The sequence below is a fragment of the Calliphora vicina genome, chromosome 4, assembly GCF_958450345.1.
Source record: "Calliphora vicina chromosome 4, idCalVici1.1, whole genome shotgun sequence".
NCBI classification, from domain to species: Eukaryota; Metazoa; Arthropoda; class Insecta; order Diptera; family Calliphoridae; genus Calliphora; species Calliphora vicina.
In genome coordinates, this window is record NC_088783.1 from 30,690,724 (window position 1) to 30,979,081 (window position 288,358).

The 288,358-nt window shown below is 28.3% G+C and overlaps 1 protein-coding gene across 3 annotated transcripts; it reads right to left on the reverse strand.

Annotated features, from left to right (window-relative positions):
• Window positions 1-38,075: 38,075 nt before the first annotated feature.
• Window positions 38,076-218,428, reverse strand: shakB (shaking B). Of its 3 annotated transcripts, none has more exons than XM_065507048.1 (9): window positions 217,806-218,428; window positions 143,381-143,537; window positions 94,483-94,616; window positions 94,175-94,364; window positions 48,937-49,091; window positions 48,749-48,813; window positions 43,345-43,511; window positions 43,048-43,226; window positions 38,076-39,617 (listed from the first exon to the last, which is right to left on the reverse strand). In XM_065507048.1, the coding sequence occupies exons 2-9, from the start codon at window positions 143,429-143,431 to the stop codon at window positions 39,425-39,427; spliced, it is 1,134 nt and encodes a 377-aa protein (XP_065363120.1). In that variant the 5' UTR covers window positions 143,432-143,537; window positions 217,806-218,428; the 3' UTR covers window positions 38,076-39,424. The 3 variants fall into 3 exon arrangements, with proteins under 3 accessions (XP_065363120.1, XP_065363122.1, XP_065363121.1); XM_065507050.1 differs by having other exon boundaries at window positions 143,396-143,537; window positions 217,806-218,427; XM_065507049.1 differs by lacking the exons at window positions 94,175-94,364; window positions 94,483-94,616; window positions 143,381-143,537; window positions 217,806-218,428 and adding exons at window positions 65,467-66,794; window positions 76,464-76,895.
• Window positions 218,429-288,358: the final 69,930 nt, after the last annotated feature.

Sequence of the window (288,358 nt, forward strand, 5' to 3'; positions counted from 1 at the left end):
TGGGGGATAAGCAATTTAATGCTGAATATTTGAATTAAAGCGTGTTAAGGTTAATTCTTATTATTTGTTAAACAGGTACTTTTAATAGGATTTTTTTCTAATTACACAATTTGTTCCAGAGACTGCTTAATAAAGCTGTGAGAAAGCATAATGGTATAAATTTGGTTGCTCATGATTTCCTTTAGTGGTAATAATCAATACTTTTTTTCTTTTTTTGGTATATTAAAACCACTAATTATATATGTCTTATTATTTAATAATACTTTTGTATATATTTCTTTTTATGCACAACAAATTTGTTTATTATGTGGGTTTTGTTTCTTTTTCTTTTTAATAATGATTTCATTTTGTCTTGTATATTTTATTTCAAGTAGTTTTTGCGTTGGTTTTATGACCTTCATTGCTTTGAAACACTTAACCAGTTAAAGGTGTTTGTTAAATTTGGTTTTTTCTTGAGTTTGGGTTGATTGTTAAAATAAATTATTGAACTTTATTTTTCAAGAAAATTCATTGTATGTATTTTTAATTTCAAGATTTTTTTTTAAAAATTTGTTTTGCCAATTAAAAGCTTTTTTAACTATTTTACAGCCAATTTATTTACTTGAATTATTTTTATTTGTTATACGTTTTTTTCAGTTTTGAACACTTATTTTTGTATTTTATTTAACTTTATGTTAATTTTTTTTCTCTAACGTCACAAACTGTATATAGGTGTGTTTATGTTTCTATTACTTTCCAAGTATTTGTTATGATCATTATTAGATACACCACTACTTGGACATAATGTATAAAAGCTTAAGAGCATTAGATCAGCTTTTTTGCGAAATATATTTTTGGCTTTTTGTTAAACTAGTTTTGTTAAATATTTTTTTATTATATAAAAATCTTTTTCATTTTGTTAATAATTAAACCGTGATTTTTAAAACAATTCGATTTTATAATTTTGGGTTTTAATAACTAGATCATCACTTAAACACTTTTACGTCAATTTTATAAAATAATATTCATTTTTCTCTCACTCTCTAATAATTTTAAGCAAACACAGTTTTGTGAATTTATTTTGTTAATCGCGTATTTGCTGGCTTTATTATTACCTTTCCGTAACGTTAACCCGTTCTATTCAGTTACCACCTCACGACTGACACAACAAAAAAGTTTTGCTTGTTTTAGCCATTCATTCCATTCATTTGCAATCTGTTGCTTGTTTTAGCTGTTTGTCAGTCTGTCTGTCTGTTAGGTCTCCTACCTGTGTGTAGTGTGCATTAAGATTGAATAAAATATTTACTTACCACACAGTTAGCAAACGTTATAAAGCTTAAGTTTATCTGGCCAACGTAATAATGATCCATACTCCATACTCAAATCAGCTAAAACACATTCAGTTCGCTCTGCAGTGCTTTGTTGGTTGGCTCTGAGTGGAGACTTTTTACCTGCCTGCCTGCTGTTTCTTAAACTCACCACATTTTGAACTCTAACGTTTTGTGTGTGTTTTTTTATTATTTTTAACTAACGCTTTTATTATTAAGTGTTTTAATTCATGGTGAGTTTCTATTCGCTTTATGGTTATTTCAAGGTAAATTGCTACATACTTAGTGAGTTAGACTTTTGTTGTCGGTGTTTGGGTGAGTGAGTCCATGTATTTGTAAATTTAGTTTTATTACTCTCACAATTCGTTTATTATTTTTAATTTTTTTTTCTTCTTTTTAGCCAGATCTCTAACGTTATTGTTGGCTTGTAATGTGTGTGTGTTGTTGAAATGTTTAGAAAAAAAAACAGATTGTGTATTTTCGGCTTCGCTGATTTTTGGGTGCTGTTAGAATTTATTTGTTTTGGTGTTTTGTTTTTATTTTATGTTTAGTCTTTTTGCTTTTAATACCTTTTTTGTATATTACTAAAATTATAACCCTTTAAGTGTGGTAACTTTGTAGGAAAATATTTGTAAATTTTAATCAAAAAATCAAGAAAAAACAATGATAAGCGTTGTCAATGCTCAGAAACGCATTAATTTATTTAAAACAATTTTTTGATACGAAATATTTTAAAAGGTACGTTGCTTACCCTGATGTGTGGTTTTCCACACATATGTAAATTCTATGTATTCGGCACTAGGAACAGTGTAAACACAGCGAGCATTCTCATAAGCGAAAAGTTTGTGTAGAATATGTTAAAAATAAATTCATTTGATGACAAACAAATAAAAAATAAATATTTTATTGAAGGTAAATCATGATTTTCACCACAAACAAATTATGTTGCTAATATAATATACAGATGTATGTGTGGAAAACAACACACGAGAGTAAACAACGGAAGTTTTTGTGGTGTGCGAAAAAATGTTCGTTCATTATTTTTCCATGTATGTATACAAAATACTTAATCGAAGAACTGAGCAAATGTCAATATTATACATAAGTATGAAGGAAATTTTATATATTTTAAATTGTGGCAAATTAAGATAAATATTGTTAGCTTAAGTAGTGTGCAAATGTGAAAAGTCCCTTTTAAAATATATAGCAGGAGACACAAATAGAGTTTCAAAAGCCTTTGTTTTAAATATTTATGAAATCTCTTAATGAAATCTTATTACTTATTTGACGGAAATAAAAATTTTGTAATTTTTACAAAGATAAAAGCGGACTTAGTATGTTTACATACAACAAAATGGACATAGTATAGCATATCATAGTATAGCAAAAAGAAAATATTAAATAATTGTAAAAGTGTTTTAAGCAATAGTGTATTTTTACTTATTCTAACGAATTGTATAAAAATCTAAATTTTCATTAAAAAAAAATGGACTTAGCTAAATGTAATTGGTTAAAATTTATATAGCGATCAATCCTTAGTGGTAATACACTACATATCTTGCCCTGTCACTACCTGTTTATATTAAAATTTTCTTAAAAATTGTGTTCCAAAATTAACGCTTGAATTGAATAGAAAACACTGTGTTTCATCAGATTGTTATATTTGATTGAATCGTGAAATACACAGGATATGGTTATGTATATCAGGCAAATAGCTTCCATGGATTTGGTGGCACATACGCAAACTTTTTGTGAAAAGTTTTCATAACAATTTTGCATAAATATGGCTGAATTTTATTGGTGTAGTGTAGTTTCTTCCTTCAATTCATAAATGCTAAACATCAAAAATAAATTTAATAATCTAGGGGTCCAATTTTGATCATCTGAAATTATAGTGTAAAGTATGTCGAAAATTGGGCAACATCTGTCCCTACTCCCCATATAAATTCCCCTTCAGAAAATGACTTGAACATTCATAATTCTCTTATACTTAATATTTAATATCGTAATGAAATTGAACAATACCCTAAATCGTTCTAAAAATTTTGTGAGGAGGTATACAAGATTCTACACAACCGAATATAACACTCTTACTTGTTGTTCTTGAACTGATCGTTAATGATTCGATATTATCAATATTCATATTATATTAAGTTCGCGAAAATCTTACAAATCTATTGGTGTTTTCTTTTCTGACACAAAATGTTGCCTATATATTTTGTACCATTTATAATGTGTTGCATTTTTAACGATCACAATAGAACAAAAATCATTACCATTTATGCACTTTTCTTTTATGTAGCTTCAAAATATTATAAAACTATAATTTTTGCTTACATAAAAAGTGGTGCATTTCTAACCCTTTGATAAAATTAAAGGTGAAACATGTTGCATATATTTAGGGTTTTATGGTAACATTATTAGAAAAGAACACGACCAAACTACATTTGTTTCAGAAAAGAACACAAAGAAGGGTAAAAGGCAGAATAAATGCATCATTTATGCCAGAAAAGAAAACATACAGAAAAAAATATAGTTGCACATGTTTACCACAACCATTTCAACACTTTTTTTTAACAATGTTATGGTCACAGTAAATATGTATATGATTGCGGTAAGCATAATATGTTTAGTTTACCATTCTTATCATTGTATCAATCATATATATGACTGTAGTAGCTAAATATATGTTTATTGCAATCGTGTTCATGATGAATCATTATATCATAATATTTTGTTCTCAGAGTATGAGTATGGTTATCATACTCTCATACAAAACAATATGCTCACGTATTACTTCATAAAAAATGGTTGCCACAAATATATACTTAATTACTACAATCATATATATGATTGCTTTATTGTTTTGAATGGTAAATATATATGATTATAGTGACCAAAATATTGTTAAACAAATTTTAAAAATGTTGATATGAAATGTTATGGTAAACATGAACAACTACATTTTTCTCTGGATGTGCAGAACTACTCGGTAAATAATGACATTTTCATCCTATTACTTAGTACTTAGTTGTTGAATATTTATAAAGCTCTCTAAATGGTAATTTATATACATAATTTAATATATTCATTTATATAATTGAAGCTATTTTAATATTACTTCATCAAACTTTTGATTAGGAATTCAACTAATAATTTGTTTGTATAAATAAATATTGGTTGGCTATAAGTGAATTAAAATACCAAACTGACCAAAAAACATTCATTGCTATTGTTTTGTTAATCTTTGTTTAAAACCGTTAGTTTTTAAAGCATTTGAAAGGCAATAACAAATAAAAAAATACATATAAGTATACAGATTAACTCAATACCTAAACAGTAACAATTAATTTATAATTTTGTATATTAAAACAAAACAATTTTATATTAAGTATATTCAACCAAATTGGGCAGTGTTATATCAGTCAGTTGTTTATATCAGTGGCCTTTGTAAAAATATAAATCGTATAAAATTAGTAAGTTTAAGCATGTGAACTTTTAGTGATGAAAATTAAATCATCTTATGAAAAAATTAAAAACTTAACTATAAAACAAACAAAAAACTAATTAATTCTTATGCCTGTTTTAATATGTTCCTTCTAAACAAACACATTTAAAAATATTTATCTGTTATTTTTTCCCCAACATTTCTCACATAAGTGCCAATTAAAATGCATTTAAATTCAACATTATTAAAAACTTGAAAAAACAAAAAAACTGATGTCATTTCATTCATTTTAAATAATTAAAACTAACATCTATCTTCATATACACATGTGTTGAAACTTTTAAAATTATATTTCTCCTTATAGAAATGAAAATTATAGGAATTTGTTCCGTTATTATAAAAAAAATTATCTTTCTTATTCAATTGGCACGTTTTTGCTTAATGTTTGATTTTATATCATTTAATTACACTTCAATGTTATACATGATTTAATATTTTTCAAATGATTTTAGAACAAAAAAAAAATATGAATTTTGTGTTCAGAAAACAAAAGACATAAGCAACAAACCTGTTCTTTATAAAATACTTCGATTGGATTTTTTTGTTGTTCAGACTACATACAACTTCTAACATGTTTTCATTGTTTGCTGAAGTAAATTTTTTGTGCCTTTTTGCAGCTCTTATATACACACATAAGTGTTAGTCTTGAAAATTTATATATTGTTGCTATTAAGCTCTGATAATTTAAATTGTAATTTAATATTAATTATACACTTGAAGAAATTACAGCTGTTGCTAGACTCATAAGGTGATAATTTGCTAGAATTATTAGCAAAACTATAAAAGGAAGACAAGTAATTTTATTCCCTACAAGGCATTTTTATTTATTTAATAGATTTGAGAATTACTATAGGAACGAAATCAAAAATTTCGATCAAAAAACTTAATTTTTACTCTTCTGAATATGATAATATTTGGTATATATATCTTCCATGGCCATTAGAGTGCTCCGAGATTGTATGGACGAACGATTTTTTCAAGGTACGAGCGGTCCCGCCCACTATAATTATTCTATGTATTGTAGAAACGCGTTGTGTAAAATATTAGGATGATAGGATAACGTTAACTGGAGCCGCAACGACGCTGATGTTTTGAGGTGCATTTATAAGAGGAAAAATGCAATTTTTTCAGTTTTTGTAAAAATGTTGCCATTAAATAATTACTTTTGCAATTAAATTAAAAATAATCGAAATGAGTGCGTAATTGTCGTTCTAAAAAGATATAAAAGACAAAACTTTGTTACAAAATGTTAAAGTTATTAAAAATTCGCCAGGCCACTAGAACAGAAAATGTTGGAACAAAATTAATATATTTCGAGAAATATTAAAAAAAAACTTTTATTTTTACATAAAATATATCCAAATTTACTTGTATGTGAGTAGGAAACCGTTAATCTATTCGCAAGTATGACCAACATTTTTTTATAACGACAGTTTCAAAACACCAATTTCAGATTTTTAAAAATTTTGTTAAACAAATTTCAGAATTTTTTAATCATCACATTGGGATTTATTAAGAACATAATAGGGAATAAAAATATGAAAAAAGTATGACAATGCCTGATAAAGTTTTTCCGTACGTGCGATTTAAATTTTTGCGATTTTCGAAAAAAAAAAAAAAAATTCGCCATATTTTGGCGAATGAGCCCAATTTCCTTACTGTTAATAATTTTAAGTAAAATTTGTTCAGAATATTATAGTACATGTAATTTTAAATATAGTCTGAAAGTTTTACTAAAATCGGAAAACGTCAACCTGTAAATCGTGAAGGTCAAAGGTAAAATTTTTCAATATTTGGAATTTCTAATGGAAAGATAGCGAAATGTTATATATTTTTGGCCCGATTTTGATAAAACTTAGGAAAAATCTATATATATAAAATACAAATAATGTTTCTACCTATGCACGATGGGGCCAATGACAGGTTTTGAGGCAAAAAGTCCTTTTTTCAAGTCAACCATTTAAAAAAAATAATAACGGAATTTTATATTTAACACTTTGAAACACTCAAATATTAAAAAATTAAAGTCAGGTGGCCCACTTCCGAAAATCACTTTATCCAGCATATATCTCTAAAAAATGTGGGTATTCCATTAAAATTCAATACAAATAAGTTTTATAAATACAAAATTCATGTCACCAAATTTTATAATGATCGGTCCATAATTAGTCATAGCTCCCATATAAGGCCCACTTCCAAAAATCATTTTAACGAGCATAGATTTCTTACAGATGCTCGTATTAAAATAAAATTCAACACAAATAAGTTTCATATACACAGAAAACATGCCACCTAATTTTAGGGCGATTTGTCCATAACTAGTGATAGCTCCTCGCTTAATTTCACGATCCACCTATCGCCATGCATATATTTCCTGTCACTAGAGGTGGGTGTGGCAGTAGGCGGATTGACTTGAAATGATTACTAAAGTCTTTGGTCAACATTTATGCGATCAATTGAAAGTCAGAAACTTATTATTTTCCAGTGATATTCATCCGCAATTGCACTTTAATCCACCTACTGGAAATAGGCGTGGCACTGCCCGATAGACTTCAATTTTTTACTGAAGATTTAAAAGCTTATTATTATCATCTGTACGAAGTTTTAAAGGTCTAGCTGTTTCCTGTGATTTATTGCCTCAAAACTGGTCGTTGGCCCCATCGTGCTATGTCCGTTATAGACTCTGAAGCCATCCAACCGATGAGCACCAAACAGGTTTCATTAGAAAGGTAATTTTGTGATGATGGTTTTAGACACCTAAAACACTGCATTATATCTGCGGTTCATTCGTGAAGTCGATACTTTTTGTACTTTAAGCGGATAAAACGGCCGAAAACCGAATTTTGGTACTTTTTTGTAGCCCATATCCCAGAAATTTCATTTAAATGGAATTGTAGTCCTTCTAAACATATTTCAAATGGATTTTGCAACTTTATTGAAATTTGAACGTATAACGGGTCTAATTGATCATTTTGGTACTTTTTTACATTAAAGTGTTAAAAAAATTTCTCTATTTTTAGCATAGTAGCACACGCTGGCTATCTGCTAGTATAATATAAAAAAATAAAATAGTAATACAAAAATTTAAATTAACCCTTAATAGCACTGGGGATCCAAATGACCCTGGACTTTTAAGCCTCCAAATAACTAACAAACATAATTGATACATCAATATATCTGGAATTCTCCCGGCTTAGTTGCTATATAAAATTGGCCTATTTATAACCTACACCACCATAGTGGGTGCCCAAAAATATTAGTCTAACACCCACCTTAAAGTATACCGATCGACTTAGAATCACTTTCACTTGAAGATATTTCGATCAAATTTGGTACATATTATTTCTTCGGCTCAAGGACCAAGCCTATTGAAACTGGCTGAAATCGGTCCACTATTTCACCTAGCCCCCATACAAATGTCCTCCCGAAATTGGACTTTATCGGTCATAAATGTTTAATTTATATATGTATCTCCACAAATTCCGCTCCAAATAAGTTCTATATACACAAAATTCATGTCACCAAATTTTGTTACGATCGGTCCATAATTAGTCATAGCTCCCATATAGACCTGCTTCCGAAAATCACTTTAACGTGCATAAATCGCTTAAAAATGTTGGTAAATACACAAAATTCAACATAGTTAACTTTAATATAGACATAAATCACACGACCTAATTTCATGGTGATCGGTCCATAATTGGTCATAGCCCCCATATAACCCCACTTCCGAAAATCACTCAAAAATATAAATTATTGAAATTTTAAAAGAAAATTTTTTTTTGCTCTTTTACTTAGTGTAGGGCTTGACCGACCATACTTTCTTACTTGTTTTAATCTATATCTGGATTACTAAGGCATTAATATAGACAATATGGATATCTAATGATAGATATTTTAAAGTCCATTGCAACGATGTATGTATATATGGCTATATTAAGTTGGACCCACAATAGGTCTAAATCGGGAAAAATATTTTTTAACCCAAACAAATTTTTATTCATAATTTTTTTTTAAAATTAAAAAAAGAAATTGGAAAAAAATTAAAAAAACTATTTGGAAAAAAAAATCAAAAAATTTATATTTAGTTTAGGTACCTAAAAATAATAAAAATTTGTATTCTATAGATTCGGTACATCCGAATATAGCTGTCTTACTTGTTTTTTAATAAATCTGTGAATTACTATAGGGACAATACGAAAAATTTAAATTAAAAAAAATTTATTTTTTAACATTTACTTTACTGAATTCGATAATATATGTATGCCTTCCATGGCCATATAAAATTTCCTTTTTTACAAGATGCGTGTAAAATACCTAAAGTATTGTGAAACTGTTAATAACAATATGAACTGTTAGTCAGATTTTATCATTTATAAGGTAATGCAAATACATAGCATTACCTAGCGCCACTGATATTTGGCTTAGTTGTCGCTACGTCTGGTTTCCCAGACTGCACATACGATCTCTTACGCTTCGTGTTATCGCAATAGCTAAATTTTTCATCTCAATTAATGACTCGGTGCAAAAATTATTTTATTTTATAGCGTTCAAGCTACATTTCGGATATGTAAAATGGTCTTTCGAGGTCTGTCGGCTTCAATTCGTATTGTACCCGATTTCCGTGCTCTTGGATAAATTCTGCTGGTCTCAAACATGTTGAAATTGCTACTTGAATAGCTCCCAATTATTTCGCAAGCTCTTGTTGATTTTGGCAACAATCTTCATGGAGTAATGTCTGAAATACTTGGTTTTCAAACCTTTTTATGCTGGCGATCTTTGCCTTCCGTGTCAAAATCACCACTTCTGAACCGCACAAATCATCTCTCGCACATTGAAACCGATGGAACACATTCATCATAAGCTTTGGTGAGCCATCGGTGTGCTACACTGGCACTTGTTTTCATATTAAAGAAGTAAAGCAAAACTTCCCGCATATGTCGCTTTGTTGGCAAAAAAATCGATATTTCCGAAGCAAAAAAAAATCTTTGTTTTTTACACTACGACAGATGACATATAATTTATTTAAAAAAACGCGTTCAAAGTAAATCTATAGTAAATCTCTCATTTTTATACCCTACATCACCATAGTGGAGAGGGTATTAAAGTATACCTATCGACTTAGAATCACTTTCTGAGTCGATTGAACGATGTCCGTCCGTCCTACTGGTTGGCTGGCTGTCCATGTAAACCTTGTACGTAGAGTACAGGTCGCAATTTTGAAGATATTTCGATCAAATTTGGTACATATTATATTTTCGGCGTAAGGACCAAGCCTATTGAAACTGGCTGAAATCGGTCCATTATTTCACCTAGCCCCCATACAAATGTCCTTCCGAAATTGGACTTTATCGGTCATAAATGTATAATTTATAAATGTATCTCCACAAGTTGCGTTCCAAATAAGTTCTATATATACAAAATTCATGTCACCAAATTTTGTTACGGTCGGACCATAATTAGTCATAGCTCCCATATAGACCCGCTTCCGAAAATCACTTTAACGTGCATAAATCGCTGGTATACTCACAAAATTCAACATAGTAAACTTTCATATAGACATAAATCGCACGACCTAATTTCATGGTGATCGGTACATAATTGGTCATAGCACCCATATAAAGCCCACTTCCGAAAATCACTCAAAAATATAAATTATTGAAATTTTAAAAGAAAAATGTTTTTGCTCTTTTACTTAGTGTAGGGTATTATATTATCACAGTGAGTGAGACAAATAAACTCAGCAAGTGGATGGTCATTCAAACTAACCACCTAAAGTTTTAAGTAGCATGTAGGGTATTCATGAAAACTAATCATGAATATGATTGGCGGACAGCAAAAACTTCATAAATATTAATTGTTGTCCAGCCATAAAAGACATTCATTATATGCGTAAAACTTAAAAAATACCCAATTTTTGGCAAAATATTTCAGAATTTTTTAAATTCTGGTTTTTGCTCTGGCCAAAAGAAACAAAGTAACAATACCTGCTGGTAATACAGCAGCAAAAACTACAGCAACCAATGTTTATAACAAAAAAACTGATTGAATTTCGTAAATTGAAAAATTTCAAGTGATATTTTTTGCCACATAACGCACCAAGTAAAAAACATACAAAATTTATTATGTAGAAATAATTTTAATGAAATACAGGCCAAAAAGTTTAATATAAAATTAAAAAAAAAAAAACACTTTAACTCAAATGGTAACAAAAGTAGAATTACCAAGAAAAAATAATACACACAGATACATTTTAATGTATCTGTGCAATGCACAGCAGGTAAAATATTTGTTATAATGATATTTTTTGTTAGTTAAATGTTTTTTATGTTCTTTATTTTTTTACTGAAAAGATCAATAGAATAAAATATTGAAATACATTTTTATTGGATCTTAAATGGTAGTCTACATTATAGGAAACTATTTACAAAACTTGCAGCAATTACTAATCAAATAAATGATTAATAGTTTCACTAAAATTTACCTTAAATAGCTTTCTCTTCTTCTCAGTTTTTAATGCATTTTTCCCAACTATATTATTAAACAAGTACTTAAGGTCATGCTGTGAGTCAAAACACTTGTTTCAAATTAACAAACTGCTGTAACATCACTAAATAAATCTGAATTAAGGTCATGATGCCTTATGTAGATTTCTTGTTAAAATTTCCTAATTAATGAGGCGTTAGAATTGTGGTTAATTTTCTTTTTGTTTAAAAGATTAGTAGTTCGGAAATGCATTAGTTAAGATGAGTAAGCCGTATATGATGCCTGCAAGGGGGAATTAAATTTCACTTGTTGCATTTGAAATAAAATTTGTAAGCTTTTTTTAAATGTTTTATTTTTTTTCTTTCTCAGGTAGCTTGAATTTTTGATTTATTCATTGTTTTTCGTTTTATTTTGTTTGTGTTTTTGTCTTTGTATTGTCTGAGCATATTTTTGAGGATGACATCAGTTGGGTTATAAGTTTATTCGAAAAAAATTATTTTTTTAACCTTACTTAAATGTTTGTTGCTTATAAAGTAGAAATTCTATATACTGTGAAAATTAAACCTGGAATCAAAAATATTGTTACACAAATTTATCTTAAAATGTACAAATCTACTTGATATAATTTTCTGATACAAATGTAATCTTAATCATCTTAAGTATGTTTTGTTAGTGTTGTCACCAAAAAAATTATAAATTACATGTGGGCACAAAATTACACATTCGAGAAAAAATTGCATATTAAAAAATTCAATCAATCACTTTTTGTGTCAATGGGCAAATACATCACTCTCTTTCGGGCTATTTTCACTTCTGGTGATTTCAATTTGCAAAATATATTGCTAACAAAGTTTATAATGTAATTAAATGATTTTCAAAATATTACGATTAAATTTTTCCTTTTTCGTTAGTTGGACCAAAACGCCTTTAAAGTTATGATTTTATATTTGTGATAAAATATTAGGCAAAATATTAAATTTAATTTAAACATTTTACTCGAGGTATGATTGTATTACTTATTTCAGTTCATTATAAATTTTATATTCGAACATACAAGAATTAGTTTTACCCGCTGCACAGTGTGGTAGATCGCAAATCTAACTGGACAAAATTAATAAATCACGTTGGGTTCACTTCTCACTTATGAATTATATAAAAAATGAGTTCAATATATAAACGATTATAAAAAACCAACTTTTTTTCGCAATGTATTTTGGGAGTTTTTATCCATTCTTCAAAAAATTTCTTTCGTGAAAAAGTAGAAGTCATACTGAAAAAGTGAAAAAATTTATGGCGGTCACAAAAATGCGCAATATGTTTTTGCTTTACCTTGAAGTGAACACTTAAAAGATTAACTCAAATATAGTTTCACAGCGGAACTATTCGGAATAAACAGCTTTAACTCTACTTGAAAAAAGGAAATATTTAATTTTTTCCAATTTCTGATCTTCTCACAAAAATAGTTTTTTTTAATAGTTACAATGGAAATAATTAAATGAAAATTGTTGTGTATTTTCTTGAAATAGAGCTTAATAATAATAAAAAAAAAATATGACAATAAAATCACCGTAGCCTTTTTAATCATAAACTAAAGTCACACAAAAAATACACTTCTCTTTGAAATCTTAATGTACCTGTTGACAACAACTGACTTTAAAGCTTAGTTTTTCCTAATCGGAGCTAAAAATAAAAAAAACAAAACATGAATTACAGTTCCCTATTGTATTGAGAAGCTCATTAAATTATCAGAAAGAATGATTCCAGACATTTTTTTTTAATTTTATCCAGCTAGTATTGTGATTTACCACAGTGTGCGCCGTGTGCCCCTCTTGACAAAAAAAGTGGCAATTTCGAGCACAGTGTTATTAATTATGTGATAAATTCATGATGTGAAATAATGGAACAGATTTCAAAGTATTGGTCATTGTTAGGTATGACCTTTTCCCATCTTTCTAGCAACATATGGATTCCGATCAAAAATAACTGCCCATCCCATCTCAGAGAGAGCTTTTTCATCGATCAAACAAACAGTATTTCCCTGCAATTTTCCTGGTTTTGAATGAATCCTGCTGCTTGCAAACGTTTTGAAATTGCTGATTGAGTAGCTCTCAATGATTTCCCAAGCCCTTGTTGAGTTTAACATCAATCCTCTTGGGGTAATGCCACCAATTCTTGGTCTTCAAACTTTTTTGGCTGGCCTTGGAGATCTTTGTCTTCCTTGAAAAAGTCTGAACTTCAGAACTATCTCTCGCACGTTGAAACCGATAAAACACATTCACCGTAAGCTTCGGTAAGCAATCATGTGCTTCAGTGGGACTTTTTTTAAAGCTAAATTTCCCACTTCATTAGTACAAAACTCGATATTTTCGAATGTTCAAAATGACATATCAGTTACTACAAACAAAAACCGCCTTGAAAAGATACGGCATCTATTGTAAATTCCTCATTTTTAAGTCATACACCAAATAGTTTAAAGTTGGAATGTATTTTCTACACTGTCAGGGGCTCCATCAACAATCTTTATTGTCCTAAATAAACTTGAGCCAAATTAAAATTTACTTTCACATTATATAAAAAAAAATTCGAACAATTACCAAAAATGTCTTTCCAGCTAAATAGGAGCAAACCTCTCCGACCCCTTTAAAACAAAGAGAGGTTTTTGGCAAGGCGATGCCTTATCATGTGATTTCATCCATTTGCTAATGGAGAAGCTAAAATAAAAAAAAAATAAAAATTAAAACCACGGATAATATACTACAACATATACTAACGACATCATTGGTCGCCACACAGGAGAAGTAAGCAGAGCCTTTGCAGAACTCGAAAAGCAGTCAAATAATAATATAACGAAACTAAAAGGAAGTACTTTATTTGGAGTAGTAAAATATCTCAAACTTTCGGAGACTACAACTTTGAGGATTTTAAAGACTTCATTTATTCAGAATAACTCTTGACAATATCTATTACTTTGGGCTTAGTAGACAATTGAGAAGTAAAGTCCTCTATTTAATGACGAAGATAACACTGTACAAATTGCTCATTTTACCCGTCCTGCTCTATGGTGCTGAAACATGGACTATGAAAATATCAGACGAGTCATTGTTGTCAGAGTTTGAGAGGAAAATGTTCCGTAAGATTTACATCCATATACATGTTGATGATGGATTCCGAATTAAAATGAACCATGAACTGTACGAGCTATACGTCGACGTTGATGTAGTCAAGTGCATTAAAGTCCAACCAATGCACTATGGGGCCAATGACAGGTTTTGAGGCAAAAAGTCCTTTTTTCATGTCAACCATTTAAAAAAATAATAACGGAATTTTATATTTAACACTTTGAAACACACAAATATTAAAAAATTAAAGTCAGGTGGCAACTCATGACGACATGCCGAGCTGCCAAAGTTCCCAATTTTTGCTTTGCTACATTTTCTGACATTCAATCATAATGAAACAACAAAGGAATTTTAGTCGTCAAACAAAAACTTTTAAGTTTATAAAAATTTTGCAAAATGGAAAACACTTGTAAATGTATGTAAAATAAAATGTTATAAAAATTTAAAAAAAAAGTTAGATGTGGTAAATAATTTTTTGTGTCAACTTGTGTTGTGTTTTTTTGTGAAGTTTTTGCTGTCGTCCATATATTCTTTGGAATAGAACTTTGTTTATCCGAACGTATCCGTGAAACAATTTATATGTGGAGAAAGGTAATAATGTCTACTACTTATAATTTTTTGGAAAAACCATCTGCCGCATCTGCGTATAACTTAAAAATTTGGATATTTATACCCAAAACCTCCATAGTGGAGAGGGTATATTGGGTTAGTGCTGATGTTTATAACGCGCAAAAACATTGTCCCAACACCCACCTTATGGTATACCAATCTGCTCAGGATCACTTTCTGAGTCGATTAAGCGATACCCGTCCGTCTGTCCTTCTGTTAATGTATACCTTGTAATCAAACTACAGGTTGTAATTATAAAGCTAATTGGACAAAATTTGGTGCAAGCTTTTCTCTTGACCCAGGGACAAAGCCCTGAGGTCAAGAGCCTCATAAAAATCTTAGTTGGATATCTATCCAAACCAAATTCAGCACAAATAAGTTTTATATAAGCCGAAATCGCACCACCAAATTTTGTGACGATCGGTCCTTAATTAGTCATAGTTCCCATATAAGACCCACTTCCAAAAATCACTTTAACCAGCATACATCTCTTAAAAATGTGGGTATTCCATTAAAATTCAAAACAAATAAGTTATATAGATACAAAATCATGTCACCAAATTTTATAACGATCGGTCCATAATTAATCATAGCTCCCATATAAGGCCCACTTCCAAAAATCATTTTAACGAGCATAGATTTCTTACAGATGTTCGTATTAAAATAAAATTCAACACAAATAAGTTTCATATACACAGAAAACATGCCACCTAATTTTAGGGCGATTTGTCCATAACTAGTGATAGCTTCTCGCTTAATTTCAAGATCCGCCTATCGCCATGCATATATCTCCTGTCAGGAGTGTGGGTGTGGCAGTAGACAGATTGACTTGAAATGATTACTAAAGTCTTTGGTGAGCATTTATGTGACCTAATTGAAAGTCAGAAACTTATTATGTTCCAGTGATCTGCATCCGCAGTTGCACTTTAATCCACCTACTGGAAATGGGCGTGGCACTGTCCTATTGACTTAAATTTTTTACTGAAGATTTAGAAACTTCTTATTATCATCTGTACGAAATTTGAAAGGTCTAGCTGTTTCCTGTGATTTATTGCCTCAAAATGGCAAATGGATAATGACGCTCCAGGGCGGTCCAATCTCCGTTGGAATGCAACAAGAAAAAAATTTGGTGAACAAAGTGGGGTGAAAAAACTTTTTCGAACAAATTTGTTGGTGAAAAAATCGAAGTGGGTCAATTTTCCCGATTTTAAATAGTAATCTAAGTGTATGTATGTTATTTGTATGAATGTTCAAAATGGAAATGTCCAAATGACTCTAAAGAGAACGTCTTTACTAGGGTATTCGAATTATTCGATTTTTCTCTTGTTCGAATAAAACGAATAACTCGAATAAGAGATTTTAACTTGTTCGAATAATTCGATCACACATTTAAAATTAATCGAATTATTCGAATAATTTGATTTTTTTTTTTAAAAGTAAAGAATGAAGTTTTGATGGCGATTTTTTAGTCGCGCGAATACCCTAGTGTTTACCGAATATGGTAAAATTCGGAAGAACCAAGGTCAATTTGTTTGTGATGTCTGATGGAATTTATGATATAGGCATCAATAAATGTTTTCGCTGGTAACATTAGCATTGAACCTGCTAAAAGCTCTAGAATTCGAATGTGAATTATAATAAACTAGTTGACCGCCCGGCTTCGCCCGGTAGCATTTACTAATGTTAGTTCGTCAAGTTTCTTCAACCCAAACACACCTGCCTGTTCTTATTTATTTGCAAATAAAATATCTAAATTTGTACTGCATACTTTAGGGAGTTTTTTATTTACAGTTGACTGGACTGTCCGAGTTTTACCGGGAATTTTTGAATTTTTTTTCTTTACAAACCATACAAATCAGCCAAATCGCTCCAGCCGTTCTCACGAGATTCCATTACATACATGGACCGTTTCATTTTAGAAGAAGATAGATAAAGAGTTGTTAAAATTGTAAACTACTAAACTACTTTGCAATCAAAAGTATCCGGTTTATTCAAAGGAAATAAACCACCGTTTTTAAAAGGTAAAACGTAACAATATGAAAAGTTCACATTTTTTGTTTATTATAATGAATGTAGATACTTTAGTGCTGAATTCTGAATCCCTGAACAATTTGGGCATAGTACAGTTCGATTTAGTAGTCTAATTTATTAAAATTATAAATCAAACATTACTTACTTCTTGGCAAACATTCATGTGTAAATAAAAAGACATGGATTTATTTTTTTATGTATATTTTTTAACAAATCGAAAAATTGTTTTTTTTTTTGTATTATTTTTATTTTTTTTTTTGTTTTCTTGATCAAAATCATACAACGTTGTCAATACGTTTTTAATCATTTTGTTACGCATTATTATATAATAATATTTTCGTTTTTATTTTCATTTATAATTATAATAATTTATAATGTAATTTAATCATATAATGTTTTGTTTTTTTATTTAATTTTTTTTACTTGTTTTATCGTTACCTTATGAACCATTATTCTCATATTTGTTCTTGATGTTGTGGTTGTTTTTCTTCTTGTATTTTTCCATTTTTTTTTGTTAATAATAGTTTGTATATTTTGTTTATAAGTTTAATAATAATTGTTGTTGTTTTTTGTTTTGTTTTAATTTTGTTAATAGTAAATCAACTAATTGTATAAGTGTTGTTGTATGTGTGCATTTTCTTTTTCAATTTAAATAATATTTACAAAATATTTTATAATTTTGTTGTAATTTAATTAATTTTATTTAAATATATCGTCTTATATAGTTTTTCATTATTAAACTAAAACCCAGCCAGAGAAGTTGATCGTCAACTGTCATGCACTTATTGCTTGTTTGATTTTTTTTTAACAATCTTATTGCTGTTTTAGTTCCAGTTGTGGCCCAACTTCTCGTCTTGAGTTTTAAGTTTTTGAGTTTGTTATTATTTTGTTTAATATAATTTTGTTGTTTGGTTTAAAAACTAATTCGTTTTATGTTTTTATTTGTCTTGAATTTAAAATGTTTTAAATTATTTGTTTAATATTATTATTATTATTTAAATTTATTCATTTTGTTTTAATTACTTAAATGTCTGTTGTTGTTGTAATAGTACTGTATTGTATAAATAATTATTATAATTAATAATAAATACTACAATTTAATAATATGTTATACAATCCTGAAAATGATGTTTCCGTCTTATTTTCATTATTTTTAATTTAATTGTTCTTTTTTTGTTTATTTTTTGTTTTTTCATTTATTTTTGCTTACAACTAAATATTTTCTATATTAATTTTAAGTTTTTACTGGTTTTTATATAATTAATTGGTAAAATATACTATATAACATTATTTATGCTCATGATTTTCATGAATTTTCTTTGAATTTAATTGTCTTAAATTAAAATTTTGTTTAAAATATTTTCATATAAATATTATATCATTAAGTTGTTGTTGTTTTTTTAATGTTTAATGAAAATATTGATGTCAACTTTTTTTTGTTTTTTTATTTTAATTTTCTATTATTAATAAAATTGTTCTCATAATTATAGTTAATTAAAGTTATTATTATTTTTATACTTATTTTTTTTAAATTTAATTTAATTTTGTGGTCACTCATTTTGAAAAATGTATATAACTGAGGACACATTTATTATTAATTTTTTTGTTTTTAACTATTTATAGCTTCTTCAAATTAAAGCTTTATTAACCATGCTCGCTTTGTTTTTCAAATATATAAACAAAATCATAATTTTAAAATTTATACTAAAATTTTTTGTTTTTTTTTTGTTTTAACAAATTTCTATAAAATTTTAAGTTATATTTTTTTTTCTTGTATTTAAATTTAATAATTTACATATTTATTTTAATAAAAATTGCTTTTAAGTATTTGTTAAATTTAATTATCTAATTACATTAAAAATAAATTTATAAAGAAGGAATTTGGTTGGAAGGCAAATTAGTTATTTAACTGCTTAACATGAACGTAAATTTAATAAACAATTTATTTTATTGGCGCCTTAAGGTATGCTTTAAAAACTGCGTTCGTAAATGTGTAACAATGAGGGCTTTCACAGTAGACATTTGAAGGCAAGAAAAATATGGAAAGATGTAGACGAGTCATAAAAGAGTTCTTTTACCATATACAGAGTGAGTCAAAAAAAACTTATACACACTATTCCAGCGAAAACTTATCCTTGGTACAACAAATTATTATTATTTTAATATGTCAAATATTATCTTTTCTAAGTCATTAATTTTCAACTGTTATTTTGGCCAAAATGATCACCGAAAAATAAAACGTGAACAAATGTTTAACACTTTTCAAAAAAAAATCAATATGGACTTTAAAAAAAATAGCAAAAGTTTTGAAGATTCATCGTCACACTGTTTCAAAAGTCATTAAATAATATAAGAAAAACATAAACACTGAAAGAAAACCTGGAAAATTATAACAGATATTGGTAACTCTTTCGAAGAGCACAGTACACTTCTATCAGAAAAGCAGTTCGTAAAATTAAATGCTCTGATCCTTTTGTGCGCAGATCCAAAGCTAATGGTTGAAATCCTATAAAGTTTAGAAAGTTCCAGATCGCAATGAGGTAAAGAACTTATAAAATTTTATAAAACAATACACCTGTTGTGTGATGGACGATGAAAATTATGTACTGGCAGACTTATCACAACTTCCGGGTCAAGATTTTTATGTAACTGATGCACGAGGTTATGTTCAAGAACAATATCGGAAAAAACAAACAAAATTCCACAAGAAGTTTCTTGTGTGGAAAGCCATTTGCAGTTGTTGCAAAATAAGTCACTCTTTTGTACATCAGGCACAATAAACACATAAATATATAGTACGGAGTGTCTACAAAAACGGCTTTTACCTTTCTTATAACAGCACATAGTGCCTTCATATTTTTGTTCCGATTTTGCATCATCCCACTATGAAAAAGTAGTCCTTAATAGTATTCAAACAATAATGTAATTTTTTTACAAATCCAACCAACTGTCCAGAACATCGGCCAGTGGAAAGGTATTGCGCTGTTGTAAAAACATAATTAAAGAACACAGGAAAGCTATCCAAGGACATGTCCGATTTTAAGAGTAAGTGGACCATCTCGTCGAAAAGGTAACAGATTTCCGGAAAAGTGGATAAATTTATAAATGCCCAGTAATATGCCAATATTTTAATATTTAAAGAATTTTTACAATATTTGAATAAATTTACGTGTTTTTGAGAATTTTCGTATTGAACGGCTTAAGTTTTATTTAATCTAATTCAAGTATAAGTTTGTGGTTTTTCCCATTTATGACGAATGATATAATTTGAGTCCTTAACTCTTTGGTGTTAATTCAATAAAACAACCGAATGTAGGTGTGAAATCAGGTAAGACATCAATATCGTTTTGAGATGTCGCAAAACTTCAGACATATGGAACAAAAGTTATTGCTATTTAAAAACGAAAAAGGTACAATTGTAAAAAAAAAACAGAAATTTCTTGGTTCATTTCGGATTGGTTTTTAGCCATTTCTGCGACATTTTATAATTATTTGAAAAGTATTATTTAACATGCGGCATATTATTTCTACAATTATGTCTATTTATAGCTTAACGACGTTTAATATTTTAAAATGTTGAAGAAAACTGATAAGAAAATTGATGACTTATTAGTTTGAATTAAAACTAATTGCATCAGGATTCAGAATTTCGAAGTAAATAATTGAATTTTAGTTTAATTCACTCAAAAATATTAATTTACAACCAATTCTTTAGAATTATTTAAAGGTTTTTTTAATAGAATTATTTCATTATTGAATTGATTCATAAAATATCTCCTTTACCTTTGAATAATTCCAGTTTTGTTAATTCAAATGTTTTTCAAATTGAATTAAATCAATTCTTTTTTATCGTTTAGAAAATGAATGGAAAAAGTGTTCTAAAGCTATTTTGTTAAGGAATTCAATATAAAAAAATTTATAAAGAATTAATGAAGTTAAGTAATGTATTTAATACATTTGAAGTATTAAACGAATCGAAAATTGAATTAAAAATTAATTCTTTTGAGAATTTATCAAAAATAATGTCAATATGGAATAAAACATTATTCATTTCTAAGCTGTCATTATTTGCTTTGTATTTTATAAAATTTTCTATAACATCAGCATTATTTAGAAGAATATTTAATTTGAAAGGGTCTAACAGCCGATTAGTGTTTAATTTTATGTCTGTTTGTTTCGTTAACTATTATTTTATCATTAAATTCATTCAAGTTTTGTATATATTATGGTTTTTAACTATGAATTTCTTCATTATTTCTTTTAATAACAAAATGTATCGGAATCATAGAGCAATCTTCTTATAGCTCATATACATTCAATTCAAACCTTTTTGTGGAGTGAGTCCAAGAACAACTAACTAATAAATATATTGCATACGAAAATATTTTAGCATTTTCAATATTTTTTCTTTTAGCTATTGGCTTTGTTGTAGATAATTTTTTACATACAGTTTTAAATTAAGTATATTTGAAAGTCATTCAAATTTAAAGCAAGTGTAATTCCAGCCTTGAGAACAGTGGCAAGCAATTGAATTATAGTAGTACTACACTTTATATCAATAACATTCTGCAGTAAAAAGGAAACATAAAATCAAGCCATATGATTTTTGTTTGAAAAATATTGTTACGAAATTGTACTTGAATTCTAATATAAGATTTTAAGGGCTGATTTAAAAGTAGCATAATGCTTTCAAATAACAGTGCTGTAATAGCAAACTGTAACATATCTGTGGGCATTATTAAATAAAAGCTTTCAGTTGATCATTGATCGTAAGTTGGCAACGCTGTATTCGAATTCGGATATTCAGTTAAAGAACATTGTAGAAATAGAGCTTTCTAGATGGTTATGCAGTGTTATAAATAGTGGCAGAGGTTGCAGTCGTGAGAGAGTTTATCAGAGACGCTTTTCGAATAAATATCAACTGAGTGCCTTAAAGTGTGTTGTGTTTTTCAAGTAAATTCGTGTACATTATAAATTGTGTCTGTATTTCTTAGAATTTATAAACATGTATAAAAAACATTGAGTGGCTATTTAATTCTGTGGTTGTTGTACATTTTGAATAAATAAAGAGTTGTTACAATTTTTAAACTACTAAACGGCTTTTATTTGCAGTCAAAAGTATCCGGTTTATTTAAAGGAAATAAACCAAACGTTTTGAAAAGGTTAAAACGTAACAATATTATATTTTTTATATGTTGTTCAAGTTTAAAACATAATTACACTTGTATTCAATGAAAATACCAATGCTTGATTTTTTAGGTCTTTAGTGTTATTGGGATAAATATATTTTTGTGGATGTTAATACTAATACAAATATATATTTAAATATTGTTAAAGTACTTAAAATAAGTGAAAATTTCCAGATTAAATAGAAGAATCCCTTATTAATTACTATATTTCCCTTCTATTGGTTAACTATAGAAATTTCCACCATCTGGCATTACTCTAAAATAAAATTGTACATTATTGCATATTTCTAAAGCATACTTTTAGGCGCCACCTATTAAATCAAACAACAAATACACTGTAATCGATAACAATAAGAAAACGATAAATATTGGCTATTCAAAAACATTAACAACAACTCTGTTTTACGAAATGTGAATAAAATATGTGTGAATGTGTTTTATTACTCCAATCGATTCAGATATGAATAAATTGGTCCCAATTAATTGAATTTCTAATGAATGAAAATCAGCATTATTGTAGACAAAACGGAAGAACAAAAAAACTCAAAATGTAGAGGCTGTGCATTCAAGAAGCCAAATTTTGAAATAAATTTCAAAAAATAACCAAACAAATTATTACTATAAATCAATAGTTAGTTATTTGTTTTTAGTTATGATTAACTATTTTAATGATTTTAACTTCATTGCGATGTAGTACATATGTATTTTTGCGATTTTGTTTACATCAATCTTTCCATTTTAGCGGATTTTTGGTAACGTTTTGTGTAGAGGTGTGTTTTTGAATGAGAATGTTTGAATGTTGGTTTCACTGATTTTTTTTGTTTGTTTGTTTTTGGTTGGTATTTAAATTAATTAATATTAATTAATTGTAAGTTAATGCTATTTAAATTCCTTCGTTTAGTTTACTTAATTGGGGATTTTGTTGTTGTTTAAATTTATATTGTATATTATTTATTATTATTATTATTTTTATTATTTATTTATACTGTAATTATGTGGTAGTTTGTTTTTGTTTTAAGAGTATATAGTGTTGTATATTTATTACTTAAGTTTTTTTTTTATTAGAACTAATATATTATTATTAATTATTTGTTCTTAGATAAATATTTGTTTTGGTTTTTTTGTTTTCTGTCAGAATAAAATCATTATTTCAATTATTCAGTTCTCTTGTTTTTTTACATTTTAATAATATTGTGGATAGTGGATTTTGTTGTTTCTTTTTAATTTTTTGTTGTTGTATTTAAATTAATGATATTGTATAAGTTGTATATTGGGAGTGGTTTATTTTCCATTTTTCTTTTTTTCATCAATATTTTATTGTATATGATTTTAAATTTTCTTGTTTGTTTGTTTGTTTTTTTTCCATTATTATTTTTTGCTATTAATTTTTTAAAAAATTAAAATAAAAAAATTCTTCTAATTGAAGGCAATCGGCGAATTTATTTTGAATTTCATATTATTATGCAGTTTTCATTATTTTCTTTTGGTTTTTAGATTTTTTACATATTTGTTTTTATATATATTATAATTATAATTATTATAATTAGTTTACTAAAAAAAATAAAATTATTTATGTAAAAATTATTGAATTTTAATTAGTGTTTTTCTTTTTTATTTGCCTATAAGTTAAATATTTACAATTATTATTATTATTAGTATCTATTATAATTATTGCGTGAAAATTTGTTTATTTATAAAATATTTACAAGTTGGTTTTATAAATAAATTTGGATATTTTAAGGCAGTTTTTTTTTATTAAAATTTAATTATTTTTAAATTTAAGAGAAAATAATTTTTAGAAATTAGTGCTGAGATTTGTGTGTTGGTGAATTTAATTTGGTTTTTGTTTTGAAAGAAAAAACGTGCAGTCATTTAATTTGAATTAATTTTTAAAGAAAATTTTATTTTTTCTAAAGGAAAGCTGGTGCTATTTTAGTAATACAAGTGTGTGTGTGTATGTATAAGTGAGGTCAAGATTTTTAAAAAAAAAAAATTAATGCATGACTCGAGCGAGAAAATTTTTGTTTAAAAAGAACTGGCTGATTTAGAAAATTTTGTTTTTAATTGTTTAAAATATGCATATAATCATTTATATAAAGTGTATTTAAAATAATTTAGCCAAAATTAAACGTCTTGTTTATGAAAACTTTGAATAAATTTCTTCAAATTCCTGAAAGACTTCAATTTGCCGTCCTTTCTATATTACAGTATGATATCTGTCAGTTTAAAATAATGTGAACCAAACACAACCAAGGAGCACGATCATTAATCGGTTTTTGACATGGCTTTTCGCTCATTTATGAAAAACAGACACAAATACACTCTGATTTACAATCTAAAACCAATACATTCTAATTTAAAGCATTTTTCTTATTGGCTGACTCAGATTTAAAGCAGTGATCGCTTTGCTTGAGAATTCATAAAATATTGTTTCGTCACTTATTGCCTGCATTGCTCTGAAAGAAATGTGAGATTAATTATTTTCTAGTGTTTATTTGAGTTGTTTTTCGATCACTGATAAAGGGTTCACTTATATACAAAGAACAAATTCTACTTTTTCTTTGCATAAAATATGATCGTAATCATGATATTGCTTCAGCAACTGTTAATAGATTAATAACAAAATTTGAACATAACCTGGCAGTTAGCTAACAATTCGCTTAACACAAATCAAAGCAGTCCTTGAGAGTTGCTGAAAGAGCAGACGCTATGAATCATCATCGCTGTTAAGAATTTAAAATTTGGAGGCAGTTTCCCTTTAACAATTCGTTCAATACAAAACATTGAAGTAGTGGGAGAGAAGCTCTCTGCATCGTATTTTGACGAGAGATTTCCACAGAATAGGTTTAAAATATGAACGAAAATTCTTTTTTTTTTCTCCATTACCCCTCTTGGGAGCATTTGGCTTCCACAAAGCATCTTCCATCTTATACGATTTGTTTGCAGTTGTTTTTGGCATATTTCCCATATAAGGTTGCACTCCTTGTTATTGGATTATAGTGCGTCTTCATGTAGAACCAGACTGTTGTTATTTTTGTATCAGTTTCGTTAAACGGTTGTTGTTCCTGCTAAGTAGGTGATTGGTCTGCTGTAGCGGGTCCAAGGATACATGTACGATGTTGCCATAAGATCCAGCCTATTGTTATTTTTGCATTGTGTCAGTTTCGTTAATCGGTTGTTGTTCCAACTAAGTAGATGATTAAAAATATATGAGAACTAAATGAAAAAATCTCAGTATTTGCCAGTAAACCAACATGCTTTTAAATCAGTGATCGGTACAAAGAGAACATTTTAAATATCTTTGTATGTTTGCTCTGAAATTGTGCTGAATTTTTAAAGGCTATTTTTGCATTCGTGGCAAAAAATTATTGAGAAATAAATTCAGGAATAACTATACATCGGTATGTAATTTTATATCAGTGATCGTTAAAAAGAGAACATGTTGTAGAATAGACCTCCTTCCTAAACGCCACATTTTGCAGACACAAGGACTTCTAGCCGCATTGCAAAATCATATCAATTTTACACCGCGTATCATTGCGAGCCAAGGCCTTGCATACTAGCTGCTGTTAGAGGCCTGAGAGAGGGCCTTCTTATGGTGGGCAGCTGGTAGGCCTACTTAGGAAAGGAAAATAAATAAGAAGCCAACAAGCAATTTATTGTTGTAAATTTGTAAAGAGAGTTATCAAAGAGATGCAGAGTATTTTATTTTTAGATATAGACTATTTTCATTTAATCACTTGTTATTAGAAGGGGATTCATATGGCTTCTTGAGCATATTCTAAGAGCAGGCAGAGTGGAATGAGTATCAAATCTCTTAGAATGTGTAAGTATGCGTGTTAGAAGGCCTACAAACTGAAGTCCACTAATTTTTTCCCGTTGGGTAGCTACGTGACTAGTTATTTTAATATGTATATGTCCTAAGCCTTGACCCTTTTTGATTGCAATGAGACTGTCTGATAGCTGGTCCAAAGTAATCAAAGCTTTGGATTATCATACCGGTTGCATAAAGCTTACTAGTTATCTAACTGGTTACTTGATTGGCTACAAAACTAGTTATTTTAACATTTAAGGGTGTTAATTAACATCAAATAGTCAGTTAAAAAGACATATCATAGAAAGTCCAATAACCGAGGGATTGTAAACAAACCTTCCTCCGACAACTCTCCAATAGATTACCTCTGGTGGGTGAAATAACTACTGTCAAAGGTGCATTACAAAATAAACGTTTAAAGTGACTACTCTCTAAGTTACTTAGAGACACTAAAGTGGCAATTGTCTTCTCACTAGATTACCTGGGATGTAAAGTAACCAATTGACTTCTCCCTGTACTACAAATAGCACATGCATGTCAAATGACCCAAAATATATATATTGGAGTCAGTCGAGTGATCAGATATTAGTCCCAATTAAATTTATTAATTCAGCCAGTTTTTTGTTCTTCTAAAATTTACTTTTTTTATAGACTTATAAAGTGGAGTTATGTACTTAAGTTACTTGGAAGTTCATTAATTTATCGGGTGCATTGAAAAAAAAAAATATATATAAAATCAAAAGCAAAAATTAAGAATCTTTCTAATATTATGGAAGACTGCTAGAAGCTTTGAAATAATACAATTAGTTAATTATTCTTTATATTTTTTTTTACTTTAGAATTATAAAACACATTAAATAAATTTTAAGAAAAAGAAATTTGTTCATTTAAACTGCCTAAAATAATTTGTTTATAAAATTTAACTAAAACTGTTTATTTAAAATTATTTTTTTTTATTTATATTTTTTTTTGTTTTCTTCTAATTATTGTCTTCTAAATTTCTTTTTTTTCTTCTCATATTAACTAATTAGAAAAATATTTTTAAAATGTTAACAAAACAAAAATAAAGAAAAACTTAAATAAAAAAAATTCTACCGATTATATATTTTTTTTGTTTTTTTTTTAAAATAATTAAAGAAATTAAGCTTTTATTTTCATATAAGTGGTTCTTCCATAATTTCTTTTACACATTTTTTGTGTTTTGTTTTAGTTATCTTCCTGTTTTCTTTTGTAGACTAATTAAATTATAATATTATTCAGCAAATTGTTTTATTTATTATTATGTTTCTTTTTGTAATATAATTTTCTATCTATATTAATTAGTTTTGTATTTGTATTTAATTTTGTAATTATTGGCAGTTATATATAAAACTATTTTGTTTTTTTTTTTTTGGTTTTTTTAAGGTATTATTTATTTTACATATTTTGTTTTTATTGTTAGGTTTTTGTGTAAATTATGAATGTATTGTAGTTTTGGAAAATCTATAGTTTTAAATAATTTATTTACAAAAAATGTTTGGGTTTATATAATAAGGCTTCTAAAAAACGTTTGACTAAAATGTCCGTATATAAAGTGATAGTTTTGAAATGTTTGCTTTTAAAATTTCCTTTTTGTTTTATTTAAAATTGACCTTTTTATTATAATTTTGTTACGGTTATGAGACGAATTAAATTATGTAATGTTAAAATGAAAAGTAGAAGAAAGGAAAATCAATAAATTAAATTAACTTTTTGGTATTTATATAATTCAAACTCATTAAATAAACTAAGGTATAATTTAACTTATACCAATTTAAACGAATAGCAAGGTGATCATTTCACTTGATTCGTTATAGTTTTCCTATGTCTTTGACGCAAACGCTTTTTAAAAACATATACAAGTTACAGCTAGATGAAAATTCCCATTCGACCAAACAATATCAAACTTATTCGTTTTAGCGAATTTTAAAATAACGAATCTTTCTACAATAAAAAAATATTGTACGAAATTGCTAATGATTCATTCTCGAGCATCAGTTGTGGCAGCAAGCTTTTGCTGAGCATCAGATGAACATTCAGATTAATTGTTTGCGATAATTGTTCTGAAACATTTCTGATACAATTTTCAATTACTCTTTGTTCAATTTGTTAATTTTTAATATTTCATGAATTTTTATTGGTCAAATTTATTTGATTTACATTGATTATATATTTTGACACTGTCTCCAAAAAGCCTTACATTGATTGGTCTAACAAATGTTCTATATAACCCCAAAATTTTTCTTCAGGAGTATTTCGAATAAAAATGCTCTACACCCAATAAGGGTTTTTACTTTAATTCTAGTTGAAAGCAAGTGTAATTCAAGCCTTTAATAATATTCAAGCAATTGAATTATAGTTGAAGACATCGTTTCAAGCCATATGTTTTTTGTTTGTAAAATATTTAATTTTTTAAAATATTTTTAATGTTTAAAACATAATTATATTTGCATTCAAGTCCAATTACAACAAAATGTTCAAGTGCTTTAATTTTTGGGGCTTTGATGCTTATTGGGATAATAATGCCACAATTTCATTAGAGCAAATTTAATTTAACTTCGGAAGTCTTTGAAAAAATAAAAAGCAACCCATAAATATGAGTCATTCTGTAATGCATACCCCATAAACACTTTTGCTGGAACTCAAGTTGAAAGCAAGTGTAGTTCCAGCCTTGACTCCAGTGTCAAGCAATTGAATTGTAGTTGTATTACACTTTATATCAATAGCATCCAGTTAAAAGGAAATTTCAATTCAAGTTAAATATTTTTAGTTTGAAAAACTTTTCATTCCTTTTAATTAAAGTGAAATTTTAACAATATTTTTATAATTTAGTGCATATTGAGTATAGCTTTCACAAGTCGGCTAGTAAAAGAGACATTTTGAAAATTCAATTAATCATTTAATGGATGGAATATAAGGACCTGACTTTTTGCTTTAAGACGCCAAAAGAGAACGTCCTCTTTTCCTCAGTTTTAACGAAATATTTTTAAAGAAAATTTTTTCGTTGAACATTTTTCGAAAATAGTTTTAGGATTAAAGAAAAGTGATATGCCATTTTTTTAAATATCGTGGATTATTTGAAAACTCTATGTCTTTTACAACAGATGTTATCTTATTATAATAGAAGAAACGCTTCGAACAAAATTCATGTCAATTTCCATTACAAATGGAAAATTTTAAGTAACACTTTGAAAAAAGAATTAAATTTCGCGTTATTATCAATTCCAAAATACAAGGAAATCAAAAGTGTCGAAAGGTTCAGCACTGTCAATAAAGGTGATGTCGACAGAATCCATTTATAAATTGACTGAACTGCTTATGTAAAATCTCTGACTGAAGGTTCTGAGAAACATTTCTCCTGAGCGATGTTTAGTCATACTGAACAAACTTTCTCAACATGATATAAACTCTCGGCTAGATGTTCACAATTTAACTTAATATAAAACGTTTGACAATTATTGGTATTTAGTAACATGGACTGAGTACTATGTTCCAATTTTTTAGCTTACCCTGTTCAACTGAAATGTATTTAAATCTGATATCGATCTTCTCTGGATATTATCCAAAATTTAAAACGTTTTGTTTCCAGCTTTCTATCAACTTTATATCGGATGCATTTTTGACCTTCTGGGACCTTTAGTAAAACTCGACAAACAAAATGTCTGAAGCGCCTTTGATCTTAAGAAGTTCGGTGCATTTGATCGTCAGAAGTTTATAAATTTTATTTTTTCAGGCGTCTCAAAATCGTATGATGCAACGAATTATTACGTTTAGAATTTAGAATGATTTTTGCGCTATCAAAGTAAATTCATAAGCCGATAATTTTTTTCCATTTGGACTTTTAATTCTTTTCATAACTGACGCATTAAATTGTTAAACACTGAGATGTAAGTAAATACTCAAAAATCAAAAAGTGAGAGTTTTGAGCAATAATATAGCATAATTTTGAACAAGGAAAAAAAGAAATTCATCATACTTCTGAACATTCAAATTTGTTGAATTACTATGAAACCATTCACATATTTAGTTGTGTGCCACACAATACTTATGTTATAGAATAAACGAAATAAAAACAAATAAAAGAGCTATATTCGGCAGTGCCGGATCAAAGTATAAAAACTGAAAATATTTGATGCTGAAAAAATTGTCGTTCCGAATTAGTATAAGTCCTTGGAAAGAACTTTGAAATGGCTATCATTGCATATCCATATTATCTATTAATGACTTAGTAATCTAGATATAGATCTAAAGTAGGTCAAGTGGTGGGTTTTTGCTTATTTCTCAGTCATTTAAGTAGAACCCTAACCGGGACTATGGCCGATATATTGATGTATCAATCATGCATGTAAGCTATTTAGGGGGCTTCGGAAAGTTTGGTTCCACATACCGACAGACAAACTTGTATATGAGACCATCAGCGCAAAAGTGGTGTAACCCACAATTTTGCTGTTCTGGTTTTAAATACAGTCCTTACATTTTTTGCACAGAGCATTATAACATTTCTTTGCTATATTTTACAAAGTAAGTTGAATATATCACTAAATAAATAGTTTGGGGTTACACCACTTTTGCACTGATAGCCTCATATTTATATCCATGCCACTCATGGTGAAGGTAAAAAAAATTTATTGAATAAATCAGGGTACCTAGCAGAATTGAACTTCTCCGGTTTGGCAAAAAATTAAATTTATTAAGTAGTTGTCGTCGAAGATATATGACAAGAAATTAATTATCTAAACCTTTAATTAAACTGAAGATAATAAATGAATTAATAATAACAATACTAAATCAATTTTGGAACATTTCAAGTTTGTTTCTTTTTATTAAAAAATAAATAAATTACACAGAAAAAGAATAAAACATAAATGTACAATATAAATGAATTAAAAATTTACATTGAATCTGATTGACTAAAATCTAAATAAATAAATAAATTATACAATAGTTAAAATAAAACTTACTTAAAAACACAAATTAAAATTATATATGTATAAATAAATAAAAGTAATAAATAATATTTATATAAAACTATTACTTTTAGAAATATATTAAAATGATTGATGATATTTCGTTGTTTACTATTTATTGCTCAAGTTTTTTTTTAGATAATAAATGAAGGATCAATTTCATCACACTTAACTAAACAACAAACAAAAATAATTTTGAAATTAAAAATGAAAAGAAAAAATTTTTAAAATTACAAAAAATATTTAAATAAATATTAATTTATAAAGAAAATAAATATTTAGATTAAAACACAGTAGCCTTTTTTTAAAAAAAACATAAATTTTAACATTTTTTAGTATTTTGTCATTTTCTGTTGTTTATATTTCCTTAAATTTCAAAAGCAACTGTGTTTAATCAAAATATTCTTTTTTCTTTTATATATATTTTTAAGCTGAATTGAATTATAAATTTAAATTTTCTACTAAATACTAATGGCGTTATAATTTCTGGTTTTAAGGTTTCGTTATTATTTTTAAAAACCATAAAAACTAATTTTTAAAAATTTAAAAAAAAAACTATTCAAGTATTTAATTTATTTTTGGTTTAAATTTAAAACTAACCTACTAAAACTAATGCGTCTTTAAGTATCTAAAATTTAAGTTTAATTATTTTTGTTTTGTTTGTTTAAAAATTCTAATAAAAAATTAAAATTTAAAAAAAAAATTATTTTATTTTTTATATTTTTAAGTGAAAAATATTGTTTCAGGAACAAATCTATGTTTCGTTTTTTTTCTTTCTTTTAATTTATAATTATTAATCGTTTCTAATTATACTTTATACATTTTATTTTTAATTATATAAAAAAAACAAAAATCCTTTAGTTTTTATTTCTTTAATTTAAATTAAGTATGTAATTATTTATATATAATTCTGTTTTTTATATTTTTTTTTAAATTTTTTTGTTAAACGATCACCTAATTTAATGATATTTTGAGATTATATAACTATTTACTGTTTGTTTGTTGTTTTTTATAATAAGTATACTATTTTTTTCTGTACTTGTATTATAATTAATTATTTTTTTGTTTTATATTTTTATTAGCACCTTGCTTTTATTTGTTGTTATATTACTTTTTCTTCTGCAAATTGTAGTTTTTCCATTGTTGTTTACCTGTCTCATAGTTTACTAACATTTTTGTTTTTTTGGTGTGTTTTGTGAGTGAATAATGTGGTTGTGATATTTTTGTATTCATCTAAAATCTTGGCAGTGTTTATTGTTTTTTTTTTTCTTCATATTTTTGATCTAGTTTGATAGTTTTTCTATTCTGTAACTATGGAAATCTCCATTAACATCGTCCTTAGATTAAAATAAGTTATACTGAATTTCGGAAACGTATATAGGTATATTCGAATTAGGTTTTTTTTTAAATAAGTGGACTTAAAATGTGCTTTTTAGAAGTTAATTTCAATATTGTCATATTATTTTTTAGTAATCCAGACATGACTCTCTACACGCAGAGAAAAAAACATGGTTCGGCATGATTACGACAACTGCACTGTATTTTATTAATTTTTACAAGTAAAGTGTGAGTGTCTGTAATTCTCCTTCCGTCAGTTTCCCATCTCCAGTTGTTTCGTAGAATCAACACAAGGATTAAGAAAGATAAACAAATAAAATACATTTCTGATATTGGCAATTGTAATAATAAATAAGAATACATACACACATATCATTCAAATAAGTTAAATTTCTTCTAACTTACAAAAACATCTCAATTTGGCTTCCCATGTTCTAGTTTCCAATAATAGTAAGATAAATAGATGGTATTAAAATAGACTTTGATAATAAAGATTGTTGACGACGGCCTAGAAGTGTTCAGTGGTATTCTTTGAATAATTACAGTGTGATTATAATAAATAAACTTTTTCAAATTAAAAATTTACTTTCAAACCTATTACAATTAAATTTTTTGTTTAAAAAAAATAACTTTTAATGACGATATGATTAATTTTAATCATAATATGTTTTTATTTGGTCATAATATAATTATATTGATCGCTTTGGATCAGAATATATTTGATAATAAGTAATATTATATTTTATGATATTAATTATGATCATAATAAGTTTGGACTACAATCTTAAATCGTATCTTATCATGTTGCACTAAAATTTTATTTACCACAACCATGTTCTTTCTCTGAGAGTTGTAATACTAGACTTTACTGTTGACACTTGAATTTTTTCAAGTGAATTTTTCCACACACAATAGGCAAGTTGCAAAATTTATTTATAATAATAAAATCGTTTTGATAAACCTTACCTTTCGATTCCATAAAACAAACGTGGTCGAGAAAATCCACACCCAGAAAAAAAATATAGTTGTACATGTTTACCATAACCATTTCAACATTTTTGAAAGTTTTGTAACCATATTATGAGCACTGTAATTATGCATATGATTGCGGAAATCATAATATGTTTAAGTTACCATTCATATCATTGTAGCAATCATATTTCATATTTGTAGTAAATAAATACATATACATATGTATATGGCAATAACTTTTTCTCTGCGTGCATTTTTATAAAAATTTTATCCGAGTTCGAACAAAATATTTTTTTCAGAGCGATACCAATTACTTTAAATATTAAGTTATGACCTAAGGTGCAATGAATAAAAGTTGAATGTGGATAATATTTCCAAAAGAGCATCTGAATATTTCATTTACATTGTGAATATATTTCTTTAAAAACAAAGATTTCAATCTCTTTAATCAATATAATTCGATGCGAATATTTCATTGATAAATTCCCGAGTTTTTAGAATTAGGAAAAAAATGAAAATGTTCTCTAAAATCACTTTAAACATGGTAGGACCAATTCGAAAACTTCATTTATAAAATAAATTTCAGCATGTTTTGGCAATTTATAGCTATGGCTATTAGAAATTTTCAACACGGGTAATATGATTATCCTTACGCCTAAAGTTAGGCGTATGTAATTAGACATTTTAAATAATTTCTGTACAGTATGTGAGACATTTTTTGTTCCAAAAATCGTAGTCATCTTGTCTAAAACCTAGTAATTTGTTCATATTTGCGAAAAAATTATGGTTTTTTCATGCGAAAAATTGTATATGCAACAAATGATCAGCTGTTGGTGCTGCTTATGTTATTTCGTGTGGAAAAATAAGGTGACCAGCTGTATTTCACATGTTTTCCACAATAAGAACTGCTTTGCGAAATTATTTCGCACATATTTCATTCCAAATAACAGAGTACTAAGCTTAACACAGTAGGAGTAAATCGACTTCAACTTTTTGTTAACTATATGGAGCCCTAATCGTATGCTAAAAATTATTTTGCTCTAAAATTGTAATTTGTAAACTAATGACATTGGAAAATTATGTATTTTTTTCTAAAATTTTGGATTTTCAATCAAGATATTGGTTAAGCTATTTTTGCGGTCCTGGCTCGATATTATCTACAAAAATTCATCTATTTTTGGTGGCCATAATTAATTACAGCCAAAAGGCTGGACCAATTTAAATGATTTTTAGGATTTTAACTTTGAAGCCTCCCTTACATATACACAGAGAAAACAGATTCGTGATAGCAACCAAATTTGTTTCCAATCGAATGATTCTGTATTAGTGACAGAATTTTATAGTTGTGGATACAGTATTTTGGAAGAGGTAACTAAAGTTTGGTTGCCTCAACTGAAATTCTTCTTTATCAACTGACTTTCTGTTATTAGAACTGAAAAATTCTATGTGTGCAACCGAATCATTCAATTGGCAACAAATTCGGTTGCTATAACGAATCTGTTTTATCTGTGTAATAACTCTCGAAAATAACCGAAGAAATTTTTTTCTTTTTTTATTATCGAAATATTTGTTTTAAACCACACAGTGTCTGAATTTAATCCACAACTCTTATGCCATTTTAGAATAATATTTTATCAAAATATTCTTAACTGCTCCTCTAAATATTATTTAAAGTTTTCGGAACAATGACTCTCAACAATATATGAACAAAAATTAGCATAAAATGGTTATTTTGTCAGCTTCTCTAGTATTATCTTGATTTTGGCACCCTAGAAATAGTTTATTTTTTAGAAAAAATGCAAACATATACAGCTAAAACAAATTAATATATTAGCCTAGAGAACTATTTAGAATTACGTATAGCAAATGCTATATTTTTTTTGTAAGTCTAAAATTCCAGTTCTTAAGGTCACTTCAAATTTACCCGATTTAATAAATCTAACAGACAAATTCACAAACATTTCTTTTTAAATTAAAAAATTGCATTGTACCAGACAACATCGTTGCCAAACAAGAATTTCTCTTATTTGCCTTCGGAGATACCCTCATTTGTCGGATATTTTCCTGATAAAGCGTTGTCGTGAAAGAAAAACAGTAATGATACTTTTAATTTTTTTTAGTGAAACGTTATAAAATGTGTCCTGTCGACAGCGGTAACAATTGTAATCAATCAATATACGCGTTCCGTTATTATTTCATTCTAAATCATTATCAATGTCACACTGTTTCCGTGTGCTTTCGTATGCTAGTCAGGATTGTATCAAAAGAAGAAGTAATGTAAGGGAAAGAATAAAAATGTAAGGGAAATAGTAATGAAAGCTGCTGTACCGGTCCGAAAATCTCATCAGACTATGATTATTTTATTCGAAAACCTGATGGAAAATAGTGGCAATATTATTTAAATATTGATAAGTCATCCTAGTCAGGGATGAAATAAATAATACGATCGTACTTTTTTGATACTTCCGAGACTCATTTGATACCTTCCAAAAAGTATTTTATAAAGAAAATGTTCAGTATAATAGTATTTTCTATTACAAATATTTCGTAATACAGTATTTTCTATAGAAAATCTTGTATATAACAGTAATTTCTCTGTGTATAATAGTATTTTTCTATATACAATTTTCAGTATAACAGTATTTTCTATATAAAATCTTGTCTATTACTGTATTTTCTATAGAAACTATTGTCTATAACAGTACATTTTATATAAAATTTTCTGTATAATATAATTTTCTATAGAAAATCTTGTGTATAATAGTATTTTTATTGGAAAAACTAGTGTATAACAGTATTTTCTATATAAAATCTTTTATAATACAGTATTTTCTATAGAAAATCTTCAGTACAATATTATTTTCTATGTGTATAACAGTATTTTCTATAAAAGATCATCTGTATAAATTTATATTCTATAGAAAAATTCAGTATAACAGTCTTGTGTATAATAGTGTTTTCTATACATAATCTTGTGTATTATTAGAGGTATTCAGTGTTTGGTGCGTTTTAGGTTGCAACTGTTTGTTATTAAAAAATTTTGCATTTTAAGCAAATTTGCAATGATAGATGCTAATAAAGTAACAGCTTGCTCTTTTTGTTCGGTTTTTCTCTTTTTAATTTTTTATTTAGAGTTGTCGGCTCCATAGCTTGAATTTTGTTTACGATTTTAAATTATTGTTTACAAATGTCAGCTGTTCGAGTATCAGTGATACAAACTCAATACATGTAGCAAAAAATGCTATGATGTGACAATTGCAATTCTGTGTATTTTGTTGTTGGATTGCAAACAAAAGCTACAGTATTTTGCATTTGCACTTTCGCAAGACCATTTGCATCAAGCACTGAACTCCGCTACTGTATTTGTTATGGAAAACCGTTTGTATTTCTATATTTTCTAAAGAATGTCTCGTGTAAAAATATAATTTCTATAGAAAATGTTGTAGAATTCTAATTTATTTATACCACAAAGCTAAGCTAATATGAAAATTATTAAAATTTTTAATTTTAGTACTCTGTGTTTGAATTTGATCCTGAATTTGTAAACGTTCAGAATGAATATAACCAGTTGAGTGCACAACATTTTAATAAAGATAAAAACCATTGCTTAGTTTAGGCGTACTTGTGTTAACTTCTCAAATAGAGTGAGTATTAATCACAAGACAACAATTTGCTGTCTTCCATTCAAGCATATCTAAGTCCACTATATAAATAAAACCTTAGCTAAGTTTGGGAAAAACTAAATTTAAAAGCCAAAAACAAGTTTTCTACAAAAACTAAAAGAAAAAGAAATTCATTCACCATTTTAAAATCAATCAATCAATCCCTAGTTGTATTTGTGTAACATGTTTGTTTATATGGATGGAGCGCTGTAAGCAAATTAAAAATTAAATAATTTATTTTATGAATCTGAGGATATCTTTTGTTTTAAATGAATTGCTGCGTTTACTATATTTGGTCTCTAAAAATTTTTTGGAATGAATGCTGGTTGGTTGGTAGTTTCATTAGTTCGCTAAAAATGTATGCATTTTTGGACGGATATTAAATATATAATATTTATTTATTTTATTTGTTTGTTTTTATTGAGTTTTGTTTTTTTTTTTTTGTTTAATGAATAAACTAAATTATCTTATGAATTGTAAATTCTTGTCAACAATACAGCTTATAATAGAAAAAGTAATATAACTACAATATAATTGCTTATGTTTTAATTTAATTTTTATTTTTTTTAAATTTCTTTAATTTGTAACTAATTTTTAATAAAAAAATTCTGTACATTTTGTTGTTGTTAATTATAATTGTAATAATAATAATAATGAGATTATTGTTGTTTTCTTTTTTTTATTAAATTTAAAAATGGGTAGTATTTTTGTTTTTACTTAAATTTTCTTCATGTTCATGTTGTTCATGTTGTATACCTTTAACTATTGATAGAGTAGTAATGAGTCTAATGATTTTTAATGAGTTGAGTTCGTTTGTCTCGGATTTTTTTGGTTTAAAAAAGGTATTTTTTTGTTTAATACTATTTTTTATGTTTAATTTTTGTTTTTCGAGTGTATGTATGTGTTTTGTATGTTTGTTGAAGGTGTAATTTTGTTTATGTTTTTAATATGATATTGATTTTTGTTTTAATTTAATTTAAAAAAAAAGAAAATTACATTTTATTATAATTTTTCTGTTTCGTTTTTCTTGAATGGTTATTAGATGATGCGCGCTATTTTGTTTTTTTTTTCTTTTTTTGGTTTTCTTAGGTTTGAATATGTTTTCTTTTGTTTTAATTATAAAATTTAAATTTAAAGGATGTTGTTTGGTTGTTGTTCTTGTTGATATATTCGTTTATCTTAAAGGATGTTGTTGTTTTTTTTGACGAGGGCGTTTTTTTCTATATGATGTTGGTTAGATAAAACATGATTTTTGTGTTCTTTATTTAGTTGGCGGCCTGATTTTTATATTTAAGAATTGTGGTTTTTAAGATTTTTTTGAGAGATTTTTTGAAGTAGTTTTATATAAAAAAATGATTTTGTTTGTCTAAATTTAGTTAAATAAATGAACACTTTCATTTTGTAATTCTTATTGTGATGTCATTTTTGTAAGTTGTTTTGTGGGGTTTTTTTTTGAGGGGGGGCTTTTGCGTTTTTGGCCAATACAAAAATGCAATTATACACCGGTTGTTGTCTCCAAATTTTTTTTGATTTTTTTAAGATTTTTTCCATTTAAGCTTAAGGTTCTATCATGATTATAAAGTGTTAAACTACACGAAGCAGCAAGAGCCAGTGTTTTTAAAAAATGTTGATGTCATATGATGAATTCAATCCAATATTTTGTTCTCTAAACCTGCTTGTACCTTTTTAAGATTTTTGTTACTCCTGGAGAGGTCTAAACTTTGAAACTAGTTGGTAGTCATGATGGTATGATGATGATGTTTAAAATTTTCTTCTGATTGATCTTATAACTATTTGTTTGTTGGTTGGTTGGTTGTTTTGTGTTATATTATTTTACAAATTGTCTTAAAAAAAATTTCAAGACAATTGCTTATTATCAATCCTTAGCTTAAAGACTTAAAAAAACAAAAAAAAAACTTCTCTTCACTTCTTTTCTTGCGGTTTTGTGGGCTAATAAAGGTGTTGTCGTCTGTCGGTTGCATTATGATGTTGCTGATGATGGTCGCGGTTGGTTGTTTGGTGATGCTGATTAAATGATGACGAATTGTGCGTCTGCAATAATTTTAGTAGTAGTCCAGTTCAGTTCTTCTTGTTAATCCATTATTCCATATTTTTCTGTATTTCACTTGTTAAGGACTTGTTGTTTTCCATATTGTTTTGATGATTTTAGTATTTTGTTGGTGTTTGTGATGTTGGTGTTTATATAAATTGCTAATAAAAAGCAAACTTGGCAGCATTTTGTTTTTCATTTTTTTTTTAATATATGTTTTTTTTTTTTGGTATTTTTATGTATTTTTTGGATTTTTTTATTTGTTTTTTTTTTTGGTAGTTTCATTGAAGTTTTACTGTTTTTTTAGATGGAGACAACGTTTTGCATTTTGTATGGTTTCTAATACTCCCAATATCATGCATCTTGAATTTCGCCCTTTAGTCCAGGCACCCTGTGGTGTTGGTTATGTCCTAAACGATTGGCTAAGTCCTGTACAACATCTCGAAATATAACCGTATCTATGTTTTCGCCTAATAAATACAATAAAAACCAATCGCCCATCTTTGAACGACGAACAATTATTTCTATAGCGTCTCGACGCACTAACCTGTAAAGAGAAATTTAGATCAATGTTAGAAACAGTTTAAAATAATTTTTTCGGCAGCAAATAAATGACACAAATTAAGTAAAAGCTTATTTAAATAACAAAATCGTTTTAAAAATATGTCGACCAAACGTTTTAAAGGACTTCTCGATATCTTTAATTCACACTCTGGAATTTAAAAAATCATGATTCTCTGTTTGCTACTTAGTTTCCTGTAAATTTATTAAAAATGGGTTTAGATTTTTTAAGAGTTTTAACATTTTTTAAACTTAATTAGGTTTTGCATAGTATTTTGGAAAACAATGATAAGCATTAGTGAATAATTTAATTTAGTTTTATAAAATTTATAATTTTAATTTATAAAAACGAACTAAGATTTTTAATTTTCAAGTTCAATTTGTTGAAATCATAACGAAGAATTCACTTTTCAAAATTGAATTTAGTTTCTTGTCAGTTACGACCTTCGCCAGTATTCATTCATGCCAACACTTGACCTCCATTTTACCCTCAATAAAACTTACGTTGTTTACCCTCTTGCATTGTTTTCCACACATAAGGCATGTCCAGGTATTTCGCACTAACAATATATTTGTTTTGTAGTGAAAAATCATGATTTACCATTAATAACATCATAGTATTGAGGTAAAAAGTGGTCTTCCTAATGCAAAATAAATAGAAATTACATATGTGTGGAAAACCACACATCAGGGTAAGTTGCATTTTAAATATCTCGTTATCTAAAAATAGTTTTTTGTCAAGCAATTTTTATTAAACTGTATAAAAAAAATTATTTTTGTGGTTTTCCACACAAGGTTGGAGGAATTCATTTACTTTTTTATAAAATATTCTGTTCTGAGATATATTCATTTGAAATTTAAATTATTTAAATTAGATGTTCGATCTGAGAAGAATAATGTGTATAAAACTAAATTATTACCTAAATGAACGCAAGATTTAAATTAAATAGAAGGCAGAATTTGAATTCCTTAGATTGTTATTTTTACATTGATGCAAATAGTGCACATGAGAAGGTTATGTAAACATCGGGCTATTGTCTCCACGGCTTTGTTGACATATACGAACTATTAGAATAACATTTCCATGACATTTTTGTATAAATCTGAGTGAAATTCGTTGATGCAGCATTGAATTTCGTCTTTCAAAACAAATCTGGATGAGGGCATATTCGAATGGAACTTTGATTTCAAAACACCCCATAAAAAGAAATCCAAGGGACCCATTCAGATCATCGAGACAAGAGAGTACACGATCAGGAAATTGTTTCATCCAATTTAGTCGAAACGATAGAGTAATCGACCTGGAAATATATCATGTAGTAATTCAAAAGTAGTGGCAACATCTGATTGAAACTCAACATCATCAAATTAAGGCAGAATGAACTATATAATCATATCACTGCAGAAAACAATGAAGAGGATTTTGTTAAAATAATCAGCATCAACTTGTTGAAGCCAAATGTCATTAAGTATGATCTAGAAGTATAATTCCCAAAATGAAGGCAAAATTTAAATTAATTTTCTTTTCCTTAGATTAACATGCATCGAAGCAAAAATTGCACAGGATAGAGGGATAGAGAGAAACTCATTGAAATTTACTGCTTCAATGCAATACTGGTTGTGGGAAAATTTCGTAGAACCACATAAAAAGAAATCCAATGCTTTTAAATCAGGAATGTCTGATGCAGTAATTGAATTGTTCCACGGCCATGCAACACTGTTTTGTTGATGCTTTAATATCATCCAATTTGAGCTGAGACAACACTGTCTCGACTCTGTCGCGATACCGAGAAAGAGTCACTGCTTCATTTTCGAAACGACCAGGAAATTTCTCATGCAGTAATCCAACTGTTTCATGTGAACTGTCTGGTTGAAACTATTTCAATATCAATTTCACTGCTGGACCAGCCTCAATTTCGAATAAATATGGTCCAATAATGTTTCTAACACAAATTCTGCAGCAAACACGTCTTGGATACATTTATTTTTCGTTATTGACGTGTTAAATCCATGAACCCCTAAATGCGGTTATCTAGATGAAAATGTGCTTCATCGTTTAGGATGACAAATCAGCATCAAAGCTAGTTGATATTCAGTCATCCATTCAACGAATTATCTTCGCTAAGCTTGATCATTAAGTAAGCAGTTCTCGTGTCAATTGAAACGTGGAGATGCAGATCATACAGTCTATAGAGAGCTTCTTGAAATTTGCAATTCTTGTTCACCACGTCAAACACTTCCACTAACACTCTCATGATCTGCTTCGTTATGACATTTGAATGGCTTGCTTTTAGAGTACCAGTGTGTTTAGCATTGTCAATTTAGCCTATCTTCCTGGCTTCTTCGATTACTCTCTTTATAGTTGACGAAGTTAATAGCCTGTTTCCCAATCTCGAATGAAAGATTTCGTTCGCTTGTTCAACCATGAAAACGAGTTGTTAACCCTAAAATGTCAGCTGTCAAACTGTACTTTTGGTTGGCAACACTTTACTGTTCACTTGGCGGCCAATTCAAATCTTGCGTAAATTTTGGAATATCATTTAATTTTTTTGAAATATACTTCCGTGAATTTTTAACTATTTAGGTTTGCGACAAAATTATAGTATAATACTATATGACATACATTCCTTGAACTTTAAATTATGTAAGATTAACCTTTGACCTCAGAAGCATTATATAATACTATATGCTATTTGGAAGGTAAAACTATCGACTTTAGGATAAATTATTGTCTATTTAAGTTTCCTATATACCTACGAATATACATAAAATCGTTTTGCACTAATGTTTGGCTGTGTCGAATTTCATAAAATTCGGAAGTGGTTATGAAAAAGATTGTTTCATTTGAAAAACTCCACTTTTTTAACAAAGTGAACCTTGTTTTGTTAATGATGCAATGACTTTCATAGAAAACATTATATTCTATCAACTACAGGCCTTTTTTGTCTGAAACTTCTGAATTTACTACGAAACTATAAGATTATTTATTTTCCTAATTTTGAATAAGATATCTGAAAGGTCCTTTGTATATTTTAAACATAAGATTTTTGATTCATGATTCAAAGTTATTAGGTTATTGGTAGCAGTTGCCTCAATAATTTGTGTCATTTATTGCAACCATTTTTATACACAAGATAATCATAGGATATTTTGAAAAGTTTACAAAATGAGGAACAAACTTTAAATATGTTTACCATGTTCACTAAATTAACTCAAACTCGGAACAATTTTAAAAATTTGTCAAAAAATATAAGTATTTCAAATGTTTTATATCACACTCGTTAAATGTAAGTGAACTACAAGATCGCATGACATAGTAAGATCTTTCAAATAGTTTTGTAAATGTTTTATCTCCTTAAACTTTTCAAATTATCCTCGTCTACATACAAAATAAAAAGCCACTTCTTGCCACTTACCTAAATCGCATACGAAATAAGTACACCCTCATACGTGGTGAAAATATAATAACCACCCTGTATATCAGTGTTAATAATGTTAATAGTGTTAATAATATAAACCAAAACCAAAGGAAAATATAGATTTTTTCATTAACAACATTTAATGGCAATATGCATATGGCATCATGTTTTTCCACCTTTACAGAAAAGAAAGAAACAACAAAAAATAATTAAAATAAAATAAAAGAAATTTCAAAAATAGATTAAAAATCAATCATTCAGCAGAGTAGAAGAAGATTTGATTTAGTAACTTACCTCCCCACTAGAACCATATTTAAAAAATGTACATTTGGTCATTCTAGGGAATATATAAATCATGGGGTCCATACGATCCTCTTGATCGTCTTCCATATACTTTATCACTTCTAAGCCAAATGTCATAAATTCGCCATCGAAAAATCGATTCATAAGAAACATTTGACCTTTAAATCAAATCAGAAAATAAACAAAAACATAAATTTAGTTATAAATTTATATATAATTTTGATTGTATAAATTTCGTCTTTTACGTCGGTACATAGTGGTGCCCTCTTGAACTTTCTATTGTTCTTAAATAATTTTAAATTCAGTATTTTTTTTTGTTCTTTTTAAAACCCACATGATCTTTAAAATATTAACACATGTTCATCAATAATTATATTAATTGCCCATAAAATATTTGTAAGATCATATGAAAATAAAGTAGAAAGAACAAAAAAAAAATTAAACTGAATCGAAACAATAGAAATTATCAGTTGATCATTAGAATCCCACAGTTTTTCACATAATTTACAATAAATAAACAATTAGTAAGTTGAAAATGATGATGTGCTAAAATGTTTTAACACACAAATCCATCAATTCAATATATATTTTTTTTCAAATTTCGTTTCATTTACTTAAAGTTTATTTATTTTAATTTCGATATAATTTTGAAGAAAAACAATTAACCCTTTAATAAGTGGTGTAACAATTTTGTCTAGTTCAATTAAATCTAATTTAATAAATATTATGTCCTTTTGGGGTTTCTAAATGTTGTTAGTTTCAATATTATTTTGATGAAATTTTTACAATTATATTGCATATTTTCTTATCTGTGCATTTCTATGCATGTTTGGTGTAGTGTCCTTATGAAGCGATAAATCAATAAAAAAAGGCAAATTTATATGCATTTTTATGATGTTGTTATAGTTGTGCTAATGAATTAACCTAAAATCGAACTCAAGTTGTAAAGGAGAAAGTGCAATTAAAAATTATTATTATTTATATCTAGAAAATATAAATGTGTTCTAGATTTTTTTTTTTTAAAAATGTGCATTATATAGTAATATAGTAAAAAATTGTGAATAAATGTTATAGACTTATCGTAACGTAATATTTTCTAGCGCTAATCCGCTTATGTTTTAATTTGATTCCGTCATAAAAATACTGTTTAGTTTCAATATAATGAATAAATAGAGTCCTAGAAGTTTGTTATATTTTACACTGGGGTTTTTATAATTACGGTAGTGTCCCGATGTTTAGAAACAATAAATTTAAACACTAATTCTACTATAACTTCACTGGTTATTGGATTTTATGAGGGGTATAGAAAATACTGCAATATCCACTATTTTTAGTTTCAGTAATAAATAACAGAAATATTTATGTATCTCAAAATATTATTCATATAATTCTTAAACAAATTGTTAAAAAGTTATTTCACTTTGGCTAAATTCAGCCGTTTTGAAATTGAAAACAAAATGTTTTGCAAAACTCTTAAATACAAATCTGTCATTTATTCTCACTTAGTTATTGAACATTATAGTGCAAACAACAAAGTGTCATATACGGGAAGTTTTGCTTTACTTCATTAATTTGAAAACATGTGGCGCCCAAGCACAGTGATTGCTCACCAAAGGTTATGGTGAATGTGTTCCATCGGTTTTAACGTGCGAGAGATAGTTTGTGCGGTTCAATAGTGGTGATTTTGACACGGAAGACAAAGATCGCTCAGGCAAGCCAAAAAAGTTTTAAGACCAAGGATTGGAGGCATAACACCATGAATATGGTTGTAAAACTCAACAAGAGTTTGCATAATCATTGGGAGCTACTTAAGCAGTAATTTCGAAGCGCTTGCGAGCAGCAGGATTCATCAAAAAGCAGGGAAACTGAGAACCATACGAATTGAATCCTAGAGACCTTGAAAGACGATTTTGCACGCCCAAAATTATGCTTGAAGGCTATAAAAGAAAGTCATATTGCACCGAATAATTACTAGCGATGAAAAATTGATCCATTATGATAACCAGAAGCATAAGAGGTAGTATGTAAAGCCCGGCCAAATAGCCGAATCGACACGAAAGCCAAATATCCATGGCGCTATGGTAATTCTCTGTATTTGGTGGAAGCAAATGGGTCGTATCTGTTATGAGCTACTGAAATATGACCAGACCATTACAAGGAATATGTACCGATAGCAAGTGATTCTCGTGAAGGAAGCAGTTGTGATGTTTTGCATCACCCGTTTTAGAGTAAAGACCTTTACTCGCCCGACTACTATTTGTTTCCATCGATGCAGAACGCTCTCTCTGGGATACGCTTCACTTTGAAACAGAGTATCCGAAATCGGCTTGCTTCGTTCTTGGCCTTAAAAGGTCTCAGTTCTTTTGGCTCGGCCAGTTACCAGAAAGATGGGAAAATATCATAGCTAACTATGGCCAATACTTTGAACAAATTTATATTGTATAAATGTTTCAAAAAATGGAGATTGCGGATTTTGCTTCTGTACACCTCATGTCAGTTATGTTACTGATGCTTATTCCGATTCCTCATATCTGGTCACATTCTCTTCTATTCAATGCTATCTGGGAATGTTCAAAATTAATACCAATTCCTAAAACAGGAACGTATTTTAGCTTGACAAACTTAAGATCTATAACTATTTTGCCTGCACTCTTGATGAAGTTACATTACAGCATCTCATGAAATTACAAAAACGGAATTATGCGGAAACATAATTCTGAGCTTCTGTTCGAAACGATCACGATCCCTACAACGATCGCACTTTGAGCAAAACTCAAAAATTGAATAAGATCGAATTGTCTTTTTATAAATTTATGTACGAAGGCTATGAACACAAAACAAAACTGGAACTGATTTGTCTTCCAGTCTTGTACAATTTGGGATAGGATTAATGTGAATAGAGCCTGCGTTTTTGCTTTCATTGAACTTATCAAAGGCTGGATGAGAGACAAGCTAGTTTCTGCAGAAACTGCTGCACGTATTATGCACTATTAGGCAATTTCGGATAGGACTAATGTGAATACAGTTATAATTAATGGCTGGATTACAGACAAACTTATTTCAAAGGTCTTCTGCACTATTGGGCAATTTGGAATAGAATTGAAGTGAACATAATTTACGTTTCGATCGAATAGATCACGTTAGAATGATAAGAAAACTCAATTCTATGTTTTATGGCCGTGAGCTATTTGTTTTGTATAATGGAACTCAATATTATTTGAGGATTAATACGGCTGTAACTTAGGATTCGGTACTTGAGCATTACAATGTACATGAATGAACGAATTGTGTTCCATTACTGCCTTGTAATCATGTGAGTCCAATGCGTTTGCTTTATAAAGTGGAAACATAGATAAAATGGATCTTTCTATAAATATATCTCCATCGTCACTTCATCTTAGTTTCTAGTTTAGATTAATGAGAAACATATCAAGTGTTTGAATAGAATGAAAATTTTGGATTGGTGCTTGTTGACGGCCTATTTTACACATCTAATATAAATGGAATTTACTCATGAGGAAAATTTATACTATTTCTATTTTATCTTGGAATTATTTTCTAATGATGTGCATTTTCATTTTGAGGAACGATCATCGGCTACGCTATGGACATAGCTACGATACTTTGTATGGTGGACACATGGATAAGATCGAATTGTCTTTCTATAAGACTACGATCACTTCCTCACGATTTTCTAGTGCACAGTAATGGGTAACGAATCGAGTATGTGGATAGTTTGTTTGAATTCTCATATAAATAAAATTTACTCAATTAGTAATTTTACACTCCGACATTTGTATCATCTTATATTTAACATATAAGATCTAAAATTGCTTATGTATTTTTAATGTCATAACTGTCATATTGTTTTGAAATTTTCTTGATCTTTGATAAACAAAATATTTTGATAAACATATGAATACGATTTGTATTTGATGCCAGAAGGCGGCAGCAACATGTGTTTGCATATGGATACAAATTTCTATGATGGTATGATTATAATTGCATGACCATGAAACTTGTTTGTCACTTAAAATGTCAAACAACGTAACATAATTTCATAAAATTGTATGGTAATGGGTCAAACCCCATTGCAGAATGAAATGTACTTATGTCTGATATAAACATAATTACGCGTTTTTAATCTTAAATAACATTAAGAACTTTTCCGAAATAAAATTTGTTTTTTTAATTGTTTTTAAGTCATTAATCGCGATTATCAATCAAACATTAGATATTAATATTTTTGCTTTCACTTTGTTTTGCATGTTATAGTTAATAAATATTTACATTTTTCTTTCTTTTCAGGCTTATCGCTTATACAAGTAAGTTTACTCTTTAAGGTTTTTTCTTATATCTATAAATATTTACAAAAATTAACTATCTGTAAAGGAAAAATAGCAAACAATTTGAAATAAATTTTAACACATGTCCCCTAATAAATATATTTAGGGTTTCTGAATCGAAAAATTTCGACAAGGCTGGCAAAATATTATTGTTTGTTTAAAGTATTCCCAAAGCTATATATGATCTAAAGATGTCTAAGAAAGAAATTAAAATTATTGCTGTTTCTACTGGAAAAAACCCCTATTCTTCCTAATAAATAAAAATATTCTAACAATCTTAGCCTAACCTAAGGAATTTGCCATCTAAAAAGCGTGCAGCATTTAAAAATACTTTAAACTAAAACAAAACCCCCAAATTAATTTACGGGCAAAAATTAACAAAAATAAAAACAAAACAAATTTACGAAAATCCATAAATGTTCTACGGTTAAATATGTTTATTTACACATTGGCTTATTTCGTATACAGTTCAGTGGTCAGTTTATGAAAATTTTACATTAAATTTCATTGTGATTTGTTTATTTTGTTAATCAAACAAATAACAACAAAAAAAAATTTAAAAATGTTTCGTTGTGTCTTAAATAACAAAAGTCTACAAAAATGCCTCTTTAGATCGAAAAACATGCATAAACAAATCCAGGCATGCAAAATAGTATCGCGATCAGTGTATAAAATAACAGCGTATGCGAGTTCACGTTTATATATACATATTTATATAGTACCTAGGTATACGCACATAAATTACTTTTAAACAGTGTTGTATTTATTTATTTGAAAAACATTTGTCAATTTATTAGCTATTTTCCTCATTGTGTCTAAAACGTCTGACTGTCTAACTTTCCGTCCGTCCATGCGTCTTTTCGTCCATTTTATTTCATTGTCTGTCTGTTTGTATTTATTTATTGTTTTTTTTTATTATTTTGCTTCAATATTGTTCTTGTTTTAATTTATTCAGTATGATAAATATCTAAATAATTACGGTTCGTTCGTATTTGAAAAATTCTCAAGAATTTCGTAGGTTTTTTTCGGTGAAAAAACTTATTACTCACCTATCACATTTATGAGTGCTAATAACTCGCACACATAGTATCTGTACGCCCACCAGTTGTGATATCTGCGAAAATTAAAAGAAATATGATGTGAATGAAATTTATATATTCTTATTAAACGGAAATGACATTTTCTAAAGAGTTCTCTCCACAAATGATGCGTTTGTAGGATGCCAGGAGATACCCACCTTAGGTTTTCCCATAAATAATCTAAAAGTAATTTCTTTTTTTGTTTTTTCTCGGCTTCGGAACAGATTCCTATATCTAAGTCCATGATGAGTGCATGAATTTTGCCACCTTCCCAAGACTTCCACAGCCATCTTGGTGTATAAAATAAAATTGCCTGCAAAGTAAAAAAGAAATATAACGTATTAAAATTAAATTTTTTTTATCAATCTATAAAACACTTTCACCCATATTCATAAACAATTTATAAATATGTAAGTAGTTTATAAAACAACATTCCCATACAAACTTTGTTTTATAAACCTTTGATTAATTTAAAAATTATTTATGAATATGAGGGTTAAAATAGTTTCTTGAATGAAGTTTTATATATCGTTTAGCTAAATTAGTATACGATTTAAAAACCATAATCAGTCGCTAATGATTTTAATCAACAGTAAATTTTTTTTAAATTCTCAACAATATTTATTTTTAGTTACGTTTCTTAAACCCTTTATAATTAATGCAATCCCTTTGTAACATATTGAAATTGTTATTTCCACTAGATTTTCCATTAGCAATGGTGTTACTTGTTATTTCTTAGGAAATATGTCCAATATAAATTAGTAATTTTTACTTAATTAATTTCATCAGAAATAACGAAAAAAAACATTAGTCTATGATTAGTAAGAAATATGATTTCATTGGAATTTGTTATTAGAACTAATTAATTTTCCTTAAATATGTTCAAAGTCTACACAAAATTCTTACTTATTTTGATCTTCGTATATGTATGCTAATATATTTCCTTAAATGGACTAGAAATGCTCAGCCATTAGACTAGACTGGCGATCATAGCATTTAGGTTTGATTTTTTGAGAATTTTGAAATTTAAAATAAACAAAAATAATATTGTATTTGATAAGAACTATCTTAGTTAATTTTTTATATATCAATAGTCATAATAGTGCTGGCTCTTTGTTCGAAAAAACACTAAAATTCTAATATATTATAAATTTCTGTAATGAAAAATAATTCATTCGTAAAATAACCCTAAGAAAGCTATTGATTCATTGTTTTCAATCGAAAAAAGCCATTACATCTTTAGATTTTTTCGGTTCTAGCAACAGATATTTAGGTGACAATGAAGAATTGTGTTTGAAATAACCACAAAAAATTTGTTTGCACAAGAGAAAAATTCGCTCACTAATCATTCGATTTGCAAGCAATTCTATTATAACAACCAAACACGTTCCTCTGTGTAGTTAAAAAAATTTTAATACGGCATAAACTTATAATAATTATAACAAGTATATTCGGCTGTGCCGAATCTTATATACGCTTCACCAAATTATACTTCAAAATAAAAATTTTAAATATTTTTAGGTAAACAAATTTTATTTTTTTTCCAAAGTTTTTTTTTTAATTTTTTATAAAAAATTTTTTTTCGAATTGTCAATTTAAATTTTATTTTTTTGTATATTAAATAATTTAGTTTTTTTAAATTTAAATTTAAAATTTTTTTTTTTTAATTTTTTTTTGGTGAAAAAAAAATTTGTCTTAAAAAATATTTTTAATTATCCATATTGTCTATATTAATGACTTAGTAATCCAGATATAGGTAAAAAATCGAGGTTGTCCTGGTTTTTTTCTCATATCTCAGTAATATGTGGACCGATTTTGCTGATTTTAAATAGGAAACTTCTCGAAAGCGTGTCTGACAGAATTATTGAAGATTTGGATACCGAAGATATCTGGGGTCTTCAGAAAATTGATTTCAACAAACAGACGGACAGACAGACAGACGGACGGACATGGCTTAATCGACTCCGCTATCTACAAGGATCCAGAATATATATACTTTATAGTGTTGGAAAATTAAATTGTGGAAGTTACAAACGGAATGACAAACTTATATACAGGTAGACCTCCATTTACGCGTTTTGTTAGGCCCAAAAAAATAGCGTGTAAATCAAATTCGCATAAATATGTACATATCGTCACCTTAAATGAAAGCGGACGTAACTACACAAAAATTCAAAATCAAGTTTTTGATTGATTGAATACTCCATTATTATTGATTTTATAACGTATCCTGTAAAAACAATAAAAATGTCCGTTTGCATTTAAGGCGGCGATATATACTTTAAGTAAACTTATTTTATTTGTACTTAAAACAAAAGTAAAGTAAAATAGCTCAACTAAAAAATTATTTCTTATCGAAAATTAAGGAAAAAATGTCAATTAAAAAAACAAAATATTCTAATATATAAAAGAGATCAAAACATAACAAAAAAATTCATAAAGGATAAACATTTTAAAGGACTCTTTTGACATCTTTTGATCCTTACAGGATAAAATGAAGATAATACGAAATATTTTATAACTCCTCTTGTTTATTTGACATACAATTTGTCATTGTGGGAATAGCAGGAGTATTTTTAAATATTTTTTGAAAAATGTACTTCTTTGAAACTTTGAAGTCCTTAAAAAAGGACACAGGATCACGAAATGAATAACTGAAAACATAGTTTTTCTCCATTGAATTTATAGTTTCAGACGTATATCATCCGGTTCGTGTCTAACGATTTTTTCTCTATTTGTCTGACGGTGTTATTGGTAATTTAGTTGTCTAACTAACATATAAAATGCGAATCCATGACGCCCAAAAGTACACCCTATATTTTAAAAAAAAGGGACCAAGGAATGGCAAAATTTTTATATTTCCATTTTGAAATGCCTATAACTAGGAAATTATATGAGATATATAGCACATTCAAGCATGTTTTTTGCAAGACCAAAAATATAAAAATATTTGAAATCTGATGGGAAACAAAAAATGGCAAATTTTACATGTCGAAGGTAGGATAACCTTGAGCCCCATAGCGCCACACCTAGAGCATTTGTGGAGACCATTTTAATAAGTTAAACTCGAATACTCCTTGGCTATGGCCTCGTCAAATGTTATTCTTATCGGACCAGCCGTTTAGAAATACCAGATTTATTTCCAAAAAAATTTGATTCAGCCCCACTGTGCAATGGCCAAGACAATATAAATAAATTTGTATTGTACGCATTTTTAAATTATACACCCAATATATTTGTCAATAAAATACCAATGGCCGTAGTTAACAAATGATTTTTTTTTCAAATCTCAATAGGATTGTACTATTGCAAACTTTTTTTTTTACAAATTTTTTAAATTTCTTCTATAAAATTAAGTGCTTAACAAGCTATGTATATCACTCCCTGATATTTCTGCAAATAATATTGCAAATGATGTCTGCCTCTGTTAACATATCTATTTTGGTTTTATTCAAATTACGGAAAATTTTTGCTGTCTTCATAAAACAGACCATAAATTTCTAAAAATTTATGTTGTTTGCAGCAATGATTTATGCCTCTGATTATACCTCCAATGATATAGTTTTGATTAAATCCCTTAGGTGTCATAAACCCTGAAAACGCCTGTCGTTAAACTTTGATATTGATAATAATAAAAATATTATTATATTCAATTTCAGAAGAGTGCCAATAAATTATAAATCTCTTGAAAGTTTATTAGCTCAAGATCTCTTTAACCTAGCGAAACTAAGAGAAACTCTATTGAATGGGTGATAAAATAAATACACTGAAGGTGAAGAAAATTTATGCTCTTCTGGTGACAAATTAATAATAACTTGTATCATAAATTAACTACAAAACAACATATTTTAGTATCTTTTGTTTTAGTATTGAAATAAATTTAAAGGATTAGTGAGAAAATAAAAACAGCTTTTTCTTATTTTCGAAAGAAAGAAAAAACATATGATTACATATAAATTTAAATGATTTTTCTTTAGGTTTATTAAATATACAATAATGCTTTTAATTTTATTACTATTATTCTATATAATTTCAAAAAAACAAATAACAATTTAATTTTTAATTTTGAGTTATTAAAAGTAGACTATAAAATTATTTATTTATTACCGAGAGCATGAGACCATGGTATTTAAAATTAAATTTAAATTTTAATTGGCCTCTGATTTTCATAAATACTCATACGTAAGTATGAATAATATCTTTACTTTTGAATATTTTATCTAATACGTTTAATACTTTTGGCATTGGCTACTAATTATGAAAAATAAAGAACATATATTTTGCTTAATACGTTTAAAAATATATGTCTAGGGTTAAGAGTTCATCTGATTTATGACAGCAATATGTTCATATTTTTAAAAGTAATGATTCTTTTTTTCGTGTTGCTTGTTTATTTCGAAAAATATGAATGTTTTGTGTTTTTGAAATGATAATTTAGTTGACGTAGAACATGCAGAATTAGTGAAATATGAAAAATTATTTCATATGCTGTAACATTGCCAGTTTTTTCACAAAATTTTGGTTTTTATTTAAATGAAAATTTGAGGTTTTTCTTTTGTATAAATTTCAGAAAATTAGAATTAAATGGTTAAATAGAAATGAAAATTTAAATGCTGAGTCAATTATATATAATTTTGGAAATACTGGCCCAAATCGGCAGAAAATTAAGTTAAGGAGCTAATCTTTTTAACCTTTACCCAGAATTGTTAAATACTGAAAAGTTTTTTAACATAAAGAGCTTTCAAAAAAAAATTTTGATTTAAATTAAAACCTGGCCCACCTTATCAATAAAGTTGCCCATGTCAGGTTAATTGTTTTTGTTGCAAGGGTAGCCAAGAAGCTGAACAAACAATAAAGGCTATTTGACTGATGCCTTAGAAAACAAAGCACATGATCGTCAGCATTATCATTAAACAACATCTGGGTGCCATTAAAATGCATCATTCCGAACGCACACGCCAACCGTACAATGATCAATAGATTTGGCGCTGAAATATCATGCTGAAATTGTGCGTGAATTTAAACAATATTTTTCATTTTCATTACGTCGATCACATTAGTTTTATTTTAATTTTTTTTTTTCAAAGAATTTTACAAAAAAAAAAAAATAGAAAAACAACATTACTTCAATTCAATGTTTGTTTAACATTTCAAACAAACACATTTCACAAATTGCATTTTGCACTTTTGTATTTTGTTTTAAACTGTATTATAACAAACTAGTGAGAATTGTTAGAAAAAAATATATATATTTTTTGGCAATAATTCAAAGTTTTATTTTTTTTTTTGTTATGCTTAAATACATCAGTGCAGTTTTTTTCAGATTCAGACGCATGCCATCATAATTGTAGTTAACAAAAAAATAAATAAATAAACTACAAATTATAAACTAAACTAAAAATGATCACAAATGAAAAAGAGAATTTTAAGATTATTTAAGAGATTTTCTCTTAAATTGCTTAACATATTGTCCATGTTGGCTTTTAGCCAAATTGAAACTCGTATACATTGTCTGCTTCCGTATTGTTTATCGACGACTTATCATAGTTTTTTTGTTCATAAAGAGAGGGTGGGGTATTAATTATTTGTTTCCATTTTGTGGTTACAATTATTTACTTGGGGGGATTTGTTTTAAACAAAAATCTGTTTCCATTATGATATATTGTCTAATAATTATGTTGAGATAAATTGCAAAAGTTTAATCTTACTCAGAATATGATAATTAACACGAGTGTAAAAAGGAAATTAATGAATTAATTAATGGAAAAAGTATTCAATCATAGTAATGTTAAACCTTTGATCTTAATTTAAGTTCATTAAATTGTCTGGTCTGAATGGAGCCTAAAGCGGAAAAATTAATTATTATGGAGGCATATTTTTTTAGTGTTTAATTTAAGGGAGAATGGGTATTATTCATAATGAAATTTGTATATAGACTAGCGTGGCCCTTATTTAGCAGTTTAGCTCCAGAATTGCTCTCCTCATCTAAATCTAAATGCTGAAAATTTTACAAAATCGAGTCGTTAGTTTTCTAAAGCCTTTTGGGAAAATGTTTACTGACGATCTTTCCTAAGCAACCAGTGAAATGCACATATAAACTAGCTTATCTCCCAATAATAAATTTCAATAATTAAAAATTTACAAATAACACTCTGCTACAAAATGACACTTTTTGTCAGAACTTGAAAAGCCACCTAGTGGAGGTTGTAGGCCTAGGTGAGGACATACAAAAACCGTTTTCAAAGAAACAACCTCAAAGTTTTTAGTTATTTTGAAAAAACTGTTTTAGGGTAGGTCGTAGTACTTTAGTACCTCTACCTCTTTTTAGACCGATTTCAAAATTTTAAACAATTATAGTTAGGTAAAGAATTAAGCCTTCATATGTATACGATCTATATTCCTAGAAATTGTTTAAGTTTTTATAAATAGTTTGGCTTTCTTTTTTATTTTTTTCCTAATTTTTCAAATTCAACAATAGTTATTTTAATTTTTGTCTATGAAATCTTATTTTTTGTGCACAGTAATTTATAGACAATTTTATGTAGACAAAAACGAGATATTAGTTGTTAAAATCGGTTTATATTTGCAAAAGTTATTAAGTTCCACAAAATTTACCTTGTAAATTAAAAATTGTAGAAAAAAATAGTTTTTAATAGTTTTTAGTTTTTTTTATTCATATGGGCTGGCGGCAAAAATACTAAAAAAAGGTGTTAATGAAAAGTTGAATAACTTTTACAATTTTCATCCGATTTGAATTATTAAAACGATGGTTTGTTACTAAATTTCCTTAATGCATTGGTATAAATTTGTATAAGCTTCCGTATCAAAATAAGCAATGAAAAGCGGTTAAAATCCAAACAGTTGATAAATTTTGTTTTTCTTTTAGACATTCTTAACAAAAACTAACAAATGTATCGTCATTTTAAAGCGTAATCAGTTTTCTTTTTAACCCCGTTAAAAACTTTAAAGTCGGACAGAGACTGACTGAGTTACAAATCGATAAGTTCACGGATATAACTGAAAACGGTTTTTTCAGAATAACTTCTGAATTTGAGGGTCTTTTGGAAATTTTTGACACAATTTCTAATGTACTCAGTAAGCCCTATAACTAGAGATGCTAAACGGGGAATCCCGTTCCCGAAAATCCCGGGGTTTTCGGGATTTTCCAAATCCCGTTTTTTCATAAATAAATAGGGAAAATTGTCATTTTTGTGTGACTTTTTCATTCATTTTGACATTCTACATGCCCGAATATCGCAAAGTGATGTTCAGCAAAGTTGTTGGAAAACGGGATTTTTGGTTTTCCCTGAGTGGGGCTCTAGAAATCAATTCTTCAACTTTTTTTTCTAAGTTATCTAACAAAACTCAATTTAAATCCTCTTCAAATGAAATTGATTTTATCTCAGATGAGGAGCTCGAACAAAATGAAAATATTTCGATTGCTAAAAGGCTAAAAGATATTATTAATAAATGTAAAAACTACAAATAACAATAACGAAACCAAATTATAATGTAGATTTTCAACTTGCAAAAGAAATACATAATTTTATTCCTGAAGGAACAAGAGGAAAATACTTGCAGATTTGTTATAAGTATTTGCAAACGGGTTTGCCAATGTGAAAGATGTTTTTCGGCAGCAGCATATGTCGAAAACAAAATTCGTTCCAGAATGGCAGATGAAACCATATTTGCAATAGTATTCTTAAGAAGCTATTTAAAATAAACACTTTTTATACTAAAGTACGGTTTTTCACCAGTATGTCGATTTTTTTCACGAAAAATCGTATAGCAGAAACGCATTTTACGGAAAATTCTAAGAAGAAACCAGAGGGCTAAAATCAAATCCTATCGCATTTCGTCTTTTATCCAATGATATTTCAGTATATATATTTTGTTTAATAGTTTTTTTTTATTGGATAAAAGAGGAAATGCGCAAGATAGGATTTGATTTTAGACCTATGGTTTCTTGGGGATAATTTCATAGAATTTTGCGTAGATTGCGTTTCTGCTATACGATTTTTTACATTTTGATCGTCCATACAAATCGACCCGGCCTAATGTACATACTTTATTGTTATTTCTTCCCCGGGTCGGGATTTCGGGATTCTTTACCAAATCCCGAACCCCGGGATTTTTAAAAATCAGTCCCGATTAGCATCTCTACCTATAACCTACGCTAGGTCGTTTTCCAAGTTTTTTTCCATCCTATGGGTCAAATTTGACCTATTTTGAAATTAAAATTGAATTTTTTCTAAAAGTGAGTGTTTGATATTTTATGACTTTTATTTAATTTTATAAAAAAAAAAATTGGCAAAAAAATATCTATTTTCTATTTGGGTCAAAGAACTAATAGGTTCTTCGGGTAAAATTTTGACGTTAGTAAATTTTAAGATCTTATGAAGGTTAAAGGTCTAAATACTTGGTAGATTATGCAAAGATTCTACAACGTTGATAGAGCTTGAGGGTATAATACAATTTGTGATAAATAATTTAGAAAAAGTGAATAATTAATTCATTTACTAAAGAATTAACGACATAAAAAAGTTCTTAATACGTTTATATTGTATTTGAATTCAGGATCATGTCCAACTGGCTCAAATTTTTTCAAGCACAGCTCCAAAACGGAAACTAAACAGTTTGCTAAACAATTGTTTTGCAGATTGTTCGGTGGGGAATCTGATCAGAATATTTCTAATGAAAATTTAATGATAGACTTTGTTTTCGAATGTTTTTTAACATTATCAATACTTGAATTGTTAACATTAATGTTATTGATTGTTTTTCTTTAACAATAAAGTTTTAAAAAACGCAAATCAAAACTTCATTCTTTACTTTCTTAAAAAAATTTAAATAATTCGAATAATTTTAAACGTGTTATCGAATTATTCGAACACATATATAATTTTGCTACTTTAACCCCTTCAAATTAAATGTGCTACCATTAAACGTTATCCGATTTTGCTAACATTTTTAGGATTAATTTTCAGAAGAAGAGACAAATTTTAAGCATCGAAAATCAAAATAAAGATTCAAGATAAGTTCCATCCTAATATAAATTTAAGTCAATAAATTTTACAAAATAATATCTCTTCATATTTTGTTTTCCAAAATACAAAATCTTTATCTATTTTTCTTTTTATTCATTATTAAGATAATATGTTACACACGAACTACATAAATCAATCAACAATTTTTTTTTAAATTTAATACAAAAATAAATTAATAATCAACAGCAACAATAAAATCAACAACTACAACACATGTATGCCTGATGATAATGAGTACATCATTGAATTGATGATTTATTGGGTTAGTTTTTCTCAATGAAATATACATTTTTCATTTAAAATTAAATTATTATAAAACAAAAAAAGGAAAACTTAAAATATAATGAATATATTTGGTTGAGTTAAGACACAGACACATGTTTTTCATGATAACTTAACGATTACATACTATTTATTTGCAAAATGAAATCGAAGAATGAATGAAATATTGTTAAACACTAAAAGACGACACAATTTATAATAATAAAATTATTTTTTATCACCTCATAAATTATGAATCTAATTTGTAATATACAATATTTGTGTACATTTAAGAAACACAAACAAGAAATTTCAACATAAATGTAATGTACAGAATTAACACTAATTTTTTTAAAAAAGCTTATAAGTTTTCATTTTCCATTTGCAATATTTGGAAATTATTATCGATGAATACTGATAAAACCATTAACAGTTTATCGCACTACATTTCTTGTTTTACTTTATGCCAAACATTTTTGAATCCAACATCGTTATAAATTAATAAATGTGATGCGTCCGTCTGTGACGAGTCATTTAGGCGGTAAATGTTCACATTATAATAAATTTATTTATAGCGACACTCATGCGTCGATGTCTATTAAAATTTTGTGATGACACTTACCAAAGCAGAACTAAATAAAAGAAATAAAACAACAACATATAGAAAAGTGAAAATTTTTTAAATTTAGACTATCAACATCATGTTTTTTGACTTAAAATTTGTTGTTGTTTTGGTCTGTTTTGGCATTTTTTTTGGAACCTAGGCAGTAATCTTAAGTTGTGTAATTCTTCCAAACAAAAAAAAAAGTATTGTGACATTTTGAACTAGAAAAACTGTTTGCAATGAGTGGGAGATCCCCTTGAGCAGCAAAAACAAACCATAATCTGAATGTTAATATTAGGCATAGATCAAAATCATTATAATTTATATACGGTCAAGGCCGACTAATTAATACCCTTAGTAATACCTCATTTAAGAACGTGTTTGTTAAGGCTAAATTACTTAAATATTATTTGTATGAATTCCCGCCAACTTCAATTTACTGTTAGCTTTATAATAATTATATTACACGTTTTCTTCAGTCTGTATTGTATTTGGTTCATATTTTATGTAATCTCACCCTTAATGAATCTGTTTCATAAATTAAGAAAACATTTTAAGCGATGTTCATGAAATTTCTTGACTCCTCCTGAATTTCAGTAACTTAGCATAGAAAATGCTTTAATTGATTAAAAAAAAGTTTGACAAAGAGATATTTAAAAATTGTCGTTGCTTAGCCCTGTGTGTGGATTTCCACACATATTTAAAATATGTTGAAAATAAACTAATTTGATGTAATAAATAAAAAACAAGTTAGAATGCTGAAATCGGTTGTGCTGAATCTTATATACCCTTCGCCAAAGTATATTTTACGATAAATATAAAAAACAATTTTTGATTAAATAAAATTTTATTAGAAGAAATGTTGGTGGATTTTTTAGATTTTTTTTTTTTTTAGAAATCTCTCGGCTAGGTATTGAAAAAACACATTACACATCAATTAGATTAAAAACATGCCACTTTAAAACTACGACCTTAGCGCAATATTGTTTTTTTACATTTGTCATTCAAAATGTCAAAAGGTCAAAGCGAAAATCCCAAAAATGGTATTTTTTTACAATTTTACCAACATTTTCTTTGGCGCTGGGAAAATACTTTGGGGATAAATAGGGAACACATCAAGGTTTCCAAAACTACTTTCCATTTTCTGATCCCAGCTTTGGAATTTTAGAACTTGTGGCCCAAAGCTGAAATATTGATAAAAAATAGGTCAAATTCCGAATGGCGTACGGGCGACATATTTCAAAAATAGGACATGCTTTTTATATCAGAATGTTCTCCGTAAAGATAACTTACAGAAAAACATTAAATTCTTACATATTCTTAAAAAAAAGTTTTTTTTTAATAAAAAAAGTTTATTTTTGGATACATAATTGATATTGCTCTGAAATATTTTGCATATTGTTACGTTTTAACCTTTTCAAAACGTTAGTTTATTTCCTTTAAATAAACCGGATACTTTTGATTGCAAATACAAGCCGTTTAGTAGTTTGAAAAATGGTAACAACTCTTTATTTATTCAACTGTACAAAAAACATTAAGTGACTATTTATCACTTAATGTATTTTATACACGTTTGTAAATTCGCAGAAATACAGACACAATTTATAATGTACACGAATTTACTTGAAAAACACAACACACTTTAAGGCACTCAGTTGATGTTTATTCGAAAAGCGTCTCTGATAAACTGACTCACGACTGCAACCTCTGCCACTATTTATAACACTGCCATCTGCAATCCAGATTGTTATTTAACTGTCAAAATTCGAATATTCTAATACATACGCCATCTGTGGTGTACTTTCTACAATGTTCTTTAACTGAGTATTCGAATTCGAATACAGCGTTGCCAATTTACGATCAAATCAACTGAAAGCTTTTATTTAATAATGCCCACAGATATGTTACAGTTTGCTATTACAGCACTGTTATTTGAAAGCATTATGCTACTTTTAAATCAGCCCTTAAAATCGTTATATTTGAATTCAAGTACAATTTCGTAACAATATGATTTGTAATTTAGTTGTCTAACTAACATTCGGTCCAAAAGAACGCCCTCTATTTTTAAAAAAGCGGACCAAGGTATGGTAAAATACAAAGACTTACTGTGTGGAAAACAACACAAAAGGCCTAGTATGGTAAGTTTTTGATTGTGAGATGATGGCTGAAACAATTTTTAGATGATCTAATTAGTTTTGAATGTGGGATTACATTGAAAATTACTGTTATAGATCTTTATTTTATAAGATCAGTCGAAATAACATAATATCCCACAATTTCTAAAATTTCAAAGTGGAAGAGTTTTTATAATCTGCTACACTATAGGTTGCTGATGATGGTAATGCCGAAAAACATACATCCTTTAAGTACATATATCATAGCTTTCTGGGTATCATAAACATAGTATGTCCGGATTATCAAATTATCCGGACTATTGAATAAATATTTCAAATCATTGTTATTGTATTAAAATGCTTTTAAAACTCATATCTAATGATATATTATATTTATGTATCACTAGCTTGACCCGGTGCGCTTCGCTACCCCTGTCGTAGTAAAATAAAAAATATATAGCCTATTGACGCTTCCCAGTAAGGATCTATCTACGTTCCAAATTTCAATAAAATCGGTTCAGCCGTTTAGGCGTGATGCTCAAACAAACAAACAAACAAACGTACAAAGACATTTATGTATTTATATAGATTTAAATAAATGATTTCATTTAAAAAGAACAAATCTAACAGAGATAAGGTTCAGAAGAAAAAACAAGAAAAGAAATAATAAAAAAGGTCTTGTACGGTACTTTTCTATGTTTTAGAAAAAAACATGGAATTGCATAGAAAATTGTTTGTTTAAAAAAAAAACTATGTTTTTGGAGTAAAAATTAATTGAGATTAACATTATAGTTTGTATGCAATCAGGATTATAATGTTAAAAATATGAAAACTGATATCCGGATTACAGAGGTCCGGATTATCAAGGTTTTACTGTAGTTTATTTGAATAAAATGTTTACTAATCCTACACACTCAACTGTCAAATTATTGTTGTTTTGATTGGCAATACTTTGCTGCTCAAGTGACAAATTAAAATCTTGATTATATTTCAGAGCACGCTCTATTGGTACTGTTGAGAGATAGGCATTTCCAGAAGTTAATTTACTGAATATTTTTCTAGAACTTTCGGTTTAAAAGATCACATCTATTCGAAAAAAAGTGCCTGTAAGTAAGTGTTATTTTAAATAATAAAAAGTTTATACTTTTCATCATGAAAGTAACCCAAAATTCTGTCTAATTATAACGTAAGTAGGGTGCTTTCTGACCACATTTTCCCCTAATGACTTTCAGATGTAAAACGATAATTTACTTGGTGTTTATTTAAATAACACATACTTAAAAATAATATGAAAATAATGACTACAACCATCACTCAACGGTGAATAAGAAAATTAATGTCGATTTTACAGATCCCTGTAAAAACCACCTGATGTGTTAGACTGTCTGTCAGTCCACCTGTCAGTCACTATACATTTTAGCACATTATGTGTGACAAGAAAATACAACATTTATATTTTCTTTACCATAATGTTACTATTTGTAATTTCCAGTAGGTTGTTTAATTTTGACTAAATGGAAAAAACAATAAATGAAATATTGTTATTTTAATATTTATTATTCTTGGAAATGTGTGACGTTAAACAATTTTGAATTTTGTAGTTGCGTTGTGTTTCTTTTCGCCACGATCTATTTTTGTTTTAATCATTATGATTTGACAGGTTTCAATTTCAAAATTTGTTTGTACGATTTGATGGCATTTGTCAAGCTTAAATATTTTTGCAATATTTCGATGTCATTTTCGATTTGTAGTTTTGGTGGCGATCGTGATGAGCAGAACGATAAATGAGGAGGTGTTTGGTTTGATGACGATGATATGTTTGTTTTTTTTAGCATATGGAGCTATGGGGATTTTGTGGTTTATATTATTATTATTATTATTTTAACAATGAAATGTTAAAAACATAATTACTGTATATTTATTTTAGAACATGTGTCCAAAAAGGGACCTTGGCTGGGAAAAAAATTATGAAAATTAGAGAAAATTTTGTGAACGAAAATAATGAGTTAGGTGGTCGTTTACGATAATATCAGTTTATCAAAATTGATGTTGAAGGTAAAATAAAATGACATATTGTTTAGTTTTATAAAAACTTTGTTTATTTAAATGTTTGTTTATTTTACTGAGTAGAAAAAAAAGTAGAAAATTACACTATGCTACACCAAAGTTATGCAGTGGTTCTCATATTCAATTCTGTTTTATTGGAGTCCATCCAGTTCGGAAATATTTATTGTTTTTCTCGATCACATGTTTTAGTACTTTTTTTTAGCAAATGTGGTGAAATAACTATATTCTTAAAGTTATAAGAATATTGTGATTTTGAAATTTTGTATCAATTTTTTTTGTATTCAAAAAATGGATAGATATGTATACTTATATATTGGGCGTATGACTTAAAAATCCAGAATTTGGTTTTAATAACTTATATGTAATTTTGAAGGGTACATATTTGTCATTTATTCAAACATAGTTATTGAACAAAGTTTTTTTGCTTCGAAAATGTCGAATATTCTTTTCTTCTTAAAATTGTGCCGCTGTGTTTCATCGGCTTCAACATGCGAGAGATGATTTGTGCGGTTTAGAAGTATTGATTTTGACAAGGAAGACAAATGTCGCCCAAACCATCCGAAAACGTTTGATGACCAAGAATTGGAGGATTTCACCATGAAGTTTATTGTCAAACTCAACAGGAGCCTGCAAAATCATTGGGAGCTTGATTCATCCAAATGAAAAGAAAATAATTTTTGCACCGAATCATTACTTGCGATAAAAAATAGAAACATTACGATGACCCGAAGCATAAGAGATCGTATGTGAAGCCCGACCAACCAGCAGAATCGACTCCAAAGCCAAATATCCATGGAGCTAAAGTAATTCTCTGTATTTGGTGGGAACCAAAGGGTCCTATCTATTATGAGCTGCTGAAATCTGACCAGACCATCACAGGGATCCTCTACCGAACGCTAGTGAATATGAAGTAGTTGGAAAGTTTTGCCTTACCCGCTTTATAGTCCAGACCTTGCCCCGTCTGACTACTATTTGTTTCAATCGATGCAGAACGCTCTAACTATAAGTATTTCCGTACTCTATGGACTCCAACAAAACGTAATTGCTACGTGAGAACGTCTGCATATTTTGATATTCTTCATCATCAGTATTCATCAAGGGTACTTATAAATTTGTTATTCCGTTTATAACTTCTACATTTTTCATTTGCGACCCCACAAAATATTTTCTGGACCGTTATAGATAGCGGAGTCGATATTTATCAAGTCTGTCTGTATGTCCTAATAACTTACATATCGCACTCGTTCAACAATACTGTATTAACTCAAAATTTTTAAAAGTTCACTTTTTGCAAGAAATCAACTAACGACATCAATATCTATCTACTGTAACGTATTCCGATTACTTTTTCATCTAGAAAACCACATTTGAGACCTTTTTCGTGATAATTAGTGACTACCTTGTATCAACAAAAAGGTATTATTTTGAGTTAATCCAAAAATTTAAATAGAAATACATCGTATATTTTCATAAAAAAATTTATTATTTTCTCTATTCAAGTTAAAAATAATGAAATTGTTTTATTTAAATTTGGTTGTATTTTGAGTTGATACTGTTTTGTTGATAAAATAATACAAAAAAAATATCGAGAAGTTCCAGAAAAATGGTAGTAACTCAAAAAATAGATTTATTTTGCAATAATTACAAAAATTTTAAAGAAAAACAATGTAAATATTTTTTCAAATTGAATTTGCTTACTATGATGTATTCGGATTTTCAAATTATCTTAAAATGTAATCACAAACAGTTTTTGCCCTCTACTGAAAATTTTAAAATTCTGAGTTAATACAGTATTGTTGAACGAGTGCGATATTTGATTCATAATTCCATACATCCTTTATAGATCCGGTTGCTATTTAAAATCGAGAAAATCGGCCCATTAATGGCTGAGATATCAGAAAAAAACAAGGACAAGCACGAGTTTTGACATATTCTTGATCTATGGTGATCTAATGATAGACATTTCAATGGCCTTTGCAATGGCATACACATATAAGGCCTTAGTATGTCGGACCTACAATGGGTCAAAATTGGGTAAAATATTTTTTAACCCGATTTTTTTTCACAAAATATTTTTCACTAATAAATTAAAAAAAATTGTATAAAAATTAAAAAGGAAATTTTAAAAAAAGTTTCTAAAAAAAATTTAAAATTTTGAAAAAAAATATTAAAGATTTTTAAAACAAATATTTAAAACTTTTATTTCAAAGTATAATTTGGTGAAGGGTATATAAGATTCGGAACAGCCGAAATTAGCTCTCTTACTCGTTTTCGTTCACTTTGGTATCATTTTCTTATTAATAAGTTCCCACAATATTTTCACAAATAGTTAACTTTTTTAGGCTATTATCGGCTACAAATTTCTACTTAAAAAACTTTTAATAATTACAGCAAGATTTGGATGGAATACGAATATCAAATGTTATCGGAACTTCGTCAACTTATTCTAATTTTTTTATTGAGGGCTTATATTCAATAAATGCTATCTACAATATAATTACATTTATATATAAACTTCCTTATTATAAACTCCAAGTTCAAATGCAATGTTTTTATAAATTAGTATAAGCTGTAATTAATAATATTTAAACCCACCTGAAAAAATAGGCAAAAACACACCCATTGATAATATTTATAGTGTTTCTTTTCATGAACATCGCCATCGGAATTACCAATACCCGGATAGGGTACGGAAACTCCCTGCTTTTTGTTAAAATAACTTTTAAGCGCGTATGTCGAATGTATCCAACAATATGTATTGAGAACATCTTCTGGAATATCTTTAGTATGAACACAATCAATGGGATTACCAACATATTGACGTGTGGTTATAATTAGGGAAAATGACATCAATATCATCACAGTTATAGAGTAGTGCAAGCGAAATACTGGTGAATCGGTTTTAACGTGCGCGACCTTTATAAGGTTTTTCAATCCACGGAATATATCTAACATTGTTCGCCTACAAGTGTAAACACGCTAGCTTCACTTTACAAAATCAAAGTGAAGATTAGTGCTGCAGCTGTAGAATTCTATTAACGTTATCAGCGAATTAATGCTAAATACAATGAATGGTTCTTCTTTCAGGTTATAAGGCGAACTAATTGATTAGTTGTGTGTTTGTGTTTTTTTTTTATTTATATTTGTTGTAAAAAGAGTTTTTTTTTGGTTTTATTTCTGTATATAAATTTGCTTTAAGTTTATTGTGATCGTAAATATTATCGTATCGTTGTGGAAATTTGCTGATACTTTCTTTTTCGAGGCACTTCCATAGTTAAGCGTTGCTGGTGATTATCATTTTGAATATCGCTGAAATTTTCGTATTTGTAATTACTGTAGCTAAATGCAACTCTGTGGCATTTTCGCTTTGTAGTCGTTGTATATTGTTTTGTACACAAACACTTGAAATTCAATTTCGTTGTTATGTTGATTATGCAAAGATTTTGTTTATTTTTTATAGACTTTTGCATTTTAAAAATTATTAAACATTTAATTTTTGTTTTCAAAACTATATCTGTTGTGTGTGTATGTATTTGGGTTTCCTCTGCTCATGCGATTTTATCTCGATTTGTTTGTTTGTAAAAATTCATCTACAAAAAATTCGTTGTTCGTTTTTATTAATGCCGTTTTTATTGTGGTTGATTTCAGTTTGTTTGGAAATAAAAATATCTGCAGAGCAAACTATAAGGCACTTTATGCTCATTTTTATTTTGTTTTATTTCTGTTTTAGCATCACATGTTTCCGTTTTTACGATTTGATATTGTTTGTGTTGTTTGTTTTACCCTGTACGGATTAGTATAAATCAAATTGATGTCACTTTCATTTTCAATTTTATGTTAAACATTTTTTTGTTGTTCACTTTTAAGTGAATTTAATTACTTCTTTATTTTAATTGAAAATTATAATATTTTACGTGGATTTGCTGTTTTTAATTGAAAATTTTATGTTTTGTTGTGATCTTTTAAGTGTTTTTACTAAAAACTTTTTCCTTTAGAAAATATTTTTTCAACGAAAGTGTAAATTGAAATATTCTTAAAGTTATTATTAGAAATTAATAGTAGTGAAATGAAATATTCATATACATATTTTTGGAATAAAATGTATTTATCTATTTTTGGTTTTAAAAATCAGTTCGCTAATATGCGAATATCACTTACAACCAATTTCTGTAGGATACCTATTATTATAATGAAAGAAATCTCTACTTATGTCAAATAAATATATCAAGCCTTTGCTTTAAAGAAATGAGAAATATTCCACATTTTTTAAAAAAAACAACACTTTTGACGAAAAAAAAGCTTTTCCTAGAGTAAAATACATAGAAATTATATATGTGTGAAAAACCACACACCAGAGTAAGCAAAGTCAATTTTTAAATATCTCTATATATAGAAACATATTCAAAAAAAAATAAATGCTTTTCCTAAAGCAAAATACATGGATATTACATATGTGTGGAAAACCACACACAAGGGTAAGCAACTTCACTTCTATATAAAAACATAGTTTTGAATAAATTAAATGCTTTACCTAGAGCATACATACATAAATAGATAGAAATTACATATGTGTGGAAAATCACACACCAGGGTAAGCAACCTCACTGTTTAAATATCTTTATATAAAAACATAGTTTTGAATGAATTAAGTGCTTTACCTAGCATACATAGATAGAAATTACATATGTGTGAAAAATCACACATCAGGGTAAGCAACGCCAATTTCTAAATATCTCGATATAAAAACTTATTTTTGAAAATGAAAATGTTTATTTGTGCTGCAAGAAAAAGTCAAGAAACATCGCTTAACATTTATTTTTAATGCGGAAAAGCACATAAAGTTGTTGTGAGGTTTAAGGTTCTGGTGGTTGTGGGCTTGTTGGCTTAGACGTTTGATTTCAAATAACCCCATGTAAACAAATCCAACAGTATTAAACACACGATCTGGAGGAGCAATTCTGATCACCGAAACGATATATTACACAACCAGCATCTCATTACACATTTACAACAGAAGGCAAAGTTTGAGAGTCCCCTACGGGTTTGATATTAGCATTTTGTACAAGTTTTTTCTATTAAGAAAAACTTTAGAACTTGATCTGTCGTATAATGTTTCAGTTTTACTAACTCTAAACTGTCAGCTGTAAAAATGTTATTCTTGGTTGGATACTTTTTACTTCAAAATTTTAGAAAATTCAAATCTTGTCTTAATTTTGAGACAACCCTTAAATCCTTTACGAGCCCCTGCAAGTAATATGATCTGTAAAAGCTAAAATCAACAGTCAAGCGATAATGAAGTTATATCGTGTAAAGCCACCTTTATGAAGTCATATCGTGTAAAGCCACCTTTAGTATAGAGAAATGAAATAATGCTTATTGGAAAAAATGTTCTGTTACTCTAATTGTTCATGGCAATAGTTCAAAGGCAATTTATGGACTTATTGAATAATCTTTTGTTTGACATAACCCTGCTAATTCTCCACACGATTAACCTTAACATTTTAATCGTTTTTACTTTTTTTAATTATTTAATTTATTTAAGTCTCAAACTAATTTATAATTTCATTTAATTAGACATTATTTTATACTACAATAGTTCACGATTGTTTCTTTAAATAAATAAACAAAACGCTTTATTAAACTATTGTACTAAAACACCATAGTCCCTCTAAAAATATGTTATTAATGATTAAGAAAAACAAACAATTTAACACTCAATTAATTTGAAACAAAAAAAAACTAAAAATTAACAAAATGGAAAATTGCTTTTTAAATATTCCGAAATTTATTTAAACGAATAAAATTTAATGTCAAGTTTAAACAAAAATTTAATTGATTTCATTTATAACAAATGTAGTGGAACATTAGTGTAGATCTCTATTGTTTAACAATTTATTTATTTAACAATGCAAAAACTGAACAAAAAACACGATCCGCAACTGATGCTCGTAATTTACACATCATTTACAATACAAAATTCATAGAATCGAAATAAATTTTCTATAAAGTTTATAAAATTTATATTTAAAACCCATTTCTTGGTTTGTTGTTGTTTTTAAGAAGATGGAGGCAAAAAAAGCTATGTACAAAAACAGTGGGATAACCAAAAATAGATTTTTCTAAAAGGAATTTTTTTTACTTAAAAAAAAATTAGATTCCAAATATTTTTAAACTATGGAGGGAAAAATGATTTCAATAAACAAAAAGTAAAAAAAAACTAAATAAACTAAAAAGCACTAGTGGAGAAACGAAAAATGTACAACAACTCACTCCCGTTGAGTAAATAAATTTCATACATAAATTTCAATACCAGTGAATGAATAGATGTACAAAATAGTACAGGGCAATAATATCATAGTGTTTAGATACACAATCATACTTTTAATATAAAAGGTAACAAATAGCTTAGACAAATTAAATAGCAAATTTTAACAAAATTAAATTACTTCTACATAGGTGAATAAAATTCCTATAAAACACTGCTATTATTTGCCACACAACTGCCCAAGTGCGTATATAATGAGCTCATGTACGTAGTATGGGCCCAAAATTACTCGTTCATATCATTATGATCACCAGTCCATATTGTATACAAATACATTTATCTCTTTACTTGATCGTATACAAAATTAAAATATTTCTCCCAAGTCTAAAGTCAATGTTTTCAATTAAAATATTGTTTAAATTAAAACATATACACACACCCACATGCGCAGGCATCATACATCGTTGGCAGAAAAATTTTTGAAATGAAAAATCTAAGACGTTTTTAGATACAAATTTAATATAAAGAAAAACATTTTAGCTAATAATGTTTAATTAATATATTTTGCTCTAAACATTCAACAGGTGTTTGAAAGTGTTTTATTGTTATCAGTTAAAATTTTAAATTGAATACCCATGTGGCGATAATTCAAGTATGTATTTTGAAAAATCGCAAAATAAATCGTTGTAAATAATATTTAAGTATGTATTTGTTTCGTTACAAGAGGACACACAAAAAGCAGATTGCTCACCAAAGCTTTTGGTGAATATGTTCCATCGGTTTCAACTGGTCCAGGCAAGCCAAACAAGTTTTAAGATCAATAATTGGAGGCATTACTCCATGAACATTGTTGTCAAACTCAACAAGATCATGCAAAATTATTGGGAGCTACTCAATCAGCAATTTCAAAACATTTGCAAGCTACGGAATTCATCCAAAAGCTGGGAAATTGGGTAACATACGAATTGAAACTGAGAGACCTTGAAAGACGATTTTGTATGTCTGAAGTGCTGCTTGAACGCTATAATAGAAAAGCATTTTTGCACCGAATCATTAGTTTCGATGCAAAATGGATCCATTACAACCCGAAGCCCGTCCAACTAGCCAAATCGATACCACAGTCAAATATTCATGGCGCTAAAGTAATGCTCTGTATTTGGTGGTACCAAAAACGTGCTACACGCAGAGAAAAAATATAGTTGGGCATGGTTACTGTAACCATTTCAATATTGTTACAAGTTTTTTAACTATATTATAGTCACAGTAACCATTTACTTGATTGTGGTAACCATAATATGGTTAACTTACGATTCACATGATTGTATCATCCATATATATGGTTACAGTAAACATATATATGATTGTGACAACCATTTATATGATGAAGGACTTATCATATTATGGTGCTCTCAGCTTAAGGCTTATCATAATCTGAGAACAACATATTATGATAAAATTATTCATCATAAATATGGTTGCCACAAACATATATATGTTTACTGTAACCATATATTTGGTTGAGACAATCATGTGAATCGTAAGTTAACCATATTATGGTTACCACAATCATGTAAATGGTTACTGTGACTATAATATAGTTAAAAAACTTGTAACACTATATAAATGGTTACAGTAACCATGCCCAATTATATTTTTTCTCTGCGTGTATCTATTATGAAAAACGCCCAAAATATGCGGCCAGACATTAAACCTTTTAAAAAAAAGTAAAAAAAGTTTTTGATTTCGGGAAGAAAATGTCAACATTTTTTTATACTTTTTTAATTTTTTTTCGAAAGATTGAAAAAACTATTTGGGACACATTTTGCTAAGAACAATAGGTAATAAATTACATGGATGAGAAAAAACACTAGCTTGGCCAAAATGTAAAATTTTGAAACCCTCTAACTCAGAGAGTTCTCCACCGATCTTGTTGAAAAATTGTGTCTGAATGACTAACCAATGGAACTAACCGAATCGGAAGACATCGATTTCAAAAGTTGTCATAGCATCGACTTATTGATCAGAAATGTTTGGTATTGAAAATAGAGCCTTAAACGCTAGAACAGAGAAATTTGCAATTTGGAACAAATATTTCCTGGTGGTCAAGACTTTATGAAGGCAAAAGATTGATTAATTTCGGGTCAAAATACACGAAAATTGTTGTCAGCATTTACTTAAGGCTAAAAAAAAGTTCATGTTCTAATGTCGCGTTCTTGTACCTAAATCCTCCTTTGTTACTAGAAAGTTGAAATTTATTGGCTTTAACTAAACAAATTTTACTGCAAATAATAATTTTTGATTTTTGGATGTCGCGTTTGCTATCTTTTCTTAAAAACAAATGCTTTTATTATTTTCGTGGGACGAAAGAAGAAGGCAAGCACTTTAATTCTTTAAAATATAAAGAATATTACGATAAAAATGCAAAAAATACACCTTCCAAAATTCGCTATAGAAAAAAAAATATCCTAATGAAAAATAAAAGCTTGGGAAATGCATTAAAGAAGTCCGAAAATGCATTACTAGTGACAGGGACACATGTCGCGTGATAAATAGCAGGTACTAAATCGTTCTAAAAACAAGAAATGCTAATATTTCAATATAAATTATTACATTATTATACTTCAGTTTAATAAAATTCGTTTTAAAATCGACTTTTTCTAGATGCAGACAGTAGCAAGTTTTTGAATCCATCTTTATTGCTAATACATTTCAAACAACAAAACCACAAAACCTATTTTCTGCAACAAACATAGTGCAGAAAAATTATTTACGAATGTCACGTTCTTGAATGTGGAAATAGGTTGCGAAAAATTAGCAAAATCTGATTGAAATTTTAAAAATGTGCTTGGAAAAATTCAAAGGTAACCCTTAAATTACAAATAATATTGCTGCTGAGAATATACCTTTCGAATGAAGCAAAATTAAGTTTCGAGAGAGAAACAGAATTATGCTACAGAAAAAGAGAAGTTTGAGCCTTATATTTACAAGAAAACATCGAAAAGAAGTATACATTACATAGTAAAGTTCTAACAAAAAATGGAAAGAAGAAAATTTTTTTACGAATGTCATGTTCTTGAGGGTGAAATAGGTTGTGAAAAATTAATAGTTTTGAATTTTCTATGAGAAAAATATTTGAAATATGTTAGTTTATTTTCTCCTGCAGAATTCATTAAACATTTTCTTCAATATGTAAGTAAGTGGGGTAATTTCATTTTTCTAGATGCAGACGAAAGCAATTTTTTAACCATCTTTATTTCCAATATATTTTGAACAACAAAACGATAAAATATATTTTCTGCAACAAACATAGTTCTATTAAAGTGCCGACGAAAATTGGAAAGAAGACAAATTGTTGACGAACTTGGAAATATGTTGCGAAAAATTAGCAAAATCTGTTTGAAATTTTCAAAGATATTCCTTAAATTATAAAGAATATTGCTGCTGAGAATATGTCTTTCGAAAGAAGCAAAATGAAGAAAAAGTTTCGCGAGAGAAACCAAATTATGCTATAGAAAAAGAGAAGTTTTGCCTTATATTTACAAGCAAACATCGGAAAAAGCATTAAAGAAGTATAAATAGTGGTAACGAAAGACGGAAACAAATAAAATTATTTACGAATGTCACGTTCTTAAACGTGGAACTACGTTGTGAAAGATAAGCTAAATCTGTTTGACCGAAACAATTTTCAAAATACTTAAAAATCGTTTCTCTTCTTTATGATGCATATCTTTTTCATGCATCACTATAAAGCTCTAAATTAATAATTATCCTCTGATCCATTACAAAGATTAAAAATATCGATATCTTTGTAGTTTGTCAAAAAAGTTATTGCTTTTTAGAAATTCGTCTGAAAAATTACATAAATTTTAGCTTATTAATGCATCTGGCGAAAACAACTTTCAATATAAATATTTTTGCAATTAATAGTTTTGAACTTATTCTATGAAAAAACTATATGAAATTTGTTAGTTTATTTTCTTTTCCAGAATACACTAAACATTTTCTAGAGTATGACATTTTTTTTGGGAAGTAATTTAAATATTTCTCTTATACAATTTTAAAGAACCAAAAATTTGAGAACCTTAATTTTTCGACACCTTGTACAGAGATCTTGATTTTCAATTACTGGTAAAGAACTAACGTCTTTATTCATTATTTCAGATTTGTTCAATATTCAATATTCGATTTGTTCAATAAATATAATCAAATGCTTTGATTGAAAAATACATTTTCCATTTCCAATTGGGTGTACGAAACATTTTCTTTTGTTTATTTATACAAAAAGGTGTGAATATTTATTAATAAATTGATAATATTGTTTTTAATGTTTTCAACCCACTTAATAACAGGGTTTATTAACAAAATTGTTGATAAATTGTTTCAATATATTGTATAAAAATAAACAAATTTTTTTTAAAATTTTCATATTTTTGTTAATCAGATATTGTCTCTGAAATTCATAAATACTTTTATGAACAAGTAGATGAATTTGGAGCAGAAAATGATGATAATATACATGGGATTTTCAGAAAAGTTGTCAGGAATAAACCATTAGTCATATTTAAACATTAAGTGTGTGTTTATTACTTTACTTATAAGTGTTTGCGAATATCTAGACAAAATGAAAATTATGAATTTAACAAAAATATTTTTGGAAATAAGCATTTGCTTCTTTGAAAAGAAAAAAAAAACATTAGCAACTAAATGTAATATTCTATATTTCGTTTGTGTATTTTTTAACTTTCTATATGCAAATTTTCCAGTTGACTGCAAGTTTTAAATGAACATTTTTTTCATTAGAATTTTTGGGAATATCGTATTTTGTAATAAAAATATTATAATTTTTTTCTTGTTTCTTGGTTTTTTTGTGTTGTTTTTAAAATATCAATTGTGAATTGTTATTAAACAGAACACAACCAATTTAAATTTTCTATAAGTTTAGTAGTTGTGTATGCTGCTGTGCGTCTGTTGCAGTTTCTAGGGGCATTGGGGTTTTTAAGTGAATTTTACTTAAAATATTTTTGTCTGAAAATATGATATAATAACCATAAAATTTTATCAATGCCAAAGATTTCGTTTTGTAGAAAATATCTTTGAAAAAGTGTAAAATTTCAAAGTTTACATTGGAAAGATTTTAATTTTTATTTCGTTGTACTATACTAACGATATATCAGTGCAATAGTGGTGTAACCCCAAACTATTAATGTAGTGGTATATTCAACTTACACCATTTATTCAGCTCCACCTGCTTTTGAAAAGGTAGCTTACCCCACTTTTGTATTGATATAGGTAATGTTAGAACTGTATGTAACATCAGTACAGCAACCAAAAAAATTAGTGGGTTACACCACTTTTGCATTGATGTCATCATTAACGATTTAAAAATTATAATTTTAAACAGTGTAGTTGAAGCTTATTGAATTAAGTTTATGATTTATAAAATAACTTTCGGAAGTGGACCTTATATGGAAGCTATAATTATTTATGATCTGTAGACATTAACATAAACTGGACCTCTTAAAATTTGTGAAGAACTGTGATTTATGATTACATAAACTTATCTGTACACTACTGTGTACTTTTATTCGCTTTAAAGTGTTTTTAGTACTAAGTCCCTATGAGAATTATGAACTGTTATGGACCGATTTTCATACAATAGATGGTTATTTATGGTTGAATTTCATTTAGATAGCAATACTTGTAAATAAATGTGGGCTTATATTGGTGCTACTACTAAATGTGAACTGATCAACATTGAATTTAGTGGCATGATCAGGGTACGATCAGAATTTTATCAGGATACTAATATTTATACAATATTAAAGAGATTTTCGAGAGTATTATAAATTATGAACCTGTTTGTAGAAAATTTTAATTTTCGATTTATTCCAATATAAAACATATTTCTGCAGAATTTTCTGAGACTTCCTGATTATTTAAAGGCGATAAAGTCAAGTTTTGGGAGGACATTTGTATACGAGCTAGGTTAAAGAATGAACTGATATGAATCTGTTTCAATGGAGTTCCAATAGAGGATTCCTGTATATTTAAGGACGTTAAACTTCAGTTTTGGATGGATAATTGTATGGGAGCTAGGTGAAATAATGGACAGTTTCAATAGAATTAAAATAGATGGTCACGTGCCAAATTTCGTTGTACTAGTTGCAAAATTTCGAACTATAATTTGATTAAAATATTTAAATGGACAGACAGACGGAAGGACCTCAATAAATCAGAACGTGTTTCTATTTTTAAGTAAATGTTGGACAAGCATTTTTAGAGGTTACAAACATCAGTAAGGATGCAGTATACCCTCCCTACAATGACAGTATAGCGTATAAAATATAGCAATAAACCGGGTCTTTCTAAATTATTTCCTAATGACATTTACTTTTTGCAATGATGAAGAAAAAATGGTTTTCGGAAGTTGGACTATAACCAATTATGGACCGATACGTAAAAAAAGTTGGTCTTGGATTTCTTCATACCTAAAACTTATTTGTAAATAATTTTGTAAGTATACAACTGTATATCGGAACTATAAGGTTGATAAAGTCGAGTTTTTAAAGGACATACTTTTCAGTAGAATTCTAATAGAATATTGATGTATTATCTACAAAATTGTGACCTGTATTTTGATTACAAAACTTACATGGACAGACAGACAGACGGACAACATTAAGTCTGAAAGCGTAACTGAATCAATAAATACAATTTAAGATAAATGTTGCACAATTATTCCAGTGGACTACAAACATTAGCACATATTCATTACACCTTCCCTATAAAATATAGCAATTAAAAGCATTTACTAAACAATTTCTTAATAATAGTTGTAATTTTTTTATTTTTTTAAATAATTTTTAAGCAAATGGCATTTTAAAGACCCATTGCTACGTTTTAGGGTTAATTCTTCTAACTCAAAACATTTTCATTTTCACAACAAAACATAAAATTTTCTCCTACAACTCGGTTTGTTCATCTTTTCATTAAATGCAATTTCGTTTGAAAACAGAACTTCTTACACAATTTATTTTTTTGTTCACATTTCCTTTTATCGTTTGCTCAAAGAATGTGCTTTTTGTTTTATATCATTGAATTTTTCCAATAAAATGGACTTAAAATTCGTTTGAAAATTGTACGACCACATATTGATCTCGTAAAAGGCACGTCATAGATAAATCGTAAAACATAAAAACAAATTGTTGAAGATCTTTTGGTATGTAGATGTTTTTTCTGTTTTTTTTTTTTTTTTTGTTTATAATTATGAAAAGAAAATTTCACGATCAACTCTGCATGTAATGTATACACATACGCCGTCACTCACTCATACACTTTTGAACGAACGCAACACACGCAATCACGCACTCACACACCCTTTGCGTCTGGCCTATTAGTAGGTATTTTTCTATTATTATTTTGGTTTTTTTTTTCTTAATTTTACTTCTGTTAATTTCTCGTAAAAAACTGAAAACGTATGCAAGACTTTTTCATTATTTATAATTTCTTTTTTTTCATTTCACTTCATACATAAAATACACAACATACGCCAACACAATCTTGAACATAAAGTTTTTTTCTTTTGTTTTATTTTTGAAATTTGGTCCACTTTACTTCATGAAGCCAGAACCGAGCGAAGAAAAACAGAACACCGAAAAAATAAATATCGGAACAAGAAATAAGTATAATAACCGTACTAGTTCGTAAGACCAGACGCCCGTACACAATGCCGCTAAAATAAAGACTATCACCGTTGACTGTTCAGTTGTGGCATCTCAACCTCTTGGTTTTTTCGCTGGCCCAAAAAACAGATGAAATCTCTCTGTTTTGGTTGTGTGTGCGAGCGTTGGAAAATATTGTGTTTTTCCCTCTTTCGCTTTAAAAATATTAATTAGTTTCCCATTTCTGGCATATGAAACATTTCTTTATTTTCACAATTTTCTTTAGCAACTTTTTCTGATCTCTTAAGTTTTGAACGGGTTTCAAACTTGGCAGCACTTTTTGAGAACTTTTGTGATTTTTCGCCGTCTGTTATTCTCGTGTAGCCGTTCACAACTTAACTTCCGGTTTGTTATGCGTTTACCATGTAAATGATGCTGATGGGTCTTGTGCCGGCCAACTGTGCAGTTCTAGTTTGTGAGAAAGAAGTATGTCTGTGTTGTTGTTGTTATTGGTCTGCCGTCTAAAGTTTATAAAACATTTTAACACTTTTGTGGCTAAGAGAGTGTATGTTGCTGCTGCTGTTGTCTTTGGCTGTCTGCTGCTGCAACATTTTGTTTCATTTCAATGTTGTTGTTAATGTTTATCATCTGTTCGTATTGTTATTTGTATCACTATTTGTCGCTGTTTTCAATGTGTTTGAGTATGACAATATTCAAACAATGTCATACACTCATGATAATGGCGGGATATACCAATACTAATACTAAATTTTTTGTTTCAGTTTTGTCATTTTTTTCTGTTTGAAAAGTGGGAAAAGGACTTGAATACGAAAGTAAGACGGAAATGCTAGCAGAGGCGGGTATTTATGTAATATCTAAATTTGTTTACTTAAATGCTTTAGTAAATTATTTTCTCAATCTACTTTTAATGTAGATGAAGTACTAATCGTTGACGATTCTCGTAATAATTAAAAAAGTGATCGACATAAAGAGATCATGGAATATGGATTACAAATGAATGCAAATTTGCCGTTTTTATACATGTCGCTATTATTACTCTTTATATGCGTTTGTTGTATGACCTAAATGTATCACACAGGGTAACCCCTTTGTACATGGCTGCAACGGACCAATGCAAAAACAATCATACCACCTGCTGCTTACTCAGTACAGTCCCGTAGCAATTACCGCAAAGAAAAGTTTCTACCCTGGATACAGAGCCCTTTGCTGCCACTAGCTAAGCATGCCATCAGCCGATCACTACTGCCTCCGGCTCATTTTAGTCAACCTTTATGGGTTATATTGATGACTTCCGGATATTGACGACTTCCGGAACCAAGACACCGATCACTTATGTCAAATGCTCTGTCCCAGCTAGTACATTCTTCGAAACTGAAGATAATCAACCATCGTATCTTTAGTGTCCCAGATGAGTAGCAACAGAACATAAATTTATATTTAGTTGTTTAAAATCTGCCACGAGGGCAAACATTAATCATTTAGCTAATAATCTCTTTTTGAGTTTAAGCAACAGTCACCACGTGATCGCCGAAGAGGCCTCACCATGAACTAATAAGCACAAATACTGGAGCTATTGGATCCAATTGTACCATACGCGACTCTCGCAATCCGACAATTTTAAGCTCCATGCAGTTTGACATTATCCCTGCCATTAAATTCTTCAACACGAAACCAATCGCCACTTTAGCAACTCAGATGAGTATATGCAGATGCAGTTGTTTAAAAATTTCCACTAACGCAAACATCAATAACTTAATCTGGATCCTCACTAAAATCTAAGGAGTGAGATCGAAAAAACCTTAATATACATACTTTTAACCCAAGTATTATTTAATTGTTATTATATTTAATGTCAATTATGTTTATTTGTTGTTAATCTGAATAAAATTTGTGACGAGAAAAAAGTGCGTACTCAAATTATTAAATATTTTCAACAAAACCCAAACTTGGTCCTACAAAAAGTTGGCCAAATAATCAAAGGTCTGCCGTCAAACTGATTCCAGTCTTTGAAGTCAAATTTTATTCAAAAAATATACCTGATGCATAATGTCTGGCGACATGTATGTTCCGGTAAATTTTTCGCAGCTTCGGGTCAATATTTTTACCCAAAAGCAGAAAATTTTCCCAAAAAGTTCCTATTTCCTAAAAGGTATGGCAAGCAATATGCAGTTGGGCAAAAGCAGCCAAACATTTGTTACAAAGGGCTCCATAAATACCGAAATATACATCAAGGAATGTTTACAAAAGGATGTTAAGATTTTATCGATCTCACTCCTTAGTCAGTACATTTTACTGATCCCTGTGGTTAGTCGTGAGCATTACAACGGAATACACCTACATCATGGTGTGTGAAATCACAAAGATAACATGCTTCAAGGGAAGATGAATTAACAATAGTAAGGAATAACCAAGGAGCCGATCCATATACATACGTATCATTACTAAATAGGTGATTAACGGTAATGAGCGAACTAAGCCGAAATATAGATTAATATTTTCGTTTCCTAGTTCGTAACACTGTCTTTCAGGCTGAGGTCATTGACATTAAGAAGAATAAAAGGTTTAAAAAACGAGAAAGTGGACAAGCTTTCCAGGATTAGCTTATGTATGGATACCATCACCTTGGAAAATGCAAAATCCTTAATTTTAATAGAGAAAAAGAAATGAACATGTCAGAAACTGACAGAACTCTATAGTACAGTCATTCTATGGGATACCTCAAATCTAAAGAGAACAAATGAGATTTGAATATGATAACAATCAGGCGAATATTTAATGTGTTAACTGTTTATTTGGAGTTGAAGGCTCATCTGACAGGTAATGGTCTATCCGACAATTTGATATTTAGTAGGGTTAGTAATTATTCGAGTTTTATATTCATTAAATATAAGTTTATAATTTTTTTTTATTCGAGTAATCGATTAAGTTTTAAAATTGCCTCGATTATTCAAACGAATAACGAGTTAAAAATATTGATGGAATAATTTCATATTCTGAATTGAAAAATATTATTTATTCGAATAAAAAATTTATGTTTTCCTCGATTATTCGAATAATTTTTATTCGAATAATAACGCTAATCTTTGGAGCATGTTAGGAAGAGGAAGAAATTCCTCAATAAATTGTGCTAATGTCCTGCATTTAATAGAATTAGAAAATAAAACCAAACTTAAAATATCCTATCCTAAGTCGAATCGAAAACGAAGAAGTTCGATAAGTTATAGTTATTTTTAAGACCATCGAAAGGTGAGAAGATTATTAAAAGAAGTCAAGAATTGCTCTTTAACTTTTCAATATAAGTAGTTTGTAAAGAAATATTAGCAATATAACACCGCACATCATTAAGTAAACAGTCAGCCCCTTCCTTTAGACGCTACTGCAATTCCATCAAACATTATGAAATGGTCATGCCTAGTCTCATTTTTAAAATACATATTAAGATTTCAAATCGTTAAACAACAATAACATAAAATGTTAAAATATATATACGGACATTATTCCAACATATGCATCCTTTCTTTTCTTTCATTTCTAGAATAACAAATCGCTCAATATTGTGGCGAAAAATCACGACACTGTTTCTATTTAAAATGACATATTAATAACATGCATATGTTGATATTTTGTTCTACAATTTACTAGTTTATTTGTTATGACAAACTACATATTATGAATATTGTTGTTGGAGATGTTGATGCTGTCGCAACAGTAATAAGACATCTACATCATCTCCATCAGCATTCAACATCATTATCAGCACACACATATCAAGAAATTGATATGTGACATATGTTGTTGGGTCCAATTGAATGGAAAATGAATTTAAATGCAAAAAAACAGATTTAACTGTAGACTTTTATTGAGGAAAAGAGGACGTGTACACAATAACAATATTTTTTTTATAGTTTATTAAACAATAATTTGAAATTGTAATTTGCAATCGTTTTATTAAAATACTGTGATTTGAATTACAATGCCTTAAGATAGGGCTTTGTCGGCATAGCAAAACATATTCTTAAGAAATTCCTTAACTTGAAAAAATATATATGTACTTTAAAAAACCTAAAGAAACGTTTATATTGTATGTATGTTTTAAACACAACAAGGTTATAAAAATATGGCCATCAATAAACTATAATTTTGTTTACAAAATCATATTGATGGCATATCATCAAATGCCCAAAGGAAAAGGAAGTCATTCTTACCATATTACCAACACCAAGCATAATTATTCGCATGCATAATACATACATTTTAAATTATTGCACTCTCTGCTCATTACCGGAAATGACAAAGTTTAATAAAATGTATAATATACGAGTATGATGAGGATACTACTATAAATTTGCAAGAATATGCGTAATTTGGCGTTCTTTTGAGCTGCTGCAACTTCAACAAAATTAACACAAAATATGGCATAAACATTAGGATAGTCCCATAAAATCATACAATATGTACCCAGCTAAAATATAACTTTATTTCTGTTTTAAGACACTATTTATAAATATTTTTTTTTAGGCAGAATCCAAATCAATAAAGCTTAATGCTAGAGTAGTGTAACATTTCATTATAAGTAGTTGGGAACATTGTAAATATTTTTTTGAAATTAATACAAATGAAAGCATCCTAATTTATATGCATTAGGATGGCCCTGTTTATATGGATAAAAAATAAGGTGTCGATGTTCCCAACTAAAATTAATGTTTGGTTTGTTTGAGGAGAGAATTTCACAAAATCTTTGTCCTGACGTCAGTATTTGGTGAGCTGGATCAAAGGATAAAAATTTCCATTTTTCAAATTTTTTGATTTGTTCATATTTTTCACAAAATAATCATGGTATTATGTAATTTTTGCAAAAATTTTAAGTTTTTTTTTAAATTCTCCACAGAATTATTTAAAGTTGGTAATTGGTAATTTTGTTCAAATTTTATTTAAATTTTTCGAAACTCTCCTCTCCGATCTGATATTAGCTATTAAAACAACCACTTCTGAACCGAAGAAACCATCTCTCGCACATTGAAACCGATGGAACACATTCACCATTAGCTTTGGTGAGCAATCGGTGAGCTTTATCAGCAATTTTAATTCAATTCAACTTCAAATTAAAGAAGTAAATCTAAACATCCAACATATAACGCTGTGTTGGTACAAAATTCGACATTTTCGAAGAAAAAAATATTTTGCTGTTCAATAACTAAGTGAGAATAAATGAATAAATATAGATTTAAAAATAACATATAAGTTATTAAAAAAACGCGGTCAAGAGATATACTATCTACTGTAAATCCTGCATTTTTAAATCATACATCCAATAATATAAATGTGAATTTTTTTTGGATAGGGCTAAAATAAAAACAAATAAGAGAGCTATTTTCGGCTGTGCCGAATTTTATATACCCTTCACCAAAATATACTTTAAAATAAAAATTTAAAATATTTTTAGGTAAACAAAATTTAATTTTTTTTCCAGTTGTTTTTTAAAATTTTTTTTTTAAATTTAATAATTTTTTTTTAATTTAAAAAAATTTTTTTTTTTAGTTTTTAATTTTGTGAAAAAAAAATTTTGGTGAAAAAAAACATTCGAGTTAAAAAATATTTTTCCGATTTTGACCCATTGTAGGTCCAACTTACTATGGTCATATATACGTCGTTGCACAGGTCTTTGAAATATCTATCATTAGATATCCATATTGTCTATATTAATGATTTAGTAATACAGATATGGGTCAAAAATAGGTCAAAAATCGAGGTTGTCCTGGTTTTTTCCCTATATCTCAGCCATTTGTGGACCGATTTTCTCGATTTTAAATAGCAACCGAGCCGGAAGAATTTCGGAGATATTGAGGTATAACATACATCTTATTGATGTATGTTATTTGGGGGCTTCAGAAAGTTGATTTCAACACACAGACGGACAGACGGACATGGCTATATCGACTCCGCTATCTAAAACGATTCAGAATATATATACTTTGTGGGGTCGCAAATGAAAAATGTAGAAATTACAAACGGAATGACAAACTTATATATACCCTTGCCACTCATGGTGAAGGGTATAAAAATGTTTACTTTGTACGCATCTGCGTTAAGTTTTCTTTCTGGAACAAGACAATCACGAATAAATGTTGTTTCTATAAGAGAAATAATATGAAGACCTATTCGGGAAAAAGTTTAAAAAATATGGTCCATTTCAGATGTTCCGAGTTTAGATGCGTATGGAACTTGCATATATATTATTTGAAATGCAGGTAGTTTTAAAAAATATTGCGAAATTGTTGAAAATTTTTTTTATAAAACATTTTAACACAAATATCTTCTGAACTAAAAGAGATTACCCACCTATATAAGAATATTTTTTGTAGTTATTTTAAGAACTTACTACCAAATTTTTGTGCTTTTTATTTAAATAATGAAGAACCGAGGTGAGCAACTTTGGGTAACTGCCCGCTAGCCCCCATTCCAAATTAACTCTAAAACAACTCAGCACTGAGTATATGAAATTTGAATTATTTTCAAAATAAAAAGTTTAAAAACCACTGTGAGGTATCATAAATTTAATTAAACTTTTATTTTAGTTGGACACATATCAGCAACTTTTAGTTTAGGACCTCCCTAATGAACATATGCATGTAAGTTTAAGTTCGTATGTAGTTATATTATAAACACTGTTAAGACAAAAGAAAATTGTTTGGTCAATGAACGCATTTCTACCGCATTTATTGCTAGGCATAAAGACTACAAAACAAACCAAAAATAACAACAGCAACAATATCCAAACAAAAAGAAAAGGAATTCTTTGGGGAAAAAATATTTGTGGCCCTTAAACTTCAGAGGTTGACAATGAACTTTTGCTGCAAAACAATAAACGAACATGTAAAGGAATCAGCAAACAAATAACTTGACCGCATTGTCATGTGAAACAATATATAGAGAAATGCCCACAGGGTCATATAATGTTTATGGTAAATATTTATTAAAGAAAACTAAAAGACTAGACTAAATATAATTTTATATAGTATATTTATTTAAAGGTAAACAAATGTGCAAATTAATAAACACATAATTGTTTTAATTTTAATTAAAAATTTAAAAAAAAAATATTTTTTTGATTAAATTTTTATTTTAAAAACAAAATGTTTGCATAAAAACATGCGTTTTGCTATTTGTTTGTTTGATGTTTATTTTCAAATGTAGAATTGTCTATTACTGTAACTTTTGCTTATGCACATTTCACTTTTTGCCTGCTGCTAAATATTTGACTCCAACGCAACTGAATGTCTGCTGCATTGACAGCTGCCTGAAACATATTCGTACAACCGAACCAGCACACACATAATAATGGCTAAAATATAATTTCGAGGGATTTTTGTGAACATTTAGGCAATTCATATATACAGCAAGCAAATAAATAATAATTTTGTGGCCAAAAAGAAAAACGAAAACACTATACGCACATTTAAGTTTATTTATGTGTCAGTGTGTTTTTTTTTCTTTTTTACATGTGCTTTTAAAATTTATTTGTAATATTTTTGTGGGCAGTTTCAGTTATGGAAAAGATTTGTATTTCACCCTTTTATAATAAAACTGTTCTATTTTTAGTTAAATAATAAAAAAATAGTATTTGGGCAAAAAGATAAGAATTTAAGGAAAAATCGTATCACACAGATAGACACCAATTTACAAATTATGCTTTAGATGCAACAGATGTGTAGGAAAAATAATTAATAAAAAAATATGAAATCACTTCTTTTTTTTTGCACCATATTTTTAGTCAACATTTACTTATTTTTATGAGCTTCGTTAACGATCGTGTCGTACTTGTGAATGTGCGATCACATTCGGACATTGGTGGCTATGAGTGCCAACCACTGACATAAACATAAGAAATTTTTTAAGAGAGAGTGTTTTTACTTTTGCGTCCTAATCATCATGAAACTGCTGCAAACGAGTTTTTGTTTTAGTTTTTTGAGAAGATTTAAAAATTATTAATTTGCTTTATAATAACTTTAGAGCAGTGTTGCCATTTTGACGCTTTTCGGGTATTTTATGACGCTTTTTTGGTCTCGTTACCCGTTTATTTTTTCCAAATGCCCTTTTTTAAAATGGGTATTTTTTGACGCTTTTTCCATATTTTGTGGCTCTTTTGGTGCTTTTTGTTAAAACCATATGATTTTGTAACAAATCAAACTTGTAAAAAATCTGAGGGCTAATTACCGCAGTCGAACACGATCGAATATTTATTAGAACATGCGTTTTTTAATTTTTGGTATTCTCATATTTGATATCGAATAAGTTGTATAGATAATTATAATATTTGCGTTCGAAATTTATTTCGATTACACGTGGGACAATTTGCCACATGAGTATTTTATTAAAATCGTTTAAAAAAAATTTTAAGTAAAATTTAAAAACCGGTTTCCGGTTTAACCGAAAAGGTGTGTTTTTAAAAAAACCGGTTTTGATTTTTATCTTTTAAAAAAAACGATTTTCCGGTTTCGGTTTTTGTCTTCAAAAAAACCGGTTAACCGGTTTATATTAAACTTGTATTCAATATGAAAAATACGATAATTTAAAATTTTTGAATTCTTAAGGCAATAATTTAATATATTTCACGAAATGTTGTCAAATTCTGCAATTTTCTATAAAATTAATCAATATTTTAAAAAATTTTATCATAATTTTTCAAAAATATGTTTAAATGAGCTTTTCAAAACCCGGTTTTTCAAAAAACCGAAATGTTTAAGAAACCCGAAACTGGTCGAGTTTACAAAGATGAAAAAAACCGGTTGACCGGTTTTCGGTTTCGGTTTTGGATACTCTACCCGGTGATGATGCTGATTACTAAAAAGATGTATTTGAAAATAAAATTGTTTTTCTATAAAAAGTTATCCTTAATTTGTTTTTTATTGAATTGTTATTTTATTTTAAGGTTTTGTTTACTCCTAAGTAAATAATAAAATAAATAATTCAATTCAAAATTTAAACCTGCTTTTTATATTTAAAGTTTTTTGCTTTTTATCCTTGTTTTGAGTGCCAATTTTATTACCCTTTTATAATATATTTTATATAAATTTTAAAATTTTTTGTTAAAATTTTCCATTTTTTCTCTTGGCGCTTTTTACTCTTTTTTTCGTGATATTTTTACCCTTTTTATCCGTTTTTAATATACACTTGACGCTTTTCTTCATTTCTAAAATGGCAACACTGCTTTAGAGAGTTACCATTATATTACAGATATAGCGAAATTTTTAACAGTTTTCATCCTCAATTACATTGTTGTTTTCACTTTTTTTTCATAAAACACTATTGTTTGCTTATGGTTCTATTATTGCATCCTATTATTTTACTATTGTGTTAAAGATCGATTTTACTAAATGTCCTTAAAAGAAAAATATCAATTTGGAGCAAATGTCTGATGAAAAATTTCTCGAGTTCTCGGGGATCAAATTTTTCGTGCCCTGTGATTCAAATGGTTTTGCATACCGTTTTGAAATCTACAATGGGTCCGGAGATATCATTTCACTGATTCACTATACATTGGAGCTACCTTAAATGATTGGAGATTCATAATTTCGAGCATCACATCCTGTATTTTGATAACTTTTATACATCGAAGCCGCTGTTAGTCTATTTACAACCCAGAGGAATTTATTTTTTTGTGATATTTCTTGTTGATTTGCTTTTGTGTAAGAGATGATTTTACTTAGAATACATGGCCTCAATCCTTGGAGTTGATGTGAATACTGTGTTATGGAAGGATAAGAAATGTGTCCGAATGTCATCGACTTATGTAGGTATTAAACATTTCAGAAGAACCAATACTGCTGAACAACAATCAAAGGTATGATAGAAATCAGAATATATTCATCGAAATCGACTGCCCACAAATTATTCGAGAATACAATGATCGCATAGGCGGAGTAGATCTCGTGGTATCCAGGTTCGATACCATATTTGAGCTAAGATATTTTGATTAGATTGTTCTACCATTTTGTGGACTAACGTCTGCACGCCGATGAGGCCAATGCTTCCAACAATGTATCCAATAAAGAACTGCTTTTACTGTTTCAAGATTTCCGTTAGGAAATTGCTGCTGGACGGTCTGTAGGATCACCATCTGTTCCAAATCTCGATTAACCTTTATCACTACAGCCTGGCATATCAATTGTTTAGGAACAGAGGTGCTCATCAAGTTGCTGATCTTCGTGACACCCAAGTTGTTTGTTCCTAATGCGACCTGGCTTTATGTGGTTAATTCTATAAAAATTGTTTCTGCAGATCACGAAAGTGAGATATTAGGAGTCTTGTAAAAACCTTCCTTCGATAATTAAAATACTTTTATCATGGTTGTATATCGCTCAACATGGTTTTCCCGATGACATGCGTCGAAAATAGTGCACCATATACATACACTTTGATATGATGTAATGGATCTTCCTGAATGAATGTGAATTCTAATTGCCTCAAGTATTTTGTACCAATTCCAATTCACTCAGAGCCATATTTCGAACCGATTTAGCGATATCCATCCGGCCACTTGTCCATTTGAAGCTTGTGCGTAAAATACAGGTTGAAATTTTGAAGATATTTCGTTATTTTTGCCGAAGGACGATTACTATTAAGATTGCTTAAAATATAATTTGGCTTAAATATAACACCCATATAAGACCCGCATCCAAAATCTCTTTAACGTGAAAAAATCTCTTATATGAGATAAAATATAATTAGAAAAATACTAAATACTAAAAAAGAAATCTGTTAAAATTTCAATAATTAATTGTTTATTCCTATAACAGATGGTATTGCATAATCTGGAGTCCCGATTAAATCACTTAATTGTTTTTAATTGCCTTAATAGTGTACATTTAAATTGACCATTGCCTACATTTGGCTTATTAATAAATTTTGACATATATGCATGTTCAACTGTCTGTCTGTCAGCCCATTTTTCCATCCAAACTACATTGTTAAATATTTAAACAATTAAATAAAACTTAAAACAATAAAAATATATATGTAGATATATAAATGTGTAGTCTAAAGTTGATTTATCGGGAAGAGGTGCACACAAAATCTAAGCATATGAGAGCATAAACTTGCTGTCAATTAATGTCTTAGTTGTGGCTAGGCCGAGGAGGGATGCAACATTTACAACTGAATTTACAAAATTCATTGATGGTTGACCTATTTTGTAAAATGTTTTATGAGCCAACATAATTTTTAGTTAAATTAAATATAAAATAGGTAAAAATATATGATACAAGCAAGGGGAAACATTTCAGAGTGTTAATGACATGTGTAGTGTTAAGTTTTGATTATTCAAGACAATGAAATGGCAAAACAAAAAGTTTTATAAAAATTAAAATTGTGTGTGTTTATTAAGGTTTTCTATAAAATGTTAAAGTGGAAAAATTTTCAAAATCTATTTTAAAAATTTAATGCATTATTATTGCTCTTGCACTTGAAAATGTTATCTGCCGGCTTTGCTGCTTGTTAGCAAATGTTATCAAGATTGTTTTTAGTTTGCAGGCATGTCTATCTGTCTGTCCGTCCGTCCATTTCAACTAAGTATAGTGTAGTCGTCGTCACTAAACTTCAATGTCGTGTTAAGATTTTTATAACAAATCACGTCCATTTTGTCTTGTCTCTCATATGTGGCCGTGTCTGTCTACTTTTTTTTGTTTTTGTTTTCTGCTGTTGTTTTTATATTTGCCACATGTGGCCATATACAAATGACATATGTTTTCTTGCAAGGAAATGGAAATGTTACTAATGAAAAAAGCAAATAGAAATCTGAATTAATTTCTTAACAATAATACTTATTCTTAGTTACAAATTTATATGTTTCCTTTAGTTTTTCTTTTCGATTTTCTGATATTTTTTTTTTGTTTTCTTAGTTCGTCTTTTAATTCCCTGCATGCTGTTGCTCGCTCAGTGTTTATAATGAAATGCATTTGGATTGTTGCCCAAATACATCAAGCTGATGGTGATGTTGTTGATGATGTTGCTGTTGCTGCTGCTACTGCCGCTGCACAAACAATCAACAATTGCTATAAGTCTACTTTTTAATGATGATACAAATTTTTTAAGTTGTTTCTTTTTTCATTTCAATTTTATTCCTTTTGATTTTCTTTGCTACGTACATTAAGAAATGTTTACAGCTACAGACAAATGCACTAATATATAGATTTTATAAAAATGCATACTGCTGCTCAGCTTTCGGCCAGAACAAAAACTAACGCCAATTTAAACAATGGGAGATATCATATCCGAATCCATAAAACTGGCTGATTTTATTCTTCATACATATTTATTATATATTAACACTTTAGGAACCAGTTGGTGACTTAAAGTTTAGGGATGGAATTAAATTAATATTGGTGTAATTGGTTTAGAAATTATATCGCCCTCTCAAATTTTGTATTAAAACAAAACTTAAAAGCCATCTAATTTTCAATAAAACGTTGTTTAACCGCTTGTGTTGTATTTCACACATATTTCCAATAAATATTTTTGTTAAATATGTTAAATATTGTATGAAAACAATTCAAAATAGAAAGATATAATTCTTTACCAAATTACCCCTCTTGTGTTGTTTTCCACACATACGATATTTCTATGTATTTTAATATCTTGACATTAAAAAAATATTTCTGGATCAATTAATGCGTTTTCTGTGCTGAACTCATGCGCAGAAAATATCAAGAAATTTCATGATCAACTCTATATAAATGTCTTTTAAAGGTATAAAAAAAAGATTAATTTTATGTAGTTTTACACACAAGAGTGAGATGAGGGTGATGTATAATAACCCGTATTACAGCCCATAAAGGGTTAATTTAGATTGATGCATAATGCCACTAAAGTATAGACACCATTATGCACAGCACTATAGTTTTACATTTCCGGCATAGACGTCTAAATGGATATTTTATAAATAAGAAACATTTTTTTCTGCAGTTAATTTCTTACATGGGCTTAAATAAAAAAGAAGGAATAATTCTCCTCAATTTTTAACCAACATCTCTATAGTTTATTAATAATAAATGTCAGCTTTTTAAAAGTTTCAATAATATTTTTCCTTAAAATGCAAGTGTTATAATTTCAGCTGTAGTTTGTTCTATTATTTTCATTTGCATGCATTAGTGAGAGTTGTAATATTTATTTAAAATTTAGTAAGTGGTTTCTATATAACAATAAACAAAATAATTATTCAATTCGACTCTTTTTTTGTTGTTTGTTTGTTTATTTAACTCACATGCTCTTACATACAGCTAAGAATACTTAGATACATTGTTTCCATTATGGAACAGAAATACAAAAGGAAATCAAGAAAAATTTAGTTTTTTTTCTATTCTTCACTTGTTGTAAAGATGCTCGCTCGCCACACTAAAGGCCTGTTCTATTTTTCCATTTGCATGATGTTTATTTAGTTCAATCTATATGTTGCACATACACAGTGTGTAAAATCAATGTGTATTAACAATCAATATATAGAGAATTAGAGACTTGCTGCTAAAAATATCTTTAATGATATTCGGTATCAATATTTGTAAAATCTATAAATTAACTTGTTAAAATAAATCTATGTAAAATGAATTTTCAAGAAAACTTTCTTTAATGCATGCACTATTTATTAATAAAAGTAATAGTAACTCAATTAGAGCATTTTGTTTAATGTAAAAAATATGTATCTCTATTACATTTTTGATTTGACAAATATTGCACAGTGGGATCGATATGAAAAATGATGTACGAACGAATCATTTCAAGCTATCAGAGAAACCGCTTTAACACCGTTTTTTCTTATTTTAGATATAAATTAGAAAAAAATCATAATGAAATAAGATCAAAAATAATAAAATTTGACAGCACTTAACAGTTTTACCATTTGAAAATATGAATTTTGAACCTACCATAAAAGTTTTTGAGAACTTATATTCTGTATGGCCATGAAAAGCAGTTAAGCGGAACCAAACTCGCGACCACACCAAATATAAAGGCCAGATGTGGCAACATCCTCACTGACATCGAAGATCAGCTTGGACGATGTAAAGAATTCTTCGAGTCTCCATTTCTGGCAACAGACTCACACAGTCCACCGTCTCAGAAGAAATCCAATAATGTAGGAACTGGAGAGGCATAACTCTGTTGAATACCATCCAGAAGGTATTGTTATAACATCATCTCAGACCGAATTTCGCCAACCATTGAAAAATCTCTTCGGAATGAACAGAGTGGATTTAGACAGAATAGATCATGTGTAGACCAAATCATTACATTGCGCAATATAATCGAACAGTCCGCAGAGGACAACTCCCCGCTCTTCTAAGTTTTTGTGGACTTCGAAAGATCATTCGATACCATCAATAGACAATATGTTTTACACTGGAAAATATTGGAATTCATGAGCATCTCATATGCCTTATGAAGGAGCTGCCGGAACGATCCATGTAAAGTGCGTTTCAAAGGAAGTGTAAGCATGGCTTTTGATATGAACACCAGACAAACATAGAGGTATCAAATGGAATCTAATGGCACCTGAACCAACGGCTGTATGACCTTGACTATGCAGACGAAATATGCCTTATGTCACATACATTGGACGGCATTCAACAAAAACTCGATAGGCTGCAAGAGGGTAGAATGCGGGTCGGGCTTAACCGGCCAAAACCAGTCGCTGCAAACACTAACCCAATACTTGTAAACGGTTCTGAGATAGAAAACGTAAATAAATTTACCTATCTTGGAGGCGCAGATGAAGATTCCGCAAACAGAATAAACCGAACGCGTAGTGTATATGCCTCTCTGAGTAAAGTTTGGAATTCTTCCAAAATTTTTAAGAGGCACAAAATCATCATATCCATTATTCCAGCGTAAAGTCGGTCCTTATCTACGGGTATGAAACGTAGAAAGACACTGAGTCCTTAATAATAAAACTACAAGTTTGTAAATAAATATCTGCCCAAAATAAACAAAATATTTTGTCCAAGCCGCATCACACGAAGCCCGTTGTCGTAAATGGTAGGGGATTGGGAACACGCACCTTAAATGCATCTCCAACATAGCAAAGGCCAGTTTACAATGGAATCTGCAAGGGAGAAAAGTCGGACGACAACGAAAAACATGGAGAAGATCTGTAAAAGTAGAGCATTGTGGCCTCAAATCCGACATATAAATAAAATCGTATTTTTCAAATTTAAATAAAATAATTTGGTGGATCAATCGTTTCTAAAATCCTGTTGACTACTGCGTCGTTTACCATATGTTTTACCTTATAAGTTTTCTGCTGAAATTAGTTGTAAAGTAAACTAAGAATATGTAATTGTTGATTTTCTGTTTCGGCTTTTAAGCCTAGTACTCTGTTCATATTTGCGAAAAATTATGGTTGTTTCGTGCGAAAAATTTTATATACAACAAATGTTGTATATGTAGTTTGACGGAATTTGCACGAAATTTTGAACAGGGTACTTAGCTTAAGACATGAAACCCGCTGTTTTGGTTAAAATCGACTCTATGTATTTCTATAAAATAAATACAACGATTAAAAATTAGGTTCTATTTTAACTAATTTTTCAATTAATAATAAGGAATTTGTTTTGACGATGACGATGGCGAGATGAAAATTCAATTACTTATTTATTGTACTCTGCTTTACTGTACTGTATCGTTATCAAATATGCTCTGATAATTGATTGTAAGCTAATGAAAATCACCAAAATCGGTTCATAAGTATTTTAATCTATTATATTTATATAACAGTTCGAATAATTTTCGGTAGATGTTTATTTTTGTGCTCAAAGTAGCAATTTCCAAAGGTAATACAATGTCACATTTGACCATTCTGAAACGGCTAAAAGCGAATTTTATAGATATTGACTGGAAACATGTTAGCAAGCAGTGACCAACCTTCAATCTTCTCATATAAAGGCCACTTCCGGATATTATTTTAGAGGACAAAAATTTAATTAAATTTAGGAAAAGTGCTAAATAATTGATGGTTTTTGACAGCTGGTTTAAATCTAATCATTTAAGGTTTATCAACTACATTTACCATTGATTTACCTCTATCATTAGTAAAGACATCTACACATAATGTCGATAACATGGTGATTTTGTGGAATATAGAATAATACGCAGTGTGTTATCAAATGCACAAACCATAAAACAGTTTTAGGTGCACTGCTAAATCATTCAAGAAACAAAGCAGTATATAATGCAGCTGCTGCATTATTCTGGAAATTGTCTGAATATGGAACTGAAAGGGGAAGAGGAATGTCCTTTTTTCACCCCCTGGATCAGCGCCTGGGTTAGGTCCATGGGACAATCACGAATACGTTTAATTGGAGTCTAATTTTTCAATTAATATTTAAGGAATTTGTTTTGACGATGACGAGATGAGAATTCAATTACTTTTAGTGGGGTACGAAAACAAGGAATCCCTAGTCCATATTGTGTCTGATGGATTATTATGTGTAAGTTTTAATAAATTTAGAGTTTTTATAAAGTTAAACATTTCTTGACGCTTTATTTGCAACAAAAATAAAACATAACAATATGAATTCGCAGATATTAATATTTGATTGTGATAATAACTCATTAACAAATTTATTTGTACAAAAACTGGTTTCTGACAGCAAAAAACACAATTTAGTTTATATGTATTTGAAAAACTACGCAATTTCTTTAAAGTTATCTATAAAGTTAAGGCAATTAAGTTTAATAGCTAATACATAAGTTCATTTTTATTAATTACTTAACAAAAATAACCAAATTTAGTAACCCTTTATTAATAAACTGCTTTAACACACTGGTAAAATTTACTAATGATGGTTGTTACAATTGCTATTTCTCAAATTCTCTGTATGTCGATACAACCGGTTTATGTAATTGCTAAAGATTGTGGTTGTTACAAATGCTATTCACCATAGTAATGGAGAATAATTGAAATTCACCTCAAGTAGTTGCAACATTTGTCATGAACTGTTTTATCATATCTTATTATATTTTTATACCGATAATACAGTCATCAGGTGCACTTTTAGTGGTTCATAACTTTGGTTGTATTCACCGCGCTAATTCTCATTTAGTGGTAAAATTTTACTTAGTTCAGTCTTCCTGATGGTGGGTAACTTAAACTGTACTCACTGTTTTGGTATATCTAGCAAAAATAAGTACCTTATTCTATTACAATAATTCAAAAAGGAAATGTTTACAACTTTTAAACTGTATTATCGATTTTAATTTTAAATATTAGGGTTAAACAGTTCTCTTTATTTGTGACAGTATATCACAATTTCATAAGTGTTTTATATCAAGTTAATTTATTATTTAATGCAATAATGTTTTAGCTTACCTGAAAAAATAGCGTAAACGCCACCCATTGATAATATTTTGTGTGTTTTATTGTTAGAGGTCCACGTCCCTGTGAATTATGAACCCCAGGAAAAGGCACCTCGGAACCTTGCTTTTTCATAAAAGCATCCACCACAGTGTATGTTGAATGTATCCAACAATATGTATTAAGTACATCTTCCGGAATGTCTCTATATTAATTTATATAATTTAAAGTAAATTTTAAAGAAAAAAAGTTTTAATACCAAATTTTTTTAATCATAACAACTTCCGTATTTTCAGCATTGTTATAAAAACAATATTACCCACCTTGTATGTACACAGTCTATTGGATTTCCTACGTATTGACGCGTTGTAACAGCAATTGAAAATGTTATTAATAATATAACGGTTGCATTTGTGTGTAGGCGAAATACAGGTGAATCGATTTTAACATGAGACACCTATTAGGTCAAATTTGGTTTGTTTGTTTTTTTTTGTGTGTGGGAAAGGGAAATATAAAAATAAATTTGTATTAGTAAAATTTTTAATGATGTGTGAAATTTTTTAAATTAAAAACTTTTATTATTAATTTTAGATAAAATAAATTTAAATATATTAGTTTTCCGGTTTGTTGTTATTATTATTAAAATTTGTAGTAGATAATAAAGATTTAAACTATGTATTAGGATTTTGGTTTAGTAGTTTGTTTTTGCTTTTGTTTTAATTTATAATTACAATAATAAATACATACAATAAAAATTGTTTTTAGCTATTCAATCGTTTAGTTGTAAATGTTGTAGTGGAAGTATTTAGTAGTTATGATAATATTAATTAAACAAATAAATATTTATGTATGCAATTAGGGTTTTTTCATAGTTTTATAACTATTGAACTATTAGGTAATAGTTTTTTTGGATTTATATATAAGTATGTATTCCAATATTTATATTTGTTTATTGTGTATTTAGTGAAAAGTTTTTTCGCTATTGTTTAGTATGCAAATATTGAACAAATAATTAGTATTAACATTTCAATTTCCTGTTATCTCATAATTAATATTAAAACATAGTAGTACACTCCGAGGTAAAGGAAACAGGGCGATTTTTGACTTCAAAATTACCATGAATAAAGTATCATCTTTTGATAAATGAAGAAGTCTTAGGAATGCTCAAGGAATGAACATGTCTTGATCACATTCAGCTGTGATAATCATACACTATTTTTATAGAAAAATAAAGTTTTCAGGTATATCTGGTATAAAATTACGTTTATCTATTTAAATTTATTGGTTTTTAATGGCTAGTTTCGATATTCATACTGATTATGAACTATATTACCTTTAGTGGAGACTTTTTAAAAATGTCGATAATACTGTTTTATCAAAGGCACAAACCATGAATAATTTGTTAAAGCATTGCAAGATCATTCTGGAAATAGAACATTCTAGAGAGCTTTGCTGGATTATTCTAGAAATTGTCAGAAGTTGACTGTGGGATAATATTAAAATTAAAGTTGTTATAAAATTGATATATATAATTCAGAAATTGTTTGCGTATCTCTCCAAGGACCCATAAAGTTTCTAATTTGAGAACCATTGGTTCAATTGTTTTCAATATCAATTATATTTACTCAATAACATTAGTATTTAAATAGCGCTCTAATTGCTCCTACAATTCACATACATACATAGCTACATATTTAAATAGTTTTTGCCTTTTTATTTATTTATTTGTTTAATTAATTTCTCTAGTTTTTTTATCTTTTTATTATCACTATTATGTATTTGTTACTTTCAGTAGAAATTACATTTTAAATAATAGAAAATAAGAATAAAATTTAAATTCATTTTAAAAATATAGTAAAGTGTTGTAGTACTTTTGCATAATAATTGTTTTTCGAAAATATATATTTAATAATTTTGTTATGTATGTAAGTTATTTCATTTGAAAATAGATAAAAACAAAATTTATTCATTTATTTGTTGTATTTTTAGTTTAATAATAATAACTATATACTTAACCTAAAATAATTGAATTAAGTATTGTATAAATAGAAAAAGAAAAAAACGTAAAATAAAACTTAAAATTTTTATAAAAAAAATTTATTTGATAGGAATGCAAATTTGTTTCGTAATTAAGTTAAAAATTAAATTTCAATTAAAAAAAAATATTATGTTATGGACCATAAAAGAAACATTTTAATATGGGTTTTAAAGTTTTAAAGTTTAATTTACATTTGTTAAATTTATTAATTAAAGCAGCTTTATCTGTAATAAAATGTGAATGTTATTAATAGGTTTATACTATTAGATTAATACATTCCTTTTCAAAAACCTTCAATACGTTTAACATTTACTACGAATAACACTGCAGATTTGCATTCAAATCTGCTAAATTTTGAGATTTTTTTAAATTAATACATATTTAGAAAGTACTCGTACATCTCAAATTGTTTTAGTAGATTTTAGAAAAATTTTATTTATGAGAGAATATCTTATTAAGGATTTTTCTGTGACTTAAATTCCACATCATTTCAAATCTATCTGGGTATACTGAGAAAAGTTTTAGTGGTAAAGTTCCTTTGCCTTAATTTTACCATATATTTGTTCTTATTTATTGTACTCTGCTTTACTGTACTTTATCGTTATCAAATATGCTCTGATAATTGATGATAAGCTAATGAAAATCACCAAAATTGGTTCATAGGTAAATCAATCTATTATATTTATATAACAGTTCGAATAGTTTTCGGTAGATGTTTAATTTTTTGCTCAAAGTAGCAATTTCCAAAGGTAATGCAGTGTCACATTTGACCATTCTGAAACGGCTAAAAGCGAATTTTATAGATATTGACTGGAAATATGTTAGCAAGCAGTGGCCAACCTTCAATCGGCTCATATAAAGACCACTTCCGGAAATTATTTTAGAGGTCAAAAATTTAATTGAATTTGGGACAATTGCTAAATAATTGATGGTTTTTAACATCATTTAAGGTTTATCAACTACATTTACCATTGATTTACCTCTATCATTAGTAAAGACATCTATACATAATGTCGATAACATGGTGCTTTTGTGGAATATGGAATAATACGCAGTGTGTTATCAAATGCACAAACCATAAAACAGTTTTAGGTGCACTACTAAATCATTCAGGAAACAAAGCAGTATATAATGTAGCTGCTGCATTATTCTGGAAATTGTCTGAATATGGAACAGAAAGGGGAATGTCCTTTTTTCACCCCCTGGATCCGCGCCTGGGTTAGGTCCATGGGACAAACATGAATACGTTGAATTGGGGTCTATGAATATTTTAAATATTCAACTGTAATAATGCGATACATTAAATAATGAGTGAATGTATAAATTCAGTTAGACGTCCGTTAAATAAGTGAATTTTTCATGTGCCGAATGAATCATTTACGTCTTTTTTTCTATAAGAGGTAGCAAGACGTTCTTTGCTATATCTGGACTTCTTACCGGTTCTCCACAGTCATGTTTTGAATTACTCGGTAGCGTACAGGAACGAGTAAAGATACTAATGGATTACTTATAGAGAAAAATTAATTTACTCACGCGGCATATCCACAAAACTTTCTAAACTACTTTCAAATTTGCCACAAAAAATCTTAAAATATATAAATTTAAATTTAGTTATATTTTTTCTCCTCCAATGAAAATTAAAATGTCTCTTTTAATGTTAATAACTATGATCTTCTACAAGAGAAAAAATGTCATTTGAATGACTTCAAATTTGTTTCTTGTTTGTAACGAAAATGATACATTTTTGATATTTAATGCAATTTTTTTGTTTGTAAATTTTATTTTTTTTGTTTGTTTAATAACGATGACCACTGAATCGATATTTTATAGGTTTTTGTACAATTTTTTCATAGTAAACGATATGAAATTGAATTGAGTTAGACAGAGAGATAGAGATTTAATGTTAATAGTTGCTGTTATGAAATTTCGATAATATCAGTTTTATTTTTTTATATTTTAAATTAATCCATTGTTTTTAGTTCTAAATTTTATTTTAACTAATTAGGTTAATTTTTATATAATTTTTGAATTTGGTGAGTGAGAAGGTGGTGAAAAAATAGAGAATCAATTAAAGTTGTATTGAAATTAGAATTTAGCAGTGATACTGTTTTTTTGTGGTGAAAAAAGAGTGGTGAACAAAATTAGTTGAAGTGAATGTTGTGAACATTTAAATAATTTGTTTTGAATTTCTGGCATTTGTTGAATTTGAATGGTGAAATTTGAAGGTGAACAAGTTGAATTGTTGTTAATTTTCAATTTGAATTAATTTTAAATTGAAGTAGCAGCGAGTGATTTTATTTTTGTGGTAGTGAAATTGTGAGTTTTTAGTTCAGTTGACTTAAGACCAAAAACTATTTTTTTTTGTGGTGAAAAGAGGTGGTGAGTTCTAAATTAGCAGTAGTTGTCAAAAAAAGTATTTTTTTTCTTATGTGGTTTAAGTGGTGACAATTGAATTATGGTGAGTTTTGGAATTCAATTGTTTATTTTTATTTTGTGGACTGAGTATGTGAGGTGAGAGAAACCATTTCTTTTGTAGTTGATGTTTTGAAAGTAGCTGAAAAGTGAGGTGAAATTTGTGATTTTCTACTGTTGTTAAAGGTGAGAGAAATTATTTTAAAGTGATTTTGAAGTCACTTTAGTGATTTTAGTTTTTAGTGGTGAAGGTGAAACATTTTTATTGGTTGAAAAAAGAAGAAACGTACTTACTAAGGTGAAAATAAGAAAAGAAAATAAAAAACACAAAACGAACTTAAAAGAAACATTTTTTGTTAAAGGAAACTAAACGGTACTTAGAAATTTTGTTATGATTTTCTTTAGGATTTTAAACATTAAAGAACTTTAATTTTTGTTTTAATACCTTAAATTTTGTTTTGGAAAAAAAATACATTCAAAGCATAAAAGTTTCACTTACATACATCATTTAAATAAATAAATACATACTAGTAATTTTGTTTCGAATAGATTTCGTATAGTTTTAAACATACTTAAAAATACATTGATATAAAGAAGACACATAAAGGTTTTGTTAAAAACAGGGAAATTGAAAGCAATACAGTCAGTTATAAAGTTTTTAAGTTTGAAAGTGTTTAAATTTTGTTGGTTTATAAAATTTAGCTTAATAACTTTTTCATTAAATTGAAGTTGTTTTAAGGGATTTGTGTGATAACAGTTTGGTTAGTAAATTGTTTTTAAGGATTTGAGCTTTAACGGTGTGAATTTTTTTAATTTAATTTAATGAATAATTAATTAATTAACAAAATTTGTTTAGATTGTAGCTAATGTATAAATTTTTGTATTGTTCTAATAATTAGCAAATTAAATGTGAAAAAAACTATGGCCTTGTTTCTTGTCTTGGATTTTAGCCTTAGTTTTTCTTTTGAACTATTTTTTTCTGAGTGTTTTTAAGTGAGTGAGTGAGAGTGAGGTGAAAAATTAAATGTATAAAAAAGTGTTTAAAAACTTGTTGCGACTACTTAAGTTTTCTGTGTTGTTCTTTTTTTATTTTTTTTTTCCTTATAATAAAGTGTTTTAAAAGTGTATATTTTTGAGTGAGTGTTTTGACAAGAAAGAAAAGAAAATGCTGAGTATTAAGTGTGTTTTTATTTTATTACGCTTTTGTATGTTTTAAATGTTTTGTTTTTTTAAAAAAAAATTTCATTAACACTTTGAACGCGTGAAACGAGCTTTTAAATTTGTTGTAGTTAAATTTGTTTTTTTTTTTAAATTTTTTGTAAAATTATCATTCCCAAACGAGTGTTTTTTGAAGCATAATAATTTGGTTATAGCAGGGCTTAATTTTTCGCAATAATGCAGCAAAATGTTTAATATGAATTTAATGACATTTTGATAATGCTTGATTGAACTTAATTTGTTGAAATGTGAAAATTTTTCTGTTATTGATTTTTTATAGCAGTGATAATGAGAATTTTTCATGAAATTTTCATATGATGTTTTTGTTGTTTGTTTAAGTTTTCATTAATTTAGTTGTTAGTTTTTATTTTGGTATATTTTTGTTGAGATTTTTTTGATGGCACAATGTTAAAATTTTTCATAGTGTTTAGTTTTCCTTGATTTATTTTTTTTGTTGTTGTTGTTGATTACATAATAATGAGACATGTCATACTGATAGTTTGTTTATAAAAATTATAAACAGTTTTATATTGTTTTATGTGTTTATAATGTAGTACTCAATCTCTGAAAATGTTTGCCTTTCATTTTATGATGCAATAAGTTGATAGTTTTTTATTGTTTTGTTTTATCTTTGTTAATTAGTAGTTGACATTGTAACAGTTTTAGCACAGTAAAATTATATATGACATTGTGATATATCACTTTGAATAAACTTTGAATTAACAAAAGCTACTTTATGTTTTTAAAAATAGTTTATTTTAATTTACATAAACGCGACTTTGATGTTATTTTATAACACTCTGAAAATTTGCCAAGTACCACCTACAAATCTGGCAAAACTGAACAAAACATACACGAACTGCTTCCAAGTGAAAACTCTCTCATGCAGAAATCATGTCTTCTGTAATTCAGTAGCTAGGAGAGCAAACGTAGCGCTCGCCATCTCACTTACAGAAGACTTAATTTTTGTATGGTGAGTTCTCACTTTTAGCAAGGTAGAGTTACTATCCTGTCTTGCTATTATCTATATATTATGCATTTCTGATGAGCCTCCTCTAAGACTCAATGAGTAAGGCAGACTGAAGGTTGACCGTATTGGTCACGGCACCATCCTCAAGATGATAGAACCCTTTGGATTATAATACCAACAAGAGTTAATTGGGCCACGACCTCTGTCCTACGGCATAACGCGACCTAATTTTCTATGATGATTTCTATACCATCGATACATCACCAACTTAGGACCAACTTAGACAGAAATGAGGGTATCCGAGGAAATTAAATCGGTGATGAGAGCGATATCAAATTTAATAGATGAATGGGCATTGAAGAAGACGGAACTCAGGACTCTCCATAAGAGCTTAGACTAATACATATTGATACAGGTATCATTCATGAGCTGGTTTCTCGCAGAGATGTGTCACCGATAATCTGATCAAACTAATGGCGGAAGTACAGGTTGGCTACAATCAAGACTCTATTGGCTGCGGAATTCAAATAGGATTCTTACGGGTATAATTACTGGGTACTATGTCTGAACCCACGATGAAACTTTTTAAAAGAGGAATAGGAGCAATCGGTGAACAACTTCTAGGTGAGTGCCCCGCTTTACTAGAAGGTAAACTGAGAGATTTTGGTACAGATATCTTTTATGATCTGCACTCTCTTAGAGATGTGTAACTGACGAATCTAATCAAATTAATGTCAGAACAATGGATTGGTTTTCACGGAGACCCTAGGATGTCTAATATAACAACTTGTAGAGGATAAATAATGCTATGGCCATCTGTGGCAAAGAGAATGATGAAGACTCTCATGAGTATTGATAGGAATTCAATTGAGCATCTTATGATCTGGTCTCTCTCAGAGATGTTTTACTGAGAATCTGATAAAATTAATGTCGGAAGTACCGGTTGGTGCCTACAAGCATCACAGGAGGTCTAATATCCCAACTTCTAGAACATCCAGAATGCTCTGACTGTATATGGCACAGAAGACAATCAAGGCTCTTGAATTTCAAAAGGTTTCTTATAATTGTGATTAAAAGGATGTGGAAATCCACGATAAAACCGATTTTAAGAATCGGTACAACAATTTCTATGTAACTGCCCCGCTCTACAAGAACGTAGACTAAGACATTTTGGTACAGGTCTCTTTCATGATCTAGGCTCTCTTAGAGATGTGTCACTGACGAATCTGATCAAATTAATGTCAGAAGTACCGATTGTTTCTCACGGCAAAGAAAATTATGAAGACTCTCTTGAGTATTGGTAGAACTTCAAGTGGGCATCTTATGATCTGGTCTCACTCGGAGATATATTACTGAGAATCTGATCAAATTAATATCGGAAGTACCGGTTGGTGCCTACAAGCACAACAGGAGGTCTAATATCAATTTTAGAACATTCAGAAAGCTCTGGCTCTTACTGGCAGAAATGACAAACAAGGAAAGACTCTTTTGATTCTTGAATTCGAATAGGATTCTTACGGGTATAATTAATGTATGATTAAAAGTATGTCGGAACCTAAAAAAAAGAAACAATTTTGTAGACCTTTTTTAGATGAGGAAAAGGAGGAATCGGTACAAAATATTTTATGTAGCTGCGCCGCTCTACAAGAACTAAGATATTTTGGTACAGGCCTCATTCGTGATAGTGTCACTGACGAATCAGATCAAGTTAATATCAGAAGTGCCGATTGGTTTCCAGAAGATCTAATATTACCACTTGTAGAGGATACAGAATGCTATGGTTATGGTTAAAGACTCTCTTGAATATTCGTAGGAATTCAATTGGACATCTTACGCTAGAACGTTAAAACTTGTGTAAACGATTTTTTGGTAATGAAAAGTGAGAATCGGTACAACACCTTATATGTGACTGTTTCGCTCTACAAGAATGTAGAATAAGACATTTTGGTACAGGTCTGTTTCATGATCTGTACTGCATCGAAGGTGTTTCTCTGACGAATCTGATCAAATTAATGTCGGAAGTACCAGTTGTATTCTACGGGGCCTACCCGAATTTGGATGCGTGTAAGTTTTTATAGGGTCCAGACAACTTGTTTCTATTACGACTGATCCAATAGAACTGTCAAATTTGTACCCTAATTTTCTCTCAATTTCAAATGATTTCATTACAAATTACGTTCAGATGCTCCCTGTGTCATCATACTACTTGACTTGTGGTACATTATGAACTGGATGTTAGTGCTTCGCTCAGTGATATATCACAAAATCTTTACTGGACTGTCTGATGTTTTGAAAATATTACTCCTACCTAATACCTGTGTTAAATTTGAATGATATTTATGTTTGTATAGTATTTGATAAATATTTAATTTCTATAGTTAGTATTTGAAATGAATAATGTGATAGGATTTTTTGTAATTGTATTCAATACTGCCCAAAATTTGAACCAACAATCATAGTAATTAAGCAACAATGTCACCCTATTAGCAAAATATTTGACAAAATGTTGTTTAACCATTTTTATTTGTTTTCAAAATTCCAAATAATATATGTTTTTAAATTTTAGTTTTTACGTAACTTTATATCACTGTGATGTTATTTGTTTTCCTTGGACAACGTTGTATTATTGCTATGATTTCTTTTTTTTTCTGTTTTATAATTCTTATAATTCCATTGAGATGAGTTTATGTAGATGAATTTGAATTATCACAATTGATGTTTGTTTCAAAATTTACTCTCTTTTTTTTAGCATATCAATTTTTTTGGTTTTACATATTTTTGTTGTTGTTGTTGTAGTTTTGTGGTGTTAAGAAAATTGAGAGAGATATAGTGAGAGAGTGTTAGATTGATATTTTTTCTGATCAGCTGGTGGAAAAATGAACATTATTATTATTGTTGATGTTGTTGTTGTGGTGAACATGATGAAATGTTGATGAGAGTACGCGTGTTGTTTGATATTGATATATTTTTTTTTGCAAATGCTTTAAAATTGGCAACTTCTTAAATTTTGTTATATATTTTTTGTTAAGATTATATCATATAATGTTTGATTCTTTTTTTTATGATAATTGAGATTGAAAGACTTTTTGTTTTGATTTTTGGTGCTAAAGGTGGGAATTTGGTTTTTGGTCTAATTTAACCATGATGGACAACCGCTTTGATAAATGTTAAGAAAAATGTTTACAGGTGATTTTATTTTAGCAGTGATAAAATATATGGTAAAGTAAAACACAACTCATAAGAAAATATTAATTAAAACTTAAAATGTCATAGTATATAAAGAAAACAATAAAAGAAAAATATGAAAACTAGAAAAATTAATTAAAATTTATGTATTTAACTTACAACTGAAACCTTAAAAGACTGCAATTCTATTTGTTTGTTAAACCCTAAACTAATACCTTTACTAGTCTATATATATATTTATTTTTATTGTATTAGTCATTGTCATTAACTTTATGTTTGTGATTACCCACGTCATCATCATCATCAGTTGTTTGTTTTACTGGGCTTAGTAAGTATGTTCATATAAATGTGGCTGTAGGAGTAGTTCTAGTTTCAATATTAGTACTAAAAGTACTTTGTAAATATGTACTTGTATGTCTGTACTGTACTGTATGTAGCCTCTGTAATAGTTTAGATTGTTACATGTTATGGGGCTATAAGCCTGCAACATAAACAATATTAAAGAAGTTTTTCTTTCTTTTACTTCTTTTGTTAGTTGTTTGTTATATTCTTTGAGATTCTTTCTTTAACAAAAATTTTTAGCTTTTTGTTTTCTTTTTGGCAATAAAATGTAATAATGCATAAAAATAAAACTAAAGACGACAAAGTCAAAGAATAATGAAATGAAAACAAAAAAAGTTGAAGAGTGAAAAATTAAATATTACATGTTCCTTGTAAATGTTTTCTTTTTTTTGTTACATACATATTTAATATACATATGAACATTAGATTGACCCTTATTTTGCATTTGGTAAACCGAATATTTATTTTTTAAGCGATCTGACTCCTTTCCTTTGGGCCCTGTAGTATTTTCAACAGACAGACAGACGGACGGACATAGCTGGATCGTCTTCGAATTTTATACGGACCCAAAATATATATAATTTTGTCGTTTTTGCGATTGATATTTTTACGTGTTACACGGATTTGTATACCCATTTTTTTTTTGATGGCAACAAAGTTTTTTTTTGCTTCGAAAATGTCGAATTTTGTGCCAACAAAGCGTCATATGCGGGACGATTTGTTTTGTTTCTTTAATTTGGAAAAAAGGTGCCAGTGAAGCACACCGATTGCTCACCAAAGCTTATTGTGAATACGTTCCATCAGTTTCAACGTGAGAGAGATGATTTGTGCGGTTTAGAATTGGTGATTTTAACAGAGAAGACTAATAGCGCCCAGGCTAGTCAAAAATGGTCAAAGACCAAGAATTGCAGGCATTACTCCATGTAGATAGTTGCAAAACTCAACAAGAGCTTGTAAAATCATAAGGAGTTAGTCAACCAGCAATTTCAAAACGTTTACAGCAGTATTAATCCAAAACCAGGGAAATAGGGTACCATACGAATAGAAGTCGAGAGACCTTGAAAGACGATTTTGCATGTCCTAAATGATGCTTGAACGTTAAAAAAAAGAAAATAAATTTTACACGAATCATTACTTGCGATGAATAATGGATCCATTACAATAACCCGAAGCTTAAGAGATCGTATGTAAAACCCTGCCCACCAGCCGAATCGACACCAAAGCCAAATATCCATGGCGCTAAGGTAATGCTCTCTGTATTAAGTGGGAGCAAAAGGTTCTAACTAGTATGAGCTGCTGAAATCTGGCCAGACCATCATAGGGAACCTGTACCGAATGCAACTGATTCTTTTGAGGCGACTATTAGCCGAAAAACGCCCATAATATGCGGCCAGACATGTCACATATTGCAATACCTGTAAAAAACTATTTAGAAAGAAATGGCTGGGAACTTTTGCCTCACCCGCCTTATAGTCCAGACCTTGCTACGTCCGATTACTATTTGTTTCGATCGATGCAGAACGCTCACTTTGGAACAGAGTGTCTGAAATTGGATTGATTCGTTCTTAGCCTCAAAAGATGAGAAGTTCTTTTGGCTCGGAATCCATATGTTGCCAGAAAAATGGGAAAAGGTCACTATTTGTTTCGACCAATGCAGAACACTCTTTTTGGGATACGCTTCACTTCAGATTAGAGTATCCGATATTGGCTTGATTCGTTCTTAGCCTCAAATTTTATCAAAATTTATTCAAATGGTTTTTCGATAATGGAAATCAATTTTAAGCCAATAAGCGCAAAATAAGTGCCAGCCTAATGAGCATAATTGTAAATTGTTCGTTAGACTTGTTAGTCAAATAGTACATACGCTTCATTACGTTTTTATACTTTTATTTGCTATACCCTACGTTAGCAATGGTAGACAAGATGTACACAATAACATATTATTATGTAAAGTAAAGTAAGATCATTAACATTTTCTAGATTCACATTGAACTTAATAATTTTGAAAGGGCATATGAGGAGCCGCAGAACAAAATTTTTTTACAAATTGATTTTTTGGTATTTTTATAATATTTGGGTAGAAATCTTCTAGAAAAAATCAATTTCCCAAAATTTTTAAATTTTCAAAAAAGTACCTTTTGTTCTGGATCCTCATAAATAATTCGTTGCTATCAACTCTCTTACTTGTCAAAGCTACAATTTTTTTTGTAGCTAGAAATTTTCTACGATTTTTGTTTGTAAAGAGAGAGATATCAACTTGTTTTGCCGTTTATTTTTTGGCATGTGTATATTTTTGCTCATAAGTCATTAAATACTACTACCACTACCCTTCCTACTGCTTTTGAATTTGATTTGTATACAGCAATCATATATTACAATATTTTTTTTTTGACTACAACACTTTCCATAACTGAAAAATATTTTGTTAGAAAATAGAAGATTTTCTATTGTTGTATGTATGTTAAGTAATAAAACATGTATCCATAACATGTAAAAATCTATTATTATTCTTTTTTTTGTATTTGTGCAAAACAAGATAAAAAGTAGGTTAATAATATACTGTCGCAAAACTGTGATATGTTTTCGTATTTATTTGTTAATTTTTTTGGTATTTGTTAAGAAATACTTGGAATTTAAAGGAAAATTAAAAACAAAATCTTGTAAATTTATGACACTAGACAAACATTCATGGATCTTAGACAGAAACTGACAGGATTTTTAGAAAAATTGTTATACATACTTAAGTGAAAAGTGAGGTCAACAATTACAATAAATCAAAATGTTAAGTGGCTAGACAGGTGAACCTTTTGTTTGTGGTTTGAATTGGAAAACAAGTGGTAGTAATTGTTTAAGCTTCTCTTTTGATTTGTAGATTTTAAAGAATGATAAATTTAGTGGTAGACAGATATTATTTAATTTGTTAAATGGATTTTATTTATGATGCTGAATTACTTTTTTAATTTAAGAGCAGCTGCAATACAAAGCATTCAGTAATAGCCAGGTAGTTTGTTTGAAAGTTTTTTGAGAGTACTAACGGTAAAGTGTCAGCAGAGAAGTATCAACATAGTACAGCTCACAGATTGATATCAGATGTCATAGATGTAGCTGAGGAATCAAAAGATTAAAGCAAGAGAGAAATTATTCAACTGTAGAGAGGAAGACAGATGGAGAATCAGAACACCTACAATATTTCAGCTATTTAACCGCTATCGGTTACAATAATTTGTTAAATATAGTTGTTAAAAGAAACAATTAGGTGAAAGGAGATAGTATCCCTAGGGTGAACGATAATTATACAGAACTTGGCACCTGACTAGTTCCAAGGTAATAAGGGCAGGTGCTAGTTCTAATACTATATAAAGGGGACCTGTCAATTTAACATGACAACGTCCTAAGATGGCGTAAATTGACACTCTGTAACAGGTATCCATAACATGTTTCTGGAACCAACCCAGAAGAGCTAGTTCTATTTTGAATATTATAATATTTGATAAATTAATTGAATTGGACAATATGCCCTCATTTCACATATCACGGAACTTTTGCGTTTAAAATAATTTACACAAATTTCCCGCAGTGATATAAGACATTGCAACTAAGCAATCAATATATTTTTGGTGTTGTGGACCCTGGACTAGATTGAGTTCTATACCATAATCTAATCCGGAATAACGAAAGGTTCTTTACTATCGAATTTAACATTAGATATCGTTATAGGAATCAATAATATAGCAATAGAAAAACGAGAATAGATAATATCACTGTTTGTTGTTGGTATTTTGTCTAAGTAAAGCTTGAGTATGTGTAATTCTCATACGCTCTATATAGTGTTGTGTCTAATAATTTTAGCTTGCCTAACAACTCTCAGAAGATATTTCAAGCAATGAAATGCAAATAGAAACTAGTTGATCCTCCAACAATAAATTTTAGTGAATTTATCAATAACTAAATCGGGAATTTAGCATATTAAAACTAGAACTTATTAAAAGAAAACGATTTTGGTTAAATATTATCGATACTACGAAGTTGATTTGCTTCTAAAGATGTTGTGATTTGACGAGTGTAAAGCAAGAAGAGAGATAATATTATTGAACATTAGTGAGATTGAAGGAATATGCGAATATATAAGGTTCTTCTCTAACTCTGGGTGTCACAGATGATACCACTTTTGTTAAAATTCAGACAAATCCTTCGATAACTTCAAACCAACTCCAGTTTTACATCAATGTGTTAGAAAAGTGGCTAAGCAAATCGAAAACAAAGGTTAATGAAATCAAATGTATCCACATATTCACTACATGAATAGCAGTTTTCCCATACAGATGAATTCAGTTCTATTTCCATTTTATTATGTCCCACGATATTGCTTCTGGCTTATAGAATTCATAGGTGCCTCTATGGAATCCAGCTATGGAGTGCAGCTTCTTTATTTAAATATAAAAAGCTACAAAGATAGCAGTCAATATTCTTAAGGATAATAAGAGTTGCTCCATGCAACACAAGAAGAGCAAATACTCCAATTTCCACTACTAGATACTCCAAATCGCTTGGAAAAGAGTTGTTATCATTTGAGGATCATTGACGCCTTAGAAGAATGGATGGCAGATAACGTTATGTGTCAGATATGCGTGCTCAGTAGTGAACAATTACGGCATGAGCAAGGCCGTCGAGCTAAAGCTCTTTATACTCCACTGGACAGTAAAATCTTTTGGTAAATAATGAGGTTAATAATAGTGTTCCTCAATTCCTACTATTTTAAACGATGGCCAATCATTCACTGACTCTGTTGGCAAATCAACCACAGCTAGAGTTCGAATATATTCTTCCATGTTTGGTTTCATTAAAAAGGATCTTTTGGATCTCAACATAAATATATCTCCTAAACAGCATAAAATTTCAGCACTGGTCTTGACTCTGTATTCCTTTGCATTATTTCATTTATTCAAGTTTCTAAGGAAGTATCCATATGCCTTGATGTAAGAAATACTTCACTCCATCAGATCTCCTTTTCATTTACACCACCTCTATCGAACCGAAAATAGACTATAACTTTTATTTAAGGGTCAGTGCTAGTTTGGAGTTTCTTGACCGTGTAGAGGACTAAAGTTTTTAATGCTTACCGGGGTTGTAAAAGCTTCTGATCATTCGTTAAATTGATAAAGTTTCTTAGTGCTAATCTTTTGGATGAATTATTGTAAATAATTTAAACTCACTGAAAAACAATCAAATACTGTCCAAAATCGAAAGAGTATCAGTACCTATGCCAGATATATTGTTCCATGATCGCGCTGTTATAATGGATCTAGTGGATCTCAATATAAATAGGTCACGGCATAGCATACCAGTGTCGAAAGAAGAAGAGTCTAAGAAATACTGCACTCCATATGATCTCCTTATTATTTACACGATCAATATCTACCGGAAAATAGAATATAACTCTACGATTAGGGCGGAGGTTTTTATCGTTATCAGTATTCTATTGATTAACTTGAGCATCGTCGCAATGTTGTTCTGCTTCACTATTCCATTGATATTACAATGGAATGAGTTCTGGGGAAATTATGGAACTTCTTTCTGATGCCTGCACTTTACTAAATTATACTCGTTTTTCAATAAGAGCTTATTTATTTGCTGCCTTTCCTGAAGAACTAGTGATAATACAAGTTTTATGTCAATTACATTCACCCCGTGGGAGATACATATACAAAGGCAAGTGAATTTGCTATATGATCGTAAATTTGCAATTCGTATATATAAAAGTGCACACAATCCACTCAGAGATGAACAAATAACTATTAAGAAAAGCTATTTTTAATAAAAATTTTGTTTGTCTTTGTTTTAAAAAGAAAAAAAAATAAATTATTTTCTCAAATTGTCCAAGCATTCAACACATTTAGAATTATATTTTCAAATCTAAAAATAAAATACATTTACTATAAAATTTTACAATGGCGAACTTTAATATGACATTGAGAGTCAATTCAATGTTGCCTTAGCTACTAACACTTCGAATGGAAAAGTGTATACTCAAGATTGCACAAAAAATTCATTAAAATTTTGAATGAATGCAAAATTTTAATGAAGAAAATTTATAAAGTTTCATATTCCAAAGTAAAAAATTAAAACAATTTGTATACATAATGGATATCGCTGGTGAATAGATGAATAAGAAAAGTTTACTAAGATTTTGCTAAACACAATTAAATGCACGAAATAGGATGATGGCAGTGGTAGTAAGTAGTAAAGTAGTTTTAACAAAGAAATTGTCCAAAGATTTTTGTAAAATTTATGACTTATTACACTATGCAACAAATGGAGACTTTTGGAAAAACACAAGATCATGACAGTATAGGTTCGACTCTACTACCAAAGGGTAGTACAACCCTATACTCAGTTTGCCCATTTTGGTGACCGATTTTTTTTTATGGGCCCCCAAAGTTTCTGAAAATCAGTGGGGCCTCTAAAAAAGGTGTCATCAGGTTTTGGTTAACAGCTAATTCAGACTTTGTGCTACGGCTTAACTTTATATGGCAATAATATAGCTAAGAGTCCGCCAAATAAATTTTGTTAAAATTTGTTTCCAAAAAATAGCTTTTTCGTGCACTTTTGTTGAAAAAATATAGGAAGAAAATTTTTTTTTTTTACTTTTTTTAGAATAACTTCCAGGGACTCCTAATTTTTCAATAACAATATCTCGCAAAGTTGTAGCTACGGTAAATTTGAATAACTCTTGTGAACATATCAATGCATTCTGAATGTGTCTAGTCACTCTACATAGCACATAAAGATCACTTTGTACCTTAACAATTTTCGTTTTTCCTATTTTTTGACGCTAAAACAAAGATTTTTTTGTAAAAATAGTATTATCAAGTCCACACTTCTATGTTGTGCTGTATTATTTACTCGGCTGAGGTGTTCGGAATGGGGATCAGTGGGTGGACCTTCAATGTCACACATTTATAAAAAAAATTACCAAAAAGTCATTTATGATCCGAATGAGCTGCAATTTCAAATATAGATAGACCTTGAGAAGGTCTACAAAAAATATGATTTTATCTGTAGTTATCTCTTTTAGTTCAAGAGATATTTGGGTTTAATATTTTTTTAAATTTTGCCCGATCTTTTTTTCGTATTTTAAATTTGATGGGCCTACGAAAGGTCGAAATTTGTTTTTTTATATATGACGTATATTTGCGATAAAATTCTAAAGAAAATAAAACAAATCTGATAACAATTATTTCGTCCCTATAAAAAGTTACACGCATCCAAAGTTGAAGCATCTTTTTATATATTTCAACTTTGTATGCGTGTGTTTTTTAAGTTTTTTCCCAAAAAAGTCCCCATATTTTTTCTTTTATAAAAAACTAATTTTCTTCGGGACTATATAAATTTTTTTATGATCTGGAAAGAGAACTTAATGCAAAAACATATAAGGTAAAATTTGACTAACTTAAGCGGACATTGTACCCCCCAGCCCTATCCAAACTTGGGCAATTTTGAAAAAAAAAAATTAGGTTTGAGTAAAAAATTCTAAAAACGCAAAACACCGACCCTCAAAAGCTCATCACATTTGTATAGCCCCATATGTTGTTTATATACATACAGAACGTTTTTACTATCATGCTGTAAATAACGTCAAAGTGGGCTATTTTCTAAAAAAAACTTAGTTTTTGGAACAAATTTTCGCCGTTTCAGGAATTTCGGTGTTTAAAAACAAAGAATGGCAACATTAGTGATGCCATTGACTTACGAATATTTAGGTCTATATTACTTCCAAATTTTATTGTGATGTCTGTAACTGTTCAAATTTTACATTAATTCAAAGTTTTTATTTTTCTTGATGGAAAATCACCATTTTAAAATATTATTAGTTTTTAAGGTAAATGACGTCACAAAATTATTCATTTCACTAAAATGTCAATCTTTAAGTCATAAGGTTTCCACCGATATCAAAAACTTATATAAAAAGCTTATATTTACACTTCAGAAGTTCCACAAACCTTGCCCACTTTCAAAAATTTTAAAGTTTTTTCATATCTTGCATCAAGCCGGTCTTGCATGATCAAGATTGGATAAAGTTATGCGCCCGGATCATACCGATAATGATTTGCCCATTCTTCGTTATTCCAGCACAATAGAGAAGTATACACTCGAACATACATTTTTAACAAAAAATTATTGTTTTAGAGTCAAAAATTAGTAAAAAACTACAAATTTTAAGCTACAAAGTGATTTTTGACAGCTATTTAGAATACCTAGGTATGTTCGGATTGCATTGATATGTTCACGATAGTTATTCAAATTTACCGTAGCTACAACTTTGCGGGATATTGTTATTGAAAAATTAGGAGTCCCTGGAAGTTATTCTAAAAAAAGTAAAAAAAAAAAATTTTCTTCCTATATTTTTTCAACAAAAGTGCACGAAAAAGCTATTTTTTGGAAACAAATTTTAACAAAATTTATTTGGCGGACTCTTAGCTATATTATTGCCATATAAAGTTAAGCCGTAGCACAAAGTCTGAATTAGCTGTTAACCAAAACCTGATGACACCTTTTTTAGAGGCCCCACTGATTTTCAGAAACTTTGGGGGCCCATAAAAAAAAATCGGTCACCAAAATGGGCAAACTGAGTATAGGGTTGTACTACCCTTTGGTAGTAGAGTCGAATCTATACTGTCATGATCGTGTGTTTTTTTCACTGTTGCACTGTGTTATTATTAATGTTGTATAAACTCCCTAGCATAAACCTAAAATAAAGATAAGTAAATTAAATAAAATTAACAATTAATACCAACAGTTACTTGGGGGATGACATTAATTTGGTTAAACTTGGTTATTATTTACTTGATTTTTTTTTATATATTATTTTTCAGGTGAATATAACAAAAAGAATCTCTGGTTTTATGAATACAAATCATAAGAAAATATTAAAAAAGATTTATTGGTTTTAATATATAGTAACTATATAAAAGCAAAGCTATGGTTTAAGGGATTATTTATTACAATAAATATGTAGTATTGAATAGATGATAGTTATAAAAGGAAGTTAAGCAGCAGTTTAGACACTTTATTACATTACGTACAAAAATACAATACAATGCAAAAAGCAAAAATAATGTACATATAAACAAATATAACAAATGAAATTAATTTAAAATTAAAAAAAAAACAATATAGATTTTATATTATACAAAATTATAAATATAGATAAATTAACATAAACAATTTTATTTAAAATTTACACAACGACTACTTTATTTACAAATGAACTGAAGAAAAAATTTGGGCTAAAGTTGGGGTTAAGGGGGAGGTAGAATTTCATTACCAAACAAATTAGAAGAACGTCGATGCAGTTTTTCTCGTTAGAAAAATAATAACAATTGAAAAATATAAATTTGAGAAGCAGTATATAATAATTATTTAGGTTTAATTATTTCTAAACCTTTTGCTTTATAAATATATTTATTTTTCATAATTTTTTAAGTAACCATTTGCATTTTGAAAATTTATTTATTTGCAGAGTGTAATTAAGTGTGATTAGTTTTTAAGTGTTTAATTTAAGTTTTGGGTATTTAGAGTTTTAATAGTTTTTTGTATAGTGTTTAAAACAAATGTGTTCATTCAGTATAAAATTTCATTGGGGAATTAAGTTTAAAATATTTAGAACCAAGTTTTTATATCATTTATCACATTTCCTGGGTTTATTGAATTGCAAAATAGAATCTTAATTTTTTTTTTTTGATTTATGAATTATTATTTATGTATTTTTAATCTTACTTTAAAGTTATCAGCTTTAAATCGTCGACTTCATCAAATAAATAATTACAAAACTATGTAGTTCAGTATAAAGTAAATTTATATATTTTCCACCATATTTATATTAAAACATCATCTAGTTGTAAACTAAATATCGTTAATATTTACTCGCTTTATAACAAAAATCGGTCTAAGCTAGTTTGTTAAAAGTTTAAGCCTAAAGTATTTTACTAAAGAGACCTTCTCCCTATTTTTTCTTACTTTGTTAAATTTTTTATATAAAAAATCACTTACTTTCTCTTTACTTTTGGCCAAATAAGAATTCCTTAAGATTAAAAAACATATATAGCGTAATCTTGGTATTCCATAGGTTACCAACATTCACAGATGACTTCCTAAAAGACATACATAATAACGATTACATTATAATTTAATTCCTTTTACTAGAATAATTTCCACTGATGTATTATAAGGAATCTTGAGTCAAGTAGTCCTGCTAGTTAAATAACTCCCCAGGAAGCGGACCAGTCTTCGCTAGGGGGTTTTACATTGTGGTGTTACAAAGCTCTATTTATGAGATTTCATGTTGATGGAAAGTGAGTAACGCAGGGATGTCATTTGATATACAATGTATATTTATTGAATCTTGTGCCGAGGCGTGAACAATTTCTAGACGAACAATTTCTTATCTAAAGTTCTTTCTGTTTCTAGGAACAGTAAAAGTTTCTTCATTAAAAAGAATGACATATAATTCTAGTTCAATTTCTATTCTTTGGCCAATTATTCATTGAATCGACTCTTTTGGAGTTTCTCGACCGCGTACACAAGATGGCGAAGATATCTATCGGTTATAGTATTCTAGTGATTTACTGCAGCATCTGATGCCAGATGTAAAGACGTCATAACTGATATGTTTCTGCCCAAATTGCATGACATTGATGAGGACGATTCGTGGTTTCAAAAAGACCATTAAATTACTACATGAGCCATTCCCTGGTCGAATACACTCTCAATTTGGTAATCAGACTTGGCCACTGGATTGATGTCAAAGGTATATGCCAACAATATTCAGAAATATTTATGCAAAATTGTCATTGAAATGTTCTACAAAAGAAACTTTTATATTTAATTAAAATCTTGCAAAAATTTTGGCATATCCTTTTAATGGATTGTACCCTCAATTTTTTACGTAATAACATCCATTCGGGAATCGCAAAACTCACTACAGTTACATTGTTATTTAGAGAAAGCATATAAATGTTTTTAGTTCCAAGTTAGGAAATTGCTAAACAATGCTGATTCGGTTATCTAAGAAACGTCAACTGATTGCAAACACGAAGTTAGGAAGAAAGACGAAGCTGATTGCGTTAAAGCTATGTAAACTTTAAACGATGAATTGCTTTCTTTATACCCTGAATATTTATTTTTAATTTTTGGCGAGGAAATTACATTTGCCTACAAAAATCCTGTGCAAAATACATAGAAATTACATATGTGTGGAAAACCACACAAGATGGTAGGCAATGTTACTTTTTAAATAGATCGACATCAAAAAATATTAAAGCGTTTTCAGTGCTAAATTGATGTTGCAATATCATACCACATAAAACGGTAGGCAATGTTACTTTTTAAATTAATCGACATCAAGTAATATTTTTAAATAAATTAATGCGTTTTCTGTGCTAAATTGAAGCAGCAATATTAAATTTTTTAAAAATGTATGTGATTTCCCACACATTGTTAATTAATTAGAGGCTTTGTTTTGTAGACAGTTGAGAATTCAATACAAAATTCTTTTATTCTTCATATTTTTATGCTATGCTATTTTTATTTTTGGTATATTTCTTTAACGGCTATTGTTTATTATCATAATTTTTAACATTTCTTATTTTAAACTCTTTACTATAACATATTTAAATCCTAAACGTTTGGAATTATTTTCTACGCAAATTCAAAGCAAATCTTGGGGAAATTATGCAAAATATTTCAAGTGTATTAAATTTAAGTGTTTTATTTGTGTTTTATAACAGACAAAGAAGAGAGAAAACAAAAATAACAAATTGTTGTTAACAATACGAGTAGCAACTTACAAAAAAGCCAATCACAATTACACAAGACTCATCTTAATATTGAGATTATATAACAATGCCATAAAGTGCACATACACTTGCTATATAATAATTACAACAAATAAGTATATAGAGAGATATAGATATCATGTACAAGATTATAATAATATATTTTCAATACAATATATATATATGGATATATTTAAGAGTATGTATAGTAAGTAACAGAATATAGTGTTGTAGTTAGAGCATAGATTATATAGATATTTAAAGTTTGAGTTAATAGTTTATTGATTAGAAAGAAATAGTTACTTAAACAAAAAAATTAAATAAATAAATAAATAATAATAAACAATTAAATTTACTTAACATAAAACAAATATAAACTTACACACTCAAACAAATTACTCACACATACACAAGTACACATAAATTTACATAAGTAAATAAATAAAGCGTTTAATAGACATTAGGGTTGCACTTATTTTGAAAATTTGGAATTTTCAATGCTATAGAGGTTCAAAATTCTCCTTCATCATCTAAACATATAATTTTTAGAGTTTGTACAATTTATTTAAAGAATTGGGTCACATTAGTAATATAAAAAAAATTAAAATCCCATATTTTATATTTTCAAAATTTTTTTAAACGAAATTTCAAAAAATTAAAAATATTCTAATAAATTCAAATAAACACTAAATGACGAATAAAAATTCAAATTTTGGTGGTTGTACCTATTATGAGTTAGCATGGACACCGATTTGAAATTGGCGGATTTCAAGGAAATTTTTTTTTGGTCAGAAATTTGTTACAATTATTTCTTAAAAACATTTCTTTGTCTATTTTCTACTACATAATTTCAGATTGTTTCTTTGGATTGTTTTATTTACGTTTTCTATTACAATGTTAATGAAGCCTTTCAAATGTGGGGTCAAAATTTGTTAGGCTTCAGTTAGACTTCTACACTAAGAATTATTAGAAATATAAAATACATATATAAAATTTATAATTTAACTTGAAGTCAAAAATACTGTTGACAAAAATTTTGAATATATATTGGGTGTATGACTTAAAAATTAGGAATTTTTCAAAATTTTTTTGGAAGTATTGGCCATTGTTAGCTTTAATCTTTTTCCATCTTTCTTTCAACATAATTATTCCAAAAGAACTGCTCATCTTTTGAGGCCAGGAATGAATCAAGCCAATTTCGGATACTTTGTTCTGAAATGAAGCGTATCTCAGAGAGAGCGTTCTGCATCGATCGAAACAAATAGTAGTAGTGCGTGGCAAGGTCTGGACTATAAAGCAGATGAGGCTAAACTTCCCAACCACTTCATTCTAAATACTTTTTAACAATATTACGGTTTCATGTTTGGCCACATAATATGGGAGGTTTTTAGTCAATGATCGCTTCAAACGAATCAGTTTCATTCGGTACAGGTTCCATGTGATGGTCTAGTCAGATTTCAACAGCTCATAATAAATAGAACTATTTTGCTCCCAGCGCCATGGACTTCATATACGTTTTCTTACGCTTCGGATTATAGTAATGTTTCCATTTTTCATCGCAAGTAATGATTCCGTGCAAACATTATTTTATTTTATAGCGTTGAGTTGGAACATTATAATAAGAACATTACCTTAGCATTACGGATATTTGGCTTTGTTGTCGATTCGGCTGGCTGACCGAGCTTCATATACAATCGCTTCGGGTTATCTGAATCGCAAGTAATGATTCGGTGCAAAACTGATTTTCTTTTATACCGTTCATAAATTATTTTGGACATAAAAATCTTCTTTCAAGGTCTCTCGGCTGTAATACGTATGGTACTCAATTTCCCTGCCTTTGTAATTCTGCTTGAGTAACTCTAAATGATTTTGCAAGTTCTTGTTGATTTTTACAACAATTTTCATGGAGTAATAACTCCAATTTTTGGTCTTCAAATTTGTTGGCTGGCCTGGACTATTTTTGTCTCCACTTCTGAACCGAACAAACCATCTCTCGCACGTTGAAACCGATGGAACGTATTCACCTTAAGCTTTGGTGTGCTTTAGCGGCACTTTTTTTAAATTAAAGAAGTAAAGCAAAACTTCCCGCATATGACGCTTTGTTAGCACAAAATTCGACATTTTCGATGCAAAAGAAACTTTGTTGTTTACACTATAATGCTTAATAACTAAATGAGAATAAATGTACCCTTCAAAATGATATATAAGTTACTAAAAAGAAAAACCGCGTTCAAAAGGTACGCTATGTATTGTAAATCTCGAATTTTTAAGTCATACACCCAATAAATGGTTCTTAAGGGTCACATGGCAAATATTTACTCATAAAAGCGTAACCACTTTTTTTAACACAAATTTGTTTGACAAGTGTTTTGTAAGATCAACCAGCATCAAATAATATAAAACTACTTTTTTTGTTTTGAATCATTCTAAATAAAATACGTTTTGGAAATAAATAAAAGAATTCAAAAATATTTTATTTAGTGGTTACGTCTTTTTCGACAAATATTTGCCATGTATGACGCAATAATTATTTTGGGTCTTAATCAATTATCTTTTTCATAGATTTGGCCCAAGACAGTGAAAAATTGATCTTAACAAATAAATTTAATTTTTAATTTTTTTTGTGCAAACACGAAGAGACAAAAAATATAGTTGTGCATTTTTACTGTAACCATTTTAACATTTTTACAACTTTTTTAACAATATTATAGTCACAATAACTATTTATATGATTGCTATAACAATACTATGGTTAACTTAAGATTCACATGATTGTGTCAATCATATATATGGATCATAATCTGTGAACCTTATTATGGTTACTACAATCATAAAAATAATTACTGTGACTACTATAATATTGTTTAAAAAAATGTTGAAATGGTTACAGTAACTATATTTTTTCTCTGGGTGAACGGTCGTCTCACTTTAATATTTATGACAATTTTGATCCCAGAAATTTAAAATTTCAAAATCGGAAAATACGCAAAACTGCATTTCTAAGATCATAAATTAAATTTTAAATCGCAAGCTCATAACAGATACAAACACTACAATTTGTATTTTTAATCCTCATTTAGTGTTTATTAGAATACAGAACTTTTTTTTATTTTTGGAATTTCGTTCGAAAAAATGTTTCAAATTGTAAAATTTGGATTTGAGGTATGCATGAAATATTATCGATGACAAACATCTATCGGTATGTGAAATACAAGAACTATTTTGAGTTGGAGTTTTTCCAGCATATAATTTTTAATTTGTATTTTTTTTTAAATATTGCTATTTTGACACAAAACTTTAAATTAAATGTGTAACCTCTAAATCTTGTCAGATTTTGGTTAAAAAAAATGGAGAACATTTGTGTAGCCTGGTAGCATTGAAAATCGGAAAAGTGCAAAATAAGTGTCAGACTAATTGACATCCACACATATATTTAAATTTAAATAAAACTATACAACAAATTAAAATTTTACACAAAAATCATACTTAATTGGAAATAAAAAGACCAAATGAAAATCATAAAAAATATTTCAACACATATTGCCAGGAAATTTAAACAAAAGAGAGAGAGAGTATTTTATATTAGTTCGAGTAAGTATTAGTAAGTTTGTTAGTAAATAGCAAATATATTTTTTATTTATATAGTGAGTAGTAGTTTTTAGTAAGTAGTATAGCAGAGTATTAGTTATAGTATTTATAGGTATTAAATATTAGTATTAGTTGTGTATTGTAATATTTTTTGTTTTTGATTAAAGGATAAATGTTATTTGTAGGTGTAACAGTTAATATTACTAAGTATTTTTTAGTGTACAAGTGTTAAATTTTATGTATTATTTGGTTCTAGTATTTAGTGTTCATATTCGTGTTATTGTTATTGTTTTATTTATAAATATTTAAAGGATTAAATTGTGTTTAAGTGTTTGAATAGTTAGTTTTAATATATATTTTTTTTTAGTTTTGCTGCTGGTTAGTATAGCTGTTTTTTTTGGTTTTAAAAATACAAATTAAAAACAGAAACATAAAATTTAAATAATTGAAAACCAAACAAAAAAATTTAGGTTTTTATACTATTTTTTTTTGCATTTTTATTTAAAAAAATTATCGAAATTTCAATCGAAAAATATATTAGATTTTTTTTTATACAGTTTTAAGAAAAAAATACAAAATATTCTTTTAAGTTTTGTATTAAAGGAAAAAAAAAACAGTTGCTCGATTGCCAACATATATGCTGTCCGTTTAATTTGTTTTAAATTTTTGTTTATAAAATTTATATATTTTTTGTTCAAAAAACAAATATAAAATATACAAAAAGTTTACACAACACTTTCTGTTTGTTAAATTGGGTTTGAATAAAATTTCTGTTTTTATATATATATAGTATATAAGATTATAAATATATATAAATATTTGTTGGAGATTATTTTTTATTATTTTTTTTTTTTTTGATTTTTTTAAATAAAGGATTATTTGCACATTTATTAAACAACATCAACAACGACAACTACTTCTTGTTATCTTTTATTATTTATAGTTTTATTTTTTTTTTTTGTAAATAGTTCGATTATATATATGTATATATAGAAATATATTTGTAGCTGGTAGTAATAATAATTTGTCATTTATTAACAGATTTTCATAATTATTATGCATATATACATACCTGTAATAATATTTTTAGTTTGGAGCGTTTAAGAAGTTATAAGTTTTTGCTTATAGTCAACTTTGTTAAGATATTTTATAAAAATGTTTCTATTTGAAGTTAATGTTATCCCTATGACATGTAAGAAACAATTTATTGTATATAAATATATAATAATTGAAATTGCATAGAGATGTTTTCAGAAAAGTGTTAAATATACGTTATCTATCTCACTAAATTACTTATTTCAATACGAAATAAAAGCTACACTATATATGAAACAAACTCATCGCTGAAGCTTAGATAATTTGTAGTAATATAAATAAGTCATTGCTTTGAAATGTTAGTTACAATGACCATTTAGTTCCAAGTGATTTGTGAGCTTGTCATCAAATTAGTTTATCTCCAAAACATTTTAACACAAAAATTTCAGTTTTGACTTTGCTTACAGAATACGCCTTTTTGGTAAAGACAGCATATTTTCCGACAAAAAATTTAATTTCCAGTGCGAAATACATACAATTTTCATATGTGTGGAATACCATACAGGAGCGTAAGCACCTTCACTTTTTAAATATTTCTTAATAAATTAATGCGTTTTTTATGCAAAAAATTGTGCTGATTAAAAGTCTAGAAATTTCATCGCTTAGCTATTTTTTTGTATATAAAATGTTACAATTGTATAGTTTTCCACACAAGGATGAGATGAGGGTTAAGTCTCTCTCTAGATTGGTTTATGACTGCCGGGTGTTTCATAATGAGATGACCAGATATTCTAAACTGCTGTTATTTTGGCCAGGTTATACTGAAATACATACATGACAACAATGTTGCAAACAAAATAGTCGTATGTAAAAAGTCAATATGACCAGATGACCACATTGAAGCTTACATGGCCTTATATAAGTCGCATAATTCGGCAATGATTAAAAGGTGTGCATTAGAGGAGATTGAAAAGTTCATATTTGGGGGGACTGAAACGTTATTTTTTTTGGAGAAATACAAGGGGATTAGTGAGTAAGCTATCACAGGCTGGCTGCTATTATAACCTAACCTCAGGCATGTATTCTGGAACCAATCATATATTTATTGTATGCAGGCACGACCTCGCTCACATCAACTTTTGCAGATTGTATTGCCTTTTTATCATAACAGATTCGTAGTAGCAACCGAATTTGTTGCTAATCGAATGATTCGGTTGCACACATTGATTTTTTCGGTTCTATAAAGAGAAATTCAGTAGATAAATAATTATTTCGGTTGAAGCAATCAAGCTTTTGTTACAACTTTGTACACGTTACATTTGGCCTAAGATGATATAGTTATCTTTCCATACTGATGGATGGTGAGAGTTTAAGCTTTTAATTTTGACTTTAAAACCCAACGAGGGCTGAGTCTTAAGTCCCCGCTCCAATGATGCCAAATTAATTTTCTCGATCTATAAAAAACATTGTTATAGCATATATAATCTATTAGAGTTTACGAGATATTTGAATTTGAAAATCAAACTTTCACTATTTTGAATTTGAAAAGCAGATCCAAATTTTTAAAATATGTTTTTTAATTAACAAAAAAATTTTATTAAAAAGGGACTAAGTTAGAGATTTATTTCCACTTTCTTTTAATTCCCCCACTATGTGGAACCACGACATGGAAACCATTTCGATCGTCTTGTACTACAAAGTTTAAAACCAATATAAAGATACAAATAATGTGGTTAAGGTTACAAACGGGTCAGTGGTACATTCGAAATGGTAACACGGGAGAATATAAATTTTCCCACTTCCCCACAAATCCCCTTGCAAGTGAGTTGATGAACCATAGACCAAGGCAGCGGTAAATTTAAATGCTGTCACACAGTGGGGTCGATCGTTAAAATGCTGTAATAAATCTATATTTTCTGAAATGTTAGTCCGATTACAAAATGATATAAGAATGAATCGTAAGGGAGAACATAAGCATTCAAAAAATTAGGGTGTCAAAGTCGTGCACCTCTGATTTGAAAATCTTTGTGAATCTCATAACTTGTACAAAGATAAATTTAAATAAATTTGATTTTGTTATAAAGCAAATATTTCTCTAAATTATCTCTTATACTTTAAAATATGTTAAAGTTTCAATGAAAATAATTCGTTTTTTCCTTGATTTCTAAATATCGACGGTAGTAGTTGTCCGAAAATACCCCTTATCTAATAAATTCAAAATTAACCCGTAAAAATATCTCAATTAACCTATTCGTCAAAATTTATATGAAAAATAACTAAGTTTTGAACTAACTTTAAAATTAAATGTGAACCGTACTTTAGACTATGTTTGAAAATACGAGAGTGGTTAAAAAAAAGTCCGAGCCTTTTTGAATGAAACGCAGGTTTTACTATTCAAAATTATTTTATTTTTCAACATAGTCTCCTTTCAACGTTTTTCTAAATTTTTATACCTTCCAAAAAATAAGATTCGTCGCACCCATATTGCATGATACCCAAGTCATCATTCAAAATTGAAACCACTGAGCCATATAGGATGCCTATGGCTTCCAAAATCTTTTGCACTTTTAATTTCTGATCGGCCAACACCATATTGTGATCTTTTTCAATTGTTTCGGGTGTAGTGACCTCAACTGGGTGTCGAGAACGTTTGACATTTTCCGTGCTTGTACGGCCACAACAAAATTCAGTAAACCACTTTTTTATCATTGCAATTTCTTCTCAAGATACGAGGTAATCAAATTTTGACAGGAGTCAATTGAAAGATTCCTGTTGACAAGAGCGGTGTTGCCTTTTGAGTTCAGAGTCGGGAAATTCAATTATTGACCCACCCCCTATGTTTATCATACAAAAACAAAAAGTGAGTTTCACAAATTTCAATACACACACTTGTTTGAATTGATCTGCCCTTTTTAGTTATTTTATTGGTTACTTTTTCAAAATTCTTTTTTCTACTATTAATTAAAAACATAAAAATATTTTAATATTTCAAACATTATTACGATAACTAAAAAGGTCATAATTTGATGAGCTTTCAAATCTTAAGTCTTTTTTTCGATCGATCCATTTGTGAGACATTATAATATTTGTTTAATTTACAATTTTGGTAGTATAGCTTCCATTGTAAAGCATTAAATTGAAAAATGTTTTGCTAAAACAGAAAAAAATTAGTAGTTTATTACCATTCTCTTAACAAATATCGTATAAAACCTTTACTAGTTCAACTTCAAAGCTATTTTTAATGGTACACATAATTCCAAAACTTCAATATTAATTATATACTTAAATCCATTATTTTTTTTTGTTATAAATGACAAACAAACTCAATTCCTATATTAAAGTCACGTAGACGATTATTAGCAGACATGCACACAGACACACACACTTCTTTACAATATTGATTATTACAGGATGATCATACGATTAAATTATTTATTGTACAAATATTTACTTCTTTTAACTACATACGAAAATTAAAAGATCAAAAATAAAGAAAAATACTTTTCAAAAACACAAAAATTTTTCAGAAAAGTAAGACGGAAAACATAAATAAAAATTAATTTTTTGGTAACCAATAAGGTTGTAAAATAGACTGCAATTTACGTGCACAAATATACTAAATTTTAGTTTAATTGATTATAAATAATATTATTTTTGTTTGCTTTTTTTTTTGTTTTTTTTTTATTATTTATTACCACATACGATTATTATTACATACGAACACACACACATATAGATAAGTATTGTTTTTTTTTTTTTTGTAGTAGGATATATAAGTATTTATATGTTTTTGGTAGTATTTTATTTGAGATTATTGTAGATTATAATATATTTAGGCGCATATGTAGTAGTAGTAAGTAGTTAGTAGTAGTTTTAGTAATAATAGTATTTATGTAGTACTTATTACAACAACATATTAATAGATTATGATGATTATACGAATACAATACCAAACAAATATTTAAGTGCAAAATAAATTGCGAATTTGCTGCTGCTGCTGGTGTGTAATTTTTGAAACACAATATAAATTATTGTTATTAATCCTTGGTATTCAAAAAAAAAGAAATATCAAAAATAATTTGCTTTTTATAATTTCATTTTATTTTTTTTTTGTCAAAAAAACAGACATACATATACGCGGCAATAGAGCTGTTTTGGAAATTGAATTTTTAATTTTATTTATTTTTTTTATATGAAAAACAACAAAAAAATAGTCATCGTTATTGATTGTTCAAAGAAGACATCTTGGGAATTGTTTAAAATAAATTTTGTTTTTAATTATTTTTCTATAATCAAATTTATGCTTTTGTAAATAAACAACCTCCTTGGTTTTTAACAATTATCTGATACTGAGTTTATACCACCCACCTTTACTATATTTTTTTACAAAAGTTATTGTGTAAAACTTATTTGTATTTCAAATTAACTAGGGTTATTCTTTAAGTTTTATTTGTTTTAAATTGTTTAATTATTTTGTTTATATATTTGTTATTTGTTAGACAGCATATTTTTAGCAGCATCCGAGCAAATGAAATTTTTTGTTACTAGTTTTAGTTTTTTATATTCAGTTTCTTTCTTTTGTCATTTTAGAGGCGAAGCGAACGTTTTTAAGTTTTTGTTTTTAATAAAATATCGATTTTCGTTTCGTTGCTTGTTTATTTTTACTATTTGCATCCCCACAGTAGGTGCTGTTGTTTGAAAAATATTATTTTTTTTTATTTTAATAAAATAATTTGCTGTTGATATAAGAAATAAAATAGAAAATAAAATGAAAAATTCAATAACTAAAAAGGCATTTTCTTGAAAGGGTATATAGAGTGTAGGATAGATACATTAAATAAAATTTTGTCATAGAATTAAATTTGAATATCAAAAACTGTTGTAAATTTGGAGACATTGTTACTACACTATTGCTTTTAGATATTTAAAACAAATGAAGAAATATTATTCATAAATATTATTTACTAGCTAAATTAAAATTCTAATGAGAGAAAATATTCATATTCTGAAACTCTACAACTTCCAAGATAGCATTTTAACTAATTATTTTATTAATGTGGTGTCAGTGAAGACAAGTACTTACCACAACAGTTTGTATATAAGTCATTATTTTTATATAACTAAAACTAGTCACAAGTAATGAATTTAATCACTCATTGATCATAAGAACTTACAGAAGCTGTTATGTTTCCCCCAAAAGTTTTTCTGCAATGTTTTATCATCCAAAACAAGAGCTGTTTTATTTCTTATTTTTAAAATAATTTAGTAGAATCGTCAGTGAAATTTATGTTTATATGAATTTTTTGCTAAAATCTAAGGCACTTTGTTTGTTTTAGAAATATGTTGTAATGTATATTCTAACAAAAGATAAGACAATAGATGTCTTATCTTTTGAAAACGGTATTTTGTGGCCAGATATGAGACTGTAATATTAAATCATGACAACACTCGGCCACATGTTGTAAAGGCTGTTAAAAATTATTTAGAATGATGTGGTTGGGAAGTTTTTCCACACCAGCTTTGTAGTACAAACCGACTACTCCGATATTGACTTAATTTGTTCTTGGCCTCAAAAGATGAGCAGTTCTTTTAGCTCGGAATTCATATGGTGCCAGAGAGATGATAAATGGTCATAGCTAATAACGGCCAATACTTCAAATAAATTTATATTGTACAAATGATTCAAAATAAAATCTTTTAATTCAAAAACGTAAGGTAGACTTTTTTGATTTTTATTTTGAAAGCAATAGCTATTAAAAAAAAATAAAAATCATACCATAAGGAATTCCAAATTCATTTGATTTTAACTTAACATTTGTGCAGCAAAATATTGTCAACCAAATAAACAGCCATCTGTTTACTGTTAGTATAATTAGAACATGACATGAGAGAACAACGTGTTGTCATTGCTAATCAATATTTCAAAAATATTGGAAGTTTGGTTGCAACATTTCGAGCAAAATCATTCTAAGCGATAAAAAACACTTTGATCATGAATGGCTAATCGTTAAAAATTCACTAATTTTTGGTTCAAAAAACCCACATGAAATTTTAGAAAATAAAATCCAACCATAATGTGCCACTGTTTGGTGCGGATTTTGGTCTGTAACCATCAATGGGAAAATGCATGAGGCTGGTAATGCAGTGACTGTTATTAGTACCGGATATCGCAACATTATAAAGGAGTTTATATATAGAATAAGATATTGACTGGTCGTGTACTCTCTCGTTCTGATGATCAGAATTGACCCTCTTGATTGTGGGATTTAACATCATTGGATTTATTTTTATGGAGTTATTTGAAGACAAACGTTTATACTAACAAGTTGAAAATCAGCAGCACATTGTATAAAATGGAATGGTCATCGAAAATTCGACGTAAAACTGTGCATGTGCCTTTTAATTCAACAATAAAGGAACAATCCAAAGAGAAAAATTGTTGAAATCTTATTTAAATTTTCCGACACACTTTTTTCATCCCATAAATTTGGAAATGCTACTGTTGCACTTTCATTGGGCATAATTTTGGTTCGAGATTTAGTAGCTTAAAAGAAATTAAAGCCATAAAAATGTAAGCTCTTACTATGACAAGCTCTAATATTGCATCTATACTTAGTATTGTATCCAAGGATGTACTCGGTTTTGCTGGGAACCATGCACATATTAAATTCAAAACATCTTAATTCCGGCTTCGTCATTAAAATGACACTTAACCTTTATAAGGTCTTCGGGTCAATTTTGACTCATTGTGAGTGAGTGGTTGATATTTTTGATATTATTTTATGAATTAATTAATTAATTGTTTAATTTAAAATGCCAAAAACTAAATTAAGTTTTTAGAAACAAATTTAAAAAAAAAATTTTGGGGTCATGTTTGACTTGGAGCAAAAATCTTGAATTTTTGTTATTTGACCCATTTTTAAATTAAAATTTAATTTTCCCTAAAAGCAAGTGGTTGATATTTTATATATTTTATGACTTTTATTTAATTTCAAATGTCAATTTCAAAGGTTTTTTGAAATAAAAAATTATCAAAAAAAAGATTGATTAACGTTAACAGGTTAACCTGAATATGTTTATATTGTGCTTGAAAATATTCAATACCATGACGTATACGTATTTTTAAATTAAGTATACGTAATGTTGAACACTAATAAACAGCTAGCAAAAATTTAACAATATGCATTAGTAAAAGTTATGAATAATACATTTTCCTAAACAGTTTTTGATATTCAATAATAATTTTTAAAAATAAAGAAAAACATTCCTAGTGTTACATATAATTCAAATTTATATTTCATACATTAAATTTGCAGTCATATTTGAAACTAAACAATTTGAAACATAAAATCCTATAACCAATTTATATTAAAAATAAATAAAAAATAATATCTTATTATTTTATTTTGTGAAAAATAAAATTACAAAAGAAAACAACAAAAAGAAAAAGAAGTATTAAGAAAGTTAGAATAAAAATTTTGAAAATATTAATTACCATCTTCTTTTACTATGCGTACGAAAATCGTTTTGTGGTTCAGTGTTTTGCAACAGACGAAACCACTTTGAAGTTCACTGAGTTTTATGTTACAGATTATTATATTTATATATACAGAATGACGACGACGACGACGTTGATGATGGCGACAATAATGACGACGGCGACGACAACAATGATGATTTACAAAATATACAAAAAGCACGATAATATTGTAAAAAGGCACGGCTGACTGAAATTTTTTTTATTATAAATATATATATTTATTTATCTTTATATATATAAATATATGATGGAGTTGCTGTTTTATTTTGTTGCTTTTGTTTTTTGGAGTATTTTTTTTTCTTATTTTATTTATATGTACAATAAAATAATGCAAAAAAAATTATTTAAAGTTTTGTACATAAATATTTATACATATGCAAAGTAGTAGAATAGTAGCAGTAGTAGTTGTATTCTGATTAAATATTTTTTTTATATGTATGTAGTTTGTTTTTGGTGTTTACTCCTTATATAAGACACTTTATATTTTGAAAGTGTTTTTTTCTTCTTCTTATTTTTCTGCTGTATAGAAGAGGGAGTTTTTTCTTTGTCGGTTTGCTTGAAAGAAACCAGCTGTGGTGTATGCAACTCAATGGTTTTTCTAGATTTGTTTCTTTAAATTAGTAGATCTCACTCTGTTTTATGTTATAAAGAATATTTTATACTTTTTTTTCTTCTATATATAAATGGAGTATTCTTTATGTTTTTATCAAATACGTTGTGTGTTTGATTTCGGTTTTATTTTGATTTGATTATATACGTATATATTTCATATAGATATATAGATATTTAGTTATGTATAAGTATATGAGAGTTTGTTTTGTTATAGATATTGCTTCTTATAATAATGATCACATTATATGTATGTATTTGATTTGTTTTGATAATATATTTATACTTATACTTAGTTGTATGTATATTATGTTTAGTTAGTTTTTAACTCTTTATCATTTAATCATGTTTTCTCTTATGTTTGTTTTCAATAAAACATTATGTTATTGTTGCCTTTTGTTTTCAATTTTATTATTTTGTTGTTGTTGTTGTTTTTGCTTTTGTTGTGATTTCATTTCCTGTTCTTCCTCTTTTATTTGTTTAAGTGTTTGTTTGGCAAATCTTTGTTTCAACTCTTCTTGTAAGGCGGCATTTTCTTTGTCATTAAAATGTCTTGAAGTTTTAACATGAGTGGAAGTAGTAGCAGTAGTTGCTGTTGTTGTTGTTGTTATTGTAGATTGTGTTGTTGTTGCTACCGTTTGCTGTTGTTGTTCTTGTTGCTCTAGTTGGCTTTGTTTAGCAGTTTCATTTTCATATCCGTGATGTTGATAGTCCACCTTTATTAGGTTTGTATTTTAGTTGGTTTTGGTTTTAGTTTTTTTTTTGGTTAAATTTTTGATTTAATTCAGTACCCAAGAAAAAAAGATTTTTTAAGAAAAAAAATTTCTTGCATTAAAGTTTTGGTGTATTTTTTAATTCTCCATTTTACTTTGTGTTTGTTTTAATAAAAATCTGTTTAAATGCTAACAAAAGGAAGGTATCCTGAGGTGGACTTTTTTGATTTGGTGGGAAGGTAATTTCAGAACTTGGAAATATATTTGTTAGATCAGAATTTAGTTGTGTGTAATTGTCATGTACATTCTAAGTTCCTTTAAAAAACGATAGATGTTCAGTATACTTTTTTTGTTGCAGATATGACTGCGCTAGACTAATGTGCTAGTTAAAGAACAGAAAATATTTTTATAGATTTTTCCATGTAATCATAATGTATTAATAAATGGACTTCGGAAATTGCGGCAAAGAAGAAAACTGTGAGCAAGACCAATAATAAAAAATGTCCTACAATTCACGATAGATGTGAATTTGGCGCCACTTGCGAAGTAAAATGTTGCCAAACAAAATAGTTTGACATGTGAGTAAAAGTTAAGCATTTCACGAGGGAACAACGTGTTGAACAAAATTTCAAAAATAACGAAAGTTTGGTAAATACACTGATTTTTCAAAATTATTCAATTGTCATCGAAGCATTGAGTGTCTTGGTAAAATACAAGGAATAACAATTAGGCAATATGGACAAGTATTGAACATTTTAAGAAACTTTCTATAGAATATACTTCAAGAAGATCTGCATCTCAATGCTTAAAAAGTTCAACTGACACAAGAACTGAAGCTTACTTACTATGTCCAGTGAAAATTATAATAAGCAATGAAGCGATTTTCACCTTGATGGCTTTCTTAATCGTCAAACTTGACACATTTTGTATTCAGAGAACCCACAAGTAATTATCGGAAAACAAATTGCATCCATATCGAGTCAGAGGTCGGTGTAAATGTTGGGCTGGAGACATCTCTGGATATATAATTCTTCTGCTCTGAGGCTGTTCAAGCAGTGACTATTACTGGTGGTTGTTGGCATCATAAGGTGATATCGACCACAAGTAATTTAGGTAGAGTTCATGATACCGAAATTGGAAGATATTGATATTGACGACATGTGGTTTCAACAAGATGATTCGCATGTCATGCAGCTCATAAAACAACTCAATTACTGCATGAGACATATCATATTGGTGTACTTTCTCGTCTTGCTGATCAGACTTAACAGCCCAGATCGTGTGATTTAACACCACTCAGTTTCTTTTTTTTTTGGGGTTTATTTAAAGCAGTGAAGAATAGTTTCAATTCTGCATCAACGAAAATCGGTCGAAAAACAAATCCGTACACAATATGTCACTGTTTGGTACAGATTTTGATCTGGAGGCTTTATTGGACCTTAATTTATTGAAGATGAGATTGGTCAATCAGTGACTGTTTGATTGTTCGTTCTATCCAAAATGGTTGATATTAATGCGGACTACTTATGGTTTCAATAAGATGTTTACATATGTATCTCATACAGCCAGTGATAAATCTAATTACATTTCTTGGTCATGTACTCTCTCGGGACGTATTCTTTAACACCATTGAATATCTTTTTGTGTTGCTATTTGAAGTCAAGGGTTATGCCAGTAAGCCTACACACAACCATGCATTGAGGAAGGAAATTAAACGCTGAATCAACAAAATGTTACGGATTTTGGGCTAAAGCATTGTTGGACCATAATTCTTCGAAAATAATGCTGGTCCAGTACAGATTGTTGTTGGTACTCTCTATCTCGATATGCTATTTCTGCCCAAATCGGAAAATATTTATGTTGACTGTATGTGGTTTTTACAAGACCATAACTGCATGAGACATTTCCTGGTCTTGTACTTCCCCGTTTGGGTGATCAGAATTGGACCCCTCGATAGTGTGATTTAACTCCTTTGTATATATATCTTTGGGGTTTTTTGAAGTCAATATTCAATGCCAACAAGACCAAAATCACCCATGCATTGAAGTAGGAAATTATGTCGAAAATTCATATAATTCATTTCAACTACTGCATGATACATTTACTGGTCGTACACTCTCTCGTTTAGATGGCATCTAAGATTATGTAATTTCATACCATAGGATTTCTTTTAATTATCTTATTTGAATTCAAAGTTCAATGCAATGCTGCATCAACGAAATTCAAAATTGTTAAAGAAACTTTCGAAGCCATGGAGGTCATTTGGCTGATATTCTATTATATATGTACATAACCCTGTCTTTTGTACTTTATTATGCAATAAAAAAACATTTTGCGTTTTTTATTTAATTCAAAACTTGCGTAAATTTTGGGACACCCTTCATTTAAAGAATTTGCGATTAGAATTCTTCTATACCACACAAAATCGAACACAAATCAAAATGTTACGTGCTCTAATTGTGTATCGGAAACTGTCAATTAATATCCCTCATCTCATCCTTGTGTGTTCTTTTCCACACATATGGTATGTATACGTATTTTTCACTAGAAATATAATTTTTTTATAGTCAAAACCATCAACAAATTTTACACAAACTTTTGATGACAAAATACATAGGCATTACATATGTGTGGAAAACCACACACTAGGGTAAACAACGTTAATTTTTAAATATCTCGTTATGAAAATTTATTTTTGAATAAATTAATGCATTTTCTGTGCTAAATAGATGCGACAGGAAATGTTAAGAAATTGTATAAAAACTATTAATTATCTGCAGTTTCACACACAAGTGTCAGTCATATCGTTGGTCTCATGAGGAAAGGCCATAACTCAAATAATATTAAATTTACAGGAAAAGGTAAAAACATAATAGAAACAATTGCTTGTAAAACCGTTATATCTGATACTATTTCATTCAATTTTAGTGTCAGAAAAATTATTGTGTTCGAAAAAATGCGAGTTAGGGCCTTTTTCTACATCATATCAACGATATTAGGATTATATAGCGACAGTTTTATTGTAAGAATTATGAATTCCAGAAACCTTCCCTATAGTTCCAAATTGCAATTATTTCATTATTTGAATCACTTAATCAAATTGTCTCAACACCTTAGGAGACCTTCCTTAGTCAGCTGAAATATTAATTGGAATAAAGACAGAGGGGGGCAAACAAATTGTTATTGGTCAACGCAAATATACAATACATACTCACATACACAGTGACTCAAAAATACATTGGCATTGAAACATTCTATGTATGTGTAAGTTTAGTAAAGAGATAGAGATCGAGAACAAGTAGAAGTTGTTACTGATAAGATTTGTCTTTGTATCTATGTGAATATGTTTTTGTACACTTTACATATCTGGAAATTCCATGTTCAAAACATTATTACACATTTTTGTGATTATGTTGTTGCAAGTGTTTTGTATGTGTGTACGTGTATATAAATGTAGTTAAAGTTAGTTATTGAGGAAACAGGGGGGGAGGGTCAGGTTTATTAACATTGCATATTATATACATTTTTGTATGTATATCTGTATGTATATTTATATTTATTGAATAAATTGTATGTGTATGTGTGAAATTCTTAAGTTCCTTAATCATTAAATATTCATTTTTTAATTTGCTTTGTTTTATTTACCCAACAAAAAATGCCTGTTATATGTTTATTTTTTTTTAATATAATTTTGTTTTTGGTAATATTAAATTCTGTTAGATGTATATAAATTTCTGCCAAAAAAAGAAATTATTATTTTAAATATAGATCCTTCTTTACTGTAGTTGTTGTTTCTTGAAATAAAATTAAAACCAAGATATTACAAACACACAAATAAAGTTAGTGTTCGACAGAAAATTAAAGAAAAGAAAGTTGTTGTAGTAGATAATTTAAAGAAAATTAAATTTTTGTAAAATGCTTTTTATGCTTTCTATGCATATTTTATAAGGCATATTATATCATAGCATGTGGAGTGTTTATTTAATTTATTTTCTTTATTTTAGGTATTTATGTATGTTATGTGCTGAAAATATTACTTAGGCTTCATGTAATCCCTTGACATGTTGTCTTAGCTTGAAAATTATTATTATATTTTTTCTGTTATATACTACTTGTACAGTATTGTAAAAATACCAAAAAAAATATGTGAAGGTAAAGATTTTTATTCCCTTTAAATTGTAGGATATTTTTAAATAAACATTTTATGCAAATATTTTAACAATTTTTGTAAACATATTGTTATTTTTAGTTATATTTTCATATAAATCAATAAACATTTTAATTTAAATTATTAAGAATTTGTGAAAATTAGAAACAAACAAGTTTTCAATATTCTGAACTAAAAAAAAGTATTAGTTGGGTTATGATTTTAAAAAAATTTCTTTTATAAGTCTTCAGGCCTGTTTCACGATGTCGAAAGAAAAATGATTCAAACAAATTTGTATGAAATCTATTCGAAAGAATTTAAAAAACTGAGTGTTTTTCATACAAATTTTTCGACTGATTTTTATTTGGACATCGTGGAAGAGGCAGTTCCTTTTATTACATTAAAAAATAATGGTCAAAATTGCTTCTAATATCCTTTTATATGGTACTTAAAAAAGTAATTAGGAAAAGAGTAAAGCATAATGCCGGCACGAACATTTTTCTCACCTTAAAGAAATACTTATGTTGTTTACTCTCTGTGTTGTTTTCCACACATGTGGTATGTAGGTATTTGCACTAGCAACATAATTTAGTTTGTAATCAAAATCATATTTTACCATGAATAACATATATTTTTAATATTTTATTATCTATTACATTAAATTTATTTTCAACACATTTTTGGCAAAAACAGCTCATTTTCCAACAACAAAAAAAATGCTGTTCCTAGTGAAATATACATACGTGTGCAAAGCCACACTCCAGGGCAAGCAACATCACTTTTGAAGTAGCTCGAATTAAAAAATATTTTGTGTGGTTTCCCACACAAGGGTGTGATTAAGAGAAAATATTTCATTTTGGTGTCTTTTGCGTTGTAAATAGTTACCAACCAAAAACAACAACAGTTTTACAGCCATTGTGGTTTGGGTAAAATTGGAGCAACGCGCTGAAGTTCTAAAAACCATTCTAAGAGATTAAGCTCATTTTCACTATCTTGGCTTTATCATGAGATTATCGAAAAAATTAATGAGTCCTCAATGAATCACTGTTTGGTGCTGTTGCCAGCATTGAACCACACTTCTTTTAATATGTTGGTCAAGCAGAAACTGTTACTAGTGCTCGAAATCGTGAGATGAATGAATGAATGCTAAACACACTGGCAATTGAAAAACCAGATATTTAAATGTCAATATCGAGAGTGTGCATGAAAGTCGAGGGATTTAAATTCAGCGTCATGGACAATAATTGCAAAATTCAAGAAGTTCTCTGTAGGAGATTTTCGTCTTGATAGCTTTGTTAATCGTCTAAATTGCCACATTTGTCGTTTAAAGAACACTCATGTGATTGTCGAAAAATAAATACAACCACTGCGGTTCGCTGTTTGCTGCGGATTTTAAACTGGATGCATTATTGGATCATGTTTCTTCGAAAGCATAGACTGTTTCTGTTTCTAGACATGATAACTACGTTATTTCTACCTAAATTGGATGATATATATGTGGTGACACAAATCATTTAGTCTGTGAAACAATTAAATTATTACACGATCCTGTTTTGGTGAATATGATCGTGTGATTCAACACTCTTGAATCTCTTTTAATATAGTTGTTTGACATTAAAGGTTTATGACAACAAGTCAAGAACCATCCATTCATAAAAACGAAATTCCGCCACATTTATGCAAAATTATCATGGAAAATTTTGACAAAATAGTTCGTATGTGTCAACAAAGCTGTGGAGGTTATTTCAACGAAAAACTAAGGTTCGAATTTCACGAAATGGGACACTCTTAATAATAATTCAGTTCGAATTTGTATAAGGTAATTTTAATTATGCACAGCCTCAGCTCAAAGTGCTTTGATTATATTAATTTATTTATTTTAAACAGTTTATATACACGAAGAGAAAAAATGTAGTTGTACATTATTAACATAACCATTTAAAAATTTTTACAGATTTTTTTAACAGTATTATGGTCACTGTAATTATGTACATGATTGCTGTATCCATTATATGTTTAAGTTGCTATTTACATGATTGTAGCAATCATATATGTTATTGTAATTATTTAGAATAAGTTTGTGGGAACCATATTTATGATATAATACTTAACCATATTGTGTTGTTCTTGGATTATGGTTATAATACTCTGAGAACAACATATTATGATATAATTCATCATAAGCATGATTACTATAGACTTATTTTTATTTACAATGGTGTGAATAGTAACTTAAACATATTATGGTTACCGCAATCACATAAATAAATACAGTGACCATAATATAGTTAAAGAAACTTGTAAAAATGTTAAAATGGTTAAAGTAAACATGTACAACGATACTTTTTTCTAGGTGTAAATTGTATTACGAAATAACAATAGTTTATTCTTAATAATTTAAGTAGTTTCAATAGATCAACAGTGTATATATTATACGAGCCTTTTAAACACATAAATTATTTTCAATACACATTTAAAACATTTAATATACCTTTTAAAGCTTTTTACAATATCTATAAACCAAGAAAACATAAACCAAATAAGTAACCAGCAGAAATGTTGGCTTAAAAATTACAACATAAAATGGTAAATCTTAAAACGAAACCCTGAACACAAAAAGTATAAAAATAATAATAAACACAAATAAATATTAACATTAATTAAAAACAACAACAGAATACATAAAATATACACACAAATACAAATCTTAATAAGTGTAAAAATGAAAAAGGGACAACTGAAAAAATAGCCCAAATGAAAAGGACCAAACACAAAAAAAGGAAAACATAAAAACTAATATAAATCACAGACATTAACACAGAGAACAGAAAAAGTACCCAGTATACATTACAGAAAAAGAAATCAAGATCAACAAATATTGTTTATATAATTAAGAAAAACTGAAATACAAGAAATAAAATAAAAATCCTCACAAAAACGAAAACACAACAGGAAACGTTGCAAAAAAAAAAGGAAATTAAACACGTAGTACTTATTCATTTCTAAATTAACACTTTCATTATTTATCTTTTTGTTTTGTTATTTTCTTAACGCTGCTTGTTGTTATTTTTCTTAATATTTTTTCTTGCATTTCTCTACATTTTGCTTTTTGTCACTTTTAAGACACAGGCTCTGGCACAGCTAAACACTCCATAAACACAAATTCATTTCCTCAACCAAGTTTTACAAGAAAAAAAAAATACGAAAAATATTTATTCAAGTGGAAGAGAATTTTGTTTTTTTCTTCTTAAAATATTAAATTGGAAAAAGAAAATAATTTAATACAGCTAAACGAAGCAGCATACGTAAGAAAATTAACAAAAATATTTTCTATATATTTTTTTGTAAAACATAAATAAAAACATTTTTTTTTTTTGTAATGAAGAGGAAAAAAACTTAAAAACATTTTCTAACTATTGTTTAATTTTATGAATGTAAAACTGAAGGAAAGAGTCTGAGTAAAAAGAATTACAAATCAAAGATGTTAATGAATTAAGGTGATTCTTAGAGTAACAGAAAAGGCAATTTAAGCTCAATCTTAATGAAACCCTGCAGGGTCCAGGTAAATAAAAATAAAATTGCCATTAAGTTAAGTTTGTTGTTTCTGATTTTTTCTAACCACAACAAGAAATTAACCAAGAGTTAATAGAGTTGAAAAAGAAAAGAAAACATTTAAATTAAAAGTTAGTAAATCGTTAGATTACAATACTTTTTACACGCAGAGAAAAAATATAGTTGTACATTTTTACTGTAACAATTTCAACATGTTTATACATTTTTTTAACAATATTATAGTTACGGTAACCTTAATATGTTAAAGTTACGATTCACATGATTATTGCAATCATATATATGATTGTACTAAATAAGTGTATGTTTGTGACAACCCTTTTTATGATAAAGGATTTACCACATTATATTATTCTCGGCTTATGGTTATAGTAATCTGAGAACAACATATTATGATACATTATTATGATTAACCATGAACATGATTGCCATAAACATATGTTTATTTACTACAATCATATATATGATTGTGATAATCATGTGTATGATATTTTTTTACCATGTTGTGGTTACCGCAATCATAAAATAGTTATAGTAACCATAATATTGTTATAAAAAAACATGTAAAAAATTTTAAATGGTTACCGTAAACATGTACAGCTGTATTTTTTCTCTAAGTGTATGCTGACCAAAAGGTTTAAATTTTATTTTGATAAAAAAAAATTACGTTTTTTTCAAGAGTAATAGGTTTGATTGTTATCGGATAAGATCTGAATAATAGGAAAAATATATTTTCAATATAAACAAAATTATCTTACATGATGTATAGTAAAAGGAGCTTTAATTTTAAAACAACATAAAGAAAAATTTTTAAATTTCAACGAAATAATGCACAATTAAGAGAGCATATTCTCTGGATATCTGAAATAAATCGTATCTGAACTGAAAAAGACTTTTTGAATGGCTTGAATAAAGAAGTTTATTATTGAAAATGCTTCTAAAAGTGAAGCCAACTTTTACTTCCGAATTTGGGATCATATCATTGAAATATTGTAAACATTTTGATATTTTTTGAAAATAGCTTATTGTGGCGTTGAAACCAGCTCACCAAAGGCAACCACCGGACAAAAAGGTTTAGAAATGACGTAAACTGAAACTTTATGCTGGCTGCTGTGAAAGCCATCTTTTTACACATTGTTTATAGTGTTGTTCTAGATGGTTTAAAATTGATTTTATATCGAAGGTATTTAAAACTTTAATTTTATGAACCACACTAAAAATCTTTCCACTTCTCACAGTGGGGGAAATGAGAAAAAATTGGAAATAGACCTATAACTTGTAAACGAACAGTCCGATTTTCCCATGGCTATAGGTTGGCAAATATCTGAAAGATTTTTAGATACATGGAATCCACTATAAGAGAGAAATTAGCATGTAAGTTTTAAATTTATGCCAAACTTTCTTTAATAACATATCTTTCTTTCGAAATGTTCTTAAATAGTTTGCAAAAGAGAATTTATATCCCCGACATTGTTACCGTCAATAGCACAAAAAATCCCATTTTTGGAAAAATGTGAGATTCTCAATAACACTTTTGCATTTTGATACAAAATTTTACTTGGGGCCTTGCGGCTCCGCATTCCTTGTTATTTAAAGTCCATATTCAAAACTTAAATTCAGTTATACCATCTCTATAAATATTGGATATTTAAATTGGAATATCCGAATTGCGGCTCCGCATTCCTTGTTATTTAAAGTCCATATTCAAAAATTAAATTCAGTTATACCTTCTCTATAAATATGGGATATTTAAATTTTTATTTTTCTCACTGTGCGTCGGTAACACAACATGATTGCAAAATATCTTCTGATGAAACTATTTTGATGGTCTATAAGTCCCTATAAGAACTCATACTTCCAATATTTTACAAAACAGACAAAAAAGTAATATCCGCACATTTTGGATTTTCTATACTCTCAAGGTCTCAGGTTGTTCACATTCAAAAAATTAAAAAAAAAATGTTGAAAAATGTCATTTATTAATGTTGTTTAAATATAGAAATTTTCTGACATCGATAACATTTTTTTGATGTTTTTGAATATGAAAAATTTGAGAAAATTGTTTTCGATTCTAATAAATACTATATGAGGTGTAAAATGCAAATTTTAACAATGTGAACCGATTTGAAATTTTCTGATTTCGATGAAATTAAATTTTTGCTCAAATCGGAAAAAAATTAAACTTTTTCAAAATCCGTTAATTTTAAATCCAGCCATAATTTGTAAAAATGTTAAAGTCTGCATTTTTTGTCCTCATCTAGCATTTATAAGAATCGAAAAAATATTTTTTTTAAAATTTAAAAATGTAAAATTTGGTATTTGAGATCTCCATTAAATTTTGTAATTTTTTTGGTTTCAAATTATTTGGTTTATATTGATGTCATACATTTTTTTATTTAAAACAAGAAAGTAATACCCTACAGTGTTTCTTTTAAAGTTTCAACAATTTATTTTCGTGAGGGATTTTCGGGAGCTATGAGCAATTATGGACCGATCGTCATGAAATTATGCCGTTTGATTAATTTCTATATGCAACTTATTTTTGTTAAATTAAATTTGGATAAATTTGGAAACATTTTAGGACCGATCGGCATGAAATTATATCGTGTGATTTATGTATATCTGAAAGTTATTTCTGCGGAATTCTACTTGGATACATACATTTTTAAGAAATTTATGCTCGTTAAAGGGATTTTCAGACCTAATTATGGACCGATCATCAGAAAATTAGGTGACTTCCGTATATATAAAATAACTTTGGAGAGAAATTTGTGTAGATACAAATTTATTGCCTATAAAGTCCTATTTCGGGAGTACGTTTGTATGCGGGCTAGGTGAAATAAAGGACTGGATTTCAGCCAGGCTTGGTCATTGGGCCGACAAATTTGATCGAAATATCTTCAAAATCGACTCAGGATACATTAATGTGGGTGTTAGAATTATATTTTTTGGCATTACAAACATCAGCAAAAATGCATAATAAATAGATAACAACTATTTTTAATTGCAACAACATTTAATTTTTAATTTTATCCAAAACTTCGAAATTTGATTTTTAGTGGCGGATAACAATTTTAGACCTTATGATCGAAAACCCAAAAAGTGCAACACAATTTTTAAAAGCTGATCAGAAAACATCTCCAGTCATAACAATTAAAACCACTTGAGTTTGCTTTCCATGTGAATGCTTCCAATAATAAAGGAAAATATGCTTCAAGAGGGAGTGTTTTAAAATATGTTCCAGTACTATCATGTTGATGTTCAATATGTATTTAATTGAAAATGTAAATTATCATAATTATTCTAAAATATATTCTAAAGATAAGAAGTATTTTATGTATTTTATTTTGTAAGGAAATCAGCATTGAACGATTTCGTTACTTTTATGAGAGAAAAAGCTGCTGCGCTTGGTAACCGGTAATAATTAAATTAAGAATTCGGATATAAAATAAATTGAACAAAATTACAAAAATAAAAGAACAAACAAATATTTGGGTATGATAAAAATAAAAAATGTTAAAATCTAATAACAAAAAAATGTGTAAGACAAAATGAGTTTAAAATATCTTAAATTCTAAAAAAATGAGGTAAGAAAATGGAATATTTAAAAAGAAAAGAAATACCCTTAAGATTGTAATATTTTTGTGTGGTTTAAGTGTAAGAAACCAACCACCAATCAACTAACTAACCAATGTAAAATATAACACACAAATTGTTAATGAGTTGCGGCAATATGAGATGCTACATCAAAAAAAAAAAAAACATTTTTTTCACATCCCTTTTCCCCTTCTAGTTGTTTTGAAATAAAATGTAATTTACATTAATTTTTTTTTATTTTTTTCTTGCTCATATTATTGTTGTTGTGGCAAATTAAATTTAATATTCTTTTACATTTGCTTTTTGGTTTATTTTGCTATTATGATTTTTTTTTTCAGTTTTTTTTTTCGTTAAGGATGTTGCGTATTTTTGTTAACTTTGTATGATTAATGTCTGCATATTAATTTATATTTTTTAATGAGTGAGTTGAGTAGAGTTGAGGAGAGGAAAGAGAAAGTTTTTTTTTAATAATATATGTTACTAAGAGAGAAAGAAAGAGATAGTATGAGGAAAATAGTATGTAGTAGTAAGTAAGAGCTTTAAGAAGTTGTTTGTTGAAATTATAACAAAATGCATTAGTACGAAATGATGCTTTTTATGTTATTTTTCTTTTGTTCTTGCCTCATTTTGTTGATAGATATTTTTTTTTTGCTCGATTATTTTTATGTTGGTTGTGTTTTTTTGCTCGACGCCGTCTTTTAATGAGAAAGATTTTAATTATCTTTTTTTTTATTATTTTCTTTTCCTAATTTATTAGATTTACTACCGTTCGCTCGCTCACTCGCTCAGGTTTTTGTTAAGTTTTTTTTTTTATTTTGAAAATTTTTAATATGATAAAAATTATGCATGACATTATTTTATTATTTTACTGTGGCATGAGAATTTTATTGTTTTATTAGTGATTTTAAGAGCATGAATCATAAATATACAACTTTGGTTATTGAAGTAGCAAGTATGTTCTTATTTTTATATAGAATTTTAATAAAATATTTAAGTATTAAGCTATTGAGCTATGAGATTGAAAGTTCTAATATTTATCTGTAGCACCTGTTTAAAATGATATGATCCCTTAAATTTATTAATTTTTATATTTGCTGTTAGCAAAATCACTAGTTTTCTAAAAAAAACACTGGATATAAGCAAGTTTTTAATACTTGAAACCTTGATCTCATTTTCAAAATGAGATGTGGAAAACCACACATCAGGGTAAACAATGTCACTTTTTAAATATTTCGTTATTAAAATATATTTTATTTAAAAAGTGGCATTATTTACCCTGGTGTGTGGTTTTCCACACTTATGCAATTTCTATGTAGGTTGCATTATTATTAAATAAAAAAGAAATGAAAAACAAAGAAATTAAAATTAAATTAATTAGTGCAAACTACATAGAAATTGCATATGTGTGGAAAACCACACAGCAGGGTTACCAATGTCCTTTTTAAATATTTAATTATTAAAATATATTTTTGAATAAATAAAGAATAAGCAACGTCACACAGTATGATCGATCTATCAAAAAAATAAGTTTAGTAAGCGTATAACGTGTTCTTTTCAAATAATGTTGCTCTAAAACCCCGAAAATATGCCATATGTTTCAGCCCCAATTTTATCAAAGGGTTAGAAAGGCACCTATTCTTAAATTGATTTTCTTGTTATTATTTTTGAACTTCGTTTATGAAATAGTTTTGGTATATTTTGATTAATAGAAATTTATAAAATTTATAATTTTATGGCGTTTTTTTCTGCAACACAAGTTTTCAATACAACACATATTGTATCTAATTGGAATATTACTGTGCAAAAATCATATAACCAAAGTTGTATATAATTTCCTCAAGCTTTATACAACATCATGCTCTTGTTATTAAATACCAATTTTTGTTTTAGTTTCTTTATATTAATTAAATTTCTTAATGATCAGATGCTGTTGTTTTTTTTTTAAATTTTGTATATATATATTTTATCACACAAATAAATTAGTGGTTCAATTAATTAAAAAAAAAACAAATAAATAGAAACGCAAATATACGAAGGGCGACTTATAAAATAATTGCTTAATGGTTTGTTAGGACATGACATAACTCACAAAAAAAGTTAGTTTATAAAATTTTTTCAGTGAGAATTATTGTATGGGATTAATTTTGTTTTAAGATATTGTAATTAAATTTTAATATAAGTGTAAATTATTAATTTTTTTTGTTTTGTGGAAACCAAATTAAATGGGAAGTTTTATTATTACATAAATATTTATGTAGTTAGGCAGTATAGTTTAGGTTTTTTTTTTTGTAAAAATGGGTTTTAATTGATATTTTTCCAACCCCATATGAATCAAGGTTTTCAATAACACACACAAAAAAAGTAGAAGAAATTTTTATATATAGATTAGTACAGTTGTTAAAATGGTATAAGCGACACTCACCGATGATCTACTCACTTGCATAAACGCATAAACACCACGTAAAAACTCCATGTTAGGCTGCTGCTCTTGAGATCCTTTAGCAGGGCGTTGCGCTCGACTTATATACTGTTTAAGGGTGTCGGCAACTAAATGAGGTTTTAGTTTACGTGATAATACTCTAGAATGACAAACAAAACAAAATTTTCATTTTAATTTAGATGTAATTTTATATTAAAAATGTAAGTAAATATTATGCCTACTAAGAAAAAATAAAATGTTGTTCAAGAGCACTTGTCATTTTATATGTTTCTCATTCATCTGCTGCTGCCTACAAAACAAACGCCTTTTTAATGTTGGCTTATGTGTGTGTACCACACAAATGCATGTTTAAATGTTTTGGCTTTAAACAATTGTATTGTTCTTAATTTACCTTAACTGCCTTTTTTAGTGCTCTTAGCCGACAACTCTCAAAGCAATGAAAACAATGATGTAGAAAAAAAATCTCTATGCGAGCATATTATTCATACAAGCCACATACTATACAATAAAATTTGCATCACACCTATTATAAACCCACACTTGCACTTAAACTGCACAAATTCACACAAAAAAAAAATAATAATAATAAAAAAAAACCTTCACACATCCTTTATTTAGTCTCCCTTACTAGTTTGCATACCTATACTCAAACATAAATACCTTAATAGAGAATAGTATGTATATTAGGGTGGTCTCTACTTTTCACTTTTTTTGATTTTCGATAATCCTAAGGTTTGAAATTGTTCTCCTTTATCTAAAAACCAAGTGCAGAAAATTTGAGAAAAATTGGACAATGTGCAACATAATGGTAGCAATATTGTAATATTTTAAAAAAATATAAAAAATGCCATAACGAGAAAAAAATAGAAATAAAATAGTTTTTGCATTTCATTCATCCATAGATATTTAAATGTAAATGCTCGGTTTTCTGTTTACGTGAAAAATATGTCAGAATCCATATTAAAACAAGTAAGAAAGTACACTTTATGGACCGATCATTATAAAATTTGGTGAAATTTCACATTTATGGCCGTTAAAGTGATTTTCGGAAGTATCTCTTATATGGGGGCTATAACTAATTATGGACCGATCATGGAATTTTTGATGGCATTATTTGCGTATATATGAAACTTATTTCTATTGAATTTTGTTTGGATAATGAAAGTTACGAGAGTGGTCCTTATAAGGGAGATATGGTAAATTATGGACCGATCGGTACTAAATTTGGTAGTGAGAGTTCAGCTTATATAAAACTTATTTGTATTGAATTTGGTTTGGATATCTATATAATTAAGATATTTATGAAATCTTAACTATTTTCAGATATTGCAAGTGTATGGGGGCTAGCAGCAATAATGGATGAATTCTAACCAAATTCAATAGCCTTACCTAGGGGTAATAGAAATATTTGTGCCTAATTTTGTCGATTTATCTTTGAAATTGCGATCTGTAGTTTACAAGGACGGACGGACATCACTTAATCGACTCAGATTGGTATACTTTAAGGTGGGTGTTGGGACCTCTAAAGAGAATCAGCTCAAAATTTTTAAATTTTCACTTTTTGCAAGAAATCGATTTACAGTGGTCATATCTACTCACTGTAAAAATCTTATATAATTTTCTCTACTCTTTCGAAAAAAAAACAGTTGTATCCGTCATCAACTTTCATTGTAATGTATTCAAAACAAGTAAGAAGGTAAGAAGGTCCATATAATACCCTACAGTAAGTAAAAGAGCAAAAACATTTTTCTCTTAAAATTTAGAAAATTAATATGGGGGCTATGACCAATTATAGACCGATCACCATGAAATTAGGTCGTGTGATTTATGTCTATATGAAAGTTTACTATGTTGAATTTTGTGAGTATACCAACATTTTTAAGCGATTTATGCACGTTAAAGTGATTTTCGGAAGCGGGTCTATATGGGATCTATGACTGATCGTAACAAAATTTGGTGACATGAATTTTGTATATATAACACTTATTTGGAGCGCAATTTGTGGAGATACATATATAAAGGGGCAAGGTGAAATAATATACCGATTTCAGCCAGTTTCAATAGGCTTGGTCCTTAGGCCAAATTTGATCGAAATATCTTCAAAATTTCGAACTGGACAGCCAGCCAACCAGACGGACGGACGGAAAGACGGACGGACATCGTTTAATCGACTCAGAAAGTGATTCTAAGTCGATCGGTATACTTTAAGGTGGGTGTTAGACTAATATTTTTGGGCATTACAAACATCTGCACAAACGGGTATAAAAACTAGTGCTATATATGATTTGTTGTTTTTTTGCCTGACAAAATGAAGTGTCGCGTCTCTGCGTATAATTCTCTGTGGTGTAGAGTATAAAACTATTAATGAAATTACTGTGATATTTATGAAATTCACACAAATTTGTATTGCAGAAACAATAAAACCATAGAGAATTATACATAGAGACGAGACACTCCGTTTAGTCAAACAAAATTGAAACAAATCACATGTCTGATACAATAACAAAATATATTGACTAACATGTATTTTGTTGTTGCCAGAGATAGGTTTTTGACAATTACGTCTCGTCTCTATGTTACCCTATGAATTAAACTATGTGTGGTAATTTGACAAATAATTAAAACAATTAGAAATTTTTAAAAATAAAAATATTTTTCTAGTTTTGTTTCTTTTTTTTGTTTTTTTTTCAAATTATTATTTTGTTATTGTCAAAAAAGAACGGGGGTATACTGATTTTGCCATTTTGTTTGTAACTCATCAATATATTTACCGAAGACCCTGTATATATACATATATCCAGAATCCTCATTCTAAGACATTCTAGCTTGAAAACACAATAGTCTTTGCCATAGAACAAATATATTTAAATATAAGAACAAGTTAATATACAAGTCAAATATACAATCTGGAATTAAATATTTAAAAGTAAGCTACGAAATGTATTTCTAAGAAATTTGTGACCAAAAACAAAATTTACTCGAAATACGCCAAATTTAAATCCCATGCTAATTAGTACCTTTAAAATATTGTTTTTAATTCTTATTTTGCGTTTATTAAAATCAATTTGATTTTTTTAATTTTTGGAAATTTGGTTTAAAAAAATGTTTAAAATGCAAAATATATAATGGCTTATAAATGTCAGAAAATAAAATACATAAAAATCAAAGACCTAACTCAGGTGTCAAAAACCTAAGTGGTGAGAATATTAATAAAAAACAAGTAAGAGAGCTGTATTCGGCTGTGCCGAACCTTATATATCCTTCACCAAATTAAGCTTCAATATAAAAATTTTCAATATTTTTAGGTAAACAAAATTTATTTTTTTTCCAAAGTTGTTTTTTTTCATTTTTTGGAAAAAAAAATTTTCGAATTGTTATTTTAAATTTTTTTTTAAAAACAGTTTTAATTCTTTAACATTTTTTTAAAGATATCTGGGATCTTCAAAAAATTAATTGCAACAGACAAACGGACAGACTGATAGACAGCCGGACATGGCTTAATATACTTCGCTATCTATAAGGAAACTTCAAATAAAATATGCAACCTTCAAACGTTTTCAGTAGTTTGATTTTTAGATGGCGAAGCACAATTTTAGACTTTGTGAGCATCGAGAATCGGATAAGTGGAAAATAAGGGCCACCCAAATATACTTACAGGGGAATATCTGTGCAACCAAGCTTAGTTCATACACATACATATGTATGAATTCTTATACATATGTATTATTTTGTATTTGTTCGTTGTTGTTGTTTATTTAAACTACTCTACTCACACTACCTCATACATCATTTATGTACAACAAACCAAGCTTATGCACATTTACAATGCATGTAGCAAGTAGCATTTTTTGTTTTTGTTTTTGTTACTGTTGTTGTTGTATTAAAGAAGAATATACAACTTAAGCACCAAATTGCCACTTTGGTTTTCTTTTTTTCTTGTGTAAGTGTAAACGGAAATGCTTTGTGTAATTTTTTTCAGTCTTCTCTCTGCTATTTTTTTGTTTTGTTTGCTTGCTGGTGTTGTTGTTATTTGAATGTCTTTTTTATATTGTATATATTATATGTGATTACAAAAAAATTCCTACTACCACTACTATTTTTTTTGTTTTTTTTTTTTTGTTAAAGGGTAAACGTTTTAATACAAAATTTAACTTGAATATGGTTTTATATACTTTTTATTCTTTGCACTACAAAAAGAACCTTGAGTAACAGGATAGTGTGGGAAAATAGGAAATTCTTTTTTTTTAGAGTCGCAAAGTTAAAATAGTATTTATTTAAGAGTCTCTCAAACTTAAGTTTGAAAATAAATTAAAAGGCTATAAAATTATGATTGTGAGTTTGAGAAAAACTAAAGTTATATTTGTAATGAAAAGTGTTCTTAAACCATTTTCTTAGTATATATAAAACAATGTATGCCAAAACGAACAGAAAATCACTATTTTCTGATTTTTAAATAAATTAGAAAATAATGTTAAAATTGTTCACAAAACGATAGTGAGTTATAAAATTAAAAAGCCTCAGGATATCTTATCATAGAAATTGTAAGTGATCCTATTTACCTCGTGTTAAATCTTAAGTAAATTTAAGTCCAGGAATAATATCACTGACAAATCACTCCCAAACAACATATTTTTATTTAGGTGTTTATCCACTTTCATAGACTGTCTATGCTAATTAAGCAATCAATCTCAAAAGTTTCAAAGTACGAGTGAGTACGTATGGTTATTACTACTATTTTTTAATAATCATACGCCACCATGAATCAAACATTAAATTTGATGATGCACAATTTTTCAATTCTATGGAGAGTTTTTTTTTAATGTTTATGTAAAATTATAAATTTTGTTATACGTTTCTCCACATAATTAATTATAACTCAAAAAACATTAACTGCTCAATTTTATGTCTATCAAACGAAAAACTAAAATTTTGTGAAAATGAGCGAATTCACTTAATCTATCTCTATATAAATAAAAATCAAATGTCGTTCGTTGGTAATTGCATTAGTAGAGAACGGCTGGACCGATTTAGACAAATTTTTTTTTAAAATGTTGGCCATAGCCCAACATAAGTTTTTACGGAATGAAAAATTTACCACGCCCACTTTTACGCCCACTTTTTTCAATTTATCTAAAATCGGAAAACGGCTACATCGATTTGGCTAATTTTTTGTTTAAATGATCATAGTAATCCAATTTAAGTTTTAATGAAAGAAAAATTGACCACGCCAATTTTTTTTTAAATATCTAAAATCGCAGGACGTCTGGATCGATTTAACTAATTGTCCACGTCCACTAATACGCTCACTGTGATCAATCATATTTCAGACAAAAAATCGATTTTTTATTAAAAACTAATTAAAATCGCTAATAACTTGGGATTAATTAAGAAAAGGAGCTGTGATCACTCATATTTCTTAACAAAAATCGATTTGTTTATATAAAAACAATATCTATATTCGCTAATAACTTGGCCAATATGCGTTTAATCAAGAAAAGGAGATCGATCGGTGATCACTCATTTTTCTGACAAAAAATCACTTTTTTATATAAAAACTCAAAATATCTAAATACGCTAATAACTTGGCCAATAATCGATTAATCAAGAAAAGGAGATTGATCTGTGATCATTTATATTTCTGACAAAAAAAAAACTATTTTTTATATAAAAACTTACAATATCTAAAATCGATAATAACTTGGCCAATAAGCGTTTAATCAAGAAAAGGAGCTCGATCAGACCCAAATTCGATTACTTCTCAAACCGCTTCTCACAAATTCACAAATCGAACACAAGCATTTTTTTAACATGGACAGGACAGCGTCTCACAGTGCTTTGTTGTCATATATGCAATGGACAAAAATAGAAGGAGTTATTGCAGACGAATAAAAATTAGTGGAATATTACCTTTTGGTAAGATTAAGAAAAAATATAATTCTTAAAAAAATCCGTGAAAGGACACGGGTACCTCCCATATATCCTGAACATATAATTTTGAATAAAATTCACAGTTATACTCCTAACATTTTAAAATTTGGTTATAGTCATTTTAATAAAGTTATTGTTGTTTGTGAAAATTTTTATTACAATCGCAGCACGGATTCGGGTGGCTGCCATACATCCTTTTCCTTAAAAAACCTATAAACCTGTATAAAATTATTAATTTTCAGAAATTATTGTTGTCTTATAATATTAGATGCAAATTTATGAAAATTTTATCGGAAGGATTTCATAATTCCAAGACATCAAGATTTCAATATACTGTATAACATCTAATTTTTTTTTTTTTAAAATTCGTAAAAATCGTTTCTTATTTTGGAACCAATTTGGTTATAATCATTTTAATAAAGCTATTGTTGTTTGTGAAAATTTTTATTACAATCGCAGCAAGGATTCGGGTGGCTGCCATACATCCTTTTCCTTAAAAAACCTATGAACCTGAATAAAATCATTAATTTTCAGAAATTATTGTTCTCTTATAATATCAGATTAATTTAGTTATTAACATTTCAATTCTAGCAAGGATTTACATAACTGCCGTATATCCTTTTTAAAAAAAAATACTGAAATATTTTATATATTTTCTAAATTCGGAAGGACGGATGGACGGACATTTTGAAGTATTGATAGCCTTACGGTTCAGCTGTAATATTATAAACTGGATGTTGGATTATATTTTAAGTGTTCCTAATATCAGCAGAAGCTCATATTAATATCTCAATCTAAGGATATATAGGTTATATTAAATTATTGAGTTACTTACATATACGTTAAAAATGTATTATTTATGGGTGCCATCAAAAACCAATTTTTTTTAAAGTTCTAGTCAAAACGGACAAATAATGATTTCACATTATAATAAATAAGAGATAGGCATTAGATAAAATTAAAGAAAAATTAAAATTGATTAACATGTTTTTTTTCAAAATTAAATCAAACTTTGTATGTATTTTTTGATTTCAGCAAAAAAACATACAACACCAAGAACCAAATAAAGACCTATTAATACACTTTATGCCATTAAACTACTTTTGTTAAATAACGCAATATTTCTTAGTTATTTAAAAGAAAAAACGGTATTATTTTATAAAAAACCAAACATCTGGAGCTATTTCCCTAAACCATCAAATTGAAAATTTACGAAATGGTAATTTATACATTTAAACAAAAACAAAATTTTAATAGTTTTCATACGAAAGGACAACTAATGATTACATTTTCTTATAGATAATACTTATGGCTATTCTATAGTAAAACATAATCAAAATAGATTAACACGTATTTTACTAATATTCCAACAAAGTTTTAGAATTTCAGGATTACAATAAAAAAAATGTTAATTATTAAAAATTGCGCAGATAAAACTGTTAAACATTTTTTGACAAAAACAGTAATTTTCCATAATTCCACATTCATATTCTTTCATTTGCAGCCAATCGCGAGTTTATATCTTTTAAAACGAACTTTTAACAATGATTTTAGTTAACCATAAAAAAAATATATTTTTCTCCATAAAATTTATGTTGAAAATGTACTAACTTTAGCGACCTCTAGTGACGACAAAAAGAGATATTTATAAAAAAGTATTTTTTACACGAATGAGATATTTAGTTGCCTATTGAAAAATATAAATTTCATTAACATCAAATACATGATCTTGTTTTTGATTTTTGTCCATTGAACAAAGCACTGTGCGTCTGTCGGGTCTGATAGTTGTGAATAAATTCAAAAACAATCCATCCATTTTTACGATCAATATCTCATATTGTTCTTATTACATGTGGCTTTATGATAAAGCAATAAATCTGAACAACGTCTGCTCTTTTCGATTTTTCATGATTTTTTTAAAACAGAAAAAATTTGCTATTTTCACGTAAAAAATATATTTTTTGTTAAAATTTGAGCCGATTGAAACACAATATATATATGAAAATTAATACATATCATGGGAAAAATGTTTTCAAAATTCATGCAATCGAACATTAACTACTCAATTTTATGTATATCAAACAAAAAATTAAAATTTTGTGAAATTGCGAATTCACCTAACTATGAATAAATTCGAAAAGAATCCATCGATTTTTATGATTGATATATCATTTCGTTTCTATTGCCTGTTTTTTTGCGATAAAGTAATAAAACTGAACAATTTTCGATTTTTTATGAATTTTTTAAAACAAAAAAATTTGCTGTTATCAAGTAAAAAATATATTGTTTGCTTCAATTTGTTATAATAACTCCGAAACGCAATATATAAGCGGATTAAAGGTTATGCAAATTTCTATTTTTGAGTTATCATTAATTATGTGGAAAAACATAAAAAAAATTATAATTTTACTTAAAATTTTTTTTAAAAAAAACTTCTTTTACTTAAACATTTTTTGTACTACTTGAACCACAATACTTCCAAATATTGGAGTGGTTGAAAAAGCCTTTAATTTGTTTTTTGATTTTGTTGCCTTGTGTAATAATTAAACTATAAAACTTAAAAGTTTTAAAAAATTATACAAGTACGAGTGAGTACGTATGGTTATTACTACCATTTTTTAATAACCATACGCCACCGTGCACCAATAAATATGATTATTGTATTGAAGAAGTTTTTGGCTAAATAAAACCCTGCTAATAAGCAAAATCTTCAATGAAATAGTTACAAATTCATTTATTTACTGAAGTTTGCGAATACTTCAAAAGACTTATTTAAAAAAACCAAAAATTTAAAACTATACACTTAACTTTAGAATAAAAGAAATTCTAAAATTAAAAACACATTTTTATACACCCAAATGTGATTACAATTAAGGAGTGAGATCGAAAAATTCTTAACATACATATATGTTTATAAAAAAGAAACCACTAAACTTACAGCTTTAATTTTTTTTTTATTTGATTGAAATTATTATTACAATTTACAAAAAAAATTATTTTTATAGTTTTAATCACTAGTGATGAAATTTTGAACCTTTTTCGGAAACCCTTCCATTAACGTTTTTATAGTGCTTTCTGTCACTTTGCTCGAACATGTAGTCCATCTCCGTTTAAAATCTACCACACTTTTGGACACCTTTTTTGTACTCTTCAATTCTCTTTTAACAAGAGCCCAATATCTCTCCACTGGCCTTAGCTCCGGGCAGTTTGGAGGATTTGCCTCTCTTGGTACAAATACCACATTATTGTTCTTGTACCACTCAAGGGCTTGTTTGCCATAGTGACAGGATGCCAAGTCAGGCCAAAAATAATTGGACACATTATGAAGTCTTATGAATGGAAGCAGCCTTTTTTGTAAACATTCCTTGATGTAAATTTCGGTATTTATAGAGCCCGTTGTAACAAATGAGTGGCTTCTTTTGCCGCAACTGCATATTGCTTGCCATACCAAGAACTTTCTGGGAAATTTTGTCTGCTTTTGGGTCCTAAACTTTTCTTCAACATTCCCTCGAGCATCAGCAACATAAAATTTTTGACCTGGAAGTTGCGAAAAATCTGCCAGAACATACGTTTCGTCATCCATTATGCAGCAAGAATATTTTTTTATAAAACTTGACTTCAATTTCCGTGCTCTGTTTTTGGCCTCTAAATTTTTAGTAGCGTTCCTGTCAGGAACTTTTTGAGCCTTGTATGTTTTTAAACCTGCATTAGCTTTAACTTTTCGTACCAAATAGTCCGAGCACTGAGCTAACCGGGCTGCTTTCCTACCGGATGTGTTGGGAGCTCTTTTGAAAATGCGTTCTATTTTTTTGGCTTTAGAAACATCATGTGGACTATTCCTTCTACCTGAACCAGGTTTTCTATCAACTGACAAGTTCTCCCGGTACTGTTTAATAACATTGGAAACAGTTTGACGGCAGACCTTTGTATGCTTGGCCAACTTTTTGTAAGACCAAGTTGGGTTTTGTTGAAAATATTTAATAATTTCAGTACGCACTTTTTTCTGGTCACTCATTTTAATCAGATTAACAAAAAAATTAATATAATTGACATTACACATAATAACTGACATGTTTTTCAAAGGTAACTTGATCAAAAAAAAATTCAAATAATACTTGGGTTAAAAAATGTAATGAAAAACGTGTGTTAAGAATTTTTCGATCTCACTCCTTATAATGACAGCCAACATATGTAGGGATGTATATGTACGATTATGTCTGTAGGTGTAAGCCAGAAAGGGTAGTAAAAGTCACACATTTTATTTTATTTTTGTTTTTAGAATTTTGCAAAGAATTTTATTTAAACCACCAAGGCAAGTGCTGGGTAGTAAAAAAGTCAACATATGAATCTTGTTTAAAACCTTACAGTAACAATAGCAGAATAACAATCTACACATATACATAGATACATACATAGATACATATGTATGTATGTCTGTATGTATATACAATTTAAACGCTATAAGGTAAACGTTTGAACGAACAGGAACAATTACAGTTACAAACGGCAAATGTACGATAAAATAACGGTAAGTTCACTGAGGCAATAAAACATGAAATTAAATTTCAACCACAATATTCACATACAAAACTACATACAATCTTATACACCCATATATATACATACGCCAACTTCCTCCACTAAGGTTAATGCAGTAAACACACGTGACTTTAACTAATGGCAAATTGTGCATGAGTGTGTGTGTTTTTGTCTGCATAAAGGTTGAAAGTCAAAAAACACGAAAAGTGAAGAAAAAAAATAAACTTTATAGCACAAGAGTAAAGAAAAATATATTTAAGTGTTCCTATATATGCTAGACACACAATCACAAAATCATTTAGAGAAGGTGGTTTAAAGGCAAGCAACAAAAAAATAAAAATCATACCTTTTCTATGTTGTATTTTTCTATTGCATACTTACGAACATGTGTTTATGAGTATCTGAGAAAGTATGTAGCTGTATGTATGCATGTTTGCTAGATAAAACTTGGGCTAAAGCACGTTTTACTAGACGATATGCTACCAAAGACTAACGACCCAAACGCGACATATTCTTAAATTTTATTGCTTGCATATGACAGCTGATTGTGACTAGCAAGAAGTTAGTAAATATATGCTTTATATGTATGGGAATACATGTGTATGAAGGCGGTCCTTATTTTGATGTTTTGCATATTCTATTTGAAGATTCGAGTTTTGGCTCAAAGTAGCAATATTTTCAAAAAACAAGTAAGAGAGCTATATAACATTTTCAATTTTTTTTTTCGAAAATATTTTTTAATTTTTTTCCAATATTTTTTTTTCAAATTTTTTTAAAATAAATTTTTTTTTTAAAATTATTAGAGAAAAATGTATGAAACAAATTTTTTTGGTGAAAAGTATTCGGGTTAAAAGATATTTTCCCTGATTTTGACCCATTATAGGTCCAACTTACTATCATTAGATATTCATATTATCTATATTAATAACTTAGTAATCCAGCTATAGATAAAAATAGGTCAAAATTCAATGTTGCCCCGGTTTTTTTTTTATATCTCAGCCATTTGTGAGTCGATTTTCTCGATTTTAAATAGCAAACCGAGCCAGGGAAATTCCCGATATATCTTTTTTTAAATTGATTTTTAAAATTTTTATAAAAAAAGTGTTTTTTTTAGTTTTTTTTCCAAAATTTTTTCTTTAAATTGTTTTCCAAATTTTTTGTTTTTAAATTTATTAGCGAAGAAATTTGAAAAAAAAAAATGTTTTGTGAAAATAAAAATTTTGGTTAAAAAAATATTTTTCCCGATTTTGAACCATTGTTGAACCAACTTACTATAGCTTTATATACATCGTTTCAATGGACTTTGAAATATCTATGCTTATATATAGTAATCCAGACTTATTAAATCAGATACAGATAAAAAAAATAGGTCAAAGATCTACATTGTCCGGGTTATTCCCAATTTGTGGGTCGAATTTCTCGATTTTAAATAGCAACCAAGCCGGGAGAAATCCCGATTTATTGATGTATCATCAATCATGGTTGTAAGTTATTTGGGGGCTACTGGAAGTTGATTTCAATATATAGACGGACAAGGCTATATCGACTCCGTTATCTCTAACGATCCAGAAAATATACACTTTGGGAAAAATGTAGAAATTACAAACGAAATGACAATATGGTGAATATAAAAATACAAAAATTTTGAAAATATTATTTTGAATAAAAAAATCCAATTTTAAATAATATTTCTATTCATTTAGCCATAGATATTTAAATATTGTATAAAATTTATTTAAAATTTCATACGAATCTCAATTTTAAATTTTCAAAATTTTTTTTAAACAAAATTTCAAAAAATTAAAAACATCTTATATTCAATTCTAATTTGAAAATTCGAATACATCATAGTAAGCAAATTACATTTGAAAATATATTTACATTGTTGTTCTTTAAAATTTTTGCAATTATTGCAAAATAAATCTATTTTTTGAGTTACTACCATTTTTCTGGAACTTCTCGATATTTTTTTGTATTATTTTAACAACAAAACAGTATCAACTCAAAATACAACCAAATTTAAATAAAACAATTTGATTATTTTTAACTTGAATAAAGGCTCAATTCAATATAAAACATTTTTTTATGAAAATATATTTAAATTTTTGTATTAACTCAAAATAATACCTCTTTGTTGATACAAGGTAGTCCTAATTATCACGAAAATGGTCTCAAATGTGGTTTTCAAGATGAAAGATTAATCGGAATACGTTGAAATTTTTACAGTAGATAGTTATTGATGTTGTTAGTTGATTTCTTGCAAAAAGTGAATTTTTAAAAATTTTGAGTTAATACAGTATTGTTGAACGAGTGCGATATACCCTTGCCACTCATGGTGAAGGGTATAAAAATACTAAAATTTTGAAAATAAATGTTAAATAAAAAAATCTAATTCAATATAGTATATCTATTTGATTAGCCATATAGAAATCAATATAAATATACATACATACAAATGTCTTTGTAAGTTTGTTTGTTGGTTTGTTGGTTTGTTTATTTGTTTGAGCATCACGCCTAAACGGCTGAACCGATTTTATTGAAATTTGGAACGTAGATAGATCCTTACTGGGAAGCGTCAATAGGCTATATATTTTTTATTTTACTACGACAGGGGTAGCGAAGCGCACCGTGTCAAGCTAGTATTGTATAAAATTTCATACAAATTTCGAATCTCAATTTCAAATTTTCAAAATTTTTTAAAAAAAAAATTTCAAAAAATTAAAAAATTCTTATTTTCAATTCTAATAAGCACTAAATTTTCTGATTTCGAGAAAATTTTGTTTTTGTTCACAAATTTGTTAAAATTATTTCTTAAGACCATAGGAGCATCGAAAATCGGAAAAGTGCTAAATACGGCTCACCCTAATGCTTACATATATATGGCGGTAGATTTGGTGTTAGTCCTTGCGTACGTATTATGCTACATTTTTGTAGGTGTTATTCTTACAACAGGCATCCAAAACCAGCCATTGCATTGTAGTTGGCTTCTCTTGAATCATAAATATGTTTAAAGTTTACTAAAAGACAATTTTATGACTGTATAATTTATGGTCGTTCTGTTCTCCCACACAAAAAAAAAAAAACAACACATAAAAAAAAATCAGCAAAAAGTGTTAGTGTGTTAATTTAAAATTCGTATTGCAACACATTCTTATATTTGGCAATAAATTGTAAGGTAACAAATGTATAACTTGTATGAACATTATACTTTGCTTTATAATAAAATCATTATTTTAATTTCATTATGCTGAAGACAAACATAAAATCATTATTTATTCGTAAGCAGAGTAATGCTGTATTACTTTTTATTCTTGAATTGTATTTCAGTTGTGTGTTTTGTATTAGATAAAGGTTATAAAAATGTAAAAAAGTTTTGTCTAAACTTCATATGAATAGATATGTACAAGGAAAGATATAATTTTTATTCAAATAAAATAATTATATTCGAATTCATAGATTTCATAAAACATGGCCCTTAAATTAGTTTTTTTTATTAATTTGCTTTTTAGAACCACTTCTTCTCTTTACCAAAGTCTTTTATTTTAATATTTCAATTTTAACGAAAATACAAGAACGTGACATTTGTATGCCTTTGAAGAGCTAAAATGAAGACATCTTTACATGTTCGTTTCATGCTTCCATTTATCGATAGCATTTTAGTGGTGCAAAAGCTAGTTTTTATTGTTTTCAATATATTAGCAATAAATTGGATCAAGAACGTGATAAAATATATAACTCGTTTTCGACTGCGTCTAAAAATAACTTTTTGTTTCAACTAAAACAACAAATTGTGACATTCTGCCGATAGATGTCATAATGAAATATTCCAGCACGCGACATTTATATAGGATAGGGAAAGGGTTAAAGGGATAGTTGCAGTGACTGGGGACGTTCGCTAAATTTGGAAGGAATGAGAATCCACAGTATTTGAGAGAGTAGAGTTCCTTATTGCTTGTGTATGATTTTACTATTTAGAATTAATGCATATATTAACCCACATCTCACCATCAGAAAAACATTCGTTACTTATATTCATGTGTTGTTTTCCACACATGATTTACCACCAATAACATATTTATTTTACACTTCACCATGAGTGGTAAGGGCATATATAAGTTTAGCGTTCTGTTGATAATTTCAAGCAATTTTTATCCTGGATTGTTATAGAAAACGGAGTCGATACCGCCAATTTTTTTTTTAAACAAACACAAACTGCGAAGCGATTTGCTTATCTGCAGAAACACCCAGAGTCTCCGGCAGGAATCCAACCCACAACCCTTGGATTGATAGTCCAGCACACTACCGTCTAGTCTATCGGGGCAACCGACTGTCCGGCTGTGTGATAAAATCAATTTTCCAATGCTCCCAAATAACTACTTTAGTATATCAGCTATAGTCCTGGCTTGGGTGTTATTTAAGATCGGGAAAATCATCTGGAATATGGCTGAGATATAAGAAAACGACGACTACATTAACTGATATATGGACGAAGCTAATATATTGACGAAGAAATTATTATTGTAAGTTATTTGGGGTCATTTGAAAGTTTACAGGATCCACCTGTGTTATCGCGAGGTCGACTTGGCCCGTATAATATGCCGGTAGGACGAACCTACTTAAGGAATATCGTCGTGAGCAAATAAGGCTAATTGTTTACTTTAATACAGGACAGATATAATTGGAACACTCGGTAGACGACTAGGACTGGGCCCGGCTCTGTTGAGGGAACGTATCCTTGGAATCCCATTCCTATCGTGTTTAGATAAGCTAAAATGGATAAATCTAAGACGCATTCACATAATGAACATCCTGCTATTTACTTCTTGGGTATCACAGTGGGATCAGTTTTGAATGGTCCCAAGTGAACTGCTTGACGAGTGGCTGCCCTAACCTAAAATTTTTTTACTTATATCTTAATTACTAAGTCACGTATATAGAAAATTTGATTATCAAATGAAAGGTTTTTGAAAAGAAAGAAAAATGTTTTTAACCCGAATTTTTGTTAATCAAAATTTATATCCACATTTTTTTTTTCACTAAAATTTTTTTTTCACTTAAAATTCTTTTCAACATTTTTCTTAAAGTATATGACAAAAAATACTGTTCTTAGTACAAAATACATAGATATTACATATGAGTGGAAAACCACACACTAGGGTAAACCGATAAATAGGTAAAACCGGTGTAACTTTCTGTGGCTAAGAATTTTCTTGAGCTAAGAATTAACTTACAATAAACAAAGATATATACATTTCAAAAAAGCTATTGTATTTGAAAAGTTTGCGTTTATATAAAAAATTGTTATTTCTTGCTTTTATTTTCAATAAAAAATAAAATTTATTATTTTTTCTTAACTTTAAAATTTCAAGTAAGTTAATGAATATTTATAAACAAGACTACTTCGAAATATCTCCAGTATTCTTCTTGTGTGTTTTCTGAAAGTGTTTATTAACAAGATTAACATTTACTGGGGATAATGTATGCTCTTATCTTTATAATGCCTTCCTATTTAATTTACACATACAACACATACACACAAACACCCAGACTAATACAAAACCTTGATTTTTCTTGTGAAATTTTATAACAAATAAACAAAAAGAAAGTAAAGAAAAAAACACCATCCCTCATATAAATATTTTACAGTTTATATAAGAGAAATAAAGTATCTAAGCTTCACTCTCTAAGGATTCAATTAAATCCTACGCTAAAATAAATAAAGAACATACTCCCCCACAAAAATACATCAACTACATGGAAAGGGAGTTGAAGCAGAATGAAAATCCCTGCTACATATAAACAAATCAGCATAAGCTAAAGAAAAAACATCAAGCATTAGATTTGGTATGTAACCACGGTTAAATGTTTTCTTGTTTGTAAAAAGCTCAAAAGCTTAGCTAATAAATTTTAAATTATGCACACATTGTAACAAAGTTAAAAACAGAATCTTTTACAATTTAGTTACAAGCACTTTTACTTATTCGTAGGAGTGATGAAACATTTTCATTTAGTACCATATAGTACCAAAGGAGTAATGGAGCTAAAGATTGTCAGGTACTTTTGACTCTTTTAATTTTTGTAATTAGGTGAAAACGTTAGTAGTGAGCTAGACCTTCAAATATTATTTATTACAGATAAAACCTAGAATATTAATTCATCGGAATTGAAGTTTCTTTAGTCTTATTATTCTTTTTGGTATAGTAACTGAAAAATTAATTTCTCATCACTGTTTGAGAGAATATCTTTAAATTTTTATTGCTAATAAAAATTCAAATGTTGGGACTTTAAGTTTAATGTCTGTTTGAAAACTTTTAATGTTTTGCCAATTGTAAAAGATAAATTTACTTTACTTGTTACTTAAATTACATTGTTTGATTTTTGACATTGTTTTAAGAATAATTCACAAAGAATATAGAAATTTATAACAGAGTTAATAATTCTGTTTTGTGGTTTGTGGAGACTGTCACACAGTGGTCCAAATGCTCAATCTAGCCGGAAAAAAGTCACTTTTTTAAATGTTTCAAAAGCAAATTTTTTGTATAGTAATATGTTGGCAAGTGTTCATAGTACATAACTGCATATTTTTTTTTAAATAGCTAAACTAGCATTGATACATTGCTTCAAAAACAAGTAATTGCTACTTTGTTAAAAAATTAATATCTCAAGCGACATTTAACAGTGCAAGTGAAATTGTCGTCAAAAAATAATAAGAACAATTAAAAAACAAGTAAGAAAGTATGGCCTACACCAAGTAAATGAGTAAAAATATTTTTCTTTTAAAATATCAATAATTTAGATTTTTGAGTGATTTTCGGAAGTGGGCCCTATATGGGAGCTATGACCAATTATGGACCGATCACCATAAAATTAGGTCGTGTGATTTATGTCTATATTAAAGTTAACTATGTTGATTTTTGTGTCTATACCAACATTTTTAAGCGATTTATGCACGTTAAAGTGATTTTCGGAAGCGGGTCTATATGGGAGCTATGACTAATTATAGACCAATCGTAACAAAATTTGGTGACATGAATTTTGTATATATAGAACTTATTTGGAGCGAAATTTGTGTAGATTAGGGTGGCCCTTAATAAACGAAAGTTGGATTTTGGTCATTCTTTGGTAAAAGTTTCAGAGTATATTTAGAATTATCTGGACTATAATATTCTAATTAAGTTTTGCTTAAAATTCATAAGAGTAAGAAAATAGAGCTCATTGGCCTAAAAATTGCCAAATAATTGGTTTTTCTCGAAAATTTCAAAATTTAAATCGCAGGTACGGAAAAACTATAAGAGATATTTTCATAATTTTTTCACGATTTAATTCCCTATTATACTCTTAATAAATCCCAATGAGATGATCAAAAAATTCTGAAATTTGTTTAACAAAATTTTTAAAAATTTGAAAATGGAGTTTTGAAACTGCCGTTAAAAAAATTAATTTTTTTTGTTCATACCTAAGAATAGGTTAACGGTATCATACGAAGACAAAAACTCATATACAAGTAAATATGGACATATTTTAAGTAAAAATGAGCTTTTATTTTAATATTTCTCAAAATATGTTAATTTTGTTCCAACATTTCTTGTTCTAGTGGCCTGAGACACGTTAATGGCCTGGCGAATTTTTAATAACTTTAAAATTTTTTAACCGATTTCTGTTTTTTATGTCTCATTAGAACGACAATTACGTACACATTTCGATTCTTTTAAATTGAATTACAAAAGTAATTTTTTAATGGCAAAATTTTTACAAAAACTGAAAAAAATGAATTTTTTCCCCTTGTAAATGCATCTCAAAACTTCAGAGGGCTTGCGGCACGTCTTAACCCCAACCGATTTACCTAAAATTTTTTCAGGATGATTTTTTTGCTAATGTTCACCAAACTGGAGGGTGAGAATGGCCAAAATCCAACTTTCGTTTATTATTTAAATTAAACATTTATGACCGATAAAGTCCAATTTCGAGGGGACATTTGTATGGGGGCTAGGTGAAGTAATGGACCGATTTCAGCCAGTTTCAATAGGCTTGGTCCTTGGTCCGAAAAAGTAATATGTACTAAATGTGATCGAAATATCTTCAAAATTGCGACCTGTACTCTGCGCACAAGGTTTACATGGACAGCCAGCCGGACGGACGGACATCGTTTAATCAGAAAGTGATTCTAAGTCGATCGGTATACTTTAATATTTTTGGGCGTTACAAACATCTGCACAAACGCGTAATACCCTCCCCACTATGCTGGTGTAGGGTATAAACATTTGTTGGTGTAATTAATAAACAAAGGTAAGAGTAAAAATCACTGTTTAAATTGTTCATAAAATATGGCTTTTTGTTTAGAAAAAAATGCAATTATATACATGTTTGTTTTAAATGTGAAATTTTTTTTCAATGTCCAAATTCTATTAGAATTTCAAATGGTAATTTAGCAGTTTAAGCTTTAGTTTTTATGTTGTCGTCATCTATATGCATGTAGCTTTTTAATGTGTAAAAAATTAGCTGCCACTTTTTGCCTCAACGATTTTTATTTCACTTAGAGTATAACATGTCCATTACAAGGAAGGAGCTGTATTTTTATTTTTAAGGTTGACGTAGCATGTCGCCCACTTCAAATTTAGTAATGAGTGATTTTTAAGTGATATCCCTTAATTCCGTCCACACATACAGAAAGACGGTGTGAAAATTTCAGGAAAATCGGTCCAGCCGTTTCGCCGTTTATAGGCTTCAAACAAACCCACAAAGAAAAAATGTACGTACAAAAACATACATTCATGCCCAAAATTGTTTATACTGATGAAATATATCGATATGGCTTTTCGAAAGATTTTTTTTTCTAGATTGAGAATTTGGACCACTGTGTGTCATGATCGTGTGTTTTTCTAAAAGTCTTCATTTGTTGCACAGTGTAATTGATACAGTATTATTTTAGCACTTTAAATATTCATACATTTAAATTTTTAATATATATGAAATATTAATAAAATATGTTAGAGGGTCTAACATTTTTTTCGCATAATGTTTTTTTTTTTTTTTTTTTTTTTTGATTTCCTCCACTACAGGATATTAAATTAAAATTGAAATTACACACATATTTGAGCACTTAATATTTATGTTTATTTTTACGTTGTTTAAAATAAACGTCAGCATGCAGAACATGTAAATACTTTTTAATTATTAGCAGTATTATTTATTATTTATTTTTTATAACTTTTTAGTTAATTTACCTTTTAACCACTACTTTATTTATATGAATAACGAACACACATTCTATATATATAGATTGACACAATATTTACACTAGAATTTTTTTTAGTATTTCATAGGTAGAATTTTTTCCATATTTAAATATATTTCTGCAATAATTTACACATTAAACATTAATGTCAAAAAAAAAAATTGCTGTCACTCACTTATGAAATAAACAATTTTATTTTGTATTCAGTATTTTATTAACAACAATTTCGTTGCGCTGGCGAAATAAATAAACAAAACCTATACAAATAAAAGCACATGACACTAAGAGCAAAGCAGCCTACGTTCTATGTGTGGTTACCAATTGTAGCCGAAAAAATTTGCGAAAAAAAAGATACAATTTCTACATTGATGATAATAAACTTGGTTTTATGGCATACAAATACATGCATAAATTTAAATAAAAGAGACCAAAAAAAAAAAAATATTGCATAAAAAAGTGGTTATAAATTTGAGTGTGTTTGTAGTTAAAATAAAATTTTATATGAAAAACTGACTTAAAATTCTACATGTGTTTTTGCATTGTGTTATACTCAGCTTCATTTGTTTAAAAGCATATATTTGTTTTGAAATGTTGCCATAATTTTTTTTTTCAATTTTAAACGCCTTTAAAAAAGTTAGCGTAGTGTATTTCTATAAATATGTGTGTTTATTTAAACGAGTTTGTTGTTTATTTTTATATCGAGATACCACAGTACAACCACAAACATTTTTTTTACAATGATATGTGAATTAAAAGTTTATAGGCTTAAGTTGCAGAGTATGTAAGTATGTCTGTAGACATGCTGATGCACTCATGAAATTTAATTTTTATTTAAGCTCTTCAAATGTCTCTTTTTTATTTAATAGCACTCATTTTGTGACAGTTTAGTAGTTATTATTCTTATTTTTTGTAGCAGAGGTAAGCAAGCAATATGTTTCGTTGCATACTTTTGAAATTAATTTGTCTTAGGGGTTGGGAATTGTTAAAAAAGGGAAATAAAAAGAAAATGTAAAATGAATTTGTGAACAAATAATAAAATAAATATTCAAAAACATGAACAAATTATTATTAAGCATTTTATTTATTATTTTTAAGATAATAATCTTTTTGATGAGTGACTAAAAAATGCGAGATTTTTAAAAATTTTTAGCTTTTATTTTGAAACATTTGAACAATGTAAATTTATTCAAAGTATTGGCCCCTGTTAGCTATGACATTTTCCCATCATTCTGGCAACATATGGATGCCAAGAATCAAGTCAATATCGGATACTCTGTTCGAAAGTGAAGCGTATCCCAGAGAGAGCATTATGCATTGATCGAAACAAATAGTAGTCAAACGGGGCAAAGTCTGGACTATAACGCGGTTGAGACAGAACTTCGCAACCACTTCATTCTCAATACATTTAAACAGGCCGAACATTATCATGATGGAATATTACGGTTTCATGTCTGGTCGTAATATTCCAGACGTTTTTCGGCCAATGCTCGCTTCAATCGAATCAGTTGCGTTGGGTACAGGTGAACTGTGATGGTCTGGTCAGATTTCAGCATCTCATAATAGATAGCACCCATTTGCTCCAACCACTGATATTTGGATTTCGTATCAATTCGGCTTCACATACGATATCTTACGCTTCCGTAATGGACACATTTTTCATCACATGTAATGATTCGGTGCAAAAATGACTTTCTTTTATAGCGTTCAAGAAACATTTCGGACATGCAAAATCGTCTTCCAAGGTATTTTGGCTTCAGTTCGTATGGTATTCAATTTGCTAGCATTTGTTTCAATCCTGCTGCTCGCAATCGTTTTTAAATTGCTGCTTGATTAACTTCCAATGATTTTGCAAGCGTTACAATAATTCTCATGGATCAATGCTTCCAATTTCTGAAACTTTTCTGTCACTTCTGAATGGAACAAACCATCTCTCGCACGTTGAAACCGATGGAACACATTCACCATAAGCTTCGGTGAGAAATCGGGCTGCTCAGTGGCACTTTTTTCAAATTAAACAAAAACAAGTCAGAAAGTATGGTCGGGCTTGACCGATATAATACCCTACACTAAGTAAATGAGCAAAATCAGTTTTCTTTTAAAATTTCAATAATTTATTTTCCTGAATTATTTTCGGAAGAGTGCATACCAACATTTTTAAGACATTTTTGCTCGTTAAAGTGATTTTCGGAAGCGGGTCTTATATGGGAGCTATGACTAATTATGGACCGATCAACACAAAATTAGGTGACATGATTTCCGTATATATAAAACGTATTTGAAGTGAAATTTGTGTACATAACTATATGAATTAAACATTTATCACGGATAAAGTCCAACTTCGGGAGGTCATTTGTATGGGGCTAGGTGAAATAATGAACCGATTGCAGCCGATTTAAACAGACTTCGTCCTGGGACCGAAATAATGGTAGGTATCAAATTTTATCGAAATATCTTCAAAATTGGCACCTGTACTTTGGGCACTAGATTTACATGGACAGCCAGACGGACGGACGGACATAGTTTAATAGACTCGGAAAGTGATTCTGAGTCGATCGATATTTAAGGTGGGTGTTAGACTAATATTTTTTCAAATCATACACACAATAATGTAAGATAAGTCTTTTTGGTACAGAAAAGTTTATTTCAATTATCCTTTCTTATCTTTTTTTCTTTTATGTTGAATGAATCTAGAGATTGAGTCTCGGATGAAACGGTTATAAATAGACGGAGTTATGAGGTCCATTTTAAGAACCAGCACGTATTCACCTGAATCTGAACTACTCTCAGCAGTTCACCTTATTGACAAATGTCAAACAGTAGTGGTTACCACAGAAGATTTTTTGGATATCGTAAATTGCTACAACAATTTTGAATCTTCGACAAACTCGAACTGGCACTGATAAGAGGAGACTTATACATATAAACAATGTTGACGACATATTATTGCACGCAAGATAATTTTAGAAGTGTCTCCGCTAGAACATTCTGTAAATCGTCCGAAGATACCGCTGGTATATATAAAGCGACAACGAGTTTCAGTATATCGTAAGCTCTCGTAAGTTTTTAAGTGTGTGTATTTAAACTGTTGTCGTGTAAATTTGAATAAACAAAGAGTTGTTACAACTTTTAAAATACTTGACTGTTTTATTTGCACTTTCATTTTATTTAAAGGACACAAAGAACCGTTTTTAAAAGTCTGCCTATTTTCTATGATTAGACAACGTCACATATAATTGGAACTAGGAGTTGCAATTTTACAAAGCATAGCAAAAAGAGGTACACCTAACCTTGTACACCAATACAAATTGTAAATTAAATTTTATGCAAGTTGGATGTTATGGGATTACTATGGATACTATATCGAAAGTTTTATTGGAACTAAAAGGGTGTAAAACCCAAATTATTTATTTGGTTATACACTGTTATATATGGTGGCCGGTATTTGATCATACGCAGCGAATTTGTAGTCTCAAAACAGACACACACAAAACAGATAACGAGAAAGCAAATGATCGATGAAAGGTGCAAGATTCCAACTGGATATTGTAGAAAAGATAAAAGTGTGATAACTAAAATCTATATATATAAAAATTAAATGGTCCATGTATGTAATGGTATCACGTGAGAACGGCTGGAGCGATTAGGCTGATTTTTTTTATACGATTCGAAATTTTCAGGAGATGGTTTCTAAAGAAAAAAAATTCAAAAATTCCGGGTAAAACTTGGAATTTTTTTATTTGAGTCCAGTCGACTGTAATAAAAAAGCAGTATAAATTTAGATATTTCACGCTGGTGTGCGTGGGTTGGAGAAACTTGAACAACTAACATTAATAAATGCTACCGGGAGAAGCCGGGGCTATCAACTAGTATATATATAAAAATGAAATGGTCCATGTATGTAATGGCATCACGTGAGAACCCCTGGAGCGATTTGGCTCCAACTAGTATTAAATAAATAGATTCAACATAAATAAGTCTTTGAATAGCAGCAAAAATCAATAAAAATCTAGTTGAATCAAACTAATTTTTACTATTATCTGGGTAGCCACCATAACTTATTAACCACTAATTATGACTTATTAATTCAACGAATTATAATTCAATAATATTAACATACTCATAACAACTTATTTATGCCCTCATTCCCACGATATTCATAAATAACCTTAACAAAAATTGTGTTATTCAATATTTTATGATACTGCAATAACTTGACCTAACAAAGAATACTAACAAAAATAAACAGCTTTTAAGTAAATTATAAAAGGAAATGACATGATATCTATGCTTAAAATTGTATAATACAATAACAACAAAAAACAACTAAATAATAGATTGATTGAAGCAACAACAACAACAACAACAACAAAAAAACAGAAAACGAAATGCATGAAGAAAACAACGGATGTAAAGTCAGTAGGTTAAGAGTTTAATAACAACCACAAATAGAAATAAAATGTTGAACTCAATACGATCTACGAATGAAAAACAACAGAATACCTAAGAAATATATATATATGGATGTGTGTTTACAACCTAAAGTATGAATGAAACAAAGAATAAAAAACTACAAAGCTGAACGGACTACAGCAAGGACATTAAAAAAATGAAAATTAAAGGACGACCGGACATTCGCGTTTAAAGTAAAAAATAGTAAAGTACACGTAGGTACATATAAACATATGTGTATATAAAGGTTTATATGTGTACAAAATACAAATACTAGCAATGTTAAAGAAGTAAACCAACAACTACTTGAAGGCTTTAATCGTTTATAAATATTGTATGTAGCTGCTAGTTACCATAGAGTGAAATAGTTGCCACTAGTACAGTATATTTCACATACACTTTACATTTATAAAAATAGACATTCGTACACCAACACACCAACCAACCTACCTGTGTAGTTTTTTTCGGTTTTCTGCATTTTCGGTTTGCTTTTTTGTTGCACTATAGTTAAATACAACTACTCTATTGCCACATGACAAATCTAGGACAAGGTATGCATATTAGACTAAGTCATTGTTAAAATGTTACATCCTGTAAAAATTGTTAAGCAATGAGAAAATGTAATTTCTGAATCAAAAAATAACATAACTAAATCAAATTTATATTTATTCTGCAATTTTTAAAAAGGAGTATTTTTTAAAAAGGTAGTAGAATTTAAGTATTATTTCAGTTTATTTATTAAACATAAATTTTTTATGTAAAACAACCAAAATTTTGAATTTTTTTAAAAGGTAGTATTTCTACTACTTTTTTAAAAAATATTGTAATATCAACAAAAAATACTTGATACTTTTATTTGAAATATAATGCATTTATTTATTTATCAAGGCAATTAAACTTTTACTTTCGAAAACATTTTTGCCCTTACCCAATAAACAAGCATGTGAAAGAGTGCAGCAGTATAGCTGCTTAACTTCAACTAAAATACTGTCAATGTTTTCGTTATTTTGTAATGTGTTTTTTTTTTGCTCATACTCTCGTTTATTTTCTTAGCTTTAGTCTTCTATTTAATAATTATAGTTTACTAAACGATTGTGAATTTAACAACCGGAAATTCTACAACAATAATTTTTTCTTTGTATTAGTAAAATGAAAACGAAAAGTAAAAAAAACGAAACAAAAAGAAAGACAAGAAAAATAAATAAATAAATTCTTTAACCCACATAATTATAATAAAAAAAAACACAACAATACTACTTGTGGTAATTGATGGTAATCATAAAGTATTCCAACTGCATTTTAAACTCAAACATACATACATGTCTAAAGAAAGGAAATCAAAATTACAGACATACGAATAAAAATGATTTAAGCGGTAATAAATATAGGTCTTGGTCAGTGTGTTCTAGTAGTTTGCTTTCCTTTATTTTTAACAATAACAGAAATAACTGAATTGTTATAAAAATTGCAATCTTTTTTTCTTAATTCTTTTTTTTTTGTTAACTTCTATTTGCTGTTCAAACAATAGTTGACAATGACAGTATTTCCGTAATTTTTGCTGGTTTTTATTATAAAAATTTTGTTTTGTTTGTTTTCTAAGTACTATTAACTTTTACTTTATTTTGTTTTTATTTGTGATTTGTATTTGGTTTATCGTTCTGCTTATCATTCTATTTATTTAAGTCAAGTCTACTTGTGGCTGGTTGGTTGGCTCGTTGCTAGTCATTATAATAATAATAATAATAAAAATGGGTGATTTGAACAATTATTTTTTTTGTTAGCTTACAAATTTGCTTTATTTCGTTTAGTTTTCTCCTTACTGCTAAAGTTTTGTTGAAAAATCAGGATAATGATGATTTTGAATTTAAGCAAATTTTACAATATACAAATTGTAACTGCATGCATAGCCAGCAAAAACTGTTTTTTTATTTGAGTATTATATATTGTGAAAAACTTGGTCATACACCATGAGAAAAAATTATCACAGCAACGATATATAACAATATTATCGTAGTGGCAACTAAAATATGTTAAGTTATGATTTGCATGAATGCAGAAATCTTATATATGGTTGAAATAATTAAGTATATGTTTGTGGCAATAATTTTTATGACGAAGGATTATATTATATTATAGTAAAATAGTAAAATTTTGATTATGATATCCGTAATCTGAGAGAAATATATTGAAAAAATATTAACATCATGGACGTTATTGCGACAAACATATACTCAGTTATATAAAAAGCATATACAGTGACGGAAATTACAATAGAATCACTACCAATATTTCATTTAAAACCAGGAGCAATCATAAGGATTGGTGTGGGCCAGAAAATATAAAAAAGTGGCAAAATGTGTTGTGGACGGACGAAACGACCATTAATTTAATTGGTAGTGATGATAAGACATGGGTTAGACGTCCAAAAAATGGCAAATACCTAAAACGTTTAAACGTGGTTGGGGAAATATTATTATATGGGGATGCTTTTCTTGGTATTACGTTGGTCCAATTTATTGGATTAAAGAAAATATGGATAAGCACTTGTATGTAAATATTTTGGAGAATGTTATAAAGCCACATGCAGAATGGAATATGCCCTTAAAATGGCTCTTCCAGCTAGATAATGACCCAAAGCACACGTCAGGTCTTGCCAAAAAATGGTTTTTATATAACAAAATTCATGTTATGGAATGGCCATCTCAATAACCAGACTTAAATCCTATGTAAAATAGTAAAATACAAACTCGGACCTGAAAAATTGATAAACAAGGAAGAACTTTGGCAGAAAATTCAGGAAATATCCCCAAAAGATTTGATGCTGTTATTAGAAATAATTGATATGCAACAAAATATTAAGAAAACAACGAATTCTTATGATGATTTTTTATTTTTAATCATTTTAAGACTGATTGATTCTATTTGAATGTCGCATATTTTATTTAGTCTTTTAGATTTGACATCGTTTTTAACATAATAATATGTTATTTTTTTCTATTTATGTTTACCTTATGAGCATTAATATATAATGAACAAATTTTAAATTTTTAAATCAAATTTTGTAGTTTTACCGCTTTAATCGAATTCATATGTAGTGATTCTATTGTATTGTCCGTCACTATAAATAAAACTCACGTTTTCAAAAATTTTTACATAAAAACTTATATATTCTGCTAACTTTTTGGAAAAAGTAGTTAAAATATCGAATTTTTTTTAAAACGTTAAAAATGCTAATTATATAAAGAAAAAGAAAACAATATATTTTTTAGAAAAAAATTTCTACTACTTTTTCATTTTCTAAAAAGTAGTGGAAATACTACATTTTGAAAAAATCTATTTTTTAAATATTCTAATTATATAAAGAAAAAGAAAGCAATCTACTTTAAAGAAAAAAATTAAAAATTTTTTACAGTTTAAAAAAAGTAGTAGAAATACTACACTTTGAAAAAAGTAATAAATTTTGGTAAAACGCATGTTTTTAAAAAAGTTTTCTTTTGTTTAAAAAAGTCGTCAATAAAAATTTAACTTTTTAGAAAAATCTAGTACAAATTTTGAGTTTTTAAAAGAGTTGCAATAATTCAACTTTCTGAAAAGGTACTAAAATTTTATTAAACACCAAAAACATTACATTATTCTGTAAACTTTTTGAAAAAAGTTGTAGAAATGCTATGATTTGAAAATGGTAGAACACATGTTTTCGATTACTTTTACATTAGAAAAATATTTCAATTCAATATTTTGATTTGATTTGTATTTTGCTACGATATTAGAAATAGTAGTAAAATACTACTTTTTTTAAAAAGTAGTAAAATTTATAATTTTTAAAGAAATCCATTAGATTTTTTTTTACTTTTCCAAAACTCAATTGGTCAATAAAAATTAAATTTTTTAGAAAAAACCTATACAAATTATGAGCTTATAAAAGAGTTTTAGGAATCCAACTTTTTGAAAAGGTACTTAATTTTGATAAAACACAAACAAATTAATACATTAAAAAAAATTGGTTAAAATTTTTAATCTGTATCCTTTTTGAAAAAAATAGTAGTAAAATGAAGTAAATTGCAAAACTCATGTTTTTAAATATTTTTATATTAGAAAAATATTTTAGTTTGATTTGCATTTTGCTAAGGTATTGAAAATAGTAGTAAAAATAATACTTTTTGTAATCTTTTTAAAAAAAGTATTAGAAATGCTACGTTTTTAAAATGTACTAAATGGTAAAAGTCATGTTTTCAAATAATTTTACATTAGAAAAATATTTCAATTCAATATTTTGATTTGATTTGTATTTTACTACGGAATTGAAAATAGTAGTAAGAATACTACTTTTTTAAAAAGTGGTAAAATTTCTACTTGTTAAAGAAATCGATAAGAATTCTTTTTTTTTGCTTTTTTAAAACTCAGGATTTCGTCAATAAAAATTAAATATTTTAGAAAAAACCAATACAAATTTTGAGTTTTAAAAAGAGTAGTAAGAATTCCACTTTTTGTAAAGGTAATAAATTTTGATAAAACACAAACAAAATTATGTATTAAAAAAACTGGTTAAAATTTCTATTCTGGAAGCTTTTTAAAATAAAGTAGTAGAAATGCTACGTTTTTAAAATCTACTAAAAACTCATGTTTTCAAATATTTTTACATTAGAAAAAAATATTAAAATTCAATATTATGATATTTATATATATTATTTTGATTTGTATTTTGCTACGGTACTGAAGTAGTAAAAATACTACTTTTTTTAAAAAGTAGTTTTTTGTATTCTGCTAAGTTTTTGAAAAAAGTGCTGTAAATATTGCAAAACATATTATGGTTGGTTAAACCATATAAATAATTGCAATGACGACACTATTGTTAAATAACTTGTAATCATGTTAAAATCATTGCGGTGATCATGTACAACTATATTTTTTTCTGGATGTAGTCTCTAATAGTAAATAATAATACATCTTAAAAATCAGGGTTTAAAAAACACTTGGACCTCATTAACCAGCCAACATACATAATTCCCAACAAACAAATTCACAAACAGATTAAAAATGAAAAAGTCAAACTAATACCAACTAAATGTCACAACTAAGAGGGACTTAAGCTAACGATACAAATACTTAAAAAACTATGTATAATGTCACTCATTATTAACAAAAACTGGATTTTAAAGTCACAAAGAAAGATGAAAAAAAACCAAAGAACAATAGTAAAATAATAGTAGTAGAGTAGATTTTACCATTTTTCCCAGCTTTGTTATTATTATACACGAACTTAATACTTAAACTCGAAATGCGGGTATACAAGTACAGGAAAAATATAAAAAAAGAGATAATGATTTCCTAAATATTTTACATAAGTAGAAACTACATGCCAAAAGGCAACAGGGAAAAAGGAGAAGTGAAGGGTTTAAAAGAGGTAAAGGAAAGTATTACAGCGATGTAAAGGAACAAATCGAAATACACAAAAACAGGTGAAATAAATATAAAATAAATGACAATGCACACAGCATGTGCACTTGGTAACCTATTTCCTAGTTGTTTTGAATTTCAAAAGTTTTTCCATGTTGTTGTACATATACATACATATATAGTTGTTGTTATGGCTGTAGTTATTTTTATTGTTAAAATAACAAGGAAAACAAACAACTGAAATCTGAAAATTGCCGGGATGTTTCTATGTTTGTGTAGGTAGGTAGGTAGGTAGGTAATCTATACAAATATACACACATCTACATAAAGCATAATGACAATGCCAGAAAATTTCACTTAAATATTGAGGTTAAATTAAAAATGAATAGAGAACAAAAAATAAATAAAACACTTTGCAAAACAAAGGAAATTGTAAAAACAAGTGCTGTTTATAAGGCCAAAACATTTGTGAGGAACATTTATTAAAAATTATATAAATAATAAAATAAAAATAAATTGAGAATTTAAGAAAATTAAACTAAAATTATTCAACATTAAGATAAATAAATTATAGCCTACACTTATTTTGTAGCTATTAATGCTTATATTTATTTTTAAAGTAAAATTCTTTTGGTTGGAACAGCGTGACATTGACATTCAAATTTAAAAAAATCGTGAACATTTCAGTTAGGAACGCAAAATCAAATTTCTGTACTAACCTAACAATTATTTAATATGTAATAAACTCTATCTAAAACTCCTGAAAACTTCAGATACTTTTGTTCATATATGTTTCGTTAACACACTTATAAAGTGTAAAATAGTTGAAGATTTTTTTCTATGCACGTTTGCGTCTATTTAACAGAGGGTTTAGAATATAAACGAAAAATATTTGTTTTTGAAATGTTTTGTCATAATATGAAATGGTCTTATGAAAAACAGCTGGTGTTTAACAAGGAGAATTTCTATGGTTTTTGCCAGAAATACGATGACATTTGTTTATTTTGGGTATATTGAAATATGTAGATTTAAATTTTATAACATACTTGAATGTATGCAACACAAATTGAAAATTCCCTAACCTCACACATAAATAGGACATCTGCTGTTATTTTGTTATGGCATTAGGAGGGTTATTATGTATTTCAAAAGATAACTTTTACTAATTTCCATGTATAAAGCATACAAATTCGAATAACTTTGATTATTTCAAAATGTTTACAAATTTTTTATAACAATATTATAGACACAGTAATTATTTATATGATTGAGGTAACCATAATATGGTAAAGCTTAGATTCAAATGATTCTCGCAATCATATATATGATCGTAGTAAATAAATATATGTTTATTGCAATCATGTTCATGATGTATCATTATATCATAATATGTTGTTCTCAAATTATGATATCCATAAGCCATTTACAATCATGTTTAATCATATTTAGTAAATATTTAACTATAATGTCATTATTTGATTTAATAAAGGAAAATCTGTCGATTATTATGCACTGAAAGATTTTGTCTTTAAATCATAATATTAATAGGCAAGTCGATTTCTTTAGACCCCTTTTACGCTCACATTATACATTAAATTTGGGCAAAAAATATACCATTTTAAAGGGATTTATTCACAGAAGTGCAAAATATATATTTTATTGAAATCGGTTCAGTTTTTTAGGAGTTATAAGCGTTTAAAGATGTTACTAACACATCTGCAAAAACGTGTACATGTGAACCTTAAGCTAAAAAGTAAGCAAAGCAATGCGTGTTTGTCTAATTTGTTGTTGTAAATAAATAAGAGAAACAATTAAACAGTATTGATTTCGCTCTTATCACTGCATGAAGTTTAATCTAAAATGGAACGGATCGGAAAAAATGGTGAGTCGCCTCACATACAAATTAAATAGTTAATTCTAAATATTTTGTGAACTATAATTGCAAGATTCTTCAAACTTAGTCTAAAAGGCTTTTTTATAATTTTGCATAGTTTCGCTGAAATTGTTCGGGATTGGAATAGTGGGCGTGGCACACCCTATACTAAGTATATAATTAATTTCGAATATCTGTAGAACTATAATTGTAAAAGTGTTTAAACTTTTAGCGAATTTATTTCTTATTACTGTGCCGAGTTTAGCTGAATATAGACGGAACTAGATTAGAGGGCATAGCACCCAAAATGGGAGGGGTCGGAAAAGAAGTTGAGTCACCTCCCATACAAAGTAGTAATTATAAGGTTTTTCAAACTCTGTCTGCATAGCTCTCTTACCATTTTACATAGATTGTCTGAAAATGGTCGGGATTGCATTAGTGGTCGTGGGACAAAGTAAATAATTAATTTTGAATATCTGAAGAACTATAATTCTAAAAGAATTTAAACTCTGTATCAATCAATTTATTACCATTCTACGGAGGTTAGCTAAAAACGAGTTCCCTGTTCGAAGTTTAGCTAAGCTCGGCTTAGTAGGAATGGAGGGGTTATTGGCTTATAAAGGAAAGTTAAAGTAATGCTTGATATTTACATAAAAGGTTTAAAAATGGGTGGGATCAGAGCAGTGAAGTGGAATCTCCCATACAAAATTAGTTAGTTATTTTCGAATATCAAGGGAACTGTAATTAAGGGATTCTCAAATTTTGTATGTATTATTTTCGTATTTCCATTCATATTTTTTTAATTTTACTAAGGTAGGGGTAGCGAAGTGCACCGGGTTATACTAGTATTAATAAAAATAGATGAACTGTCACGTCCTAGACGTCCTAGATTTTAACGGTGATATCTTCCACATTTGAAGAAAATTAAGAGGAAGCTTTCCTTATATCCCTATAAGAAAAGAAACTAACACAGAACTATTCATGTGTTTGGTTTTGGTACAACCAAATTTATATGAAAATTTAACTTTGCGTTTTACAAGGAAGGTTGAAATTGACATCTTCAACTTAGGTGTGGTAAGGGAAAGATTTCATTGAAGGAAACTTTTGGGATATTTTGATAAATCACAATTTTGCTAGGGTACAATTGCACTATAAGACATTTTATTCGTGACTTCTATTATTGAATTGGTCAATGCTATTAGAATTCTAGGTGGCTTAATAGCAATATTTCTATAATTATAACCTAGACGATTTGATATTTTGGCAAAAATCTGAAAGAACTAAGAGTACAAAAAAATGGTATTTTCTAGAGTTAGTACTGGTAAATATATCTATTAAATTAGTCCAGCCGTTTGGCTGTAACTAATTATGAGATGATGTTAAAGAATTAAACAATTTTTAATTCACTTTTCAATTCATTACTACACCCAGAGAAAAAACAACTTAAAATCAACAAAAACAATATTGAATCAATAAGAAACGTTAACGAAAGTCTAGTAATATTGAAATTTTTATTTCAATATGGAAAAATATTAATTTAAAGTTGAAAATTATTGATTTATCGTATTTCAAAATAATTTTTCTATTATAATGAACATTATTGAATTATTATTAAATTAAATATTAAATTTAAATTAAATTTTCAATTACTCATTTAAAGAGTAAATAATTTCCTTCTGTATGCACACATACTTAAGATATAAAATCTAACCTCATATTTTTCATTTAATTCTAACCAATGAAAATCAGTTAGTAAAACATAAGTAAAACTATTATTATCACATATTTCTGGTTTATTCCCTGGTTTTTGTATAGCCTACTACATACAACAAAAGATAAGTTCACATAGTTAAGTTGAACCCTATTCTTTTCAATTCACATACAAGTATTCTATTCTATTATTTTCTTCTCTTTCCTTTTCATTTCTTATATACAATTATTAATGTTTTTTTTTTTTTTTTTTGCAGAAAAATAAGGACATCGCTCTCGCACTCAATTCCATGTGAGTGCTTTTGTATTGTTCATTTCTATTGTTTGTCATATATGGAGTGTAGTGTATTTAACAGTTATAGTTCTTGTTGTTTTTATTGTTGTTCTACTACAAATACACAAATACACATATAGTTCATATGTTAAATATTTCTTGTTCTTGCCTTCCATTTTAAAAAAGATATATAGTGTGTATGTAGTTGTTAGTAGTAGAATTAACATTATAATAGTTTATATATTACATCCCTGCCAGTATTTGGAAGAGTCCTTGGGACAAATGCGACTACTGCGTGCCTTCTAGAAGCTAAAAAGATGATTCTAGTCAATTTTGCAACAACAGATATATTAGCATCGTATTTTTATCTTCCGTTTGTTACTTCTTTATTAGAAGTTGCTACAATAATAGACACAGTTAAAGCAAAAAACACTCGTACAGAATATTTTCCTTCATAAGACTTTTTCGTTACCACCAGAACTTTACATATAATTGATAGTAAGGGAGGAAGTTCATGATCTTGCTATGTTTAATTGTTACTTTTAAAATGAGCGGTGACTGTTTCTTGTACTTTTCAAAATAATAATTTTTTGTGAGATGATTTCATCGTTGTATTCAAATCTTTTTTCGCCGGGACATTTTATCATGTTTGGAAACAAGAAATAGTCACTCGGTGCTAAATCCGGAATATACGGCGGAAGAGGGACCATTTCTTAGCAAAATTCATTAATTTTTGCCATGGAAACTGCACATGTGTGCAAATGCGGCAGTTATCTTGCAGATAGATTTCTCATACCCAAGTGATCATTCAAAATATAAACCACTGAGCCATGTGAGATGCATATGGTACATATAATTTTCTCGTCTCAAGGATCAAGCCTATGGAAACTGGCTGAAATCCGTCCATTATTTCACCTAGCCCCCATACAAATGTCCTCCCGAAATTGGACTTTATCGGTCATAAATGTTTAATTTATACATGTATCTCCACAAATTCCGCTCCAAATAAGTTTTATATACACAAAATTCATGTCACCAAATTTTGTTACGATCGGTCCATAATTAGTCATAGCTCCCATATAGACCCGCTTCCGAAAATCAGTTTAACGTGCATAAATCGCTTAAAAATGCTGGTATACATACAAAATTCAACATAGTTAACTTTAATATAGACATAAATCACACGACCTAATTTCATGGTGATCGGTCCATAATTGCTCATAGACCCCATATAAGGCCCACTTCCGAAAATCACTCAAAAATTTAAATTATTGAAATTTTAAAAGAAAAATGTTTTTGCTCTTTTACTTAGTGTAGGGTATTATCGGGCTTGACCGACCATACTTCCTTACTTGTTTTTCAATTGTTTCAGGTGTAGAGACCTCACTTTTTTCCCATTTATTCTCAAGTCTCAATAGCTATGAAACTAGGGTATTCAATCGATTAACCGTTAATCGGTTAACCGATTAATTTTAGACGGTTAACTGTTCGAATAATTTGAAATTGCCGATTTTCAAATAACAAATAAACCGATTAATTTGTGTCGATTAACCGATTAACCGAAAATCCTTTTTTTTTGCACTTAAAAAATGCTTTTGTATTTATTTATGCGTTTCAATTCAAATACAAATTTCAAATTAAAATTATATATTTTTTGAATATCCTATAAACATGATTAGTGAGTTGTATAACAACTGACATATTTAATTTTTTGAAACTTTGTTTATATTTACATGTATAGACGAAACTTTTTTTGAAATGAGTCTTTTATCATAAATAAACGAAGCTGATAAATTAATCAAAATCTAAAACAATCCAAAAAGGAATATTCTTTATCGTGCTTTTGAGAGTTTTTTCCAAGAAAAGTTTTATTAAATCTAAGATTGTTGGATGACTAATCACCAAACTCTTTTCGACTAGTTTTGGTGATATAAAACTGATTAATAAGTTGGATGCTTAAAAAATGATTAAAAAGTGATTCAACTCAAAAATTATTAAAAAATTATTAAAAAAAATTAGCGGAAACTGAACAGAATAGGGAACATTAAAGACTCATTTAGACGAGTCGCGGATTTATGATCAGAAATTTAGTGCATATTCCAGTTTTCACGCTGAAGTATCAAAAATGACTCCAATTTGATAAAAATTTTCAAAAAATGCTAGCTGGGTTTTATAATATAAAATGCTGGCAGGGACATATACCTACATAAGTATAAAAGTATGTCTGTAGATATATGTGTGAGTATTTAAAGGTATTGTTGTTAAAGACATATGGAAATTATTGTAATTTGATGTTGATAACAACCTGAACAGTTATCATACTCATAATGTACCAAGTGTAAATGATTAGAAGAGTTTTATGCTCTTATTATCATCGTCATCAGCAGATTTTTCTTTATTATTTTTTTTTTTGTACTAAGAAAAATGGAAATAATTTAAATTCAAGTATGTGGGATATGACTTAAATGGTCATTGAGGCATAGTTGTTTTAAATGGGAATGTTAGAACAAAAATATATATTTGTGAATAAATTAAAAGTTTTTGCAGTAGTTTGCGTAATTAAATATCAATGTTAGTTATGTCAAATATCATATATTTTTTGAATATCTTATTAAAGGAACAAATGTGGATATTTAATATTTTGAGTTGATAAAAGAAAATTTTAGCTGAAATTTCAATGGAATATAATATTGTCGCTACGTCTAAAAAAAGAGCTATATGCGTTTTTTATCAACTTTTCAGTATAGAAAAAATAGTCTTTATTTTCATCAATTTACAATATCCTTAAAAAGTTTGTTCCATAGCTCTGATGATTCGAGTTATTTTCTGGGGTACTCCTTTTATTCTCAATATTTTCCATTTCAAAATACTTTCAATGCTTTCCATTCTCCAAAAGTGTTATTGCTTATTAAATTAATATTTTGTAATCATAATTAAAAAAAAAAGTAAACACTACATTTCACATTTCTTATTTAATTAATTAAAATGGTAAGAAATTCACAAAGTAATTAAAATATCTATAAGTTTAGTCAAACTATGTACTAATGTAATGTAAGGAATTTAAATATTAAAAACAAGTAAATTGAAATTATAAATATTTGTATTATCTTTAATAATATTTGTGCACATATACCCCTTGCTGCTGTAAATTATGAAAAATATTCATATAAAACATTCCATAAATAATATTGGCTATTTATAATATTTATTTTTTTCTTGGCTTCATATTTAATTGTACATAATGCATTCTTAATTAAAAACCATTAATGATCATACAATCGAAATGATTAACAACTTTAAGGAGGAGTTTGTTTAAATGTGAGTAAGAGTTGGTGTAAAGAGTAGCATAGAACTTCAGGATACACAAACGCGTTCATAATACTTATTACTTTGCATTACCCATTCATACAAACACTAAGTTTTATACTCACATACACAAATAATTATTAATTTGCATGAATGTGTGTGTACAGCGGGGAACATATGCAGTGTAGAGGCCTTCCTAAGGCCTTATTTTGTAGATACCCAGTCGCATTGTAAAATCCTTTAAATTTTACATGGCATTATGAGTGGAGTCAAGACCTCGTATACTCGCATCTCCTAGAGTGCTGAGAAGGAGACCTGAAGCTAAAGAGGGTTATTAGAAAAATAAAATATTCTTTATGAATTCAGCATAAAACTTAAGGAATGGACTTTAAAGAATCACGTGTTGAGCTTTATATACAATATATTGCAAGAATTTAACACCATAAATTTTTATAAAAGATTTTATACTTTTTTCTGGTTTCATGTTACGGTTTAGAGAGACAACATATCGTTAGCTTAGTATGCAAACGTAACAAGTCCACTTTTGAATAAAAATTTCGTTATTTTGTTTCTAACTGATGATTTTTCAGTGATACGCAATAGTGCTAACTCCCCAAAAAAAATAATAATAAGAAAACATGCTAAGTCCAGCAAAAAACATTGAATTTGCTATTTTAATCTACTTTTTCAATACTATTTGCTATAATACTTTGAAGATTAATATTTTTCGATGTAATCACCATAGTATGGTTACACAATTCACTATAAAATAAAAAATAAAATAAATTTTGAAGAAATAATAATAAATAACAAATTTATTTAAGATTTTGAGTTATTTTCCTTTACAGCAATGTCATGTATTTAAATAATATAAAATAATACAACAAATTTGTAAAATAATAAAACAAGAAATTAAAATTTATTATAAGAAAATGTGCTAAGTCCAGCCAAAAAACACAAAATCATAAAAATCAAAAGAGCTAAGTGCTTAAAAAAGGATTCAGTTTTTAAAGTAATTTCAATTAGTTTATTTTTTCAAATGATACTTAAAGCCAACAGATCATAGGAGAGAACTGCGTTTACAGATCTAAAGAATATTGAAAGCAAAAAAAGATAAAATTCAAATTCGTTTGAGTACTAAGCACGAGAATGACAACCACGACTGAAAAAACAAAAACTCTTGAAACTTTTTATTAAAGGTGATTAGAAGAGGAGAAAACACTGATGTTACTGTGTGAAGTACATATTTAGAGCTTATTACAACATTTCAAAGGCAAAACTAATAGTTTAAACTAGCTATATTTAATTTTTTAATTTAATTGGTATGCTAACCCTTTGTCGAACGTGGGTACTTATAAGTACCATAACAATAATAAGCTTACAAAATAAAAACAAAACATATTTTGACCATTTTGGAATATTATATTTTTTTTGCCTATTGGCAAACTCGCTTACCCAGAATGACGGTGAATTATTTCATGTTCTCATTTTGGTGTTTATTTATGTAATGATAAAAAATACTGTTTCGTAAAATACCATAAAATAGACTTGTAATAGAAAAGGTTATAAAAGTTGCAAAACTAATCAATATATTAAAAAAAATTAAACAAAAATCTCTGAGTTTTTTATCTCGTGGCTGATGCAAACAAAACGGAACCAGGTCCCTTTCGGTTCTTTGCAGGTTCTCCACAAAGTTAAAATTTTTTAAATAAATAAAATAAAACTTTTTCAACGATTTAAAAAAAAACAAGGGGTTAAGATTGCGGCGAAAAGTAAGCTCCCAATTAGCATGTAGCATGAAATGAAATTTTACTCTGATTGTTTTTTTGCTATTGTCAAATTGTTTACTGAAACCCAAGAGTACGGAAACAAACGAAACGTTTGCTATCGTTTTGTTTTGTTCTTTGCAGTGAGTAAAACAAAAACCAAACATAAACAATGAAAATGATTGTCCCATTTTGTTTTATATTATTTTTGCTCATGAGCGCAAACTGTACATTAATATAAACGTACGCAGCTAGAAAAGAAAAGAGTAAGAACAATATTCAAACATTCTGATAAAAAACGTTTGGTAATTGATTTACTCATTATAATAGAGAACAGAGTGCAAAAACAAACAAAACGAATAAAAAATACGTTTCTCTATCTGTTTTGTACTCAAATGTACGATTGTAACGGTAAATTAAATAATGCAGATGAGTGAAAAGCGAACTGTTTCGTTTTCTCTCTTTGTCACTTGAAAAGTTTATGTTTTGTTTTTGCTCATGTACAATACAATTTAAAAAGTTTGATTTGTTTTGTACATTTTGCAAACGTTTGCGAAATGTTTTGTTTGTTTTCGTACTCTGGGTATACCTATTTTTTATTTGATTATAATTTTTAGAATCTTAATTCGATTGCAACAGTTCTCAGCTGGTGTTTTACTACAAGTGTTAGGTTTACATCCATGAAAGTAAAAAGTCTTTTAATTTCAAGTTTCAGAGAAATTTGGGAAGAAGAGAAAAAACAATCCATTGAAAAAATTGGCGGGTAATGTGGTATACCATGTTCTGTTAATATTGTATACTAACCACATAACCGATACATAGTATTTTAATTTGTAAATGAGTTGCGTTTTATTTAAACCATCTTCAATGGGTGCGGTTAAAGTTGGCGGCTTACCAAGCTTACCAGAAGCTCCTCAATCGCTTCGTAGGAGACATTGAATGACTGATGCGAAAATAATGCAAATCTCGTTGTTTCTATTCTTCCGCTGCCCATTTTCTTACTTCACCTTTCTTTGGCATATTATTAGTTTGAAAGGCTTTGGCTATACCGACCACGTGGTTTATTGAAATTATTATAAAATTAAACATATGCGCTAAATATGCACATCTTCAATAGCAAAATATTCCCATTTTACTTTAAAATTAAATTAATGGAGTTTAAAACACATGATTTCAGAAAATAATAATTTTTAACAGATCACAAAAAAAGTCTACCACAAGATCACGCTGATTTTTTACAACTGACTATTTTCATGACCTGCTAAAATGAAGTACACCCAAGCTATGTTAATTTTCTGAGATCATAAAACTCTTAAGCTTGGTACCTTTACCAGTATGCTCTTAGTTTTAGGGAAAAGTAGCTATACCACATTACTCGCCTATTCCATATTACCCGAACATACTCTATATATTTTCTATTAATTTTTTTTAGTTTTTGTATACATCTATTTTATTTATGACGGAATGTATAGGAAAAATATTTGATTTAGTGTAAGAAATTAAAACAAAACATAAGGCCTCTCACGATTTGCAAATTTTCGAATATTTCTACATGTTCCTCAAAATTACTTCCGTTTTATGTCACGTGCGATATATTATTTCGCTATATATTTTGGACAACAATGTTTCTAAAGAATTTATTATTATATTTTTAAAATATAGTACACTCTGAATGGAACACAAAGACCAAATTATTTTTCAGATACTCTTATTTTTGCAAAATCTATTGCACTCTATAGGCATACAAATGTCACTTACGATGACATGAAATTGCCCATATGGAAATAATTACAAAATCACTCATGTTTCAATTTTAAATAAATATTTGTTAGACCTTATTTTGCAGTGCGATTTTGAATGAGGAGGAAAATCTTTCTAGAACATTCTCTGTGAGAAGGCATAATGTAATGATTTTAGCATATTTTAGAATGTGTAAATATGTCATTTAGAAGGCCTACAAAGTGAAGCCCTAGATTTGGTTTCCAGCTGGGAAGTATCTATGCAAATGTAATCACCCTGACTATGTATTATTATATACATATGTATGTATGTGTATTCGTTTAAGTATTTGTATACGTGTAATACATATAAAATTCATGTATTTATTTCAAGATGTTTATAAAACATTTATGAAACATACAAACTTATTCGCAAACAAATAAATATTACTAACATAGTCCACAGCAAATTGGTCTGAACGGCACAAAATATAGCTCGCCATTGTTTGCCAGAAAGAGAGAGATAAAGAGCTGTACATATTTTAAGCAGAAAAAAAAGAAAAGCTTTTATTGAATACCACACAGTCTTATGAATAATATATTATTCTTGACATAAATTAAATGACCCTTATGGTATGTAGTATTTTAATTTCAAGGATATAACAATTTTTATGAATTAATAATGCATACGATAATGGCGACACTGTTAAATATTTAATAATGTTTTATACTTGCTCATTGTTGTATTAATATTGTGTAATGTGCACATTATGATTTACTGTACAATAAAACATAACGTTGAGAAAATATGAAAAAAATACAAATTTGTTTTAATAACATTAACTTTGATTTAAATGTATAAAATTAAAGTTTTATAAAAGTAGGTACTCAACATAGAAGTGGGTAGAATAAAAATTTTAGGGTAAATTATGTTTAATATGATTTATATTGTCATTGTAGTTTTTTGGAAAAATTTAAATTTAGTCCGAGTTGACAGAATTCTTCATAATATTACCTGCATCTCGTAAGTGGTTTTCCACACATACAGTATCTATACGTAGTTTACACTATCACTATACTTTTTTGTAGCCAAACTTTAGTTTAAAATATTTAAATTCAGTTTTTCACTCATTACCTTTTTATTTAAAAGTCTTAATAACAATTTCTAAAATGGCTTAGTTTATTTGAATATTTGTATTAAAAAAAATTGGTCATAAAATCAACATAACAAAAGAAAAGTTGCAAAAAGAAGTAAAATGGTCTGTCATCATGTCCACTTTGATAATGTTTAGTATTTGTATAATTTTTATATACATATACATAGTTTTGTTGCATTGTTGTGCTATTATTATTATTATTTTTATTGTTGCTATATCTTTTGTTAAAGTCAAAGTTGGTCACCATTTTTATTTTGTTTAAAGGTTTTATAGCTCGAGGACAAACTTCCTATTGTTCCATATGACTTAATGGTTCACTGGTTAGTCGGTTGGCTCTCTACCCTGCACTCTCTTCTTTTTTTTCAAATGAAGTTATAGTTGTTCTTCTCGGTAGTACTACATTTTCATTTCTTTTTGCATCGTTTTTATCATTTTGTAGCGCGTTTGGGTTTATGTCGCATTAACTGTCGCAACTTTATAACAATACAAAACTCCTCTCTATACATTGACTTCTTTTTTGTTTTTGAAAAATACAACAAAAAATGTACAAAACACATACCTACAGTACACAAACTTATAAAAACTTGATGTAACTATAATAAATATACATCCACATACATACAAATATAGGAGTTAGTATGTAGTGTGTAAGAGTATAAAACAAAACGAATTGAAACAAAGAAAAAAAAGGAGGCAGATCCCATAAAAAACAGTTTTAAATAAAAAAGATGACAGCTACATGAATCAGTAGTATTACAGCTACATATAGTAAGTGTGAGTGTAAGTTAAGATACACTAGCAGATATTTGCTTAGTGGAGCATATTAAATATTATTCAAAATCTAAATGATATTCAAAATATATTCACAGATTTCACAAAAACTAACCAAACTTCCTTCATTGAAGTTCTATATGGGCAATTCCATGTCATCGTACGTGACATTTGTACGCCTATATAGAGTGTCAGTATCTGAAAAAAAGTAACAGTATCTGAAAAATAATTTGGTCTTTATGTTCCATTCAGAGGGTACTATATTTTAAAAAAATAATAAGTTCTTTAGAAATATTATTGTCCAAAATATCGAGTGAAATAAGGATATATCGTACGTGACATAAAACGGAAGTAATTTTGAGATACATATAGAAATATGCGAAAATGTGCTTATCGTCACAGACGTTATGTTTTCTTTTAATTTTTTTAATATTTTTCCTTTGCAATTCGTCATATTTAAATAAAAACAATTTTTGGATGATTTTATAATAAATAAAATTTTATATCGTACGTGACATACCTTACGTGACAGATTTTTCTCTCAGTTCTCGTGCAATTGCCCATATATCGAACAATCGAGTTTTAGCTCTAATTTTAGAAAAAATCAATTTAAATTTTAGAAAAAATTTAAATTGATTGTTGTCGGAAAAATGCAAAATTGGAAAAAAATTTAATTTTGTGCCGATCTTAACAATTGAATCGTTTAGTTTAAAAACCTGTCAAGCAACAAAAAATTCGAAATTGAGTTATTGGTCGATTACTTTTTTTATAATGATGAATGCATTAAACAAAATTAAATATTGCCCCTTTATTATGGTTTAGCAAATCCGATAAATCCGTGTTTAGTGCAGAAAGAAGCCAAGTGACAGCGCAAGACTAGTTCCTGCCTATGTAGTACTAGGCCCTAAGCTATGTTTTTTCTAAAATGTTGTAGGTATCAATAATAGATTTACAAGCTCTAAAACCCTACTTGAGTGGATATGAAGAGTTTTATGTTAATATTTTTCAATGGCCTACAACGGAAGCAGAATGCACTGTAGTACGAGTGTTTGATGTCTAATAGTTATGATGTTAAACTGTTTAAAAAATTAATTTGTCATTTTACTTTTGAAGTTCCTTATAAAATTAGAATTTTTCGTATGAAGTTTACAATACTGGTGGTTGTTTGTTTCAAAAACCAGTTAAGTGTAAACTTTATATTACTTTTTGAAATTCTCAAAATTGAATGTACACTTTAAGCAGTATCACTCTTGTGTGCAAAACAACACAAAATTAATCTATTTTTATACAATTTTTGAAGATTTTTTAAGCGATATTCACGAAATTTCTTGTTTTTTTCTGAATTATTAATTTGGCAGAGAAAACGCATTAGTTTATTCCAAAATATTTTTTGATATCGTTTTTTTTTAAAGTGACGTTGTTTATCCTGTTGTGTGGTTTTCCACACATATGAAATTTTTATGGTTTTTGAAATAGGTTTGTTCAGCACAGAAAACGCATTAATTTATTTGTTTACCATGTTGTGTGGTTTTTCACACATATGAAATATCGATGTCTTTTGCACTAGGTTTATCATTAATTGTAATTCAAGATTTTGTCTGCAAAAAAATTACGTTGTTAGTGTAAATACGTTGAATGCCGTATGTGTGCAAAACAACACACGAGGCATATATCAACTCCCAACTAAAAAACAAATTGCCCTTAATATAACCATACACACTGTTCATAAATAAGTGCAAAAAAAATTCACAATTCCTTTATACAAGTGTGAGTAGAAATAAAGTTTAACTCTGTACAATAAAAAATGCAAATGAAAAACAAAACTAACAAAAAATACTAAAGAAAACATAAAAAAAATAAAAAAAAGTTAATGGTGTTGTGGCCTGAGTGTTACATTTCTGTGTCATTTCCTATTTGGGCTGATATTGCTTTTTGTATGGTTCATTCTTGTGTTTTTTCAGCCAGTTGTTCTGATTTCTCTTTTGCTATTTCTTGTTGTTGTTGCTGTTGCTGTTACTGGCTGTTGTCATTATAAAGTTCGCTGTTATCATTATTGTATGTTTGTTAAGCTTTGGTTTCCCTTTTGTTTTCTATATGTTCCCCTGTTCATTCTTTCTTGTTGTTTGCTCTCTTTTTAATTCTTTAGCTGCACGTCATGCTCTTTTTGTTTTAATATAATTTTCATGTTGTAAGAAAGCAAAAAAACAAAAAACCAGTCTAAAAACAAAGAAGTGTGTTACTTTTGGGTGTTATAGTTTATGTAAATTTGTTCTAAATGACAAATAGGATGTGTTTAGTTAGTAAAAGTATGTGGTATTATGTTAGCATATTTTATGTACTTTTCTAATACATATACAATTTATATTCAACCAACATTTAGTTTTGCTGATTGAGCATAATATTTATGTAGCATTTGATTATCAATAAATGATAGTGACCTTATAAACAACCTAGAATTTTTTATATTCAAGCAGGGGGTTGTTCTGATTTTTTTGAATAACAAGTGCCTTTAGCCAAATAATTTATGTTTTTGGTAGTAAATAATGAAAATAAAATTAATTAATACTTTAACTTACTTTAAAGGAATTTAATTTGTTAATAATATTTTATTTTACCAAAACATGCTCCTAAATAGAACCACATTATAATATTTGAACTACCATTTAATTAGCATGACATTTTTTGCCTGGTTGATATGTATTTGAATTACCATTTTTGTATATTAATTACGCTTGTACTTATCATGAATATGAATTAAAAATTACACATACTACCCGTAGTCAGATATACCCGTCAGGTAGTATACTTCTGATTAATATGAATTAAAAATTACTCATACTACCCGGTTTTCCATAAAAGTTTTGTTTGACAATTTCTATAAAGTCAACTAAAACCGAATGTCAATATATAGAGTTACTTGCCTTTTGGTCAGTCCAAAAGGCTTTACACGATCGTACATTTTTGAAATTACCATCATAAGTCTTTTTCAAGTTCATATTTGTCAAGTTCATATTTCTTTATTTTTTTTTGATTCGATAATGTCGAATTTTGTGCCAACAAAGCGTCATATGCGGGATGTTTTGCTTTACTTCTTTAACATATTGACTGCCACGTCGGACACATATGTGTGACACTGCACTATGCGGTTTACGCCACGTCGGAAACATATGTCCGACACGACTTTTATTCTCTCTAGCCATGTCAGACAATAGTGCTGGATTTTAAGAATTTTTTCGTTGTTGTCTCGAAGTTCCTCATCAAAACTGTAATCTTCACATTCTTCATTACTTTTTGAACTTGTACTGAGTATTTTTTCTAACTCAGTATCTCATAAAAAAATCCTTTTCGCCATTTCGTAAGACCCTCTTATTTATAAAAAAAAATCTGTTTCTAAGCAGTGAATATTACTGACAGTAGCCTAAATTCCAAAATTGACGTTTTCGAAGAGATTACGCAAAGAAAATTCTGTGGCCCCCAGCATCTTATTTGCCGAAAGTGCCTTGGCAGTCAATGTGTTAATTTGAAAAAAACTGCAGCTGATCGCTCACCAAAGCTTACGTTGAATGTTCTCCACCGGTTTCAATGTGCGAGAGATGGTTTGTGCGGTTCGGAAGTGGTAATTTTGATACGGGAGACAAGAATTGGAGGCATTACTACATGAAGAGTGTTGTAAAACTCAACAAGAGCTTGCAAACCATTTGGAACTACTCAAGCAGCAATTAAAATTGTTTGTGAGCAGCTGGGTTCATCCAAAAGCAGGTAAATAGGGTAAAATACCAATTGAAACTAAGAGACCCTGAAAGACGATTTTGTGTGTCTGAAATGCTGCTTGAATGCAATAAAAGAAAATTATTTTTGCACCCAATCATTACTTTGTGATTAAAAATGGAACTATTATGATAACCTGAAGAATATGTGAAGCCCAGCCGAATTGACACCAAACCCAAATGCCCATGGCTGTTTATTTGGGGCCACCAAAAGTGTCCTCTATATTATGGATCTGGCCAGATCATCACAGGGAACTGTACCGAACGCCACTTATTTGTTTGAAGGTAGTATTAGCTGAAAAGCGACTAGAATATGTGGCCAGCCATAAACCGTAATATTCCATCATGACAACGCTCGGCCACGTGTTGCAATACCTTTTAAAAATTATTTGGAAAGAAGTAGTTGGGAAGTTTTGCCTTGCCCTCCTATAGTCCGACTGCTATTTGTTTCGATCAATGTGATATGCTTCACTTTAGAACAGTATATCAGAAATTGGCTTGATTCGTTCTTGGCCTCAAGATATGGGCTGTTATTTTGGCTTGGAATCCATATGTTGTCAGAAAGATGGGAAAATGCCATAGGCTACAATGGCCAATACTTTCAATCATATTATACAAATGTTTCAAAATAAACGCTAAAAATTTTAAAAAATTCTGCATTTTTAAGTCATATTAGATGAAAGTATTTCTATAGACCCATAATGACTTGTAATATGTCTAGTCGTGTTAGTAAAACCAACAATTATAATTTATGATATAATCCTTTATCATTATTATGTCCACTTGATTACTACAAACATATAAATGATATCTGGAACACAATATGGTTGCGGTAGTCATATGAATGATAATAGTGAACATAACATTGATGCATAATTTTTAATCATATTCGAAAAAAGCTTGTAATCATATCGCAACCATATTTTGTATCTGTTCTCAATGAATCAGTGCTATCTCGATTATTGTAATCCATGTTCTCCAATATCAAATGTTAGCAGAATTTGTTTCAATCAAAACCTTGTTAAGTGATTGATCACAATAAACATGATACTTTAAGTTAAAAGTTGAAAATAGTTTATTTGGTGTAAAACAATGTTTGTTAAAAAAATTGTAATAAGTGGTATTTAACGCTTGAAAGGCTTTTGACCATTAATTTATATTGGTTAAAAGCGTATTTGGTATTTGAATCAGTCACTATCACAAGCAGTGGTATGGCTATTAGATATCGAATTATCGCATAAAATAATTTTTTGAAATCGAGTGGCATACAGCCATTCAAATGTAAATTTATAATTATTGTTTTTAAAATATAAATTATTTATTTCTCTCTATACGACCTTAAAATAAAAGCATTTATATCAATATACAAGTACATACATGCTATATATAAATTTAATACCAGAATTGTAATACAAGACCCTTAAGGTTAATAAAAAACCAAGCTGCACTTGTGAATACATGTCATTCCTGCAAACAATAAATAAACTAAAATACACTCTCAAGTCAAAGTTAATGGTACTCGTATCAGAGCAAAAGAACACATTAAACATAAAATACTAAATGCTAAAACAAAAATATTCATACGAATTTTAACGCAATTTAAACGTTTTATGGGGTGTAGCATGTTTAAAAACATTTAAACTATTTGGTATGTTTTTGTGTTTTGTAATAAACTCTAAACACTCCCTCAGACCTGGAGGTGGAGTTGGTTTTACAAAAAAATCAATAAAAAGTAAATTATTTGTAAGCATTTTAAACGACTTAAGAGTTTGATTTCTTAAAAACAGATTAAATGAACATTTTATAAAACCCACAAAAATGAGAAAAGAGAAAAAACGAAGAGGAAATTAAAGTTAAATTCTTACCAAAGGGGAAAAATTATGTGTTTTTTATGTTAAAAATTTAAAATGTATTAAAGTTATTTTCTTTTGTGTAGTTGTTTGGTTGTTTGTTTTTATTTTGTGTTCGTTTGGTAGTTAAATTGCATACAAATGTTTAACAAAATTTATTACTCTGTCAGGCATTATATTTTTCAATGCATTTATTTTGTGTGTGTATGTTTTCGAATATGTGTGCACTAGGCTGGCCCTTACTTTGCAATTTTGATATCTGATACTCCCAAATACTGAAAATCTAAAAATTAAATGCTGAAAGTTGGAGGAAAATCGTGTAACGATTAACATTTTTAGTTAGAGTATCAATATTTTCCACAAAATTATTGTATGACAGAGACAAATTTTAAATCTTGGTAGAGTCGATAATCGTAAAATTGAAAAATAGGAGCCATCCTAGTTTGCACTTGCATATTTTAGTAGTTGTATTAGTAGTAGTAGCATTGGTAGTAAATATGGTGGTTTTGTTTATTTTTATTTATTTATTTGATTGTATTTGTAAAGTATATAATTTTTGGTAGCTATGTTTTTGAGTCTGTGTTTGTGTAAATGTTTGTTTTTGTTTAAACGTAATGTGGTATTTGTAAAGCCTCTCAAAGGCACATTATGCTCAAAATAAAATAACAGCAGCTACATCGACTGCAACTACTACGTTACACTACAATCGACAGCAGCACTGCACAAAAATAAAATGAAATAAATATTAAAATAAATACAGACGCAGCCACAAACACACGAATAGACAAAAGAAAATAACATTACGGCAATACAACGAGCAAATTTGTTGTTTTATTTTATTTTTTGAACGTTTGTTGTTAAATTTTACAATGATGTTGCTGCTTTTGTTGTCTTTGCAACGGCTGGCTCTGATGATGTTGATTTTGTTTGGTTGGCTGGTTGTTTTGACTCATTGCAGCCATGCCAAGAGAAAACCACTCCTGTGTTTTGTAAATTAAATGCAAAAAACAAAAAAAAAAGAACGTAGAATATTTTGGTACGTTCAAATTCATAGAGCATTGAAATCACAGTAAATATAAAATGAACATATAAATAAGCTAAAAACTGTGTAAAAATGTAGCGCAGTAAGTTGAGTGGTGGTAGTAAAAGGTGGGATTGTGAAATGACGATCTTAATTTAAATGATAAATGGGAACATCATTTTTAATCTTAAGCGCTTTTTACTAATATGGCTGAGTGTTCCGATCTGTATTAATTTATATAGTAACAGGAAACGGATACATAAAAAAGTGAATTGCGTTTATAGGTCACAAGATTCAAGAAGAGCCATCAAAATCACTGCATGTGCCATTTACTACACCCTAGTATATCAGGGATGCCGAGGGTAACACATTTTAGTTTCAAAACAATAAGTTCTGAATGAAACCATTTAATGTATTTGCAATCGCTCTAGCGTCCATGGAGGTGCTTAAGAATTTTTAGACTAATTTTTACAATCAGCAATAGTTAAAAAGATCTACATATTGTACCCTTCCCGATTTCCTTCTTCAGGGTTTTTGCCAAATCATGAGTTCATGTGAAAAATATACAGACTAACAAAGTTCTCAATGAAAATATCTGATATTAGCGTGGGAACTTATCGCCTTATGCTGTAGCCAGAATGATTATAAATGTTGTAAGATGAGGTTGACCCATTTGACTAATATAATCTTAAAAATTAAACTAAAAGTTCCAGATTAACTTTATAAAAAATATGAAATAGTTTCATTTAATTTTCGATGAAATTTCACATAGTCAGTGTTGAGGAGTTTTTGTATTTATATGGGTTCGTAGTAGGAATGAGGGCTAGTGGGCTTTTTCCAATATTTGCTCAGTCGGACCTTCAAAATTTTAAAAAATCACAAAAATATTCAGATCTGTGACGAATATCAAGAACCATACATATGCTTACAAGTATGTATGGTTTGTCTCTTTTAGTTCTCATTATTTCCATTATTTTTGTACCCTTCACCTTCATGACAAAGGTATATATAAGTTTGTCATTCCGTTTGTAATTTCCACAATATAATTTTCCGATCCTGTAAATTATACATATTCTGGATCCTTATATATAGCGGAGTCAATTAAGCCATGTCCGTCTGTGTGTCTCTCTGTTGAAATCAACTTTCCGAAGCCCTCAAATAACTTACCTACACGATACATACATCAAAATCTTCGGAATTCTTCCGACTCGGTTGAAATTTTAAATCGAGAAAATCGGTCCAAAAATAGCTGAGATATTAGGAAAAAACCAGGACAACCTCGATTTTTGTCCTATTTTTGACCTATATCTGGATTACTAAGTCATTAATATAGACAATCTGGATACCTAATGAAAGATATTTCAAAGACCTTTGCAACGACGTATATAAGTCCATAGTAAGTTGGACTTACAATGGGTCAAAATCGGAAAAAATATTTTTTAACGCGAATTTTTTTTTCAACCAAAAAAAAAATAAATAAAAAAATTTTTTTTACCTAAAAATATTTAAAATTTGTATTTTGAAGTATAATTTGGTGAAGGGTATATAAGATTCGGTACAGCCGAATATAGCTCTCTTACTTGTTTTTTTTTTAAATTTTTTTATTGATTTTTTTTTACTGTTTTTGATGTAGTCAGAAAATTTCTTTAAAAAAAATTAGTTAGATTTCTGATAAAATTTTAAATAATTTAGAAAAACGTTTCATACGGTGAACAAATGCCTGCTAGAATTTAATATATTTTATGTACGAAAACGGTAATTTTAAAAAACTACACCATTTGAAATTGTTTTTAAGAAGTTTCTAATTATATTTCCGAATTTTCCAATTGATTTTCAATTATATTTCAGAATTTTCTAATTGAATTTTAGAAACTTCCATTTGTATTTCTGAATTTTCCAAATATATTTCAGAGTTTTCTGATTGTATTTCAGAAATTTCAGAATTTAAGAACTCCCGAATCTTTATTGACTTCGTTGTAGTTTTAGCACTGTAAGTATTCCCAAATTTGTTCTTATATTAGTATTTTTGCATTTCGTAGCTGAATTCAAGAACTCCAGAATCTTTAATGACTTCGTTGTAGTTTTAGCAATGTAAGTACTCCCAAATTTTTCTTACATTCGTATTTTTGCATTTCGTAGCCGAATTCAGGAACTCCCGAATTCTTCTTGACTTCATTGTAGTTAAGTTGACTTCATTGTAGTTAAGTAGATTATATTAGGCTGCTAAACCACCCGAACTATTTTGAATATTTCACTACATTCTCTTGTTTGTTTTCTCTTTTCACTAACGCGAGGATCAATAGTTTTTCACCATCGGGTTACTAGTACCCCTGCATCGACCGTCCCGTCGCTACTACGATTCATCGTTTCAACTCATTTGAATTGCTGATTAACTTCCTAGATTAAGGTTTCGTTAATGATAGATTTGTTTTGAAAATACCACCTAAATAATATTTGTGTTTTTATTTCAAAGGAAACAGACATCTGAATCGAACCTACACAGACTAAGGCATAACTCAGCTGGAAAATTAAACTGCATTACAAGATAAATAACTGTGTTTTTTAAAGCTGCACATATTGTTTAAATACATCAAAAGTTAATCCTCTTTTATGAAAAAAAAAAATAAAATTTTTGGAACGTATTTTCCATGATTTTGGAATTTCGGTATTTAAGTGAAGACGATGGCAAAACTTATTAACCCATTGATTAAAAGACCTTCTTATCAATATAAGTACAATATTATATTACAATATATTACTATCCGTTTGAATTATACACTAACTTCAAATTTGAATTTTATTCTTCAAGATAAATCAATAAATCAATAAATCATGAAAACTGTTATTCTGAAAAATCTTTGAGTTCACAAATTATGTTTTATACGAAACTCTCTTTCAAGAGAATTGAGTCTACTGAAACGTAGATATGAGCACTATTTCTTGCTAATATTTTCCTCGAAATTGAGCCATTGTCGGTCCGAATTCCCTTGGATATATACCTCGTTAGGAAGTTTTTTGAAATGTCTTTCAATTGCTATACATATTGTAATGACTTAGTAATCGAGGCATAGGTCAACAAATCGAGATAGTCGTGGTTTTTTCTAATATCTCAGACATTTATATTTTTCCAAAATTTCCAATTCAAAAAAATATATACGGCGTTAAAAAAAGATTAATGTCATATAATTTATGGCTTGTAATTTATTGTTGCATTTTAAAACTCTCCCACCCCTACAAAAAAAAAACGTAACTACGTTTCTGTTGCCAATTTTAAATACACAAAAATCTCGTAATGTTTAGTATTTTTCTGTTTACATTTAAAATATATATTTTATATTCTTTTTGGGGGAATTTTATATTTATATTATGTTTTTTTTTTCATTTCCATCTCTGTGAAAATTGTTGCAAATAAATTATAATTCACAAAATGCCAATGAACTTTTTGTGAAAAAATAAATATAAAATTTATATGCATACATTTAACAAATTAAAGTTTGTTAAAATGAGAAATTAAAAAAGGTACTTGAAAAAACTATATAATTTAAAACAAAGTTAAATAAATAAAAAGTACAAACAAAAATACGTAAGAATAAAAAATTTCTATTAAAATTTTTTATAAATGACGTAAAAATATAGTTTCTGCTTTAAGATTTAATGTTTTCTTGGTAGATGCTTTGATTTTGAGTTTAACTTAAAAGTCTAACTGAGCTGTCTGAAAATATAAAACTAAATTCTCTGTGTTTCTATGTATTATGAACAACTAAATTATGCATATGAAAGTAATTGAAAATTTATTGATTTATGTTTTTTTTTTTTAAACTTTCAGGTCAAATCCTTAATGCTCTTCACCTCCGTACAATAAAGTCAATTATTCCTTTGCCACAAGTTTCTTTAATTTTTTTTTTGCAAAAAGTGACCCAAATTCCTTTTTAAATGCTAAACTTTTTACCACATCTTAGAGTATAGAGTTCAAGAACTGTTTTTATTTTGTTTTTTAAAAAAATGTAAAATTTTTTTCTACCCAAAACCCCTTTAACCCCACCATTTTTCAAATGTTTACGTTGGTTCCATAAGTGAATGTAGTTGTGTTTTTCTTGCTCGGCAATTGTTTACAAGTTTAATGTTGTTGTTGTGTGTATGTATGTTTAAAATAATAATAAACAAAAAATGTATAATGTTGTAGTTGTTGTTAGGGGCGGTAAAGTAAGTAGGCCAATGGCTTTGCTTTGGTGCAAAATTTATTTGCTTAAACACTTGAGCATAGAAAGGGTTTTTGATAGTGGCAGCAACATCATAAGAAAACCCAAGTATGAATACTTTATACTAAACCCTTGAAAATAAATTTTAATTAAATTTAGATTTTGTGTACTTTACATTACACTAAGGATCATTTAAGAGATTTTGTCATTATTTTAATTAATATTTATACAAAACCAGCCAAACAACAAAAATGACAAGAGTTAAAAGGATTTTAATTATGTATAATTTTGGGGAAACAAAATTTTCTGTGCTAGCAGGTGTTTGGTGTTATTTTTTTTAGATAATTCATAACAAATTCAATAAACTTTAAGTCATTCTAATAAATTTGTTTTAAACAAGCAAACATTTTGTTTATCAGTAAAATGACAATGCTTTTATTTTACTAAATATGACTACACAGGTCATCAAGAAAAAAATGCTTAAATAATCATTATATAAATTTGATGCACCATGGCTACCTAAGTACAAATATGGATAGATTTTTAAAAAAAAACTTTTTAAATAAAATTATAAATTTTATCAGATTAATGATAACTCTAAAAGGGTTTGTCCGATATTATTAAAATAAATTTAGATAAATTTAAAATTTATAAAGTTTTTAATCACCTTTATATATTGCATTTCAATCGGCCCAGAAGTTTCGGAGTTATAATAACAAATTGAAGCAAAAAATAAATTTTTACTTGTAGTAAATTTTTTTGTTTTAAAAAATTATGAAAAATCGAAAATGGCAGAAATTGTTCAGATTTATTACTTTATCGCAAAGCCACATGTAATAGGTTCCAAATGAGTTATTGGTAATAAAAATTGATTTATGTTTTTCGAATTTATTCACAATTAAGTGAATTTGCTCATTTTTACAAAATTTTTGTTTTTTGTATGATATACATAAAATTGACAAGTTACTGTTCTTCTTTCGATTGATTGAATTCTGAAAACATTTTCCCCATGCTATGTACAAATTTTCAAATATATATATATTGCATTTGAATCAGCTCACTAGTTTCGGAGATATTACAACGAATTGAAGAAGAAAATATATTTTTTACGTGGAAACAGCAAATTTTATTGTTTTAAAAAAATTTTGAAAAATCGTACACGGCAGAAATTGTTTAGATTTATTACTTTATCCCAAAGCCACATGTAATGGGAACAAAATGAGATATCGATCATAAAAAATAGATAGATTCTTTTCGAATTTATTCACAATTAATTGAATTTGCTCATTTTCACAAAATTTTAATTTTTTTTGATACATCGAGCCCTTAGCGCCAAATTATCGTAAGCGACATTTTAAAAATTCTCTTTTATTGCAAAAATTAAAATTTTATGCACCGACTGATGCTTTAGAGTTCTCAGAATATCAAAATTGTTAATAACTTCAAAATTATAGGGTACAGTAAACGAATTTTATAGAAAACAAGTAAGAGAGCTATATTCGGCTGTGCCTTCACCAAATTATACTTTAAAATAAATTTTTTTTAAATATTTTTAGGTAAACAAAATTTAATTTTTTTTTTAATTGTTTTCCAAATTTTTTTTTTGAAATTGTTTTTAAAAAAAGTTTTTTCCAAATTTTTTAAAAAAAAAAATGTACGACAAAAAAAATTTTTTGATGAAAAAAAAATTCGGGTTAAAAAATATTTTTCCCGATTTTGACCCATTGTAGGTCCAACTTACTATAGCCTTATCTACATCGTTGCAATAGGTCAGAATAGGTCAAAAATCGAGGTTGTCCCGTTTTTTTGCTCATATCTCCGTTATTTATGGACCGATTTTGCTGATTTTAAATAGCAAACTTCTCGAAAGCATGTCTGACAGAGTTGTTGAAGATTTGGATCCCGAAGATATCTGGGGTCTTCAGAAAATTGATTTCAACAGACGGACAGACAGACGGACATGGCTTAATCGACTCCGCTATCGATGAAAAATGTAGAAATTACAAACGGAATGACAAACTTATATATACCCTTCTCACGAAGGGTATAAACAAATTATGAAAATTCGAAAATGGCTCTATCAAAAAGCCACATGTAATAGGATCCAAATGAGTTATTGGTAATAAAAATTGATTTAAATGGTTACATTGGTTTGAATGAAATTTTACATGTGCTAGAAAGAAATGCTGTCGAGTTGAAGTTTTGAACATGGACCTCATAGGCCCACCAGGGGCGCGACCAAGGGTCTTCAAATTAGGACACCTTAGGTATGTTACATTTTTAAAACAATCATATTTCTTAGTTTGTGTTCCGATTTCCAAAAAATTACACATTTAGAATCTTCTCATCGAGCACTACAAAAGCCAACATATGTCTCAAATAGAAAAAGAATTGTTTAAAAATAGTGGCTAAGTTCAAAGTTATATGCATTTTAATTAAATTTTTTTTTTTATGTTATCGCAAAAAAAATCTTAGAATATGTTTAAGGAATTTATACTTTCTGAAAGCTAAGTTTTCATAAAATATTTTAAATGAAAAAAAATTTAAAAATTTTTAAATCTCATATTCAATATCAAAATATAGTACTCGATTTTAGGTGGCTCAATAGATTTCTAATTATTTTGTGAAGGGTTCCGATAACCCCGACCCTGGTATGGATATTATAGCCAAAAAACTAAAAATACCCATTTTTTGATATTTAAAAACTTTTTGGGAATTGCGGGATTGCTGATAATAAATTTCAAAATTCGTTTTTGTTTTTCCATTTTGAATAGAAAAATTTACATAACTGTGAAGTTTCATTAAAAACTATTCATAAATAAAAATTTAGTTTCAATTCGAAAAATTTTGTATCTATGCAAAAATTCAATAAAAAAATTTTTTGTCATATTTTTCAATAAATATTTTTGAAAAATAGTATGTTTCCTCTATGATTCGTTCATACATCATTTGTCGTCCCCACTGTGCAACCGTTGTATCCTGGTCGTGATTGATTGAATCTATACATTTTACTTATGTATTTGACATTGCAAATTTGAGTGATACCAAAGTATTTATATGTTTAATTAAATACATTTATTAATCAACAAAAAGTCTTCCAATTTTTCTATTTAGATCTTCTGAAATCTACTTTATTAAGAGAAATCACAAACTTAACTAACACACATGATTAATTGTAAAAAATATTAGCAAAATACTAGGTATTAAATATATAACACTTCATCTAACAACACATGTACATGTACCGTCATACTTTCACTCATTTAGCCATTTATTTACTCACTCATTCACATATGCCAAAACAATTTACCAAAGTGTGTGCAATATCAAAATTAGTACAACATACAACATTTATGAAATAAATTTTTTTCTTTCATCTTAACAAACATACAAATAAATTAGAAATAATATTCAAGTAAATAGTCACAAATAAAGATACAAGAAAAGGCGGCCCAAGTAGAAAAAAACTTAAATAAATCTCTCCACAAAATGTTTAGAAAAAAAAGAAATCATTTAATAACAAACAACAGCAAAAAAGTTAAGGAAAGTATCATAAGATTAAGACAAACTTATTTATAACATTAAAACAAAACAAACTTTTTTTGCTTTGCTTGCTACTCGCCCCATAACCAGCAAAAATAACCATTAAACATAATAACAAATTTATCAAATCTAACTCAAACTCTTTTACTTTTACTACTCCTTGTCCTTATAATTTTCTGTTACAACTGATACATCTATATCAAAAGTGATGCCAACCTTCGTTTGTACTTTCCTTCATTCAGAAGTACATATTTACAACGTCTACACTTCAACACAAAAATCACATGTGCCTACTAAAGATAACGCCAAACTCTAAGTATCAGCACCTCCTCTCTGCATCTTGCTGCCTATCAACAACTCAGTCATACAAATGAAATAAAAAAAAACCAACTCCCTGAAAGAGTGGCAAAAAAAAGCCCATTAGTAGCAACATTCAAGTACTACATGTTAAATGGAAAAAGTGGCACAAATTAAGTTGTTAGAAGGAAACGAAGAAAAAAATTAAGGAAAAGTCTTAATTGATGGCCATGTTTTAATTAAAAAAAGCTGCACACTGCCACTAACAACAGCTTCCTCCCTCACACAAAAACACAATTTTCTTGATAGACATTAAATAAATGATAGAGAAAATATTATACGCCAAAGTTCAACTTTGTTACAGTGGCACACAAAGTATTGAAATAAGCGGCGCAATGAAATAAAAGTGTGTCAAAAGTAAACGAGTTTATAAATACTAAAGAAAATGTGATTTTATGAGAAAAATCTGGGAAAATTTGGAGAATTTTACAAAAAATATTTTTCAGAATATTGTTCGTATGAAGCGAAGGATATTTTGTTGTTGTTGGGATAATTTGGGGAAAATATTTTTCAGAATTTTGTTCATATGAAGCGAAGGCCATTTTGTAGTTGTATACTCAGCAGTTTGGAAAGTGCCAATTGGTACCCTTACACAAGCTATATTAATACTTGTGCAACTACATTTCGCCAGAGTATTCAATAACAAACACTAGTCAGATATTCGCCTTAAGTTTTTGGAAATAAATTCAAGTAAAATAAGATCCTCCAAAATATACAACTTCGATAACCAGATGTTTTGCTGGTATTTTGGTGCTCACAGATGATGCAGAAAATTCAAAAATAAATAACAATAACTGTGTTAAATTCATCAGTCAATAACGTTGTGAGTGGGTTGTAAATTCAATAGTAGTAGTTCTCAGTTGCTGACGAATTCGACGTGTCGGAACTAGTTCAATGAATTTAAAAAAAATTCTTAAAAATAAAGTTTTTTAAAACGATGCCAAGTCAGAAAACTTTCTAGGAACTATTAGTGTATATTAAAATATTCACTACATATTAGATAACTCTAGAAATACCCTAAGCAAGTTTCTTATTCTATTTTTGGCAGGAATTAATCGATAGTGTTTTGTGATTGTCGTGCCTGATGTCACAAATGATTTGCTTCTTCTGTCACAACTGCAAATGGCTTCCATCAGCCACATAAAAATCTTGACCCGAAAGTTGTGGAAAATCTGCCAGTATATGTATAAGTTTCATAATCCATCACACAATAGGTGTATTTGTTTATAAACTTTTACCTCAAAACTGTTTTTTAGGTTATCATTTTGACCAAAATAACAGTTGTAAATAAAGGATTTAGAAAAAATAATATCTGACATATTTTGAGAAGCTAATGTGATTAAAAAAAATTATTTGTTGGACCAAGGAATAGTTTTGGCTGGAATAGTGTGTATTATTGACTGACTTTTTAAAAACAAATAAAAAACTAGTAACTAATTAGTATATGATACCATACACTGAGTAAATGAGCATAAACCTTTTCCTCTTAAAATTTCAATAATTTATTTTCGTGATTGTTATATTCATTCCTGATAATCAGCCATCAAAATGCTATTGAAAAATTTTATTGATCTCGATCTATTAAAAAAAAATTAAATTATTTATATGCTATACAAATGTCAAAAACAGACACTCTAATTTTTGTTATGTTTAATCTGTAAAATAGAAACTATTAGTACTGATATCAAATTAATGGAAAAAACTTGTAAATTTCAATGCTAATTTTTAATTTTTCCACTTTTGAATGACCATAACCTAAGATTTCATATTGATAAGTTCTTTTTCTATGATCTACCGATATGTGTATCTTATTTGTTGAAACCAAAAAGAAAGACAAGCCATCGGAATTCAGTTTCACTGATATTCCAAAATGTTTAGATTTCCCTCATGTAAATAACTTACTGCACACTGTAATTTATCATTTACGTAGACAAGGACTAAAGAACTTAACAAAGTGTAATTATAACACATTTGGTAAGTTAACTTAGTAAATTGTTAGGAAAAATAATAATCCAAAGAAAAAAAAAAAAGAAAAAACGTAACAACATGATGAGAGTGATGACTAAAACAACCAAGTACAGCCAGAAATAAAAATATATCTTGATAATAAATTACTAAGAAAAGAAATCAATTTATTAAAGATTATTACGTACGTATAATTCTCTTAATTTCAGTTATGTTTTTTTTTTGTATTTTTTTTATAAAATACATGGTACTTAAACTTTCGCACAAACACACATAAACATAATAATCCTTTGTGTATGAGATTTGTGTACTTGTACATTTTCCAGGATATTTTCTCTCTCTTTTGGAAAATTTATGCAACGTGATGGTTAGACAGTGAAAACACATACAACAACAATGTATGTTTATGTGTGAATGTGTGTGTGCATTATTTAATTGGATTGGAGAATAATTTTATTTCAAGTTATTTTTCTCTTTACATTTTCTTCAATTTTCAATTTCTTTTACTATCTTCTGGTACTTATTTCTATGACAACACTCTCAAAAACTCATGTTATTACCACCGTATGTGCATTTATTTTTTAATCAAATATTGTTTGATGATAAAACTACACATGAAAAAAACACTTCAAAATAAAAGAACAGAGAAAAATTACTGGTACAGGTACCAATATGTAAGTGTGTGTGAGAGTACATGCATGTGTTGTGTGAATGTATGTTATGAATTTAAATCCCATAATAACATATTTCTAAGATATGTTCAATGTGGGTGTTTTTGTGTTTGTAGTAAGTATAACAAACATATACATATACAAACATCTTAGTAACGGTATGAGTTTTTTTAGAAATGTTGTTAGAAGAACGTATAACAAGAAAATGTAGTTTAAAATGTGAAAAAAATTGCTTACTATTATAAGAATTTTTTTTTATTGAAGACCAAAGTGTTTTACATACATATGTTTGTAAGTAAAAATAAAGCACGTACAAGTACATAAAGGAATATTCATTTTATTATTGGTCTGGGTATTGTTTATTTGCATTTCCTGACACTTTTAAGTTTACAATGAGAATTTAATTTGAACATTTAAAATCTCTACCTATGTTATGTAACATTGTGAGAAATTTAAGGTCTTTTAATTCAACAAAGAATGTTTAAGATTGATTACTTTAATTGTACTGATAGTTAAGGCCATTTTACGAGAAAGCCTGAAGTCCTTAATGTTGAACAATATTTAAAAAAAATTAAACTTTGACCGTCACAGTTCAAAAATCACGTACAAAATATACATACCAATTATGAATAAAAATTCCCCGGGACTTTTTTCCTATTCAAATTCAAGGGAAAAAAACTCGCGGAGAACAAACTCCCACGGAATGTTTTATTCATAATTGGGCTGATAATCGGAGTATTAATTTAACTTGACCAACCGTGAAGAGATTAATTCCAGCCAAACCTTATCCTTGGTCAAACAAGTTATTATTTTTTTATTCAGGTTAGCTTTTAAAAATATGTCAGATATTATCTGTTCTAAATCATTCATTTTCAACTGTTATTTTGGTCAAAGTGGTCACCGAAAAAAAGTACGTGAAAAAATATTAAAATTTTGCAAAAAAAATCCAATATTAATTTTAAAAATAATAGCAAAAGATCTGAAGGTTTATGGTCACACTGTTTCCTAAGCTATTAAGATGTATAAGGAAGACTTGAACATTGAAAAGAAACCAGGATCAGGAAGAAAAAAAGGTCTAACAGATATTTGAAAGGCAAAATAAGTCGAACAAATCTTTCGAAGAGCACCGAACACTTCTATCAGAAAAGCAGCTCATAAAGTTAAATGCTGTGATTATTTTGTGCACAGAGCCAAATCTAATGCTGGGCTGAAGTCGCTTAAAGTTCAGAAAGTTAAAAATCGGAATGCGATAAACAACTTAGAATCAAAAAAAACGAGCGAAAAAATTTAGGTAAAATTGTATAAAAAAATACACCTGTTGTGTGATAGATGATGAGACTTATGTACTGGCAGACTTTTCATAACTTCTGGGTCAAGATTTTTATGTGACTAAAAAATAAACAAAATTCCCAAAGAAGTTTCTTGTGTGGCAAGCAGCCACGATAAATACAGAAATATTAATTACGGAGTATCTAAAATAACGTCATTTACCATTTTTAATACAACACAGAGTCTTCATATTCCTGGCTCGATTTAGCATCATTACACTATGGGGAAAAAGGCCCTTGAGTGGTGTTCACCCAATAATGTTTGTACTACGTGAGGCAAATCCACTCAACTGTCCAGAACTTCCGCCTATGGAAAGGTATTGAGCTCTTGTAAAACAAGAATTAAAGATCACAGTAAAAGTATACCAGGACATGTCCCATTTTCAGCATAAGTGGACCACTTCTTCCAAAATATAACGGAAGCAACTGTAAAATCGTTAATGGGATGATTCTCGGAAAAAGTGGATAAATTTATAAATACCAAGTAGTATGTCAATATTTTAATGTTTAATGTATTTGTACAATATTTTAATAAATTAACGTTTTATTTAATTTAATCTAGAGAAACTATTCTTACTTCATATCTTGCATACATTTCGGCACACTCTTTATTGGTTATTTATGTGTCAAGGATAAATTACAGTTTGTTATTTGAATTTTGAAATCCCAAAATAATTTTTGTTTGGAGAAATTAAATTATTTGACGGTAATTAACATTTTTCGAGCTTAAATTGGTTTTTTTGAAATTTCGGATATTTGTATAACTTTTTGTCATATAGGCAATTCCACGAGAATCGCTACCACGACTGAAAACACAAAAACACTTGAAACTTTTTTTCAAGACGATTTGAATAGAAGAAAATAATAAAATGTTACTATGTGAAAGTATTTAGATCATATTAGAACAGACAAAAATAATAGTTTAAACTGATTTTATTTAATTATACCCTACACCACCATAGTGGGGAGAGTATTATGCGTTTGTGCAGATGTTTGTAACGGCCAAAAATATTAGTCTAACCTTAAAGTATACCGATCGACTTAGAATCACTTTCTGAGTCGATTAAACGATGTCCGTCCGTGTGGTCGGCTGGCTGGCTGTCCATGTAATCCTTGTGCGCAGAGTACAGGTCGCAATTTTGAAGATATTTCGGTGAAATTTGATACATATTATTTTTTCGGCTTAAGGACCAAGCCTGTTGAAACTGGCTGAAATCGGTCGATTATTTCACCTAGCTCCCATACAAATGTCCTCCCGAAATTGGACTTTATCGGTCATAAATGTTTAATTTATATATGTATCTCTACAAATTCCGCTCCAAATAAGTTTTATATACACAAAATTCATGTCACCAAATTTTGTTACGATCGGTCCATAATTAGTCATAGCTCTTATATAGACCCGCTTCCGAAAATCACTTTAACGTGCATAAATCGCTTAAAAATGTTATTAAACACACAAAATTCAACATAATATAGACATAAATAACACGACCTAATTTCATGTTGATCGGTCTATAATTGGTCATAGCCCCCATATAAGGCCCACTTCCGAAAATCACTCACGAATATAAATTATTGAAATTTTAAAAGAAAAACTTGTTTTGCTCATTTACTTAGTGTAGGGTATTATATGGTCGGGCTTGACCGACCATACTTTCTTACTTGTTTTTTAATGTTTTAGGTATGTTTTATGCTAAAATTGCGGTGAAAACTAGGCTCCCAATTAGCTTGTAGTATGAAATGAATTTCACTTTGATTGTTTTCTTTCTATTGTCAAATTCTTTATTGAAACCGAATGTATATTTTCTATTCACTTTTTTAGTTTTTGTATACATATATTTACAGAATATATATTGTTTATTTATAAGAGAAAAGTCTGTCACGTACGGTATGTCATGATACGATATTAAATTTTATTTATTATAAAATCATCCAAAGATTGTTTTTATTTAAATATGACGGATTGTAAAGGAAAAATATTTCGTTTAGTATAAGAAATTAAAATAAAACTTAAGGCCTCTCACGATTCGAATATTTTCGCATATTTCTACATGTACCTCAAAATGGGTTCCGTTTTATGTCACGTACGATATACTCCTATTTCGCTCAATATTTTGGACAATAATATTTCAAAAGAAATTTTTATTATTTTAAAATATAGTACCCTCTGAATGGAACATAAAGACCAAATTATTGTTCAGATAATCTTATTTTTGCAAAATCTATTCCACTTTATAGGCGTACAAATGTCACGTACGATAATATGGAATTGCCCATATGTTAACATGCCTCCAATTTTGATCATTATTGATGAGCACAAAACTAATATTTGGTTAAAACGAAATCTAAATAAAAATTTTAACATTGCTGGATTTTTTAATTTAAAAAGTAGTATTTTTCATGTAGAAACATAATATAAACTGTAATTATCGAAATGTAACTATTTTTATGCAATTGATTGTAAAACCCTAATTTCTGATACTATTGCATTAACTTTTTGTAACGAATTGTATTTGGATGAACTGTATTGGAATCACTATAAATCTCAATTTCGAAAAAATGTGAGTTAGGGCATTTCTACATGAGACCCACGATATATATCGCACAACCAGTTAAAAAGTGACACAACTCAAAATTTAAATTTTTCAGAAATCGAAAATAAATATATACCAATTGAATCATAATGAAAGACATTAGTGTTTTTTGTAGCCACAGTTAACAACAACAGAATTCACTGATATCTTTTGTGTAGATAAACAAGAGTATTGTGCATTGTTTAAGCGTAAAATTCATTTTTCGGGTTTATATAACCCGACAAATTAATTTTGAGTTCTGTCACTTTTGAACTGGGTGTGCGATATGTATAAATATATTACCAACTGCCAGCATTATAACGCCATAGTATACTTTACCGCAGTAGACAACATACAAATAAATAAGAATGCAGTTTGTTTCAAAAAAACCACAAATGAAATGAAAAGTTTCTTTTTTATTTATATTTATTATATGTAAATAAAACATGCACATGCATGTCAAGCCATACCCACTATAATATATATAGCATACTTATGTGTGTGAATGTACACATGCATACTTGAACGTTCATATATAAATACATGTCTCAATTTTTATTATTTTATCTTTTATTCTCTGTTTATTTCTCACTTTCTTCAGCCATGTAGATACGTTTGTATATATATGTGGTTATTTATGTGTGTGAGTATGTATATACGTATACATATATAAAATGCATAAAATACATACGTATGGTTGGCCACAGGCAATATTTGTGGTAACTGGTGTCACAATAATACACCTGAGCTATAAAATCTTAAGTGATAAGTTAATATTTGCATTAAAACATAAAATAAATCTACAATGTAAATATTCACATGAAATATATTTAAATATTTATATAAATATATTTCTGCAACAAAAAAAAGAAGAAGTTGGTCGGTAAAAAATCAAAGAGAAATTGAAAATTCTTAAGGGAAATTTGTGCATAATTTATATACCACAGAAGCGTAAAAGAAGAAATACAAAATTCAGTTAAAAAAATATAATTTTAAATAAGAATGTCACATAAAGTGGTTTTTTCTTTATACTCTAAGCAAACTGTTTTTGTTGGATTCGAAATTGAATTGAATTGGGGAAAGAAATTACATCAATCACAAAACGTTAACATTTTATTAATAAGTAAAAAAACCTGTTAACTTATTTTAAAAAATGTAAAGTTTTGTGGTTTTGTCTAATACGTTAAAACTTACTTTAACATGCAGTTACAAGTAACTAGTACCTAAATATTGCCTTTTAAACAACTGATAACAATAGCCAGTATTAATTTAATTGAAATACTTTAAAACTTTTCTATTTTTTCAACATCAACAAAGATTATTTTCTTGTTTTTTCCTCTATTAAATAAAATTTTATTAAAACAATGGCTCTATTTATTCCCAGGGGTCTTAACTAAATTACACTGAGGTTTTCTACAAACAACAGTTTCCAAACAAAACGTTTGTATTTAAAGTCAATGTAATTTAATACTTATGGTATCACAGAAACATCAAGTGTACAAGATCCTAACAGCAAGACTTTGGGAAATTGTTAATCAATAATGCCTATACCAGCCAGCAAGCTCACACAATGTCTAAAGGAAATCCAACTTTAGCAAAAAGGTATTATTTAAACTGATTAAATTGACAGGCTAAAAATGCCACAATGACAGCAACAGAAAGAAATTTAGTTAAATGAAATCTCTAACAAAATCAAAGTATTTTAAATCGAAAATAAGATTTTAAATTTCATATATCTTTACAAACATTTATAAATTCGTATTTATTTTTTTTAGTAAAAAAAATTGTGTCACGTAGACCATTAAAAGCGTATAGTATCGCCCAAAGCCGATAACAGACAGCCTTAATGTCTGTTGTAGCATTAATGATTTACTTTTTTGATTCAATAGAATTGGCGTTAAAAAAAACCGACAGAAATCGAAAAATCTCCTTCTCTCAAATGAAACTGAAACTATACGTTATTGGCAATGAAGCGCATAAATACGCTATTTTCTGTTTTTTTTTTGTTTGGCACCATCAATTGCCAAACGTTCAGGCAGCCACATTATTTGACATTACCTACCTAGAGGCATCTCTACAACGTACGATATTTTTTTATTGTTATTGTAGATGAAGCGGAAATACTTTGCTTATCCACTTACAAACGAGAAAAAATGGCAAAATAACGAAAATAAAAATCATTAACTATAAATGCGTCAGTACATACGCTTGGGGGAAATGTGTGTGTTGTATAAACATTTTTTGTTAAATATTACATTAAAATAAAAACAGCTTTTGAAGTGTTAATAATGAAGATTTAAATAAATTAAATTTGAGTTTACATAAATTAAAATTTAAATAATTGTATGAAAAGGAATTTGAAGAAAAAAAACTAAAAGTATTTTGAATGGTTTTTAGATTTATCTTATATTATTTTTAAAATAGCAATATGAATATTTGTTTAAAATATCATCGAACCCTTTTAAAATAGATTTCACTGCACGTTAAATTATTAGTGATTTTTTCACAGAATTTCCATTTTTTTAACGATATAATTTTCAACTATTTTAGTTCGAAATTTATCATTAACGATTAGCATTAGAGCTAATACGATAACCTAACCGTCACAATGTCCTATGGCACTATGGATCTACACATCATTCTTAGAGATCCATTAAATGTAGCCTTGAAAAGCAGGTTATTGTGTAGTTAGTGAAACATTAGTGTATTATTACAAAACTGACATGTTAAAGGATGCGTTACCGTTTCGCTAAATGTCTCGTTTTGGCGATTTGCAGTGGCCGAGAAGATAGTCCAAACTTACTGCTGCAGACTTTTTCCTTGTGTAGTTTTCAAATCACATGTCTATGAGAATAAGTCACGGAAGCTGAAAACTCTCAAAGAGAAAACCCGAAAAGAGTTCACTTTAATGACGGGAAAGACGCGAGAAAGATATCTACTAAGATATAAAGAATAGAGTGGCTGAAAACCTAAATCAAATCAAAATTTAGTGTTTTAAAAAAAGGAAGCAACAATGGGGTACTTAAAAAAATTAAAGAGATTCACTTAAATAAAAAGAATATTGTAGTAAAGCTGAGAAGATGCCCTGAACATCTATCGAAATTTTCTAAAACAAAAAGCGAAAATAATGTATAATATTGAAAAATGTACGCAATAGAAAGTTTAAATATGCTAAAGAAAAATGCATTCCAGCTAGCGAACATTCTGAAATGCAGAAAATCCATTTACGGTGGGCTCAATTAACGAGTTACAGTTAATGATGCACTATAAGGAGAGAGATCGAAAAAACATACACGTTTTTCCTTTAAAAATCAAAACTTATGATTTTTTCGATCTCACTCCTTTTAAAAAGTATTAAGAATCAATACATAATAAGTACAAATCATTTATTGAAATTACTTGAACTGATACAAAAGACGCGGGAAGATATGTAGCGTGCTAAATCATACTGAAGGTTGTGCAAAGGCGAATGTAAATGTTTTATCATTACAACTATCACATTATTTTAAAGTTTTTACAAATTAGCTTTAAAGAATTTAGAGGCAATTGAAAACGAGATTTATTTTTTGTCATCTTGTTAATTAGCTTTAAAGAATTTAGAGGCAATTGAAAACGAGATTTATTTTTTGTCATCTTGTTTATTTGCTATTATCGATGCCTTAATATAGAAAGGTCGTATCACGTCTTTTTCGAAATCGGGTTTTTTACATATTCTGGTAGACAAAACTCAAGTATACCTCTCTTAAAAAAGTCAGTTTCCTATGTTGACGAATAACAAATTTACATTATTTAAAAAAGCCCGAACTCATTTCAAAAATAGTTTGAAAGAAAAAGCGCTATTTCATTTAATGTTGAATGCATATTTTTGGTTTATAATTAAAACAAAAAACTTTTCTAAAAGTATTTTTTGATATATTACACATTTTTAGTTGTTTTTTTCACTTTCAGATTTTATTGAGTTTTTTCCTTCTTCTGTAAAGTAACTAAAAGTTGAGATACGACCTTTCTATATTAAGCCATCGATATATTGAAAATAGCAAAAACTACATTTTGCTCCAAACATAGTACTAAGACACAGATTTCTATAATTTTGCACTTCAAAGACATACGAATGTCGCGTTCTTGATAGTATAAATGCATATATGCTAGTGAAACAGTGAGGGCATGGTTGTGTAGTAACATTCATTTAAATGGGTCCAACAAATAGAAACCTTTTGCGGAAAACAATTACCTTACAGACCAATGGATGGAACCAGAAATTATGTTCAATTTAATTTAAATGGCAGCAAAACAAAATCAGTATAAACTTAACTGAATCGAGAAACCTACGGCATACGTTATAAGACATTTTAGTATTTCTTGAAATATTTTAGTTTTTTGTACTGACAGAAATTTTCAAAAAGTTAAATAATTTTTTTTATTTTAGACATTTCTATGGGAAATAATGTATAATATGAATTAATTCATAACATTCTCCGAATGTTTAAATAAATGCAAGCAATTATTTATTATTAACAAGTTAAAAAAGTTTAGAACCATCATGTTGCAACAGAAAAACATTAGTATTAATAAGTTATTTTAATTTCTTTAGAATTAATATTAAGCATACGTCACCTAGGCCAATTAAGAAAAAAACTTATTAAATGTAATTTAAATACAATACGTATTTTTTTAAATTGTTTACCTTTAAATTTTAGACTTTAATTCAATTAAGCATTTAAAGAGGAAATTGTAAAATATAAATCTATTTAAAAAAAAACCATTGCATGACATTTGAATTGTAAATTGTGTGATTATGATAAATATTCGTTTAATATTCAGCTTTAATAATAGAAAAACAGTAGCAAATATACACAAAATAGCAAAAAATATTATGATTTATTCAAAATTTACAAACAAAAAATATTGTATATGCAAATTAATATGTAGCAAAATGTTTCACATGTCAGGTGATTTAATAATAATATTGTTACAATCACACTGGCACTGCCTCCCTCTCGCTTGAAGAGAAAATTCAATACACACTAAACTAATGCCATTTAATTGACCATGTACTCTATACATATTTTAAGTTTATTCTTTTTTAATGTTCTGGTTCTTTTTTATACACTTAAATTTGTGAATAATTTATATTTTTTGTTCTTTTTACCTTAATTTTTTTGTTTTTTTTTGGTTTTTTGTCAATCATTTACATACCGTTGTGGTGCTTTATTACGTTTTGGTTCACGTACTGAACCCTGGATTCCCAAGCGTGTTTTTAATGTTGTTTGCGGTTGAGGACCAGCTGTGGCTGCGGTCACTGCTGCAATACCACTACGCAATGATGTTCCTAATTCCGAATGATGTTGCTGTAATGCCGATTGTGATTGTACACAGTGTGTGTAATCGAGACCGGGCAATTCCAATGAAGTAATCGGATGTATGCGAGATAATGACAGTGTACTCTCTAATACGGTGCTAAGTAAGGGGGCACTGCGTAAGGATCTTAAACTACCAGGTCTACTAAATGGTTCTTGTTTATACATTTGTAATCAAACAATAGCTCTTAATTGAAATGTTTTTTTTGTTTTTGGTTCAAATTTGCTTGTTGTTATTTGTTGCGCGGGTTCTTCTTCTCAAGAGTCACGTCATATTGCGTGAACTTTATTCATGTTTTAAAATTCACCACCTTTTTTTGTTGTGGCATAGAGAGGTTTTTTGTTAAATTGTTATGGTCTTTTGTTTATAATTATAAAGTTTTGTTCGTTTGCTGTTCGTTTAGATATTCTGGTTGTAACCACGACCCGTGTTGATTTTGTTGCACGCGTGTTTTTATAAAATTAACGCTTTATTTTTATTTTTATTAAAATAAATAGGAGGACCTTTTATTTTGGTTGGTTACGGTGGGCCGTAATATGTTTGAAAAAGTAAGTCAAGAAACATTTTATATATGACGTGATTTGTAGTGGTTGAATAAATTTAAGAAATCAGATTACGATTTTAATTCGTACCCATAGAAACAATTTGATTATAACTCCTGACTTTCATATATAAAATATAAAATTTAATACTACTCAATACTATTGAAATCTGTCATTTTAATGAAAAAAATATCCTGGAGCGTATGATGCTCATTTGCTTTTTGTACCCTTTACCTGTCATAAATGGTGCAATATTTTGAGATTTGTTTTAATTTAAACACAAATCCCTATTTTCAATTATTTCTATAGGGGTCTTATTTTTCCCTTTGGGATTTTCGATCAAATGCTGAAAATTTGAGCAAAATCTAATAATGTTTAAAGGATTCACATTTTATATAAAAACATCGATGCGTAAATGAAATACAATCATAAAATAAAACTCATATGAGGAGTTTTATTTTAAAAAATAAATTTTTGGAGTTTTATTTTTTCCTTCAGAAAATAAAACTCATTTGAGGAGTTTTATTTTTCCCGTCAGAAAATAAAACTCATTTGAGGAGTTTTATTTCTCCCGTCAGAAAATAAAACTCTTTTTGTTTATTTTCCTTTTTTTTAGTATATTTTGTATGACAACAACAATGTAATAATAAATCAAACAAAAAGAAATTCAAATCCCATTTTTTTTTTATTTTAATGTCAATTTAATAAATTGCAATGCAAGTTGCTTTACAAATTGTAATGATCTGACCAGTGACAAGCTTTAAGTGTCAATGTACATAAAGTGAGTTTAATTTTCTGACGGGACCAATAAAACTCCCTAAATGAGTTTTATTTTCTGAAAGAAACAAATTTCAGGAGTTTTATTTTTCCCGTCATAAAATAAAACTCATTTAAGGAGTTTTATTTTTTTCCGTCATAAAATAAAACTCATTTGAGGAGTTTTATTTTTCCCGTCATAAAATAAAATTCATTTGAGGAGTTTTATTTTTCCCATCAGCAAATAAAACAAAAAATAAGAAATTAAAATCCCAGTTGTTTTTATTTTAATGTCGATTTATTAAATTGCAATGCAAGGTGCTGTAAAAATTGTAATGCTCTGACCAGCGGCATGCTTTAAGTGTCAATTTACATAAAGTGAGTTTAATTTTCTGACGGGACAAATAAAACTCCCTAAATGAGTTTTATTTTCTGAAGGGAAAAATAAAACTCCATAAATTACTTTTATTTTAAAACTCCTGAAATAAGTTTTTTAACAGTTTTATCCGAACTTTTATTTTTACGTTGAAAAATAATTGCTTCAGATGCATTTTTATTTTTAAAGTTACAAAATAACTGTTACGGTCCCTGATTTTTATTCAACATTTTAATTTTTTTAAAATATTTCTTTTTGACTCAAAACACGAAACTTCAAATAAAATGTGAAACCTCTTAAAGTTATACGATTTTGCTCAAATTTTAAATTTTAAACCTCAGGGGTTTAAAATCCACCCTAGTATCCAACCTAAGAAAAATTTCAGATATAAATCATAAAAAAGTACCGGTATCCTTAGCGGCCCACTGTATTATAGTTATTTATTACATGGGGTTTTCCGGTTAACCGTTTATATAAAATTATGTTCAACTTATTTTCGTTTTGGTCATTTCTATTGTTATTGTTGTTGTCGGTTGTTACATTATAACCAATTAAATGATCTTTATCATGAAATTGTTAGAAAAATTAACGTTTTGTTAAACACAACTGTTAGAGCACGCGATTTACATGTCACACTTCTAATTACACTCACTAGACGTATAATAAACTTTACACAAACAAAATTTGTCACACGTTCAACATTTTATTAAGTATTTTCTTTTCAATTCAACAAAACGCTTGTTAACCACATGACAGTCATTACTATTTATTATTTAACTAAGAAGTGTTGGTGGATGGTGTTGTTTTATTGTTTATTTTATTTAATTTAATTATAATGTTTAAACGTTGTTGCTGCTGTTGATAGTTTTATGTTTGTTTGATTATAACTCCTATGAGATTTGTTTTTGGTTTTTATATTTAGTTTTTCAAAGTTTTAATTATTATTGTTTTGTTTTTGTTATATGTAAATGTTTTTACTGTTTTTCTGATAGATGGAAAAGTGTAGTGTACCATAATTAAAATATCTACATACATATATACAATATTGTTTGTTTGAGTAACATTTAGGTTATTATACAATATTCACATCAATATAAAATTTATATTTTGTTATGAAAAAAATATATACAAACTCAAATGATTTTAATATGAGTTTTAGCAATACAAAAGTTTTGATATTGTTTTTGTTAAACTGTTTAAACATATGCATGTGTAATCAATTTGTGGTTTAGTTTGAATGATTCAAATATTTGTATTTATATACACAAACGAAATAATATGAGGCTATGTTAATAATGAAATTTTATAGTTTATTTAAAACTGCTCATAGAATTTCAATTTTATAAACAAATATTTTAATTATATAGAAAATAGTTTTTCTATACGTACTATGTATTTATATAAATGAATGCCAGTAATCACAATAAACATTTACTTTTGTTTCTTTTAACAATTTACCCTATTGATAAAAATTAGGTGTTAAATTACGTTGAAATTAAAACAGAGTATATTAATTTTTCATATGTGTATTAATTTAAGTGATAAAATATCCGACAAGTATCAACATTAAATAGGTTTAATTTTCGTCTTGGATTTCCTAATCATCATTCATATTACCTGGATGCATAGAGCTACATTTTCAAAGAAAATATCTGCATTTTGTACCCATCGATTGTGACTCGTCAAAATATTTATTGTAGACCCATATCATTAAATATTTTCTGGGTCCTCGTAGAATTATAAGATGAGATCTATCTATGTCCGTCAGCCTGTCTGTCTGCCTGTTGATAGAGTCCAGCTTTTGATAGAGAAATTAGCTTTCTGAAATTTTACACAAATACCCTCTGCTTATAAGGTTTGTTTGGTATTGAAAATGGGCAATATCAGCCTATGATTAAAAATTGGAGCTAAAATCAAAAAAATGGTATTTTTACAATTTTTTCCATAGTGTCCACATTTTCTTCGGAGCTGGGAAATAATAGGAAACACATAAAGCTTTCTAAAACGGCTTTTTGTTTTCTGATCCCAGCTTTAAGATTTTAGAGCATGTGGCCCACATTTGAAATCTTCAAGGTTTGACAGAATTTTTATATTTCAATTTTCAAATGCCTATAACTCGGAAATTATAAGAGATAAATAGCACACGTTGGAATTTCCAAATATATAAAATATCTTTGAAATCGGATGGGACACAAAAAACGCCACGAGTTAAAAAACCTTCAGCATTTGTTGGGCCCATTTTTATAGCTTATGACCTGGCTCACTAATTGCGAACGAACATTTTCTTTCTTATTTTATATTTAAAACAAAAAAAAAAAATCAAATTTATGTGTTGTTTTCAATGTAAAATAAGAAAGAAAATGTTCGTTCGCAATTAGTGAGCCAGGCTTTTAAACTCGAATACTCCTTGGCTAAGCCCACATCGTATTTTGTATCGATCGGTTTTATTTATTTCCAAAAAATTTTGATTCTGCCCTACTGTGGATCAGTCAACACCATAGAGACCTCAACTGGGCGTCCCGAACCTTCGGCATCTTTCATGCTTGAACGGCCACAACAAAATTCAGTTAACCACTTAGCCTATATTTGAGTGATGAGTTTTTTCCGCAAAAAATAATGCTTAATAAGCAAAGGAAATTCAACTGTTTCCAATTTCTCCTCAAGACACGATGTAGTCTTCTATCAATGGCTTTCAAATACATAATAAATGACACAGGATGTTGACAACAGTCAAATGACAGATGCCTGTTGGCAGTAGCAATCTTGCCCATTCAGTTATGAGTCAGGAAATTCAAAAAGTCGCAGTTTTATTGATCCATCCTTAGTAAGTCATTCACTGCGAAGTTTACGTTACAAAGTATTAAAGGCCTTATTCATAATAAATTTTTAAATTTATTATTTCATAAACCTTTTCTGTATAAAATTAAAAATTTATAATCAGGGTTGTTCCTGTTCTCACTTTCACCATTCACCTTATTTTTGAAAGCACAATTACAACAATAGTATCTAATTTTCTCAGAATTTCTTATTAGAAATGTTTACACGCAATTTGTTTAACCTTAATTATATAATTTTTGAAATTTTATTTTATATTGTATTGTTGTAATTATGCTTTCAAAAATAGGGTGAATGGTGAAAGTGAGAACAGGAATAGCCATGAATGATTAAGGCGGAATGTATTTTTGAGTCAAAGTAAGCGAAATTTTAATAAAAATTTTGCCCTAAAACTTTTAAGGTTAGAATGAGCACAAAGTTCAAAACATAAAGTGGCTACTGAAATATTTACGAAATAAGAACTCAAGTATTTTTAAAAATTTAAATTAGTATTTTAAATCAAGGTTTTATATTCAAAAATGTCTAACTACTATCTACCAATTGTAAAAGTCAAATGGTTTACTTCAGTTTTAGTATTAAATATTAATTCTAAATTTTCAAAATTTGTAATAGAACTTTTCAATAATAACAAAATATGCAATAAAAATATTCCAAATGGAAAACAAATCAAAGAAGTGACAATTGCTAACTCCATGTTTTGCTGTTTCCTGTTTATACAAATTCTCAAAAAGAATTTGACAAAAACATGCAGTGAGTGTAGCTACATTTTAACATTAAATCTGAAATTAATTTCTCACTTAATTCCAATAAGACAAAACAGATTTCTCCTTTCAAAATAAAATCCTAAATATATTAGCTATTAAAAAATAAAAGAAAGAAAATAACGTTTCCCCTCCCACAAAATGCATTTTCATCAAAAAAGTAAATTGTTTATATTAATCATACGCACTGTAGCACCACAATACATACGAGGATTACATGAGTGAAATACATAATACGATTATATACATAAACACCAGACATACACATTTCTTTAAGAATGTATTTGTATGTATGTGAAAGTAATTTGTCACATAAATTTCTGTGATAAATTCTACTTATAATATTTACAAAAATAAACTAAAGGAAATAACTACATACTTGTGAGGTGCTTTCCACTTTAGTAACTATTTGATAATGAAAAAAACTCCAATACAGCTTTGGATGTCTGTGTTGATACTTCTTCTCTTCTTGGGCTTGTGATTTTTATGTCCTGGTTTTTTTCTCTTCCTTGTTTGTTGACTTTCGATTTCGATTTGTTTTGCTGTTTCTTTGGTTCGGCTGCTTGCTATTCTTTGAATGCAATCACTATTGTTGTGCGTTTCGATGATTAATGAGTCAAAATGATAATTCGTTCTCTATACTCTTTCTTTTGCTCTCACTCACTTTTCTATAGAACTCACTCAACTGCTTCTTCTACTTTCTGCTTGTCGACGTCCCGACTTTCCTCCTTTTCACTGGATTTAACGTCTTCGTTTTGTTTGAAGGTTTTGCTTTTCACCTTAATCACAATATTCTTAAAATCATGGCGATACTGTTTATTTCTTTGTTTTGAGTTAAAATTGTGCTTGATATTTGTAATTAAGGAGTTGTGAAAGAGGATTTATTTTTTTGTTTGTTCTTGTTGTTTAAAGTAATTGTGATATTGTTGATTTAATACTTTATCTTTTTGTTTAACGTTTAACGTTACTGACACTGTTACTCTTTCTGTTTTGTTTTTATAATTTCTTTCTGTTACTAATTGTGCATTTATGTATGTAAAATGATATTTTTTATACAAATGCTTTTTGTATTCTGGTGATGTTGTGATAAACAGAGAGATGGTGTTGTTTTTTTTATTTTTCAAGATGATTTATTGATTTGAGAGTATAAAAAAAGTTGACGTTTTTCTGTTGATACCTTTTTTTTGGGGAAGATCGATGCTGTTTTGTTTTTGTATAGTAACTTAAAATTAATTCGTTATAGAAATGTGTGTATTTGAATTTTTCTTTGAGTTCGCTGTTTTATAGACGTTATCACTCAACTACTAATGATTTAGAGACATGTGAGATGAGATTGATAAGACGAACATTTGTATTGTTTATGAGTTCTTACTGTTTTTATTTCAAGTTTTTTTATAACTGATTTTGAAATGTTGTTACTCATTTGTTGCTGTATTTTACAAATTCAACTAATAGATAATGTCTGGTGCTGTTTGTGAAAATTTCTTTAATATTTTGTGTTGATATTTTTGTTTAAAAAAATTTTCTAATTATAATTCATAAAGTGCGAATCATATAGGCAGCCACATTATGCTCCCAGATTTAAATACAATCCATAGAAGTGTATTTTGCCAACGAGTCCAATCCATTTTGGCATAGAATAAAATACAACAATGAAAAATAAAAATGTATATAAAACAACGTAATATGTTGATAGATGAGTTGTTGTTGTTATATTATTACTATATATAGTATATATAAATATAGATGTTGTAACTGTTGCGGTTTTATAGTTATAGTTGTTATTATGATGATGGAGTTGAATGAAAAGGATTTTTATTGATTACAGACTCTTTCCCTTTTGTTTATGGTTAGCTGTTGAAAAGGATGGCTGGTAGTTGAAGTAGCTTTTACTATAGCTGTGTTACTTTCAATTTGTTTCCTGTTTCAGCTGTCCATCATTTTTTTGATCTGTAGTTGATAAGAGAAATAAAAAATAAATTAATTTTATTTGCTGGTGTTTGATGGAGTTATTGTTTACAAAGTATTTTTTTTATTTTTTTAAATTGTATAAATAAAAATAAGAGTTTTAAGTTTTAATAAAAGAGAAAAGTGTTATAATAGAATTTTTTTTTATTATTGTAAATAAACCATATATGATTAAGCTGAAACCTCATTATCTGTTTATTGATTTAATCTCTGTTAAAAAGCAGTTTAATTAATATTAAATCTTTTTTTTTAATATTATAATAAACAATTATATATAGTGATTGATTTTATTGAAACCATTAAAGCGTTAATTTTGTTGGTACAAAAATTAATTTATACTATATATGTTTGAAATAAATACAATGATTTAAATTCATTGGTTTTTTGTTAAAATTAATTTGTACTACGAATTCATTGTTTCAAAGAAATATTTATGAAAATTAAACAAAAAATTATTGTTAAATTTTATTCTATATGAAGGGCTCGTTGCAGGGTCTCAATAAAAATGAGTATAAAGTTTTGAAAAAATTTTAAATTTTATGAGTTTTGTGAAGATAAACTTTACAATTTTTATTTCATAAAATAAATATTTTAGAAATTAAAGAAAATATTTTAAATATGTTTTAAATCATAGAGAATAAACATAGAGCGGAAAGTCTCCTGTCAAAGACCTAACTCAGTTGTCAAAAACCTAAGTGGTGAGAATTTATTAGTAAAAAAACTATGTGACAACAAAAACAACACTAGTATTTGTAACTTTTTTGAGTAATTTTTTTGTTTGGATTTTTTTCTAGTTTCCGTTCTATGTATGTTTTAAAATCCAACATATTAAAAACTTAAATATGTTTAAATACCAAGAAAGTAAAAAAAACTCTAATCATTTCATCGATTTTGCTCACTAACTTACAGTCCCCATAGAACAGCCAACAATCCTTTGTGTAAAGAATTTCATATGTGGTTTCTTTCTATAGAATTACTGGATAAATAAAAAAATAGTATTTCCCAACTTAACAAAAGGTATTATTGTGGTTTTGCAACTATTTTTTATCAGCTCACAGCACACACTCGTGTGTTGAATATTTTTCACATTAGTCTTTGTTAAAAATAAAATGTGTCACTAACACAAACAACTAATAAGAAGTAGAAAAAAACCAAAAATAAATGGTTAAATCAAACAATTTTAAATTTCTATTTATTTTTTTTCGAAAAAATGGGTAGAAAATATCAAACTGTATGTGTGTGGTCACCTTTTGTGTTTGATATTAAATACATGGTACTCAAAGCACGTTTAATGCCCATAAGTTTTAATCCTTAAGGAATATTTTAGTTTTACGCTTAGGGCTTTTAATGTTTCATTTTTTTTTGTTTGAGGAAAAGAAATAAAGCAACAGCCTAAAAAACATCATATATGATTTAAGTTTAAATTTTGTTATTTCAACTAGATATGTGATATAAAATGTTTTGGGTTTTGCTGTCTCAACACAAAAATCAATCAATCATGCTCAAAATTACATTCTTGCTATATACACCCAGTACATATTTTTTGTGTGTCTCTGTGTTTGGCTGGGAGAAGATCTTTAGTTTAAAATTATTGTGCAATCTGAGCCTTTTTTTCTTATGTAAAACAAACAATATGATTAGTATTAGATATCATTCATATAGTACAGTGCTGAGTATAAGTTTAAAAGCGGATATATTTACCATTCAATTTGATGTAAATCAACCAAAAAACTAAAATTTTGTGAAAATGAGCGAATTCACTTAATTGTGAGTAAATTTGAAAAGAATCAATCGATTTTTTTGGTCGATATCTTATTTTGTTCCTATTACATGTGGCTTTAGGATAAGGTTTCTGATTTTTTCGATTTTTCATGATTTTTTTTTTTGTTAAAAAATATCCCATTTTCACATAAAAAAATATATTTTTTGCTTCAATTTGTTATTATAACTCCGAAACTACTGAGCCGATTGAAACATCATATATATACGTGAAGATTTGTGCATGTTTTGATTTGTGCAAATTAAAGAAGAACAATAACTACTCAATTGTGTGTAAATCAAACGAAAAACTAAAATTTTGTGAAAATGAGCGAATTCACTTTATCTATCAGCCCAATTATGAATAAAAATTCCGCGGGAGTTTTTTCCCTTTTCTCATTTTTCCTATTCAATTTCAATGAGAAAAAACTCCCGGGGAACAAACAAACAAAATGAAATGGTCCATGTATGTAATGGCATCACGTGAGAACGGCTGGAGCGATTTGGCTGATTTTTTTTTATTCGATTAGAAATTTTCAGGAGATGGTTTGTAAAGAAAAAAATTTAAAAATTCCGGGTAAAACTCGGATTTTTTTATAGTCCAGTCAACTGTAATAAAAAAGCTCCCCAAAGTATGCAGTACAAATTTAGATATTTTATTTGCAAATAAATAAAAACAGACAGGTGTATGTGGGTTGGAGAAACTTGAAGAACTAACATTAGTAAATGCTACCGGGCGAAGACCGGTAGCATTTACTTCACAATTTACTTCGCATTTTATTCACAACTAGTTGTGAATAAATTCGAAAAGAATTAATCGATTTTTATGATCTCTATGCCATTTTGTTCCTATTATATGTGGCTTTGCGATAAAGAAATAAATCTGAACAACTTATGTCGTTTTCGATTTCTCATGATTTAACAAAAATTGGCCATTTTCACGTAAAAAATATATTTTTTGCTTCAATTTGTTATTATAACTCCGAAAATACTGAGCCGATTGAAACATAATATATATTTGAAAATTTGTATAAGAACATTAACTACTGTATTTTATGTAAGTATGTATATCAAATTAAAAACTTAAATTTTGTGAAAATGAGCCAATTCACTTAATTGTGAATAAACTCAAAGAGTCAATCGATTTTTATGAGCGATATCTCATTTTGTTCCTATTACATGTGGCTTTACTATAAAGAATTAAATCAATTTTTGACGATTTCGTTTATTCATGATTTTGTAAACAAAAAATTGAGCTATTTTCACATAAAATATATATTTTTTGCCTTAATTTGTTATTATAATGCCGAGTTATCTGTAATTATGTGGAGAAACGTCTAAACAAATTTATAGTTTTACTTAATTTTTTTTTTTAAAAAATTAAAAATTTTACATCAATATTGTGTAGTGGTTTAATAAGCCTTTAACATGTTTTCGATTTTATTGCCTTGTGTAATGGTTGCTCATTTTCTTTGAAGTTTTTTGGGTCAAGTAGCATTATTTTCAAAGACAAAAATGTCGGAAAAAACTTCCAATTAAAAATATATTTCGCATTTCATTTCAAGTTGAAATGTAAACATTTACAGAAATCGATATTCCATTTTTTTAACACAAAAAAAAAACATTCAAATCCTAAATTTTAGATTTTTAAATTTTTTAAACGATTTTGAAAAAAAGTTTCGAGTTTAATGTGAAAGTGGCAATATTTTGTCACAGATTTTTCTTTGCTGTTTTAAAACATGTTCAAAATAAATTTAATATACCAGCTAACTAAAAACCCTTAATCTAATATCCCAGAGTATGCAGTTTCTTGTTTATCTCTTGAAAAATATTCAAAACATTTTCGTTTGCTAAGCAAAAATATCCAATGACATTTTATAATTTTACATGTGTCTGTTTAACCAACTGTCTGCTGTTTTATGGGTGTTACACTTTGTTAAAGAAAATTCCAATTTTGTTAACTTGTATTTTAATACATGCCGCCCCATCTCAAACAAAACCTTTAAGTGTGGTGACTACAAGAAGAAACCATCATAGAATAATGTCCCATTTTTTGTTTGTTTTTATGGGAATTTTGAATTGTGGGTGTGTGTGAATAGTTGTTGTCATTTTCTAATGTTTACATTTGTTGATGGTGTTGTTGTCGTTTGATGCTGCTGGTTTATTCCTCGTAAATCTGGTAATATAAACATAATTGATGTCCTTTTCTACATCCCCCCTCTCCACGAACTCAACTCTCTACTTTTAAACAGTGATTTTTCTCATAAGATATTTTTAACACATACATACACGTGCATTGTAATGTGCTTTACATTTTTCTGTTGTTGTTGTTGTTAAAATATTCTTATCATCATCTTGTGGAGGAGAATCATAAAACTGTTGGTGTTTTCTCCCTTGTGCCCTAACATTATCTTCTTCTTATTATTTTTCTAATTGATGATGTAGCATTTGTTGTTGTTGGCATTCTACAGAATTTTGTTTTAAGTTTTCTATTTTGTTTCAAAAATCAATTTTATTTAATTTTAAGGTTTACCAGCAAATGTGTTACACATTTATGCTTAACTACAACTTTACCAACAGTTGTTTTAATGTTTAAGAGAGTTTGTCATAAAACTTTGTTTTATTGATTATTAAGGCAATTATGGTTGACCATAAAAAATAACAAAAAATAAAATATTACAATAATATTAATTTTATAATCATGGAGTTTTATTTATTTTTATGCTACAAATTGTTAACATTGAAGTGGCTGTTATTTCTCATGATAAAATATTTGCAAACAGTGGTCTGTGTCCAATTTTATGGTGGTTGTTTTGTTGTGAGTTCGATATTTGTTATCTTCTTTCTGTCTTTATTATATCATTGAAATGATGTTAGTAAATTATCAGCAAGGAATCAAGGAATTTAATAAAAGAATTTTTAATATTATTATGTGGAAGTTAATTTTGAAATAAGCTACTTAATTAAAATATAAATGAATGGGATCATTTGCTAAAAAAATTAGTTGAGAATGAGAGAGGTTTTTGTTATTATTCATTTCCACAGAAAGGTTCACCGAACCAAAAGTAAAATTACATCGACCCTGAAAATATATTTTTGCTTGCTCTTAATGACATTTGTCTTTATTTATTATTCATATGTTTATATTATGACTACACATTTCTTGTGAAAAAAACGAGGTCCAACATTGCTCGATTTGCGTTAAATTTTGCATTCATATTCAAATGTCGCGTTCTTGTAAATTCAAACCAAATGATTGTTTATCTGAGAAACCAAATAATTGTTTATCTGATTTTCAAAGTGAGTCTCGTTCGACATCGTTTTTTATTATTTTAAAATTTTTCTTTGTATAAATTATGTTCCAAAAAGCTGAAGGAAGCAAATTTAAAGTTTAAGATCTGAGTAGCAAAATTTTTGAAAAAACTTTAAAAATTAAATGTTGAAAAATTTAAATTAAAAATATTTTTTATTTACTTTTAGATCTCTATGTAAAAAATATACAAATTTGTTTATATCAATAAAGTTACGTTTCCGCATACACCGTAATCGGCACCGAAAACGAAATTCAATACATTTACACCGAAAAAAAGTTCGTTTTAGAAATCGGCAAAGAAAATTGGGAACGAAACGGCACCGATCGGTAACGAAAAACCTGTTATTTGGGGCCGGAACGAAAACAACTTCAAGTAGGTTGTTTTCGGTGCTGTAGGAACGAAATTATTTTAATTATTTTTTAATTTCAAATTTAAAGGAAATCGAAATGAATAAACAAAATTAATTTTCTCTGTTGGAAGAGGAAAAAATAATATTTTTTGTCAAAAATTATGAAATTCTATTTAAGTGCGATATCCAAAATTAAAAAATAATTTCGTTTCTATTTTATGCCGCAACGAACACCAACGTTGTTCAGTTTCAGTTTTCATTAACGGCGCCGATTACGGTATATGCGGAAACCCAGCTTAACCTATTATAACTTGAAAAAAAAATCACAAAATTGCATGTGTATTTCAAATTCCAAATATTTTTTAAACGAAATTTAAAAGTGTTATTAAATTTTTATTATAATAAACGCTAAATGAGGATTACAATCGGTAATTTAAACAGTTGTAGCTATTATGAGATGGAATGGGGAATGATTTCTTTGGATTGCCTAGTTTCATTGGATTGCTAATTTACGATTTTGTAATTTTAAATTTCTGGGAGTTTATTAACCCTTTTATATCTGCGGTCAAAATTGTCCAAGACAGCAAACTTAAAGGTCCAAATGTAATTTTTTATAAAGAAAAATTTCCATATTCACTTGGAACTACTGAAACTATTTGTTTACTTGGACTTCGTTAATAACTTGAAGTCAAAAATACAGTTTTTAAATCTATTTTGAGTATTAATTAGACAACTTTCAGTGTAAAACTACCAAAATGACTATAAAAACTATTATCTTCAATACTGAGAACATACAATAACAATACTTTTTTTTAGAAATTAACCTTTTATAGCTCAAAAAATTCTGGTAAAAATAGGTATAAATGCTAATATGAATTACTACTATAAATGCTTTTGGAATTTAATTTGGTTACGACTTGTACTTTGCGCCAGTCATATGAACAAGTAAAATAAAAATAGAAAAAAAATTGGGAGTAATTTCATTCATATGAAAAATGTGTTCAACAAACAGGTCGAAACAGGTCAATGAGTATATATACGCTTAAAGAGGACACCTTGGAATTTCTCCTGGTAGTAAGATTTGTTTAACCCCTTTTGACCCTAAGCACTTTTATTCCACTGAAATTCAAATTTGGCAAATATATAGTACCTGAGAAAAAAATTAATAACACATAAGGTATAAACGGTACAGTGACAAATCAGATCAGCTCTTAAAGACTATTATCCTACCAACATAACAAAAGAAAAATCATCCAATTATCAATAATAGTTTGCGAGTAATGATAATTTACTTCCGATCAAATTTACAAAAATCACATTTTTTATAAAATGACATAAAATATTTGACTTTAACAGCATACCACGCACACAATTGACAATATTTTTATCTAATTTTTTGGCTACTTTAGTTTTAATGTGTTTACTATTGAATGGCATTAAAATTTTTGAAATCGGAGTTAACAAAAAGTTGGACTTTTGGCCGATGAAATTGACATATGACAAGACAGCAAACTTAAAGGTCCAAATGTAATTTTTTATAAAAAAAAATTTCCATATTCACTTGGAACTACTGAAACTATTTGTTTACTTGCACTTCGTTAATAACCTGAAGTCAAAAATACAGTTTTTAAATCTATTTTGAGTATTAATTAGACCAGTTTTAGTGTAAAACTACGAAAATAACTATTAACCTTCGCTTTACCAATACCCACCCGGGTGACCACATCGTTTTTATTGGTTTAATATTTTTTTTAATTTTGTTCCGATTTAAATGAAATTTATACTCACTGAACAAATTTTAAGGTTCTATAGAATTTAATAGAAACATTTTAAACTTTTTATAAGGTTTTTTAAATTTTTTAAAATTTCATTCGTCGCATATATTTATAAAAGTGTAGTGTCACCCGGGTGGGTATTGGTAAACCATGTACATAAAAAACCTTTGGTAAAGCGAAGGTTAAAACTATTTTCTTCAATACTGAGAACATTCAATAACAATATTTTTTTTTTAGAATTTAATCTTTTATAGCTCAAAAAATTCTGGTAAAAAAATGGGTATAAATTCGAATATGAATTACTACTATAAATGCTTTTGGAATTTAATTTGGTCATATTTTCACAATTTTACATTATTTGTAGTATAATTTATATGTATTTGAAATTTTTTTGAACAGTATTTTGGAAAATTATTTTTTTGTACAATAGAGTACAAAAATTTAAATTAAGAAACAAATTTCATCTATTTTATATTTTAAATAATTTTTATATTTTGCTATATTCGATAATTTTGACCCCATACACATATAAAAGGACTAATAATGTCCTAGAATTTTAAAATTACGAACACGTAAATTAGCAATTCAATGAAACAAGAAGATAGAGGTCAAAGGTCACTATTTTTAGTTAAACAAAAAATAATTCAACAATGTTTAAATCTACTAAAAAAAATATATATTATATCCTTAAAAATCAATAAATCGTCAACAATGGTCATCATGTCAAATGCAATAGAATAATTAGCTTAGCTGGTGCAGTTTACAAAATTGGCTACTGGCCAGACACTACTGGTCACCATGAGTAGCAGTCAATTAGCGAAAGCAGCAGTTAAATTTAAAAAAACACTAATTTAATTATATCAAACAACTATTTCTACTTAATATTGTATATAATTGAACGTTGAGCGAAATAAATCATATAGGAATTTAAAAATTAAACTGGCAGTAGCTAAATTTATAATGAAATTATTTACCACAAAAATTAGTTGTATATGCTTGTTACTTATTTAAAAATGCTCATACATAGCTAATGACATAATAATATGCATATGAGAATATCAAATATATAAACCCTTTTTGGATAATATGACTGCTAATATTGGTTATATGTCAGCCACAAAACATGGCCATTTACAATTGATTATCTGAAAATAAAAAAAATGTTTGTCGTTTTTCCACTTTACAAAAATTTAAATGAAACATTAATTTTGCAGCAATTTCACAGACATCAGAGACAACTAACTGACTGCCTATAATTTAGAAATAAATAAATGAAATTCAAACAAAAAAAAACACCAACCAGCCTAATTAGACAGATTTAAATTAATTAAATTTATATTGTATTTGAAAATTAACATAAAATGTGTTATTTATATATTTATTGCTATTTCCAGACATGAGCATGTGCAGTAACTAATATTAAATGATTATTTTTTGTTTTATTTGAAATGACATCTATTTAAATGGACAGCATGTTTTTGTTTTGTTGACTTTATAATTGTTATAATTAAAGCGGAAATTAGCTTAAAATCAAATTAGTAAAATTATTTAAACAGTTCAGGATTAAAGTTACTGACTGAGCTTTAAATAAATTAAATTTGTTGTAAGTAAATATTAAACAAATTCTGTTAAACTGATTTAAACTTAATTTGAATTTATTCAAAAACTTAATAAATTATAGTCGATCAATCTCGACCATATAATATTCTACACTGGGAATAAGAGCAAAAACTATTTTCTTTTAAAATTTCAATAATTTATTATTTTTTTCGTGAGAGATATTTAAAGTTGAATTTGAATATCTATATAAATCAGACATTTATGACAAAAAAATTCTTATTTCGGGAGGATTGTATGTCGCCAAGGTGAAATAATGAACCGATTTCAAACAAATTCAAAAGGCTTCCTGTTTGTGCTAAATTCTGTATAAATATGAATTAAATCGACTTAGAAAATGATTCTGGACTATCGTGTAACGTGGATGTTAGACTAATGGATCGATTATGAATGGCAACAACAAATTTCTGGTTGTCAATTTGGCAACATAATGATAACTGCCAGTTGACATACATATGTAATTCCATTATTGAAACTGAGAAAGCAACTTTAGTTCAGTTGGTGGCGTAAAGTATAAAAACTGTAACTGAATTTACATTAAATATTAACAAAATTACAAGAAAGAGTTCATACAAATTAAGTGCAGCAGCACATGATTACAGAATGAAAAAAACTTACATCTGTTCAAAAATATGTTTTTTGTCAAACATGAATCAAGTAAAATTATGTTTTATTTTTAATCTTGTAATAAAATAAACAAATAAGAATGTGTGTAAATTTAAAAGATATGTGTGTGGCGTTGTAGTTTCCACATATTAAATAAAACCAAACAGCATCCAATTTGTAAAACACCAGGACCAAAGAAAATAATATGACAACACAAAACGACACACACATGCTAACATAAGTATATGTATAATAAGAATATATGAAAAGAGAATGCATTTGTAATTGTGTCATGAACTCATACACTTAAATCAAACAAATATGGAGCACACATACATACAATTGCACAGTTGGAAACTTTTGAAAGCATGTATGTATGTGTGCGTGTTCAGTGGAAACAACTTTTTCCTTTTTTTCTTTTTGTTATAATAAGAAATGAAAAAAGAAAAAATAGCACAAAAAGTTAAACGTGTCATATCTTTAATCAGGGATTCGCAAGAGCACCATACAATGAATATATGATATATAGAACACCATGGGTTTGGACAGTAGAACAGAGCATAAGCAATATATTGTTTACGATTTCTAGGATTACAAAAGCGGGAATACCTTCTTCATAAACAGGTGAGATATTTTGAATTAAGTCAAAATAGCGAGAACTTTATTGAAAACAAATTTGCCCAGACCGCCGCATTAACAGAAAATAAGCAACTAAAAAAATTCAGACAATTAATCATTTCCCCATATACCATCCCATATTTTGACTTTAACCCTCATCCAAACCCTTGTGTGGGAAACCACACATTTTTAAATCTATGAAATTTCTTAACATTTCCTGCCGCATCAAATTAGAACAGAAAATACATTGTCTACTCTGGTGTGTAGTTTTCCACACATATGTAATTTATAGGTATTTTGCTCCAGGAATATAATTTTTTTTGAAAAATGTGCTGTTTCTGTCAGAAATGCTTATTATCATAACCAAAATGTTTTCGTAACATTTTCGTAACAAAAAATAAATACTCGTAGAAATTCTTAAATAATTTCCAAAATCAAAAAGGAATTATGATGAACAATAATGAGCTAAAAGTCTTCATGGGATATATTAGGTATGATAACCAAGTAATGGTTACTACTTTCATTGGAGATAACTACTTAATAGGATTCTCTTAGTCGCTTGTTCGAAAACTACAAAAAAAGATTTTTATACCTACCTACCTATGAGTGTATAATGCGTTTGTGCAGATGTTTCTAACACCCAAAAATATTAGAATCACTTTCCGAGTCGATTATACAATGTCCGTTCGTCCGTCTGGCTGGCTGGTTGTCTGTCTATGCAAACAGGTCGCAATTTTGAAGATATTTCGATCAAATTTGGTATATATTATTTTTTTGGTCCAAGAACCAAGCCTATTCAAACTGGATGAAATATGTCCATTATTTTACATAGCCTCCATACAAATTGGTCTTTATCGGTCATAAATGTTTAATTTTTTATGTATCTCCACAAATTCCGCTCCAAATAAGTTTTATATATACAAAATTCATGTCGTCAAATTTTGTTACGATCGGTGCATAATTAGTCATAGCTCAAATATAGACCCGCTTCCGAAAATCACTTTAACTTGCATAAATCTCTTAATGTATACACACAAAATTCAACATAAGTAATTTTCATATAGACATAAAGCACACGACCTAATTTCATGGTGATCGGTCCATAATTGGTCATAGCATCCATATAAGGCCCACTTCCGAAAATATCTCACGAATATTAATTTTTGATGTTTTTGAAAAGAAAAATTTTTTACTCATTTAGTTAGTGGTCCGGCTTGACCGACCACTAATTGTTTTTATTTAAAATTTTTGTTGCAACATTTTATGAAATTATCAATAAATCTAGCTACCATATATTTGTTTAAATTATGATTTTATGAAAAATCGAGAAATACAAAAAGGATATACAATAGATGAAGTATCTTTTGAACGCGGTTTTTGTTTTTAATAACATATATGTATGTCATTTTGAAGGGTATATATCTCATTTTGTTATTGATCGTTATAGTGTAAAGACCTAAGCTTTATATATAAAGCATATTTGACACGGAAGACAAAGATTTCCCAAACAAGTTTGAAGACCAAGAATTGGAGGCACTACCCCAAGAAGATTGATGTCACACTCAACAAGAACCTACAGAATATTTGGGAGATACTCAAGCACCAATTTAAAAATGTTTGCAAGCAGCAGGATTCATCTAAAAGCAAGCAAATAGAGTACCTAACGAATTGAAGAGAGACCTTGAAAATAAAATCAGAAGAAAATCATTTTATATCCGAAGCATAAGAGATTGTATGTGAAGCTCAGCAACCAACCAGCCGAATCGAAACCAAAGCCAAATATCCATTGCACTAATGTAATTATGTGTATTTTTTGAGAGAAGTAGGGTCCTGTCTATTATAAGCAGCTGAAATCTGACTAGACAATCACAGACAATATTTACCGAATGTTCGTTTGCGAGTATTGGCCGAAAATCGCCTGAAACTGTAATATACCATCATGACAATGCTCGCCCACATGTTGCAATACCTGTTTAAAAGTATTTAGAATTAAGTGGTTGGGAAGCTTTGCCTCATCCGCTTTATACTCGAGACCGTGTCCATTTCGACTACTATTTGTTTCGATCGATACAGAGCGCTCTCTCTGGAATACGCTTCACTATGGAACAGAGTATTGGCTTGATACGTTCTTTGCCTCAAAAGATGAGCAGTTATTTTGGCATGGTATTCATATGTTGGCAAAAAGATGGGAAAATGTCATAGCTAACATTGGCCAATAATTTGAATAAATTTATATTGTACTAATGTTTCAAAAAAAAAATCCAGCATTTTGAAGTCACATTCCCTAGTAATCCACACCAATTACTTAATATTTGCACCGCCACTTTAACATACTATAATTAGCTTAGGTAAATATTAACAAATTCATATAAATAAATAAACATCTGTAATCCTACATGAAAGGTCTACGTCATATACATATTTTTGAATTAATTACTTTCAAAACTTTTGTAAAATTATTAATAGCCTTGTTAAACCATTAATGAATTTAGGGCAACAAAGTTTTATTAATTTTCATAAACACACATTTATATACAATATTTTAAGCCTTTCAAAATGCCCTTAACCCATAGTGCTACATACGTTATATATGTATAGGGACACACGTTACATTTATATTACTATATGTGTGTATGTTGTTAGTATATTAAGTTTTTATAATAAAATATATGACGCTCATGCAGACACAAGTAAAATGTTAACCAACTTTATTTCTTTCACATGTTTTCCATAGACATATACTCTCATACATATGGGCAATTCCATGAGAATGACAACCGCGACTGAAAAAACCAAAACCCTTGAAACATTTTCTCAAGATGATTTGAATTGGAAAAAAACACTAAAATGTTACTATGTGAAAGTATTTAGAGCTTATTACAACATTTTAAGGGCAAAAATAATAACAACTTAAACTGACTATATTTAATTTAATTGGTATGTTTTCGGCAAAGCTCTAAATTAACAGTTTGTTAATTGAAACCGAATATATATTTTCTTTTAAATTTTTAGTTTTTGTGTACATATATTTACAGAATATATATTGCTTTACTATAAGAGAAAAATCTGTCACGTACGACATTTAGTTTTATTTATTATAAAATCATTCAAAGATTGGTTTTATTTAAATATGACGGATTGTAAAGGCAAAATATTTGTTTTAGTCCAAGAAATTAAAAACAACATAATGTCCTCACGATTCGCAAATTTTAGCATATTTTTACATTTTATATCAAAATTACTTCCGTTTTATGTCACGTACGATATACCTTTATTTCACTCGATATTTTGTACAACAATATTTCGAAAGTAGTTATTATTTTTTTAAAATATAGTACCCTCTAAATGGATCATAAAGACCAAATTACTTTTCAGATACTCTTATATTTTTAAAATCTATTCCACTCTATAGGAGTAAAAATGTCACGTACGATAACATGGAATTGCCCATATGTGTGTGTGTACTTTATTGTAGGCGTTTATAATTTTCAAAATATAAGTTCCAAGCGAAACTTAAAAAAAGGAATAACTTTTGCTTTTTTTTTTTGTTTCTTGTGCGACTATGTAGTTTATATAGAATGTGGCGGCAAGAAATAGAGGAAAACTAACAAAATGCATATGTGTGAGTACATTTATATATTTATACATATGTATAATATATGTTTTTATGCTTTAACCAACATAGTTTTCATTTAGCCAAAAGCAAAATAATGAAAGTATTTGCTTTGCTAAGCAAGAATGAAGAAACAGCAAGAAGGACTAAAAACTGAAACTCTTTCGATGTCAAAACTATAAATTACGCTAAAGGACGGCTCATACGTTGTACATACATATACATATGTACGAGTATGTAAGTATATAAGAAAACGTATGTTAACATCTCCTTTTTATGTGAACTCTTCTTTATATAAAAACTTTTTGTGCAGTCTACTGTACATATTCTGTTGTATATTCATGTGTCAGTTTTTGTATTGTATGGGTATGCATTTCAGTTTCTGGTATTAAAGTAACAAAATTAATTTTAAAGAATTGTTCAGGGAGTAAAGGCAACAGTAGTAACACAAAAAAAAAACTTCATTTTTATTTTTGCTACGTTCAAAAACAGTTATGCTGAGTTGTAGTTTTATTTAAAAAGGTTTTTTACTTTAAACGAATTTTGTACAGAATAATTTTAATTTATTTAGAGCATTAAAGGATTTGGGTAAACAATTTTAAAAAGAAATAAAAATATTTGAAATTTAATAAGAAAAATTAACTAAAATATGTTCTTGTAAAGAATATGAAATAGCCAAATATTTCTAAAATAATCGACCATTAAAATCTCTTCATATAATAATATGAAGATTATTTGATATTACAAATTATGTGCTTCAAAAATATCACACAATATTCTTCTACGAACCTATAAATAATATGGACATATTCATAGATAGACCCATTTTCTCATAATATTGAATAGCAGTTTTACATGATTCATATATCATGATTGCATATGTCTAATGAACTCTTTATATCAACAGTAAATTAATACAAACAAATTAAAAAATTGAAAACAAAGCTCGATTAACACTAGCTATTTCATTTGATTTATTCAAGTTTTAATGTCACGTTCTTGTAACTACATCATTGCTTCTGATCAGTACTGTGCCATTCCAAAATTAGTTAGCAATAAATCGCATTCATTACACAGCAGAAAAAGCCTTAAATTAGCACTATATAGAATTGATGCAACATGGCTAAGTACAAAAATTGTAAAATTTTTATAATCTATGGAGAGATTTTTTTTGTTAGTGTTTTTCCACATAATTCCTGATAGCTCAAAAAGGGTTAAATTTACATAACGATTAATATATTTATACATTGCGTTTTAATCGGCTCAGTAGTTTCGGAGTTATAATAACAAATTGATGAAAAAAATATATTTTTTACATGAAAATAGCAAGTTTTTTTGCTATTTTCGAAAACGGTAGAAATAGTCCAGATTTATTACTTTATCGCAAAGCCACATGTAATAGAAACAAAATGAGATATCGATCATAAAAATGGATTGATTCTATTCAAATTTATTCAAAATTAAGTGAATTCGCTCACTTTCATAAAATTGAGTAGTTACTGTTTTTCTTCGATTGATTCAATATCGAAAACATTTTCCCCGTACTATGTAGAAATTTTCATATAAATAGGCCCAGTAGTTTCGGAGTTATAGTAACCAATTGCAGCAAAAATATATTTTTTACATGAAAATAGCAACATTTTTTCTTTTCAAAAAATCATGAAAATTCAAAAACTGCAAAAAATTTTCACATTTATTGCTTTATCGCAAAGACACATTTAATAGAAACAAAACGAGATATCGATCATACAAATTGATGGATTCTTTTCGAATTTATTCACAATTTAGTGAATTCGTTCATTTTCATAAAATTTGAGTATTTTGTTTGATATACATAAAATTGAGTAGTTAATGTTCTTCTTTCGATTGATTGAATTTTGAAAGCATTTTCCCCTTGCTATGTGCAAATTTTCATATATATATTGCGTTTCAATCGGCGCAATAGTTTCGGAGTTATAATAACAAATTGAAGCAAAAAATATATTTTTTATATGAAAATAGCTAATTTTTTTGTTTTAAAAAAATAATGAAAAATCGAAAACGGTAGAAATTGTTCAGGTTTATTACTCTATCGCAAAGCCACGTCTAATAGGAACAAGATGAGATATAGATCATAACAATTTGTGGATTCTTTTCAAATTTTTTCACAATTTATTGAATTCGCTTATTTTCACAAAATTTTTTGTTTGATATAGTTAATGTTTTAAATTTTTAAACTCAGTTATTTCGAAATGGAAAAAAAAAATTATACACTATAGTTTTATTAAGGGGACTATATAAACTATAGTAAAACATAAAGTCTACTGCAATTCTCCATTGATTTTAAATCCAGTGTTAATCTGCTATAGGTTGGAAATAACCACATATTTATGATTTCATACAAATGTAATCTTTTGCTCATAAATTCCTAAAATTTATAATAAAATAATATACAAATTTCTAAAACTTTAAAAAAGTAAATTTTACCACAATAAAATTCAGTTGTATTTGGTAAACTTAAAGCATAAATATTATGGCAAAAGTAATATAAACATGAATAAAGTTCTAAGAACCATGAAAAACAGTATTTATTTTATACACCAAAAATAAAAATGTTTTCATAGGAAACAAAGTACAAGGATAACATACGTAATATCAATTGTTTATAGTTCTTATACAAGTTTAAATGAAACATATGAAGGGTTTATACTTTTTACCATCAGATATTTTGTTAAAAAAAAATTCTAAAGAATTTGAACCCTAAAATACCAAAAAAAAAATAAAGAAAACAAAAGGATACCCAAATGACTAATAAAGCATAATTTAATGAAGCTTTTCTATATAGACTCTTATAAAAAACAGAAATAACAAAACCAAAAAAAAATATTACACACATGCTATGTACTCACATAAAACACAACATCCAATTTATAAGAACCCTGTAGAGCTTGTAACTAGTTTCGCTACAAAAATCCTGATTTTGCAAGACTTTTAACTGGAGAAATGTAATTCAGAGAGAAATAATTGTGACCTTTTCCATCACCTTATATTAGACTAGCTTGGAAAATTGGTATCTCTAAAACTGCAGGGAACTATAACAGCAATAAACATAACAAACTTTTCCGGTTTTAAATAAACAATAGTTTATTATGCACACATACATACCTATAAACATATAAAAGGGCTAACGGCACACACATACATATACAGTTGTGAATTTTTATAAAAGCACTAAATTAAGCAAAGAGTAAAAGACAATATACTCACTGATACACACACTCATACATTGGCACTCATACTTATATACATATATATGTATTTACAGTATCGGTCAAACTATGTTGTTTTTCAAAAAAAAAAATATTCGAATTTAAAAAAAAAAATTTGAATTTATTAGTGATTACCAGGGAAACCGGAAATATGCTCTAAAAAGCGTTTTAAGCGCTTTAAATATGCAGTAAAAACTTTAAAATATGCTCTTAAAATTTAAAAATTATGCTCTTAAAAAACAAACTTTTACATAATTTTTAACCAAAAAATATACTTGTATTTAAAAAAATCAATACAATTTAATTCTAAAAAGGTAAAGTAACATAAAATAAACAGAAATAACAGGAACTAAAACAAGTATAACAAGAAATACAACATAAAATCAATAGGAACTTAAGTTATGAAAAGGCCTCGAGAGGAATTTTTTAATGATATTTTATATAAATATGAAGACACTTGTTCAATTAAGGTTATTATTGCAATAAATTACAAAATGTTGACTTAAATTTTCAAATAAAAATCATTGTCTATTGGATCTGAAAACATTTTTATACATATAAAATGTACTTTCGACATCAACTGATGTTATAGGAGCAAATTTAAAAGATAATATTTCTTTAACTCTTAATTTTGAAATCTGATTTGAGAAAAGTCCTTTAAACTGTTTACAAATGCTTTCTATAATTTTGAATCCTTCATTTTTTCCTATTATTTGTTCAAATTTTATTTTAATATTAGTTTTAACACTACAATTTGGTATTTTATCAATATTTTTAAAAGTTTGTTCCACTAAATTATACTGTTCGGTCATTGTAAGCCCAGCTGTTTGAAGTTTTTTAATAAATATTTCAATAAATCCAAAATTTTACGTTATAAAAATTAAGTAATTTTTTATTGTAGGTGTATTTAAAGCATCTTTAGCAATGTTAATAAAATGAGACTCCTCAGCATTTATAGCATTGATAACTTAACAAATTTTTTCAAATTGTTGGCGTAATAATTAACAGCTTTTAATCTTTTAACCTTTTTCACATTTGCAATAACCTTGTTTACGTCTTTGTAGGAGTCCCATATACGTTCACACGAACGATGAAAACCATGAAAACTATTGTACATTCTCTTAATATTAAAGAACGGTTAAGTTTGAATTAGAACTCAAATTTGATATTTAGATGGTGCTATTATTAAAATAGTGCTTATTTTATATTACAAAAAAACCATATATTTTTCAATTTTGAATTTTAAACAAAGAAAGTAAAAACCTGTAACACAACAGCGAAAAATAAGTAAGACAAAATTTGTTTTTGATAAAGTCAAAATATGCTATTAAACAGTAAAATATGCTCTAAAAACGGAAAAATATGACATAAATATGCTCTTAAAACAAATATATGCAAAAATATGCATTTAAGGGTAAAATATGCACTAACAAATCGATGCCAAAATTCTTTAATAGTTCTGAAACGTGTAAATATCTTATCCATGTGCCCATTAGACTCACCAGAAAAAACATGCATTTGCTTATTTTGGTTTCCCTGGTGATAACAAGTAAGAGAGAATCTTATATACTCTTCACCAATTATACTTCAAAATTCAAATTTTAAATATTTTTAGGTAAACAATATTTTTTAAATTTTTTTTTCCATTTTTTGTAAAAAAATTTTTTTTAATTTTTTTTTTAAAATTTTAAAAAAATATTTTTGGTTTTTTAATTATGACTTAGTAATCCAGATAAAGATCAAAAATAGGCCAAAAATCTATGTTGTCCTGGTGTTTTCCTTATATCTCAGCCACTTATGGGCCGGTTTAATCGATCAGTCATGTTTGTAAGTTATTTAGGGGCTATGATTTCAACATACAGATGGACAGACGGTCACTGTTCAACTAATTTTCTGATGGGGGCCTTGTATGGGGACTAGGCAAAAATATTATCCGATATTCGCCAAACTATAAATATAATAGAAAAATTGTTCCCCTATAGAAATATTATAGATGTGTTTTGACCGACACTGTATATACAAGCACACATATATGTTCAAACTGTACACATTCTTATAACCCTAACATGATTTTTTGTATCTCTGCTTTTATGGACAAGCCCGGGAACTGCAATAAACCAAAAAAACAAGTAAAAAGGGTTTAACAAAAAAATTCTCTTACACATACACGCATAGTTTAAATATTTTATTTCTCATTTCACTCACTCACTCTCTCACATGCTGCACAAAAGGCAAAGGTAATTGTTTGTTCTTGCTGTTGGTGTCGGTGTACAAAGTGTATTCTATTGGCGGTACAAAATCATTCTGCACTTGTTCGTTGGCCGTTTGTTGTCTTTGTTGAAAATCTGATAAAAACATATTTTTTTTGTCTGTACTTTTATCATAATAAAACAATATATCATCAATATGTATAGAGGTAGAGCTTTTAATTTATTATACTACATAGCAAAATACATATGTGAAGGATACAAAACAGAAAATTTATCATGTTTGTCTGATAAAATCTATAGTTTTTTTTTTGGTGTGCATGCTTTCTTTTTAATTAGCTTGACTTTAAAAAAAAGGAGTTACGTATAAAACATATTTTGTGATATGGCCATCAGCATGTTTTAAATTTTGTTATGAACCAAGAAAAAAATTTATTTAATTGAAGTCATTGAAACATAAGGTGCTTTGTGGAACATGCCATCAGATAATTGGGATGCTCAAGGTCTGTTTTTATGAATCATGTAATTTAAAGAAGAAATTCAAAAATATGTCTTTAATTTATACTCGAAATGAAGCATTTGACAAAAAAGAATTGTACTGAAGTTTTTGTTTCCATATGTGCTATGCTTAGTCCATCTATGTTTGCCTTTAAAATCTACTATATAAAATATTTTTTAATAAAAATTTCTATGTAGGTCTTGTTTTCAGGTTCTTCAAAGGTCTGATTCTTTTGATTCGAAATAAAAAAATTCGAATTACAAAAATCAAAAATTTCATCTGTCCCTAAAAAAAATTTAATAAAGCTATTTTACAGGAAACTAGTCACTGATTTAAAATATGCTACTCTTATTACAATCATAATTTTGGTTTAGTAGATATAGCCCATCTTTAGGTAATTTGGTCCGCTTTCAGATACTAGGTTTCGAAAACTAGGTAAGGGATCGTCATTATTTTTGATTCTGTTGATAGATCTATTTATTAAAAAAATAATAAAAAAGAAAATTGTACTGTTTGCTTTGTTTTTGTCCATGTATACGATATTTACCAACTATCCATTTTTTCAATATTTCTCAACTTTGATGGAAAAAAAAACCTATAAATTTCTACATTTTCCATATTTATACACTTCACCTTCGTGAGAAGGGTATATATAAGTTTGTCATTCCGTTTGTAATTTCTACATTTTTCATTTCCGACCCTATAAAGTATATATATTCTGGACCCTTATAGATAGCGGAGTCGATTAAACCATGTCCGTCTGTCTGTCTGTTGAAATCAATTTTCTGAAGACCCCAGATATCTTCGGGATCCAAGTCTTCAATAATTCTGTCAGACATGCTTTAGAGAAGTTTTCTATTTAAAATCAGCAAAATCGATCCTTAAATAACGGAGATATGAGCAAAAAACCTCGATTTTTGACCTATTTTTGATCTATATCTGGATTACTAAGTCATTAATATAGACAATATGGATATCTAATGATAGATATTTCAAAGTCCATTGCAACGATTGAGACAAGGCTATAGTAAGTTGGACATACAATGGGTCAAAATCGAGAAAAATATTTTTTAACCCGAATTTTTTTTCATCAAAAATTTTTTTTGTCATACATTTTTTTTCCAAAAAAATTTAAAAACTAAAAAACAAATTTTAAAAAAAAAATTTTAAAAAAATTTGGAAAAAAAATTAAAAAACAATTTCAAAAAAAAAAAAATTTTGTTTACCTAAAAATATTTAAAAAAAATGATTTTAAAGTATAATTTGGTGAAGGGTATAAGATTCGGCACAGTCGAATATAGCTCTCTTACTTGTTTTAAAATAAGTTCTTTGATTATTCCTTTACCTAATGCAAACATTTTCAGCTGCCCGTCATTTGTCCCATTTATTGCTAGAGGCAAACATTTGGAAAAAAGATGTGGTTCCAAAACTGTGTTTTCATGCCTTTTTCGGCAATTTATGTCATGTAAACGTGAAAACCCATTAGATATAACTTATTTTACGGATTTTGAGTAATATGTTACAAAAAATTCAAACATAAATTAAAAAAAAAAATTTAAATTATTCTGGAATATTTTACAAAAAATTGAAAAATAAATAAAAATTTTAAATATTTTCTGCGTTAATTTTAAATCATAAAAGTCTTTAAGTAGAAACATAAAAAAACAAAAATTTGAAAAAAGATTTTATTTTACTTCCCGTTGATCTATTGTCCATCATGTGCCTTTTAAATTTTTTGATTATCTTATTTGGTTCAAAAGTTATGATTTTTGCAACGAAAAAACTCAAATGGCGCCACTGTGCAACGAGATGAATTCTTCAGCTTTCAAACTAGGATTATTTGGCAGCACTGATGCCGATGTGCGACGAGAGTATTTTGGAGTATTTAGGAAAAAAGTTAACTTATGGAACTGTATTACTCCCTACATTTATCCGTCCTGGTGTCCGATTGATAATTATATATTTCACCAATATCGCTGCTAACATCAAAAATGAAGTTTAAGTCCTAGTTACAAAAGGAACATACTTTGTCCAGTAATCAGCAGCCATTCTTGCCTACATGTACATTTTGATCGACAAGTATTTTAAATGTTAAATATTTAAAACTTTTATAATGTTTGCTGATGGCTTTCCTAAATAATAACATCACGCCGGATTTTAACATATTTTTATGTCAGAAAATTTTCCTATTCCCTAAATATCAGTTCATTCAATCTCACATAACATTACGCAATGTTTTCCCACAGAGTCTAATATTGAAAAAAATTATAGTTGTTTACTTTTAGTAACAATATATTAATAATATTATAAACAAACATAATTCTTACCCAAACAAAATCTTTAAATTTTACTTTATGGAAAAAAAAATCATAAATTGCCAACATTACTTTAATACATTCAAGGCTTTTTAAGCCATTATTATCACTAGCAAATTCAGTTTAATGGCATTAACACCAAATCACTAAAGGCCATGCTAACAACCAGACATACATATAGTAACATCAACACTCTATGCTGCATGGCAAAATATTTGTGACGCGCAGGAATATAATCAAACCATCAAGAGGATATAAAATAAAGCTGAAGGATTTACCACGAAACAACCAGGCAAGCAGCCATTTAACCATTCATTCATCCATCCATCCATTTAGTCAGTCAGCCAGCCATCCAGCAGCCTTTCATTAGTACGCTTGGTCGTTCACTTAGAAATAGAGAAATGATGACGGCTTGTCGCTTAAAACATATTGATGGTATTTAGAAAGCATCTTTACATAAAATTGTCACAAAATTACCCTTAGGTTACGGAACAAGAGTGCGAGTAGGACGAATACAAAAAAAAAAAAATAACAACAAACAAAATGTATCAACAACATAAAATCCTTTTACATTAAAGCAACATTTATCTCCTTCATACTTAACCGAGTATAGTTTCTTCTTATTTTTTGTTGTTGTTGCTTTTTCACTTGAAGCCTATTTATGTAAACAACAGGCCTATCCTAAGGCTGGGTGTTACTGTAACTTATCCATCCAGCCTGTCTGCTGTTCCAACATTAATTCATTCATTGAGTTTTTCCATTCATTCATTTATATCATCATCGTCCATCCATACACTTTTGCACTCATTCACCCACTTTTGTACAGACACATAAAAACATCTGTTAGATGTAGTATAGAAAATTAAGAAAAATAAAATAACAGGCAGCTAAGATTTTTTTTTTGTCTCTCCCAACCAGTCAAGTCTTTTATCCATAAACGACCTGCCAATGATTGTCACTTAAACTATAGAGAAATATAAAACATCTAAGCGAAAACCAAAAAAAAAAAAACAAAAAAGAAATCCTTTTGTTTTTAGCTGTAAAACAGCCACCCTCATCTATTCAATTTCAAGCCCTTTTCATCTGCTAAAATCTCAGCCAAATGCTGTTTCCTATAGAATTTATTTAACCTACGAGTACATAGAAATGTTTGTGTGTGTATTGCATGTAGTTTGTCAAAGTATTTGTGTTTTTATTTAACTGCTCAAACAAAATTTATTTAACAACTTTGAAACTTTATTTTCCCAGCACTATTTCCATTAGAGATATTTTTTGAACTTATGAGAAGGTTGTCAAAATCTTATTACTGCATAAAGAGTCGAATTTTGTTGCCAACAAAGCGTTATATGCGGGAAGTTTAGCTTGACTTCTTTAATTTAAAAAAGTAGTGCTGAAGCAAACCGATTGCTCACCAGAGCTTATGGTGAATGTGTTCCGTCAGCATCAACGTGCTGATTTTGACATGGAAAAAAAAGTTTGAAGACCAAGAATTGGAGACATTTTTCCATGAAGATTGTTGTCAAACTCAACAAAAGCTTTCAAAAATGATTGGGAGCTACTCAATCAGCAATTTTGAAACGATTGCAAGTAACAAAATTCAGACCTTGGAAGACGATTTTTTTTTCTTGGACCAGTACTCAGAGGATGACCCCTACTCATGCAAAGCATTGAGTTGGAACTAGAGAATAGGAAATGCTGCTAAACGCTATAGAAAAAGATTGTTTTTTGTTGGCGCTAAGGTAATTGTCTGTATTTGGTGAGAGCAAAATGGTCCTATCTAAGGAGTGTGATCGAAAAAACCTTAACACATGTTTTTCCTTAAAACTTTTAACCCAAGTATTATTTGATTTTTTTTTTTATCGAGTTACCTTTGAAAAGTATGTCAGTTATCATGTTTAATGTCAATTATGCTCATTTGTTTTTAGTCTGATTAAAATGAGTAAAGAGAATTAAGAGCGTATTAAAATGATTAAATATTTTCCACAAAACCCAACTTGGTCCTACAAGAAGTTGGCAAACAATCAAAGGTCTGCCGTCAAACTGAACCAATGGTATTAAACAGTATCGGGAGTACTTGTCCTTTGAAGGTAGAAGGAATGGTTCATATTATGTTTTTAAAGCAATAAATAGAAAGCATTTTCAAAAGACTTCCAAACACATCCGGCAGGAAAGCAGTTTGGTTAGCTCAATACTCTGACTATTTGGTACGAAAAGTTAAAGAAAATGTAGTTTTAAAACCACACAAGGCTCAAGAGTTCCTGATAGGAATTCTGATAAAAATTTAGAGGCCAAAGACAGAGCACGGAAATTGAAGTCAAATTTTATAAAAAAAATATACCTGCTTCATAATGGATGACGAAATGTATTTTCTGGAAAATTTTTCGCAGTTTCTGGGTCAATATTTTTATGTTGCTGATGCTCGAGGGAATGTTGTAGAGAAGTTTATGACGCAAAACCAGAAAATGTTCCCAAAAAGATATTGGTGGGGCAAGCGATATGCAGTTGCAACAGAATGCTTCCATTCATAAGACTTCTTAATGTATCCACTTATTTTTGGCCTGTTTTCGTATCCTGTCGCTATGATAATTTGAGTGGTACAAGAACAATAATGTGGTATTTGTATCAAGATATGCATATCCCACAAACTGCCTGGAGCTAAGATATTGTGGAGAGATATTGGGCTCTTGTTAAAATAGAATTGAAGAGCACAAAAGAAGTGTCCAAAACGGTGATGGATTACGAGTTCGAACAAAGTGACAGAAATCATTATAAAAACCTTAATGGAACGGTTTCCGAAAAAGATTCAAAAATTCGTCACTATTGAGTAGAACTATAAAAATAATATATTTTTTGAGTTGTAATAATAATTTCAATCAAATAAAAAAATCAAAACTGTACGTTTAGTTGTTTCTTTTTTATTAATATTCATGTATTTTAAGATTTTTCCGATTTCACTCACTCAGACCTGCACAGGGAACTTGTATCGAACGTAGCTGCTTCGATCCAAGCGAACATTGGCCGAAATATTGCAATACATGTTAAAAAGTATTTAGAATGAAGTGGTTGGCAAATTATGCCTTACCAGCTTTATAGTTCAGGACGTGTCCGACTGCTATTTGTATATGTTATCAGCATCTGTATTATGCTAAGATATAATATTACTTTTGATTTTGAATGGAAATGGTGTAGTATCATAGACAAATCTTTAACTTTTTGCCATATTAAATTGCCCAATAATTTTTTGTGATTTTGATTTGATTTTCTAAGCATGTTGATTATTATCAACAGCAACACACACTACAAAACATAAACCAACACTAACACGCACTTATGGACTTACTCCCCCTCCCCTCCAGATATACAAATAGCTACATATAAACTCACGCACAGACGATTCCAACAAATTCACACCATTTAGAAAGTATTTATGTGGATTAGACATTTCTATATCACTGTATCTCTCTTTTTGTTTTTGTAACAGTTGTTGTTGTAGTTATTTTTTGTTGGATTGTATTTAGTATTATTGGTTTTAAGGTTCCCTGCTATATGTTTGTTAATTATTGTTTTTGTTTTATTTTTGGTTTTCTATTGCCCCCAAAAACAAAAACTATGAAACATTTTATTTCAAAGGATGCCTGTGCCTTTTTGATTTTGGGGTTTTGTTCATTAGTATTTTCACATTTTAGCCACTTATTGAGAAGGTTTTTTTTTGTTTTACTGAGGTTTTCTGCTATTTTGTGGTATTTTAGGCATTAGGCAATTTAATGAAAAGTCATGATTGTGTGTTAGTTCGTTAACAATTTAAATGGTATTTTATGAAAATTGCTTTTGCGTTTTGTAAGTTATTTTGTTTTGGTGTTAAATTGTTAATTTTTATTATAATTATTTTAAGTGATGATCAATGATTATCGCTAAGGCGAAAATCGTTTTAGTGAAAGTGTGGATATATATGTATTATAAAAGGGATTCAATTAAAATTAAATTTTATTTGATAACTTATTAAGGTTATTATATGGCTTATTATTATAAAGGTTATTGGTTGACAATACCGCAAAAGTGAGTTATGGAGAGGAAATAAAAATTTGCGTTAAACTATATGACCTTATTCGTTCCAAATTTGATAAATTTGTTTCTGTTATTCTCGTTATGTAGACAGTTTTATTCATATCTAACTTTTAAAATAGACAAAAAGTGTGTTTTTATAGAGACGGAGAACTTTAAATTGAAAGAGAGCTGGGACTTTAAAAGTACCCAGAGAAAATAATATAATGGCGTCAAATAACATGAATGAGGTGGCGAGCTAATAGATCTATTTCTTTTGAAATTATTAGTTCGCCAAATATTTCTGTCAGTAAGTGATTGTAACGCTTGTTGTAGGACATGCTGAGAAACCACATGTCTGCAATACTAATGTCTTCCAATTGAAAAAGTTAGTACGCCTGTCACTATATTGACTGTACCGTTGACTGTAATATTCTGTTTGTGAAGATATGTAGACCAAAGATTCCACCGGTCTATAACCATCATGATGTTTCGACAATAGCTTGATGATTATCATCTGTCCAACTGCGACAATTATGTTTATTTAACCAAAAGTGTGCTTCATCACTGAATAATATTTTCAAATGAAGGGTATGTGCTATTCACGGCGACCTCATACCCGAAGTCATATTCAAATACTAAAGCCATAAAATTATCTAATTAATAAAACAAAATGCGAAATTTTATGATATTTTTAACTTTTATTTCGAAATATTTGTACAATATAGTAAGTACTAACTATTGTTAGTTATGCCCTTTTCCCTTCTTTCTGACAACTTATGGATTCTGAGCCAGAAGAACTGCTCATCTTTTGAGGTCAAGAACGAATCAAGCCAATATCGGTTACTCTGTTCTAAAGTGAAGGTGAAGGAAACAAACAGTGGTCGGATGTGTCATTGTCTGGATTGTGGACTGCAAAACTTACCAACCACTTTATCCTAAATACTTTCTAACAGGTATTGCAACATGTGGCCGAGAGTTTGCAAGATGAAATATTACGGTTTCATGCCTGGCCGAAAATTCAGTGTCATTTTCGCACCATGCTCACATCAAACGAATAAGTTTTGGTTCCACTAAATGCGGAGCATTACCGTAGCGCTGATGCACGCAAAATTTTTGAAATTGCTTGAATTGCTCCCAATGATTTTGCAAGCTCTTGTTGAGTTTGACAATAATATTCATGGAGTAATGCCTCCAATTCTTGGTCTTCATAATTTTTTAATGGCCTAGGCGATTTTTGCCTTCCTTGCCAAAATCACCACTTCTGAACCTCCCCAACCTTCTTTCACTCGTTGAAACCGATGAAACACATTCATCATAACACATTCAGCACTTTTTTCAAATTAAAGAAGTAAAGGAAAACTTCCCGCATATGAAGGTTTGTTGGCACAAATTTCGATATTTTCGAAGCAAAAAAACATTGTTGTTTACACTATAATGTTCAGTAACTAAGTGAAAATAAATGGCAGATATGTACCCTTCAAAATGACATATAAAATATTAAAAACAAAAACCGCGTTCAAATAATACGCCATCTATTGCAAATCCTGCATTTTTAGAAAAAATTATAAAATCTGGCTAAATTTTTAAATTTTTACTTTAACTTTTTGAGAACTTTAAATTATGTATTGCAATGGGATACATATATAGAAAATGTTAACGAATTCAGATGAGTAAATGTTCAAAACTTCTTTTTATCGAAATTTTTCAGTTCGTCCCTATAATAAATTATACAATATTGGCATTCTAACCCAGCAAAGAATATTTTAAAACGAATAAGTAATTCTTCGATGAATACTTTAAAATAACTTCAAATAGTACACTTTTTTTAACGAATTCAGAAGAGTAAATGTTCAAAACTTCTTTTTTATCGAATTTTTTCGTTTAGTCCCTATAATAAATTACACAATATTGACATTCTAACCCAGCAAAGAATATTTTAAAACGGATAAGTAATTCTTCGATGAATACTTTAAAATAACTTCAAATAGTACACTTTTTTCACCAGATTAAGAACTTAACTTTCGATTTAATGAAAAGAATTCCAAGATATAACCCTTCATTTAAGCCACTGGTTATGATACTACTTTCAATTTAGAAACTTTTTTCTTTACCTCTTAGTTCATGTTGCTGCATATTGTTGATGGTGTTTACCAATTTGATTTTTATCAAATAAGCATAAATAAAATATTTGTTAAACAAACAAAATCATATTTTACACTTCAATTATATGCATATAATATGAGAAACAATAAATTTCCGTAAATATTAAATATATAGAGGCTTTTACTTTTCTGTCATACATAAATACATATAATATTCATGGACTAGAGATGTGGAAATAAAAATAAAAGCTTTTTAACAATAAACTACAATAAATTCCATTGAACTTGTAAATTTTTTAACAAAACAAATCTATATTCATGATATTATTTTTTTTAAAAAAAAAGTAAAAATTATTTATTTCTAAGGTTCAATATATTACATTTCATGTCTAAAACATGCAGGATACAATAAAATATTGTTAAAAAAAATACAAAAACCCTCATTCTTACACAAACACTTGTTATATTTTTATTGATTTAAAGCAAAACAGGAAATATGAATTTTCTTATACGTGAGTTCAGAGACGAACTTAGGAATGTAAGGTTTGTATGAATGAGAAAACATTAGTTTTTCTTTTCAATACATATTTTTATAGCAATGATTATGTTTTTTTGTGCAACATTTTATGGGGTTTTTTTTAAAAAAATATCCAGGCACATTTTTATAATACAGAGAACAGAAAAAAAACATTTCAAAAGGCAGCCATAGAAAAATATGAAAGAAATATATGCATTTTCTACCAAGATAAACTCATTGTAAAATAATGCATAATGTATTTTAATGCCTCCTCTCCTGTAGTTGCATATAAATACCTGCTATCCATTAAAATATTATACACCTGTTTGTTGTGTGCAAATATATGCGACGAGTATTTTGCAATAGATACAATTTATTTATACTATTTATACTGAGAATTTGAGATATAAACAACATATTTTCTTTAAGGCTTTATGAATTTATTTATAAGTTATTTAATGCATTAAAATAGTATTTTGAAATGCATTTGTATTGTATGGATTTATGGTTTAGTTTTGTGTAACTTACACAGTGCAACACGAAAAAAATAACCATATACAGACATCACTACGTAATAAAAGATCAAAAAAAGAAGACCCGTATCTCCCAGTTTTGCCCAAAGTCATGCACTTTTTGTTTATGGGCCCCCAAAGATTTGGGGCTTCGGAGTCATTTTTGCAAAAAAGTGATCATTTTCTCAGGCTCATATCTTGCAAAAAGTTCGGAATTTTGATTTACTCTCTGAGGCAAAGTTGTAGTGTAGTTGTAGTTGTCATAAAGAACATCTTCAGGATCAAAATCGTAAAAAACTTAAAAAAAATAGATTTTTTACCTTTTTTCCCCTGTTGAGGTCCACAGGTAGCAAACCGTTCAAAATTCAAAGAAATAATCAACTACAGATATGTACCTAAGATCTCAGTAAACAACTTACTAGAACATATAAACTTAACAACGTTTAGATAGGTCAAAGGAATTAATTGTTGTGGCCATAAACTATTAAATTATTATAAACAAAAGCTTATTTTTAAGCACCTTTAGAAAAAATAATTTCTAAATTTATTTCGACTTTTTTTTTTTGGCGATTTTTATCATGCAGATGAAGTTTTTTTGATTTTATATGTTCACAATTTTGCTTCAGAGAGTAAATCATGAAAATTATCACTTTTTTGAAAAAATGACACCGAGGCACCAAATCTTTAGGGGCCCATAAAAAAGTTCATGACTTTGGGCAAAACTGGGATACACTGGTCTTTTATCACGTAGTGGTGTCCGTATATGTTTATATTTCCATGACTCAAAAAATTGCACACAGTGTTATTTTATAACTTATGAGAACTGATTATATTTCAACACGAAATTATAGGGAATGTAAAGACACTTTCTTTATACTTCTTCAAATAATGAAGACAAATCTATAAATGTATCTTTAAATTCATCGAGTTAAAAGATACTAATCTGTGGCCGAAATTCTATTAAATATAAAGTCCTTCCTTTCTTATACCGAAAACAACCACAATATCATATTGAACAACAAACAACACCTTGTTGTGTGATTTTATATCTCTACTACTCGATCAAAGATAAGAAAGAAAACCCTCAAAATGTTGTAAAGAGGGTATAAAAAATCCTATATTCAATATATACCTACATCCCTCGAACAAAAAATAAAATAAAAAGGATTTTCCTATAAAACAGCCATAACACTTAATAACAATAAAATATACAAACCCAAAATAAACTACATACAACGCAAAGGAATTAAAGGGGGAATGAAGTAAAAAACTAAAAAAAGGATTATACTCATAAAAAGTAGAAGTATACTAAGCTATTTTGTCACTACAATAGCGGGCGAAATAGATGCTGGAGTAAAAGTGCAAATACAAGAAAATTTTCAATAAGACAGATATAAAGAAAACAGATTTCTTTCGCCATCAAATATAAAAAAAAACACTCACACTCACTTTGATAGGGTGAGTAAAGGTTGCAAGTGTTTGCCTATTTAAAGGCCATCAAACTAAAGCAGATTTTTTTGGAGTGTTAAAGAAAATGTACAAAAAAATAAGAATTTATTTGAAATTTAATTTTATGTCCAAAAATGAATTTGGCTTTAAAAAAAATATTTGCCAACATTTCTAAGATCTTGTTTTAATGTGAACTATTAAGATTAAAGATAAAAAATACGACAGCCAAAAAGGGTCTAAACATCACAGGAAGCAGGGATTTAAAATGTATTTTTTTAATTCATTTTGCTGGCCGTTTTTTTTAATACTAAGTATTAACAACATATTGTGGTTGGAGTTTTTAAAATGCCAATTTAAAAAGGATTTCTTTTTTGGTAATAAAAGTTGTATAAACTTGTTTCCTTTTTGCTATTTTTATTGGTAGAATGAAAAAAGGAAAGTCAATTAATGACAATTAGTTTAAGTAGAATATATATTGCGGTTGCAAGTTTGCTTGGTTTTGGGGTAAGTTTTGTGACCAGAATTTGAATTAATAACAATAAGGACGAAATGTAATTGCTTGAGAAAGTTAAGGTAATATTGCTAGACTACAAGGGTTTTAATTTCTAAAATATTGTAAAATTAAATTGGTGATAAATTTGAAATATTAATTACAATTTGAGAGAATGTAATGATAATTTCTTTAGTTAACTACTTTATCTCACTCTCAGTAAGACTTATGTTGTTTACCAACATGTGTTGTTTTCCACACAAACGGTATGTTTGGCTACATATTTTCCACTAGCAATATAATTTTTCTTTGTGTTAAAAATTATGTTTTAGTATTAATAACAGATTTATTTTTACACTTTGTTATCTATGACATTAAACTAGTTTAAACAAGTAAGAGTGCAATATTCGGCTGTGCCGAATCTTATATACCCTTCACAAAATTATACTTTAAATACAATTTTTTAAATATTTTTAGGTAAACAAAATTAATTTTTTTTTTAATTGTTTTCCAAATTTTTTTTTTTAAATTGTTTTTTAATTTTTTTTTAAAAATTTTTTTCCAAATTTTTTTTTTTTTAGAAAAAAATGTATGACAAAAAATTTTTTTGATGAAAAAAAAATTCGGGTTAAAAAATATTTTTCCCGATTTTGACCCATTGTAGGTCCAACTTACTATAGCCTTATCTACATCGTTGCAATGGACTTTGAAATATCTATCATTAGATATCCATATTGTCTATATTAATGACTTAGTAATCCTGATACAGATAAAAAATAGGTCAAAAATCGAGGTTGTCCCTGTTTTTTGCTCATATATCCGTTATTTATGGACCGATTTTGCTGATTTCTCGAAAGCATGTCTGACAGAATTATTGAAGATTTGGATCCCGAAGATATCTGGGGTCTTCAGAAAATTGATTTCAACAGACAGACAGATGGACAGACGGACAGCAGACAGACAGACATGGCTTAATCGACTCCGCTATCTATAAGGATCCAGAATATACATATATACTTTATAGGGTCGGAAATGAAAAATGTAGAAATTACAAACGGAGTGACAAACTTATATATACCCTTCTCACGAAGGTGAAGGGTATAAAAACATATGTGTGGAAAATCACACACTAGCTTAACCAACGTAATTTTTGAAATATCTTGTAATCAACTAATATTTTTGAATCAATTAATTTTTCTGTTTTAAATAGATGTGGCAGGAAATTTCATAAACATCGTTTAACAAATTTTATTAAAAATTTATAAAAAGACTAATTTTGTGTGGTTTTCCCCACAAGGGTTAACACTAATTTTTCCACTAAATACGAAAGTACCTGAAAGTTAAATTTTGGAAAGATTGCAAAAGTCCTCGTAGCTTTGTTTTAATTTGGGTAATCATTAAAAATGTTTACCGAGGGACAACTTTGGTCCTCGAAGATTTTGAATTTTGGAAATCGACATATATAAGTCTAGTGACTGCTATATGTGTATAAGGAGTGAGATCGAAAAATTCTTAACACACGTTTTTCATTACATTTTTTAACCCAAGTATTATTTGAATTTTTTTTTGATCAAGTTACCTTTGAAAAACATGTCAGTTATTATGTGTAATGTCAATTATATTAATTTTTTTGTTAATCTGATTAAAATGAGTGACCAGAAAAAAGTGCGTACTGAAATTATTAAATATTTTCAACAAAACCCAACTTGGTCTTACAAAAAGTTGGCCAAGCATACAAAGGTCTGCCGTCAAACTGTTTCCAATGTTATTAAACAGTACCGGGAGAACTTGTCAGTTGATAGAAAACCTGGTTCAGGTAGAAGGAATGGTCCACATGATGTTTCTAAAGCCAAAAAAATAGAACGCATTTTCAAAAGAGCTCCCAACACATCCGGTAGGAAAGCAGCCCGGTTAGCTCAGTGCTCGGACTATTTGGTACGAAAAGTTAAAGCTAATGCAGGTTTAAAAACATACAAGGCTCAAAAAGTTCCTGACAGGAACGCTACTAAAAATTTAGAGGCCAAAAACAGAGCACGGAAATTGAAGTCAAGTTTTATAAAAAAATATTCTTGCTGCATAATGGATGACGAAACGTATGTTCTGGCAGATTTTTCGCAACTTCCAGGTCAAAAATTTTATGTTGCTGATGCTCGAGGGAATGTTGAAGAAAAGTTTAGGACCCAAAAGCAGACAAAATTTCCAGAAAGTTCTTGGTATGGCAAGCAATATGCAGTTGCGGCAAAAGAAGCCACTCATTTGTTACAACGGGCTCTATAAATACCGAAATTTACATCAAGGAATGTTTACAAAAAAGGCTGCTTCCATTCATAAGACTTCATAATGTGTCCACTTATTTTTGGCCTGACTTGGCATCCTGTCACTATGGCAAACAAGCCCTTGAGTGGTACAAGAACAATAATGTGGTATTTGTACCAAGAGAGGCAAATCCTCCAAACTGCCCGGAGCTAAGGCCAGTGGAGAGATATTGGGCTCTTGTTAAAAGAGAATTGAAGAGTACAAAAAAGGTGTCCAAAAGTGTGGTAGATTTTAAACGGAGATGGACTACATGTTCGAGCAAAGTGACAGAAAGCACTATAAAAACGTTAATGGAAGGGTTTCCGAAAAAGGTTCAAAATTTCATCACTAGTGATTAAAACTATAAAAATAATTTTTTTTGTAAATTGTAATAATAATTTCAATCAAATAAAAAAAAAATTAAAGCTGTAAGTTTAGTGGTTTCTTTTTTATAAACATATATGTATGTTAAGAATTTTTCGATCTCACTCCTTAGAGTCTAAAAAACCCCAACCTTTACATAAAAACCAATGCTAGTAGCAAAATAAATGTTGCAAATTTAACAAACATATCACAAATTATACTCTAGCTAAACCATTTTACTTTAATTCACAAACCAAAAGGTAAACAAATCAATTTCAAATATTCTTCAGATACAATCAATAATAGAAACACATACTTAAGTAGACACTACATAGTACATGACAGACACATGCACTCACATCAAAATGACTATTCAACCAAACAGCTTAACTAACCACTGGAACTAAACAACATAAGTATAAACAAATTTTGTGTAATCAAAAATTTAACTCTAATACTCGAAGACCTTTAATATATATTATTTCTTTTAATATTGACATAGAAAACAAAAACCCACTTCAAATAAACAACTCAAATTTAAACACAAATAGACATTTCTTCTTGTAAACAAAGTAAAATATCCTTGGACTTAAAGTTTACCTTATATTTGAGTTATTTTGGTAAATATGTATTATATAATAGATACGAATATAGAAATATAAAAACAACCTAAATACCAACATCTATTTACCACTTTAGGGGTTAAATACAAGCAAACAAAACATAATCACCTTCACAAATACTTAAGAAAATAAATAATAAATAGAAGTTGAGTAAATCTTTCCCTTGACTTAAGTAGAGATTAATATCAAGTAAAAGTTGTATTGGAGTATACCGATGTTTGAATACCCTTTATTAGCTATAAATAATACCAATTTAGTTATAAATTCCCAAACCAGGCAGTAATGTTGCACCAATTATATAAATACCGACTTTTATATCTAGCCCTAATAGAAAAATATATAACTTTGTGTGGAAAACAACACACGGGGGTAAACAACGCAAATTTGTTTGAGTCTGAGATTATGGTTAAATTAAATAAATAAGTAATAGAAAATTATTTCTAGGCCACTTATGAACCGAATTTTAATTTCTAAAATATTTTAAAATGAAATGAATGCAAAAATAAGTACTAAGTAACCAAATAGCAGACTTGAAATATTAATTAAAATTTAAGAGAATGTAATGATAACTACTTTGTTTTCCAACGTGTGTTGTTTTCCACACAAACTGTATGAAATTTACAAACGTATGGATACACTAAATATAACCTTACAACTCATTGTGAATGGTATAAAACTGGTCAAAGATTTTAGCTTAAGATTTTGCTTAAGTGTTTGCTAACGAAAATGGTATTGTTTAATAAATAAGATAAAATTGTTGGTTTTCTTATGAAATTGCTGGTAATTGTTTTTCTTATTAATTATCACTTTTTATGTTTCAACTTAAGTATGACTCAAAAGCAACAAGCTAATTAATTTTTTTTAAGGAAAATTTTAATCTAAGATGAAAAAATAATAATTCATCTAGAAGTTTTGTTTTGAAAAAATATATCGGAGTATTGTTTAAAGGAAGGTGTAAGCAAGACAACAAGCGATAAAATAATCCCAAAAGATTTTCATATAGAGAAGAACACATAGAGAGGAAAATAAAAAAAATATTACTCAAAATAATCACATGTACGAGTGTGGTTTTGGTGTTCACATACTTTTTTTTTAGTAAGACATTCTCTCGACTTAGATCTTAGGTCTTTCACAGGGAAGTTTCTGATCTATGTAAATTTATCTATGGATTTTAATATTATTAAGTTCTTTTAATTGAAAACCTGATGTATTTTTGTACAAAAATATAAAGAATAAAGTTTTAGACCAATAATTATGGAGATTTCTAAATACTACAACAAAGAAGCTGATTAAATTACAAACTATTTAAGATTTGTCAAAATCTCTAAGTTCATTGTTTATTTTTCTTTAAGGAAAACTATTTATCATGCTATCACAAGTCTAATTTGTTTTCTTAATGTTCCAAAATTGAATTGTAACTACAATGAAGAGGTAATTTTGGATAAGTCAGCAGTTTAGCTGCAACCCTAAAATATATACAAAAAAGGGACAATTGTTTGATACAACAATGGAGTTTTAATTAGTGAAACATTCGAAGACTAATTACAAAGTTGGTTGGTATTGTAAAACAAAAATAATTAAAGAAAAAGCATTATTTCTTTATAATAAAACTATTAAAGCATTTATAAAAAATTACTATAATTAATGGCGAACAAATAAGCGATTTTATCTTGTAATATGGTCATTTTCATTATGGCGTAACGTGACATTTGTTCGACAAAATTTAAAAAAAAATAATGAAAAAGTCAAATTTGTAAAAAGTTTTTTTTTTTTATATGTATATGTGAAGTAATTAAGCACCACCAAAAATATTACAACAATTGACATTGACCCTAAGGAGTGGAAGATATTAGAAAAAATATGCGATTGTTTCGAGAAGTTTTCTATTTAAAATCAACAAAATCGGTCCATAAATAACGGAGATATGAGCAAAAAACCGGGACAATCTCGATTTTTGACCTATTTTTGATCTATATCTGGATTACTAAGAGCTAGTTTCTGGGATAGAGATAATCTACATTCTTCGCTTAAACCTAAATTAAACTAAAAATTGTGTTTCTCACTTATTGTTTATATGCTATATAATCTAGGTTTAACTGAGCATCATTGGTGAGTTAAACCTAAGTATAAAATGCCAAAGCACAAACAGATGGAAAATAAAATAAACAATTCAGCACAGCAGCTCTTTGTTTTTATTTGCTTTATTAACATCAATATAATTTTTAATATACATTTTATATACTTTTATGTCGGTTTTTCTTTTAGAAAGTTAAAATTTACAAAAAAAGTTATGTAACGCGGTTGCTTTTTCTTATAAAATGTATAGTATTGCCATATTTATATGAAAAAATTTGAAGAATAAACATGTGATTTGACTGAAAAGTATGGCAATGCTAACAAAATTAATCCACTAGTGAGAAACACAATCATTGGTTAAATTCAATTACACTGAGTAACACTTTTCTTTAAAATTTCAATAATTTAATTTCGTAAATAATTTTAGGAAGTTGGCGTTATATGGGTGCTATGACCAATTATGGACCGATCGCCATGAAATTAGGTCGCGTAACTTATGTCTATATGAAACTTATTTCTGTTGAATTTTATGTGGATACCAACATTTTTAAGAGATTTATGCTCGGTAAAATGATTTAAGGAAGCTAGACTTATATGGGAGTTATGACTAATTATGAACCGAACGTCATAAAATTAAGTGACAAGCCTCCCAAATATACAAAACTTATTTGAAGCGAAATTTTATTTAAATTGATTTAATTTTAAGATCTGGGTGGACTTTTCGGTGGAAATGCCCATATGTTTAATGTTACAGTACAATAAGATATAAAATTTTGCACATTAGAACATAGAAACCCGAACTGATTACCAGACTAAATTATTGATTAGGCCATACCCTTTCAATAACTCCATAAATTTTCTTTATAATTGCTTTTTTCAAATGTTACCCTCTATTAGTTTCCTGACTGCTTCGTGCTATAGTTTTAATAACCTCAATACTGCTGCTGTAATTGCAAGTTTTATAGCTGACACCTACACTGACACAGTCACATGTATACACTTAATCAAACACGCATGCATTCAAACACACACTCATGATCAAACAAAAAAATAAATAAGTGATATTTAATCACCTCTTTATTTGTTAAATTTATTATGTATGCTGTGTAAAATTTATTACTTCAAATATTGAGAGGAAAATAAACAACAATAAAAAACTATTTATGTTATACTCGTATACTTACATGTACACTACACTACACCATTTCCAATTTCTAATTGTATTTCAGAAATTTCTAATTATATTTCATAAAATTCCAAGTGAATTTCAGAAATTTCTAATTGTATTTCAGAATTTTCTAATTGTGTTTCAGAAATCTCCAATTATATTTCAGAATTTTCTAATTGAATTTTAGAATATTTCAGTTATATTTCAGAAATTTCCATTTATATTTTCGAAATTTATAATTGTATTTCAGAAACTTACATTTGTATTTCAGCAATTTCCAATGATATTTCAGAATTTTCCAAATGCATTTAAGAATTTTCAAATTGTATTTCAGAAATTTCTATTTCGGAAAATTCTATTAGCAAAACAAATGACAATTTGTGAAATACAAATAGAAGTTTCTAAAAAACAATTGAAAAATTCTGAAATACAATTAGAAAGTTTTCAAGTATAAATTAAAAAGTCTGAATTACAAATGGAAATTTCTGAAATACAATTAGAAATTTCGAAATATAAATGGAAACTTGTCAAATAAAATTAGAAATTTCTGAAATTCAATTGCAGATTCCTGAAATACATTTGGAAATGGTGAAGTGTGCACTAGCTATTACCACTTAATATAGTGTGTTACCACCACAATCAACCAGTAAGTAAGTTACTTTTATGCAAAAAATATACATAGTAATATGTATATTGTTCTTGTTATTATTATTACATAATATACTATATTGTATTTTAGACTAATTTTATATGCTAGTCAGGATTTTCTAACCGAAAAAAAGTCTGTCAGATTTTGTAGTTTTACTTTTTCAGTTTTTTTATTATTATTTAAGTGTGTATATATTTTGTAGTAAATTACAGACAAAGTTTCTTATTTTCTTTTTTCTATTTATAATTCAGCTTTCATATGTTAGTATATTTATAAATTCCCTGCAGTTTTAAACGCGTAATTGTAATCTATGTACTAGACAGGTTCCTATGTTGTATTTACTAGGACTGAGTTTTTCGAATTTTACAGTAAAATCGATAAACACATACAATATCAACGGTACAAAAATAACATTTTGGAACATAGATTCTAGAATTTTTAAATCAGTATAAGGGCCACAATTACACTGTCCAACAGCATTTTTGGAAAAAACGTCCTTTCAAAAAGGACATTAAAGGATTCAAATATTCTACGAAAAATTTTCCCGGAAAATTTCAGTTAGGGTCGAAATTGTTTTTTAAAATATCACCAAAGTTGGTACATGTAAAAATTGCCGTATTTTTTAATATGGCCTCCAACCCAAAATCCGCACCAAACAGTGACATGATGGGAATGCATTAGTTTTGGGACAATTGTATGAGGGTTTTCTGAACTTCAAATGTGATCGGTGATTTTCCTAGAATTTTTAATATTTTTGAAATATTGATTTCTCATAAATCAATATATTTTATTAAAAAAAATGTACAAGAACTCTTCTATTTCAACGTATATTCGATTGGAGATGATGACGACCATCATCAGACAATCATAAAAAGAGAAAATTTTATGTATTGTCCCTAACAGTAAATTTCAGATTGAGTTGATGTTGATGGGTAACCACTGGTAATTTTTCGCCAAAGCTGAACTTGTTCGAGAAGCTGCAGGGTTACTTTACATGACCAATAATATATATTTCGTTATGGGTTGTATACAGTATGTGCCAATGTACCAAATAAAACAAGTATTATCATCATTATTATGTGCAGATTTATTGACAAAAGACAGGATTTAATGTAATAAAACATTATGTAATATATTTTATACAAAATAAATGCAAAAATATGCTGTGTATAAAAACAAAATCTATATATAACTTTTAAATTATTAACATCGTTTTGTGTTACTTTAATGAAACATAGTATTTTATAACCTACAGACAATAATGTGCAGTTTAATGATAAAATAGAAAGTAGATTTTTAGTACATGCATGTAATAAAGCAGGCTTTTAAACTTTTATAGAAAAGTGAATTAGCAGTCTTCTGACAGAAAAAGTCTACATTTAAAATGCATACTTAATTGTTGAATGTTAATTTTAAGACGATCCAGCCATGTAAAGTGTAAAGTATTTCAAAAATCGGGCAACATTTGCCTCTAGGCCCCATACAAGGTCTCCCTTTTGTCTTTAAAAATAATCAATGTCGTGATTAAATTTGCCAATAAACAATTTTTATATGAATCTAAACCGTTGCACCAACTTTTGCTAGGATCAGTCCATATAATTCCTACATCAGAAAAATATTTGATTTTCACAGATGGATGGTGGGTATACAGGATTCGCCAGTGCCAAATATAAAACTCTGACTTGTTACGTCTAATCACAGCAACAATTTTGTGAATTTTTTGGTAATGGCAACTAGTTACCACATACATTTTTTTGTAATGAGTGGTCGTTACCCAGCACATTATTTTATTTAGTAGAGTAGGATGCTTTCATGAATCTGTTTTCTTTGTGTACATAAAAAATGTTTTAAATATATGATTTTTCATTTCAAGTTCAATCCTAGTACACATAACACTTAATAACTGCTTAAAGAAACGTGCTTAAATTTTAAAACCACACAAGACAGGAAGTATATAAAAATGGCTTAAACAATGAAAAATATGATTGTATATTTATGCATAAATTGTCCCATATAAGTGATATATAATTACAAGATTAAATAATCAGCATAATGTGATTTGCTGACTGCCAGCCGGTAGGGCAGAAAAACGACAAAAGAATATTAATTGAAAAGCAAGTTTATATATTTTCAATAAATATCACATCATAGACAAGTAAAAAGCATCATGAAATATAAAAACACATACATATGTATGTATATAGAGAAAAAAAAGAAAATAATAATAAAAATGTATTGTTGTACAATATAATAAATTTAATGAATTACTTAAACAAATTGTAATGGGTATTTCTTTGTGTAATAAGAACATTTATATGTATGGAACACACTTATGGGTTTTCGTATTTGGGCAAGAACAGAGCTAACAGAAGCACAAAAAAAAAATAAAAACATACGAAAAACTTTGTATGTTTTTGTACCTATAAAAAGTTAACAAACAATTTTTATTGCATAAACACATACACATCACATCATACACATTTAAATACATACACACCCACTTACATTAGTACAGGACATTAGTTTCTTTTATTGATTGGATTTTATGACCATGTTCTTGTATTTCCTCCTCCTCCTCCTTTTCTCAGCATGTTTTTCTTTTGCAGCCTCTGCAATTGTTTATGTGTATGCGATACTCTTAATATTCCTTTTCATCCAAGTATAAGTATGTGTTTTTTATTCTAATGTAAATAAATGTATGTATTCGAGTACAAATGTGCAAAAATGTATGAGTTGTATTTGAAATGTAGTAGAAATGAATGTCATCATAGTAGACCATTCATTCATTCATATTATTGTCTATCTGTCTGTCCGTCTGGAATCTTTTTTTTATTGGTCTTGAACAAACAATTTCTTAGACAAAGTTTTTGTTGAGTGGTGGTAAAAACGTAAAATTGATTGAAAGTACTTGTGTTGCTCTTGGAAAGGTTTTATGATTTTTTTCCTCTTACAAGTATTACAAAAATGATAATGTTGAGTAAGAAATGTATGGAATTTATCTTGCAAAAAAAATGCTTGAAAAATATTTTGAGGTTATCTTGGAATTGTAGGAATTTTAGTATTTTACTACATTTATGTGTTGAACTCATAATAATGGCTTTTTATTTTATGATGATGTACACAAAATTAAATTAATAATTCATATGATTTTTAAATGTTTGTATAAATCTAAGATATCGCACTCGTTCAACAATACTGTATTAACTCAAAATTTTTAAAATTTACTTTTTGCAAGAAATCAACTAACAACATCAATATCTATCTACTGTAAAAATGTCAACGTATCCGATTACTCTTTCATCTCGAAAACCACATTTGAGACTATTTTCGTGATAATTAGTGACTACCTTGTATCAACAAAAAAGTATTATTTTGAGTTAATAAAAAAATTTAAATAGAAATGCATCGTATATTTTCATAAAAAAATTTATTATTTTGAATTGAGCCTTTATTCAAGTTAAAAATAATCAAATTGTTTTATTTAAATTTGGTTGTGTTTTGAGTTGATACTGTTTTGTTGATAAAATAATACAAAAAAATATCGATAAGTTTCAGAAAAATGGTATTAATTCAAAAAATAGATTTATTTTGCAATAATTGCAAAAATTTTAAAGAAAAACATTGTAAATATATTTTCAAATGGAGTTTGCTTAATATGATGTATTCGGATTTTCAAATTCTCTTAAAATGTAATCACAAACAGTTTTTGCCCTCTACTGAACATTTTAAAATTTTGAGTTAATACAGTATTGTTGAACGAGTGCGATATATTCATATGAAATTTACAGTGTTCTCCAATTTCAGAAGAACTTAAAATAGTAAAAATTCACATAAGATATGAATTTTCTGACATTGGACACTAAAATTTTGTTAGTCAAAACAAAAAAAGCCGTTTAACAGCTGAAAGTTTAGGATTGGTAAAAATGGAGCATTACAAGAGAAAACAACGGATTTTCATTGTTAATAATTCCGTGACTTTTTTTTAGCGAAAGACTGGTTTTTAGACAAAAAATCATTTTATTTTTCAGCATAGTTTATTTTGAGCTCTATAAACTTTGTCCAACAATTCTTCAATTTTGTTAAACCTTCCAAAAATTAAGATTTGTCGAGGTCATCAACTTAATTATTTATTTGTGGGATTATTTCCACCGAGCCATTTCTTCAAGTTTAGAAACAAGAAATATTCACTCGGTTCTAAATCCGGAGAAAAATGCGTATGAAGGAGAATGCACATATGAGCACCCTTGCATTATCCTTGCAAAAATGAAGAAGAAATGAATTTTTCTTGGTCAAATGCTGTCGTCTTTTTCCAAATCCTCAATAATAATTATTTGACATAATATTCGCCATTGATTATTTTACACTTTTAAGTTAAGTCAATGTGGATTAAACCGCATTGAATTTATTGGCTGACAAATCCAACTTTGCCTACTTTGGCGCCGATTCATCTCGAGAAACCCACTGTTTTGACTACTGTTTATTCTCTAGTGTATTGTAGTGGAGCCTCGTTCATACTGCGGGTGAACAACGCCAATCACCCTGCCAAGTTGTCACATAATTGTAAGCAAACACGGCACACATCTTGCGGAAAGCTTTCTTATACTCAAGTGATCATACAAAATTTAAGCCACTGAGCCATAGATGGTGCAGAGTTCCCATAATATTTATCAAGCTTTGCCTTGGTTTGAGTGATGTTTTTTTTTCGCAAAAAATAATGTTTATAGTAAGCACACGAAATTAACTTTTTTCCAATTTTTTTTTTCTCAAGTGACCGGGTAGTCTGCTACAAATGGCTGTTATACACAAACTAAATGACGCAGCTTGTTTAAATTTTGACAGGAGTCAACAGTCAGAAGTAGTGTTGCCCTTTCGTGGCTCTCGTATATCAAAAATAACGACAGATTCGAGACCACAGTACGAGACAAATCATCCTAAGTGATGATGTTTATATTAAGGTTGCCGCTATTATGTAAGTCGTGCAAAATGTGATTATCGTTCAATATATGCATCAACAATTTGTTACCGTTTGGTGCGGATTTTGGACTGGAGCCATCATTGGACCATAACAATTTGTCCCCTACATCTTGTGATTTGACACAATTGGATTTATGAGAATGAGGCTAGTTGAAGCCAAAGGTTCATTCCAATTAGCCCACAACAACCATTGTATTGAAGGAGGAATTTCAAAGCTGCATTTATACAATATTGTCAATGGCAATCAGATTGTGTCAGAATATAGCTCGAATATTATATTTGAAATAAAATATTTAGAGAAAAATAAAAAAACATTTATTAAAGATCATAAGATGATAAATTACAACTGAAGATATGCTAGATATATTCTGATTCCTTATAAATACATAATGTTGTTCTAAACTTACATAATTCCGCTGTAATAATCATTATTAGAGATCCTTGTTTAATTACTTTTGCGCTTTAAAATTCACTAGAAAAATATCTCAAAAAGTTGATTAGGAGGTTTCATTCTTCCACACTTATTATACTTAATTTAAAAACCTGTACTCCAATCTTATCTGGTTGACTTCTAAGCGCTTTAGAACATGCCGATCTGATTTTTATACCCTTCACCATGAGTGGCAAGGGTATATATAAGTTTGTCATTCTGTTTGTAATTTCTACATTTTTCATTTGCGACCCCACAAAGTATATATATTCTGAATTGTTATAGATAGCGGAGTCGATATAGCCATGTCCGTCTGTGTGTTGAAATCAACTTTCTGAAGCCCCCAAATAACTTACATACACGAATGCTATTTAAAATCGAGAAAATCGGTCCACAAATGGCTGAGATATAAGGAAAAAACCAGGACAACCTCGATTTTTGACCCATATCTGGATTACTAAATCATTAATATAGACAATATGGACATCTAATGATAGATATTTCAAAGACCTGTGCAACGACGTATATAAGACCATAGTAAGTTGTACCTACAATGGGTCAAAATCGGAAAAAAAAATTTTAACCCGAATTTTGTTTTCACCAACATTTTTTTCACTAAAAACTAAAAAAAAAAAATTTTAAAAATTAAAAAAAAAAATTATTAAATTTAAAAAAAAAAATTAAAAAAAAATATTTTTTAACCCGATTTTTTTTTTCACTAAAAACTAAAAAAAAAATGTTTAAAATTAAAAAAAAAATTATTAAATTTAAAAAAACAACTGAAAAAAAATTAAATTTTGTTTACCTAAAAATATTTAAAATTTTTATTTTAAAGTATATTTTGGTGATGGGTATATAAAATTCGGCACAGCCAAATATATCTCTCTACTTGTTTTTTTTAAATTTATACATTTTTGAACCAACATTAGATGTTGCCCTGGGTGAAAAATTTAGCAATTGGAAAATGTCTCCCTAGGAAGCATTATATTTTGGAAAAAATCTTTTAAGCACCTATCAAAAAGAATTTTGATTTCGAATTATTATATAATAATTTAAAAACATATGATTTAAATTAATTTAGGCCAACAATTCTTAAATTGCTCTTCAATGAAAATTGACTTTTAAATAATTTAAGAAGTTTTTCTTTAAATGTTATATACTTTATCCAGCCAACAAAATCAATTTGTACAATTTATTTGTTGGCATTAAGTGTCATTACTATCAGTTTACCTTTTACTAATTATTTTTCTACATCAAGTGATGGTTGTTATTTTTCTTTTACATTTTTTTTTTAAAAATACTTATTTCTCATAAGTGTTTTTATTGATTACAGGTTTATTGTCTTATTTTAAGCATACTCAGATAAATCTTTCGAAGAGTGTGTGTGTGTAAATATATACTTTGACATTTGTAAAAATACGTATACATACGTATACGTATTTTACCCCTGATTTTGCTGATGATGATGTGACTGTATTGATATGATGTAAGGTAAAGGTCAATTTGTATGCAATAAATAAGAAAATATTTGCTTGTTAAAATTGCATCAGTTTCTTAAAATCTCTATTAATTAGCCTGACATTGCATTTCCATTAACTTTTGCCATGGAGGTAAAACATATTGATATATTTGTCATTAAAAAGTCATTCATAAAGGACACACGTTTATTTTTTGTATACAATTTTATATGAGTACCATGTACGTATACTTAATATTGATTAACATTGATATCTCACATACGCATAGGTTTGCATTGAACTTAAGCAGAGATGGAAATCAAAATAATATTCAAATAGCACTTTATTCACCTTCAGAGTACTAGAATTAAATTTGTTTGTTATCTTAATTTAAACGTAAATCCATGTTTTACACATTTTGTAAAAAATACTGTTGTATATATTTTTTTTTTTTAAATATATAAAATATTGAGCCAAGCGAGCTTTTAAATGGGAAAGCGTTTAACATAAATTCATAAAATTATTAAAATTCAAAAAAACTCTTTCTCAAAATTTAACTTATTTTAAGCCATTACTATAAATTGCTTTCTAATAATTGTCGTTTGTTTTAGTTTCAGATTTGGTCTGGTTAGTAAATTGAAAAATAAACTTTAAGCTGAGCATGAGCTTAAGCAGTGATGGAAATCAAAATAATATTCAAATAGCTCTTTATTCACCTTCAGAGTACTAGAATTAAATTTGTTTGTTTTTTTTAATTTAAACGTAAATCCATGTTTTACACATTTTGTAAAAAATACTGTTGTATATATTTTTTTTTTAAATATATACAATATTGAGCCAAGCGAGCTTTTAAATGGGAAAGCGTTTAACATAAATTCATAAAATTATTTAAATTCAAAAAAACTCTTTCTCAAAATTTAACTTATTTTAAGCCATTATTATAAATTGCTTTCTAATAATTGTCGTTTGTTTTAGTTTCAGATTTGGTCTGGTTAGTAAATTGAAAAATAAACTTTAAGCTGAGCATGTTTACACAACCATGTCATTCAAACCACTATTATTAGTACAATGACAACATTAAATCAAAGAAATTGTGCAGAAAATACGAAACATACAGTTTTCTGTATTATATTATAGACGAGCGCATAGACATGTACTTCATATATCCCATTTTAAGACATTAAATTCTATTCTAAATGAAACAAAAAGAAGAAAAAACGAATAGCAACAGCAAATCACAAACTAATATTATTCTCAGTGCGTTTACTTTTACGTATGGTTGATTTTTATTGTCAATTTATTGGCAACGTATGTAACGTACGTTACAACATTATGTTCCAACAACGGCAACATCATGAACATGTACTTCTAACAAAATGTAGATTCAAATTCAATTGAATCGAAGACAAGACATGAAGACAACATTATAAACCAAAAACATATACACAAACATATACTTCCCGACATTGAAGGTATTGAAAACACACATACCCACCCATTTACCCAGGGATACAACACGCATTCATAAAGATGGGAACAAAGAACATGTGTGTGCATTAGGTTGGCTCTTATTGTTCTTCGTCATCTAATCAAACTCTAAACATTTTAGCAAAATTTCTATATTTTTCATTTGCGACCCCACAAACTATATACCTCGGATGGATCCTTATAGATAGCGATATGGCCTTGTACGCCTGTCCGTCTCTATGTTGAAATCAAATTTTCGTAGCCATCCATTAACTTACATACATGATTCATACATCAATATATCCGCTATAGACCTGGTTCGGTAGATATTTAAAATCGAGCAAATCGGCCACTAAGATATTAAGAAAAAACCAGGACAGCCTAGATTTTTGGCATAATTTTGATCTGTATTACTGAGTCATTAATATACACAATATGGATATTTAATGATAGATATTTCAAAGGCCTTTGCAACAACGTAGTAAGTTGAACCTACAATGGGTCAAAATCTGTAAAAATATTTTTTAACCGGAATTTTTTTTTAACAAAAAAAAAATAAATTGAGAAAAATTTTTTTTAAAAAAAAAATTTTAAAAAAAAATTAGAAAAACAATTTTGAAAAATAAATTGAGAAATCGGTTCGGTTGCGAATATCGGCCCACAAATGGCTAAGATATAAGAAAAAATCCAGGACAACCTCGGTTTTAGACCTATTTTTGATCTATATCTGGATTAATAAGTCATTAATATAGACAATATGGATATCTAATGATAGATAATTCAAAATCCTTTGCAAAGACGTCGTAAGTTGGACCTACAATGCGTCAAAATCGAGAAAAAATATTTTTTAACCCGAATATTTTTTTTAACAAAAAATTTTGAAAAAAAATTAAAAAAAACAATTTTGAAAAAAAAAAATTGTTTACCTAAAAAAATTTAAAATTTTTATTGTAAAGTACAATTTAGTTTTTACCAAAAAATGTTGAAGAAAATAATTTAAAAAAACAATTTTGAAAAAAATAATTAAAAAAACAATTTTGAAAAAAAAAAATTAAATTTAAAATATTTAAAATTTTTATTTTAAAGTATGATTTATATTTATATAAATTAATTGGATTGGATTTTTTCAACATTTAATTCTTGAAATTTTTTTTGCAAAATATTGCTGCTTGACTTAAAACTCAAAAATTATCAGAATTTGCTAGAATTTTCAGCATTTGATTTTTAGATGACTGAATACAATTTTGGATCGGGTGGGTATCGGATATCGAACAAGTGCTAAATAAGGTCCACCCTAGTGTGCATATTTATCTCCACATAAACATACAACAACTGAATCCCATACGGTTTACTAGGTGTATGTGTTTTTATGCAGGATATAACATACCGCATTTTCCTTTATTTTATATGAAAAAAAGAAACAAACACAAATGAAAGAACAAACCATATTTGTGTAAAAATAAGCAAGAGTTCAAATGATGAACAGTTTTTTTTTCAGATTTTTTTGTTTCCAATTTTTCTATAATATTTTTTTTTGCTGCCGTCGTTGTTTGTATTGAAGCTACATTTGCCGCATCACATCCAATAGACAATACAATGAAACATCTAAACAACCAACCAACCAACCAACTAAACAACTAACAGTAACAACAATAGCAACAACACCAAAACATTATTGTAGGAATAGGAAACAAAACAACAACTAGTACGAGTAGATATTGTCATGTTGGTATTGTTTAGATACATTACATTGTTATAGATGAATGAGTTGATGTACATATGAGTATGTTTGGATGGATGTGCAAGTATGTATAAACACTAAAGTAATATTGTTGCTGTCATTGTCGTTGTTGTTGTGGAGTAAAAACATTATGCAACCTTAAGGGTTTTATATATACAGGAATAAATACATATACATGTGTATATAAATAAGTACGCATATGTATGAAATAATTATACAAACACACACAATGGTGGACGGAAAAGTAATCAAAAAAAAATATTATTTAATCAGAATTCTCACAATTTATGAAATTTAGTAAGGGCGATTAGACATTCACGTATATGCCGCTTTAGTCATTTGATGCAATACAACGTTTTCGATAGAAAACTGTTAACTAAACCCAAACCTGCAATATAACATTTTTTTAAAGTTCTTTTCAGATTGCCGCCATTGCACACCATGTGCGTGTATTCTAAAGAAGCAAGTCTTTTGTATGTACATTGTACATATTTATGTTTATTTCATGAAATGTATAAATAAAGACAAAATCAATTGTTTTGAAATTGTTTTCAATGTTACCAAGGATATTAAACCGTAAGACGTAGCAAATGAAGAGGAACACAAAAACAAGAACTGGAAAAACACATAGAAATGATGAAACAAATCAACATTATTTACTTTATTTAACAATGACTGAATGAATGTAAAAGAATAGAATTTGGTTCTTGGTTTTTAGTTCTGTTTATTGACCATGATTTTGTTTGGTTTAATAACACAATACCAACAGATTGCCTTAAGGTTTCGGAAATAATATAAGAACGTATGTATGAATGTACCCTATAGGTAATCTATATAGATATTGATAGATTAAATATACATTTTTCAGGATTTAATAGAAGCAATAAAGAAAATTTTTTAAATCACAGACATCGTATATTTGCTACAGTTTTCAATCACTCCTATGCATAGCTATGCAGGGAAAACAGATTCTTAGTAGTAACCAAATTTGTGGCCAATGGAATGATTCTGCCTTAGTGAACGACTTTTACAGTAGTTGCTACAAAATGTTAGAAGTTCTTACACAAGTTTGGTTGCTTTAAACAAAATTCTGCTTTATCAACTGACTTTCTATTGATAGAACCGAAAACATCTATGTGTGCAACCGAGTCATCGATTGGCAACAAATTCGGTTGCTACTACGATTCTGATTTCTCTGTGTAATAAAATTTGTCTTAGGCTGTAGATTATATTTTGTTTTTGTTAAATAATTTTTAATTTTTTTAGCATTAAGCTTATTTTATGGTTTACAAAATGGCTAAGGCATGGATTTTTGATGAAGTGTGTTGTGCTGTCCAATAGCCAATCAACCACAAATGAATTAGTTCTTGTTAAAAAATTAGTATTACGAAAAATCTGCGGGTATCTGGTATAAATTTCCTAACTTCAGCAGAACATATTCAATTTTGATATCGATAAAACTATGAAACACAATCCACATAGCTACGATGCTCAAACTAAGCAGTGGGGTTAGATGGCCTACCGTAATCAGTAGAAACCTTTGTCCTCTCATGAACAAAGTCGAAAAGTTGCCAAATAGATTTTTACATTGGAGTTGTATTCCATTAAGTAAGTAAGAAGATCAGAAGGAGTGAAGCGTTTCCTACACCATTTCAAAAAAACGAGACAATTGAATGCCACTGTCGGCACTTTAAAATGTGTTTAGTTCACTGTATTCTTTTTTTAATAAATACAAAGCTTTTCTGCAAATCTGCAGATACACCTAGAGTCTCTGGCGGTGATCGAACCCGCAACCTTTAGACACACTATAGTCTAGTCTATTGGGGTACCAAATGCCCATCAAGAGCTTCGGATTCCATATAATTTGCAGCAACCATAAATACAAATGAAGCGATATGATTTGTTTGTGTGCCAAATTAAATTTAGTATGACCCCTTTCAGATATTAACACAAGAACCCTATTCAGCGAATCATTCATACTTTCTTGTCAAGTTTCGAAAGATTTGGCTTATAATAGATTGAATATTAAATGCAAATGTTTCTGTCACCTGCGAAAGAATATAAAGTTTTTGAAATTTGATACCAAATCAATTAGTCACACCCTATTTACTTTCAACAAAAAGGTGAATGGAATGACAATTGTTTTCCTTCTGTCTCCCATACTGGCGGTCACTCTGCATATTATTGGACTCCAAATATTAAAGAAGAGCACTGCTTGAAGGCCATTGCTGGTACACGATTTTGGCCCAGGGCACTTATTTATGATGAGATCCGCTAAAACTATTTTGAAGGCATTACTCCATGAAGATGGTTATAAAACTCAACAAGAGCCTGCAAAATCATTGGGAGCTACTCAAGCAACAATTTCACAATGTTTTGCTAGCAGCAGAATTCATCCAAAAGCAGGATAGTATACGAATTGAAGCCGAGAGACATTGAAAGTCGATTTCACATGTACGAAATTATGCTTGAACGCTATAAAAGAAAATAATTTTTGCACCGAATCCATTACGATAACCCAAAGCGATCGTATGTGAAGTCTGACCAACAAACCAAATATCCCTGGCGCGCTCTGTATTTGGCCAAAAGGGCCCTATATATTATGTGGTGCTGAATTCTGTCCAGAACATCACAGGGAACGTGTACCGAATGTAAATAATGCGGCCAATCATGAAACCGTAATATTCCATCATGACAATGCTCAGACACATGTTGCAATACCTGATAAAAACTATTTAGAAAAAAGTGGTTGGGAAGTTTTGCCTCATCCGCCTTATAGTCCAGACCTTGCCCCGTCCGACGACTATTTGTTTCGATCGATGCCAAACGCTCTCCCTTTAGAATATAGTATCCGAAATTACCTTGATGTGTCTTAGGCCTCAAAAGATGAGCAGTTATTTCGCAGTGGAAAAGAGGTCATAGCTAACAATGGCCAATAATTTGAATAAATTTATATTGTACAAATGTTTCAAAATAATAGCTGCAAATCTGAAAAAATCCCACATTTTTAAGTAGTACATCCAATATCACAAACTATGAATAGCAAATTTGTGTATTTTGATTATGTTGATGAGTTATTTGCAGTCTCTGCTAAGTCTAAGAAACTTTTAAGCCATATTGTTAATCATCTTTTTTTAGTTTGACGAATCCAATGGGATAAAAATTGTGTAAAAACAGGCAGAAAATTCATATGACAATATTTTTGTTCCATTTAAACATTTTTTTCTTTGCACAATATTCCAAATCTCGTTTACAATTTAATGGATTTGTATTAGCAATACAGTTGACATTATAAAAAAAACAAGACAGATATAAAACATTTCCATCCTGTATAAAATTCGTAAAAACAAATTCATATAAAAACTACCTTAGGGTATTTTATGATTAAAATATAACCGTCATTTATTTTTTTTTAACATTTGGCGAAAAACTAAGCACATATACTCTCATACTATATATTTTTGCTTTCAAATTTCAAATATATACAAATGTATTTGTTTAAATACAGCATGACGTATGAGTATTATTAAATACAATTCATATATTTTTGCCATTACATTATTTATTTGTCAAATTTGAAATGTAACTGTTATAATTTACCCTTAAAAAATATTCAAGGTTTTGACACAACCACACAATCGTACACTTAAACATTTAAATTATTTTGAAATGTGCCATTCACAAATACAAACAATAAAAACAAAAATAATAAAAAACACAGCAGCAGCAATAGCAATAATAAAGAATTGTATTTAATTTTTAATATCAAATGAGAACATTTGAATATGTACATATAACAGCGGATAAAAATTATATGTCTATGTATACAATAGTTTCATGAAAAATATATTTATTACAATGACTGACAATGAAAAGCCGCGAAAGTGAGCCAATTTCAAACTACAAAAAAAAAAACAAAAGTTAGCTAGAACACTGACAAAAAAAAAGAAACTATTAGAATAGAAATTAAAACAATAGGCCTCCTACCCTAGAAAAATCTACTATTCCGTTCTAATTTTTCATTTTTATAGAAGAAGAAACAAAAACAGTATTGAAACTGGTAACAAATAATCTAGGCAAATGTCACTTTATAAAATGTGACAGTGAAATACAGAAAAAAAACTTATAGTAGGGAAAAGTGTTATAAAAAAGTTTTTTTTAAGTATGAAAACCATAAATACTATAATAGTATATGTATACAAATCTAAGAACACTGAATGTCAATTTGATATTTTGAAAAATTAAAACCAAAAACCTTGAAATATCAAGCACGTCCAACTAAACACTATTCATGTTTAATTTATACTCTTAATAATGAAAAATTAATAAGCATAGTAGTAACTCTGTTTGCTAGTTTTTTAATCCATTACAAGAAAAAACAAACAATTTTTCAAAGCAAAAAAATAAAAGAATAGTAAAGATAATTTATCATTATTGTAATAGTCAATGAAGTAGAACTTGTAAAACTAGGCTAAAAGTAATTTCTTGCTCAAATAATACCAGAAAAAAATATGGGGGAAAAACTTTAAAGCAGCAACAACAACAACAATAGAGAACATCATTTTATACTTTTGCATAGTTTTACAACTAAAACACACAAAAAGAAACTTATAAGTATAAAGAGACAGTTTTTTTTTCTTGTTTAAAACTACTTTTTCCTTACCGTCGTACATGTTCTTATTAAACGAAAAAAAAAACAAAAACTTAAATTCCAAAAACTCTAGTTAACAATCAAGCCAAAAACTTGTAAGAATAAAAAGGGTAGAGACCTACTTATTTGAAACAATTTTTTTTTTGGGAAATAAAGAAAAAAATTACTTGTTAAAAAGTTTTCGTTGTCTTTTATTATACGGGTGATTTTATGCAGCATAGAGAAATGCAGCGGGGAATTCCATAGAAAATCATTTAATATTAAGATGATTTTAAAAATGTAAAAGGAGTTATATATTTAGAAGCAAACATATGTTCCTCGTTAGTTCAGTTATTAATGTGCCTTGTATTTCAATTTAGAGGGTTACTAGTTCATGTTCCTGCTGTCTTTGTCCGTTTCACTATAATAGTCTTCTAGGCATAGTTACTGTGTAAATTAATTTAGCAAACACTTTGATTAGGACTATGTTAAAACCAGTTTGCAATATAAATAAACGACCTCCACTTATTGAAAGAGAGAGCAGAGTGCGATCCACTATCTAATCTACCAGCTCTTGTTGAATAATCAACGGATTCTCTACAGTCATCGTTATGCACCAATTTATGCATGCGAGTTGTACTCTATTTTCGGTTGGATGCAGGTGATTTAAGTTGTAAAAAGATCCGATGGAGTGAAGTATACATACATATATGAGGAAAATCAAAAGTTTTTCAAAATTTGAGTAAAATTATTTTGTAGTTGTATAGTTGCACATATTAAAAATAACGGAAGTGGGCCTTATATGGGGGCTATGACCAATTATGGACCGATCACCATGAAAATAGGTCGAGTGATTTATGTCTATATCAAAGTTTACTATGTTGAATTTTGTGAGTATGCCAACATTTTTAAGCGATTTATGCACGTTAAAGTGATTTTCAGAAGCGGGTCTATATGGGAGCTATGACTAATTATGGACCGATCGTAACCAAATTTGGTGACAAGAATTTTGTATATATAAAACTTATTTGGAGCTCAATTTGTGGAGATAAATTTATAAATTAAACATTTATGACCGATAAAGTCCAATTTCGGAAGTACATTTGTATGGGGGCTAGGTGAAATAATGGACCGATTTCATCCAGTTTCAATAAGCTTGGTTCTTGTACCGAAAAAATAATATCTACCTAATTTGATCGAAATATCTTAAAAATTGCGACCTGTACTCTGCGCACAAGGTTTACACGAACAGCCAGACAACCAGACGGACGGACATCGTTTAATCGACTCAGAAAGTGATTCTAAGTCGATCGGTATACTTTAAGGTGGGTGTTAGACTAATATTTTTGGGCGTTACAAACATCTGCACAAACGCATAATACCCTCCCCACTATGGTGGTGTAGGGTATAATAACAATAGACTGGATCTTACATGTATCCTTGCACCCACTACAGCAGACCAATCACCTACTTAGCAGGAACAACTACCGTTTAAAGAAAACTGAAAAATAACAAAAAGACTGGATCTAATGGCAACATCGTACATGGAGACGCACGATAATCCAATAACTAGAACAGTGCAATCTGGAAATACGCGAAAAGAGGGGTAATTGTTCCTCCCAGATATAGAGGAAATTTAATGAGGATCGGTTCAGTGGTTTAGCTTACTGTAAGGCACAAACAAACAAATAAATATTTAAACAGGCATACTTTCATTTTTATATACGGGGGGTTTCATCTGAAGTGACCCAACTTTTGAAACCGATGTCTTCCAATCGGGATGTAATTTGCACCAAGATTATTCTTATTGGATAATAGTTTAGAGACAATTTTTCAACAAGATCGGTGAAGAACTATTTGGCCAAACAGGTGTTTTTTCTCATCCATGTAACTTATTATCTATTGTTCTTAACAAAAAAAATTAAGTTATTTTTTTTTAGGCTCAAAAGAAATCATAGGTCTTTTCCATTGAAAGCTTTTTGGTCGCTATCAAAATAAATATTTTGTAATTCAAGGCATACAATTTTAGAGTTTTGTTTGCTAAATCAAAAATGTTTGCCATTGCTTTAACAGTATTCTCAAGAAAATTGAATTGTAAGTTATTTTGTTTATATTTGCTTATACTCAGAGCTTTCTCATGCTCTCCGATGAAATTTAAATTCTTCATAATATAAAATCAATTGCTCTTGAGATCCTAATGGAGTAATATTTTATCAGTTCAATGAGGTAGCAGAGGCACTCCCTGGTTTAGATAGGATTATTGATTAGTTTAGATATGCCTATAAATTCACTACATACTCATCGTACAATAAATCCATATGTTGCCACTTTTTCAGGTTGGTTATTTAAAAAATAAATATATTGTTATGGTTTTACCCTTTAAAAATGGTGGATTATTTCCTTAAAATAAAACGGATACTTTTGATTGCAAAAAACTCTTTATTTATTAAAATTTACATAACATCAATTTAAATAGTCACTCAGTTCTTTTATACATCTTTATAATTCACAGAAATACACATACTCAACTTACACTATGTAATGTAGAAGACAGTTGACGATAACTCTAACAGCGCCTATGATTAATTCACTCACTACTGCAACCGCAACCAATATTTATAGATAGTGCCATCTTTATTCGAGTAGCATCGATTGTTCTTAAGGGACAAAACTAAAATAATCGAACTCTAGAACTTTCAATGTCAATTTTAGTAGCTTAAACATTTAGTGTTGCCATACTTACAAACTATGATAATAACTGCATGCTATCAATATTGTTGATAAGTATAAGCTTCTACTAATGGACATGTTTATAAATATAACGAATGTTGCAGGCAGTCGTTACTGACCGTTAAATTCGAACTCATTAATTTCGAAGGGGCTAGAAAAATATACAGATGCCATAGGTTCAGTTATAGCAGATAAAATTAAAATATTCATATCTATATAAATATTTTAAATATTGTTTGTGTGAAATTTTGTCAGTAAACGTTTTTCAAAACTTCTAAATAAAAACTTTAACTATATCAATTACTTTGTCCGTTAAATTCTATTGTTACTGAACAAAAGAACTTTCCGGTCCGATATTTATGACTTTATATCATTAATTTATTTTTGTTATGAGAAAACATAAAATATAGATTTATTTCTTCTTTAAATATAATATTTAACTTTTAGTTGTAATTCTTACATTAGAAAAACTAACTCAAAGAAAGATAAATTACTTTAATTTTAATTTATTTACTACGTTCTTAGTAAACTAAATTGTTTAGCCCAGATAATTATAAAAACTTTTCACACAATGCTACAAAACCCCAAAGTTTAAAAAAAAAATAAATATTGATCATTTTCAACATGCACTTAACAATTTTAAACAGAAAAACGTGTAAAAATTTATAGATACAAACTATTTGCCAACTAAGTAAAACGAAAACTTTAAACTAAATTCCTGCTCAAAATGGTTAGAAAAAGTAAAACGAAGTAGAAAACTTTTATTTTCTAAGACAAAATTTATGCATGAAAACACTTGACTCTTAATAAGTTTAAGTTTACAATAGATTTTTACGGCATTTTAGCAAAATCTCTAAGAAGAAAATAAAAGAGAAGAGAATTAAGTGGAAAAATACCAATATCTATATTAAAATTCCTAACAAAACTTGGGGCAACTACATAAAACAAACTTAGGAAACTTATTGTTTTATTAAAATAACTAACCCCCCATACACATGTTTAAGAGTGAGGTATCCAAAAGATACATAAGTCAAAGACAAAACAAATTAGTGCATATCTAAACTATATTACAGTTAATCGTTGTATAAAATGAACAATTTATTGCTCTTATATACATATAGTATATGTATTTCTAAACGTGTGTGTATGTAGGTTATAAATTAAAGCAGATTTTACTAATTATAACTACTTATAATTTATAAATTCACTTGTTTGGTCTTCGTTTGTGTCTGTATTTACGAGTGAGTTTAGTGAAGTGAGTCTTTTAAGAATTAATATTTATGATAATTATGAAAATCATTTTATAATACTCTCACTTATTCTTCTACCTATGTACAATCACATAAATACAATTTAGTCTACATTTTAGCTTTTCATCATTTACTAATTATAAATATTTCATTATTTAATTCGTCTTCTTGTATGACATACAAAAGATACACAATTATAATTATACAAGTATTTATATGATGATTGCTGGGCCTTCTTTATCTTTCAGTTTGTTCTGAAAACCATTTACTTTAAAATTTCAAATACCATTTATAATCTTTCTAGTTATGCTCATACATCTGATATGAAATGTAATAACAATTCAGTGTGTCAGAGTTATGAATGTTAGTCATATTAAAATATGATTTGTCTAAGTGTACTAAATATGTATAGTTGTTTACTATACATTCATTCAAATGATGTTATAATGTAAATTTCATTAGCAAATGTTAGAATATTAATCATAATTGATTTTGTATTAAAACAAACTGCCTTTTAAGAGGATTATGTTGTGCTCAGTCAAGTGTCTGGTTACTTATACAGTTGAAAATAAGTAACAGAAAATAAAATGTGTTGATTTAGTGGCTCAATAGTAACCACGTTGAGGCGATTAGAACGAAAACATATTTAATTTTTGTCTGTCTTTAATTATGCTAAATATTTTATTAACGGCTAATTACTAATTGGAGAAAAATGATGTGGAAGAGGGATGTAATCGGTGTTATTGATTTATATTTGCCCTCCATTTTAGCTAAAATTCTCTTTTTTTTGGTATAAAACTTTTTTGCCAAGAAAGTTTGATTTTTAGAGGCATCAGTTCATTTAGACAATTTTAACGCCAAAAAATTTATAATTTAGTTTTTTATAAAATACTCGTACACACAAATAAAAACTACATATTTGAATAGTTTTAAAGTTGTTGAATGTAAAATAACTGGTAAAAACAGCTTTGGGTTCTGGATGCATCCTCTCTGGATCTGATTGCAATTTTACATTTCCATAGTATTATTCGAAATTCGATTTTACCCCCAACATACTAGAGTTCGATAGTTGAAACAAATAAACGACTTTTCGATTATTTGTGATATTTGTATAGTCTATTTTTCGACTTTTAATGTAAGCAAGTAATACTTCAAAATACAAATTTTAAATATTTTTAGGTTAACAAAATTTTTTTTAAATTTTTTGGAAAAGATTTTATTTCGAATTGTATTTTAAATTTTTTTTTTTATTTTTAAAAACAAATTTGTTGGTTTTGAAATTTTTTTTTTTTTGGTAAAAAAAAATTCTGTTTGAAAAATATTTTTAAACAAAATTTTGTTTTTCCAAAGTTGTTTTTTTAATTTTTTGGAAAAAATTTTATTTCGAATTGTTATTTAAATTTTTTTTTTTAAATTTAGAAAATTTTATTTTTAAAATTAAAAAAAAAAATGGTCTTATATACGTCGTTGCAAAGGTCTTTGAAATATCTATCATTAGATATCCATATTGTCTATATTAATGACTTAGTAATCCAGATATGGGTCGAAAATTGTTCAAAAACCGAGGTTGTCTTGGCTTTTTCCTCACATCTGAGCCGATTTTGCTGATTTTAAATAGGAAACTTCTCGAAAGCATGTCTGACAGATTTATTGATGATTTGGATCCCGAAAATTTATTTCAATAGACAGACGGAAATTACAAACGGTATGATAAACTTATATATACCCTTCTCACGAAGTTGAAGGGTATTAAAATATATGGCTGCAAGATAAATCGTAGATTTCTATACAACGTACAATTTCGTCGATAAAAGTTTAACGTTTCGTAGATGTTAAAAAGTTCGTTTAACATAATAATATTTAAAATTTTAAAAATTTTAAACATTTGAACCCGTTAACGACTGCTATTATTAATAGACTTCATTCGAGTAGCCTCGATTGCTTTAAAGGACAAGACTAAAATAATCTAATTCTAGAGCTTTCAATGTTAATGTTCTACTGACGAACAAGTTTATAAACATGATGAATATTGCAGGAAGTCGTTACAGACCGTTAAATTCGAATCGCTAATGCAAATTCGTAACAATATCTTTTAGAACCCATTAATGCCGAAGTGGGTAGAAAAATACCCAGATGCCATAGGTTTAGGTGTAGCAGATAAAAATAAAATAAACATATCTATATAAATAAATATATAAGTATTTTTTTTGTGAAATTTTGTCAAAATCGATTAGAGACTAAAAAGTTATTTAATTTAAATATTCATAATTAATATTACTGGGAAAATAACAAACAAAATTCCAATTTGTTTATATAATACTACTACTTGTGTATCGACTTGTCAAAGCAATAATTTTGATACCCATATTGACCATGTTTAAAACACTATTGTCTGTCCATCTTCTTAAATCTAGTAAATTTTTAAATATTTCAATTTAATGTCTAAATAATAAAAATTTTCTCAAAAAATTCTTCAAAATCGTATAAAGAATGGAATATCTCCATATGAAGCCTAAGCTTGGACAAGTGAAATGTAGCGGTGTTCGGTGATACCCTATATTGTTTTGTTTAGGAAAAAATAATATTTACTGTAACAATTTTAACAAGTTTTTTTTTAACAATATTATTGTCACTGTAGTTATTAATAAGATTGCGGTAACCATAATATTGTAAAGTTAAATTTCACACGATTTTTCCAATCATATCATGTATGTATATGAAGTAAATAAATATACGTATACGGCAATCATGTCCATGTATTCAGATTATGATATCCATAAGCCGAGAACAACATAATATGGTAAATCCTTCATCATAAACATGGTTATCACAAACATATACTTATTTACTGTAATAATATATATGATTGCTAGAATCATGTGAATCGTAGCTTTACCATATTATAATTACCACAATCATACAAATTACAGTGACCATAATATTGTTCAAAAACTTATATACAATTTTAAACAATAAGAAACAGATCGTAAATTCTTATTTACCTTAATCATCATTAACCATTTATAGTAATAAGTTGTCTTACCTGAAAAAAAGATAAAGAAATATTTGTTTAATATTGTAATTAAAAATGTATATAACATAATTTTGTGTTATTAAATAAAAATCAAATACGATAACATTTTTACTTATCAATAGACAGCATTAATAGAAATCGATAATGCAGTTTAAAAAATTGCAAAATAACTACAAATAGTTAATCAACAAAGTCATCAGCATTATTTTTTTAATTTTTCTTAAACAAAATATTCTTTCCAAATATACATATGTTCACAAAAATTCTTTAAGTTTCCAGCTAAATAGTCTTTCGGCAATTGACATACTTTTTCATTAACTCGTTAGACATAAGACCATAATGAGATTCAATAAATTTGACAAGATTGTTTTCATCATCATCATCATTATTATCATCATCTCATCCTTTTGTGAAACATTATCGAATTATATTTACTAGTAAAAAAAGAAAAAAAAACCAAAAGCCTTTGTTGTTTTTCAAATATCGTAAACTTAGTCACATGAAGACAGAAAAAAAATTAAGAAAATTATTAATATTTTGCAGAAAAAAAATGTAACGAAAGATAAAGATTATTGCAACAAGATTATTTTCCTACGAAATTACAAAAATAAAAGACTTTGATGTTTTAATATAAATTTTAAAGAATAAAGATTTCTGCTATAATGATATTAAAAATAGTAAAACACAAGGTTTTTTGCAGACAGTGTTAAAAAGGTATTAAATAATTTTTATTATTATGAATATTAAAACTAGCTTGTTTAAGTTTTAAAGTTACGTTTTGTTACGCATCTACCAAAAAATATTCGTTAAATTCTAATATATTGTTACGAAATTGTATTTGAACTCATCATGCATCATGTTTCTCAACCTTTCTGTTCATGAGAATGTTGTTTAAACACCGATTAAACCGGTGGTTATTATTAACATAGTTGTGGATCATACAACTTTGAATAATAGCTTTGAGGTGATCATTGTAGAAATAGAGCTTTCAAGAAGCATCGATAGATGGAGATGAAAAGTTATAGATGGTAATGCATTGTGTATAAGTTGGCCATGAAAACATCAACGAGTCAGTCTAATTTGAAGAATCGTTAAGTTAGTAAATTAACTGCCTTATAGTGTGTTGTATAAGTTGTGAATTAAGAATACAGAGTTACTATTTAAACTGATTTTATTTGCAATCAAAAGTATCCGGTTTATTTAAAGGAAATAATCCACCGTTTTTAAAAGGTAAAAACGTAACGATATTTACGTTATAGACTTCGAACTGTAAAGCATACTTTAATCAAATTAATATATATATTTTTAAAATGATTAAATCTTTGTGGCTAATTTTTATAATAACTTTTATGAAATACTTTATAATTTATAATTTAATTCATCTGTTCAATATGAAATTGTGTCTAAAACAATACATTCCTTAAAACACTGTTAACAAGTTTAAATTACAAAGAGAATAATAACCCAATTTTAATCTTTATATGATATATTTTCTTCTTTACAGAATATTAAAAATATTTTTATGCAAAATATTTGCTAAGAAAAAAAAAACAACAAGAATAACTCAACTAAAAAATGTCTGAAGAAAATTGGAAAAAAAAACAAGAAAAGAAATATATTAAGAAAAAATTCTGTTAAAGGAAATTATAGATATTCCTCTGTACACATACATACAAATATTGAGGTCAAGGTTAGTAAGAGACACAACAATACAAATGTAATTTTCGAATGACAATAGCACAATGTCCCCGGCATATATTGACGGCAAGTCACACACTTACTATACAATAAAGACGTTTTTCATATGTGTGGCTTTGCGTAAATATACATCATGAATGAAGAATGTACAATGTACATTCCTCTGAACATGTAATCATTTTTCTTTAAAGGACAATCATAAAAAATACTTACAACATGCTACGTAGCCAGCAGTAGTACATGGTTTTACTCAGACAAGTGTCCATATGAATGTTGCACAAAACTACTGCAGCAATAATATTTGTATATCTAACTATATGTAGTGTAAAAATGACAATAATGTAACATTCATATAACATTATTACAAGTGTCCAATACTAATAATGTGAAGTGCAAGTGTAGGAATGTAAGTATGTTCGTGTATAAATAAGTATTTTTGCAAATATACTCGTATATTAGTCCTTTGCTTTGAACATTGATGTCTTTATTGAAGTCTTCACTTGTAGTAGCTTTAAAGGTCAACATGTCATTTGCTGTTGCAAAATGTATTTCATTTTTTGAATTGGTTTATTCAATATACGAGTTTAAAGAATGTTTCAATACAATGAAGTTTGATATGAAATTGTGAACAAATTTAATTAACAACAAGTAAGAAAGTATGGTCGGTCAAGCTCGACCATATAACATCGTACACTAAGTAAATGAGCAAAATCAATTTTCTTATAAAATTTCAATAATTTATTTTCGTGAATGATTATCGGAAGAGGGCTTTGTATGGGAGCTATGACTAATTTTTTTCAGTATATTAGCTGCGATAAAAACTGCTGGTATTTCAATGAAAAATTTACATTTTTCAACTCAATAAATATTAAAATAACAAGCATTGAGATTCTTGAGATCTGTTAAAAAATACACAGAGAAAACAGATTCGTGATAGCAACCGAATTTGTTGCCAATCGAATGATTCTGTCTTAGTGACCCAATTTTACAGTTGTGGCTACAATATTTTGGAAGGGGCAACTAAAGATTGGTTGCCTGAACTGAAATTCTTCTTTATCAACTGACTTTCTGTTGTTAGAACTGAAAAATTCTATGTGTGCAACCGAATCATTCGATTGGCAACAAATTCGGTTGCTATCACAAATCTGTTTTCTCTGTGTAGTTATTTTTTTGGAAAAATTTCAAGTGGTAAATCTCGAATGCTAAATTATATAAACTTTTTAGCTTTTATTATGAAACAGTTGTACAATATAAATAAAAGCATTCGCCATTGTTAGCTATGGTATTTTTTAAACTTTCTGGCAAAAAAAAATGGTCGAAACAAATAGTAATCGGACGGGGCATGGTCTGGACTATAAATCGGGTGAGGCAAAAATTACTTACTTACTACCTCATTAAAATTAGTTTTTAATAGGTATTTGTAACATGTGACCTGACAAGACTCATGTTGTAATACTACAGTTTCATGCCTGGCCGCTTATTCTGAGCATTTTTCGGCCAATTCACGTTTCAAACGAATCAGCTGTATACAGTACAGGTTCCCTGTGATGGTCTGGTCAGATTTGATCAGTTCATAATAGATAGGATTCATTTGGTCCTACCAAATACAGAGCATTACTTAGCGCCATGGATATTTGCCTTTGGTGTCCATTCAGATGGTTGGCCGGCCTTCACGTAAGATCTCTTACGCTTCGGGTTATAAAGCACATTCACGATAAGCTTCGGTGGGCAATGGGCATGCTTCAGCGTCACTTTTTTTCAAATTAAAGAAGTAAAGCTAAATTCGACATATTCGAAGCAAAAACAACTTTGCTGTTTACACTAAAATGTTCAACAACTAATTAAGAATAAATGACGGATATGTACTCTTCAAAATGACATATAAGTTATTAAAAACAAAAAAAAGCATTCGAAAGTTAAAAATTAGAAAATTTAATTAAATTGAATTTAAATAATATTTTCTAGCGATTTGTATAATTTTAAATTTTTTTCGATTTTTTTATTGAGCTCATATTTATTGTAATAGAACATAAATTTTGAAACCTTAATTCCCAATACTTTGCTTATGTTTTTTTTTCGGAAAAGAGGCCGAATTAAAGCAACGTAACTAAGACAGTTTCTACATAATTTAAAAATTACTTTTATATTTCCATGGTTTTGAACATGATTTTAATTTTCAGCGATTATTGTTTCAGTTTCCTTAAATATCCCAAAAGCAATTTTTTTCTGTTTTGAATAAACGCCATTAGTCTTATTTAGAAAAACTATTTAATAATCATCCATAAGTTAAATATAATCGATAAAAATTCCCCTGTGCCAAATTCACCAACAAAGTGTTTGAACATTTTTGAAACACAAATTGAATGAACTTAATCCTGAAAATTTAAAATTTAAACAATTTTCTTTGATGCAATCATTGCTTTAAAAACAAAAAGCAAATGAAAATCTGTTTGAAAAAAATGTAATGTCAATTTTTTGTGTTTTTATTTCTATATCCTTAAAAACAAAAAAAAAGAACATAAACACTCACACATATATGTATATACAAATGTATACAAACATAAATACATGAAAATACTGCATTTCCATGTATATTTTTTAATTTATGTCTGCACACTGCTGTCATAGTGTCCTAGTAACACCGAAAAAATTATTTGCCATACATTCCACTCTCTCTATATATAGTGAAAATATAACTTGTAGTATATAACAGGCACATTTATACCAACATACATACATATGTATGTATTATATATGAACTAGTAGTATATAAATGTATGTATGTATATGTTTGAGAATATAACAACCAAGCCAAGGTATCAATACATATAGCATTGTACATACTAGTAAAGGCAATTGTACCTTTTTGTGATGACCTACATTTATGCTAGTTTTGAAATCATTTCCATTTTTGTTTTCCTTTTAGTTTCAAACTCTTTTTGCTCACACAACTACACGTATATCTATATTCTGGTATGTATGAACTAAATTGCCTAAATTTTGGAGGTAAATATAAAGGAAAACTTTCTATATATATTTTTTTGTTTTAAACTAAAATCTGTATACAAATTCTATTAAACTACAAATATTTATAAACCAAAAATATGAAATAGAAAATTGTATTAAAGTGTTAAATATTATTAAAGCAAATGCAATAAAATCAATTTATGTTTAATTAATCTCAAAATTATTTTAATAGTATTTTGTTAACAAAAAAAAAAAATAAATAACATCAAACTTTATTTATGAGCCGCAAGACATAACTGCAATGCATAAAATATATAATATAAGTATATGTAAATGAGTATGTGTATATACCACACTTATATATATACATATTAAATTACTCATACACATAGTCATATGTATGAAGTATTGTATATGTGTATATGCAAATAAAGTATAAATATATACAACTTAAATAAAAATAAATTCACAACAAAAAAAAAAACTATGAAACAAATAAAATTCTGTCATAATAAAAACCATAATTTCCCCAAATGTAATATAAATCACAATATGTGGAAAAAAGTTAAATAAAATAAATATTTTGTGGTTTATGTGTAATAATGTCGTTGAAGTTCGTAACAGCATATACGAGATTTGTATGATAAACTATTATAGAATGAGAACTTTCCAGAGGCTTTTATTTGAATATAATTCGAAAGAATTAATTCTTAATTCAGTTTTCAAAATCAAATTAAATTAACCATTCCATTTAAGCTTATATTATTAGTTAATACCATAGTATTTCAAAATTATGAAGTTGATTCACAAGGTATCCATGCTATCATGTCATAATGTGACATGATAGCATGGCGGCTCGACTTAACCGCGGCTCGACTTATCCGGCTCTTAAGGGTTCAGCGCAGGTTTCAGGTGATTAGTTACGACAGCGCAATAAATATTTAATCGATTCACAAGGTCTCCTATCGTGTCTATTGTCATACTATTCGAATATTTCACAATGGTTTAAAAATAATGGACGCTATGTTTATTGTGTTATCGTAACCAACGAGCAGAGACCTGCACCGGACGCCTAAGGGTCGGTCAAGCTGAACCGTCGAGTTGTGAAATATTAGATCATTATGACAATATGACATGATAGGAGATCTTGTGAATCGACCAATTGCATACAAAGTTGTATTAGGACATATTTTGCTTAAAAGGCAACAACAATATTACTAAACCATTATCACATGATAGGATACATTGTAAATCCACTAATTGTATTCATTCGTTAAAGTGAGTAACACGGTGCTACAGTGAAAAAACCTAGAAAGTGACCTAGCGTGTGTTGAAGGAGTTGCTGAGTGCATTACTAATTATGTCAAAAAATTTCAGAAACACCCTCAAATTCAGATGGATAAGATACATATGTAAGATATAAGTTTGTTTTTGTTAAGAATATCAAAAAAAATAAAATTAAATTTTTTTTTTATTGTAGTAGCTTTTCATTGCTTATTTTGATATGAATGCTTATACAAATTTATACCAATGCACGGCGGTCAATTCCGGCCAAAAATCAATAACTTCTTTATTTCTTCATAAAAATTTTTGAAATTTGTATTAAGAATAACATAACCAACCGATCGATAAATATTTCGATGTTCAAGTTCAGGGTTTGGTCAAAAAAGCATGGATGTTCTAAAAGTATCAAAAAATTGCATGTAAGCGGCTGAAATTTATTCCAAAAATAAAGAATAAAATATGTGATCGAAAAAAATCGGTTATTCAAATTTCGGATTACATATACAGGGTTTGTCTAAACAATCATGGACGTTTTAAAAGCATCGACAAAATTAGGTTATTCATGTAAATGCCTGAAATTTAGTCCAAAAATGAAGAATAGCATAAGTGATTGAAAAAAATGGTCGTACAAATTTCGGAATACATATACAGGGTTTGGCCAAACAAACGTGGACGTTTTGAAATTATCGAAAAAGCTAGGTTATTCATGTAAAATTTGAAATTTGGTGTACATTTAAGAAAAACACACTTGATCCATCGCAAAAAATATTATAAATAGGAGTTGACCAAATAAACATTGACATTATAAAAGTATCGAAAAAAGTATGGCATTTTTGTAAATGGCTTCAATTAGGTTTATAATAAAAAATAATATAAATGATCCATTGAAAAAATTTCGACATACAAATACATGGTTTGGCCAATTCAGCACAGACATAAATATCTCTCAAACTTACATAATTTTTTAAATTGACCAAAAAAAATACCAAAAAAAATGTGTAAAATATGTAGGCACTGATATCGTTCTGGTTATCAGAATGGCAGATAATTGCAGCTGAAATTTATAGTACTTACTCTTGATACTTTACAGTATTAGATGTAATTTACACTTAACCTCTAATAGCCCCTTTTAATTTGTTCTGGCCTTTCAAACTTTTTTTAATTTAGTTTCTATAGATTTTAAACTAGTTCCAAATCATTTCACTTTTATATAAAAATAACACGAAAAACTCCTTAATAACTACGTAGAATGGTTAACTGCTAACTGTTTTATAAAAGCATGTGCTAATTTGCAAAAAAAAAACTTTAAAGAAAAAAGCACAAGCTACTTCAATTCAAAAGTAAAATAATTAAATTTTTTTCTAATATTAAAATGACAAGAAAAAACCTTTGACTTTACAGCTCTATAAATAACCATATAGTTACTTTATAGCCAAAATAATTATGATACTGTATATTCTGAAGTGTTAAGAAAAATTTATTTTATAAAAATTAAAAAAACAAAAAAAAAGAACATTTTTGGCCCGAATTTACCACAGTGCAATGTATAAACAAAATTTAGTTCTTTGTCAAATCCTACGAAAACTGTAAAAGTTAACACTTTTTTTAGTATTCTCTCCCCCAGAGCATATGAATACAAAAAACTATACAAACAAATATTTGTACAATTTTTAATTTCCAAGGTAAATTTAGTTTAATAACATTTTTCCATATAAAACTCAGTTTTTTCCATATAAAATTGTCTTTAAAACTCTGTGCAAAAAAATAGGTATTCACAGAAAAAAATTAAAATATCTGTTGTTGAATTTGAAAAGTTAATAAGAAACTAAAAAGAAATGCGAAACTTTTTATAAAAACTTACCTAATTTCTTGGAATGTGCATTTTATGTATACACTTTTTGAAAACTTAATTCTTTGCCACTCTAAAATTGTTTATAATTTTAAAATCAGTTGAAATCAGTGTGAGTGTGAGGTACTAAAGTATTACTTCCTAACCTAAAATAGTTTTTTTCAAAATAACTCAAAATTTTGAGGGTGTTTCAAAATCTTTGAAAACGGTTTTAGGCCTACAACATTGGGTCGCTTTTCAAGTTCTGACAAAAGGTGTTATTTTGTAGCAGAGTATAATTATTCATTATTTAATCGTTTAATTTGTCTTCAATTTAAATACTTTATGCGAAACTTCATAGTTCAAATCTATTACAATAACTTTTATACACTATTTTAAGATTCATTTTGCAAGTTATTAAATTCAAAACGACATCAAAATTTAATGACGATAAAATACCTTCATACAATATGGATTAGACTTGAATTAACAAAGGGTGAATTAAAACTATTATTAAATAATTCTTTGCGAGTTGTTAAGTTTTCTCTAATTAAATTGCCACTTAAAAAACATAAAGTAGACATATTGTAAATCAATGGATCTTGGCATTTTGTCTACTTTTCAAAAATAGATATAACTTTTGACAATTAAAAAATTCATGGAATAGTTTCTTGAAAAATGTGACAAAAAAGCCTTATATTGAGTTTTTGCAAAGATACATATTTTTCAAATTGAAATTAAAATTTTATTTACAAATATTTTTTATTGAAATTTTATAGTTATATAGACTATCTATTGAAAACGGAAAAATAAAAACAAATTTTGAATTTTGTTATCAGGAATTCCGCAATTCCAAAAAAGTGTTGAAAAATCCCAAAATTGGATTTTTTAGATTTTTGGCTATAATATCCATACCAGTGGCGGGGTTATCAGAACCCCTTACAAAATAATTAAGAGCATCTAAAATGGTTTACTATATTTTGATATCGACTATGCGATTTGAGAATTTTTGCCCTAAATTTGAATTTTACATACAAAATAGGCGTTTTTCAACTATCAACTATTTTTAAATTTGTTTTCATTAAAAATATTTAATGTAATGTTAGCTTTTCAGAAAGTATAAATTACATTTTCTAGATAACTTAAAAAGAAAAATAGTACTTTTTTCCCAAAAACTAGCGAAAGATCGCTTTTTTAAAAAATTTTAAATTCAAATGCATATAATCACGATTTTTAAATAATTATTTTTTTTGTTTGACATATACAT

Coding starts and splice junctions, on each gene's coding strand:
- shakB (XM_065507048.1), bottom strand. CDS start 143,431: ATGGAGTTTTTACGTGGTGTTTATGCGTTTATGCAAGTGAGTAGATCA. Junction 48,814..48,936: donor TATTTATGGGAAAACCTAAG/GTGGGTATCTCC, acceptor TAATTTTCGCAG/ATATCACAACTGGTGGGCGT. Junction 43,227..43,344: donor AATATGGTTCTAGTGGGGAG/GTAAGTTACTAA, acceptor TTTTCTGTAAAG/GTGGAAAAACATGATGCCAT.